Source organism: Dermochelys coriacea, chromosome 2 (assembly GCF_009764565.3).
Source record: "Dermochelys coriacea isolate rDerCor1 chromosome 2, rDerCor1.pri.v4, whole genome shotgun sequence".
Classification (NCBI taxonomy): Eukaryota; Metazoa; Chordata; order Testudines; family Dermochelyidae; genus Dermochelys; species Dermochelys coriacea.
This window is the reverse complement of record NC_050069.1, coordinates 266,505,940-266,794,297: the sequence shown is the minus strand read 5'-3', so window position 1 is coordinate 266,794,297 and position 288,358 is coordinate 266,505,940. Positions and strand designations below refer to the sequence as shown.

The following is a 288,358-nucleotide window of genomic DNA, read 5'->3' as shown; positions in this document are numbered from 1 at the left end:
TACAACCCCAGGCGGGCGGTGGGGGGCTGTAACCTGAGCCCTCTGTCTCTGGCTTTGGCCCCGGATGGTGGGGCTCAGGCTTTGACTTCAGCCCCGAGCCCTAGCAAGTCTAAGCCAGCCCTGGTGACCCCATTAAAATGAGGTCCCGATCCACTTTGGGATCCTGACCCACTGTTTGAGAACCACTGCCTTAGCTGTTCTGGGCAGAGGTGCAGGATAATGTGCTTTTCCAGCAGGACCTTCTCCTCTGGATCTGCTATAGCCTCCTCTTCAGTGCCTCCATGACCTGGCCTTTATCGGCCTCCTGCCAGAGGATAAGGCAGGTGGGGATGAGGCTGGTGGGGATGCATCACCTCAGGCTCTGTCCTGGCTCTGTCTCTGTCTGTGGAGAGCATCTGGTGCAGCTGCTTGAAGAACGGGCATGTTGGAGGATCATCCTGGAGTGACTGCTGCAGTCTTTTGTCTTTTATTACCAGAGCCTCAGGTTCCTTGTCCATTCCCAACCTTGGGCCAGAGAGTGGTGAATGCCTGCCTGCACCAGCCTCTCCAAAACTTCCCAGTCCAGAGGTAAGTTCCTGGTGCTGCAGGAGAAGTCATGGAGGACAGTGAACTCCAACCACCCTTTTTTCAGGACTGGGGTGGGCTCAGCTGACCAGGTGGCTGCTCTCAGAGCATGTTCCACGTTCACGTCTGCTGGTGAGAAGGGTGCAGCGGCAAACTGTGGTGAAGTGGTGAGCGCCGCTCACTCCTGTGAATGAAAACGAGCGGACAGGGACCTTTAAAGATTTGGATAAGGGTCAGGTAGGAAAGGCTTTGGAGCACTGTGGAATGGGGCTGGAGGGCTATTGAACTGGGGACATGGTACACGTGTCTTAACCATGTCCTCACACGGGGACCATGCCAGCCTGAGGCAAGTTCATACCCACACCCTTCAGTCATGCTAACATTCTTGTCCCATACAGACCTTGAAACCCACGTTCCTGGGGTTTAGATGTGGACGGTAGGGGAGTTCTGGCACAACTATGCATTTGGGCCTGTATCCAGTTGCCGGTGCAGATGTGGCCTGAAATGTGGAATCTGCCCCGGGGCAGAAGGGCCAGCCCAAGGTCCATGCACAACCTAAGTCCCACTGTTTTGAGGGCATAAGGTGTGGATTCCACCTAAGAAAGAAGCTGAGAAACAGAATGGGAGACTGGCAGGATTCCACACCCCAAAGCCTCTCACGCAGTCCTCTGCCAGCTAAAAGACATTGGCCAGTCAAGGTGAAGGAATGGACACCAGCTTTTCATAACCCCCATTCCCCCGATGAATAATGCAAAATGCCTGAAGGTGAGATGAAGGGAGAGTTAATTTTGTTGCAGGAATGAAAAGTAGGCATAGCCATTCCTTGCAATAACATCCCTCAGGTGCTTGCTGTATGACATGAGAGAATTAATGATTAATCAGATTATTTAAATGAAGTCTTTCCACGGTCGTTTATCTGAGCACTTCAGACTGTGGTGTGGAATTTTGTAATTTGATTTTTTTTTTGGCAAAGGCACATTTTATAATTAAATAGAATAAAAAATGACCCCCTTGGAAAAATCATATCCCACCCCCTGTTTGGTGATTACAAATTAAACTAATCTCCCCTTATGAATTATTAATACTAACACCTAGCTCTTCTGATGTACTTGTCATCAGCAGATCTCAAAGTGCTTTAGAAAGTGTATTTTACAGATGGGGAAACTGCGGCACAGAGAGAGGGGAAGTGACTTGTCCAAAGTCACCCAGCAGGCCAGTGGCAGAGCTGGGAATAAAACCAAGTCTCCCAAGGCCATGCGTTGCTTTATCCACTAGATCTCATTGACCATTAGAAGTGGCTGGTTGTGCAGTTAACCACTGGGATGGTAATTTCCTCCACATTTGTAACAAAGGTCTTGTATTTGACAGGTGACTTCAAGGTCACAATAATGTAGGCATTTAATTGATCCATTATTCTTCAGCCAGGTACAACTTCCCTCTTTTGTATTAATTCTGTAAAATCCCATTCACCTGCTCACTTGAAGCAAGTAACTCATTTTTGGATGTCTGAGTGAGGTATCATTATTTTTTTTCCACTGTAGTTGTTACCATGGTAAGAGATTTATTTATTTATTTTCTAACATCTGGCTCGGTAAATTGTCCATGCTTCATAGGATTTATTTATTTATATGATGGAGGTGACCAATGTGTACTCAACATGGTTCAAGCACACGGGGTAATGCCATGGGGCAGCAACTCAGCTTGTATAAACGGTTGTTGCTCAGTTGACTTCAATGGCCATTACATTATCTGGCTCATGATATGAGGTTTATAAAGGGCTGTGATCTTGGCCAACGCACTGGGGTGTTGAGCCAGGGAACTCCAGCACTAAAAGGCTTAAGCTAAAAGACACTATACAAGGGGGACTTGTAACACTCACTCCCCAGTGGGTGACGTATGTATTATAAAGAATAGCGGGATTGATTCTCCTTTCACTGACACCAGTTTTACATTTGCATGATTTCAGGGATTTTCAAAGGAGTTACTCCAGATCTACATGAGTGTAAACCAGTGGAGAACCCACCTTACCAAGTGTATTGTCATGAGTAATAGTAGTTATCAGTGATTCACAGTCAAGCTAGGAGCATCAGGGCTGGCCTTAGGGGAGGGCGACAGGGGTGATTGCCCAGGGCGCTGTGGACAGGGGGATGCCACAGTGTTTAATTTGTAATGAAAGCGGTGGAATTAAGCAGTGGCAGGGCGGCCAGAGACTGGCGGCTGCTGACTGGGCACCCAGCTCTAAAGGCAGCGCTGCTGCCCGCAGCAGCGCAAAAGGAAGCATGGAATGAATGGTATGGTACTATCCCCTTCCTTCTGCGCGACTGCTGGTGACGGCTGGGAGGCTGGAGAGCAGCAGCTGCTGGCCAGGAGCCCAGAGGTGCTGGGGCTTAACAAATTAAGTACTGGGGCACAGTGGTCAAGAGGCAAGGAGTGGGGGCAGGCCTGGAGTGCAAAGCTGCAGAAGGGAGCTCAGGGCAATGGCAGGGGAGGCAGCGGGGACTAGGGGGGATGGGATGGGAGGCAGCAGGGACTGGGAGGAGTGGGTGGGGAGCCCTGGGAGGAAGTGAGGATCAGGAGTGATGGGTGGGGAGGCAGCAGGGGTCAGGGGAGCCAAAATACCAGTTCTCCCAGGGCACCCGTTTCCCTAAGGCTGGCCATGAAAGGACATATTAAGTGAGGTCCCCCTTGGATCATCCTGCATCCGGTTCTGTTCAGTACCTTCATCAATGATTTAGATAATGGCACAGAGAATACACTTACAACGTTTGAGGATGATACCAAGCTGAGAAAAGGAGTACTTGTGGCACCTTAGAGACTAACAAATTTATTAGAGCATAAGCTTTCGTGAGCTACAGCTCACTTCATCGGATGGGTTGTAGCTCACGAAAGCTTATGCTCTAATAAATTTGTTAGTCTCTAAGGTGCCACAAGTACTCCTTTTCTTTTTGCGAATACAGACTAACACGGCTGCTACTCTGAAACCTGTCACCAAGCTGAGAGGAGTTGCAAATGCTTTAGAGGATAGGGTTAAAATTCAAAATGGTCTGGTCAAACTGGAGGAAATAGGATGAAATTCAATAAGGACAAATGCAAAGTACTCCACTTCGGAAGGAACAATCAGTTGCACACATACAAATTGGGAAATGACTGCCTAGGAAGGAGTACTGCCAAAAGGAATCTGGGGGGTCATAGTGGATCACAAGCTAAATATGAGTCAACAGTGTAACACTGTTGCAAAAGAAGCGAACATCATTCTGGGCAGTATTAGCAGGAGTGCTGTAAGCAAGACACGAGAAGTAATTCTTCTGCTCTGCTCTGAGCTGATAAGACCTCAACTGGAGCATTGTGTCCAGTTCTGAGTGCCTCATTTCAGGAAAGGTGTGGATAAATTGGAGAAAGTCCAGAGGAGAGCAACAGAAATGATGAAAGGTCTAGAAAACATGACCTATGAGGGAAGATTGAAAAAATTGGGTTTGTTTAGTCTGGAGAAGAGAGGACCGAGGGGGGACATGATAGCAGTCTTCAAGTACATAAAAGGTTGTTACAAGGAGGAGAGTGAAAAATTGTTCTCCTTAACCTCTGAGGATACGACAAGAAGCAATGGGCTTAAATTGCAGCAAGGGCGGTTTCGGTTGGACATTAGGAAAAACTTCCTAACTGTCAGGGTGGTTAAGCACTGGAAGAAATTGCCAAGGGGGGTTGTGGGATCTCTATCATTGGAGGTTTTTAAGAACAGTTTAGACAGTGGTCCAGTTATTACTTAGTCCTGCCTTGAGTGCAGGGGACTGGACTCGATGACCTTTCAGTCCTACACATCTGTGATTCTGTGATTGTAGGTCAGATCCTCACCTGCTTTCAGTCAAGGATGCTCCATTGAACTCACTGGGTATGTAGGGCCTGAGGATATATCCACACAGAAGAATCTGTGCTTGAGCTAGCTGCTTGGGCTAGCTTGACTCCATCTAGCCCGAGGAACAGAGTAAGTCTGGCCTGGGCCCTGGGCACACGCTCCACTTGTAAGCCCTTGCAGTGTTGGCTTAACTACTATTGTTACCCGCACTAGCTGGATTCATGCTAACCTGTGCACAGCTTCGGCTATATAGACATACCCGGAGTCTCTTCGCACTTATGCTGATGTAAATCGGGAGGTCCTGTGTGGATTGGGCCCGTTATGTTTTATAGCAGTAAAACAAGGTGCAATTCAGCCCCTTTGCAAAGGACTCAGCACAAGGGTCCGAAGAGGTGCGGGGGAGGGGACTCTGGCTGTGGTTCAGGTATTCGGCTGGGACTTGGGAGAGCTGAGTTCAATTCTTGCTATGCCCTCTGCCCTTTCGGGCATGTTGCTTAGGCCTGAATGCCCAAAAGGAGGTAGGTGTTGTGATGCTTTCAGGCATCTGGGAGCATCCCTGTGATGCACTAAGCCCGAGGCACATGTCTAGGCTCCTCTACGCTGCATGGGGAGAGAGAGAGCAGGCCTTAGGCTGCAGGCCACAAAAGCCAGCATGCTAGGAGAGAGCCGCATGCGCCAGCCAAGGGGAGGTGCTCACCAGAGGGGGGTGCGCTAAGCGCCGCCCCTCTCAGGCTGCTAGATGCCTGTATCTGCTTGGGAATCACAGCCAGGAGCCTTCTCTGGAATGAGGTGCCCAGTGGTGCTGTAGCGAGCAGGCGAGAGACTCTGTAGTTGGGTGCTTAGAGCACTCACCCAGGATCCACTCCCCCGGCTCCAGGGACTCTTTAGTTATCGAGCCACAGCACACCCGCTTCCATGACCGGATCCGGCCCCTCCTGCAAGCAAGGTGGCCAAACGCCCATCCTCCCCCGGTTTGTGATTCACTCTGCGGCTCGGGTGGGAGACAGGGTGGGCGAGGAGGAGAAGGGGCAGGGAGTGAGGGGAGCTTGGCTGCCAATGGGTGCAGAGCACCCACTAATTTTTCTCCCGTGGGTGCTCCAGCCCCGGAGCACCCATGGAGTCGGCGCCTATAGCCAGCGCTATCTGACAGATGAGGCCTAGTGGGGAAGAGTTGGGGCAGCGCGGGGATTTGGGGAAGGGGTTGGAATGGGGTGGGGCAGGGATGGAAAGAGGCAGGGCAGGGGTGGGGCTGCATGGATGGGATGGAGTGGGGGCGGGGCCAGGGCTGGGGGCAGAGTGGGGGTTGAGCACCCAGGGGAAAGCAGGGAAGTGGGCGCCTATGGCGCAGGGCTTTGAGGACGGATGTCCCAGTGGTTAGTGCACAAGCTGGGGACTTCCTGTGGTCCATTCCATGCCCAACCACCTTGGGCAAGTCTTTAGGGTTCATCTACACTGCAGTCGGGAGGTGTGAATACAGTGTCTGGCGGTAGCCCTGAGCTAGCTGGCTAAAAATAACAATGAAGCTGCAGTGGCCAGGGGCTCCAAGCCCACCCAAGACCCTCAGGACATACTTGAGTGGCTAGTCCTCGCTGCCACAGATTCCCTGATGTTTGGAGCTAGCTAGGTCAAAGCTAGCTGGGGCATGCCTACCTGTGCAATCACACCTCCTGGTTGCAGTACTCCAGAACATAATATGGGGATAGAAGCTTATCTTGGGAGTGGGGGAGAAAACTGGGTGGGAATAAAGGTTTATTTCAGAGAGAATGCTGCACATCAAGGCTCCTGGGTCTGGCATCCACTAATTTTATTGGGCTTTGGATCAATTCCCAACAGGGGTCTGTAGAATCACCTAAATCCTCAGTGCAGAAAATATTCCCTTACTTGCAATTGCCCCTGGAGATAAAGAGCTTCCGTTTTATTTTACAGTCAAGGCTGCAGGGTAAATATCCTGCCTCGACCATCTGCGTATGCTGAGTCATCTTAAATTATGGGCCGAACGGGAACTCGAGGGCACTCAAAACGTAAAGTTACCATCAGTCCTTGTGGAATGTGACTGAGTCGGCAGATTCTGCTGACTTCGGCTAGAGGTGAGGTCCGGAGAATTCCTTACTTTCCAAGCTGAATTTGCTACATCCAGTGCATTAAAAAAACTATTGAATGAATCTGGAGCTGTGACAGCTCTGGCACCTACTGTCCTCTATCCAGGCCTGCTCCCAAGCCTGTTGCAATCAACAGGAGACTTTCCATGTATAGCACTGACAGACCATGGTTGTTGGTGGGCAGGATTGAACTTGGGCCCTCTGGAGCTTAGTGCATGAGCCTCTACCGCATGAGCTAAAAACCAACTGCCTGTTAGCTAAGGCTGTAAAGCAGACTCATTTTATCTCTCTCTCGAAGTGGTCTCGGTGCCACTAGATGGGTCAGAACCCCACACCCAGAAGGTGTGTGGGTTACACACTGACATCAGTGGTCTGTGGATCAGGCTCTTTATCCACACCCCTACCCTGCTCCGCCAACGTTCATCAGCTTGAATCCAGAGGGAGCCCATGAGCTCTCTGTCAGGAGAGCTGCCAACACTGGTGCCAGTGTGTGAAATGGATGCCTGCTCGCTCAACAGCAGTCTTGCTGTACACGACCCGCCAAATGACGTGTACACCGGGGCTTTGCCGATCATGGCCAAATGCAAGCCAGCGTCCTGGAGATGAATACTATTTGTATCCTTTCAGGTCATCAGGACTCTCACAGTGCACTGAGAGTGCCCAACCTAGATTAGGGCCCCATGGCACCGGGGCTGTACAAGTGCATGGTGGGAGACAGTCCCTGTCCTGAACAATCCCAGCATCCCATCTTCCACCAGGCCTAAATGGAAAAGTGGGGGGATGGGGATAAAAAAATCTTTTCCTGGTGCCTATTCAGGGCTCAGAGTAGGTGAGGATCACAAGAACCCACCCATCTCCAGGCTGAATGGAGGAGGTGACAATTCTCCCATGGTGCCCCATCCTTCCCTCCTGTCTCTCATCCTCAGGGGTGTGTGTGTACACAGATATTATCCATGCACACGACACTTCCCCATCAGCCTGGGAGTGTATGTGTGTGGGGATGAAGTTCCCAGTGTCCCATCCACAGTCAGGCCTGGAACGGCGGGGTGGGGGGGTTATGTTACATGTGCCAATATCATAAGGAAGCAAGACAAGCCAATTATTTGCCCTTTGCAGGCTCCCTTGACTGCCCTGTTTCTCTTACAAGCCTCTCTTCAGTCAGCCGGCAGTGCAGAAACTCCAAAGGCACAAAGGGGAGTCAGGTGCCCAACTCCAAAGTCACTCTTCGTGGGAATTAGATTCCCTAACTGCCCTTTGTACCTTTGAATGGGATTTATTTGTGCATGGCAGGAAGACCGAAAGAAAAGAGGCATTAAGTGAAACTATTTGCAAAATAGGATGAGGAAACATGTATACATTTCTGCAAAGGGTGCTGTTTATAAATCTCTTTGGCCATGTAAGGTGTTAGATAAATCCTAAGAATTATTCGGATGCTGCTGCACTTTGCTCCGAGGGGACCAATCTCTTGCGATCTAGTTGAACAGATGGATAAATGACAAGTCCCTTTGGTCTCAGCCAAGCTAATAAGGGAGATGAGGGATTGCAGGGGTTGTAACACACAATACATTAGTGTGTACTGTTTACCAGGAAGGAGGAAATGAATAATTCCCGAGAATATAACTTAATCAGGTATGTTTGTAAAAGGAAGATGTCCATTTAATTGTGTTTTATCCAAAGGGTAATGCAATCAAATGCTAATGTGGACTGGTAGTTTGTCACCTGCTGTAAACTGGTTACCTGAGCAGGGTCCAAAAAAACCTTTCACGCAAAACGGTGACTTTTCTATCAAACAAGGCACCTTTTCCTGGGAGTGTGTCTCCTGATGGGATGAGACCGGATTTGCTTAAAACAAGTTAATCTTTCACTTCTCAGGAAGGCTACAATTTAGAGCTAGTTTAAAGAGACCAGGTCTGATTCTGATCTGAGTCACATTGGTATTAATGAGGGGTAACCCTACTGAAGACTATGGGAATGGCACCGGCCTTAAATGGGTGGCAGATCAGAATGGGGTTTGCTGATCATCATCTTCCTTTAGGTTTACAGTCCTTCTTTGAGGCTGCCTGTTGCCATGCCCTTGCCAGATGGAGATATTCTTTTCTCTCTCGCCTGTGATTTGCCAGAGAATGCCCCCTTTGTCTGAAACTGATCGAGTTATTGGTGTTATGGAGGCTATTACCTGTCAGTGCTTTCACAGGGTATGGGTCTGACCATTAAGGTGACTGATTGTTGAGTCAGCAGCCCAGAGCAGGGCAGGTCTCCTCCTGGAATGGTGGACCAACAATTCTAAGATCCCATCATGGGCACAAATGAGAGGTCAGATGTCCCAAGTGGGTACAAGCTGCCATTAGAAGTGACAGGAATATAAATTCTTGCTGCTGGAGGATGTTTATAGGACAATATCACTGATTCCCCATTTTATGAAGCAGTAAATTTTTGTTCTTAAGTAGATTAACAGTGAAACCAGTGTGACCCTAAGAACCCCTTAATGCCAACTGGCAAGGGGGGGTTACAGGCATGTTCAGATCCTGGTATGAACATTCTGGTTCACCAGAGAATACCTTACAGTCATGAATGAAAGCCAGAGTCAGGCTGATCGTTAGTATTGTTGGGAAATGTATGTACAGATCAGATGTACGGAGTTATATATGTATACTGAAAAAAGGGTTCCTAAAGTCTGTATCAAGGCAGAATTGACAAACAGGTTTTCTGCCAGATAAGAGGTTTATCCATCCATCTTTCTCAGCCCGTGTGCAAATGAAGCATTGAAGCCAACATAATGGAAACCATATTTACATATGAAGTCAACGGAAGAGCGGGGTGGGGGGACCGATGGGAGTCAACAGGTAGGCACATACTGGAGAATAAGCTACAGTGATCATCTTGGCTCTAGGGACAAACAATGAATTTTGGGGGTATAAGGAGAAGGCAAGGAAGATACCCTTTTATCCTGCACCTAGGAAGTAAATGGACAGCGTGTTTATGTTAATGACAACAGGATCTCAGTGGATAAGGGGATGGACACTACAGGGGAATGGACTGGGGTGCACCTGTTGTTAACCTGCAAGGCAAAGACAGGGCTGGCATTGCCAGAGGCATGCTCACAGGCTGAAGGCATCAGGGAGCAGACATATAGTTAAGCACAAGCATCTCTCTCTTTTGCTGGAGGTAGGGGGACTCGCAATCCCGAGTACCCCAAGAAATGTCACAACCAGAGGACCAAATTATTGCTCAGAAAACGGGACACCTCTGTGTCTGTCTGTCTGTCTGTCTTCAACAAGCTGAGGCCTCACACTGGGTGAAATGGTCCTCTTCACAGAAAGCAATGTCAGCCCTTCTGTTTATCAGAGAAACATCAACCCAGACAATATTTCAGGGACATACGGGGTCATTTTGCAAAGTTTAATTAGAGCTCAATTTGAAAGAGCAAAAGCAAAACTACACCCTGTGTTCACTCTTCCCGAAAACAGGTCAGCATCCTTCTGATAAAGTTTGCATAAGGAGGGAATGAGTCATCTTAACAAGTCGGTGCACTTCCTGGTGCAGGGCCGATGGACTAGAAGTTGTTTATTTTGGTTAGCAATTAGCATGAGAACAGGCGACTTCATACTCTAGGCTTAGCTCCTTAAGCATTTGATCCAGCTACCTTGTGCTATTTAAACCACCCAGACTTATTAGTATGTGGCAGAGAAGGATTTCAACTGATGATAGCTCAGGAAATAAAAGCCAAGATTTTCCGAAGTGACGATTGAGTTTGGTTGCCCAGCTCCAGACACCTTAAAGGGGCCTGTTTTTCAGGAAGTGCTGAGCACCCACCTGCCCTTTGAGAATCAGACCCGGCTGAGGTATCTCAGTCTAAGTAGCCAGAATTGAGGCACCCAAAATCATTGGTCACTTTGGGAAAACTCGGTCTTTCACAAATCACACTGGTGTCCTCATTGACTCTGGATGTATCCAATCATGTCACTCCCTTTTCCCAAAGGCTACTCCCCTATCTAATCACGGCTGAGCTCTGCCCTTGAGCCCTGCTCCCAAGGTCATGTCAAGGGAAGATCCAAGCATGCACAGCATGGAATTTTCATCACCTTGAGGAGCAAGGGGTAATTTCCCTGGTTGTTGGTGGTTGCGGGTTTTTTTGAGCTGCAATTTGAGCCTTATAATCTTCTTTCAGAGTAGGAGAAATGTTCCTGGCATTTGGAGTCGTAAAATCACTTTTGCAACGATCCCCTACAAAACCTGTGCATTGCTTCTTTCATTCCTTTGCCGTCCATGTGATCCTTTTCTGAAGGAAAGTGCCGTTCTGTACCCAGAGCCCACAGGAAATAAAACCAGAATTCAGCTCTCGTACTGGTATCCCAGCTCTGTGTTCTAGTCACAGCTTGTCATGAGGCGGTGTGGCCTCCCTCTGAGCCAGAGCGGGAGGAACCACATTCAGCGCCTTGGTGGGTGGAGCCAGGCTGGGCTTGCCCCTCCCACCAGAAGTTGAGAGGCGGGCGGGAAGTACAAAAGGCAGAGTCTCCAGCTCAGTTGGAGCCGAGCTGGGGAAGGAGACAGACGTATCTTTCTCGCTGCAGGCCTCTGACGTTGCTGCCAAACCTGGCAGCTCCCGAGTCCACGGAGGAGCTGCTGGGACTGCCACTGGCTGTATCCCCCGGCGGGAACAGAGGACACCCACGGAGCCGAGATACCGAACGAAGGGGTAGTAGGAAGTAGCCTAGGGACACTAGACGATAATCTGGCTGTGTCGTTGCCTGAATCCAGGTCAGCGTGTTTCGGCCGGATCCCTGCTGACCCAGTGGCAGAACGCTCCACCACTATTAGGGCCCTGGTCTGGGACCCAGTGGAGTAGGGTGGGTCCAGGTCCCCCTATCCCCTGCTGCCAACCCCACCCCTGGGGTGGCAGCCTTCCCATCATAGGCCAAACGGCCTGTGTTTGTCTGCCGTCCACCAGAGCTAGGATGACAGACTGTTTGGTCTCTGCTCTGCCTGAGGGCCTGGGCCCATAGACTGCGTATTGGCTCTCCTCTACCTCTGGGTGAGAGCCTATAGGCAGCTCGTTAGCTCTGCCTGGCCCAAGGGCCTGAGCCTATAGATGGCTCATTAGCTCTGCACTGCCTGAGGGCCTGAGTCTATAGACAACTCCTAACCTCTGCCTTGCCTGAGGGCAAAGACATACAAACCGCTTATTTGCTCTGCCCTGCCTGAGGGCTTGAGCCTATAAACTGTCTGGTGCCCCACCCCACCAAGAGGGTTGGGGCACTAGCACCTGATTCACTAATTTCCCTGACACTAGATAGTGATCGTGGTGACGCAGTGAGGCGGTGTGGCCTCCCTCTGACCCAGAGGGGAAGGGACCACTGCCACGCCACTACACAGCTGTTTATTTAAGAGAGGTGCTTCTATATCTCAGAGATCAATTTAGGAAGCATCTAGATCAATGCTCAGATTCCATCGTTCGTGAACTCCAGTATCCAGCTCAAAACGATGCAGCAGTTGCAGTAGCTCACCGAACAGCCTAATCCTGAGAAGTGCTGAGTACAGCTGTGGGAAAATTAGATTTTGTTGTAGTTGTAGCTGGCAATTCAGGGGTGAGAAAATATTTTGGCTGGAACCAAAAATGAAACTTTTCGGTGAATTGAAAGTAAAAAAAAAAAAACAAAAACCTCCCAGTTTGAACTGGGTCAAAGGAAACGTTCCCTTTGACCTGAAACAAAATGTTTTGTTTTCATTTCAAGCATTTTTTTCTAATTGTTTATTCATAAAAAAAGAAGGAAAGTTCTAAAAAATAATAATAATAATAATTTCCAGGCAAGAAACCAAAAAGTTTTGGTTTTGAAAATGTCAAAAGGAAACATTTTGATTTTTTCAGATTTTCTTTTTTTTTTTTTAAAATATTTTGGCTGAAACAATTCAGTGAAACTGCACACGTTTGTGAAATGCTTTGGTGTCATGGCATCTGCAGTTTTCGCCCCAAAAGAGTTTCAGCCAGAAAATTTCGCCCAGGTTTAGTGTTGAGCACCTGCTTTGAGGTGGTGAGTGGCCTTGGCTGGCAAGACCGGGCCCTTACGGAGCACATGGGCATGTGAATTACAATGCCTGAGGTGAAGTTGTTCTTGATACATGGATTTTATCTTGTTAGTTTATCAGATCCACAGCTCAAATCCAGAGCTGCACTGATTTATACCTGCTAAGGTTTTGGCCCAATACTTTAAAATAAATCCTTACTTCTGTTGTTTAGAATATGACATGAGATCATGACATCTGAACCAGTGTTAAAAAAATCAAATTTTCTTTTCACCACTGGTACTGCTCGCATATCACTCAGCGGGGATGATGGGGAAAAAAGAGAACATCACATTTCAGACACAATGAAGTCCTTTTTGCACAGAAATGTAAGTGTGCAATTTGCTTGCACATTTTTGTAGGCTTTCTTGCAAGAACTCTTCCATGTAACTGACCAGGTTTTTGGAAAAGCCAAGACTTCAGAGTTTACATGAGACATATTTAATGGTACAGCAGGAGGGCTGGAGTTTTGGTTGACTCTAGCCCTCAGGCACAACTGGATAAAGTCAAGAAAGCTGTTAGTTTTTTACCTAATATTGAGTCTCATTGAAAGCTCTCAGTAACCTGGACACATGGCAACCAATGGCATCTTCAGTGGGTCAGTGGTATATAGGGTGACCGGACAGCAAGTGTGAAAAATCGGGACAGGGGGTGGGGGGTAACAGGAGCCTATATAAGAAAAAGCCCCAAATTTTGGGAATGTCCCTATAAAATCAGGACATCTGGTCACCCTAGTGGTATAATGTAATGCAGTCTTGAGCTGCAGCTCCACAGATCTGAGTGACCTCCACATTCTTAACTCATTCATAGACAGGCTATGGATACATCTTCCTAATGACCAACACATACAGTTGCCTTAGCTGAACCTCCTGTGGCTGTCGGTTTGAATTCCACCAGGACCAGATTGTCCTTCAAGGTAAGTTGTTGTTTCTGTATGGAGATCTTTTGGATGGGATATTAATAATGGAGGTTTGCTGTGCTCTGTACGGGTCACGTGTCACGCGTCACTGTAATGCATCCGATGAAGTGAGCTGTAGCTCACGAAAGCTTATGCTCTAATAAATTTGTTAGTCTCTAAGGTGCCACAAGTACTCCTTTTCTTTTTGTGTCACTGTCTGTAAGCCATGGGGCTTGCCGATGTACCTTTGGGTAAAAAAGATTTTTCTCTTATTACAGCTGCACTCGAGGTCTCAACCAGGACCAGGGCCCCATTGTGGTAGGTTTGTACCAAAGTGTTGACTTTCCTCATCTGTCTCATTTACGTAGATTGTATCATTTATGCTCTTTGTACAACTGGAGAATTGAGGCACAGAGAAATTAAGTGACCTGCTCAAAGTTACACAGGAAATCTGTGGCAGAACCAAGAAGTGAATCCAGATCGTCGGAGGTCAGTCCATCATTTTAATCTCAAGATCATCTCCCAGTCTTGCACGGTATATGATGCATCAGGTGACACAGTCTACCACAGAAGGGGCTGCGTTTCAGTGTTGGGGGTGAATTCAGTTTGTGGAGCTGAGTTTATCCAGCTGAGTTTACCCCAACAGCACTTCTCTCGATCAAACTACCCTACTGATGACCATATTCTGCAAAATCCCATATCCCCGGGGCTTGATTGACCCACCCTAAACATGCCATATATCCCAAATCTCAGTTGCGCCCCTGAAATGCAATAAAGCGGCTTTTCCTGTTCCGAAGCTCACTGTTTTTTTATGAAGGCCATAAAACAACAGCAGCAATAACAATACAGAATAAACACCATCCAGTGTTACAATCTGACTCAATTGATGTAGTTACTTATCCTAGCTGACTGAAAACCTTTTCAGAGGCTGGAAGTGCATGACAGATGCCCATAAGGTCTCCTAATGTATAAGCAAACCAGACAGCCTCAGCCAGAAGTTGAGATGCCTGATAAAATGGGATTTTACTTGTCACCGGCCAATTGACCCTGAAGAGGAAGGATGGTCTAGTGGTTAAAGGCAGTAGCCTAGGAATTAGGATAACCAGGTTCAATCTCTGATCATCCACAGACTTCATATCTGATCTGGGCATGTTCAAGGATATGTCTACACTGCAGATCTCAAGCTCACTCAACCCCGTAGGCTTGAGAGCCCAAGTCACAACCACCACTCTCCCAGCTGCAGTGTAGACATACACTTCATTCTTTGTGCCTCAGTTCCCCATCTGTATAATGGGTATGGTGAGGATAAACACAGTCAATCTTGTGAGATGCTCTGATGTGATGGCGGCCATATAAAAGTACCTCACATACATATAGAAAATACATTGATTTTCCTCTGTCTGTAGTCTACATTCTTTGGGCCAGATCCTCAGCTGGTGTAAACTGACATAGCTTAGTTGAAATCAGCCTGGCAGTACTGATTCAAACCAGCTCAGGATCCATGGCCAAACCCTATTTTTCTGTTGCTGCGAAGTTTAATTTTTCTTGTGTGCCTGATCCTGAGAATTGCTGCCTGGCAGCACTCCCATTAACTGGTCCTCCCGCTGCATTGCATTTACAATCGGGACTTTTCTCTGGCTTGCTTTTATTTCTTTTGTCCCCCTGCAGGCTGGAGCGGAGAGGCAGGTGCCACTAAGACCAAACGCGAAGCATAGTGCTCTGTAAGCAGAAGAAGCCACATCTGCATGACCCATCCCACCTGGCTTGCAACAATACAGGGTCACAAAGGAGTAGGGCTGTGGTGGGGAATGGGCATGTCTGAGCAGACATGTTCTTGAGTAGCATGTTCCTGAGGTCCTTTTAGGCATGCAATCCAGCCTCATCTGTCCAGTAGGCCAGATCCTCAGAGTTATTGAGTGGCCTTGCTCCTATTGAAATCAATGGGTGATAGGCACCTAAATATCTTTGAGGGTGTGGGCCAAATAACTTCGTGGCTGCTCTGTAGCTCTGTCATTAATGCAGATCTATATTGCACTTATAGCCCGCAAACCCGCACTCGTGTATCTTGTCACCTTCTAACACCCACTTCTCTAGAAGATAACTGCCTAATAACGCTGCCTGCTAATGGATTTACCCTGTTAGCTCTGGTGGTAGGGATCTGCGCTGCATTGCTGAAAGACTTGGATTCAAGCCGTGAATTAATTTTATTTTGTACTCTGCAAAAATGTTTGCAAACGTGTGTGTTTGAGTGTATGTGTGTGTGTGAGTGAGAGTATGTGAGTGAGTGTGCATGTGAGAGAGTAAGCATGTGTGTGTGTATGTGAGTGAGTGAATGTGTGTATGTGTGAGAGAGAGAATGTGTGAGAATGAGTGTGTGTGTAAGTGAGAATGTGTGTGTGAAAGAGAGCATGTATGAGTGTGTGTGTGAGAGTGAATGTGTGTGTGAATGAGTGTATGTGTGAGAGAGTGCGTGAGTCAAATTTTTCTCTTCCTTCAGTATTTCCCAACCAGCTTTATTCTGTTCATCACATCCTGCCCTAAACAGCTTCTTTATGATTCCAAAAATTCCCACGGCCAGATCCTCACCTGGTACGGATCAATGCAGCTCCACTGACTTAGATGGAAATAAATCAGTTTATGCCAGCTGGGTCTCTAGTCCTCAATTCCTAAAGTTAAAACCACAGTTTCCAGCGGTGCAAGAGTTCAACTATTAATTAAATTATTTGAAACAAACAGGTTCTCCTTCTGGCTTTCCTGCCTGTGGGAAATGCAATGTGGCTAAGTGCTGATAAGTTTCAGCTCTGTGAGGAGAAGGAAGGCCGGTTGATGACAGTTCAGACAGCTGCAGCGGCACAGGAGATAGCAAACAGAGCTCTAAACAGGGGAGTTTGAGTGGGAGTTCTGTTGGAGGAGTTTGTATTGTGGTGCTTGTTTGGGGTTTGCTTTTGCTGGGGGGTGTGTGGTCTTTTTGGTGTGGCTTGTGTTTCCCAGATTAACAGGATTTAGGTGGGAAGGAGATGACAGATACAGAGGCAGCTGTGGGAGTGACTCCTGTAGTGAAAGACACATTGAGGATGACTGGATGTGGAAGCTGTGGTATGTACATGATCCTGGAAGGGGGAACCGGTAAGAGTTTTGTCTGCATGAAATGCCGTCTGATAGAGCTGATGGAGGAAAAGATCCGAGGTTTGGAGATGCAGGTGGAAAGTCTGGTTGAGTTTAGGAAGGAGTTTGAGCAGATGATGGAGCAAAGACATGAGGTATCTGAAGGGAAAAGCTCAGATTCACAGATGGAAGCAGGGTTGGGGAATTTTGAGGAGAGACTGGATGAGGAAAGTGGTCAGTGGAAACATGTGACTCAAAGAACCAGGCAGAGAAAAAGACGGGCTAGTGAAGGAGAAATAGAGCTTAGGAACAGGTTTGCAGAGTTGGAAAATGAAGAAGGGGCTCAGCAGGTACTTGTTGAAGGTGGAACGGTAAGGAAGAAGAGAAGAGAGGCTAGTCCTATAGGAAAAGGGAAAGAGTCAAGGGAGACTACACCAAATATGAGCCCCAGGAGGATACAGGATGGGTTGAAGAGGATTGTAAGGGAAAATAGGAATGGAAAGAACTTGCAGCCAGAGGGAACAGGGGAGAGACTGGAGAATACCACTGTCACCAGGAAAAGGCAGGTCTATGTGATCGGGGACTCTTTATTGAGAAGAATAGACAGGCCTGTAACTAGAGCTGATCCTGAGAATAGAAGGGTGTGCTGTCTTCCGGGTGCTAAGATACGGGATGTAGACCTGAGGTTGAAAAGGATCCTCAAGGGAGCGGGAAAGAATTCCCTAATTATCCTTCATGTGGGAACAAATGATACAGCCAGATTCTCGCTGGAAAGTATCAAGGGAGACTATGCTAGGCTGGGGAAGACGCTTAAGGAAATTGAGGCTCAGGTGATCTTTAGCGGGATCCTTCCTGTTCCTAGAGAAGGGCAACAAAGGTCTGACAAGATTATGACTGTCAACAGATGGCTTAGGCAGTGGTGCTATAAGGAGGGCTTTGGGATGTATGGCCACTGGGAGGCATTCACGGACAGAGGTCAGTTCTCTCGGGATGGACTTCATCTGAGTAGGGAAGGAAATAGACTTCTAGGATCGAGGTTGGCACAACTGATAAAGAGAGCTTTAAACTAGGAATTGGGGGGAGATGGATGGGAGATGTCCAGAAAATCTCCACGCCAAATTTTAGCATTGAGAGGGAAGAAGATGAAGTAAGAAAGGATACAGCCGTGGGTAGGAGAATGTATATAAGGAGCGAGGGCGGTGTGGATACTAGTCTAATAGGTTATACTGGCTGTAGAATGAACGTGCCTAATAGGGTACAAAATGTGAGCGAGGCCAAACAGCAAAAATTAAGATGTTTGTACACCAATGCGAGGAGTCTAGGTAACAAAATGGAGGAACTAGAGCTACTGGTGCAGGAAGTGAAACCAGATATTATAGGGATAACAGAAACATGGTGGAACAGTAGTCATGACTGGACTACAGGTATTGAAGGGTATGTGCTGTTTAGGAAAGACAGAAACAAAGGTAAAGGGGATGGAGTAGCATTGTATATCAATGATGAGGTAGAATGTAAAGAAATAAGAAGCGATGCAATGGATAAGACAGAGTCCGTCTGGGCAAAAATTACATTGGGGAAGAAAACTAGTAAAGCCTCTCCTACGATAGTGCTTGGGGTGTGCTATAGACCTCCGGGATCTAATTTGGATATAGATAGAGCCCTTTTTAATGTCTTTAATCAAGTAAATACTAATGGAAACTGCGTGATCATGGGAGACTTTAACTTCCCAGATATAGACTGGAGGACCAGTGCTAGTAATAATAATAGGGCTCAGATTTTCCTAGATGCGATAGCTGATAGATTCCTTCATCAAGTAGTTGCTGAACCGACTAGAGGGGATGCCATTTTAGATTTAATTTTGGTGAGTAGCGAGGACCCCATAGAAGAAATGGTTGTAGGGGACAATCTTGGCTCAAGTGATCATGAGCTAATTCAGTTCAAACTAAATGGAAGGATTAACAAAAATAAATCTGCAACTAGGGTTTTTGATTTCAAAAGGGCTGACTTTCAAAAATTAAGGAAATTAGTTAGGGAAGTGGATTGGACTGAAGAACTTATGGATCTAAAGGTAGAGGAGGCCTGGGATTACTTTAAATCAAAACTGCAGAAGCTATCGGAAGCCTGTATCCCAAGAAAGGGGAAAAAATTCATAGGAAGGAGTTGTAGACCAAGCTGGATGAGCAAGCATCTTAGAGAGGTGATTATGAAGAAGCAGAAAGCATACAGGGAGTGGAAGATGGGAGGGATCAGCAAGGAAAGCTACCTAATTGAGGTCAGAAGATGTAGGGATAAAGTGAGAGAGGCTAAAAGTCGAGTAGAGTTGGACCTTGCAAAGGGAATTAAAACCAATAGTAAAAGGTTCTATAGCCATATAAATAAGAAGAAAACTAAGAAGGAAGAAGTGGGGCCGCTTAACACTGAGGATGGAGCGGAGGTTAAAGATAATATAGGCATGGCCCAATATCTAAACAAATACTTTGCCTCAGTCTTTAATAAGGCTAAAGAGGATCTTGGGGATAATGGTAGCATGACAAATGGGAAGGAGGATATAGAGGTAGATATTACCATATCAGAGGTAGAAGCGAAACTGAAACAGCTTAATGGGACTAAATCGGGGGGCCCAGATAATCTTCATCCAAGAATATTAAAGGAATTGGCCCCTGAAATTGCAAGCCCATTAGCAATAATTTTTAATGAATCTGTAAACTCAGGAATAGTACCGAATGATTGGAGAATTGCTAATATAGTTCCTATTTTTAAGAAAGGAAAAAAAAAGTGATCCGGGTAACTACAGGCCAGTTAGTTTGACATCTGTAGTATGCAAGGTCCTGGAAAAAATTTTGAAGGAGAAATTAGTTAAGGACATTGAAGTCAATGGTAAATGGGACAAAATACAACATGGTTTTACAAAAGGTAGATCGTGCCAAACCAATCTAATCTCCTTTTTTGAAAAAGTAACAGATTTTTTAGATAAAGGAAATGCAGTGGATCTAATTTACCTAGATTTCAGTAAGGCATTTGATACCGTGCCACATGGGGAATTATTAGTTAAATTGGAGAAGATGGGGATCAATATGAACATCAGAAGGTGGATAAGGAATTGGTTAAAGGGGAGACTGCAATGGGTCCTACTGAAAGGCGAACTGTCAGGTTGGAGGGAGGTTACCAGTGGAGTTCCTCAGGGATCGGTTTTGGGACCAATCTTATTTAATCTTTTTGTTACTGACCTTGGCACAAAAAGTGGGAGTGTGCTAATAAAGTTTGCAGATGATACAAAGCTGGGAGGTATTGCCAATTCGGAGAAGGATCGGGATATTATACAGGAGGATCTGGATGACCTTGTAAACTGGAGTAATAGTAATAGGATGAAATTTAATAGTGAGAAGTGTAAGGTTATGCATTTAGGGATTAATAACAAGAATTTTAGTTATAAGTTGGGGACGCATCAATTAGAAGTAACGGAAGAGGAGAAGGACCTTGGAGTATTGGTTGATCATAGGATGACTATGAGCTGCCAATGTGATATGGCTGTGAAAAAAGCTAATGCGGTTTTGGGATGCATCAGGAGAGGCATTTCCAGTAGGGATAAGGAGGTTTTAGTACCGTTATACAAGGCACTGGTAAGACCTCACCTAGAATACTGTGTGCAGTTCTGGTCTCCCATGTTTAAAAAGGATGAATTCAAACTGGAGCAGGTACAGAGAAGGGCTACTAGGATGATCCGAGGAATGGAAAACTTGTCTTATGAAAGGAGACTTATGGAGCTTGGCTCGTTTAGCCTAACTAAAAGAAGGTTGAGGGGAGATATGATTGCTCTCTATAAATATATCAGAGGGATAAATATAGGAGAGGGAGAGGAATTATTTAAGCTCAGCACCAATGTGGACACAAGAACAAATGGGTATAAACTGGCCACCAGGAAGTTTAGACTTGAAATCAGACGAAGGTTTTTAACCATCAGAGGAGTGAAGTTTTGGAATAACCTTCCAAGGGAAGCAGTGGGGGCAAAAGATCTATCTGGTTTTAAGATTCTACTCGATAAGTTTATGGAGGAGATGGTATGATGGGATAATGGGATTTTGGTAAGTAATTGATCTTTAAATATTCAGGGTAAATAGGCCAAATCCCCTGAGATGGGATATTAGATGGATGGGATCTGATTTACTATAGAAAACTCTTTCCTGGGTATCTGGCTGGTGAATCTTGCCCATGTGCTCAGGGTTTGGCTGATTGCCATGTTTGGGGTCAGGAGGGAGTTTTCCTCCAGGGCAGATTGGAGAGGCCCTGGAGGTTTTTTTTGCCTTCCTTTGTAGCATGGGGCATGGTTGACTGGAGGGAGGCTTCTCTGCTCCCTTGAAGTTTTGAACCATGATTTGAGGACTTCAATAGCTCAGACGTGGGTGAGGTTTTTCATAGGAGTGGGTGGGTTAGATTCTGTGGCCTGCGCTGTGCAGGAGATCGGACTAGATGATCAGAATGGTCCCTTCTGACCTTAGTATCTATGAATCTATGAATCTATAAGCGGATTCCCAGGGATGACAATCAACGAGAGATAAAGTGAAAGCCATTCAGGATGCCCTGGTACCTAGGAACGTTTCAGAGCTGAAGACTTACTTTGGCTTGCTGAATCCTATCGTACGTTTGTACCAAATTTATCCACACTTCTACTGCCTCTGGGTGTGTTACTTAACAAGGGGATTAAATGGTATTGGAGATCAGCTCAGGATCAAGCATTTCAGGAGTCTAAATTATTGCTGCAGTCCGCAGAAGTCCTAGTCCACTATCAAGCTGACAAAGAACTGACTTTGAGTTGTGATGCATTCATTGCCTTATAGAACTGGAGCTGTTTTAGCTCACTGGATGGAGGATGGGTCAGAGAAAACAATTGGATTTGTATCCCAGTCTGATGGGCAGTGACATTAAGACCCTATGACTATACCATTACTATATACACAATATTTTCCACCGAATGCATCCGATGAAGTGAGCTGTAGCTCACGAAAGCTTATGCTCAAATAAATTTGTTAGTCTCTAAGGTGCCACAAGTACTCCTTTTCTTATATACACAAAGTGGGTAAGAAGTTGGGAAATGCAGATGCTAGATGCTTTAAGTCATTTGCCTTTACTGGAGACATAAGAAAGAGACAAAAGTGAAGAGATCGTATTACTAATGGACTATCTTGATAAATCTCCAGTGACAGCATTATAGGTAAAATCACAAATGGGTAACTTGCAAAAGTTAAGAGACTTTGTGCTAAGGGGATGTTGATCAGGAGCTCGCACCTTATTATATGCAACACCGTGAACTTAGTGTGCAAGATGGGTGTGTATTATGGGGAGTAGGGGTCATCTTTCCAAAGCAAGGACAGGAAGTAATAATGGATGACCACCTGGAGTTACATGTGCTGGCCAAAGATGGATACCAATATTGAAAGTAAGGTACAATCCTGTCCTATCTGCGAAGAGAGTCACAAATCTTCTACCGTGGCTTCACTTCATACTTGGGAGTAGCCAGAGAAGATCTGGAGGAGAGCAGGTACTGATTATGCTGGACCATTCCTGAAAAAATGTTTTTAGTGCTAATGGATGCACATTCCAAATGGGTAGAGGTCGACCCCAGGAATAAGAAAAGGAGTACTAGTGGCACCTTAGAGACTAACAAATTTATTAGAGCATAAACTTTCGTGAGCTACAGCTCACTTCATCGGATGCATTTGGTGGAAAAAACAGAGGAGAGATTTATATACACACACACAGAGAACATGAAACAATGGGTTTATCATACACACTGTAAGGAGAGTGATCACTTAAGATAAGCCATCACCCACAGCAGGGGGGGGGAAAGGAGGAAAACCTTCCATGGTGACAAGCAGGTAGGCTAATTCCAGCAGTTAACAAGAATATCAGAGGAACAGTGGGGGGTGGGGTGGGAGAGAGAAATACCATGGGGAAATAGTTTTACTTTGTGTAATGACTCATCCATTCCCAGTCTCTATTCAAGCCTAAGTTAATTGTATCCAGTTTGCAAATTAATTCCAATTCAGCAGTCTCTCATTGGAGTCTGTTTTTGAAGCTTTTTTGTTGAAGTATAGCCACTCTTAGGTCTGTGATCGAGTGACCAGAGAGATTGAAGTGTTCTCCAACTAGTTTTTGAATGTTATAATTCTTGACGTCTGATTTGTGTCCATTCATTCTTTTACGTAGAGACTGTCCAGTTTGGCCAATGTACATGGCAGAGGGGCATTGCTGGCACATGATGGCATATATCACATTGGTAGATGCGCAGGTGAACGAGCCTCTGATAGTGTGGCTGATGTGATTAGGCCCTATGATGGTATCCCCTGAATAGATATGTGGACAGAGTTGGCAACGGGCTTTGTTGCAAGGATAGGTTCCTGGGTTAGTGGTTCTGTTGTGTGGTGTGTGGTTGCTGGTGAGTATTTGCTTCAGATTGGGGGGCTGTCTGTAAGCAAGGACTGGTCTGTCTCCCAAGATCTGAGAGAGCGATGGCTCGTCCTTCAGGATAGGTTGTAGATCCTTGATGATGCGTTGGAGAGGTTTTAGTTGGGGGCTGAAGGTGATGGCTAGTGGCGTTCTGTTATTTTCTTTGTTGGGCCTGTCCTGTAGTAGGTGACTTCTGGGTACTCTTCTGGCTCTGTCAATCTGTTTCTTCACTTCAGCAGGTGGGTATTGTAGTTGTAGGAATGCATGATAGAGATCTTGTAGGTGTTTGTCTCTGTCTGAGGGGTTGGAGCAAATGCGGTTATATCGTAGCGCTTGGCTGTAGACAATGGATCGAGTGGTATGATCTGGATGAAAGCTAGAGGCGTGTAGGTAGGAATAGCGGTCAGTAGGTTTCCGATATAGGGTGGTGTTTATGTGACCATCGCTTATTAGCACCGTAGTGTCCAGGAAGTGGATCTCTTGTGTGGACTGGTCCAGGCTGAGGTTGATGGTGGGATGGAAATTGTTGAAATCATGGTGGAATTCCTCAAGAGCTTCTTTTCCATGGGTCCAGATGATGAAGATGTCATCAATGTAGCGCAAGTAGAGTAGGGGCATTAGGGGATGAGAGCTGAGGAAGCGTTGTTCTAAGTCAGCCATAAAAATGTTGGCATACTGTGGGGCCATGCGGGTACCCATCGCAGTGCCGCTGATTTAAAGGTATACATTGTCACCAAATGTGAAATAGTTATGGGTCAGGACAAAGTCAAAGTTCTGCCACCAGGTTAGCCGTGACAGTATTGGGGATACTGTTCCTGACGGCTTGTAGTCCATCTTTGTGTGGAATGTTGGTGTAGAGGCTTCTACATCCATAGTGGCTAGGATGGTGTTTTTAGGAAGATCACCAATGGACTGTAGTTTCCTCAGGAAATCGGTGGTGTCTCGAAGATAGCTGGGAGTGCTGGTAACGAAGGGCCTGAGGAGGGAGTCTACATAGCCAGACAATCCTGCTGTCGACCTGGGGTATTCTATCTGCTACCCAAGATCCATAAACCTGGAAATCCTGGACGCCGCATCATCTCAGGCATTGGCACCCTGACAGCAGGATTGTCTGCTTCCTTCAGGATAGGTTGTAGATCCTTGATGATGCGTTGGAGAGGTTTTAGTTGGGGGCTGAAGGTGATGGCTAGTGGCGTTCTGTTGTTTTCTTTGTTGGGCCTGTCCTGTAGTAGGTGACTTCTGGGTACTCTACACCAACATTCCACACAAAGATGGACTACAAGCCGTCAGGAACAGTATCCCCGATACTGTCACGGCTAACCTGGTGGCAGAACTTTGTGACTTTGTCCTGACCCATAACTATTTCACATTTGGTGACAATGTATACCTTCAAATCAGCGGCACTGCGATGGGTACCCGCATGGCCCCACAGTATGCCAACATTTTTATGGCTGACTTAGAACAACGCTTCCTCAGCTCTCGTCCCCTAATGCCCCTACTCTACTTGCGCTACATTGATGACATCTTCATCATCTGGACCCATGGAAAAGAAGCTCTTGAGGAATTCCACCATGATTTCAACAATTTCCATCCCACCATCAACCTCAGCCTGGACCAGTCCACACAAGAGATCCACTTCCTGGACACTACGGTGCTAATAAGCGATGGTCACACAAACACCACCCTATATCGGAAACCTACTGACCGCTATTCCTACCTACATGCCTCTAGCTTTCATCCAGATCATACCACTCGATCCATTGTCTACAGCCAAGCGCTACGATATAACCGCATTTGCTCCAACCCCTCAGTCAGAGACAAACACCTACAAGATCTCTATCATGCATTCCTACAACTACAATACCCACCTGCTGAAGTGAAGAAACAGATTGACAGAGCCAGAAGAGTACCCAGAAGTCACCTACTACAGGACAGGCCCAACAAAGAAAACAACAGAACGCCACTAGCCATCACCTTCAGCCCCCAACTAAAACCTCTCCAACGCATCATCAAGGATCTACAACCTATCCTGAAGGACGAGCCATCGCTCTCTCAGATCTTGGGAGACAGACCAGTCCTTGCTTACAGACAGCCCCCCAATCTGAAGCAAATACTCACCAGCAACCACACACCACACAACAGAACCACTAACCCAGGAACCTATCCTTGCAACAAAGCCCGTTGCCAACTCTGTCCGCATATCTATTCAGGGGATACCATCATAGGGCCTAATCACATCAGCCACACTATCAGAGGCTCGTTCACCTGCGCATCTACCAATGTGATATATGCCATCATGTGCCAGCAATGCCCCTCTGCCATGTACATTGGCCAAACTGGACAGTCTCTACGTAAAAGAATGAATGGACACAAATCAGACGTCAAGAATTATAACATTCAAAAACCAGTTGGAGAACACTTCAATCTCTCTGGTCACTCGATCACAGACCTAAGAGTGGCTATACTTCAACAAAAAAGCTTCAAAAACAGACTCCAACGAGAGACTGCTGAATTGGAATTAATTTGCAAACTGGATACAATTAACTTAGGCTTGAATAGAGACTGGGAATGGATGAGTCATTAAACAAAGTAAAACTATTTCCCCATGGTATTTCTCCCTCCCACCCCACCCCCCACTGTTCCTCTGATATTCTTGTTTACTGCTGGAATTAGCCTACCTGCTTGTCACCATGAAAGGTTTTCCTCCTTCCCCCCCCCCCCCCTGCTGCTGGTGATGGCTTATCTTAAGTGATCACTCTCCTTACAGTGTGTATGATAAACCCATTGTTTCATGTTCTCTGTGTGTGTGTATATAAATCTCTCCTCTGTTTTTTCCACCAAATGCATCCGATGAAGTGAGCTGTAGCTCACGAAAGTTTATGCTCTAATAAATTTGTTAGTCTCTAAGGTGCCACAAGTACTCCTTTTCTTTTTGCGAATACAGACTAACACGGCTGCTACTCTGAAACATGGGGAAATAGTTTTACTTTGTGTAATGACTCATCCATTCCCAGTCTCTATTGAAGCCTAAGTTAATTGTATCCAGTTTGCAAATTAATTCCAATTCAGCAGTCTCTCGTTAGAGTCTGTTTTTGAAGCTTTTTTTGACCCCAGGAATATGTCCACTAGCGAAGCCACCATAAAAAAATGAAGGACCAATTTTAGTAGCCATGGCTTACCTAAAATGCTTGTGTCAGATAATGGAAGTTCTTCTACTAGTGTGGAATTCCAAAGATTTATGAAGCAAAACAGCAACATGTTACATCCACACCTTACCATCAATCATCAAATGGGTGAACTGAATGGGCAATTCAGTCATTTAAAGAGGGTACTAAAGACTATCTGGAGGTACCATAGATACTTTCATACCTTGTTACCTGCTTAATTGTTGGATAACACCACTGTCTACCACAGGCTTGTCCCCTTCATTAATAGGAAGGAAACTAAGGACAAGGTTAGACCTTATGCATCCATACTTAATGGGAAAAATGCAGCAAAACCAGCAGAAGCAATAGCAGTAACATGACAAACACGCAAAGGAACATAGTTTTACTGTTGGAGAAGCTGTTTATACTAAACCCTTTTTGGTCCAGATTGGATGCCAGCTACCTTTCAAGATATTACAGGAACAGTCTCCTACGTGGAAATTCTGGGAGATGACAGGGTAGTGCACTGATATGTGGATCAGCAGAGAAAAACGATTTGTGTTAACTCTGGAGATGTTAGTACAGCAATGGTGGAATTATCACCTGAGAATGCCAATTAGGGTCAGCACACAAGTTTCTGGAAGTCTGGAGGGGCAGCCGCTGGACACAACATTAACTGTTACCAATGGACCTCACAGACAGACTGTTCAAATTACCACATGGTAGAATGACAGGTTTGAACCAATGGTTGGAATTACCTTCTGCAGCAGTTGAATTGATGCTTTCTATACGGCAGAAATGTCCATCTACATATTTAAAAATTACACAGTGTAACAGGGACTGAATGCCTATTTAGTCATTATTTTTATGTGCAATTTGAAATGCATTACTAATCATTATTGTTTGGTTTGTAGGTTGTGTAGTAAATCCTTAAAAAGTGGGAACCGTTATAATGTGTATAATAAACCAGCTACTAGGGGGGAGTAGGCTAGTTAAATAAGGAAACGTGTGGCCGTTGTGCGTTGTTGGCAACTGTGGAAGGTGTGGGTCTGTGGCACTATGACAAGTCATATGCATGTTGCCTGCATAAAAAGACTGTTAATACTCTAAGAAGTTGGAGTACGTCTGGTTCACCCTACAACACAAAGGCATCCTGTGTTTTCTTTAACACAAGCAAATTTTCAGGGGCTTGGGCGTCTCCTCTCCGCCATGCCTGTAAGTATAGTCTGACAATTGCGCCCAATTATTCCACTGTTACCACTGTAATGAGCTCTCTCCTGCCATCTAGTGATGAACTGGAGAAAAAGAACTCATGAGCAGATCTTATTTGCATAGTCACCCCTACTTTGCCAAGTAGTGAATTTTGGCCATTTGGGGTTAAAATTCACCTAGGTCTAGGATTCAGGGGTAACAAGATGTTGTTATCTTTATTGTGTGACTAAAGGGCATCAGAACTGTACTTCATCATCATCATGTTCTGAGGCGGGTTGTATGGAATGAAGGCAGTTTGGACATGTCAGACTTTCTCATTCCCCAGCATTCTGCACTACAAAGTAGTGTTGAAAGTACACAGCTCTGATAAATCTTGAGTTTGGTTTTGGTGTTCTGTTTTGATGATTTCCAGACTGTATTTAAGCTCCTGAAGGTGTTCCTGGCTTTACTGATTTTGTTCCAGATGTCCTGGCTTGTTCCACCATCCTAGTTGATGGTACTGCCCAAGTATATGAATGTTTCTACATTGGTGAGAACATATTCCTCTATCTGTACTGGTGATGGTGAGGCAATATTAAAAGTCATGATCTCTGTCTTATTGCAGTTGATTTTCAGTCCAGTTTGCTGGCTGAATGCGTTGAGTCGAGTTATCCTAATTGAAGGGTCACCATAACTTAACTTACTTAGAAGAGGGCCAGGTACCATTCCAAAAATGTGCCTTCTTGCTTGGGATTGAACCAGGATCTTCTGTGCTAAAAGCATGAGCAGCTGCAGTTTGAGTAAACTCACCTCAGCTGAGACTTGCATCCGATGAAGTGAGCTGTAGCTCACGAAAGCTTATGCTCTAATAAATTTGTTAGTCTCTAAGGTGCCAAAAGTACTCCTTTTCTTTTTGCGAATACAGACTAACACGGCTGCTACTCTGAAACTCAGCTGAGACTGTGACACATTCAGAACTGCTGTGGATCAGGGACCTGTAATGCATACTGACCAGTGAGATACATAAACACCACTATGCTGTCTATTATTCATTTAAATGTAACATTGGGTGTGGGGGGGGGCTCTCCCTGGATGTAGTGGGGTGGGGTGTAGCTCTACTCCGGAGCTGATGCTTGCAGTCTCAGAGCCTTGAACGGTCATTTTCAGGAAGGGAAAGGCATGTGCATCTTTATTGAAGAAACTTGAAGGAATTCACTCACAAGCAGAAGTTTCAGGACAGTGGGATTAGTGGTTTCTCTGGAGGATTTTTAAATCTGCTTCTCAAGAAGGATGTTGATAAGCTGGAGAGGGTGCAGAGCACAGCCATGGGAATGATTAAAGGAGTAAAAACCTGCCTTATAGTGTTAGATTCAGAGAGCTCAACTTATTAAGTTTAACAAAGAGGAGGTTAAGGGGTGACCATCACAATCTATTGTCTCCACATGGGGAACAAATACGTACTAATGGGCTCTTCAGTCTAGCGGAGAAAGGTCTAACACCATCCATTAGTCAGAAATTGAAGATAGAGAAATTCAGACTGGAAATAAGGTGTAAATTTTTAATGGTGAGAGTAATTAACCATTGGAATAACTTACCAATGGTTGTAGGGATTCTGCATGAAGGACAATTTTTAACTCAAGATTGGATGTTTTTTTCCTAAAAGCTCTGCTGTAGGAATTATTTTGGGGCAGTTCTCTGGCCTGCATTATGCAGGAGACCGGACTCAATGATCACAATGGTCCCTTCTGGCCTTAGAATGGATGAATTCTTGTGTGCAGTAGGTGTTGTCAGATGGGGAAACTGAGGCACAGAGCACTGCTGTAACTTACCTTGAGTCACGTGGCGAGTGTGTGTCAGAGCAGGGACCAGAACCCGAGTGCCTTTGAGCTGCTCAGCTAATAGCTGAGGTATGGAGCATTGCCAGAGCTGCAGCCTTTCAGAACAAGCACAGGTGGATTTCTGGGAAATTCTGGCTCCTCCTGGGCTAGGAGGATTCTGGGAGTGGACAGAGCAGTGGTTAATTAACTGCAGTCTGAGCTGAGCTACAGTGCTGGTGGCTGCTTCCTGAACAGTTTGGGGGCAGCTAGTCTATCAGATTTCAAGTGCCAGAGATGCTTTATGCAGGATCTGCTGAGACAGACACTTTCCTTGGCATTAGTCTGTCAGCCCAGGGGGCTAGCAGAGAGGTGTGGGGGGAATTCCAGATCAGGAGAGATGTAATAACAGAATAACTGGCTTTCACAATCTCTGATCCTCACAACCCTGCCAATCAGGCCCTAACACTAGAAAAGGCTCACAAAATATTTAAAGGGAAACTACGCCAATTCCTGTCCACTACTCAGAGTTGCACCTGTCAGATGAGGGGCCTGATTCTGGGACTAACTCCCCTGAAGCCAGTGTTCGACTGATGTAAGTGCGAGCAGAATGGGACCCCTTCACGCTCTACAAGCCCATTGGGTGCAGAGAACTGCCTGCGACCTGTAGTTCACTATAACTTTCTGCCCTCTGGGATGACAATTTTTTCATGCTTGCTATCATTACCGGAGGTGGGAGCTGGCAATTGGAGATGCCAGAAGGTGGGAATCATCCCGCTGCCTTTTGGAAGTGTGACAATGTGGGAATTTTCAGTAATATTTTTCTATGCCTAGGCCTGCCTCGGTTTCCCTTTGTACATTGCACTGCTATCCAGTGGATGCAAAAGGGCTAACATGGCCCCTGGAAGAGTACAGGAGGCATGTGTGTGTCACTTTGCTGTCTGGGGGGAATGAACGCAGTCATTAAAGAACTCAAACTAACCCAAATCAACAGAGCGTCCAGCAGGACAAAGAGATTCTCTGAAGACTGAGCAATGAACACCGAACAGCAGGAAACCCTGGCAGGTGGGACTGGGAACGGAGCTGAAGAACAAGGTGTTGGGTGAATGGAGAGAGGGGGTGTTTTTGGAGGAACGCAGGAGTGGGAGGGAGACAAGAGAGGGAGCTGGAGATGGAATCCCTCATAGGTTGGTTGGTCATCATGGCACTAGTTTGACCAAGATGGACTATGGCTGCCGATGAAGTGAGCTGTAGCTCACAAAAGCTTATGCTCTAATAAATTTGTTAGTCTCTAAGGTGCCACAAGTACTCCTTTTCTTTTTGCCTCACTGTGCTAACCTAAGGACTTCTAGATTGCATAGCCCGCTGATTAATAGGTAGTTCCTTTGTTTGGAAAGGCTGCCTGGCATTGCTATAAATACTTCCCGAGACCGCCAAGCCCTGAAGGTGGACAGTACCAGTCCTCTGCAGGACTCTGGCTGGGCTGGATTCACGGCAGGGAGCCCTGGAGAGAGACAGGGATAGCTGGTGCGGGAGGCCCAGTCTAGGAGTTGAGTCATGGAGGCCATGTGCCTGCCCCGTGGAACTGTGTGGGTTCTTGGGGCCTGACCCACTAAAGGAGTCCAGGGACTGGTGACTGGCTGGGTCACTAGAGTGGAGTCCACTAGACTGGACCCTGTGAGACCATGACAGGATTTACAAGGGCGCTTTGCTCATTGTGGAATGATTGTGCTTGTCATACACATATAAGCTAATGAAAGGTCTCAAATCCCAGGCATCGGGCAAACTCCTTATTGTTACAAGAGAGGTAAGATCATGGCCACCTCACTGAGTGGGGATTTTCAAAGGCATAAACGCCAGTTAGGTGCCAATGGGAGTTGGGCACCAGATCCTCAAAGGTATTTAAACACCTAACTCCTAAGCATCCTAAATACCTTTGTGGACCTGGACCTTAACTCCTAAATGCAGGGTCTCAGGGCCTGGCTATCTGCAATTTTTGCTCTAGGGGAGGTGAAAGGATGGTCTTATGGCTCACACACAGGATGGAGTGACTTTGGTGGACCTAACAGCTATCTGCTAGGGAGCTGAACGTGGGCCACGTGACACAAAGGGGTGGAAAGCACTGTGGGCTAGGGCCGATTTGGTTTGTTTTCATATTTTGTAACCCTACAATAATACTGCTATGTGCCTTCCGTCTGAAGAGCTCAAATCACTGGCTAATTAAGCCCAACTGAGACTTTGATGGAATTCAGTAATGCAGGAACTGCTATTGTCTGTGTGTCTGTATAGTTCTTAGCATGATTTAATTGACCTCTAGGTGCCCCTGCAATATAAATGTAAAATAACAATAATCAGTGACTCGCTTCTTTATGGGAATCCCCGTCATCAGACGTTTTCCAGAACAGGAAAATGCCTGGCAGGGATGGTCTAGTTTATTTAACTGTGCCTAAGCACAGCGGGATGAACTAGTTGAACTCTGGAGGTCCCTTCCAGCCCTACATAGGGTGAGCAGAGGTGGGGCAGGCATCTGAACGTAGCATTGAGGGACATTTCATTATGGGCTCTAGAATTTGGCTCGGTGGCCAGTCCCATGGAAGAAGATGGGCCTGTTCGCAGTGATGATGCCTCTCAGTCTGGCACTCCACCTGCCAGTTTCCAGAGCGCAGGCTTTGGTCCACCTAGTGCCAAGACTTCAAACCTTCTGACTCTGGTCCTTCCCCACCCCATAGCTCCCTTTACCGGATGCATCTTGCTTTCTGAGCCAATGGTCTTACCCTGTGCAGTGGCAGGCGGGAAATGAACATAGGATTTCACTGGAGTAGCTTGTTTGATCAGTAACTAGCCATCATTCAGGGCATCCTGGCAAACTCTCAGAGGGCACAGAGTCATGGCTACATTTATAGGGGGAGACTCCAGCTTGCATCAAGCTGCATAGCTCCATGGCAGTCAATGAAGCTATGCCAAATGGCACCAGCTGAGGACTGGGCCCATGGCGTGCCTTCCACCCAGAAGGACCACACCTGCTTTTCAAACTAGCCATGCTGTAAGCTGGCCCAGGTCATTTCTTTTCAGGAGCCCCGTGGGGGCCATGGGACCACAGGAGACTCTGTTAAATACCTGGCAGCTTGCTAATTGTACCATGAGGTTGAAAAGAAGCACTCCAGGCTCTCAGACGTTAGACATATCCCCATGGCACGTACCCAGGAAACGCTCCCAGTTATATTGAATAGGAAAGAGCTCTTTGCAGGGGCTGGCAGGGGAATGAACGTTTGCAAGTGTAACATGATGTCCCTGGTGTGTTGTCGGCAGAGGGAACCAAAGCTGGGATCTCTGGCTCTAAAGGCATGGCTATCTCTTATGCCTGAGCTACATGGTATAGACCAAGATGTCGGTGGCCTGGCCTAGTGACCAGAGCAGGAGTAAGGGCTCCTAGACAGAGCAGGCATTCAGGTTGGGGAACGAAGCCCAGGGTCAGCACCAGAGTCAATTGCCAATTAATTACCAGGGGGGAGCCAGAGTCAGAACGAGGAATCGAAGCTGAGGGTCACAGCCGAGGTAATATCCCAAATGTCGGAGTCAGGGGAGGCTGGAGTGGGAGCCGGTACTGGTAACTGGCGATTGGTAAGGCTACTCTTTAATCACAGGTTTCAGAGTAGCAGCCGTGTTAGTCTGTATTCGCAAAAAGAAAAGGAGTACTTGTGGCACCTTAGAGACTAACAAATTTATTAGAGCATAAGCTTTCATGAGCTACAGCTCACTTCATCGGATGAAGTGAGCTGTAGCTCACGAAAGCTTATGCTCTAATAAATTTGTTAGTCTTTAAGGTGCCACAAGTACTCCTTTTCTTTTTTCTTTAATCACAGGTCTTTTTAGTAAAAGTACTGGACAGGTCACAGGCAGTGAACAAAAATTCATGGCCCATATCCTGTCCATGACTTGTACTATATAGTCTTGATTAAATCTTGGGGGAGGCAGGGGCAGCTTCGGGGTGCCGTGAGTGCTCATGGGAGGGCAGCCCAAGGATGCTGCTGGTGCTCGGGGGGCAGTCTGGGGGGCGTCACAGGTGCTGGGGGGAGCAGTCTGGGTTTGCAGATGACACTAATCTGGGGCAAGAGGTAGATACGCTGGAGGGTAGGGATAGGTCTAGAGTGACCTAGACAAATTGGAGAATTGGGCCAAAAGAAATCTGATGAGGGTCAACAAGGACAAGTGCAGAGTCCTGCACTTAGGATGGAAAAATCCCATGCACCACTACAGACTGGGGACCGACTGGCTAAACAGCAGTTCTGCAGAAAAGGACCTGGGGATTACAGTGGACGAGAAGCTGGATATGAGTCAGCAGTGTGCCCTTGTTGCCAAGAAGGCCAACGTCATATTGGGCTGCATTAGTAGGAGCATTGCCAGCAGATCAAGGGAAGTGATTATTCCCCTCTATTTGGCACTGGTGAGGCCACATCTGGAGTATTGCATCCAATTTTGGGCCCCCCACTACACAAAGGATGTGGACAAATTGGAGAGAGACCAACAGAGGGCAACAAAAATTATCAGGGGGCTGGGGCACATGACTTATGAGGAGAGGCTGAGGGAACTGGGCTTATTTAGTCTTCAGAAGAGAAGAGTGAGGGGGGATTTGATAGCAGCCTTCAACTACCTGAAGGGGGGTTCCAAAGAGGATGGATCTAGACTGTTCTCAGTGGTGGCAGATGACAGAACAAGGAGCCATGGTCTCAAGTTGCAATGGGGGAGGTTTAGGTTGGATATTAGGAAACACTATTTCACTAGGAGGGTGATGAAACACTGGAATGGGTTACCTAAGGAAGTGGTGGAATCTCCATCCTTAAAGGTTTTTAAGGCCCAGCTTGACAAAGCCTGACTGGGATGATTTAGTTAGGGTTGGTCCTGCTTTGATCAGGGGTTGGACTAGATGACCTCCTGAGGTCTCTTCCAACCCTAATCTTCTATGATTCTATGGGTTCATTATTTGTCTTACATTAGTCCCTAAATGGATTTAGGCCTCACTGTGCAAGATGCTGTACCTACACATAACAACAGACTGTCTCTAACCCAAAGAACTTGCAATCTAAACAGTCAGGACAGACAAAGTATAGGAGGGGAAACCGAGGTACAGAGAAAGGATGTGACTAATGTTCTGATGACTTACCTAAGATTGTACAGTTGGTTATAGGAATAGAACCTAGCTGTCTTGAGTCCCAGTTCAGTACCTTATCCACTAGATCAGGGATTGCCAAACTTACTGACCCTCAGAACCACTTATGATCATCTTCAAAGAAGTTCTAGAGCTGCAAAACACTCACAACCTGCCCTGTAGGGTTGCGCCTGTCAGGGCTTGGGGCTTCATCCCTGTTGGGCGGCGCATGCCAGGGTTCGGGGGAACCCTTCCAGAGGGATACACCTGGCTGAAGCCCCAAGCCCTGGCACCTCCTTGCCCCAAGAGCCCCTTCCTGCAGGGCAGAAGCCCCTAGCTTCACCCCCCTGTTGGAGGGCAGAAGCCCTGAGCTCCCTCACCCAGTCTGGTAGATGGAGAATGGGGGAGAGTTCAGGGGGTTCCCCGAGCTTCACTTTAATCGTAAAAGAGCCATATGCAGCTTATGAACCGCAGTTTGGCCATGTCTGCACCGGATCCTGCTGCCTAGAAAGAAGGGGCTACGAAAGTGGATAGCCGGGAATAAAAACCCCAAACCATTTGGCTGCAGCCTGACATCCCTATAAAGTTACCGGTTTATTATTATTATCCCAGTGGTGGAGTCCCTCTAATCTTATTACCAGAGTGTAAATCACGCTTCTAGCTGCATCGGCTTCATCTACAGTGCCCAAGTGCAAAGGGCAGCCTGCTTGGCATTTGTGCCTCCTGTAACAGTGGAGCCTAGAGTTACAGAGGCACGTTCAGCTCTCAGGCAAGGGATTCCCAAAGTAAAGAGCAAGGGCTAAAAATAAGCCAAGCGGTAACATGATTGCAACATGCTGCCCACGACCAGGCTGGGGCCTTGCACTGCTGCTAATACATCAGCTTGGGAGAACTGGATGATCATTTTGTTATGATTTTGACATAGAATATCGATGTTTATCGTTAAGCATATTTTTCTATTGAAACATTCACAGTTATGGAAAATTATGGCGGGGTCATCAGACAATGGGGGTGGGTCAGACAATAATGATTTCATGTAAGTAAATGTCGATTTCAAAACGTGAAAGCTTTCCGTTAAACACACATGGGCAGCCTCGCATGTCAAACCAGACAAAGTAACTCTCCTTTCAGTCCAACTCTAATCAATTCTCAAGCAACATTTTCTTTTCTTTGCCTATCTGCAAATTTCAGTTACCGTTGAGAGAAATGCTTTTTGGGCAGTCTGTGTGCGAATGGTGAAATTGACATTCGCTGACATTTACTGATAAAAAGCTAATCCCGCCAACCCTACTAATAAATTATTCACTGGGCTTGGATTGTTCTGTGGCTGGATTTAGTTTTCTCACGGGAAGTTCATTCTTCTTATACTCTCCCCACTTTTGTCCAGTGCTTCCTGCAGTGGCCAGTAACCACAACAGGGCAACTCATTAGTCTTCTGCTCAGATACCATGGTGATATCTCGATATCAAGCTTGCGGGCTAGATAGGCTCCTCCCTATATATTTATATTTATACCTTTATATTCATCTGGCATTTATTGACCCAAGGGAGTGACCCTTTATATCACCATCCACCCCTTTTGGGGGAGCTGCCCTATAGCCCTGGTGCCCCCTCCTGATCCTCATCTGTGGGATCTCAGGGGTGGAACAGTCTGCCATGCCTCCATCCTTCTTTCAGCAGCTCTGTGTCTGTGTGACTTCCTTCTCTGCTCCTGCCTTCCTTGTACACAGCCGTGATCAAGGGCCCGGATGTGCCACTGAGCTGCACCTTGCTCATCGCTTACACCTAGGGACAGGGCCAGCCTTAGGGAAAATGGCACCCTGGGGGAATGTGGGGAGCTCCCTGTACAGAGGCCCCTTCCCCGCAGCCTGGGAGCGATGGGGGCAGGACATGGGGGGGTGGAGTTTCCTGCAGCCGGGGGGAGGTTCCCAGAGGAGGTCTCACCAGGCCCCAGGAGCGGCCCCTGCAGGGGAAGAGGAAGCCCCATCCCTCCCCATCCCGGCTGGGACTAGCAGATGGAGCCTGGCTAGCATCCCCCAGGCTCAGCACTCAGGAGTTAAAGAGGCCTTGGGCTGGCTGTGTGTGTGTGGGTGGGTGGGTGGGGGGGTTGACCACGGTGCTCCGGGCAGTCGCCCACTCGTAAGGCAAGCACTGCCTGGGCAAGGCGAGTGCCAAGTGGCTGTAAAACACTCCCCTCAGTGCGACTGGACCGCTCTGATCTGGTAGCATTTTGCGCTCATTTTGCAGTGGTGTGAATGACAGCACAAGGTGCCAGGTAGCCGGGGGGGAGGGGGAAGGGGTTGGGGGGGCAATCAGGCCTGCTTTGTTCATGGGCTTTGCAGGCCAAACTCCTTTGACAACAATGGCCTGCACGTGCCAGGGCCAGCGGCGCTACCGAGGCTCCCAGCCCCAACTTTTACAAAAGCGGCTCCCGATTTGGCGTGCCTGACCTGAGACACCTTCGGCTACAGAGCTCCTGACCGGCTATCTCCCTGTAGAGCCACCTTTTCCACCCCTGTTCGGTGAGCACACAGGGGGTTTAAAAGGCTTCCCATCACGGGTACGGTTTTTTGCACCCGCTTTGCGCCGGGGAAAATCCACGATGCAAGGTGCGGCATGAGGAAGAATCAGTCCCTGCGTGTGTACATCACTGTGTCTGATTGAGTGGCACGTGTGGGTGCCTGTGGGTCCAGCTCTGCATGTGGGGCGGCGTCGGTGAAGGCATATCGAAGCTTGCACTTGTGCAGCCGCGTGGCCCTGTGTTTCACGCCGTGTGCACAGATTGGGGGATGCTAGCAGGGCGTGCGAGCAGCACGGAGTGCCTGAGTACCTGCACGTAGCTGTACTGACTGAGCCCAGCGTCTCTTCGGCTCAGCTGGGACGTCCCTGAGCCACCGGGGAGGATTCAGTCTGGGAAACCACAGCTTGTAAAATAAACGTCTGCATTTTACAACACGGCCAGAGTCAACCGAGAAACCAAGTTGGGGGACCAGGGCGAGCAGAGCTTGTCCTCTGGGTTATTTTATTTCCTTGGGTTCCTGCAGGGACGTGGGTTCTCCAGCCTCTGTTGCCTGTTTACAACACATCATTTGAATTCATCTGCTCTTCCCAAAGCCTCAAGCCTATCCTCAGCTTCAACCCTAACCAGCCGAAGGCCTGGGAGAGAAAGGAACTATTGAGAACAGAGACCTGCAAGTGGCATATGAGATCAATTTGGATTTGTTTGGCTGAGTGCAAACACATCACTGGCACTATGGCCTGCTGCTGCATAGACATCCCCCGCCCCGATATCTAAGATAACGTGTGAGAGCTGCAGAAAACCCTCAGCACTGGCCCCTTATCCCCAGCAATTTGAGAGGAGGAGGGAGAAAGGGGCTGCTGGGCTCAGGGAAGATGGGGATGCAAATTGTGAACCTCAGTTGGCTGGTTTTGTTTCAATTGTCACGACTGGCAATAAGACGCTGGCTGGGTCTTATTGCATTTGACCGCATTGTCCCTTTAAGGCTGGCTGTGGAGTGGGAGGAGTTAAAGTGGAGGCTGGTTTGCTTGCCCCATCTTCATGTCCAGATGCTGGGCGGTACCACTGAGAGAGAAGAGGCGGGAAGGGGAAGCATGGGCAGGACCTAGCACTGTTAGGAGTACTGCCTGGAGGGGATGTAGAATTCGTCCTGTTTGGATCAGTCCGTTGAATCTGGCACCATGCTTCCAACAATAGTGCAAGAGCCCTCTCCAGCATGCATGTGGCAATTCTCTACGGGACGCAGGCGGGTTCCTCCTAACCCTCAAGGCCGTCAAGCTAACGTGATGGGCCACCGTCTTGACCAGCACCAGAGACTGAGCTCCGTCTATTTCCTTTGCCCAAGGTCTGATTGTACCGATCTTGGGGCTCGTTAAAGAACAAACCAGTGAGTGAGAAAGGAACAAAGCTTTACTTAAACAAACTGGAGAGCATCTCTGGTGACCTGCTGCCACGCAGCCATGCGGCATGCCCAACCCCTGCCGCCAGGCCACATCTCCAAATTCCCACACTCTCCACACAGTCCCTGAGGAGGGAGTGTCTCCAAATCTCAATCTTTCATAAACGTGCCTCGACAATGATTAAGAGGTGATTTGATCACACTCAGCAAGGACTAGGGTGACCAGATGTCCCGATTTTATAGGGACAGTCCCGATATTTGGGGCTTTGTCTTATTTCAGCGCCTATTACCCCCCACCCCCTGTCCCGATTTTTCACACTTGCTGTCTGGTCACCCTAGCAAGGACCGACACGGGAAAGAGATTTCTGAGAGCTAGTGGCCCTATAGTCTAGTAGGGAAAGGCATGCCAAGATCCAAAGATTGGAAGCTGAAGCTAGACACATTTCTACAGAACTAATGTGCAGCTTTTTAACAGGTAAAGTAACTAACCATGGGGGAAACCATACAGTACGAGGAATGCAGTGGAGTGTCCATTGCTTGCAGTTTTTAAAGCAAGACAGGGTCTCTTTCGAACAGATATGCTCTAGCTCAGCAGCTCTCAACCTTTCCAGATGACTGTCCACCTTTCAGGAGTCTGATTTGTCTTGCGGATCCCCAAGATTCATCTCACTTAAAAACGACTTGCTTACAAAATCAGACACAAAAATACAACTGCCACAGCACACGATTACTGAAAAATTGCTGACTTATTTTTACCATATAATTATAAAATAAATAAATTGGAATATAAACATTGTATTTACAGTTCAGTGTCATCGGCTAACCCTTGATTTAGATTTCAGTGTATAGGATATATAGAGCAGTATAGACAAGTCGTTGTCTGTATGAAATTTTAGTTTGTATTGACTTCACTAGTGCTTTTTATGTAGCCTGTTGTAAACTCGGCAACTATCTAGATGAGTTGATGTACCCCCTGGAAGACCTCTGCGTACCCCTAGGGGTATGTGTACCCCTGGCTGAGAACCACTGCACTAGCTCAGACAAAAGTTATGGCTTGATGCAAGAATTACTGGGTGAGGTTCTATGGCTTGTGTGATGTAAGAGGCCGGAGAGGATGGTCATAAGGGTCCCTTCTGGCTTTAAAATCTATGAACTAAAGACCTCCAAATTGAATAACCTGAGTATTTACAGCTAGGCCCTACAGCTGGGTGCTGTAACAGATCAGGCACACAGACGGATGCATAAGAAACTCTGACAAGTGGGTAACACTGAAAGCATGAGGTTGGATCACCCTCATTTTATCTTGATTAGCAACAAAGATGAGTATTACTGGCTTACAGAGTAAAACAATGAGGAGTCCTTAAAGGCACCTTAAAGACTAACAGATTTATTTGTGCATAAGCTTTTGTAGGTAAAAACCCCACTTCTTCAAATGCATCTAAGAGTACTAAGTGATCAAGTGGGGAAGTCCAAAGGTGGCCTGGCCAAGCAACAAGGAATTAGGTGCTCAGGAAACTTTGTATCCATCTACGCTAGGAAAGGGACCCCTTGCTGACAGACATTGTGGTCTCCTTTGCTCGCCTTTGGCAGGTGTTGGAAAGGGTGTAGCTGCAAGCATAGATTCCACAAAATTATTTTCAGCCCCATTGAAGCATGGTAGAGCCCTGATCTGTAATGGTGTAACAAAGCCATGTGATGGTGGCAAGAGACACAGCTGTTATGCAATCCTCTCATACACAACCCTGCTCCGATGACCCAGGGCCCTTGCCCCTAACGCTGTCACATGCTCCACTTGGTTTCCTTCCCCTGCTCAAATCAACAATTCCCCTCCCCCCATGCCACTAATTCCCTCTCCCCACTCCTGTACTGTTTTCAAATAGGACCACCAAGGTACCTAGAGAGATGCCCTCTAGAGTCCAGAGGCCGTCAGCTGCACAGAGGTAGACAGCATGTTGCTTTCATGCAAAGGATAACCAGAACTTGTCTTTGACAATTAATCTCTCTTCGCTCAAATATCACATGACCCAGTGTCCGGTGCCTGTTGTGGTCTGCATGCCCTGATCTGCCTCTGCAGTCCAGAGCCCCAGCTACCTAAATGGAGGATGATGTGGGGCCCTGGAGACATACACAGGTAGTAATCTGGAAGCACAGGTTGATGAAACCTTGGAAGCCCGAAGAGACAGGAGAGCTCGTTTGGTGTTGTTGACAGCCCCAAGTGTTCAAAAATCACAAGTCAGCCCCCACCTCCTAAAACCATGAGATTCAAAAAATAATAATTAATAATAAATAAATACTTACATACATTTGGGGATCTTTATATTTCCCATCAGTTTTGATATAGACACCACACACTGGGAGGAGCAAGCCACCAACTGACCCCAATGGCGCCACATCCTCCATCAGGCACTGGTCCACTTCGAGGAGAAGCGCCTTGCCCTCAAAGTGAAAAGAGAGAGATAAAGAAGGAAGAAGAAAGTACTTTCTCCCAGCAGGCAGCTGACCCATCAGGAAATGTCTGTACCTACAGTGGGGGGATCTGTGGTTCCCAGATCTGACTTCTGAGACATCTCTGGACCCATATGTAAATCTGTGGGAGAGATCATCCTTGAATTGAGGGCTCGCCGATGATGATGATTATGTAGGTCACTTTTTCCAGCTTTTCTCTGCAGCCATGAGAGTTAGAAATATACTATTGGTTTTCAGCAACGGCTGGGATTTGCTCATGATCAAAACATTGCAGGAATTGAGGCCTTGGGGAAAAATGTCAAATATCGTGAGGCTTGCACTAAATGTGTGAGAGCTGGGAACCCTGTATGTTTAAGGATAGCAAAGAGATACTCCAGGGAGCGCCCTCCGGTGAGAGAGATCTGAAGCCCAAGAACATCACCCCAGAGCTGGTCCTGAGAGATGCAGCCAATCTAATGTCAATTTAGTTACTTTTTATTTATTTTATTTTTTTGGTAAACTTCTATCTCGTGGCAGGAAGCCAGGCAACCCTAATCTGCATAGTTGGGAAAACATGGCTTCAGTGCATTCTAAGTCTTTTCCCTTGACAAAAGAGTGCAGGATCTTCAGAAAAGAGGGCTCAGGTTTCTGCAAAAACTCCTCTAAACATCTGGAATGTTTCAAATGGGTTTATGAACACAAAGCCTTCCCTGGGTCCCCCGCTCCCCTGGAGCAATGGTTGGAGGTTTCGCCTTCCTTTGGATTTGGTTCAGATGCGCCTGCATGCTCCTTTCCCCTCCTCCTGAGTCTCGCTCTGAGATTTTGGGTTCACATGAACCTCCATGGGTAGCAGAAGCCACCAAATTTCACCTGGACAGCCATGAATCATGCTGGGATCCCTTCAAGCTGGGCCCAAGTTTGCTCACCCGTTGCTAGTGAGCAAGACTGACAATTGAGCAATGGAGCATTGAGGTTTTGTGCCTCTGGAATCCTCCCACCTATCATCAGTGACATCCCATCATGCTTGATTTTACATTCTCCGGATTAGTGTAAAATAGCCCTGCCTGGGTAGCACTGACTAAACTCTCAGGGTCCTGTCCCAGGATGCACTGGGCTCAGTGTAAAACCAGTGTTTGGATTCTTCCATCTTTCTGAAGTCCTGGAGCCTGATTCTCCGTAGCTCGAGTAACGATTCACTCCCCCACATGGGTCATTGGCAAGGTTTGAACCTGGGGCCTTCAACAGTGCCGCACAAAGCAAGTACGCTAAAAGAATAACTCCACTCCCCCACAGCAGTAGTAGGTTGTTATCCCCCTGGTGCCAGACACAGACACTGGGGTGGCATGTTACACTTGCACATTGCACTGTCATGTACCCCTGTGCAAGTGGGTGTAAAGGGCGACCCGCTCAGAATGGCACCAACTACTCCGCAGGAATGTAGTGACAACACAGGGCACAAGCCTGTGGAGGAGCAGGCCACAGGAGGGGAGTTTCCAGGACATCACAGTCTTGCTCCTTGGGAAGCACAGGGGCTTTCCCGTGAGGGCGCTGCCCACTCCAGCAGAACAGGAGGAAGATGCCAGACTGAGGGGGCCTCTAAGCTATCAGTGATACTGATCTGGCCCCTGTCATCCCAGTGTCTGAACACCTCCCATCCTTATCCTCACCGAGGCTGGGCCGTGCTTTTGTCCCCATGGTACAGCTGGGGATCTGAGACACCGAGAGGCTAAGGGACTGGCCCAGGGTTACGCAGGATGTTGGTGGCAGAGCAGAAAGGGAAGCCGGGTCTCCCATAGCGCAGGCTAGCGCTCTAACCACTGGACCATCCTTCCTCTCGGCTGCAAGCCAGGAGATGGGTGGGCAGTGAACAGGGTCTTCCCCGCTCTTTCACTTTATAGCATTTAAGGGCTATTTCCGGATGCCAGCAAAGTTTTAATGCTGTCACGGACAGCTACGATGTTCTTTCTCTGCCTTCTCCCTTCCCCCATGATTGCTAATATCTATGGCACACCCATATGAACCAGATCCTCAGGTAGTGTGAATGGGAGCAATTCCATTGAATCAGTGGAGCAGCACCCCTTTTACATCAGCCAAAGATGTGTCCTTGCTCCTTAATAAATCAACCGTGTCCCCAGGCTTGATACACTTCGCTTTTTGGACCCAGCGCCCCAGATGGTATAAATCAGCTGCATCGATTGCACTGGCGCGACGCTGATTTACGCTGCTGAGGCTCTGGTCCACTTGTGTTTGATTTAAACAATTGGTTGGTTAATCTTATGTTAACAGATGATGCTTGGTATTTCAGAGGGGCCCTCCTGTCTCATGCTCCCGATGACACATTTCTTAGGCTAATTTATTCCATCTTGTGTTCCGCTGGGGTGTTCTCTTCGTTCTCTGATCTCAGCTCCATTGTGGAAACATTTCCAGGCCTCCAGATGTCCCGTGCAACATAACACCTGCTCTGCCTTATCCCCGTCCCCAGCTGCACTTTCCACTGACCATTATTCCCTTAGCTCTTGCTGTGTTTATTGCCAGGTGGCTGCCAAAACGTCAGGAAGGGCTGGGTGGCGGGTTGGACCATGTGCCCATACGAGCCTCTAAACTAGCTAACCCTACCTTGTGGTGGGACTATTTGACCTCCAGATAGGAGGCAGGGCGTATGAAGGAGCCTGCCCATTGATCTGTGATCGGTCACTCCCTCAAGAGAGAGGAGGGGCCAGCTAAATAGAGAGGGCGAGGGGTGGGGTTAGATTGTTGGGTCCGGGTGCACAGGAGTTAGTGAAGCAACTCAACTGCTTCCTCCCAGTACAGGTGGGCAGGGCATGGGCAGGACCTCGGCTTCACCTCCACTCATTGGACAAAGTCTCTGAGCCTGTCCAATGGGGTTCTGTCATTTGTTGGCTATTGGGAAATGACTCCCATCCTGTGGGAGCCAGGAGGAAGCTGGAGAAGAATTGTGTGTCAATGGGGTGAATGAGTCTCATAGCAGCTACCATGCCAATGCTTGCTCAGGACTGTATCCAACGCAGTGTAGCCCTCAGTCAACATGTTTAATAGACCCTCTTGCATGACTAGTTTCTGTCTTTTCCTTACCTTAGGTAAAGCCAGCGGTCTACTTAGAAGGCCATCTTCCCAGCAGAGCAGCTCATAACCTTATCCTCACAATGCCTAGCCAGGCAGTGAGTATGGTTATGTCCATTTTCTAGATGGGGAAACTGAGGCATGGGGCGGGGAAGTGACAATCTCACCACTAGTAAGTCAAAAGCTTTGTCTTCTGCAGCTCCGGCTAGCTGAAAACTAGCCTTCCAGTATCCTGCTGGCTTTCTGCCTCTTTCCATAGCTCAAAAAAGCCTCTCTTGCTCGCCTACTGTAACTGTCCTTCTGCTGTTTACTTTTGTGAGTTTGTTTCTAAACTCTTCAGAGCTTTTCATTCTGTGATTTGCATGAAAGAGACAGGTTGGACAAACACCTGTCAGGGATGGTCTAGGTTTAATTGGTCCTGCCTCCTTGCAGGATAACTTCTCAGCCCGACATTCTCTGTACCAAGAAAATAAGTTTCAGAGTAACAGCCATGTTAGTCTGTATTCGCAAAAAGAAAAGGAGGACTTGTGGCACCTTAGAGACTAACAAATTTATTTGAGCATAAGCTTTTGTGAGCTACAGCTCACTTCATCGGATGCATTAGGTGGAAAAGATCTCCCCACTGTATTTTCCACCAAATGCATCCGATGAAGTGAGCTGTAGCTCACAAAATCTTATGCTCAAATAAATTTGTTAGTCTCTAACGTGCCACAAGTACTCCTTCTCTTTTTAAGAAAATAAGTGTTTGTGTAACTTTTTTGTCATTATATGTTTACTTGCAGTATATTATTAAGCCACTAGGTGTCTCTGTGTAGTGTATGGAGTTCTGGGCAGGGCATGGTCCATGGTAAACAAGACAGATGTGGTTGGCACACAAGCTGTGTGGAAGCCCCAACACGAAGTGGCGGGACCTCCTGCCACCTCTAGAAGGTGAGGAGTCCCGGTGGGCTGGCCTATATTCCACCCTGGTCCCAAGGCCCGCTGGGGATATTAGTTGGCAGCTCCTTCACAGGGCCGTGAGCACGGGCGTGTACTTGGCGCAGTTAACTCTACTCCTAGACACCTGCCCCTTTTGCGGTGTGAGGGAAACCCTGGTGCACGTATAGAGTGCGCCAGGCTGCAGCCCCTATTCCAGCTCCTCACGAATATTTTGTTAAGATTTTGGTTGCACTTTTCTCCTCACCTCCTTATCTATGCACTCCCTGTCCATGGCCCCACTAAGTCACGGGACCTCCTGGTCAACCTCGTCCTGGCCCTGGCTAAAGTGACCATCTATAAAACCAGGGTGAGGAGGTTGGCCGATGGAGTTTCCTGTGACTGTGGGGCCTATTTCCGATCCTCCGTCCGTTCATGCCTCCAGGCAGAGTTCCTCTGGGCGGCGTCCACTGACCCCCTTGACGCCTTCGAGGAGCAGTGGGCGCTGTCCGGGGTTCTCTGCTCAGTGTCCCTGTCCGGTTCCCTTCGTTTGACCCTTTGACTGCACTCCTGTCCCTGTTGTTCATTAGTTGTCCCCCATAATTATTTGGTTTTCCAGGTCCTGTGGACCCCCCTCTTAGGCTGGGGGAGGGGATCCTTTAGCAGTGGGCAGGCTTTGCCCGCCCACTTCCTGGATCCCAATAAGACAAGCTGTGTGGAAACCTGTTTGTGGCTGCAGTTGCCTCCTATGTAAAGAGGTCACTGTGATTCTATGTATGTATCTAGATATTGCAGGTACTTATATGGCTCCCATGCCCATATTACCTGAACACCTCAGAAGATTTACTGTGTTTAGCCTCATAATCCCTCTGTGAGATAGGAAAGTACTATTATTACCATTTATTATTACCATTTTGCAGAAGCACAAGCCAGGTCTACACAAGGAACACTTTGCTGGTTTACTATTCTGGCAAAGCACTCGTTGGGCTGTGTCAGTAAAGCTTTATTCTAGCACCCCAGAGTGAAATCAGCACTAGTGGTATAACCGTGCCTACACCCGGGGCTTTTGCCTTAATCAAACCCCAGACTGATGTAGCTTTATAGTGCAGACCTCGGCCATGCAGACCGTCTGCGTCCAAACAGGGAATTGACACATGTCCTAGCTGGCACCCTACCCTAGGATCCACTCTTCTCCCATCTATAATAAATGCTTTCTTTCTGCTGTTGGGTTGCATTTCATTGACGTGGTTATCCTGGAGTAATGACTGGTTCTTTCCCAGTGGCTCTGGACAGCTCTCTCCAGACAACCTGTGAAATCCTGGCTGTCATTAATCTAGCCGGCCATACTCTGCCTCGCAAGCCAATATGTATTCATTTTTGGCATGTAGCAAAGGGTTTATGAACCAATCCCTTCCTTGCTTTCTGCCTATGGCTATGTACGCCAGTTTAGTTGAAGAAGTTGGTTGCAGCTGCAGTGGGGAAGTCATTCTTCATGCTTTCTAAAATGATCCCTTAAAAGGAAGGATAGTTCAGTGGTTGGGGCACTAGCATAGAACTTGTGAGAACTGGGGTTGACTCTGCTCTGCTACAGGCTTCTTGTGTGACCCAGGGCAAGTCACTTAAGGTATGTCTACACTTCAATTAAAGAAAGCTCCTATGATGCCGAGTCTCAGAGCCCAGCTCAGTTGACTGGGCTTGGGCTGTGGGGCTAAAAATTGCAGTGCAGATATTTGCACTCGGGCAGTAGCCTGGGCTCTGAGGACTCCCCCCCACCCCACAACCGTGAGGTTTTAGAGCCCAGTTGTAAACATCTACACTTTAAGTTTTAGTCCTGCTGCCCGAGTCAGCTGACCCAGGCCAGCCATGGCCATGCTGTGAGTCTTTTATATACCCACTGAGGTCCAGATCCTCAAAGGTATACTCCTATGGGAGTTAGGCACCTAAATATCTTTGGGGATCTGTGCCTCAGTTTCTCCGTGTCTCCATTCCCCATATAGAAAATGGGGATGATAGCGCTTCCCTACCTCATAAATACATTCATGAGTGTAAGATGCTCAGACACAATGGTGATGGGGCCCATGTAAATGCCTAAAATAGATGTGTTGAATAGCATTATTGGTGGAGAATTACTGTAATGTTCCACTCCATAGGTAGCTGCATTTTAGAAGCTGATGAGTGATCCATTACATGCCATTCGTAAAATAATTTGGGATACACCTGCTGCTTCAGATAAATAACCCATCGTGGCTCCATCCAGGGCTTCTCCTACAAAGAATTTATATGGTAGTAGATATAAAAGACAGCTGTTTGCACTTGGCAAGCATAAACCCATCTACTTTTCCAAGGGATAGCATTTCCAAACAGACATAGTTTGGGGTTTATTTTTTTGTATTTCACAAAGGTTGGCTGGCTACAGCAGAGCTCAATTTTCCACGACAGATGACAGTGCTTTGGGAGCTAATATTCCGTGTTAATCTCTTTGGTGTCCAGGCAAATGGAGCGCATAGAAATGGGAAAACTCGCCACAGAGCATTTCTACGGAGAGTGAAAACACAAATGTTTTGGACCCTTCAGTCGCTAGGCAGGTGGTGAGCTGAGATTACTGTTTATTGTGCAGAAAAGAAAGGCTTGTTTTTACTGCTCCCCAATAACTTTCTTATATGTCCACTTTGTACACCTATTGTGGTTTGACACACCCCAAGATTGTGAGCTCTATGGACCAGGAGTGTCTTGTTAATCACTGTTCTGTATAGCATCTAGCACAATGGGGCCCGATACTGGATTTGGGCCACTATACACTATCAAAAAAAAAAGTCATCAGCAGGATGAAATGGGAGTCATGACTTCAAAGGAGTGTAAGGAATTGGCAAGTGTTTACAAGTGCACTGCCCTCTCTTGGATAGAATCAGAACTGTTCAATTGTGGGTCATAGGTCCTATACTGTGAATGGTTAAAGGAGAGTCCCCTTGAACCCAAGTAGTAGGGGAGTGCTATACAAAAGCGATGTGTATATAGTATGTACATGGACACACACACACACACATATGGTTAATATGCATGCCACCTATTGTCACATAATTATGTAGCATTGTTCACAAGTGAACAGGCTCAGTAGAGTTATTGTGATAAACAGCAAACGGCTTGCTGAGTCCAGCTCTTCTGCGAGATCTGTGCATTTGGTGCAGGAGACCCTGGGTTCTAGCACTGCCCATGTTTAAGGGGGAGGGGGTCGCTGCAGACCCAGTCAAAGGAATAAAATTAGCATAGAACCAAGCGGCTGCGGGGCACACTTTAAGCAAATAGATTTCTAGATTCCAAGGCCAGATGGGACCATTGTGAGCATCTCGTCTGACCTTCTGTACAACACAGGCCAGAGACCTGCCCCACAATAATTTCTAGGGCAGAGCTTTCAGAAAAAACATCCAAGCATGGTTTAAAAATGGTCGGTGATGAAGAATCCACCGCCACCCTCAGTAACTTGTTCCAATAGTTAATTGCTCTCACTGTTAAAAATGTGTGCATTATTTCCAGTCTGAAGGTATGTAGTTTCAACTTACAGCCCTTGAACTGTTCCAGCTCTGTGTTATCAAAGCTGCTACCCCTCCCCCCCCGCTTTTTTCAGACCACTTTGAGACCTACTGTGGTCATCGTGAAGGTCCAAGTGGCTGCAGTGAAGACAGAGGAGGACACAGGCTTGCTGGAGCTGACCTTGGACATGACAGAATGGGTTGCAAGTCTGGTGCTATTTGGTGTTTTTCTTAAAGTCCCAGCTCCTGGAGTCATGCTGTTACGGAAGTACAAGTTCCCATTTAAAAAAATAGTAAGCCATCGCAGTTGCACAGATACAGCCCTCCAAGATGAGAAGTTGGGGGGGGCAAAAAAAACCTAACCTGTTTTAAGACTGAGCTTGATATGTTTATGAGGAGACACCCTACAATGCCCTGCAAATATTAGCCACTATCTCAAACAGCCAAAAACGGGGTGTTAGAGGGGGAGGACTCTGAGTAACTTCAGAGAATTCTTTCCCAAGTGTCTGGCTCATGGGTTTCACCCACAAGGTCAAGGTCTAATTGATCACCATATTTGGGGTCAGGAAGGAATTGTCCCCTACATCAGATTGGCAGAGCTCTTGGGGGAGGGGGCAGCTTTCTCTTTCCTCTGCAGTATGGGGCACAGATGCACTTGCTGGTTTGAACTAGAGGAAACGGTGGAGTCTCTGTAACTTGAAGACTTTAAACAGTGACTCAGCCAGAGATTATGGGCCTACTACAGGGTGGGTGAGGTTCTGTGGACATAAGATCATGAAGACCCCCTTCTGCCCTTAAATGTAGGTGTCTCTCAGAAAAGCTTGAAAATGTGACCCCTATAGGCTCAAAACCAGATGCTGAAAAGCACCCAACGCTTCTTATTTTTAAAATCTGGTGATGGCTGAGGGCCTGCCTCCTGGTGTTTGAAGAAGTGGGGCTGACAATACTAAATGAGGAGACACCACGGTGAGCTAGGCAGCCTGATCGAACCAGCCCATTTTCATTAAGCCATCTCTTGTTTCTAAAAGAGACATTCTCTGCTGTAGCCTTTGACTGGGCATGGAGTGGCGCCTGGGTGCCTGTTTAAACCCCTTGCACTAAGCAGAGAGCCAGGTTCAGGTAGGCTCAGTCTCCATCCCCCCATTTGCTCAGGGGGTAGCACCACTTCCCACCCCTGTCCCAGAGTCCTCCCTGCCAGCTCCAAAGCACACCAGCTCCCCAGCCCTGGGCAGGGTGCGGGTTGCCTTCCTTGATACTGTCGTGCCTCAGTTTCCCTCTGAGTGGGCTGGGGTTTCTTCAGCCTGTGAGGCCAGGTCAGGAGCTTTGGCCCTCTGGCGAAAGGCAGAGTCTAACTAAAAGAGTCTTCCAGCCATCTATGTTCGGTCACCTCATCCTCAGTCCTTTGACCCTTTCCAGGCTACTTCCATCATGAAACCTGGGCACAGGGGATGCGTTGGCCCATGCTGCCTCTCCGGCCTCCTAGACAATAGGCATTGCTGTGCCACAGCAAAGCAGCTGAGTTAAGTGGCCAGAGCAATGCATCAGGCTGGATTGTGGTGCAGGGTCAGGAATGGAGGTGAAAAAGACAAGAGAGAAAAAGGCTCCACCTGTGCGATTTGCTGTTGCCTCGCTGTTACCCGGTGCGCTTCCCACTCACAGATGTGGAAGGATCTGAAAGGTCTGCCCTATGCTTGTGCACAATCACTAGAGCACCAGATCCTCACCTAACTCTCATGGACACCAATGGGAGTAAGAAAACACTTACATCCCTTTGGGGCTCAGGGCCTAGGTGTCTCGCTGTGCTGGGTGAGTGTGTGTGTTGGGGGGCATGGTTGTTGTCCTTAAGGCTACAAGCTTGCCATGGTAAAAGGGGATGCACCGTGTGGGAATATGCTTAGGGCCCAGCTATACAAGGGCTGTGTTTGTGGCTGGGCTCAGCTTGGGGGGTGCGCAAGGTGGAGCGAGCTTCTCCCTTGCCTCTGTCCCCGGCACAATCCCACAGCAGGTCCTGAGCGGAATGAAGTCAGTTCCCATGGAACCAGCGGCAGGTTAGCGAGCCTTGTGTGGAATGGGCACCATCAGTCTGCTTAATTGGGACACCTGCGTGTGATTTACACGGCACTCAAAGAATGGTACCCAGTGTGAGCCTTAGAGGCAGATCTTGGTTCATCTGCTTGTGCCCCATACCGACTCAGCATAAGAAATTTGCATTAGCAACCTTTTCAGAGCCCTCTGGAATCTAGGGCTGTCAACTTTGTAGTATTTAAAAACCGGACACTCCAGCGGGAGTGCTGGAACCATCCCTTCCCCGCCCTTTCCTCCAAGACCCCGCCCTTGCCCCACCCCTTCCCTGCAGGCCTCACCTGTGTCCCGCCTCTTCCCCCCCGAGACCCTCTCCTTGCCCCACCTCTTCCCCCGAGACCCTGCCCTGGCCCCGCCCCTTCCCAGCAGGCCTCACCCCTGCCCCGCCTCTTCCCTCAAGGCCCTACTCCTGCCCTGCCCCTCCCCCTGAGGCCCTCCCCCCCATCGGTCGCTGCTCTTGCCCTCTCTCCCCCACCCTGCCCAGGTCGGGAGGGACTCGCCTGCTGAGCCGGGGAAGCAGCCACCCGACGCAGGTAGGAGATGGCCCCAGCTAAGTAGGGGCTGGCATGGTTGATGACTCGGGGCCTCTCCACTTCACCTGTCCACAGTAACCGGACTTCAGGTGTCCGGTCAGTAGATATGATCGGACACTGTCAGATCCCCTTTTCGACTGGACCTTCCAGTCAAAAAACGGGCACCTGGCCACCCTGTGCCGTTTGGAGGAGTGCCTCCACTGGCTGATGCTGCAGGAGCACAAGCCGGCGCAGAATGCCATTGCCACTGGATTCCTCTGGTGCAATTTCATCTCAACGCAGTTCAGGGGGGTGGGGGTGGTGGAAATCCTCTTTATTTAGATCGTCAGGTCTCTGGGGTAGAGAGACTTTTACTGTGTTTGTACAGCACCATGCACAACAGGGCCCTGATTTCAGTTGGGGTCTCTGGGAATTTCCATAATATAAATATCATAATTTGAGGCCCATCAGTTGGATGCTACAGCGTTTGCGTGTGTTATTCACATAGAATAGCATTCGCTCATCTCGAGTTAGGTCTTTTACACTAAGCGTTTGGAGCGTTCCAGAGAAGCCACTCTGCATTGTTCGCTCCAGGCTTACTGAAGGCATGGCCTAATTCTGAATGGAAAGAGAAGCCTACAGGATATTGAGAACATAAGAATATCAGCTGGTATGAGTGCATCTTTCAAAATAGCCACTGCAGCCACGTGAGGAGAATAATAGAAGCAAGAGGCACTGCTACATAGAAGGGCTCACAGTGGGAAGGGAAGACCAGGCAGGATCTCCTCGTTTCCGCCTATTACTGCAACTGCACTTCTTCACCTTGGTTTTGTCCATTTCCACCTACCATTGCCTTCTCCAGGGGGAATTCAGGGCCTGGATCCTGAGAGATGCTGGGCATCCCCCAGCTCCCATTAAGTTAACAGAAATTGCTTGGGTGCAAATTCCCAAAGGCACTTAGGCTCCTAACTTCCATTCTGGATGCTGCTGCTCTAGGGGTAAGCATGGAGCAGGTTGTGAGGGTGTGTATGGATTGTTCTTCTGCTCAGCATGCTGAGTTGGGCAGTGTTGTGGATTCTTCTATTGAGCATTGTCAGGGTGGTTTTCTGGTGGAAATACAGACAAGCTAGGTCTTCTAGTGGGACTCCAAAGGTCCTTGCAAGCATGGAAGCCTACTATCCAAAGGCAGCTCTCCTCTGTGGACCTCTGTAGTATGTTATCTCATTCGTATATTGAAGTTGCCATATTGAATCAGACGACTGGTCTATTTAGTATCCAGCCTCCTTTCGGCAAGGACCAGAACCCAGCACTTCAGAAAATTCATCCCTCATGCACTTAACCAATTAAGTGGGGTTCTGTCTCTGTTTAGTGTGGACACCAAAAAGTCTGGGGAGCTTTGCATAGAAGCAAGGATTTGTCCAAGTGTCCTTGGTCAAAACTGTCCCCATTCCTCACCGTTAGGAGCTGCAGGAACTCAGCAATTTTGAAAATCAAGCAAACGACTCCATGTGTATCCACCTATATAAGTTGCCTGGCTTTCAGAAAAGCCGAGGACCCAGAGCTCCCACTGAAGTCAATGGCAATTTAGCCTGACTAAAGACTTCCGGAGTTTTCTCGATACATTAGCATACCAACTGTCAGCCTGAAAGCATCACTGAAATACAGCCACAGTGCACACGCCACACTGTTAAACAGTGGCGGAAGGGAACAGTTTTGTCCAACACTTGTTCCTACACAAAACTCAATGGTGCATCATATGGAATGTCCTGGCACATGCAGGGGCAGATTCTTAGCAGTTATAAGCGGCATTGCCTTGTTGAAGTCAATAGAGCTACAATGATTTTCACCAGCAGGAGAATCTGGACTGTAGTTTCTTGTTTTGCATGCACATTTAGGCAGATGGAATATGTAGCACTGGTCCACCCAACAGGGTTCAAAAAAGAACTAGATAAGTTCATGGAGAATAGGTCCATCAATGGCCATTAGCCAGGGTGGGCAGGGAGGATGTCCCTAGTTTCTGTTTTCCAGAAGCTGGGAATGGGTGACGGGGATGGATCACTTGATGATGACCTTTTCTGTTCATTCCCTCTGGGGCACCTGGCATTGGCCACTGTCAGAAGACAGGATACTGGGCTAGGTGGACCTTTGCTCTGACCCAGTATGGTTGCTCTTATGTTCGTATGGACTGGCAGGCTCGAATATACAAGTGTCTTCAGGGTTGAGAGAGAGAGAGAGAGAGAGAGAGGCACACAAACAAAGATCCTTAAATGTTCACAAAATCAATAAAGATTTCTTTTTATTTTAATTCCCCTTTTTTTACATACACCTGTGGTTTTTTTTCATTTTCCTGTCATTATTTTGGTCCATACAGAAAAGTAAAGGTGGAGGAATGTAAACCATATGCATTATTGAAGACATCACAATGCAGTGTCTCAATAGTACATAGAAATAAATCACAGTTTTGTCCTTTATATTTCCCCTGCCCCTTTTATGTGAAATGTGATCTAAAAAACAACACACGATGCAAGAGCTCCTTGGTCAATGCCCGCCCCTTTCCCTCCTGCTCCAATCAGAAAAAGGAGCCAGCGTTTGGAGAGGAGGACATTGCAGGCTTATGGGAGTCAGGATCCTCTCTAGTGCCCATATCAGGTCGCCGATGGCCACCCTCCACTGTTGGCTTAGCATGGAGCTGCTGAGAAGTAGCAGTGGGTTTTAGCAGCAGGTAAATAACCTCCCGTCCGTTTTGCTTCGCTCACCAGAAAGACACGCAAGTGGCCTGATGCTTCTGTAGACTGGGGCCAGGGCAATCTGACCTGGCATCTGTATTCCTGCTGTAGCTTCTTGTGTGTGCACATGTATATGGACCCAAATCCCCAACTGGCATAAACTGGCAAGCCCCAAGTCCGTGGGGCCAGGCTGATTTATACTAGTTGCAGATTTGGCCTATGGTGCTATTCTTTCCCTTTATTAGGACCCTCACTGGGGGAACTAAGCCACTGAATGACCTGTATCTTACCACACACCCCTAGCTCCCCAATCCACATGCCCCGTGACCTGAAACATTGCTCGTTTGGTACAGATGGTCACTGTCTTCATTTCAGAGGAGGTGGGCCCACTTCTACAGGAAACCAATGGACAGGAACAAAACCATGTATTCAACCCACTTTCTTCCCAAACACTCTCCCATTTGGATGGCCCCCCTTATCCAGAATCACCTGTCTACTAACTGCCCCTGATTGCCGCAACTAGAGATCTGACCTCTCCGAAGTTCTGTCTCTGAAACCCCATTTCAGACAAATGAGGCTGTACTATAGTCAACACTTGCCCTCCCGCTCTGCTTTCTGGGCTACTTCAAGGCTTGTGTTAATTATTTTTCCAAAGCAGGGGAGGTTAGGGGAAGTTGTTCATTGGAATAATGATACTGAGACTTTTACCTCTTCAAAAACAAAAGCGTGACATCCCGCCTCACTGAAGTCAATGGGAGCCTCGCCATTGAATTCAGTAGGGCCAGGAGTTCATTTGAAATTGACTTCAATGGAACTGTGCTGAGAGCCACCAGTTGAGAATCTGGCCTTAAATTATTGACCATCACGCAGTCCCAGAGAGGTGGAGGGGTAAGCAGTCACCAGAACTCAGAGGGGGGTTAAATAGGAGAACAAGAACCCCCTAATTCCTGGATTTCTCTCTTTGTGCTCAGACCGCTGCAAGGGACATCTTTCTTATCTGTGCTGGAGGACAGAAAGGAAGGTTGAAAAAAGTGATCTCTGCCTTTGTGGGGGAAGGGAGAGAGAAAGAAGAACAGATATTGTCAAAGAAGCCATTTGATCTCGGAGTGAGACCTCTGTTCACAACAGAAGTCACTCAGGTGCTCACGTCCATCTCTATTCAGAACAGCATTTAAACATGTGCTTAGAGTTAGGCACTTGCAGAAGTGTCGTGTAGGTATGTTCTCCAGAACTGGTGCCAGAATTATATTCCTCTCTGGTCCCTGATGCTATTCATTGAAATGGACTCTTGTTTAAACTTTATTCGTTGCAGCATTTTCACTTGCTCATGTTTCCTCAAGCTAGAGCCAGATTCGGAGCTGATGTCTAACCTCATGCAACCTCATTAAACAGGATTGCATAGATAATTGGGGCTAAATTTGTTCCGCAATGTTCTTAGAAGCACTGGCTTTGGCTCCAATACAAATGCAAGAGCTTAACCTCCAGAGGCTAGCACTGTTCTTCTTAAAAAAAACAACTCACTCCAAACATTAGCTGATCCAGTTATCGCAGAGCAAGGGGTCCCATCTATAGCTGTAGTAAGTAGAAATCTTAAAGGGCTAGGCCAATCCCTAATTATTTGCAGAGAATGTTCATAGGTAGGAATAAAGGCATTGGATTAGTAGCATGAAACAGAATTCTCTATGAGCCTCCAACAGAAGGCTTGACTCTGATCTCTTTTACATGGTATTTACTGGTGTAATTCAATGACTTCAGTGGAGTTACTCCTGGCATACATCAATGGCTGAGAAATCAGAGGCAGGTCCTTTTTCTAACTGGCCCTGGCGACCAATTATGAATGGCCAGTTGTCTCAATTTATTACTTCTATTCCATCCACTGTTGAGAACTCCTTTCTGCTCAAGAAAGATCGGACAGCCAGGCATCATGCAGAAATTAGAATAATAATGACACTGAAAGTAACCCGGTGAAATAAATACATAATTACTTATCAGCCTGGCTCAGTGAAAATAAATGTTTAATTACTATCTGTTCCTGAGAACAGTATTTGCCTAATAAATCCACCCTTCCAAAAGCAAGAGACCAATTTGGCACTGCGGTACTTCAGTTTTTCACTGATGTAATGCCACAGAAATCATTGGGAAACTGGAACACTGCCATGCTGAATTAAGACCATTATGGCTCCTTTCAGATACTCTGAATTGGCTTTGTATTAAAGCTGTAGAATGGGCTTTTAGCCAAAGCATGAATCTGAGTCCAGATAAAAAATATTACTGCATGAAAAACTAACCTCTAAAATTCTAAGCCAGATGAACCTCCATCCATCCAGAGAAGGGATTTAGTTAGTTAGTGAAGGTATTTATCAGTATTTTCTAAACAAGGCCACCTGATCAGGAGACCCCTTTGATATCATTGGCTTTTAATAGATAGTTGTAAAGTTAATTCATTTGGGGGGTGAGGAGTCAATTGCAACCCATTACCAATGTCTGTGACTCAGACTTTTGTCTCAAGGTTGTTGTTTCTAATCAAATTGAGAAAGAAATTCTTATGAGCTTTGAGCCCAGAAGTTGCTCCTGTGAAATGGAGTTGGGTGGGTCTTAGTCAAATTTTAATAGACAAGTGTCTCCATCCAAACTTGCCTTTTTGGCATTTCCAATGGAGACACCAAGGATCAAATGGGCCATAAAGACCAGACTTGCCTCTCAGAACTTTTAGGCAAACGTCCATTAAGGGAAAAGATAAGAAGGCAACCCTAAGCTACTTCTCTCTTGTCAATGAAGCCCATGTCAAAGCCAGGCTTGTGTGTCTTTCACCAGGATTTTATGAATTGGTGCAGATGAGCTACATTTTAGTCTCTCATGTTCTGTCACATGGGTTTATAGCAACTCAGCCATGATTTCCTTTTCTGCTGCAGCATTAACTAACAGCTCCGCCCACTAGCCAAAGCTCTAGTTTTGATGTTGAGGGAGGTCAGAAAATGGGTTTCATGGTATGGTGATAGGCCAGTGAACTTTTATAAAGATGGCAGGATTTGCTGTTTTGGAAACAGGATGTTCTTTCAGGCCAACCATATTTGCTGTCCAATAGGGCCAACCTTTTAATTTCACAACAATATAAAAGCTGCCACACAGTCCAGATCACTGAATGGGGATAGACGTGTTCTTTCCTTTTATTCATGCAGTTTACGAACCATCGTGTTTTCCAGGCAAACCTAAAGGCCATGGCCATTCCTACAGGACATTATTTAGAGGGTCTTTTGCAGACTCAGTTCCTTGGCAATTTACTACAGTTCTCATTTCAAGACACCCTAGAGGAATAGGCTACAAACCCCACTCTGTGTGGAGAGATGTAGTAAAAGCTTTACAAGCTCAGTAGCTTGATGAGGATTTTGTGTGGGTCCTGCCCTCACTCGCTACAACATGGCAACCCCTCAGAAATAACAGCAAAATTAAAAAGTCAAATGGCAATACAGTTCCAGCACAGGTCTCATCTAGGAATGTCTAGTCTCCAAGACACACCACTGGGCGCAATACAATCTCTCACCCAGAGGGTGCAGTTAGATACAGCTGGCATCGTGAAGACCTAAGCCAACATCCTATTAAATGTTTTACCCACGTGCCAGGCAATTACAAGTTGCAGATGGCAGCATGTTACCCCCACTTACAGAGGATTAGAAATCCAAGAGACGGACACTGAAGCCTTCTGGCTCCCCGCAGAGTGGTTTAAATTGGAAGAGACTGTTCCAATTGTCATTTGCTTCCATCAGAGCTCAGATAGGCCAAGACTCAGAACAGGAGATGGGGCAGAGATGGATTTGCCTCTGTGTTTGCTTAGAGAATCGGCAGTTCAGTGAAGATTATAATTAATAATTTTAATTTTGCTTAACCCCTTTTGGCTTTATTCCCTTGCCTGAGGAGGACATCCCCCTCAGTTGTCAGAGTTATGTACTTCTGAGGCCTTATTCTCATTTACCCTAACTGAGCATTGGTATCAAAGACGACACAAAGTACAGGAAAATGGAGAATCAGACTCCAAATAATTTATATACTCTTCTTCCTAATGCTTTCTGGCATCTACTTTCAGTTCATCGGGCACCATCAGCCCACCCTGAAAGAGATGCCAGGTGAATGGAAACATGGTCTTCACATAATGCACTAGACAGAGCAACTTGATGGAGGGAAAAACCTTGATTTATCCAGATGGACAAAAAGAGGCAGCCCAGAGGTAAGTGCACTGAACTGTGCAAGAACCTCCAGACTCTATGACTGCAACACATATGAAACACCTAGGTCATGAGCTAAACTGTAGCACTGGGCATTCACCTCACACGCTTTCATTCCAAAGCATGGGCTTCTGCTCAACGAGCTACAGGCACAACCAGATGTGAATCTCATGAACACTCCAGCCAGTAGAGGACAGAGTTGGGCACAGGACAGCTTCACGTATTACTCCAACATACTCTCTAGGGGCTAACTCATACAGTGCTTGTTCTTTTTTCACACATTGCTTTCTCAGGAGAAACTTCCATTGTTCGGCACGGGAGTTTTGGCTGAGGAAGGGCCAGAACGACCCATTTACTCTCGTTGAGTAGTATTGGTTGAAGCCATGGACTCATTCTTGGTGTCACTGAATGTGAGTAAAGGTATCAGAAGTTACAGCTGGTTAAAAGAACCACAAAGACATTTTTTCTCCTTAATTTTTGAAATTTCAAAATTTTAAATTATTTCAGTCATCTCTTGGCAAAAAACAAGAGGATGCATTTTTACAAACATTTCATCACATTTTTCCCCCCCGATTTTTTTAAATCGAAAACTGTTGCCAAAAATTTTGAAATTCTGATTTCCATCAATGCTATCAAAAACTGCCCAAAGAATGGACCGTGTAAGGACTACAAGATCTGGCTCTAAAAAAGCAAGAACTCCAGGAAGACGAGATGAGACAAAGTGGAGGAATAGGGAAAAAAGACACCATCTCTCAGGAACAAAGATGAAACAAGTTTATAGGGGGTCTACAAACACACGCACACAGAGTAGAGACGATAGGGGATTACCCATATAGAACACACCTTCTGCCTTTCAAGAATCACAAGGAAGGGGAAGAGCAACATCTCTGTGTATTTCAGAGAGGAGGTAGATTAAACTGTGAAGAGCTCAGATTGCATGGCTGTTGATGGGAGGGAAGGGAGTAGGGAGCCAAGTGGAAACAAGAGCAAAGCTTTTGGACATGAGATTGAAGAGAACCCTGAAGGGGCTCAATGTTGCAGATCATTTTTCAACACGGTTAAGCCGACAAATAAGACATCACAGAACAGACATCAGGGAGGAGTGCAAGCTGGCTCAGATAAAAAGGAGGACAACTGTCCCCCCCTTGGAACCGTCCTAGAATTGAACTCTAGAAAAAGCTTATTTATCTTTTCGTTATTCTGAAGCCCTTAGATATTTTCCCCCTTGCATCCACTATCTCACCCGAACTAGAGATGGTGACAGCACAAGGAAGAATATTCTTGCAGTGCTAGTGATGGTCACCAGAAACACCAGAGAAGAACAAGCCTTTTCACCAGATTATCAACCCAGTTTGTATGGACTCAAATTCAGACTCTTTGCAGATTAATTTGGCCACAATCCAACCGTGATACCTCCAAAGTGGATCACAATGTTCAATTTTGGAGGCTCCTTCCCCTCTTCCCCTTTGCAAGATACTATAGGCTCCATCCAAAGCATACCTCCCACTGGCTTCATTCATCATTCTATCAGGCCCTAAAGACTCCACCCTCAGTTCTCTGCAACTCTTGCTTTCAGCACAGGTAGGATTTGAATAGGATTCAACAACAATACAGTATGATTTGCTTTAAAACCAGAGAAATTCCATTTTTTATGTTCTTAATTCTTACATGCAATTCTGTTCATGCATATGAACACTCAAAGGAAAAAAATTACTTATCATTACATACAATTTGTGTTGGACATGATTAAGAATAGATTTCCCTCCCCATCACCATGTAATTTTTGGTCATGTTTAGCAACTGACAGCAGGTTCTGGTCATTAAATCCAGTGACAATTTTATGTTTATTTATTATACATGTTGTCTTTACAAATAAATTAATTTCATAGCTCTCGTTAATTACTTGAACTTTGCGAAATGATTTCCAAACACGTTATTAATCTTGAGCTGTCTTCAGCAAACACGAGTAAATCATGAATCACCAGTAAGGAAATCACAGGTTTCAGAGTAGCAGCCGTGTTAGTCTGTATTCGCAAAAAGAAAAGGAGTACTTGTGGCACCTTAGAGACTAACAAATTTATTAGAGCATAAGCTTTCGTGAGCTACAGCTCACTTCATCGGATGCATTTTTCCGATGAAGTGAGCTGTAGTTCACAAAAGCTTATGCTCTAATAAATTTGTTAGTCTCTAAGGTGCCACAAGTACTCCTTTTCTTTTTGCAGTAAGGAAATGTTGCTAAGTAATTTCTTTCTTTGAGTGATACAGTCACAAGGGTCAAGCGTCCACTTGGTAGGTTTTAAGCACAACACATGTCCATTGGGGATTGGAGGGGGGCAGATTGAAAGGGTCCATGCAAGGGCTGGCAAGCCAGAGCCAGCATACTTAATGCATCTTTCTCTTGAATTGGGATTACACGTTGGCAGCTCGACTCAATGGGATGCTAAATAACTCAAGTGTACATATGCTGATGGCTGACTGACAATAACTTCCGCTTCCTCCAGAGGCTATGCCAGCATATATGGCTAAGATGCAAGCAGTGAGCGCTTCAGACTGACCCAGATTTATGCAATGCTGGCTTGCTCTCAGAGCCAGACTTTCACTCAGTCCATCCATTTTTCCTCGCAAGATTACTTAATTTCTGCATAGTATTATAAAAACAAACAAACCCCACAACCAAACTGATTCACCCTTTGGAGACCTGACATTTCAATAGCTGCCATTTGGTAGTAAATTGTTAAGAATATTTGGACTTATTCTAACCACACAAAACAAAAACAAACATCAAAAATAAATATTGTCACCTTCCAACATTTATACCTGAAATGGGGAGTACAGTTCCTTCAGAGCCCTACTGGGGGCGCCCTCTTGGTCACCACAATTCACATCCCAGGTTCCGACCTGAAGCCCAACAAAGGCAATGGGAGTCTTTCCATGGGCTTGGTCGGGCTTTGGATCAGGTCTTAACCTGAGAGATGGTGCAAAGGCAGGTGCAGGACACTTGAGGTGGAGTCAAGGTACCAGCTGCTCTTCTCAGGGCCCCCACCAGACTCCATCAAGACAGGAGCTTTGGGAATGAAGGTCATAAGCCCTGAGAGGAGCAGTGGATTCATTAGTCCATCTCCAGTGGCATGGATACATCTCTGAGCCACCAGTCAGCGGGCTTCACCAGCTCAGCTCTGAAAGAGCAGAACAGAGAGTTGATTATCTGATAGGTGCACCCGTGGGTCCCCACAGGATCATTGCACCAGCCACGACACCTCTTTCTGACTATGTTTTGACTGCAGCCAGATGATTCCTATATGGGGCCAACAGGATTCACGTACTGGAAGCACTTCCAAAATGTACTATTATGGGCTGGATCAAGGCTTGAGAAACCACAGCTCACCTGGGGGCACTAGGAGCCCAAGAAGGAATTTAGCCTGCCTCAGCCATATTTCCCCCTGAGAGGCTCTGAGGATGCACACACTGGAATAGCAGCTGTCATTATCACCTCGTGGCTCTAAATCATGGCATCTACAGAGACACAAGGCAATAAGCTCAGCTGGTGTGAAATGGCTTGAAGGAAGCTATGCCAATTTTCAGCAGCCAAAGGTCCAGCTCCTGGATTTTACCACTTGACTTCTGCTTAGCAGGTAAGTCAGATAAAAGTACCACGTGTGGTGGAACATGACCACCACCTACTTCTATGGTGACAGCAGGACATCAACAGAATCCACCAGCAAGAGAAACGGTAGATTGTGAAAATATTTCCCTGATTCCTTTTCCTGCCATTCACGCAGACTCTATTTTACAGTTTTCCCTTTTTGGCCAATCACTGTGATGTCTGGACCCTTGGTCTCAATATGTAGTTTCAATGACCTCAATGGAGCTACAACCGTACAACCATTTCCACCAGCTGAGGATCTGGCCCACCATATGTGTGTATGTTCTAGATGGTCAAACCACAAAAACTCTGGCAAGTTCAGCAATGCACCCAGAAGTCTGGAATTCCAAAGTATCCAAATGCCTTAGCTCCGCAAAACTGGCCTGCGCATCTCATGAGAACAGGCGATCTTGTCCAACTCCAGCTCCTTCCTGCTCCTGCCTGAGATGGGAATACTGCTACAACAGTCCCTCTCAGGATAGTTTGGCCTGTCCAGACCCAACAGGAAGTAGGAAATGCAGAGGTGAGAACAAAAAATAATTTAAAGATTTTTTAAAAAAAGTCAATTTTCCTGAAATTCCAAAAAGAAAAGAAAGAAAAGGTTTGAGTTGGCTTTACGCATGCACGCACACACACCAAGGCAGCCACAAACTTTCCTTTCCATCTCTACCCACTTAGAAGCCGACAGAATGGGCTTTTTTTCTAAGATTGGACAAGCTAATACATTACATTCTGATACTTGCATTTTAATTCTAGGATTGTACTGGCTTCTCTCTTGTTATTTGGGCTCTGGGTAGGAGAATGGGAAGCCCGTTATGCACTCGCATCCAGTAGCTGTGAGTCATTTACCACAAAAGCATGCTGCATCATCAAGGAATCAGAAATAAGACTGCTCCGGGAGGGAACTTGCACACAATGACCCCAGGGGGGTTGGGTTTTATAATGAAGGGGCAAAACCATCAAACACCAGAGCTGTCCATGCTATGTTCTTGAATTGGCAGACATGGCCAGTGGGACACGGCCAGTGTGGTGTGGGTGATTGGAGGGTGGCTAGGTTTCTTTAAAATGAAGGAGAAAACCAAACCCAACCAAGTAGTGATGGCAACACCCCAGGGCAGCTTGAACCACTGAAAAAAAATGGCATGTCACTTTCCTCACCAGACCGTCTCATTGCACTTGGTTGAATTCCCTGCATCTTTGTGCTGTGGACACTCTCCGAGAGGTGAAACTACAGAGTACCATTTGTACATCCCCTTGTAAACTCTGAATATCCCTGTTGTTCAACAGGTCACAAGGACTGCGGGTCTGGAGAAGACTGCCTTCATTCACACCTTGGAGACTAGACCACTACGTAAATGTGTGTGATCAATAGAAGGCCACATCTGTGGTCCACTTTTCCCATATAACTTGACCTCTTGTTCCTCAGAACAGAGAAACTGTATGAAAACCCTTGGCATCTGATTTGTGGCCTGGCATTCTTTTGCCCTCTAAATGCTCTCTGGGAAAGGTCTTCTTCTTGTCTCTTTACATCACTGTCTCTCTTTCTTCTTCAACAAGTACCATGGGTCTGTCTCCATCATAAAGTCCAGAGCCATTCAGGTACTCCTCTTCTTTGTTGTACTGCTCTGGCCCAGAAGAAGGCATGGAGTTTTCGGAAATTGAGCCATTTTTGACATAGCCTGGCAAATTTCGGTGTCCGTTGAGGGCACCCGGAACAAGTCTTGTATTGAGATGTAGGGCAAGTGCCCCTCTGGTGGTTACATTAGTTATGCTGGTATGGGAGACCATGGGTCCATAACTATATGTCGTGCTCCCACTTCGTGCTTTCCTTTTAAAGTCAAGGGCTAAAGTCCACCTGCTCCATGACTTCTTTATTTCGGCTTGAACCTGTAGAGGTAGAGAGAAAAGAGAGGGAAGATCATGAGTGAGGAATGAAGGGATGACGCTGGTGACTGGGCTGCAGAAGGAGGTAGTGTAGATAGAGATGATGGCTGGAGGACTAGTAGTAATGGGATGGAAGTAATGCGATATCATGAACCACCCCTTAGTGGCAGGATAAATCAGACTGTGGAATGGTCTGCTGAGGGAAATGGTGGAAGTCCTGCTGCTTGCACCATTTACCACTCGACTGGGCCAAGTGGCAGCCTGGGATGGACTGGAAGGCCTGTTAGGTCTTTCCCATCTCTTAGGTGGCACAGCTCCCTTGACTTCAATGGACTTTGGATTGACTTTGGTGGACATACACTCATTTACATCACCTAAGGATCTGGCCCCATTATGTGTCCCTAACTGATTGGTGCTCTCTCTCCTTCACTTTATCTCTTACTGCTGTGGAAGATGCATGACCTTCCCCTCCAGATTTCCCTTCCCAGCTGCCTATTTGGAGTCCTCTCTGAGCCGTAAGGAACCAAACCACTGCCTGCTGGCTAAAACGCCGAAAGGCTCGGTCCAAAAGAAGCCACCTTACCTTACTGCAAACTCTTTTCCAAAAGTATAGTAAACTTCCGATATATTAGGATCATTCAAATCATTTGTTCTCCATATCCAAGCCTATCCCCCCCAAAAAACACCCTAGCCAATCAACCAACCAACCAGCCACCACCCAGCCCTTAATTTAGAGCCAGCATTGGTAACACACAGTGCAGTAATCAGTGGTCCCGACTGACCTTGGAATCTCTTAATCTTGAGTGAATGTTTTTACCATGCCACATGGCAGTTGCTATCAGGCCATGATGAATGTTTCTCCATTAGGCTTTCTTAGCTAGGCCACTAGTTTTGTTCTTTGCCTCGGGTCCCGTTGCAGCAGTAGCATTTAAATCAAGCACTTGGTCTGGACTAATATGGAGATTTAGGATGGCAGAAAGTCATTATCCAGATTGGAACATGGCCAAGACACCTGGGTTAACACCTCTACTCTCCAGAAACAAACGGCCTTGGATTTTGAATGGCTACAAGTTGGCAAGTCCTGGATTTTATACCCTCTCCAAAGAGTGGCAATGTCAACAGAGAACTAGAGAGATGATCTACAAGAAGAACGAGTGCTCTGCAAAATATGCCTTATCATGAGAGATTGCGGGAGCTCAGACTATAGGTAGCTTATTAAAGAGAATGTGAAGAAGCAAGTTGATCATGGTCTGTTAAATACTGACACAGGGAGAAGGTATCGGGTAGCAGAAGGCTCTTTAATCTAGCAAAACAAGATCTAATGCCTGGAAGGTGAAGTCAGCAACGTTCCAACTGGGAACAATATGCCCATTTTTGACAGACAGTAATTAACTGTTGGAATAGCTCACCAAGGGATGGAGTGGATTCCATCGAAACTAGATGTCTTTCTAAATGATTACGCTCTATTTCCAACACAAGCTACTGGGCTTGATGTAAGAATCACCGGGTAAGGTTCATTGGCCTGTGTTATGCTGCAGATGATCATAGTGATCAATTCTGTCCTTAATCCCTATGCATTTTACCAGAGGGTAAAATGGCAGCCTGGTGAATCAACTCCTCCTGAGCGCTCCCTCCAAGAAGAATTACAAACAACAATCCCTCAGAGTGGGCATTGCTGACAATGCAGGACAAGAGTGTGAGTGACCAGAAGGATTAGAGGCTGGTGAAGTAATTCAACATTAACAAGTAGTGGGCTACATTTCAAGGGCAAGATCATAGTGGCACTTATATAGGCCTGTGTAGAGGGCAGCACAGCTTCTCCCAGAAGCCGTGGGAAGACTGGGCCCAGGCTGAAACAATCTCACCTTGTCCATGAAGGACAAGAAGCAATGGGCTTAAACTGCAGCAAGGGTGGTTTCGTTGGATGTTAGGAAAAACTACCTGACTGTCAGGGTGGTTAAGCACTAGAACAAATTGCCTAGGGAGGTTGGGGGATGTTCGTCACTGCAGGGTTTTTAAGAACAGGTTAGACAAACACCTGTTAGGGATGGTCTAATTATTATGTAGCCCTGCCTTGAATGCAGTAAACGGGACTAGAAGGTCCCTCTCACAAGGTCCCTTTCAGTCCTACACTTCTATGATTCTGAGGATACGTCTACACTACCTAGTGATCGATCCCCGATCGCTCTGCCATCGACTTCTGTACTCCCCCGCGGTGAGAGGTGGAAGTGGAGTCGATGGGGGAGCGGTGGCAGTCGACTCCGCGCCGTGAGGATGTGAGGTAAGTCAACCTATTCTCGTAGCTGAAGTTGCGTATCTTAGGTCCATCCCCCCCACTAGGCCTTCGAGTGCCTACTTTGCTCCAGTCATTTGGATGGACCCGGCAGCTCACCCCAATGTACCGCCCCCCCCCCTGTGCTGAAAGAGTGGGGCTCTGGCCTCCCTGCCTCCAAGAATCTAAAAGCGGGGAGGAAGCGAGCGGATCTGGAGTTCACCAAAGCACAGGGATTGGTGCTGTGGGAGGCTCTTCCATCTGGGCTGCCAATAATCTTACCCTAAATGCCTCAGATGGTATGGGCCTGATTCTCCACCATCTTGTTCCTGGTGCTCTCATTTACCCTGGTGCAGAGGGGGTGCAAAATGTTACCGGATCAGAACAGTCATGATTTACACCCAGTTTGAAAGAATTCTCGTTTGGTAGCATTTTGCCCAGGGGGAAATGACTATGAAAGACGCAAAGCAGTGGAGACATTTCTATACCAAGGGTCTAAGTCTCTGCTTGCCTAACTTCATTGACCTCAGTAGAGTTAACCCCAGGAGGACTAGCTGACTGTAGATATTTGGACTCTATTTATAATTAAAGAGGATCATTAAGAACCAAAGACACTCACCTCTCCATTGCAAAAACAGTATATGATGGCAACCAAGAATCCCTGGAAAGAAAATGAAACAACACATTAACATTTATCCTGCTGCATCTCAATGTCTATTCACTGACACCGTGGCCAAAATCCACATAGTTTCACTGATGGCAATGGAGCAACACCAGTTTACCCCAGCTAAAAACCAGTGCAAACCAGGAAAACTCCTATTGTCTAGCAACCTACAAGAAACAGGTGACAATTAATGACTGTCCTCCAGGCTATCAGCTAACCTGCATTTAATGTGCACTGGATGGCTGGCACTTCTGTCCTGGGCTATGGCAGAAAATGAACATTTGTTTCCTGTTGCAGATGTCCTGTAAAGCTTTGGAAGAGCAGCTGCTCACCACTGTCCCAGGTCATTTTCCTGCCCTGGGAAAATTTTTCAAGCTTTCAGAAATGTTCCTGTTTCGCATCAGGATGAATCCTAGACCTTTAAAAAATTTTTGCAGAAAAATCCAGAGCTCTAAGAAGATCCCCTAGCTCAAGTGATTAGGGCCCTATGGGGGAAGTAGAAGTCCCACATTCAAATCCTTACTCTGAACCAGGCAGAGCAGGGACTTGCACCTCAGTCTGCTAGGTCCCAGGCAAGTGGCCTAATCGCTGTGTCTATGGACTACTCTGGAGTGGAGCTTTCTCACACTTGCTTGTTGGAGTTGTTCCACTTTGTATAAATAAATATTTGGAGGGAGGTGGGGAGAGACTGACTGCATAGCCCAGTGTTCGGACAGTCACTTGGGATGTGGGAAATCCAGGATCAGATGAAATGAGAACCCAGTTTTGGGACCTAGTCATGCATTCCCTTTGTACCCAAATGGGAGTTCTTGGTGTGCAACGAATGAAAGGCCAGGTCCTCCCATTTCAGGTCTCATCTGAATCTGCACTTCCCCGCACTTTGGATGCAGAGTTTGTCTGAGCCCAGTTCTAACTTCCCAGCTTCATGTCAGCCACGCTAGTCAGTCACTTAAGATTTTAAACCATAGGTCAGTAGGTTGTCCTTAACGGACGGCAGTGCAGTGTACATGCAAAACAATTTTCATCATATGGCTGCACTCATTTTGGCTAAAAGATCCCAATCCTGCACTCAGATTTGCATTATGCCCATGCTTATCATCGACTTCAGTGGGCTGCTGCGGTTCATGTTAGTGGATCCGTTTGTAGGACTAGGATAAGCTACTTTGAGGCCAGCTGGTTTAAATCCATGCAGCTCTCTTGACCTATCCCAGATGAGGATCTAACCTGGATCTCAAGGGCTTTTGGTGGACAAATGACCATAAAACGATAAAATTATTTGCCTGACACGTTGTCCCAAAGTACCCTAACATGGTTTGCAAATACATACCAGACCCAGCACCAAAGTGCAGCCAGTAAGTCTTGGGAGTGTAACTTGGCACCTATTAAAAATCCTTTCCCCCAAAACAGAACACATTTGATGTCCATCTTCCATCCCACCGAACACCACTACTTTGCTCTTAAAATGCCCAGAAAGTTTAACAGGGTACATTACCTGGAAAGAGTTGAACAGCATTTCATAGTGCATTTGAACTTGCCAAAGAATCCCTGACACCTCTGTATATGGCAAAGCCATGAAAACTATATAGTGAACTCCAAACAGAGGCATAAGGACAAGGGTAGATTTCAGCAGCTTTCTGTAGGAACAGGAGAAGGAGAGAAACACATGGAGAAAGTCATGAGTCTGAATTATCCTCTGGGCCTCCTTAGGGTCTGGATTGAGGTGGGGTGGTGAAATGGTGCTGGGGGGAGTGGGAGGGAAGCTTGCAAGACTGCTGCCCATGATGTGCCTGATTGTGGATATCCAGTCTCCAGGCCTGTCAAGCCAGAACCTTCCACCAGCAGTAAAAATCCCTGGAAAGGAAGGATGGTGCTACTCCATATCTAGGGCCAGACTGCCAATGCTCAGATGGGACAAGGAGGGAGACTTCCAAGACTGTGCCATGCTTGTATCCCCTGGTGCACTAGCATCCTTGGTGGGGGATGGAATGGAGGAGATCAGCAGAGCTGGATGGATGCTGACCTCCCTGGTAGGGGCACAGGAGAGAGAATGCTATGCCATCCTATGGAATGGGGCAGCTCGTCTGCTATCACCTTGTATTTCCCTGGGGTGCAATGTGCGCTGGACGTCCCTTAGCCTAGATGGAGGTACAACTCCACCTCCGCAGGAGCCTATGTGCCTTAGATACAACCCAGACCCTAACATTTGGCTGGGTTCATCCCTCGAATCCCACTGACTGGAAATGATGCCAATCCAGGGATTGAAACGACTGCCAATGGTTACGGCAATTGCCAAATGGAGGCAATTAGCGAGGGGGCAGCATTGCCAGGAGGCCTGGTGCTTTTGCTGTCCAATGACCAACAATCTCTGTGGGGATTAAAAAATCAAAAAGAGCTGAGCCCGTCCAAGCCATAATTAATAGCAAGCCTCTCCGAGTGAGAGATAAACAAACAGATAAGTCTCGGCTGTGACATGGCAGCAGAACAAACCTTTGCATTTTGATGCCAAATTCCAACCCCACTTTCCAATGAAACAGAATCATAGGACTGGAGGGACCTCGAGAGCTCATCAAGTCCAGTCCCCTGCACTCACGTTAGGACTAAGTATTATCTCACTTTTGGATACTCTTCTGGGAGCAAGCCGGTAGGGGTGACCTTGGAACCCTGCTTTTCAGTGATATGGCCTGAATTATTTTGCTTTCTCTCCTCTGGATGTTGTGTGCTGAATCATTTGAACTTGAGCCTACAAATGCCCTGGGAGTTCTCTAGCTGTGGAGGTCTCTCAGCTATTTACTTTCACAGTCAAACTTTGACTACGTTGCAAATATGCTTCATTGTCAAGGGGAAAGGAACAGAAAAAATCCCAACCCCAAACAAACAAGAAAACCCAAGACGAAACTCCAAACTTCCTGTGAATAGTTAGGAATCTTCCTTCACTTGAGCAATCGCCAGTCAAGGTTTTGAAAACAAGGGAGGGAAAAAGTATAAAAAGGAAGGATGGGATTTTACGGTACAGCCTTTTGCTTTATGCCATTGGTTCAAAGTCAACCCAGGGCGATAGTGATTGAAAATCATTATTATTAATTATTTGGGTCACGGTAAAGGACGGAGGCACTACGGTGGTGAGATTGGGACCCTATTGTGCCTGGCTCTGTGCAAACATAACATAAGAGACAGTCCCTGAACTCTAAATAGACAAGGCAGACAAAGAACGGAACTTCCCCAGCATCACGCAGTAGAGCCAGGCCTAGAACTGAGGTTTCCTGAGTAGTAGCCCAGAGCCTTAGCCACTGGGCCAGCCACTCTTCTTACCCAACAGCTGTTGGTGGTCTCCTCAATAGATGGTGCAGGTGTCCATATCACAACTACCACTATCATCGTTAGCCCTTAATGGCCATGCCAGCAGAGAGGCCATGAGCCAAACTGACCTTGGAGGCTGAACTCCCCTCAGCCTATCAGCTGGTACCTCCAGGCTAGGATCTACCCTCTTTAAAGGAGCACTGAGAGGAGGCTTGCAATGCCCCTGGTACACCATGCGCTGCTTCTCCATTGGAACTCTAGCTGGCTCGGTGGAAAGCAGAAGGAGAAGGGCAGTGACTGAGGCTACATGTGCGCTGTCCCTGCTCTATAGGTGATTAGGAGACTTTGATCTCCCAGGCTATCAAGCCCATCCCGTGCTTCTCGCTGTCTCATGCCGGAAGGGAAAGGGGACTCACCTGTACTGTTGTCTCGTATCACACCTCCCTGCGTTTGTCTCCCGTAGCTTGGTTGCTAGGACTCGGATAATATTGATAAAAAGAATAAAATTTACCTGGAAAAAAGAGAAAGATTTTTTTTTAATCACAAAACCAAAACCTGGGGCGCTACCGGATCGAGATGGCGCCTTTCCCCAGGGCCCTGTCCTCCCAGATGTTTCCAGAGAGCATCCTCAGCTCCTACTGGAGGAGGTGAAGGTACACAGCTCCTTCGCGAGCAGCTCAGCAATTTAGCAAGCTCAGGCCAACTGTGTCTGAGCTGAGTGCTCTCTGCTTGATCTTGTGCCATGGAGATAAGGAAGGGCCACCCCTTTTTTCTGGTCCCTAGCAGACCTCATCACATCTAGCCTTGTTATTGTCTCATGGTGGTAACAGGCACATGTGACAAAAATCTATCTAGGCAGTTAAGGTGAAATTCACTCCTGAGCAAGGAGCCCACGCAATGGCCACGGCTCTATTTAAAAACCACGTGACTAGAAAGAATTTTTCAACGGAAACTGTTGATTCGTCCAAACCAAAACTTTTCCTGGAAATGTATCAGTTTCAAAGAAGTTTTCCCAGCTGCAGGATGGAACTTTTGATCAAAACTAGGGACAGAACCAAAACCATACCCCAGAATAGCCAATAGCTAGCCCCTCACCTGGGAGATGCAAGACCCAGGTTCAAGCTCCTACTCCACAGTGGGATGAGCATGGAGGGAAAACCTGGTCTTCCTCATCCCACTCCAATGTCCTAACCACGAGGCTATAGAGTCGATTACTTTCTTTGTCCCAATGAACATGTAGTTATTTACATACAATAGAACAGCTTCAATAGGAGAGATCAAAAGAAAGCCTGACACCAGAGCCCAGCGGGGTAGGGCATTTGCCTGGGGTATGGAAGACCCATGTTTAGGAAGTTCTCTTCTTCACCCCAATGCAAAACAACAACAGATTTCAAAACTGGAAATTGTTCACAAAGTGGAATTTTTGTTTTCTGGCCACCCCTACATCAGTGAGATTTGATGGGTCACTGGGGTGAATTTTGTCTTTTCACCATGCTCATCACTAGGGCCCTACCAAATTCACAGTCCCTTTTGGTCAATTCACGGTCATAGAATTTGAAAAATCGTAAATTTCGTGATTTCAGCTATTTAAATCTGAAATTTCACGGTGTTGTAATTGTAGGGGTCCTGACCCAAAAAGGAGTTGTGTGTGAGTGTGTGTGTGGGGGGGGGGGGTTGTGGCACTGCTATCCTTACTTCTGCGAGGCTACTGGCGCTGCCTTCAGAGCTGGGCAGCTGAAGAGCAGCAGCTGCTGGCCGGGAGCCCAGCTCTGAAGACAGAGCCACTGCCAGCAGCAATGCAGAAGTAAGGATGGCCTGGTCTGCTATTGCCACCCTTACTTCTGCGCTGCTGCTGGCAGGGTGCTGCCTTCAGAGTTGGGTGTCCAGCCAACATCGCCCGCTCTCCAGCCATCCAGCTCTGAAGGCAGCACAGAAGTAAGAGTGGCAATACTGTGACCACCCTAAAATAACCTTGTGACTCCCCTGCAACTCCCTTTTAGGTCAGGACCCCCAATTTGAGAATGCTGGTCTTCCTCATGAAATCTGTATAGTATAGGGTAAAAACTCACAAAAAAACAGATTTCATGGTGGGAGACCAGATTTCACAGTCCATGACATGTTTTTCGTGACTGGGAATTTGGTAGGGCCCAGCTCATCACTGAGCATCTGAGTGACTCAAAATGGCTGAGAGAACAGAGCCTTCCAAACAAGTGACTGAAATTCATCCTGAAGTCTGAATGACTCTTTCCCTCCCCACACACCAGTCAGGTGCCTCTATATCAGGATTGAGGCCTGCTGGCAGGACAAGGTAGAATGGGAGCAGCTTGCACAGCCTCTGCCCTTGCTGGACCTACTCTGTGCATAGGGGTTTTAGTCTCTGTGGCTGTCAACCCAGCATCTTTCAACAGCCTTTAAAGCAAGTTCAAAGATAGATCATAAGAAATGTGGTGCGAAGGAAAAGCAATAGGGAAAGGGGTAAAGTATCTCCATGGGCTAGGGCTCTGTGTGAAACTGGTCTACATTTTTCTGCAGAAAGAAAAGGAGGACTTGTGGCACCTTAGAGACTAACAAATTTATTTGAGCATAAGCTTTCGTGAGCTTATGCTCAAATAAATTTGTTAGTCTCTAAGGTGCCACAAGTCCTCCTTTTCTTTTTGCGAATACAGACTAAGACGGCTGCTATTCTGAAACCATTTTTCTGCAGAGTTTATTACTTGGGCATAGGGGCCTCAGCAGAGATCAGGGCCCCCTTGTGCTAGGGGCTGTGCAAAGGCACAGAATAAGAGGCAGTCTCTGCCCTGAAGAATGTGCAATCTAAATAGATAAGACAGACTACAGAGGGAGGATCGGGAGTCTTATTACTGCCATTTTATAGATGGATACACAAGGCACAGAGAGGTAACTGGCAAATCTTGGCCCCGTAGAAATCAATGAGAGTTTTGCCATTGACTTCAACGGAGCCAGGATTTCACTCTTAAGTGACGGACCCAAGGTCATACAGAAAGTCTGGGCAGAGGCAGGAATTTCACTCAGAAATCTTGACTCCCAGCTCAGCGGCTTTGCCACAAGCCTTTGCCTTTCTCTCCAGCTAACAATGGCCAAGCCATTGGACCGTCTATGACTTGTGTTTGTTTCTTTGCAGTCCTTCACCAAACTTTGTATTTCCTGATTGATACTGTATTGCCATAGAACCCGTGATCCCAATATGAAGGAAACAAGAAAGGTAATTCCTCTTGTTTTTCCTGAAACACCAGCAAAGCTTTGAAGGAAATGCAAACAACTGAATGACTTCTAAGTTACCAGTGCAGTGGAGAGACTTTAAGCCCCTTAGAACCAGAACTGTCTGAGAGCTCATTCAGAAAATGCAAAACTTTGTCCAGAAACAGATGACAAGCCAGTGTGGGGACTGAAAAAGCAGCCAAGTGTGCAATAGGAACCCACAGAGACTAAATGGAAACAACCCACAGAATATGTTTGCGCAATAAATAGTTGCATTTGTAAATAGTTCTATAGAACCTCATGAAGAAGCATTCTCTTTACAAGGAGAAACATCTATTCAGCCCTTTCTCGTCTACTAATTGGGCTTTAAATTAAATGCAATGGGGTTGCTGGCAATCAACTACTTGAATGATCTGAAGTGTGTCTTCCATCCTACAGTTTTATTTCAAATGATTATTGTGTGGTCTTCGCACTTTGCTCCTTCCAATGCACAGAAGGAACCACCAGAGCCAGTTGGAGAATTTCTGTCAATACAAAATTTTAACAAGGAAAGAAAATAAAAAATAATTTCCTGGATTAGCTCTGCTAATTACATTTACTTCAGAAGGTTCCATATGCAGAAGGCCTGAGTCTCCTCTCACCCACACTGCTCTGTCACGTGATCTGTAAGTCAGAAGAATCAAGGCATTCGGCCTGATTCAAAGCTCTCTGAAGTCAGTGGAAAGACTGTTTAATGCAATATGCATAGAGAATTGTATGCATGCACAGAGGAGAACTAAAATGTGTTGGTAGAGAAAATCTCTCTCTTTATCAACTATCTGTCAGAAGACAGGGTGGAGGGGAAAAGTTGGGGAAAGAAAGATGAGATAATTTATACAATACAAATTGAAACAGATTTCCCAGGATAACTAAAACCCTAATCTTGCAAACACAAAAAGAACCAACATTACTTCCTTCGGGTGAGTAATCCCATCTGTATAATGCTGACCATACCTGCCTCATAAGAGGTCTGGGTCATTCCTAGACCTTGATGTTTTCCATTCTATAACTGCATCTGCTGTCCTCTGTGGGGGAGGCTGAGCTGCTGCCCTACTGATGCTTGGTTAATGACACGTGGAACCGACCAGCAGTGATTGTTCTGAGACTTACTATTCCCCTCCTTTAACAAGCTGGGTCAGGGAGTAAATCCAGAATAAGCACTAATGGCAGTCAAAATGCAAAGGTTCAGTTTGCCTGAGGATCCTACATTGGAAGGTTTAACTGGATCTTCTTTGGTGCAGAAGCTTGGCAAGATCATCCTCTTCCTCTCCTGGGCTTTCCGGTACCATGTGGGCTGGAAACACCTTGATTCTTAGAGGACAGGTGCTCAGCACTGTCTGAAAATCAGGCCCCTTTATGACTTGTGAAGTCAACCCCACAGAGTTGAGCCCCCTCCCCAAAATCACTAGTCACTTTTGCAAATCCTGACCTATATGTTTATTTTATTAAAAAGTTTGGGATCACAGGCTGAGCTTCTTTCTTCCAGCCACCTAGTTTGGGCTCCCGTCCCCCTCGCCATCCCAAGTCAAAATCCAGTACTCACCACAATAGCTACCAGGAGGGGCACCTGAAAAATCCATTGTAAATTGCTGGCACTCAAGTCCCAACACCTAGGAAGAGAGTGGCACCACATCAGTAAATCCTCATCTGCCCAGGCAAATAGCCTCACTTTCCTGTTTGCAACTCAGTGCTGAAAACAGGAACCCATCAATGCCCTATGCGTGTGGGGAACCAACCCAAGCCATCCCTTCCCCCTCCCATTGGCATCAAAACCAGCCTCCTTTTATCCCTACCGTCTGCTTTTAAAAGCCAATTTTAAATGCATTTAAAATCTTAGGCCCAGATCCTCAAAGGTATTTAATGCTTAAGATGCACTGAAATCTGTGGCAGTTGGGCATTACTCTCGGCAGATTTCAGGGACTTGCTCTTTTTGCATCATCAACGCTGGTGTCCGATCCTCTTTGAACTGGAATTCTCCACCCCAGTCTGTAATGGCCAGGGTTCAGCAAGCCACATTGGGATTCATTTCCTTAGGCCTGGGCCTACACACAGAAGCTGCACAGATCTAACTAAAGGTGGAATTTTAAACCAGTACAAAGCCCTGTGTGGACATACTTAAACTGGTTTAAAACCGGTTCCATCTTGTGCTTGCAAATTTACCCACACTAGTTGTTAATTACAAAGGTCTAAATTAAAGTTAAGAGTGTCCACAGAGGGCTTTAACTCAGTTGGCTTTAAAAATCAGACCTACAGTTAATGCTTTGTGTGTAGACGAGGCGGTGGTAGAAGTTTCTGCCCTCGCTGCCCTGCAGGATGAAGTGCTCTGTTGAGAACAGGTGCGTGTATCCCCTCCTTCTGTTCTGCCAACAAGCCTCAAGCCTACCCTGCTGCAGGTTCATTCTCCTTGCTTAGCCAATCCTTGGCCTCTCTGCTTTGGCTGCCAATAGCGGGAGGGGGCACTGATTGAGGTGGTGGGTTTTCTGATGTGGTCCCCTCCTCTGGGAACTGGACAGAGGCCTCCAAAGATATTTGATATAGGCCACTGAGTGAGACCGTCCGATGGTAATCATGGCTTCACCCACTGCTGTGGACTGGATGTGCTCCAGCAATCAAGAAACGAAAGGGTCTGTAGCCCTCTGTTGGCACCACACCATAGCAGCGGTTTTCACGTCCGGGGCCAGCGTCTACTCCGTGTGGATGTTTGAGGAGAGCAAATAAAAGGGGTGGCAAAAGCTCCGACAAGAATGGAAGGTTTTTACACAGATGTGTGTTCGCAAATGCCCCGCATCAAGGTGACGAGGGATATGTTGTCCTCTAATGAGCTGAGTGGTGATCTAAGTCACAGGCACTAGGGAGTGCGGTTAGGTTACGCTGTGCTTGTCGGATAGGAATATACTGGTAGCAGGGTTTCAGCTATGGATGTATATTGTGCATGTAAACTATGCTGCACAGCTACTGCATCTGGGGCTATAGCCATCCCCCACCTGGTGCCCGGAGAGCCTCTGACTGAAAAGGTGGCAAATTTCAGAAGTCAGCGCTAAGTATGTTCAGCTTGTGCTGAAATCAGCAGTGGGTTTGGGGGTGTGGGGGCTGAGTGTAGAGTAGCTGCCTTGTGCTGGTTCAACTGGCTAGTGTGTTAGACCAACACCTCTCCAGGATAATCTAGGTATGCATAACCTTCAGCATGGGGCGATGGGTCAAATGACCTCTGAAGGTCCTTTTCAACACTGCATTTCTATTACTCTGTGTGCAGTACTGATCTCAAAAGGTTTCAATGTCTGTAGAGCAGTGGTGGGCAACCTGTGGCCCACACGCGACCCGTCAGGGTAATCTGCTGGCAGGCCGCCAGACAGTTTGTTTACATTTGCACGACTGCCCGCAGCTCCCAGTGGCTGCGGTTCACCGTTCCAGGCAATGGGAGCTGCAGTTGACAGGTTGCCCACCATTGCTGTGGAGGAAGGAGAAAAAGTACTAAATACGATGAAGAATGGTAAAGCAACTGGTGAAGATGAAATAAGTGCTGATATGTTCAATGCAGCTGGAGATATCAGAATCAAGTGGCTTCACAGGTTACTACATGTTTGCTGAGATCAACCTAGGATATCCGATGAGTGGATAACAAGATTGACTGTGCCACTTCGGAGGGGTAAGGGTGATACAAATGATCCAAACACCTATCAGGGGCATCACCCTGTGAAGACAGCCTCTTAAAGTCCTTGAGAGAGTTTTGGGAGGCCAGGTGGAGGTGCAAGGTTGAGGAAAACATAGGAGAGGCGCAACATGGCTTTGGGAAGAGAAGCAGTACTATAGACGTAGTATTTGCATTGAGACATAAGTTTGATAGCATGGTAAATGGAGGGCATAGCTGCTATGTAGCATTTATTGAGCTTGAGAAAGCATCCAGCAAACAAGAGGAAGTACTTTTTCACACTCTGCACAACTAATCTGTGGAACTCATTGCCATGGGATGTTGTGAGGGCCAAAAGTGTATAACTGGGGTTCAAAAAAGAACTGGATAAGTTCATGGAGGATAGGTCCATCAATGACTATTAGTCAAGATGGTCAGGGAAACAACCCCATGCTTGGGGTGACCCTAAACCTCTGATTACCAGAAGCTTGGAGGTGAAGATGGGGTGGATCACTCTATAATTGCTCTGTTCTGTACACTCCCCCTGAAGCTCTGATATGGGCCACTGTTGGAGACAGGATATTGGGCAAGGTGGACCATGGTTTGACCTGATATGGCAGCTCTTATGACTCGCTTCTTCAGGGGTTGGTATTCGGAGTATTGAGATGGGTGGGAGGGGAACTTCGAAAAGTGGAGATGATAGAGGAACTGTACTGAGGGTCAAGAGCTAAGGGGGTAAAAAACATGGAATTTCAGAGATTTTTGAGGTGACCAGGGATTGAGACAAGGTAGTGTGCGGAATCCACTTCTCTTCATCCTAATTATGGAATTAATTAGTCAGAGAATGAAGCCTGTGGAGACACAGAGAAAACTAATGTGTGCTGATGACCTCGCCCTTTTGGCTGACAGCAAAGAGGAAGTGGTAAATACGGTATTAGAGTGAGCTGAAGCCCCACTCACCCAAATTTGTGGTTGAAGACCATGGTTTGAAGGTAAACATAATAGCTCAGTGGTTTGAGCATTGGCCTGCTAAACCCAGGGTTGTGAGTTCAATCCTTGAGGTGGCCATTTAGGGATCTGGGGCAAAAAATGGGGGATTGGTCCTGCTTTGAGCAGGGGGTTGGACTACATGACCTCCTGAGGTCCCTTCCAACCCTGATATTCTATGACTTAACATAGAGAACAGAAGTTATGCAAGTAGGGAAAGTGGGAGTAGAGCTGTTGATTAAAGTTTCTGGAGAGAAGCTGTGTGCTTGATAAATACACATACTACTGCTGGGGAACTAAACAGAAGAACTCAATGTGCATGGGCGGCACTGAGAAAGATGGCAGAAGTATTGTGGGACTGGCAATTAAGTAACAAACTGAAAGGAAATGCGCGTGCTGCCTGTGTTTGTCTCCTATGGTTTGGAAACTGTGGGTCTTATGAAGCTGGAAGAAAGGATGATACAGGTAGTAGAAAGTAATATGCTGAAGAGAGCAGCAAGCAAGCGGAGGGTAGCAAGTACTCATGGAAGAAATTAGGGAGAAAGTACTTGGGACTCTCAATGATAGACAGGCTGGAGAGCACACATTTGACGGGGTTTGGATATCTGATAAGAATGGGAGGCAAACAACTAGCAAAGAAAGCATGGGAGGAATGGGATAGTCAGAAAGGACACGGAAGATGGATGTTACGATTGAAAGACTGTCAAGAGAAGTTTAAAGATGAAAAGACTGTAACTCCAAGACCTACAACCCACGCCATGAACCGGAATGAGTGGTGAAGAACCACGGGTGCCTCCAACCCTATGTATATGGGAAAAGGAGTTGAGAAGCGAGTGCAGTGCAGTACTGACCTCTGCTGGATGGGATTGGAAGTACTGAGATGTGTGTCATAAGCCCTGTAATGTACAAGCAAATGTACAAGTGTTAGCTCAAGTGTTAGAGGTCTATGCTTGTGGAGTGCAATATCAACAGACCCTGGTCGTCATTGGGGGATTGAACTTGAGACCTCGGGAGCTAAACGCATGAGCTTCAAGCCACATGGCAATTAGCTAAGGTTGTAGCAAACATATTAATTTCTAAGTGGTCTTTGTGCCACTAGAAGGGACAGATCACCACATCCAGGAGGTGTGTGGGTTACACAAGAATCACAGTTCTATCCCTGAGCTTGACGCAGACTTCCAAGCAGTCCCAATGTGCCAGCTATGAAGTTGTAGGTGACCACAAATTGGTTAAATTATTTAAAACTAAAGACAAGCCAGGAGAGTTACAACAGAACTACAGAATTTTATCCCCTGCTTGATGCATTTCCTGCCTTCATTTTAAGATTGCTTCAGATCTGCAGCCTTATCTAGTCCCCCACTCTCCCCCAGGGTCCATAATTTATCCACAAACCTCTCAGTTCCAAAAATGCGGCAAAGACATAACATAAGAACAGGAAAAAAACAACACAGAATCCAACCAAGACTTACTCTGTGTCCGCTAGATTGGCCCTCACGCTGGCCCACACTGTGACAATTACAGCAGGGAGTCCTGAAAACAAGAAAGTACTCATCAGTACATACAATGTATAGCAAACTCAGTCTATTGTAAGCCAACTGCAGAGAGCTAGAGCTGGCGTGAGGGACTTTATTTAGAGGACTCCCCCATGGTTCAGGTATAGTTTGGAGCTTAACGGCTCACTCCTGGTTTCACCTCCAACTTCAGGGAACCACAGATCTGGAAACAGACATAGACCCATATTCCAAGTCTTGGTCCTATCCAGGACACCAAATACGAATACCACGGAGTTCTGGGGAAGTTTGGATCAAGAGACACAAATGACTCAGGACGATTATTATTTGTATTACAGTAGCAATGATCTTACTAGAGGCCTTAACTGAGATTGCGATTTCATTGTGTTGGGCGCTGAACATACCTATAAGAAGAGACAACCCCTGCCCCAGAGAACTCACAGTCTAACTTGGCAAGAAGGAGAATTGGCAGGAGACGAGTGACTTGCCAAGGGTCACGCAGCAGGACAGTGATGGGACCAGAACTCCTGATTTTCAGCCCACTGTACCACACTACCTCTCAGGATAGAAAGCATCCTAACCTTTACATATCCATCACACACATACCCAAGAAGGCTGCTGGCAATACTCTCAGACAGTGACAACCTCTCTACCTTCCACTGCTTCTGAGGCTCTGGAGACCTTCTCAAAAGTTTGGGAAGCCAGTAGGTTTCCAAGCAGGGCAGATCAGTTTGGATATTCATTTTTGTTTATAGCTCTGTGGCACCCAGAGTCAGATAGGATTGCAGCCTGGAGTTGGGGAGAGTACTTGTGCTGCCGTTTTGGGTTACAGGTCATCTGGAGGCACGAGGCTCTGTGTGGCTATATAGTTCACATAGCCCTCTCACTGCTTCCAGTTGAAACTGGATTCAGCAGAAATCCTATGGGAGAGAGCATCTTTGTGATAGTTCCAGGCTGATCTCCAAACCCAGGAGATAAGTAGAGCTAGCTGAAAACTTTCCAGTAGAACCGTTTCAAGTTGGAACATGCTGATTCGACAAAAAACGAAACATATTACAGGAACATGTTGAAGTGATCAAAACTTCTTTCCACATTAGAGTTTTGACTTTTATGTTAATATAATACATAATCAAAATGATAAAGTCAAAACAATATATTTTTGGAATATATAATTTTGCAAAAGTGCTGAGGTTTTGACTTTTTGTCCCGATTCAGGACAAAAATCTCAGCATTTCCTATGGGACAGAAATTCCCAACTTTGACCAGTTCTGGAGATAAGTATTAATTATGGAAATTAGGGGGCTGGGAGTTTTGCTGGGCAAGTCATTCAGATCGCCAGGGTTCCTTCCTCTAATTTGATGCATTTGATACATTTTACCCATCGCAATTTGATCACCAGTTTGATCAAAGAAAGAGCTTATTTCTCAACTGGGATGGAGAAGAAGCTTCTTCCATCTGCCTCATGAATTAATGAAAGCTAAGATAACCCTGGGAAAATATGTTTAAAGCCAAATTCATCTCTGGTGTAACCACGCTTATTTCATTGGGTTTACACCTGGCATTGTACCGTGTAAGAGCTAAGACAATATTGAATAGAATATATTCTTTTTTTGAGTCCAATTCTAATTTCTTTATGCATCCAAATCCCCCATGGACTTCCCTGAAAACTCAGGATTGGGCCTACAAGAGCTTCCACAAATAGTAGTAAAATAGCCCCTTTCAGAAAACAAAGAGGATGGTTATTAATAATATAAACTCTGTGTAGATTCTATGCTCTGTGGGGCACAATTCAGGAAAGTCCTTCTGTATGTGTTTAAGCCCATTTCAGCTCCATTGAAGTCCATGGGACGTTAAACATGTGCTTAAGTTGGTGCTAAGTGCTAGGTGCTAAGGACTTTCCTGAATGGAGTGTGGGGCAGAAACTAAGGGCTTGGCTACACTTGCGAGTTACAGCGCATTAAAGGAGCCTCGGGCGCACTAGCTCACTCCCCGTCCACACTGGCAAGGCACGTAGAGCGCTCTGACTTCGTGGCTGGTCCACTCCTGGTACTGCACCTCGGCGAGTGGAATAACGTTTTGTGCGCCCCCGCTGGAGCGCTGCGGTGCCAGTGTGGACACCCTGGTCTGTTAGTGTGCTCTGATCGGCCTATGATCTTGTCTACATTTGCCTGTGCTAGCGGCAGCATGCAGGGTCCATGTAGCTACACGCCACAGGGAAAGGCAGGCTGTGTCCACACGCACTGGGGTGTGCCACTATAGGCAGTGGGGAAAGGCTCTGGAAATGGGGAGGCAGCGGGGAAAGGTTCCGGCAGTGGGGAGGCAGCAGGACACTACACGGCTAGTCCTAGCAATGCAGACATGGGAGGCAGCATTTGGGTGTGCAGAGAGCTGTTTGACATTTTTCAAACACAATATTTTTAAACAAAAAAGATGATCTTTTCTCAATATCAGCAATTTTCATCTATCTACCCCCATACACTCCCCCTCTCTCTCTTTCTCTCTCTATCTACCTCCATACACCCCCTCTATCTATCTATCTGTCTATCCCCATACACCCCCTCTATCTATCTATCCCCATACACCCCCCCTATCTATCTATCTATCTTTAAATTTTCAATTTTTCAGAAAAAAAGCCTAGAAAACAAAAAAACTAGGGTTTTTAATTACTTTTCATTTTCTCCCCTTCTTCCTCATTTTTTCTGAATGGCAAAATGGAAAAAGGAAAAGGGGAGGGAGAGGGAAAGGGGGAAAAAAAGAGAAAATTGTGGGATTGGGGGAAGAGAAAGTGAAAAATGTAAAAAGCAAATAAGTTTGAAAACAAACATGTTCAAAACAGAAAAATGTTGATACAAAATCGGACACATTTTGAAATTAGTTCCCTTTTCAAATGTGTAAAATGAAAATTACTTTGACAAAATTTTGGATAATCCCCCCCCCCCTTTTTTTGACCATCTCTATTTTACATTGGTGTAACAGGGACAGAATTTGGCCTTGCAGGTTCTTTCCAAAGGCCACAGCTATTTGTTCAAATTATTTAAAAAAAAAAAGAAACCTATGCTATAAAGCATAAGAACCTTGATCCTTGGGTTCCCTACAGTATCTCTTTAACTCCACTTTCTGCTGGGTCTCTATTGGCCTCTCCCACCAGTAGTTATTATGGTCATCATGTAGATGCCCAATTTGAGATCCCTTAGGACTGATTTTAAGTGGTGCCAAGCTCCCACAGCTCCCAGGAACATCAATGGGAGCGGTGGGTGCTCAGCCTACTCTAAAAACCAGGCACAATGTCAGGACCCAGAATTAGAAGACACTCTCAAGAATTTGGCCATATGTGTCAGCCTGCAGGTGGCACTGGCAGTGAAAGTCACAACGGATGAACTGTTCTTGCATTTGGCGAACCAGCCAAGAAAGGGCAAGCCTCACAAAAGCAATTTGGTCTCCCTCATGCACTCGTGCACCCATCCATCCACACCCCAGTCCTGCATGTGAAGCCACAGGTAGAGTCCCCCAGGGTGGCGATGCTGTAATTGACTTCTACAGTATCCACATTGTATGCGCTGTGCATGTCCAATCAATACACACAGTGTGTACAATGCAGGTTCTATAAAGTCAGGTCTCTCCCCTTGAGCTGGAAAAAGTGCAAACATCTCAGGCTAGGCAAAATCCTTCCCCTCAGCCCTTTTCCAACAAAGAGATGCCACTGGATGAACAAAAGGAGTGTGTACACACACACACACACACACACACTCTTCTTCTAATGCCCCTGAGTCCTGCATGATGAAGAGCTAAGAATGCTGACTCCACCTGCAGTTCAGAAAGGGAGACTTCATTGGAGTGCCGGGATGAACTGTATCTGTTCATAGGTCTATAAGAGCATCTCTATTCCATGCTATTGTGCTATCTTCTGAGTGATCTGTAACACCAAACCATGTGTGGTCAGCAAAGGGCGGATTATGCGCCCCTCCCTGAAGTCTGGCTTGTGTAATGTCAACAGACCCCAGCTGTTGGCAGGCAGGATCAAACCTGGGACCTCTGGAGCTAAATGCATATGCCACTACTGCGTGAGCTAAAAGCCATCTGCCTTTTAGCTAAGACTGTAGAGCAAACTCAATCTCGCTCTCTAAGTGGTCTTGGTGCCACTACATGGGACAGAACACCACACCCAGGAAGTGTGCGGGTTAAACTTGCTCATGCAAGGAGCCCATTAGGAGGAAGTGCTACTCAGTGTGAGTAAGGGTTGCCCTAAAGATCTTGTGTCTCTACTAGTGTTAACCATAGTGTTCTGGGGTATAATACAATAATTGCATTCAAGCTGTGGAAAAGAGCCCCTCTTCCCTGTCCTCTGCTCCAGTGGCTGGAGTAGTTATTCTTCATTTCCCTGACTACAAGCACTTGAGTAACATCACTTGCACAGAAGAGATGCTCAAGGCTGCTCTAAGTTGTGCCAGACCTTTCTGCATTTAGCTTGCAATCACTTTGGGGACAGTATGTACAGCACCTAGCACAATGGGATTCTGATCCCAGTTGGTGCCTCTCTGTGCTCCTCTAACAGCAACAACTCTCTGTCTATTTTAGGTTTCCCTATCACACTCACCCCCATAGTGTCTAATTGCCATGAGGTCCAGCTACAAGGGACAATTAAAATACGAATAAAATACAACTGAGATAGTCTACAGTTTTCTACAGTTATTGGTCATACTCCTCAGACTTCCCTCATATAACAGCTGCAGAGAACCTGAAGCTTGTTGGTGAATTTGACACTAGTAAAATCTCCCCTCTCCCACCCCACCCCCCCGCCAGATGTCTGCAAGAAACAAGTTCCTTCTGTCACCTTTGTATCCTCTTTACTACAAGAAGGGCCAGATCCATCTACTGACCAGAGGTGAGTGAAATTTTTCAGCAGAAACTTTTTTTCAATGAAAAATGGGGATTTGGGTTAACAAAACTTTTTGCAAATTCATGTTGAATTCACCAAACTGTTTCAGATGAAAAAAAACCCGATAAATTCCTCCACAAATCTATCCATTGTAATATTTTTTTAATTTGACAGGACTTTCTGTTTTGAAATTTCCTTCAGTTTACTTTAAAACAGTACAAAATAAATTTTAAAAAGGAAGCTTAAAATCAAAAGAAAACATTTGGTTTCAGGCTGAATGAAACTTTCTGTGCGACCCAAAATGAATTTTTTTTTTCATCTTTTTGATTTGCTGAAAATTTTCCAAAAAAATCTCATTTTCAGGTCAACCCCAAACAATTTTTTTTACTCTAGTTTTTGGAAGTGCTAGTGAACTGAAAAACCAACTATTCCAGATCCACTGTTGACAACAACTTACGCCAGCTGAGGCTCTGGACTGTAAAGTCTCCTCCAGATAAATCCTTGGATCTAACATCAGAGAGCAAATTGGTGTTTTGGTTCTTTCAGCATAAATTGATTTATGGTGAAAGGTTTGGATTTTCCTAGAAATCTCCAGGGCATTACAAATCTTTAGATGTTTGTAGTTATATAAGCAAAGGATCTCAGCTCTTGGGGCAAACTTCTCTCTTCTCTACCTATGTGAACATCGTAGTTATTTATCACTGGTTCTATGTTGGTCTTCATTGTGGTATGGGCATGATCCAATGCCCGCTGTATTGAATTGGAGTCTATCCATTGACTTCAGAGGGCACTGGACTAGGGCCTCCTTCTGAATGCCCAAAAGTTATCAAAGCCATGTGTATATATATATTTTTTTATCATGCTAATCCAAATAAAGCAAACCAAATGCAACTGGAGGAAATCATCTGTTCTCATTTCAGAGGAATTTAATTAAACAGCCACAAATGTTTGGAGTCAAATGGATAATTGGTGTTGTGACAGGTGTGCCTTTAGCATTGTGAACTGCTCAATAAGTTGATTATACTTTGGCAGTGATCAGAAGTGTTAATGAAAGGATCCGATGCCTGTTTGACTGGGGATTTTTTGGCTCCTTCAGCATTATTAGCAGTGTTGCTTTGTGCTAAACGTGTGGCATTATTTCTACTGAATCACCCCTATTTCTAGGATTTGCACTAGGAAATCATTTCTCAGGCTTGTTCTGTACCAAGCATTTCATTATAATACTAAGCGGCAGCACACATTCAATGCAATTCTCTCCAAAGTAAAATAGACACAAGACTAAATTAGTAAGATGCCTCTGTTACTCCAGTACTTTGAAGAGTTTTTAAATATGTGAGTCCAAAAAATTCTGAGTCTAATTGCAGTTGGAAGAGGAATTATCCTATAGCGGATGTTTGGAAATCCCTCTAGTCAATGCATCATTTCTTCAACTTTCACTAAGGAAAGCCCAGGCTTTCATAGCCTTTGCAACGCTGACACCTCTGGGACCCCTGGATCTTAAGACACAAACCGCTACCACCTGAGCTCAAAGGTCAAAGCTCAGTAGCAAAGCTGTAGCAGGCTCAAGTCAACTGCTATGTGGCTTAACCACCACTAGAGCGGGACAGAGTGCCACACCCCGTGGCTGTGACATACACGTTACACCTTAAATGTTGACTAGCTAGCTAGTTGGGAGATCCACTGGTATAGAAACCATAGGTGGAAATGACCAATTACATACAGTGCCAAGGCAAGATTGAGGCCTGCAGTATATTCTCCAGGGCTTTGTACAGTGCATTTTTTTAAAACAAGGTCTCTGCTGTTTCGCTTGAGAAATTCGAATAGATCCCACCTTCGAGAAGCTTTCCCTGCTGTATGTTCCTTTGATCATATACCACACCCCATTATGTCTCGTTATACCTGTGAGCACCATCTTAAACATCCACTCTTCTCCCTCAGTGTTTCCACCCATCAGACGCTTGCAGACAGTTATCATGCTGCCCTCAAACGATCTGCACCTCATTAATCCCTGCCTTGTCTCACTGAGCCAGTGGCAGCGCCAGAGGGGAACAAAAGCACATTCTCTTCTTAAACACTTGTGTGTAAACAGCCTTCCACTAATGGCTTGCCCCCACCTCTTCCCTCCCTCCCTGCTCCAAGAAAAGATCCAGGCATACAAAAAAAAATTGCTTCCCCACAAATTGCAGGTTTCCATTTGTGCGCTCAGACACTCGAGAAATCCGGTGGCAGGAGAGTCTGAGGCCAGAGGAAGGAAATCAGAGTGTAGGACTCCCCCGTGAACCAACACCCGGAGCCCTGGCTGCACGTCTCATTTATACAACCATTTCTCCAGATGCTGACAGTCTCAAGAAAACCTGGCCCAGCCAGTGTCACACTCATGCCAACTTACACTGGCTGAGGATCTGGCCCCCGTATCTCTAAGAGCAGAGAATTATTTAAAAAGAGTGAAATCAGCTGCAGCACTCCTTTCCAGGAACACCCCTGGACTGCTCTGCATGGGATCAATCTAAATATTATCTTCAGGGACTCGGTCCTGCCACCCCTTCCACAGGGGAAGAAGGCCCTGCCTGGGACAGGATCTGGGGAGCCCATATAGGAGGAGTGGAACCTTTGTATGCTGCAGATTGCACTTTAGGGTGGTTCCCTGTGCATTGCTACACGGCAGGGATTCAGGGGATGGGGTGAGTCAGAGGAGAGATTGGTGGATCAGCTATTGTATGGATCCAGAGGCCCTCATGGAGGGAGGCAGACTGGAGGACCGTCCATGGAGCATCTCCACTGCAGCTTCATGTCCTGATGAGGACTTCTGTGCATGCTGGGGAGATAGTTTGTGGACAAGGGCAGATAATAAGGCCTTCAAGAGTGATGTTTCAAGCAACACCTCTCAGCCCTGTAACTCTGTCTCTATCTGCTCTTTGACCTGCACAGACAGACAGACAGACAGACACACACACACACAGAGTCAGCTTAGAAAGCCCCAAGAGCAGCGGCGACTCACCCCAGCCAAACAGCGTGAAGCCCCAAAGATACTTCTTCTCAGAGAAAAAGGCCATGAAGATGAGGCTGTGGAGATAGAGCCCTTCCACCAGGATCCAGTAGTAATTGGTCGCCAGGAAGTAGAGGAAGAAGGTGACGACTACCTTACAGCCCATCTGGAGTGAGGGCAGAGGGAGAAAGGGAGGTTAAAAACGCGGTGTGAACCTGAAGCAGTGGTAGTTATGAGCTAGCGAGAGCTTGAAAACAAGCTGAAGAAGAAAAAGGCTACCGTGCAAGTTGGAGAGGGTTCTCCAGGGGGCGTTTATGGGCGGCAGCTTGCTTCTGTGGCTAGGGCCCTGGACTGGGATTGAGGGTTCTAGTCCCACTTCTACCGCTCATTTTGCCTCACTTTTAGACTGTAAGCTCTTCTGGGAAGACACCATTGCTACATGCTTGTACAGCACCTAGCTCAAGTGACTGCAGTTGAGACCTCTAGGCACTATTCTAATAAAAATAATGATAAGGAGGAACATCTTATAGGGCTTGATCCTCAGATGGTGTAACGGCATTAAGCTGAGGGGAGCTATGCTGATTTACACCAGCTGAGGATCCGGCCCATAAGGTTTACTGTAGGAAGAAAGTCAGTTCATGAAATCTGGTATAAGATGAACTCTCTACGGAACAGCCAAGGGGTATTTGACGTAGTTGGTTAGTTAGTCCCATTGGGTTATCCTGAGCAGGGTCTCATTTTGAGCTAGTGGGTTGGATCTGGTGTCATTGGAGCTACTATGGTTTTATCCCAGTGTAACAGCAGATATGACCTAGTGTTTATCTCCTGACTGTTCAGGAGAATGTGGGCAAGAAGAGAAACGTGCCCCCACTTCGGGCTGCAATATACTTGCTAGAGGAGAGAGGTCCTGAGATCTGCCCCATGGAATTTACCATTCGCCTTTGCGCCTCACCAAGAGCACTCAAAGCCCTGGGTTAGGGCTGCTCATGATTTTCGAGTGCCAGCTCATTGCTATTATGGACAATTCTTTCTTTTGTGCCAGTGACCCATCAAAATGGGATTCTAGACCCCAGTATCTGTTGCTGTTTGCACGTGCTGGTTCTGGGTATCAGCATTCTCGGAGATCATTGATTCAGCCACCGACTCAGGAACCCATAGATATATTCCTATGATGGGGTACCTTGCACACACAGGGTGCGTGGGGCAGGGAACATTGTACAGATGTTAAACAAGCAGCAGGTTGGCACCAGCACATCCTGCAAGTGAGCTGCAGGTCTGCAGCTGCTCTAGATGGTGCACAGAAGCAGCAGGTGTGCAACAGATAACAGTCAGTACGTGCACTGCTGTAGGTACAGACTGCACTGGCACCAGGTGGAACATTCTTTCACTGCACACACAGTGAGCATCAGCTCATTGCACACAAAGGGAGCAGACGCACAGCTGGAGACTGCACATTTGCAGGAGCCAGCGGGAGCCAGGCTCAGTCCTGGTGCGAGCAGATGCAGCTCCACTGAAGTCAAAGGGAGCTGCGGCCACTTCCATCAAGTTTGCATTTAGCACAGGGTGAGCAGCAACAGCCAGCCAGAGACCACACCTCCAGAGCCAGCCGGTGCACAGCCACAGATTACACGTATAGACACAGAAGGGCTCGGTACCCCGGTGCAGGGCCAGATTCTCAAAAGAACTCCGGCTTTCCAAAGCACTCAGCCACTCTCCTTAGAACAAGGGGAGCAGAGCGCTTTCGAAAACTCAGCCCCAGTTGTGGAAGCTGGGAACTTTGGAAAGTCTGAGACCCCCCGATTCAGTGCTTATTCCGTCACTGTTCTGCAAAACGCTGAAGGCCATGAAGACAGTGGGACTTAGGCAGCTGTACTCTCAGACTTTCAGGCCGGAAGGGGCTATTGTGATGTTCAAATCTGGCCTCCTGAATAACACAGGGAGAATTTCACTCGGAACTTGAGTGCTTTGCTGAGTCAGTACGGACTGCTGCATCCACACCTGGGAAAACCTATCCCTAAATAGGCAAGTCAGTTGAGTCACATTTAACCCTGTTATTGCTATAATTAAATATATAACATTAACAAAAATCAGTGCTGTCCCAGCCTTACTGCACAGTGGTATCCATAGCATCATAGCTATGGAGCGATGATTCCTCATTCCAAGCACAAGGGAACGACCACAGCAATTAGGGTTGCCAGGTGTCCGGTTTTTGACTGGAAAGTTCGGTCAAAAAGGGAACCTGGCAGTGTCCGGTCAGCATTGCTGACTGGACACTAAAAGTCCAGTTACCCGCAGTAACCGGCCTCCGCCACCACTGGGCAGGAAGCGCAGCAGCTGGAGCCTGGAGGAGCTGCTTTCTGCTCAGCTGTGGCTGGCTGGCTGGCTCCAGTCTCTCTGGCAGATAAGTTGGTGTGTGTGTGTGTGTGGTGAATCCTATCGGCCCTCACCTGCCCTTCTGCGCCCCAATTTCCCCACCCTGGCCCTCTGCTCCAGGGACCCCCCCCACCCCTCCATGCACCGATTGGGCAGGCACCACGTCCAGCTTCCAGTCCAGCTCTGCAGGGAGCAGGTGAGTTCTGGGACCGGGGGGAAGGAGGGGAGCGAGCAAAGGGGTGGAGCCTGGAAAAGAGGCAGGACTGGGGGCGGAGTCTTGGGGAAGGGGCAGGGTGTCTAGTTTTCAGCAGTTAGAAAGTTGGCAATCCTAACAGCAATATAGATACCACATTGCAGTAACTGGTGCGTGCAATGCTGACCCCTGTCCATTGCCCTGTCATCCTTTCCCCCCCCCACGCTGATGCAGGATTGTTCCTGACAGTGGCTTTTCTCGGGCTTCGTGCAGTCCCTTTTTAAATGACTCCTGCAACTGACCTTGTTTTACAGATTCATAGATACTAAGGTCAGAAGGGACCATTCTGATCATCTAGTCCGACCTCCTGCACAACGCAGGCCACAGAATCTCACTCACCCACTCCTATGAAAAACCTCACCCATGTCTGAGCTATTGAAGTCCTTAAATCATGGTTTAAAGACTTCAAGGAGCAGAGAAGCCCTCCCTCAAGTCAACCATGCCCCATGCTACAGAGGAAGGCGAAAAACCTCCAGGGCCTCTCCAATCTGCCCTGGAGGAAAATTCCTTCCCGACCCCAAATATGGCAATCAGCTAAACCCTGAGCATATGGGCAAGATTCACCAGCCAGATACTACAGAAAATTCTTTCCTGGGTAACTCAGATCCCATCCATCTAATATCCCATCTCAGGGGATTGTGACTAGGGCTGGTCAAAAACTTACTGTCAAAACATTTTTCTGTCGAAAACTGCTATTTCGGTTACATTGATTTTTTTTTATGGAAACTTGAATCCATTACAATCAAATTTCACATTGAAAAAGTTTGGAAAAAAATCATTGTGAAAATGACAGAACACCTCGTTTAGACATTTTCAGCCCAGAAAGTTTCCATTTCTCTTTTCAAAGTGACATTTAGTTCAAAATTTACTCTATTTTATGGTTTTTAAAATTAAAAATGTTGGAAATTGAAACAAAACATTTTAACTGACCTACAATGAACCTTTCTGGAGACTTCTGTTCTGTGAAAATGTCTAAATTTTGGCTTTTTGTCCCAATTTGGGAAGCTCCCCCCATCTCAAAATTTTTTGCAGGATGGACAATCCATTTTCTGATCTGCTCTACTTATAACCTGTCCTCCTGGGGCAGTGGATATAGACACTGCCTCTTGCTCAGAGAATATTATAAAGTGAACAATGTAGCCCCAGCATGGCAGGCACAGATTTGCCTAGCTCATGCCCTCTTCTGTGGCTAAAAAGAGGAATTTTCAGTGTGCAGAGCTGTCAATCTGGCAAGTTTCACCAGCCAAAAAAAAAATCATTTTCTGTTAAAGACAACAAGTGAAAAAATATATAAAGAAGATAAATTTAAAAAAAATCCCATTCAAATGATACTTTCTATATTCTTCGAAAATTATCAGCTACCCACACTTTAACAGCCCGAGGCAATAATTATGGAGCTCCCACTTTGTTTGGAAATAAAGTGATATATTAATCATTGCTAAACCCTTTAGGTACTTGTTTGCTTTTGCAGTTCACTAAATAGAAAACATCTCTTTCTGGTTATCTATGACACAAAATTTCTTGATGAATGCAGCAAAGTACATGTATTCTTTGCAGACTCTGAGTGTTTTCCTTTTAGTTGATGTAGGCTAGTGCAGAGCTAATGCAACAGCCGGCATCTTAACCAATACAAGGAATCAAATTGAAGATTTTCTGAATTAAACATGAGTCACTAAAGCTTGAGGTAAAGAGGCATGGTCTGTAATAGACCCACATCCTCTGCAGATGGGGGACACGTAACAAAAGCTACGAAAATAATGGATTTGTCAGTTCAGGGGCTGAACCGAAAAATCTGGAAAAAAATCCAGTTTGATTTAAACCAAAACTTTTTTTTTTTGTCAAAGCATTAAATGTTTCAGATGATTCAAAGCAATTTGGGGGGGGGGAAGGGTTTTTTTTTTTTTGATTCAGCCATTAGGTGTGTGTGTTTTAACTGGCCAAATTTGAAATTGAAATGCAGTTTGGAATCAAAGTCAAGCTGAAATGTTTGGAATCTTCTAAAAAATTTTCTCCAACCAAAATCATTTGTCAGATTCAACCAGATTTTAGCAAATAGTTTGCGGGCCCCAAAAAAGCATTTTTTTGGTGCAAAAGAAATTAATCAAAATTATTTTGGCCCAGCTCTTCACATGGTGTTCACCAGGCTATGCTAACATGGGAAGTGGCGTTGCTAGTTCTGAAATAGCCCTCGGCCATTTCAAAATTCAGAACACAACTGAGGAGCGGGGGAAGTGATCTTCAAACTGGTAGATATGTGGCCACAGGAATAACCAAGTTTGCCATTTCAGGGCCAGTTCCTACATATAAATTGGCACAACTCCACTAACTTCCACTGGGCGAAGATCTAGCTCATAGAGTACAAAACCTTCAGGCTCGGGACCATCCCTAGCACAGTGTGGTTTCTACTACAAATGTATCAATAAATAATAGGAATAAACTACAATGGGAACAGCCAATTATGGTGAACGTCAACCTGTAGAGGTAACAATGGAACCCATCTCCAAGTCTCTGCCACAGGAGTGTCAGATGGCCTAGAAATGGCCGCTGAGTGATGTCTCCATGGTTTGTACCGATAAGAGCTGCCGAGCGGGAAATCACTGAATGATGTACTCTGGTGGGAGTTGTACATGTTGGGAAACTGATGTGCTGACATATCTGGTGGAACAGAGGCACGGAAATTGTTCAAAAAGGGAGTACCTCCACAGCCACTCAGGGTATATTTACACACCCCATGGCAGCAAGCCTCTAAGCCCAGGTTGACAGACCTTGGCATGTGGTACGAGGCTAAAAGAGCTATGTAGACAGCACTTTCAGAGGCTGAGCTCCAGTCCGAGCTGCAACTTCAAATCCCGAGCGCCAGCCAGAGCTGCAACATCTCTAGGGCTCAGTAGGATGAGCCCCACAAGCCCAAGTCTGTCAATGAGGGCTCGCAGACTCACTTCAGTGGGCTGTGCAAATGTACCCTTTATACAACAGGGTCCTGACATTGTTCTTTAAAGAGGAGGTGCCCATCTTTCCACATAACGGTGCTGGGAATGGCCCTAAACCCTAGCTCTGATATTACCTGGAACGACTGCGGGTGAAGAACTTGCATTGGTCCGGCAGATCAGAAGGTTCTCTTGGGTCATTGCTTATAGACCATGGGCTGGATTCAAGCTAGGTACTAGGGAAGGTGTAAGAGGCGGAAGACGTTGTGGTTTACTAAGTGGGGAAGAGGGGTCAGATGTCTCAGTCTCCCATTAGGGAAGAGGCAGGAAGTAGATAAGGCCCCAGATCACCAGCATTCCCAGGTTGAGCCACACAAGAGGGAGAGGTAAGACGTAACCGGCCATACAGCAGTACTCACAAACTGCGACTTATCCGCTGGGGGGGCCTCGGTGATGGACATGAGATCTTCTTCAGACAGATGCTCCATCTCCTCCAGAGCTGACCCAGAGTACAGGACCGCATCCTTCACAAAGATGCTGACTGCTCTCAGCATGAAGGAGACAAACAGGTGCATGTGGATGTAGTTCCTTGTGCAGTGTAAACGCCTGGAAGGGGAAAGGGGGAGACACAGGATTGGAACGGTTTAGATGTCCAACTGGGCCTAGTCAAGTTCAGCTATGATTCCTAATGGCACAGTGGGGTAAAACGATTCTGCACTGTGCTGATACCCCAGCACACCTCCTCTCCGGAATGCTGTGCTCCTGCAGTGACCCAAGGCTAATGCCACAGCCCCACTCCAGTGCAAATTCACCCCTGGCGTAACCCAGGGGCCTGGTTGGAGGTTGAACAAAAGCCACAGAGGCAGCTGACTTAGCAGTCGGGTGGGATAGGGTGCCCCAGCAAAAATAAAATATGGGGGATGGATTTGAAGGTCCCTGAGACGTCACACTCAATTATACATCCTGCAGGTAAGATGTAAAATTAAGGCCCAAGATCTTGTGGTCATTTGTGGCATGAGGTTGTTAGTCCCTGTGTTAATAATTATATCCTATCTGGCTAGATTCCCTCTTCAGCTTCAATTAGATATAATATTCTACTTCACTTCCTGTTGTGCAGTGTTTCTGGGCACTGTTAAACAGCTGCTGAGCTCCACACCAGAGGTGGCTGCATTACAGTGACAGGTGAAGTGATACCTGAATGCAGATTGTAAAGAACTTAGAGATCCATTACACTGTAGCAGTGTAAGATGTGATATTGTTTGTTTAGCTAGCACTCAGCCTCTGAGTTTGCATCCTTTGAAATCCCCAGCTCCAATGATATGAGGAAGATGAAGAATCTAGGTCTGTTGTTAAGATTATGGGTTTTAATGGGGGCAAGCGTGTCTTAAGACAATCTCAATTACAGTTCCTTGGTATTTTCCTCTATTTAAAGCCTTTAGGCCCACTATGATACAAAGAGTGCTCAATGGATTTGTACAGGTCTGAGTAAGAGCAGGATTTGTTCCTGCAACTGAAATTTAATTAACGCGTCTCTTGCTGACATGTGAGCCAGAATAGAATCCAGCTCACTCCTGTATAGTTGTGTTGGCTCTCCAGGGCAAAGAGAGCTGGCTGGGAAATGGATTTGCCATCCTGTGAAAAAAATTGAGATTTTGAAAACAAAAAGATCATCCCAAATTATCCCCCATTTGGACAAAATGCCAAAATTTCAACAACTAAAATTGCTAAATCACACTATAAAAAAATTGTTCTGGGGCAAATCAACAATTTTATATTCATTCTTTTGAAATGGTGGAAGAATACCAAGTTTAATACCAAACGGAGTAAATTTCAAACCCCCAAGTGGTGCTTTTCTCAATTTGTTTGTTCTAAACATGTCGAAGGGGGAGGTCTGATGTTTTCAAATGGTTCCCCCCCCGCAATCTTTTTTCCCAAAATGAAATGTTGAAGTAGATACAATTTTGCGAGAAAATTTGATTTAATCAAAACAGCATTTTCCAGCAGAAACCTTGTTTCAGTCAAAACATTTTGACCAGCTCGAATAAATAAAGTGTATTTTTGCTCCGTATAGCAAGTCAATCTATCTCTGGGTGACTAGAGAGAACATTTCTCCTGAGCAAGAGGAAGCTGTTTTTACACAGTCACTTCTCTGAAAACAGCCGCTCTCTATCAATGATCAACAGAAGAAAGCATGAGACAGTGCAAGACCTGAGCTTACTCAGAATTTCCATCCAATGGGCCAGAGGTACAGCATTAAATGTTTTAACAAGCTATCCAGGTCTCCAAAAAGAAACAAAGCATTTATCCTGGAAAAGACCCAAAGGAATGAGAGATTCAGGGGCTGCACTATGAATCTCAGAATAGCTCATGTAAATGTCACCACGATCCCAAAGCAGTCTGAGCTTGTCATGTTGCACTGGCCTGTGTGAGTGTCTGATCTATGCGTATGGGGCTCGCTTTGTTGTCTAGGCTAATAAAACTGCCTTCCTTCTGCACATATACTAAAATTGGAACGATACAGAGAAGATCGCATGGCCCCTGAGCAAGGATGATACATAAATTCGTAAAGCATTTAGTTTCCCAGAGAGCGGCCTGTGGGTTTTTAGAGTCAAAGGCCCCATGTGCAATTCCCAGTACTGCACATCCATGGTTTAGCCCAGCCTAGTTCTGTGCTGTCTGGGAGACTCTCTGCAGTCATGCCATTGCTGTTAGCGGTGTGGAGAGGTTACTCCCACCACTGCTAGCTTACACTGCCTGTCATGATCACAGCCCACTAAGTCGTCAGTGACAGCCCAAGGGGTGGCCCAGAAGCAGGACTCAGGATTTCTGGGTTCCCTGCCCAGCGCCAGCTCTGGGTGCAGGTTACAGCAATCCGTTGGCTGCTCTAAATTACACCAGCTGGCTGTGGTCCTCAAAGGATGGGGATGGTACAGTTTCCTCACCTAGATGAGGTTGCAGAAATATGGACCAATTTCAGGGGCAGGTAAAGGTAGCGGCCACTTTAAGGAGCGCCAGATTGCTGTGTCACTCAGTTTGATTTAATTATTTGTTTTTGCTCAGCAGTGATTGGCCAGTTTTGCTCCAATAATTAGCCAGCCACTTTGTTTCACTCCGCCCCATGAGCGCGGAAGTACCAAAAACATTTTTCATCCTGGCCAGCAAAACGGCTCAGGCCTCTCCTGGCAGGGACAAGGTGTAGGATCCAGCTCTGCTGGCTCTATGCCCCCCACGCTGGGAGAATTCCTACCTCTGTGCTTATAGTCTATTTCTGCTTCCAGTGCACCACAAGGGGACCAGAGAATCAGCGCCATTGCTTCCTTGTGCTCCATTCAGCTTGTAACCCTTTCTCCAAACAGAGACATTAGGTTTTGAGCTCTGTCTGTCTGCTGTGATTATGTCAGCGTTTGGAGGGGTTCTACCTAACTCCCAGAGGCGTGTTTGAATGGCACCACCCACAACCCAACCAGCAAATATTAAAACAACCCCTGTGTCTGGTAGATGAAACATACACAAAAAAGGAGGAGCTTTGTTATTGACAAAAACCTAAGTCTACTTCAGGTGACCTGTGTGATTAAACGGATACCCCAACAAAAGGAAAAACAGAGCCGCCTACCTGAAGTATCCCAGGATAAGGACAGCAACTGTCAGGGATCCCAGAGAGATGGAGTATCCAACAGTATAAATCAAATAGAGGCGATAAAAGACCTCCTGCAGCACAAATAATGGGGGGGGGGGGAAACAGTGCCAAATTAGAATGAATTCTGCTTTATTGTAACCCAACAATGCTAGCAGCATAAAGAGTCAGGTTCTCGTATCTGCTGAGAACAGAAACACAAAGGTCAAAGAAGCAGTGGGTGCTTATGGGAATGGGATATCATGGGGTCTTCTGAGTACATGGACAGCATGCAGAGTGTTACACCCATTTCCTAGTGAACTAAGGTTACCGTGAATTTTGGAGAGTCATGATTTATGTGGGTGTGTCAAATTGAACTTATGCAGCATCTTTCATCCCCAAAGATCCCAAAGCACGTTGCAAACTGTTGGGCAACTCCTGACATCCTTTGTTGGCTCTTACTCAGGCAAAATTCCCATTGATTTCATTATGATATTTGCCTGACTAAGGATGTGTAGGATTTAGCCCACAGGATATGCAGCACCACTGATGTGCAACTGTAACACCTACAGACCTGGTCGTCAGTGTGCGAGATTGGACTGGAGCCCTCTGGAGCTTGATGCATGAGCCTCTAGCACATGAGCTAAAAGCCAACTGGCTGTTATCTAAGGCTGTAGAGCAGACTCATTTTATCTCTCTCTCTAAGTGGTCTTGGTACCACTAGATGGGACACACCACCACACCCAGAAGGCGTGTGGGTTACACAACTAGCTCTGGGGTGGAGGGCATCAGCACATAACACATAGATGTGAGGAGGAGAAATCTGGCCCAGGGATGCAAAGAGAAAGCACCTGTTCTTCCAGAAGTGCCTAAGGATCTTTATTGTTCATGCAAGACTTTTGTTTGTAAAGTCTCCTCAGAAAGCCCTCCTCACTTTAGACTGCATGGATCTCTAGAGATCAATCTTGCATTAAGGGTACAGATTAGACACCTGAAAGGTCTTTTTCATCTCCAATTTCTAAGTCACAGCTTCACAAAATCTTCTATTGCAGGGAGTCTTCCCTTAAAAGCTGGGGGCTTATCTCCATTCTCCCAAGGAAGGAACATATCTGTTGCAGGTTTGAATATCAGTTTTAGGAGGGTTAAAACATCTACCAACATGGCAGATCATCATTTCGTCTTCTGAATGAAGAAAAACTCAGGAAGAAACCAACCAATTCAGCATCTTTCTTCCTCCTCCCTTCCCACCCCGGAGTTTCAGTAACATTAGTAACACTGGGCTCAGAATGACCGTTCTGATTTTGATCTGGGGCTAGAAATGCCACACTAGAATGCTAACCTTAAGCCCTATTACATCAGAATACCCAGCTCTGGGAACATTTCCTTGTGGTTTCCTCCGGTGGAGTGCTGGGCTTGCCAATGTTCTTTTTTTGTTTTTCAAGCAGTGGTTGCAGCAGGCAAGCCATACAAGCAGACTGCACAATTCGAAAGAGAAGGCTCTGTATGAGGCCTAACTTGCTTCTCCCCAGTGAAGCTGGGTATCCTAGCTGTGGTGAAACATGTGCTTGCATCCACCGCAATGGCTTGTGCTCCAAGAAGGGATCGTGGTGGCGAAGAATTACTACGCCAAGCAAGCGGACCAAAATCCTTTCTCCTTCCCCATTCAGAATTTTAACCGGAAACACCCACATCCCTATCAAACAATGGCTACATTGTAGCAGCTCTGAGTGTGCTACTGAAAGGGACCTTCTGATTGGCCAGTAGATGTTCTAAAGTGCATGGTTAATTTTTCTCTTTAACCACATGGGGGCCTCCTTTGAAATGATGGTGACCCAGAGGAGCCGAACACACACACACACACACACACACACGCATGCGTGCACACACACACACACACACACACACACACAAACATGTACACACACTTGCAACCATAGGAAACAAAATGAAGTTCAGGTAACACAGCGGCATCATGGGAAAACAGATTGCTAGGCTCACAGACATGTAGGAAGAGACCTGTTGGATCACGGGAGCCATTCCCTTGCTGGGCAAAATACAGTCCCCTGACCGAGTGCTGAACCGTGTGGGTGGGGAGGGATTTGTGTGTTGGTGAGGGGCGGGGATACACTGCCCCAGAGGCAGCTCCCAGAAGCACTCTCACTGATTTAAGACAGATGCTCCCAGGATGCTACTCGGCATGGCCTATGAAAGAGTGCAGTGCACTGTTCCCGTCCAGCTCTCCCGGCTGGGGGAGAGGCTGGTGTGTCTCCATCCTCTGCTCCTCCCAATCCCATCACTGGCTTGCAGCAGTCCTTGTGCTCAGGGAGTGTAAGGATTGCAGTTCCTGTGTGGAAAAAAGGTGATGGGGAGAGATTTTGAGACCCCCCACCCTCCTATTCACAGACTAGCCCAAATCCCAGTTCAGTTTGCTACCACTAGGCCATCCTTCCCCTCTGTACAATATACCAGGCTCGTTCCCTGGTGCTCACTCTATCCAACTCTGAACACACTGTTAATAGATCAGCTCAGCATCACTAACCCCAGCCACCTGACACTCACGAGTCATGTTCCCCCAAATCACGAGACTGGTTTAAAAAAAATCACAAGGGTTTTAAAAATAATAAACAAGAGGTTCTGTTTAGTCGCCTCCTGGTTTGAGCCTTCATGTTTTCAAGCTCTTCTCCACAAACATCATGGCTACAAACTTAGCCTTTTTCCAAAATAAAAGCCAAGATTCTCACCTAATCACCTGACTCCAGGAGCTGGAGCTTTCAGAAAAGCCCCAGATATTGTGATCAAACTGCAATGGTCTGGGAAAGGCCGGCTCTCGAGGACGGTAGATCACAGCCCAGAGCTCAAGCAGTGGCTTGCATTGTGGCATTTGTTCTGGCATTTATTTGGCCACGAAAGTGGTTTCACATCCATGGTTATGTTCTTGCACCTGGGCCATGCCATGTTTGTCTTCGCTTAGGCCACAAAACAGATATTACTCTCCTCCCTTGCCTAAGAGCTAGGTGGTGATGGGGGGATGGAGATTGGGTGGGTAAGGGAAGCATCGTGTCCCCCCGGGCCACACTGGTGTGATTGTTTCAAATTAAACTCTGCCTTGGCCATGCCTAATTAGCATGCTGCTGTGGGCACTGCCAAAGCAAGCCTGCCTCGGCCAGTGCCCGCATGGAGAGAGGATTGGGTACCTCATCATCACCCAGACAACTGTCTTCCAAGGTGGCATAGCAAAGGCTGGAGGGCATTGGGTGTGTATTCAAATGGGGTGGACGGATCCCAGGCTGCTGGGTTTGATGGGCTCCTGTCCGCTTCCCCCAGCAGCAATGCATCTTTCTGTGTGTTATCCCAGGATGGGGAGATGTGGAATTGCAGCGCGCCGTGGCCCCATCTCTACCTGCCCCCCTGCCACTGCCTCCACCAGCTCCTGCCAATGCCTGATCTTCTTTCCAGCAAACAAGCCCTAATGTAGCCCTGGACCTGGGCTCTGTCCTCTGGCAAGAGAGGATGAGCATGGCTCTACCCATGAGATCTTCTCTCCACTTAACTGTGCCAGGCATCGCTGTACCTTGGGGCCATCCCCCCAGGAGAAAATCAGGGTTCTTTCCCTGGTGCCAGCTGACACTGCTCCTCCTTGAGCCAGCTGAATTGCTTGCAGTCGAGCGATGCAAAGTGGTTCCCGTCTGGGCCCTGCCTCTCCTGCCCGGCCTGGGAGCCATTCCTTCCGCAGCAGTCTCCTACCACCCTGCGCCAAACCATGCTGGTGCAACCCATGCCAAAGCCACAGTCATGTCTCTTCTCTTCAGGAGGTAACCTGCACGAGCTCAACTCCTGGGCAGTGCACAGGGAGAGGTATGATCAAGGCTCTGCCCACTCGGAGTAACTGCTTTGCCGAGGCTACTTTCCCTACCACCCCGCAACCCGCCACATGGGAGTCTGAGGATGTCGCACATTGCTTTATGCTCCTGGACCATGCATAACACTGGGCACAATGAAGAGACACCAAGCCACTAAACATCACCATCCACTGTGCCCTGTCTTCCAGTGGAACACCCAGAGCAGGCATCTGGAGCATCTGGTGCTGGATAGACAGGGGAGGACATTTGCAGATGGGACTAGTGATTTCGGGACTAGACGGGACAGTGAGAATCAGGCCTCATTTTTTGGATGCCCAATGGCAGTTGCCGTGAAGAGGCCTGATTCTCAAAGGGCAGGTGCTCAGTGCTTTCCGAAGCAGGCCCCTTTGAGGCGCCTCAGTCCAGGGCCCTACAATCACAAGTCGTTGGTGTGAATTTAGGCCAGGATCATCCTATATCCACATGTGAGATATTCAGCTACAGGCTGAGACTGAGGAACGATTCCACCTGGCCGCACCCTTAGACAGCTCTCCAAGAGATCGGTCAAGAAGAGGAAATGGCTCCAACCATCTTTAACGAGTTGTGTAAGACGGGATGGTTATTATAAAGGGTGAGCTCAAAAAGGGTTTACTGGCCCAAATATCTGCAGACTCAGTTAAAGCTGCTGATTCAGACGTTGTTAATTACACGCTTAAAACTAGTGAGGACTGCATTGGACTTCCACAAATGCCAACCCATGCCAGTGAAATGCTGTCACCATTCCAAGCCATTTTTTTAATATTAAAAAAAAGAGACACTTAATTGGCCCATGGGGACATTTTCAAAGAGTAGCAAATTGCCCAACTCCCACAGAAAGTCCATGGGAGTCGGGAACTGCCTCTCTCCCCCCAGTCTTGAGACCCTTCAGGCTCCATGGATTTGGATAGGAGTTGTGCATACTTGGCACCGCCCAAATCAGACCATCTGCTACATAGGGATTTAGGTTTCAGAGTAGCAGCCCTGTTAGTCTGTATTCTCAAAAAAGAAAAGGAGTACTTGTGGCACCTTAGAAACTAACAAATTTATTTGAGCATAAGGTTTTGCGAGCTACAGCTCACTTCATCGGATGCATTTGGTGGAAAATACAGAGGGGAGATTTATATACACACAAAGAGAACATGAAACAATGGGTTTTATCATACACACTGTAAGGAGAGTGATCACTTAAGATGAGCTATTACCAGCAGGAAGGAGGGGGAGAAAGGAGGAAAACCTTTTGTGGTGATAATCAAGGTAGGCCATTTCCAGCAGTTAACAAGAACGTCTGAGGAACAGTAGAGGGTGGGGTGGGGGGAGAAATAACATGGGGAAATAGTTTTACTTTGTGTAATGACTCATCCACTCCCAGTCTCTATTCAAGCCTAAGCTAATTGTATCCAGTTTGCAAATTAATTCCAGTTCAGCAGTCTCTCGTTGGAGTCTGTTTTTGAAGTTTTTTTGTTGAAGGATAGCCACTCTCAGGTCTGTAATCGAGTGACCAGAGAGATTGAAGTGTTCTCCAACTGGTTTTTGAATGTTATCATTCTTGACGTCTAATTTGTGTCCATTTATTCTTTTACGTAGAGACTGTCCAGTTTGACCAATGTACATGGCAGAGGGGCATTGCTGGCACATGATGGCATCTATCACATTGGTAGATGCGCAGGTGAATGAGCCTCTGATAGTGTGGCTGATGTGATTAGGTCCTATGATGGTGTCCCCTGAATAGATATGTGGACAGAGTTGGCAACAGGCTTTGTTGTAAGGATAGATTCCTGGGTTAGTGGTTCTGTTGTGTGGTGTGTGCTTGCTGGTGAGTATTTGCTTCAGATTGGGGGGCTGTCTGTAAGCAAGGACTGGTCTGTCTCCCAAGATCTGAGAGAGCGATGGGTCGTCCTTCAGGATAGGTTGTAGATCCTTGATGATGCGTTGGAGAGGTTTTAGTTGGGGGCTGAAGGTGATGGCTAGTGGCGTTCTGTTGTTTTCTTTGTTGGGCCTGTCCTGTAGTAGGTGACTTCTGGGTACTCTTCTGGCTCTGTCAATCTGTTTCTTCACTTCAGCAGGTGGGAATTGTAGTTGTAAGAATGCATGATAGAGATCTTGTAGGTGTTTGTCTCTGTCTGAGGGGTTGGAGCAAATGTGGTTATATTGTAGAGCTTGGCTGCAGACAATGGATCGTGTGGTGTGATCTGGATGATAGCTAGAGGCATGTAGGTAGGAATAGTGGTCAGTAGGTTTCTGATATAGAGTGGTGTTTATATGACCATCGCTTATTAGCACCGTAGTGTCCAGGAAGTGGATCTCTTGTGTGGACTGGTCCAGGCTGAGGTTGATGGTGGGATGGAAATTGTTGAAATCATGGTGCAATTCCTCAAGGGCTTCTTTTCCATGGGTCCAGATGATGAAGATGTCATCAGTGTAGCGCACGTAGGGTAGGGGTATTAGGGGACGAGAGCTGAGGAAGCGTTGTTCTAAGTCAGCCATAAAAATGTTGGCATACTGTGGGGCCATGCGGGTACCCATCGCAGTGCTGCTGATTTGAAGGTATACATTGTCCCCAAATGTGAAATAGTTATGGGTGAGGACAAAGTCACAAAGTTCAGCCACCAGGTTAGCCGTGACATTATCGGGGATAGTGTTCCTGACGGCTTGTAGTCCATCTTTGTGTGGAATGTTGGTGTAGAGGCTTCTACATCCATAGTGGCTAGGATGCTGTTTTTAGGAAGATCACCAATGGATTGTAGTTTCCTCAGGAAGTCAGTGGTGTCTCGAAGATAGCTGGGAGTGCTTGTAGCGTAGGGCCTGAGGAGGGAGTCTACATAGCCAGACAATCCTGCTGTCAGGGTGCCAATGCCTGAGATGATGGGGCATCCAGGATTTCCAGGTTTATGGATCTTGGGTAGCAGATAGAATAACCCAGGTTGGGGTTCCAGGGGTGTGTCTGTGCGGATTTGTTCTTGTGCTTTTTCAGGGAATTTCTTGAGCAAATGCTGTAGTTTCTTTTGGTAACTCTCAGTGGGATCAGAGGGTAATGGCTTGTAGAAAGTGGTGTTGGAGAGCTGCCTAGTAGTCTCTTGTTCATATTCCGACCTATTCATGATGACAACAGCACCTCCTTTGTCAGCCTTTTTGATTATGATGTCAGAGTTGTTTCTGAGGCTGTGGATGGCATTGTGTTCTGCACAGCTGAGGTTATGGGGCAAGTGATGCTGCTTTTCCACAATTTCAGCCAGTGCATGTCGGTGGAAGCACTCTCTGTAGAAGTCCAGTCTGTTATTTTGACCTTCAGGAGGAGTCCACCTAGAATCCTTCTTTTTGTAGTGTTGGTAGGAAAGTCCCTGTGGGTTAATACGTTGGTTAGAGGTGTGTTGGAAATATTCCTTGAGTTGGAGACGTCGAAAATAGGATTCCAGGTCACCACAGAACTGTATCATGTTCGTGCGGATGGAGGGGCAAAAGGAGAGGCCCCGAGATAGGACAGATTCTTCTGCTGGGCTAAGAGTATAGTTGGACAGATTAACAATATTGCTGGGTGGATTAAGGGAACCACTGTTGTGGCCCCTTGTAGCAGGTAGTAGTTTTGAGAGTTTAGTGTCCTTTTTCTTTTGTAGAGAAGTGAAGAAACAGATTGACAGAGCCAGAAGAGTACCCAGAAGTCACCTACTACAGGACAGACCTAACAAAGAAAATAACAGAACGCCACTAGCCATCACCTTCAGCCCCCAACTAAAACCTCTCCAACGCATCATCAAGGATCTACAACCTATCCTGAAGGACGACCCATCACTCTCACAGATCTTGGGAGACAGGACAGCCCCCAACCTGAAGCAAATACTCACCAGCAACCACACACCACACTAACAGAACCAGGAACCTATCCTTACAACAAAGCCTGTTGCCAACTCTGTCCACATATCTATTCAGGGGACACCATCATAGGGCCTAATCACATCAGCCACACTATCAGAGGCTCGTTCACCTGCGCATCTACCAATGTGATATATGCCATCATGTGTCAGCAATGCCCCTCTGCCATGTACATTGGTCAAACTGGACAGTCTCTATGTAAAAGAATAAATGGACATAAATCAGACGTCAAGAATTATAACATTCAAAAACCAGTCGGAGAACACTTCAATCTCTCCGGTCACACGATTAGAGACCTGAGATTGGCTATCCTTCAACAAAAAAACTTCAAAAACAGACTCCAACGAGAGACTGCTGAATTGGAATTAATTGCAAACTGGATACAATTAACTTAGGCTTGAATAGAGACTGGGAGTGGATGGGTCATTACATAAAGTAAAACTATTTCCCCATGTTATTTCTTCCCCACCCCACCCCCTACTGTTCCTCAGACATTCTTGTTAACTGCTGGAAATGGCCCACTTTGATTATCACCACAAAAGTTTTTCCTCCTTTCCCCCCCCCTCCTTCCTGCTGGTAATAGCTCATCTTAAGCGATCACTCTCCTTACAGTGTGTATGACAAAACCCATTGTTTCATGTTCTCTGTGTGTATATATAAATCTCCCCACTGTATTTTCTACCAAATGCATCCGATGAAGTGAGCTGTAGCTCATGAAAGCTTATGCTCAAATAACTTTGTTAGTTTCTAAGGTGCCAGAGGTACTCATTTTCTTTTATAGGGATTTAGGAACCAGTCCGTCAGTTTGGTATAAACTAGCATAACTCCACTGCTTTCCATGAAGCTACAGTGACTGACATTAGCTGGGGATCTGGCCCCCCAGGTGTCTGTTTTAGGGGCTCAAGTTTGAACATTTTGGCCCCTTGCATCAGTCCCCTGATCCATCAAATGGGGAGACAGTCCCTCTTCACAGAGGTAAGGCTTAATTTGCTAGCACTCGTTAAGTACTTTCAGATGCTCAGAAGAAACTTTAGTGAACAAATAACAGTGATTCAATTGTTCACATGGGCTATTGAGGTTCCATTTATACATGCTTAATAAATAATAACAGTACATAAGAACAGCCATACTGGGTTAGACCAATGGTCCACCTAGCCCAGTATCCTGTCTTCCGAAGATGGCCAGTGACAGATGCTTCAGAGGCAATTTATCAAATGATCCCCTGTGGTCCAGTCCCAACATCTGGCAGTCAGAGATGTAGGGACACCCAAAGCATAGGGCTGTGTCCCTGACCATCTTGGCTAATAGCCATAGATGGACCTATCCTCCGTGAACTTATCTAATTCTTTTTTGAACTCAGTTATACTTTTGGCCTTCACAACATCCCCTGGCAATGAGTTCCGCACACAGCTCTTACACACCACTTTCCCTCCATGAATCTCAAAGCACTTTGCAAACCTGGTCAGTATCATTATCCCCATTTTACAGATGAGCAAACTGAGGCCTGGAGCAGGGAAGTGACTTGCTCAGGGTCACCCAGCAGGCCAGTGACAGAACTGGGAATAGAACCCAGGTCTCCTAAGTCCCACTCTCTATCCACTGGGCCACACTGCCTCTCCCATGATCAATAGATGTTCAGAAGCAGCTTGTGTTATAGATTATCAGCACATCTGTAGAAGGTGCTATAGTGGCCAAATGACATGTATAGAACTGTTGGACTGAATTGATTAACCATTTATTAAAACATCTATTCATCAGGTATTAACCGTATACAACCGGCACTGGAATATAAAGTGTGGCCGTTAAATCTCTAACACTTATGTATTAGTACCTCTAGTTCAGCCACTTCATAGGCCATACAAATCATGCCATTGTTGAGAAGATACCAAGGAGCTCCAAAGCTCCGGGCTGGAAAACAACTTTGCTTTAAACAATGAGGTTTAGATAAAGCAACCCTTGTATGCTCTCTGCTTTTCCCATCGGGCCTGGCATGGGACTCCGATTTCCTTGGGAACAGAGAAGCTACCACGTTATAAACAAGCGGCAGTGGATGAAGACAAGATTGGCTCTGTTAAGGTTATGCCCTCTGATGGGCCACGTGGCTGGGATGGTGTTTCCAGGCAGAACTGAACCCATGTTCCCAGGCCGCACTGTTTCCCTTTCAGTGGGTCTAAGTCACACTTCTCCCCAATCTCATCCCTGAAAACAGGAGGGTTTGTCCTTCCTAAACAAGCCATGCCTAGGATTAACAGCATTTGCGGAGAAGGGAATCTGGCAAGACACAAGGCCCGTTTGCTTTTGGTTACTGGGTGAAAGTAACTGTCATTGGGCCCCCATGTGAAAGTGACCAGGTGCCAGGTGCCATTGCTCTCCACGCAGGTGAAACAGAAAGTGATCATGTGCTACCTACTGCTGCCACTCCGCTGAGCGAAAGTGAATGTTCCTGTATCCAAGGCGATACTGACGTGCAGGAGGGCAAACGTGCCAGTGCTGGAATTGCTACCAATGCACGCTAGTGTGAAAGGGAAAGCGCCCATATCCAAGGCGCTACGGATGAGCACCAGCGTGAAAGTGAGAGTGCCCCAGGTACGACCAGCACCCGGGGCCAAGAGAAAGCATCTGACGTGCTAGCCATGCACAGCCTGACATGAGGCCGCAAGACCTCAGAGATGGGTCTGTCTTGCCGTTAACAAAGAAACGAACATATTGCACCAGAGTGAGCCCAGGTTCTTTGACCACACTGGGTGCCCCGAGGGACTAGTGCCAGCTGAGCTATGACCCTGACTCCCCAAGTTCCTTGAAACGCCAGATGGAAAGTAAACAAAATGGAGCCGAATGGCCACGGTGCTCGGGCTGGAAGCCAGAGATCTCTCAGACTGCTGGGCTGGAGGCTGGCTGTCTTTCTGAGCAGGCTGCCTGTGACGAGAGACACACATCCTGGTTCAGCTCCTCTGCAGCTCCTTTATGGCCACCAGCTGGACGAAGGGCAGGGTTATCTCAGCTCTTAAAGACAGAGCGTTAGCATAAAGAGACACAAGCTCACTGAGCCAGGGAAGCTTTCAGCACAGCCATGGAGAGCACCCTGAAATTCCTTTGGACCTCCATGATCATGCCACTAGGACACCTCTTTAAGAAGCTCCCTCCTCTCACTTGCCAAACTCCCGGGACCCCTTCTTCCTATGAGCCTGTCAAAGAGTTCCCTTAGATTTTTCTACCAGATGGCGGGAGTCCCTGGCCATGCCCAGTTATCTACATGGGGTGGCTTATAGTGTATATATAATTTCTAACTCCTTGCAAATGGGATCCTGCACTTTGCAGGCCCTCTTACATCTCTTCCGATGGGGGATTGAAAGGAAAATAAATGTTCCAATGCATCCGAAAACAACGTCTTCGCGGAGCCAATTCAAAGGGGGAAAGACAGCAATACCTGCTTACTTTGGGACGTTTTCTAGGCGTCCTTCCAGCAGGGTAGCTGACATGGGCTTACCGTGGAAGTTGGCTGCACTTTCCATAGGGTTGTGGATCTCCTGGATGGAGACCAGCGGCCCCAGGAGTCATTCCAGCCGTTTTCTGCTCGGGGTGATCGCTCTCCCCACAGCTCATTGCAGTTTCCTCCTTTTTAAATGCCTCTTCCCTACCATACGGGATTGACAGGACCGGAGAGGTGGGGCAAGCCCAGCACATGGGGCTTCTCTGGCCCCTTCCTCAGCAATGTGGAGTCTACATGCTCCTTCACGGATCTGTCCTCTCCCAGCAGATCTGTCCTCATCCCGAGTTGGCCGTTCCCGGCACATTAGTGAGGCATGCGGGGAAACTTTATCTGCTGCCAGTGGCAGCCCACTACTTGATCTGCAGCTAAACAGAGGACATCAGTCTCTGGGCTGTCAATCCAGCACCTTTCACTAACACCAGCACCCCGATTCCCCTTTGAAACAATGCTGAAGCAATTGCTTCACTGGGTAGTTAGGAGCTGTTAATCCTCCTGGCATTGATTGCTTTAGCACGCTTTGTTAATTTAAAAAAAAAATCAGGTTCTTCACAGCTCTAAGTGAGATAATCCTATTTGTATCATCCAGGGCAAGGGAAAGAGATGCAAACCTTCTCCACCCCCTTCTGTATGCTGCTTTGGCCAGCCATATAATTACCCCGTGGTAGCTAAAATGAGAACACAGAGAACCTAAACAAATACCTATCTATAGAGAGAGAGACAGGGAGGTTTTTCCAACACTTTCTAGTGTTTGGTTCCCATTGGCTATGTTTGTCCATCTGTCTCTCTCTAAATCTCCCAACAACCTCAGCGGATGATTGCTGGTTAAGTGCAGCTGTTACCGATGACACAAAAATGCTGTTCTCCCAGTGGGAAAAAAATAATAATAGAAAACACGACTCTCTTTGTAGAGGTGATGAATCTGTCTTGGCAGAATCCATCTGCCTGACCTCTATACTTAGAGAACTAGTTGAAGCAGGTTTTACTATTACCAGTTCTGCAGACTCAATGGAGAGCGTGAAAAACTGGAGGGCTATCTTGCCATTGTGACATTCTGTACCTGGGGGAGCACCCTGTAACCCCCATGTTCCTCATTTATACATAATTGTGATCTTGCATATAAAGCAGGCTGTGTGAGGTATCAGGGGAAAGGTTATGATCTGCTGAAAGAAAAGGAGTACTTGTGGCACCTTAGAGACTAACAAATTTATTAGAGCATAAGCTTTCGTGAGCTACAGCTCACTTCATCGGATGAAAGCTTATGCTCTAATAAATTTGTTAGTCTCTAAGGTGCCACAAGTACTCCTTTTCTTTTTGCGAATACAGACTAACACGGCTGCTACTCTGAAACCTGTGATCTGCTGAAAGTCATTTTTCTACCCATATATGAATATCATTAATGCACATGAAGTTATGAGAATCGTATTCTATGGTTGTCACAAAAACATGCTGTAAATTGGGGAATCAGCCAGATACTAGCTCCCCAGAGGCAACAGCAAGGAAAGTAACCAACACCTGGGTGGGGTGTCAGACAACACATCAACAGCTATTGTCCAGCAAGGGAGCTACAATTCAATGACTCACCTGCATGAGGCCACACCAGAGGAATTGCTCAACCCTGCCTGGAGACTCAGCAATGCCCCCCAGACATGCCTGGATGTGTATTCCCCAAGCACATGGGACAGGGTATAAAACAGAACACAGGTCCCCATGCTTGGCCCTTCACCTGCCCCCAACCATGCTGCAAGCAACAAGGACACTGAGAAAACTTAAGCAGAGGAGAGTGGCCCAGATTTCAAGGGTGAAATCTGTGTACTATGAACTGCAATATCCAGTGGGGTGAGAAAAACTGCTTAGCCTAGTTGTTGCCCAGTCTAATTGGGTTGAGAATTTAGATTGCATGCTTATATTTTCTTTTCTTTTGGTAACTAACTCTGACTTTTTGCCTATCACTTATAATTACTTAAAATCTATCTTTTGTAATCAATAAATTTAACTGTTTATCTTTACCAGTGAGTTTGCCTGAAGTGTTTGGTAATCTGCTCAGGTCTGCAAAGGCTGGTGTATATCAACTTTCCACTGATGAAGTGGTGAACCAATTAATACATTTGCATTGCCCATCTTGAACAGTTCAAGACAGTATATTCCTGAGGCACAGTGCTGGGAGATGGGGGGATTTGGCTGGTGCCTTTCCTTGTGCAATTCATGAGTGGGCTCTGGGAGCATTTATGCAATCTAGCTGGGTGTGGGGCTCCACATGCGGTTGTGCTGAGTGATAATAGCACCTGGAGGGGTTTGCTGCTGGTCACTATCAAGGCATTGTGAGAGACAGCCCAGACTAAAGAGAGTTCAGGGAGCACAGGGGTCCACAGTCACAGGCTGCACCCCGGGGATACTGTCACAGCAGTCTTATAATTGCCACCCTCCGCCAGCAGAGAAAAAGAATAATAATAATAAATTTTGTTTGCAGTGTTATTGTAGGCATGCTGGTCCCAGGATATGAGAAAGACCATGTGGGTGAGGTAATAGCTTCTATTGGACCAACTTCTATCAGTGAAAGAGACAAGCTTTCAAGCTTACCCAGAGAAGTGATCTGAAGAAGAGCTCTGTGTAAGCTTGAGAGACCATCTTTACCACCCCACACTGGAACCCATATAGGGTACCATTAAACGGTTACAACCCATACTCAACGGGGACCACATCCTGAAAGAAATTTTTCCCAATCCCCCTCTTCTGGCCTTCAAACAGTCTCCCAACCTCATCATCAGAAGCAAGCTCCCCACAGACCAGAACCCACCAACTCAAAGCAGCACCAGATCCTGCCAGAACAACAGACGCAAAATCTGCAGCCATATTTCCACTGCTACCATGATCAATATCCCCTAAACAGACCTTTCAAGATCCCTGGGTGCTACACATACCTATCACTACGTGCTATACCTCAGCCAGTGTGCTAAATGCCCCAACAACAATTGTGTGGGTGAAACCAGACCATCATTACGCTCTCGAAGGAACTCACACAGAAAAAATGATCAAAGACAAAAACTCCGTCTCACCCATGGGCAAACACTTTTTACAAAACAATCCCTCCACATCTAAACACTCTCAGTCCTTGTTCTCAAAGGAAACCCTCAGGGCACCTTCGAAAGATGAGCCTGGGAGCATCAATTCATGCCTTTGCTAGATGCTAAAAATCATGGTTTTAAAAAAGACACGGGATTTATGGCTTATTAGAACAGTCTGTAAACTACTAGCCCCTCCTTTTTTTGGTCCTATGACTGCAGAGGGGTTTGAGCATGTTAACTACTTATGCTAAACAATCTGTTCCACCTTGTGTGGAACATACCTGCATACCTTTCCAAGACCTGAAGATGAGCTCTGTGTAGCTCACAAGCTGGTCTCTTTCCATCAACAGAAGCTGGGCCAATAAAAGTTATTACCTCACCCACCTTGTTTCTCTGAAAGAGGCAGACTTTGAAATAATAGACCCAGCTGGCCAAGCAATCCTGAACTGTCCCTTTCTTCTGACCCATGCAGGGTGACCTGTTTTACTCCTCATTAGGTAGAGCCACACTCCACCCCGGTCAATTTCACCTCCATAGGCCCAGGATGTGAAATCAATAAAAAAAAAAAATATATGGGTTGTATACGTAGACTGGGCCATTTGGGTGCTAAAGTTTGTCCGAGGCCTTTCCCACGGTTCTCAGATACTTTGGAATTAAACACTACCAGTGCAATAACAGACAATTTACAAAATACACAGCTGCGCTTCACCCCCAGGAATTGCCGCATGGCAGAGGCCGCTGCCCAGAAGCTGTAGCAACTTCATGCATATAGATAGTAAACGGTGTGATGACCCACTTTCCCATATCCATTCTCAGTGTGGCAGTTCTCAGCTGCGTACTCAAAGCTCTGTCTCTGTGGGAAGGAAAGGGAAGTGGCTGTACTATTGCAAGGAATGAGGGCATAGCATCTACACCCTGGGCCTCTTCCCAAGAGAATGTTAATGGGGCGGGGGAAGGCTGGCCGAGTGGTTAGCACAGTCACCGAGGCGTTCACAGATGCAGGTTCAATTCCCTGCCCTGCTACTGTCTTGCTGTGTGATTTTGGACTGACTTCTTTGTGCCTCAGTTTCCACACTCTAAAACATGGAGGACAGCACCTGCCTACTTCATAGGAGTAGCATTAAAGATTGTGAGGAGTTCAAATACTATGGTAACCGGGGGTGGGCCCACAATACATGCCTTAATTAGATTCTCCAGTTCTCTCTTTATTCTGGTGAGGTCATGCAGTCTATTTCCCTGCCAGTGCAGGATTGTTCCCTAAAATATAGTACATCCTCCTGCCCAGTTTTGAATGCATAGGGGAGGGGAGAAGCCACTCCTAATACCAGTGATAGCAAGCACCTGGGAGAGAAAAGGGAGGAGGCTAACTACATCTTGCAGATTTCTTCTGCATAACATCTCTAACATTTCGCTTGCACAAAGCCATCACTCCATATCTGACCTGTCAGTCCCCATCCTCAAAGGAAACCTGCACCATACTTTCCAAAGACCAGCTTGAGAGCTTAAATTCATTACTTTGCTAGACATTAAAAATCCTGAACTGAACAGAGACACTGGATTTATGGCTTATTACAAGCATCTGTAATCCACTACCCACCGCTTTTTGTCCTATGATAGAGGTGTAAATGGGCCACTCTACCTCCAATAGAGACTAACAAATTTATTAGAGCATAAGCTTTCGTGAGCTACAGCTCACTTCATCGGATGCATTTGGTGGAAAAAACAGAGGGGAGATTGATATACACACACAGAGAACATGAAACAATGGATTTATCATACACACTGTAAGGAGAGTGATCATATCTTATGATCACTCTCCTTACAGTGTGTATGATAAACCCATTGTTTCATGTTCTCTGTGTGTGTATATCAATCTCCCCTCTGTTTTTTCCACCAAATGCATCCGATGAAGTGAGCTGTAGCTCACGAAAGCTTATGCTCTAATAAATTTGTTAGTCTCTAAGGTGCCACAAGTACTCCTTTTCTTTTTGTGAATACAGACTAACACGGCTGCTACTCTGAAACTTATTTTCTTGGTACAGTGAATGTCGGGCTGAGAAGTTATCCTGCAAGGAGGCAGGACCAATTAAACCTAGACCATCCCTGACAGGTGTTTGTCCAACCTGTCTCTTTCATGCAAATCACAGAATGAAAAGCTCTGAAGAGTTTAGAAACAAACTCACAAAAGTAAACAGCAGAAGGACAGTTACACTAGATGAGCAAGAGAGGCTCCTCCCTCACAGAGCTAGAATACAGTCCCTAACTCACAAGGAGATGAATAACATGGAAGCATAGAATCACAGAAATGTAGGGCAGGAAGGGACCTCAAGAGGTCATCATGTCCAGCCCCCCATGCTGACGCAGGACCAAGTAAACCTAGATCATCCCTGATGGGTTTGTCCAACCTGTTCTTAAAAATCTCCAATGACAGAGATTCCACAACCTCCCTTGGAAGCCTGTTCCAGAGTTTAACTACTGTTAGAGTCAGAAAGTTTTTCCTAATATCGAACCTAAATCTCCCTTCCTGCAGATTAAGCCATCACTTTTTGTCCTACTTTCAGTGAATATGAAAAATAACTGATCACCGGCCTCTTTATAACAGCCCTTAATATAATTTAAATCGGTTATCAGACCCCATTTCAGTCTTCTTTTCTCACTAAACATGCCACGCTTTTTTTATCCTTTCCTCAGAGGTCAGGTTTTCTAAACCTTTGATCATTTTTGTTGCTCTCCTCTGGAATCTCTCCTATTTGTTCACATCTTTCCTAAAGTGTGGTGCCTGGGATTGGACACAGTTCTCCAGCTGAGGCTGCACCAGGCCTGAGCAGAGCAGGACAATCACCTCCCGTGTTTTACATACAACACTCCTGTTAATACAGCCCAGAATGATATCAGCCCTTTTCACACCTGCATCACATTGTTGGCTCATATTCCGTTTATGATCCACTATAAACCCCAGATTCTTTCCAGCTGTACCTCCATCTAGCCAGTTACTCCCCACTTTGTGTGGTCCATTTGACGTTTCCTTCCTAAGGGTGGGGTACCTTGCACTTGTCTTTATTGAATTTCATCTTGTTGATTTCAGCACAATTCGCCAATTTATCCAGGTCATTTTCACTTCTAATGTTCTCCCAAGTTCCTGCAACGTGTCCCAGCCTAGTGTCACCTGCAAATTTTATAAGAGTACTCTCCACTCCATTATCCAAGTCATTAATGAAAACATTGAAAAGTATCCAGAACTGACCCCTGGGAGGGCGGGGGGGGGGGGCGGATCCCTGCCCATGGATGGTGATGGTCTCCACTAGAATGGAACGAGCCCCCCCAGAAGTGTTTCAGAGTAGCAGCCGTGTCAGTCTGTATTCGCAAAAAGAAAAGGAGGACTTGTGGCACCTTAGAGACTAACAAATTTATCTGAGCATAAGCTTTCGTGAGCTACAGCTCACTTCATCGGATGCATTCAGTGGAAAATACAGTGGGGAGATTTGTATACATAGAGAACATGAAACAATGGGTGTTACCATACACACTGTAACGAGAGTGATCACTTAAGGTGAGATATTACTAGCAGGAGAGCGGGCGGCGGGGGGAAACCTTTTGTAGTGATAATCAAGGTGGGCCATTTCCAACAGTTGACAAGAACATCTGAGGAACGGTGGGGGGTGGGGAGAGAATAAACACCGGGAAATAGTTTTACTTTGTGTAATGACCCATCCACTCCCAGTCTCTATTCAAGCCTAAGTTAATTGTATCCAGTTTGCAAATTAATTCCAATTCAGCAGTCTCTCATTGGAGTCTGTTTTTGAAGTCTGTTTGTTGAAGGATAGCCACTCTCAGGTCTGTAATCGTGTGACCAGAGAGATTGAAGTGTTCTCCGACTGGTTTTTGAATCTTATAATTCTTGACGTCTGATTTGTGTCCATTTATTCTTTTACGTAGAGACTGTCCAGTTTGACCAATGTACATGGCAGAGGGGCATTGCTGGCACATATTGGCATATATCACATTGGTAGATGCGCAGGTGAATGAGCCTCTGATAGCATGGCTGATGTGATTAGGTGTGGTTATCTGCTCTTAGCTTCTTAAGAAATTTCACATAGTGCCCTCCAGCTTCCCCCCGACCCCCGCAGACCCCTGTGAAAATGGATCAGGCCATTTTGAGGAGCACATGACAAACATCTGACTGTCTTGAAGAACAGCCCACCCCCACCCCCTTGATGTGAAGCAATTTCCCGCTGAAATAAATGGGAAAGGTTTAATTGGGACCTACAAACATTGGGAATCTTTCCAGCATCAGGGTGCTGCCTGTTTAGGAACAAAAGGCTCCTTTGGCTAGTTCTGATCAGATCCCACCCTGTTCCCAGTTTCCATACAAGCATGGCATACCGTCTCCCTGGTTTCATTGGTGAGGAACTTGGCGCATTCACTGTAATTTGCCCAGGTGCGGTTGTTGCCTGGCACCAGCTCCCAGCTCCCATTCACGTCACACCGCCGATAGGCGTGGCCTAACAAAAGGAATGAGAAAACAGACAACATGACGCTTAGCGGACTGCAGTCCTGCAGAACAGAAGAAGTATCTTTCCCAATGCTTCAATCACAGAATTTATCCACCTGTCCTTATATCTCAGCTACCCATAATCAGCCTGCCCTTATCTGCTCTCTCTGCAGCTTGTCATGGAGCCGCAGGGGAGCAGGGGGTTGTTTCAGATCAGCCTAGCCCAGAGGATCTCCCACCGCAACTGAACTTTGAAACCCAGCCATTTGTTCTACACAGAAATGCTCAGATTTAAAGGGGCACCCATCAAACACTGTAGGTCAAAATACGGGGTGTAAAAAAAGAAAGGCAGAAAAATGGTTTTCAAAATCCAATAGCATGGAAACATTTGCACGGTTGTTAAAAAAAAAGTCATTGAAAAGCAATGGGCTTGTTCAAGTGGATCTTTCTATGTCTCTAGCCCTTATCACTTCTTATGTATGATCTTAGTGCCTTCCAAGATTTTTTTTTCCTTTGTCACACCCATGTTACCAAGAGGGAACTCAGATTCAGTGCAGAATAAATGATTTACCCAAGGTCAGCCAGAGTGCCTGTGGCAAATCCAGGAATAAAACCCAGTGCTCCAGTGCCCCACTCCATTGCTCCATCCACTTAGACCATCGTTCTTCCCCTTCTGTGTATCATAAAGGGGCCTTTAAGTGGATGTGCAGAAAAACCTCCCTGGCAGCTGCAGTTCTGGCATAAGGTTTCTACACTGGTCCAGCTCCCAGTCTTGGCCACAGTGGGCCTGTGGGAGGGTTGTGGATATAGTCTACTACACAATGGCTAATCTCTGCTTCCTAGGAGCTCTGGGAAGCATGCATAAGTTAGAGCAGCCTTGAGGCTGCTCTGATTCACACCAGGGACCAAGCAGACTCCTGCATAGCTCAGAATGGGGGGAGCATAAAAATGGTTTTACCCACCAACTCCGGTCCTATGCACAGCTCAGGTACAGAGCAACTGAGAAACAGGCAAAAGGATTTTTTGTTTTTTAAAAACACATGATACATAGCCCACATTGTGGTCTCGGCTCCACCAGTGCAGTGGCTTTGTAATGCGGAATGAGACCAGTGCCGCCAGACCAATGTCACAGGGTTACTGCCCTCAGGAGCCGGAGTTGAGCCACCATCAGGGACAACAGTGGGGATTTTCTGTAATACTTTCACGCTCTGTCTGTAGGATCCCACACCCATCAGCTTTGCATCACTACCTTTGGGGGTGGAGTGAGAATTAATTGTCCTTGCACCATTGACGATTAGGGCAAAGCGTTTGAGCCACTAAGGCTGACTGGCCTGGAATCGACACATTTGAGTGGCAGGCCCTACCATGTCAATGGGAACCTCAGTGACTGAAGATGAACTCTGAGAGCCAGTTGCTTTTCTCCACTTCCCTACACGGAAGCAGAACAAAAAGTCCCGAGCTGGAGAACCAGGGATTGAAGGTGTTAGGTGCCTGTGATGAGAACAGGTTCTCTCAACACAGGGGCTCTCACTCGGGACTCAGATACAAAGGGACACAGAGCCGAGACGGATTCTGCAGCAGTTTGGCTTGGTGGAGCTCTGGCTTCAGCCAATATGAACTCCACCTTCACCTCTGCTTCTCAATGCGAACCTAAGTGCTTCCAGATGCTGTAGTCCAGTGGGCTGTGAAAATCTGCAAATACTGATGTGCATTGATCCCTGAAAGGGGAAGAAAGTCCCTGACTGGGAATCTGCCTGATGCTGACAGCAGGATTACTAGACCCCGAAGACCCAGTCTAGGAGGTGTTGAGGCCATCAGGGGGAGGGATAGCTCAGTGGTTTGAGCATTGGCCTGCTAAACCCAGGGTTGTGAGCTCAACCCTTGAGGGGGCCATTCAGGGATCTGGAGCAAAAAAAAATTGAGGATTGGTCCTGCTTTGAGCAGGGGGTTGGACTAAATGACCTCCTGAGGTCCCTTCCAACCCTGATGTTCTATATTCACCCTTATGGCAACATGGGACCACCTGAGGCACTAACGGGTGACTCCCGGGATACTGTTTAAGGGCCGGGGTATAAACCCAGGACACCGGTCAAGAAGGGAAAGTCTCCCTCGGCCAACGACCGGCTGTCTAGTTCTCAGCTGCATCGCTCCCCGCTGCAGGCTGAAAGGTTCCCGTGGCATTTGGGAAGGAGCTTTATTACCTTTGTGATTGAAGTCATAGATGTATTCAGGACACGGCATGGCCACCACTTTGCCCGGCATGCCTTCGGGCCAGCAGCCAATGCCGTCCCACTCGGGCAGACAGAAACCATCTGCGGGAGAAAAGCGAAAACACGAGAAGTCACTGAGCCTGCACTGACATAGTCCCCTGGCACCCTCAGAACTGTAGTGTGCCGCCTGCCTCCTGGACGTACACGGCGTGGAGAGGGCCTTCTCCCAGCTAGAATTAAGTTCAGGGCACTAATTAATGCTTTTGGCCAAACCAGGCATCCGGGGAACATGCAGTATGCAGGGTAGTTAAGAGAAAGAGCGTCCTCTACCGGCAGATAAGAATAAGCGGCATGGTCAAGAACAACAGTTCTCAACCCGCGGCCCAGCTGTGTGCTAAAAAAATTCAAAATTTGCCGCTCCGGTCTGGCGGGGGACAGGGTTGGCTGAGGGGGAGATAGCATCTTGCAGCCTGCATGAGCGGCTCCTGCCAGCAGGGGGCTGGTGAGTGACGCAGTGGGGCAGGGGGTGGAAGAGTGGGTAGGTTTGGGGGGGGCTCTGGGCAGTGAGGGAATGGGGGGTGCTGGGAACTGGAGTTTTGCCAGGGTGCTGCAGCACCTCCAGGTTTTAGGTAGGGCTCCACTTCTGGGGTCGGGTTCAGCTGCTGGCTGCCTAGCCCCATGGGGGGTGGGGAGGAGTCCCGCTGCCTGGCCCTGCTGCAGGTTCCAGGGTCCATCTGCCCAGTCCCACATGGTGGGTCCGGGTCCCAGCTGCCAGGCCCAGTGTCCAGGGCTCTGCTCCTGGCCCTGCTCTGGGCAGGGGCGCTGGGCATAGGGGACTGTGGGAAGGTTTAGGAAGGGGGGTGCTGCAGTTCTCAACCTGCGGCCCACAATGATAAACAGGTTGAGAACCACTGGTCAAGAAGTTAGTAGGCTCAATGAAGCTGCTGTTGTGACTCTCAGCAATTGGCTTCTAGTGTGCAGCTCCTGACACCTGCCAGCGGCGGTGGCGTAGATACAACCCAGCCCGGCTTTGGTTCTTTTCAGAGGGACATGGTCCAGATAAAGGGGCTGCTGTCCAGGTGTTCTCTGTGGGGATTCCCAGGTCTTTGAATCCCACTTCCCACGTTGGTCTGAAATAGTACTTTAAGGCCCGGTGGACAGCTCATCTTGTCACCCAGGCATTTGAAAATGGGGGCAGGGGAGAGAGATTATAAAGGGTGGGGAATTTAGCCGTCAGAAAGGGGGATCTGAACTGCTCAGCTGCTGCGTTTAGACGCAGCAACTCCAAATAGTTCAGGTCAATTACACCAGCCGCTGGCGATAAGTTACATTGAGTTATAGTGCTGCCCCGTAGATATGTTTGAGCATTAATTTGGTTGTAAGATTGAGGGCAACTAGAGCATATAGACAGGTGCCTTGTTCTAGAAGAGAAATCCAGAGAAATAGTATTTATACTAAAAATGCTTTGGGGAGTTCCTCACATCTGTCTACCGGTATCAGTTTACCCAGGCTTTCTAGAAACGGGTGGCTGGATATTAGGGTTCCTTTAGGCCAGCCCCATTCCCACTTAAGTCAGTGGGAGTTTGGTCATCGATTCCAGTGAGAAAAGATCGGGTCCAGTTTTTGGAAAAAACTAAATTTCATACACCTCACACTCCATAATCTACAGTTAAAGTCTATCATCCTGCAGCCATCGTAAAGGATTCAGAGGACATCTATATGGATGGAGGAGGGGTAGTTAAAAAAAGGGGGGGAGGACATCAAGACATTTCCCTCCCCCCCCCCTTTTTTTTTTGGAATTTATTTTGAAAACTCAATTCTGACCCTTCATCTCAATGTTCATCCTGTTTTTTTTGTTTTGAAATTTATCAAACCTTGAAACAATTTGACCAGCTCTAATGGTGAGACTACCCAGAGCTACAGTAGCAAGGGTTGGAAAAAGAACAAAACAACACAACTACCTCCACAGTCCTGGAAGGGCTCTGGGCCCAGACCTTCAAAGGTATTTCAGTGTCTCAATACCTTTGAGGATCTGGACCACAAATCCTCATGCTTCAGGGCAGAAGCCAAGCTATAGGCTAATGGGGGCCGAGAAAAAACTTTGCTTGGAGGTAGCTGATCACAGAACTGCTTACAGCTGGGTTCTTACACCTTCCTCAGAAGCAACTGGAACTGACCACTGCCAGAGACAGGACACAAGACTAGGAGGACAACTGGCCTGCTCTGGTGTAGCACTTTCTATGTTCTTTTATTTCTAATCACCTGTTGGTACAAACAACACCTGATGAAGCCAACTGCTGTCCATGCTCAGAACTGCTGAGCCTATCCTCTGATGAGCGTGACTGCCATGGTAATTGGCTAGGCTATAGCTATACTACAGCATTTGCACCGATGCATCTGCGCTGCTGTCGTGCAGCTACTGCAGATGCCCCAAGCTGATGGGAGAGAGCGAGCTCGTTGATTTAATTATTCCAGCCCTCGTGAGTGGCGGTAACTATGTCGGCGGGAGAAGCTCTTCCGCTGACCTTGCACTGTCCACACCAGCGCTTAGGTCGGTGTAATTTACATCACTCAGGGGGGTGACTTATTCTCACCCCAAAGGGACATAACTTGTGCTGCCTTAAGATGGAGCGTATACATGGCTCTAGTTTTCAGCATTCCCTTGAAAGTGGGGAAGAAACCCCTTCAGAATCGCCTAGTCTATCCAAAACTGGCTTGCAGCAATATATGGTATGTAAGGACTCAAGTTTGCAAACTGCTGAGCTCTCTGCGCCAGTCCAACAAAGTGCTTAAACACATGCTTAATTTTAAGTACCTGAGTAGACCCATTAACTTCCGTGGGATTATGTTCATGCTTATAATTAAGCACTTGCTTAAATACTTTGCTGGATTGGACCAGCTGGGCCAGACTGCTCAGAACCTTTCAGGATCATGCCCCAAGAACCGATTTGAAAGGAAAACAAATGCAGACAGACACACAGACGGGCCCCACTCTGTATTAATTTCAGAATTGCAGCAGGCAGCTTTCCCCCCTTTAGCAATTACTGCACTGAAGTCTGATACTCCCAGCAGAACTAGATTCTCAGCACTACATACGGTGTCTGGTCTAAAGGCACTCTACAAGAATGAAAACAGAATGAAATAAAGCACCTTCTTCTCATCTGTGATAGCATTCCATTATGAAAGACACAACAAACGTTCCAAGATCACAGAGATGATGTTCTTCCATTAACATCAAAGGCAGGCCATCAACTATCTTTCAGTCATTCAAGTAATATATTCTTTGTAATGCATACGTTTTCATATGATTAAAGAAGAACTCAGGATTCCTTTAAAAAAATAGCTTTAATAATTTTCTCCCCTATGGGTTTAGGGATGACAGAGCCTGATTCAATATGCCGGTAATTTAGGGCATACAATGACATACAATTTAACTATTGATTTCTTATCTTTAATTTAGTGCTGATGAAAGATGGCAGATTGGCAGCAATAGGAAACTGAAGTCGCAGTATAGAGTGAGCAGGTGTCTCCAGCACTGGCATGACATGCAGAAAGCAGAGATCTACATCCCATTGGGCCAAGTTAAAGAGAGAATGTGTATATACACCCAATTTCCATTAGTTGTACCTAGGCTTGGCAGAATTAGCTTTTTATCAGTCAATGTTGATTTTGCCATACACACAAAAACCAACTAAAAATTTTTTCCATCACCAATAATCAAAATGTACAGATAGGCAGAATTTACAGAAAAACGCTGCTTATTGACGTTTGGTTGAAGTATATTTACTTTGCATATTTTGACATGTGGCATTGACAATTTATGCTGGTTATAAAGCTTTCACAGTCTTGACTCTCAATGTCTGCTGCCATTAAATAATGATTGTGTCTGCCCCCTTTAATGTCGCAGAACTGTGAAAATTGACATTGATGGCAAGAGGAAAAAACAGTTGAAAACCCCGACTGTGAAAACTGAAATTAAAAAAAGTTTGAAAATGCTTTACAACAAACATAGAAATTATTCACTGAAATAATAAAAAAATAAAAATCAAATTCTCCCAAGCCTAGTTGTGCTGCACTCTCTCTTCTAACATTTGTCTTCAGCCGTAGCCCCTCACTTTGTGCATGGAAGGGAAACTGGTGCTTCTGAACTAGCCAAGTGTGCAATTATTTCCCAGCGAGTGTGTTCAACAGAAATGCTGGAGACTGATCAGACTAATGCACAGTAATCAGACTATTGAACTGGGAGTCAGGACTCCTGGGTTCTGTTGCCTCTGACTTGCTGCAATTTTGAATTAAGTAACTGAGAGACCAAGGCCCAGATGCAACAAAAGGTATTTAGGCTCCTAAGGCCCATTGGTTTCAGTGGACATTAGGGATCTAAATACCTGTGTGGATCTGGGCCCAAACCAGCTGCCGCTGAAACCAGTGGAAAGATTCCTGCTGACTTTCATGGAAGTTGGATCACACCCTAACTATCTCTATGCCTCCGTTTGTCCATCTGTGACATGGATACAATAATACTTTGGTCCTGCACTGAGGTTTAGAGTTTAGGAAGCCTGTGTTTATGAAGGGACTTGAGACTTTTGAACGAACAGTACTAAATAGTGCAAAGTATTTTCATTGCTCTTTAGAATCTTCTGTCAAAATTAATGGAAAGTTGAATTCAACTAATTGACTCAACTCTACACTTATCGACAACAGGAAGTGCCTGAATACACTCAGGAAATATTTTTAAAACAGAAACATCAAACATGCCTGACCTGAGTAACTGGATGATGTTATTATTGGAACCTTTGCCTTACCTGTCCCCATTAGACTTTTGTTAGTTGAATATCCGAATCTGTCGCAGGTGACATTTAAGAGCAGTTTCTGACCCTCACTAAAGAACATAAGAATGGCCCTACTGGGTCAGACCAAGGGTCCATCTAGTTCAGGATCCTGTCTTCCGACAGTGGCTAGTGCCAGGTGCCCCAGAGGGAATGAACAGAACAGGTCATCATCAAGTGATTCATCTCCTGTCGCTCATTCCCAGCTTCTGGCAAACAGAGGTTAGGGAAACTTTTGCTTTATTGTGCCCATGAACGTGCTATATAAGAGCTAGGTATTATTATTATTGTTGTTGTTTTGTAAAGCAACTAACACAAGAGCTGGTTAAAAAAAATGGACGAAAAAAATTCACAAAATGTTTCAAAAGTTGTTTTCATTTTCCAGGGTTCAAAAGGGACCATTTTTGGGTCTGTTTTTTTTTTTTTTTTAAAAAAAACCACTTTCCCTCCCCTGCCCCCCCCAGCATTTGTTTATTTTGTTTATCATTATAATCATTTTTTTGTTTTTCCTCCCCCTTCTTCCTTCCTCTTTTACCAGTCATTTAAAAATGATTTTCAAAAAAGATGAAAAAAGAGAGGGAATAAACTGAAAAATGATAAACCACAGACATTGGAAAAACATTAAAAAATCGTAAGGTTTTTTTTTTTTTAAATAGAGACCATTTCTCAGCCGGAGAATTTTTCATTAAAAAGTTTCAACCGTCTGCTTTCGGGCATTGCAAAAAATACATGCTAATTTCTCCTAATACATCTCTTCTTCCTGAGCCACTGTATAATACTGAATACAGATGACCAGAGGGGATCAGCTTTATTGTAACTGATCAGATAAAAGCTTATGAGGATTTTTCTTTTCAACAAAGAGAACGTAGATTTAGGACTGCAACGAGCTGCTTGCATCACTCGGAGTGGCAGTTTAGAGAGGGAGTAAGAATATATTTGAGTACCTACACCTGCATGCATGTTATGTTAATGTCAGAGGGCCTAAAAGGAGCTTTTCCCAGAATAAACAGTAGGACACAATTAAAATATAACTCACAACAAACTGTATAACCTCCAGAGACGACAGGAATAAGTATACGGGGTATATATGTTAGACATATAAACCACACACCTCCTGGGTGTGGTGCTCTGTCCTATATAGTGGCACCAAGACCACTTAGAGATTAATGAGTCTGCTACAGCCACAGCTAACAGGCAGACAGTTTTTAGCTCATGTAGCAGAGACTCAAACTAAGCTTCAGAAGTCCCTGGTTCAATCCTGCCTGCCCGGAACTGGAGTCTGTTGATGTTACGAATACATATATATATGGGCAGGTACCTAGACCCAGACACATATGTATATATGTGCACATATATACATACACCGAACGAGGGCCATGTCAGCTAGTGAAAATCAGTGCTGCTCCATTAACTCCAACAGATCTATGCCAATTTGCACCCGCTATGGATTGTTTTAATGAGGGAGGCAGGGAATTTGATTAAAGATTCATGTAGTAACATGGCGTCTCAGAACATTTCTCTGCTGAAAAAAAAAAAAATCTTTGCTGAGCCTTTCCCCCAGCCACCTGGAAGTCAGGCAGGAAGACAACTCCAGGGGACATGCAGGAACTGCTGGGTTGGAGCGTTACACACATTATAAAAATGATAAACCAACAGCCTGGGTAAACACTAAGCCCCAACGCCTGCTTTTCCACAGGGTGTGTGTGGGCTGAGCGGTTCTGACAGCTTTGTCGACGCTTCCCATTCTGGATGCTAGACCAGGGGTGGGAAGATGCAGATGCAAGAGGATGCTGTGCTATCTTTGGGGACGTTGGCTCCTTCTCATACCTGACCCTGATGTCTGGCTCTTTCCCTGCCACAGCTGAGCAAGGGCTAGTAGCCTTATCTACTTACCTTATCTAGAGTATATGTGGATCAGTGATCTCTACTGGATCGCATGGCAAACACGTTAGCACGTGTGCAGCCACATTCCCCCCTAGGGGCTGCTACAGCTAATTAACTCGAAGGACAGGGACCCGAGATTCAGGAGTAAGAAATCCCAGGCTCTACCCTGCTTCAACTCTTGGGAGCTCATCAGTAACTCTGTGGCCGATCCAGGTGTATAGCTGATCCAGCCAGAACTCCCAATGTCTTCCCTCCAAAGGAGGATACCAAATACATAGAATCAGACCAGTGGTCCATAAGTGGCCAGGACTGAGGCTTCAAAGAAGGGGCAAAAGAACCCAACCGTGAGCAGATGTGGGACAATCTGCCCCCCCACAGCAGGTCTCATCCTCGTTTCTAACAGCCAGAAAGTGAGGGAGACAAGAATTGAACCCGCCCAGTTCCTTAACCAAAGCCCTCACCACAACTTCTAGAACGAGGCTTTGTCAATGCGCAGGCCTCCTTCCAGCTGTGCCAGGGAAACAACAGTCCATTGGACAGGCTCGTGAGCTGCCCCGCCAACGCACGGTGACCTGACAGAAGGGGACAAGGCAGCAATGGCCTCCGACAACTCCGACTGTTTTCCCGATGGAGTCGTGCAGCTTCCAAGATGCTGCCTTTTGCCTACAGAAAGGTTTCCGTGTCTCCCCCATTTCCCTCCTGTCCTATGAGCCGAGCATTACGTTGTTTTCAGTCCTCTCTCCGCTCCAGAAGAGTCAACGCCGCCCTCCTCCAGCTCTCCTGGCTTCCCAAATCACTCCTCCAGCCCACAGCAGCACCTTGTCCATTGCCCCTGCCGCAATAACAAGTCAAAGCAGGCACTCAGTAAAGAGGCACCCAGCAGGGAGAGGTAGATGTGGGGCTCCAGAGACTCTGCTTTTTCATCTGCCTGACCTGCGTTTGGGTGTGTTTTGGAGGTGCATCAGCCCGGAACGTTTCCCTCAGAGTCATCTTAGAGCTTATTAACGGGAAGCCCTAAGAGAAGAGGCTGGGGATAGGCCTTGCATGAATTTTTACACCCTGCTGTTTGCCCCCGTGCACTTAATTCTTGCCCGACCAACTCTGCTCGAGTCCAGTCCCGGACCTCACCTTGCTGTGCCAGGGCACCTCAACCCCGACCCACAGCCATCCTTGAGCCTTGCTCAGCACTGGCAGTGCCCCTCAGTCCCAACCTGAAATGCTCTCTGCTCTACCTGCCTTGGCCAGTGCACCCACAAACAGTCTTCCCTGAACCCTTCAGCAGAGCCGCTCCCCTCCCACTGGCCTGCCTCAGTTTCCCTGCTGCTTCTCAGCAGTCTCCCTCTGGCTAAGATAGTCTGACCCTCTGGCTAAGAAGTAAGCTGAAACCAACCAGACCCAAACTAGCCCTTCACTCCTTGGGTGCAGAGATCTATATACAGTCCTTGCCCTTCCCAAGCCACAGATCCTTCTCTAGGCCCAGGCAACCTTTACCCCTTGGTCACATGAATTCACAACAGTCCCTTCACCCCCAGGGCATCAGCTCAATGCCTCAAGGTAGCTCAGCAGAGGCACTGAGAAGCTCAGGCCCTCTATCTACCACAAGCCCTAGTCTTGGACCCCTAAACTGTGAAGTAGCCACCTCCTCCAGCCTCACATATTCCACTTAGAATCATAGAATCATAGAATATCAGGGTTGGAAGGGACCCCAGAAGGTCATCTAGTCCAACCCCCTGCTCAAAGCAGGACCAAGTCCCAGTTAAATCATCCCAGCCAGGGCTTTGTCAAGCCTGACCTTAAAAACCTCTAAGGAAGGAGATTCTACCACCTCCCTAGGTAACGCATTCCAGTGTTTCACCACCCTCTTAGTGAAAAAGTTTTTCCTAATATCCAATCTAAACCTCCCCCATTGCAACTTGAGACCATTACTCCTCGTTCTGTCATCTGCTACCACTGAGAACAGTCTAGAGCCATCCTCTTTGAAACCCCCTTTCAGGTAGTTGAAAGCAGCTATCAAATCCCCCCTCATTCTTCTCTTCTGCAGACTAAACAATCCCAGCTCCCTCAGCCTCTCCTCATAAGTCATGTGCTCTAAACCCCTAATCATTTTCGTTGCCCTTCGTTGTACTCTTTCCAATTTATCCACATCCTTCCTGTAGTGTGGGGCCCAAAACTGGACACAGTACTCCAGATGAGGCCTCACCAGTGTCGAATAGAGGGGAACGATCACGTCCCTCGATCTGCTCGCTATGCCCCTACTTATACATCCCAAAATGCCATTGGCCTTCTTGGCAACAAGGGCACACTGCTGACTCATATCCAGCTTCTCGTCCACTGTCACCCCTAGGTCCTTTTCCGCAGAACTGCTGCCGAGCCATTCGGTCCCTAGTCTGTAGCGGTGCATTGGATTCTTCCATCCTAAGTGCAGGACCCTGCACTTATCCTTATTGAACCTCATTAGATTTCTTTTGGCCCAATCCTCCAATTTGTCTAGGTCCTTCTGTATCCTATCCCTCCCCTCCAGCGTATCTACCACTCCTCCCAGTTTAGTATCATCCGCAAATTTGCTGAGAGTGCAATCCACACCATCCTCCAGATCATTTATGAAGATATTGAACAAAACGGGCCCCAGGACCGACCCCTGGGGCACTCCACTTGACACCGGCTGCCAACTAGACATGGAGCCATTGATCACTACCCGTTGAGCCCGACAATCTAGCCAGCTTTCTACCCACCTTATAGTGCATTCATCCAGCCCATACTTCCTTAACTTGCTGACAAGAATGCTGTGGGAGACCGTGTCAAAAGCTTTGCTAAAGTCAAGAAACAATACATCCACTGCTTTCCCTTCATCCACAGAACCAGTAATCTCATCATAAAAGGCGATTAGATTAGTCAGGCATGACCTTCCCTTGGTGAATCCATGCTGACTGTTCCTGATCACTTTCCTCTCCTCTAAGTGCTTCAGGATTGATTCTTTGAGGACCTGCTCCATGATTTTTCCAGGGACTGAGGTGAGGCTGACCGGCCTGTAGTTCCCAGGATCCTCCTTCTTCCCTTTTTTAAAGATGGGCACTACATTAGCCTTTTTCCAGTCATCCGGGACTTCCCCCGTTCGCCACGAGTTTTCAAAGATAATGGCCAAGGGCTCTGCAATCACAGCCGCCACTTCCCTCAGCACTCTCGGATGCAATTCGTCCGGCCCCATGGACTTGTGCACGTCCAGCTTTTCTAAATAGTCCCTAACCACCTCTATCTCTACAGAGGGCTGGCCATCTCTTCCCCATTTTGTGTTGCCCAGCAAAGCAGTCTGGGAGCTGACCTTGTTAGTGAAAACAGAGGCAAAAAAAGCATTGAGTACATTAGCTTTTTCCACATCCTCTGTCACTAGCTTGCCTCCCTCATTCAGTAAGGGGCCCACACTTTCCTTGGCTTTCTTCTTGTTGCCAACATACCTGAAGAAACCCTTCTTGTTACTCTTGACATCTCTTGCTAGCTGCAGCTCCAGGTGCGATTTGGCCCTCCTGATATCTTTCCTACATGCCCGAGCAATATTTTTATACTCTTCCCTGGTCATATGTCCAACCTTCCACTTCTTGTAAGCTTCTTTTTTATGTTTAAGATCCGCTAGGATTTCACCATTAAGCCAAGCTGGTCGCCTGCCATATTTACTATTCTTTCGACTCATCGGGATGGTTTGTCCCTGTAACCTCAACAGGGATTCCTTGAAATACAGCCAGCTCTCCTGGACTCCCTTCCCTTTCATGTTAGTCCCCCAGGGGATCCTGGCCATCTGTTCCCTGAGGGAGTCAAAGTCTGCTTTCCTGAAGTCCAGGGTCCGTATCCTGCTGCTTACCTTTCTTCCCTGCGTCAGGATCCTGAACTCAACCAACTCATGGTCACTGCCTCCCAGATTCCCATCCACTTTTGCTTCCCCCACTAATTCTACCCGGTTTGTGAGCAGCAGGTCAAGAAAAGCGCTCCCCCTAGTTGGCTCCCCTAGCACTTGCACCAGGAAATTGTCCCCTACGCTTTCCAAAAACTTCCTGGATTGTCTATGCACCGCTGTATTGCTCTCCCAGCAGATATCAGGAAAATTAAAGTCACCCATGAGAATCAGGGTGATATATCACTTGATATTTCCTGCTCTCCTTGGGCTGCTTCCTCCCATGGCTGCCCTGCCTTTCACCCCTCCTTCCCCAGCCCTTCCCGGCTCTTTGTCCCTGAAAGCCCCCTTCCCATCAGATGCTACCCAGATCCCCTCCTCCCAAGAGCCCCTCCATTCCTAGCACCTACTCTCCCCAAACCTGCCTCTGTAGTGAGAAAAGCAGCTTCCTTTTATACCTCTCCCAGCAGGCCTTGCTCTCTGGCCTACAACACTGGACTACAAGTCCCAGAATTCCCTTGATAGGGGAAAAGGGAATGAGGTGTAGCTCATGGCTAGGACTTGAACTGCCTCTGAAAGGGCCAGCTCACCCTGTGGCCAACGCACAATGCATCTCTCCTTCCCGTCCCGGGCTCTGCCGACGGACGTCGGCGCTGCCCTGTCACTCGCCCTTCTCCTCCGCCATTGGGGCTCCCCGTAGCAAGGCACCTCCGTCCAGGCGAGCCACGTACTGCTGTGATCCCAATCCCTCTAAATCAACTCTGACCGCTGTGTATGAGGAAGGCCGGCACAGCACTTGCCCACCCTCTGCCTGGCTCTACCAGTCTCAATAAACAATGCGTTCCCACAGAGTCCGGTGTCCATTAGCGGTGCTCTTTTGCCTCTGAATTAGCCACAGCGCTTTCCTTCGATACTATCTCTGAGTCTGCGGCCATAAAAGGGTGCTTGATTCCACCTGGCAGCCAACGGCTGGGAAAAAACTTGCCACTCCTTTACCGGACGAAGGCCCCGGCCTGGCCAAACTCACAGCATTCAGCTGAGCATAGGACTGCTGCCTGCTCTGCCCCTCGAGTCCCACGCTTGTCACGTCTGCCTCGCAAAATCGCATTCTTCTGTCCTGGGCGGGAGGAAGTGAGATCGTGACGACGCAAGGTCATCATGCCCTGAAGTGTGGATGTGATGCTACGAAGACGCAAAAGGGGCCTCCTCGCAGTCTAAGCACTCATTATGCTTGATCGGCATCACGTGACCCTGAGATTTTATTTGTGCCAGACGGGGACTAGCTGGTGGGAGACTGTGTGGTTCTGGGAATCGGACAGGGGCTACAGAGCCTTTTACCAATTTTTGGCTGGTTCCCATCCTGCCCAAGTCAGTTGTTGCCCATATTGGTTACCATCTGCCTGTTTGGTGGCCTATGTGCAACAAATTTGGTGGCTCTGAGAGACCAGGTGTTAGCATACAGATATTGAACTTTCCACAAACCTCAGAGCAGCTCAGGAGAGAAAGGCAGAGAGCCTAAGGACAGAAAGGCAGAGGCCAGGAATTTTAATTTGAATGCTGAGAGTCAGGCACCCAAGAAGTGGTGTGATTTGCTGACCTGGATCTGAGCATCCCTCAGCTAAGGTCAATAGGAATTCTAGGTGCTCACCACTTCCGAAAACAAGGTCAGTTATTGAGGTCCCCTTCCAGGCATGTATATCTGAAGATTTCTTTCTGATATCTGATATCTTTCACCTGGCCCTCTAGCTCAGAGTCTTGGTAGACGGGGTGCAGTGGTGACACACAAGAGGTTCAGCTATCCTAGGCCAGTGCCCTTAGACCACACCAGACTCTCACCAGAGAGCACAGCCAATACTAAATACACACACGCACAATTTTGAAAAGAGAAGGCGCTCAGCATTTGTAAATGCACAACCTAACTGTGAGAGGTTAGCAGGCCCTGACTAAATCATGCTGCATATACAGTTGAGAGGCAGTGGGGGCGGTAACAAAGCAGGAGTCAGGACCCCCAGGTTCTATTCCAGCCTCTGCTATGTGACCTTGGTCAAGTCACTTCACCCTACTCACCCTTTGCCCGTTTTGGCTACTTAGACTGTTAGTTCTTTGGGGCAGGGCCTATCTCATACTATTTGTCTGTACAGCATCTAGCACAATGGGGCCTCTAAGGATGACACTGGAATTGTGATTTATTATAACAATCTGTAACCACTAACTCCTCTTTTTGCACTATGACTGCAGAGGTGTTAATAGGTCATTCTACCTTGAATGGTCCCTTACAAAATGGACTAACTACTTATTTTCAACAATAGGGTTGTCAACTTTCTAAATCCTAGTATCCAGACGCCCCCCCCCGAGACCCTGCCCATGCTCCACTTCTTCCCCTCCCAAGGCCCCACCCCTGTTTCGCCTCTTCCCTTGAGGCCCCACCCCTTCTCTTCTTTTTCCCCCAGGCTCTGCCGCCTCTTCTGCCTCTTCTCCCAAGGCCCTGCCCCTGCTCCATCTCTTCCCCCAGACCCCGCCCCATCTCTCTCTCCTCTCCTCTTCTCTACCCTCTGTTGGTCACTGGATCTTCTCCATCTCCCTCCCCACCCGCAGCTGGGCTCCCTCTGTGCCAGGGCTGGGACGGGACCTGCTGCCGCCTGACAAGGAGCTGGCCAGCAGATAGAAGGCAGCTCCGGCTGAGCAGGGGCTGGCATGGGTTAATGACCTGGTGCCTCTCTCTGTCCTGCGGTGACCTGGCTTTTGCATTTTGCTGTGATGCCCCGAGTACTTCTCCCTGCCCTGAAGAAGAGCTCTGTGTAATTTGGAAGCTTGTCTCTCTCACCAACAGAAGTTGGTCCACTGTGGGACAGGGAGGCACGGCTGAACCCAGAACAGCCAGGGAGGAAGGGGGTCTTTGTGGAGAAGCCCTCAGGAAGCTGACCGCAGAGAGACAATTGCACACTGAAGCCTTCACGTTTCACTGCTCATCCCGTATCATAAGGGGGCATCCACCGAGGAATGTGTTCACTTGCCTTCTAGATTTCCTACCCCACCCCCCTCCGTTCTTTGTGCAAGCATTGCATACATGTGGAGAACACATTAAAACCATCTGCGCGGCCGCTTGGCAGTGGGAAATATGCAAACAAGGGCTCGAGGTGTTTATCTAGGGGTATGGAATATAAATCAGCCCGAGTTATTCTGGCACCATGCTAGGCACCAGGGAGACCGCATCTGTAATATGGTGCCCAATTGTGGTCACTCTATTACGGGAAGGACATTCAGTGGATTGGAAACAGGCAGGGAGGAGCAACCCAAAAAAATGACCCAGGCCTTAGGGAGGGGGTCCGGGTGGGATGTGCATCTGTACGGGGGTGTTTGTTTGGGCCTGTAGCTGCATTGCCAGCTGTGTGTGTCTGGGAATAAGTGTCTGTTTAAAGTGGGGGGAACTGTGTGGATGAGTGTACTTGGGCACATGTCTGGGCTGGCTCTGTGTTTGCACTGAGTGCTAAGGGAGAGGGCGGTCTGCTTTGGTGAGTGTGTGTGACGGCATATCCGGGCGAGCGTGCATGTGAGTGCGCTCACACCTGTGTCTCTGGACATGTGCCAGTCTTTGCCTGTATCTGCGTCTTTCTGCGTGCTGCAGAGCCTAGCACGCTGGGAAAAAAGCCTCACCTGCGTTGTTCAGTCTGGCAACTTTATGCTTTCTAGTGAATCACGTACGTCACAGGGGAGCACAGATCACATAAAACCTCCTAAACACGATGTCCCTCACTGGCTCACCCTTCTCTTGGGAGCTCATCTGTGCTCAGGCAGGCAGGCTGGGTCCTCCACCCCATTGCCTACCTGCCCCTGCAGCAGCGTCCCTCATCTTAATCTGGTGCAAGATGGCTCACTTTTCCCAGTTCCCCATGGGAGTCCTTTTATAGACTCCTGCTGGGGTCATCTGCTTCCTTTGTTCTCCTTCTGGTAACTTTCCATTACTTCCAAGCCCTGCTCCCTTCGGACAAAAGGATGAAGTGTCTTCTCTCAACTAGGGCAAATCCATTGTCCCAAAGTGTCTTACATTGAATAGGCGATCGCTGAATGCTAATCACCCACCATTGCCACTGGGCTGGCAGACACCCGATACATCCCTCAGGATGGAGCCACATACATGTCGGCTTCCCATGATACAGTGATTTCATGAAACCATTTCATAAAATCATCTCCAGTTCGGAAGTGGGTCAGACAGAACCCCCAACTAGTCACAACGTACCCCTTCATGAGCTGTAATGGCGTTTGTGTCTCTCGGTCCATGCCGGTGTGCGGGAATACACGTCTGTGTCACCGGGTGTATCTGTGAGCACAGCTTTACGTGTGCCAGGATGCCTGCATGTACCTGTGCCCGCATCTCCTGGGGAGTAACAGTGTGTGCATTGCCATCTGGGGCTCTCCGTCAGTCTGGTGCGAGCGTGCCGGCCTTTGAATGCACGTGTCCTGGCTGGTTGCCTCTATGGCTGGAGTACAAAGTGCCAGGCAGTGGGTGAATTGTGCTCAATGGGCCACATGTCTCTGCCCAAAAGGACCGGCAGGTCGCAGGCGAAAGTGAGCACAGCCTAACACAGAAGGTCGTGAAGACAGCAGGTGACCCACACGGTGCAAATCAGTTTGAGAGAGAACGGGAGGGTCAGTGAATTATGGGACTAAAAGTAGGATTATGGGTTCTGAGACCTGGGGAAGGGGGTGGGTCTCAGAGCCCGTGAGCAGGAGCATCCATGCTTGCTATTTTAGCCCTGAAGTGCAAGCCCCGCGAGCCCAAGCCTGCAGTCCCAGGGTCTGAAATTTGCTGCTGTGGATTACTATTATTTTTGGGGGAATGCAGACACACCCTAAATGCTCCAGTTCATGCCACCCGAGTCCTCTACACCTGGAATCCTGTTCATGCTCTCCCATGACTCTAGCCTCTCCTCCTTCCAGTGTCTCTTTAAAACAAAGTTCACCCAGGAGGCATAAACCTTGGAGAGCTGCTAGCCGATGAGGAAAACGATTGTTGTTAATAATCACAGCACGGCCTATGGTTAAACATCAGGGCTCACCCATGAGCTTTTGCTGCGCGCCACCTCTCATCTATCTGGTGCCCATTTAGGGCTACTCTGGTGGCTAAGGATTTGCAGAATTGGGCTTCTAAGCCCTGATCCTGCAGCTTGTGATGGGTGGGCAGACACCGCCCCTGCCCATTACAGCCTGTGTCATTGGGGTCTCAGGTGGTAAATGCTTTTGAGAGGGGACCTTGAGTTCACATTTTCATTATGCCGCCTTGCACACGGATGCCACTGTGCCGTAAATAAATAATAGTCTAATGTATTGCTGAACACCACTGCTCATTCACCTGGCCCCAGCACCTCACACCCTTTAGTGCATTCATTCTCACAACATCCCTGTGAGGCAGGGCTGTGCTATGATCCTCATTTTAGAAGAGGGAAACTGAGGCACAGAGCGAGCAAGGGAGTCTGGGTAGGGAATTGACCCCACAGCATATAAATCTCAGGTTAAAAACCTTAACACCAGGCTATCCTTCCAGCTGCTCTTAACTCCTATCTACAGACCCCTGGTGTGTTCTGCTACTGGCAATTCCTTTTCCTTTTGGCTTATTTTCACCTGAGTTTTTCTTCTTCATTATTATTATTATTACTACAGTAGCATATAGGGTGAATCTTGGATCAGGACCCCCTGGTGCTACGCACTGTACAAACACAGAACAAAGAGATGGCCCCGGCCTCAAAGAGTTTGTGATCTGTGTGAATGCAACACTGGGTGAATGCAACAAATGGATCCTTAACTAAGCTGCCCCCTACCTAGAATAACCTGGGTATGTCAATGTGCCCTTGTTGTTCTGCTGCGCGGGTTCTGTTGTGATGCTTCCCTTATTACTTATGAATGTCTTGATACAAAGGAGGGTCTTTGCATTGACTTCTAGAGGTCTTTGGATCAAGGCCGTCCCATGCTAAGATCATGTAGGACGCAAAGGCTGGCTGGGATAAACACAACCGAGAGGAGGGATAAATAAAAGCTGGCAGGACTTTTAAATCTGTAGTTCTGAGGCCTGATAGTGAGCAGTGCTGGGAGCCCACATCTCCCATTGACTTCAAGGGGAGTTGAGGGCTCTCAGCATCTCCTAGGAGGTGCCCTGCACCCAGCAGGATTGAGCAGGCTTGATAAGAAAGCCACAGCTCCTCATTGCTAAGAAAGCGTGGGCATGGGGATGGGGCCCTTAGGGACAATGGAGCTGTAATTCAGGCAGCCAACACACATACCTTGGATAAACAGTCATGGTTTTTTGACTAAAAATAACCTCATCTCCCTAGCAAATAAGAGGCTTATTTGTTAAAAAAAACCAAGCCATTGCAAGGCAAACTACAACACCTAGCACTCCGGGATCACCAGTGGCCTCAGCTAATTACAGGCTTGTGTAAAAATCTCTCTCCCTCTGCAAAATGTCCCTTCTGGTTTTCCAACGCAGGGCAAGACAGGCTTTTAATTCACGGGGGGGAAAAATGTTTGATGACTCGTAGCTGGGGATTTCGCTTCATCCTCTTCCAGGTTTGCCTTTGGGGTGGCCTCGGCTTAGCCACCGTTGCAGAAATATAATATTTATGTACATATAAAAGAAATTTTAAGGGTTTCCTGTTCCAACTGAATGGCTTTCATCTGGAGGCTAAATTAAAAAAAAAAATAAAATTGAAACTGAAAAAGAAAGCAAGCTGCATACTTGTGGGTATGGTTGTACGGGTTTTTTTTTTTCTTTCTGTTTGTTTGTTGGGTCTTCCTTCCTTGATGCCCAAGCCAAGAACTGCACATAAGAAACCTACACGCAGAGAAGAGCCGCATGGAAACACAGTGGGAATAATCCCACACCTCTGCTTAGACCCTGTCCATATTCAGCATCACCCCAATTCAACGTGAAACTAGTTTATAAATCGATGCACCCATGAGCGGCGGGTGAACACCACTTTGGGGAGGCTAGCCTGCTGGCCTCACCTCTTCTGCCTGAGGCCCTGCCCCCCGCAGCCCTTCTCCGAGCCGCGGCCGGAGCCGTCACAGCTGTGCTGGCCTGACCCCCCCCCCCCAGCAGGCCCGACCTCTGCTGGCTGACCTTTGCTGTAGTGGCGGGCCGGATTCATGGGCCAACTTGAGCCGCCCCAGCTGGCCCAATCCCCTCCGGCCGGCCTGAGCCACCCCTGGCTGCCTCAGCCCCTGGCCACTGGCTGAGCCCTGAGCTCCAGGCCTTGGCTGGAACTGAGCCCCCGCTGGCTTCAGGGTTGCGGGGCAGAGTGTGGATGTGGCCACAGCTTGGGCGAGGGAAGACTTAGACTTCCCTGGCCTATGATACCCACTGCCCCTGGATGCAACCCCTACCCCCAGTGGGGACACTCTGACTTTGATTTAAACCTGGTTTATATCAGTTTAATTTATGTCACTTTCTTAGACTTGGGTAGAATTTTCAAAAGGTTGCGTCTCCACTCGAGAAAAGGTTTGTTCTTAACTCAAACTAGCTGACACATGGTAATGAACATGAGGTAAAATCCTAGTGGAGGCAAGGCAGTCTGTAGGTTTCACACGAGTGAGCAGGTCAAGTCAAAGCGGGAGGCTAGGGATTACCTTGATCTGCTGACTTGTATGAAAACTACAAACCAGCTTGTCTTCACTAGGATTCTGCTTTCCGTCAGTCACCAGGTGTTAACTAAGTCGAGTTGAGACCACACTTTTTTTTCCTAGCAAAGGCAAGGACGTAGCAATTTAGGAGCCTAACGGTATGTGTATGCTGTGATGGCACGTGTGATTGCAGCATAGGCTTGCATATCTCCCTGCACTGCAGCATCTTCACTGTTATATTAGCTAAATTAAAGCTAGTCCGTATGTAAGCTGCAATCACATCTCCAACTGCAGGGTAGACCTACCCTATGTCTCAAAAGTCATTTAAGCCTGGTCTACACCTAAAACTTAGATCAACCTACTTACATTGCTTGGGGTGTGAAAAATTTACACCCCCAAGAGACATAGTAAAGTAGACCTAAGCCCTGGTTTAGACACTGCTAGGTGGATGGAGAGGTTCTCCTGTCAGCGTAGGTACTCCACCTTCTCGAGAGGGGATAGCTAGGTCAGCAGCAGAATTCTTCCATCAACCTCCTGCTGTCTACACTAGGGGTTAAGTCGGCATAGCTCTGTCTCTCAGGGGTGTGGATTACCGCTGAGACACGTCGCTATGCCAATGTAAATTCCCAGTGTGCACCAGCCCTTAGGAACTTATGCGAGTAAGGCCTGGTTTACCCTTAAAAATGAGATTGACCTAACGATGTCACTCAGGGCTCTGAAAAATTTTGCCCGCTGTGACATATATAGGTCAACCTAACCTCCAGTGTAGACATGGCTGGGTCGATGGAAGAGTGGGGCCAGATCTACACTAGGAACTTACATTGTCATACCTACGTAGCTCAAAGGCATGAAAAGTGGACCCCCCTGAGCACTGCAGTTATACTGACCTAGCCCCTGAAGTAGACAGCGCTATGTTGACAGAAGAGGTTTTTAAGGCCCGGCTTGACAAAGCCCTGGGTGGGATGATTTAGTTGGGGTTGGTCCTGCTTTGAGTGGGGGGTTGGACTAGATGACCTCCTGAGGTTTCTTCCAACCCTAATCTTCTATGATTCCGTGATTCTAAGAGCTTCTCCTGTCGACATAGCTGCTGCCTCTCTTAGAGATGGATTAACTACCGTCGGCAAAGTAACATCTTCACTAATGAGCCACTGCAGCGCTGTGCATGTAGACAAGCCCCTAGCTATTGCCTCTTGGGGAGATGAATTAACTACATGAATGGAAAAACCGTTTCTGTCGATGGAGGCCGGGTCTACACTAGGTCGCTACAGCAGCGCAGTGCAGATGTAGCCACTAGAGTGTAGACACGGCCACAATCTCATTGAAAGCCAATGGGACTTAGGCTCCCAAGTCATGCAGGTGTCTGAAAATGTTTCCCCTGGTCTACTCAGAAAGGTGCACTAGTTTAATTGAGGCCTTGTCTACATAGGAAAGTTGCATCACTTTAAATTAAACTGAATTAAATACATTTTAAACTGAATTAAACTTGCCCAAAAGGCTGTGCAGATGCTTCTATACCAGTTCAAGACTGATTGATCTTAAACCTGTTTCCAGCTGACAGATGCTAAACTGAAATAAGCCAATTTAAAGCATCTCCACTGAGGCTGGCACTGGTTTCACTACATCGGTTTAAAAATCGACCTTTAGTTAAACGGATGCAACTTTTCGGTGTAGACAAGGCCTAAAGATGTCATGTTAAACCAGTTTAGCTACAGTGCCACTTTGGGCTTGTCTACACTTGAAGTGCTCCAGTATAGATACTACATACAGCTATGGGGGAGAGATTCTCCCACTGGCATAAGTAATCCAGCTCTCTGTGAGACGGTAGCTAGGTCGATGGGGAATTAAGTCAGTTTAACTACATTGCTCAGGGGTGTGGATTTTTCTCACCCCTGAGTGACATCGCTGGGTCGACCTAATGTTTTAGTGTAGACCAGACCCTTCTATGTAGACACACTTAGGCCTCGTCTACACTGAAAAGTTACATCAGCATAGCTATGGTGGGAAAAAACCACATCCCTGACACAGTAAGATGGGGTGTTCACCCCACACTTGCCCTGAAGGGGTTAATATAGGCTAAGTAGGGGGCCAATTAACCAGACAGGCCCCATCTGAGGGGAACAAAGTGGCTAGGTAATCTCCTGACTGACCGAGGGAGCCCCGCTGAGGAGGAATTGGGTTTATAAAGGCAGGAAGCTGAAGCAGAGAGGGTGGCAGGGCAGTAGGGTGCAGTTACTCCCTGGGAGGAGGGAGCTGTGAGGCTGACAAACCCAGAGATGCGGGGAAAGCCAGAAGGTAAGGAAAGGCTCTGGGAAAAGGCAGCAAGGCTCAGGAGGGTGCAGACCTTGGTTGCTGACTAGAGGGTCCCCGAGCTGGAACCTGGGGTAGAGGATGGACCCCGGCTCCCCTGCCAGCCACTGGGGAGGTGGCACAGGCTGGGTAAGAAATGGGAAGACTGCCTGAGCCCGTTTGTTAGAAGAGACTTTGATACCCCGGAAAGGAGAAACACACAAAGGGACCAGGCTGGAGGGCCAAGTCCTGAAGAAGGAGCAGAAGGCGGCCCCTGACCTGGAAGGAGCTAATCCCCAGAGCAGCCTGGAGGGGCGACCCTAGCCGTGAGTGGACCCTGTGATACACAGTTACGCCAACCTAACCCCCAGTGTGGATGCAGCGATGTTGACGGAATAATGCTTTCATTGACTCTCACTAGGTTCATGCGGGGAGGTGGTGTTCTGACATGGAGCGAGAACACCCGTCAGTTGACGCAGGCTGTGTCTACACGAGGGGGCTATGCTGTGCTGGTATAGTCTCTGTAGTGCAGACATACCCTGATATTTGTTTATAGCTGGTTTACCTGTAAGCCGAGCTTCAGGTTTAAAGTTTAAACTGACTTACATCTGTCCACAATGGCTCAAGTAAATCGATTTAAACCAGTATAAGTTTCTGTGTAGACAAGGTAGCGCCACCCCACACGAGGAGTGTAAGCACAGCTGTCCTGCACGCTCCCTCCAGGTCCCTCCAAGGGGGTGTGCCTCAGAGACAGAATGCCTTCAGCGGCAGGCTGTCCTTTTGTACCCTCCCTCCGATTGCAGTCATGGCTCATGGAGGACACAAGGCCCTCCGGTAACAAAGCAAACATCATGGAATGTGTCTAATGCACCAAAGCAAACAGAAAGGGCCTGACTGGCTCTTCATAGCAGGGATGCCGAGATCCAGCTGGCAGAGGGTCAGAAGTGGATTTGCACCTTTCTGCCCTCTGCGCTGCTTTCTCCATGGCATTCACCAGCATCTCCTTTGAACCTCTCTTGAGCTTTCCCCTTCTAATCAGGCTGGGAACCTGCTGGCCTGAAAGTCTATGAGTTGATGTTCTTCCCTGAACCTGATTTAAGGCGATGGTAATGTGGGTCTTTCCCTAGAACACTGAATCCTAGTTTCAGGGGCACTCATCAATTTTCCAGGGCTAGCGTTCGGGGCTAAGACCACACAAAGGTCCTCCCTGGCATGGAAAGGAAGCCAGACGTGGTAAAGCATGGAAGGGGTTGAGAGAGAGATAGGTAGCCACATACCCTATGTCCTTTTGCTGCATACACACATGCTGCCTGCCTGCCTTCGCCCACCACAGAGAAGGGATGAGAAACACAAAGCAAGTTCTTCAAGAGGAGCTTCCCTGGAATCTGTTGCTCTTTGGCTTCGCCCTGTGTTGCAAAGCACACTTGCATATGTGGCTAGTTACGCAGGCTGGAGAGCAGACGCTGATGTGGATTTAATGGAGACAAGTGAATAAAACCAGAAAAGGGAAGGAGAAAATGCCAAATGGAACAGACCAAAGAATGAGCGGCTCCAGCTTTCAGAGGGTCGAGCTTGCGAAGCCTAGGTCTTGATTCAAGATACTTATCTCTCCCGGGGAAGGGCTAATGAAATCCATGCGTAGACAGGATCACACTTTCCAATCAGAGAGCCAGTTCTCTTCTGTGTGTCTCCATGACGTCTCTGGGACTGAGCTGTGCGAGCTAAAAAGAAACCCGTGCACAGTGTTTGCAGAAGCCCTCCGTTTCAAACCTTGCTCTCAGTCATTTGTTTCAGGGCAATTTCTAAGCAGCTGTGCAGAATTCAGCTTCTTTTTCCCCCCTTGATGATTTCAAATTAGTGACAAAGGGGGAAAAGCATTAACACTAGGCTACGTCTACACTACAGAGCCTATGCCGGCAGAGCCCCTTAGTGTAGACACAGCGTACATTGACAGTTTTCCTGCCTGCATAGGAACGCCACCTCTCCAAACAACATCTACACTCTTCTGTTAGCATAGCTGCATCTACACTGGGGGATTTGCTGCCATAGCTACATTGGTGAGGGGGTGTGATTTTTTCACACCCCCGACTGACATAGCTATACCGGTTTAGGTATTAAGCATAGACCGAGCCCAAGTGTCTGGAAGATAATGGGGCAGATCTCAGGGATGAGACCCAGTCAAAATCTGAGGGCCAAACCACACCACACCACAACCAAACTACAGGGAACTTGGGCTGCAGATCAGGACTGTGACACTTGTCTCTGCTTCGGCAATGGCCAGACCAAACCCCATTATCTCAACACCTTCAGACTTCCCAGGGGTTCGTAGCTTCCAGCGGAACTGCGTAGCTCAGGTCCATCTCTCATCAATAATCACATTTGCCTAAGTGAGCCAAGGAAGGGGCGGGACAGTGAATTATAGAGCAAGAGCGTGGTGGTGTCCGTCGATGTGTTTCCGACGGAGGCAACAGAACTACGCCGATTTACACCAGTGGAGATCTGGCCCATAAAGTAGGCTTGACTAATAGGGGACAGGAGGAATTTTAGACATTTGCAGGACGTTATAATGCAGGGGTCTGAGATCTGTTTGACCAGCTTCAGAAACAGATTGAATCTCATGATACTGACAGCCTGAGGTTTCAGTTCACAGGGACGCGTACAAACCTTTTCCTCCAGTTCCATCCACCTGGGCTGGCATCCCTGGAGGTTCACCTTGAATTCCAGGAGAACGGGAAGCAAGGTTTTGTGGTTAAGGCACTGGAATGAGACTCAGGAGATGAGAATTCAGTTTTCGGCTCTGCTACTGACTCTCCTTTGTGTCCTGGGGTGGGGCACTGAATTACTCTGTGTCTCAGGTCCCCTTCCGGTAAAGGGGGAGAGCACTGGTGCCCAGACTTGTGATATTCGATGTTTTCATCCCAACGTCACAAAACCCAAAATCATTAGGGCCTTCCAAAAAATTAGGCCACTAACTATGTTGGGTGGTGTAAACTCAGAACCCAGAGGAAACAAACAGGCAGCCACACATGGCCAAAGGCAGAATGAAGGTGCCTAGGCCAGATTGTGTTTGACGCTCCCAACCCTTAATTCCACCCCATTCTGAGTGATTTAACACTGAAAATCACTGTGGACAATCACTTCCTCCTGGTGCAGTCATGGGCCTCCCTTGATGACAGACAGAGCAAGGAGAGGATAGAGGGAGACGAAAAGAAAGCAAGAGGAGGAAAGAAGAGCTGCTCAAAAAATGGGATAACATTTTCACAAAAAAGCCTCCCTTTTTATTGTCATCAAAATTCAAAGTTTCAGTGAAAAATTCTGTCGATCGTTCAAAACCTGCAAATATTTGACCAGTTCGAGAGGAGAGTTTAGTTATCAGCCCCTTAGGTACGACGGTAACAAACTCTATAGGAAAATCTAGGTAGAGCCAGATAGATAGATAGATAGATAGAATGGGACTTAGGCCAGGTCTACACTAAAAGGCTATGTTGACCCAGCTATGTCACACAGGGGTGTGAAAAGTCCACCCCCCTTTGCAACATAGTTAAGCCTATCTAACCCCCAGTGTAGACAGCGCTAGGGCGATGGAGGAATTCTTCCGCTGACCTAGGTACTGCCTCTTGGGGAGGTGGATTAACTACAGCGAAAGGCGCAGGTAACGTCTACCCTGAAGCGCTCCAGAGGTGATGCTGTACTGTTCCACATGTAGACAAGCCCCTAGGCTCATTAGCCATTTAGGTGCTTTTGAGCAAACGTCCCACCATCCCCAAATGGAAACCCACCCCAGCGATTCCTTTCTCTCCCTCTGCCTGGGGCCTGGATCGGGCAGCCCCTTGGGAAAGTGCTTTCGCACTGACGGTGCATGGATGCTCTTTAGCCAAGCACAAGCTACAGTAAAAGCGGCGAAACGAACTTTATCACCTGCTAAAGGCAAGCGAAGTGAGTCCATTCGAGGACACATTTGAGTCAGCTGTCAGGCCAGGCTGTTGGGAGGGCAGCTCTTCTCCTTCAGCCAGACCAGAGAGGGGAATGACTCAGTTTCTCGTTGCCTCTTAAAGGGGGACTATATATCAGCCTCTGCAAAGGGGCATTGTCCTCCCAAAGCTATTTTTTGCAAGCAAGACTCAATAGCATCCTTGTTTGCAGCCCCGCTGGGTCACCTATCCCAGAGGCTGCTGCCCACATGCCACCCTCCGACATCACAGTCATTCCGAGGGCGGCAACGGGAGGACAAACTAGCTGATGACGGGATGGTTAATCACAAGATCGGGGAGGCCTGGCACAAAGGGACTCATAGAGAACAAATGGCAGTGCCCATGTCCAGCATCTCTGTCTCAGCACGACGCTAGTGCGCACACCCTGCCCCACCAACCACTGCGCCATCAGGCAAGCAGCAGAGCCAATGTCTCCTGTCTCCCAGGTCTCCTGTCTCCAAGTTCAGTGCTCTCTCCACTGGATCATGCTGCCTTTCAAACTTATGGGAAACTTTTGACTACCCAAAGACTGGATTATGTCCTTTCTGGATTGACCAGGGTTGTTGCCTTGCACACAAGTGTTTTCCAGAAGCTGGGAATGGACGACAGGGGATGGGTCACTTATCATACAATCATAGAATCACAGAATATCAGGGTTGGAAGAGACCTCAGGAGGTCATGTAGTCCAACCCCCTGCTCAAAGCAGGACCAATCCCCAACTAAATCATCCCAGCCAGGGCTTTGTCAAGCCGGGCCTTAAAAACTTCTAAGGAAGGAGATTCCACCACCTCCCTAGGTAACCCATTGCTGTGCTTCACCACCCTCCTAGTGAAATAGTTTTTTCTGATGATGACCTGTTCTGTTCTTTCCCTCTGGGGCACCTGGCACTGGCCACTGTCAGAAGACAGGATCCTGGGCTAGATGGACCTTTGATCTGACCCAGTAGGGCCATTCTTACATTCTTAAGGGCCGTGGATTGAAAAGACAACAGTGCTAAGCACAAATAAGGCTGCAGGTCGGGCCCCACCGCCAGCTAACCAACCCTCTGCTTGGCTGCAAGTTTCAAGAGGCCTTTGACTAAACAGATTCCAGTGCATTGCTCTGACAACGAGAACTGCGCGCCACTCATGCTTTGAGCCTCTGGTGAGGTAGCAGGCCATAGACTGAGCACCTCCCTCTGGCTGACAAGCGCCCTCGCTGCAGGATGTGCACCCTGGACAGCGTTGCTGCAAACCGAACACAGACAACGGGAGCCCCTTACAATAAAGAAGAGAAGGAGCCGACAAACCTGCTGAATGCAAAGGCGGCTGCTTCCGCAAGCAGTTCCTTTCCCTCGGGTTAACAGACCGGAGGCTCCAGCCTTTCATTCCACAGTTCCTGATAGAAAGTGCCTCAACCCATCCATCTGATCAGACCCTTCTCGAGCTTGCAAAGGGAGCTCTCGATTGTCACATCTGTTCTAGATGACTGGAGCACTTTTCTGGATTGGCAGATATTTCCCAGGAAAGCTTTCTGTACGCTGGAAAGCCAGTCCATTGTAAACTCTTTTTCTAGACTTTGGGAGGGAGAGGCTCTCTTGTTTAGTCACTCTTAATTGTTATGACTATTACTTGTATTACCAGCGCACCAAGGAGCCCTAGTCATGAGCTAGGCACTGTACAAACATAACAAAGACAGTCCCTGCCCCAGAGATCTGACAATCTAAGACAAGAGGCAACAGGTGGCTGCAGACAGGTGGGAGACGACAAGGGAACAATGAGACAGGATGGGTCAGCACGGTAGGCCGCGGGCTCTGCATATCAGCAGTCTGGTGGGGCTTAGACAGCGAGTGTTGGGCAATGGAAGGTCCATGCACAGGGCAGTGGTCTCATGGTAGGAGGTTAAAAGTCTGCTGCAATAATCTTAAAATAGCAATTCAATGCATTAAAATTTCACCAAATGCAATGGTCTCCTGAGGCAGGAGCACGGGAGTAAAGCAGGTGTGCTGCTTAACGAGGTGTTAATTGGGCAGCGGGGGAGGGGTGGGGGGGACAGTACGAGGAGGTACAGAGAATGGGGGTTGGGGATTTTGTTGATGGAAAGCTGGAGACCTGAAATAAAGAGAGAGATGGATTTTTATGTCTCCGTGCCACAGGGGGATGCCCAGAAGGCAAGATGTCTGGATGCATCTGCTCCTGAACCACTCCTTGCTCTCAGGTGCTGAAGGCTTTTACCAGCAAGTAATCTCGGGGTGGTAGGTCTGCAGCACTGCAAGGTGTGTGTGTGGGGGAGGGGCTAGATCCTCCAAACCCTATGTGTGGTTGGAGCGCGATGGGGGGCCAGGAAGCTTGTGCAGCGCTAGCTGGGTGGGACGCTGCCTTAACACACAGCCACCGCTCCAATAATTCACAGCTGTGAACTCCAGGCCGGCCATAGATGTACTCACTCACATGAGAGTGGGTTTTCCCCCCGCCCCCTCCTGCCATCTGCCAGCGGTTAGCTTCCTGAAATAGAAAGCGAGTGGAAAAGAGATGCTGATCCAAGCCAGGCCCCTTCACCAGGGACAGCACACGGGCGACTTGCCTGGGTTCAGCTCCCATGCCCAGCCGCCGCTGCGGACACTCACCGTGCACCTTGACTTTCAGGTGTCGCTCGCACTTGGACTTGGCTTTTACCAGCAGGAAGATCTGCTCCTCTTTGGTGATGACATCGTCAGCATCCACCTGCAGGGAGACAGAGGCACACGGTACATCAGCGGCCAGAGACGGAGCAGCGAGCTAGAATAGGCTGCCGCAGGGACAGTCGTTCTGCGCATCCCTGGTGCCCCTCACCAGAGCCTCCCGAAGGGATCTGCTCTCAGAGGCCCTGTTACACTCCCCTCACTGCTCTGATTGTGAGTCAGGCTGCTGTGGAGAGGGAAGAGGCTTTTCCCTGCTGTGAGCAAGTGCTCGGAGTCCTGCGTCCTTGCCCCCATCTTCTCCAGCTGGCTGGGCATGCAGGGGGAGCGAGCTGCTCCACCAAAAGAGGTGGAGTAATTTACTTCCTCCCCGGAGCAAGACTGCAAGGCCAGAAGGGACCATCAGGATGATGTGGCCTGGCCTCCTGCAATAACGCAGTCCACGGCATTTCACCCCTCACTGTGGTGTGAGTGACTGTGTCTCATTTAGAGTCAGCCAGGCCCACCTGCAAGTCATGGCCAATCCATCACTTCCCACCACCCCCCTGAGAGGCGAGCTGGGGAGGAACCAAGCTGCAATCCCTTCTCTGCTCTGCTCCTGAGCCGCTAGGCATCCGTCTTTAGTCCGGGCAGCTTGGACAGTTAGGGTGCATTTGTCTGTGTAGACAGACCCGAGGTAGCTTTGATCTAGCTCGCTCTGGTAACAATAGCAGTGGTGCACTGGCCCCGCCCTAGAGGAAATTCTAATAGTGAGCAGAGATGGCCAACGCCGTTAACTAATATTGTGCTGTGCGGGTCAATATCTGTGCGAGGAGCTGAGAGGTAAAGAGCAAAGAACCCCTCTTTAGCTTCACTTATGGAGGAGTCCACCACGGATCTGCACAGATGACAGACATGGAATCACAGAAACGTAAAGCTGGACGGGACCTCGAGAGGGCTTCTACTCTATCTCCCTGCCCTGAGGCAGGACGAAGTAAACCTAGACCATCCCTGATAGCCATCCTGTGTCCAACCTGTTCTTACAAACGTCCAGTGACAGGGATTCCACAACCTCTTAGGTGACCCATTCCAGCACCAAGCATCTTAGCTTCCGCAGTGGGCCTCTCCTTCCACCAGCAATCTAGCACCCTGTAGCTTTGTGCCTGCCAAACCGTCCCCAGAGGTTAAGCTGACATGGTGCGGTTCTGTCCATCTCATTTCATCTCAACCAATGTCTATAGGATCAGCTTGACAAACACTTCTCCCTCCTAGCCCATGGGCTTGTCGGCAGCAGTATTACATGTACTGGGCTAAATTTCTTTTTCATAGGACATCAGAGTGGATTTGCCTAATTGAGCTTAAATGCTTGCCAGTCAGGGGCATGGAGTCTTCCATTCTGCCCCCTCTGTGGCCCTGCCCCTTCTCTTCCTCCAGAGCCCCCGTCAAGCCAGAAGCTGAAGCCAGGCCGGGGAGCCTGGGCCCCGCCACCTGCCTGGGTGGGAGGGAGGGTGAGAGCAGTCCCCAGCCCATATCCCCGTCCCCCGGACCTCCTGTCCAGGGTAGGTGAAGGGTCTGCAGCTCCCCACAGCTACCCGCATGACTCTTATCCCGACCCAGCTCCAGCTTCCAGCCTGGCCTGAGGGCTGGGCCAAAGAGACACAGCTGGGCCATGATAAGAACTGCAACTGGGCAGCTGTGGGGAACTGCGGACCTTCCACCTGCCCTGGGTGGGTGGCCTGGAGGTTAGGGACACTGGCTGGGGACTGCTCTTGCCCCCAGCCCCCTCAGCAGGTGGAGGGTCCGCAGCTCCCCACAGATGCCTGGGCTCCCTGGGCCACTCATACCCAGGTCGGGCTCCAGCTTCTGGGGGCAGGGCCTTGGGGGGAAGAGGAGGGGCATGGGGCTGGGCCCATGGCACAAAGTGAGAGGGCCGTGGCCCCTTGGCCCCCCTGTTCCGACGCCCCTGTTGCCAGTCCATTCCTTTTCCCTGAGGATCCTGACCTGCAGCAGATGTGCAGTGTTCAGAGCTTGAGATTTCCCCAGCAGCGGAAAGGAAGACAAGGTGAAAGTAACGCAAGTGAGCTTAAGAAAGGTCTCAGCTGGTGAAGCGGGCGAGGATTCTACGGCCCTAGGATCTGCATTCACCCGCACGTGGCACAGCGTGCAAAGCGGGGAGCTGCCGTTCCATCACATACATCCTATCCAGGGATGGGGAGGGGGTAGTGGGAGGATCAGTGAATTAGAGACAAGCCAGCTAAGGAGGGATTTTCAAAGGAGCTGAAGGGGCATCTGTGCGTTTAAGAGGCTGGTCATTGGCTTAGGACTTGGGAGGTCTGGGTTCAAGTCCCTCCCCTGCCACAGACTACCTGCGAGACCTTGGGCCAGTCACTTAGCCTCTCTGTGCCTCAGTTTCCTATCTGTACAATGGGGATAATAACACAGCCCTGCCTCACATGGGAGCTGCGACTGTAAGTACATTAAAACTTGTGAGATGCTGAGATCCTGCAGTAACAGGGCCTGTGTAAGTGCCTTGGATAGACTAGACTGCTTTGAAAATCCCATCTTAAACAGCATGGGGCAGAGGACACACAGTTGAGCAGTTCTGATCCCATCCAGCAGAGGAACACCAGCCCGTCCACCAGCCTGTCTGCTCTACAGTCTATTAGACTCTTATCCCAGCCACCTGCGACATCCTGCTTCCTCACCAGTCCCTAGATAGAGTTATTCTTACATCATAATTAGAGTCCCCATTGATCCATTCTGAGACGCCATGTGCAACTGTCTCGAAATCTTGCGGTGAGACTAAGGAGAGCTAGACACACACACACGTACACAGAAAGGGAGGGATTTCTAGGGCAGGACACCAAAGTCTGCAGCACGGAGGGATGAAGCTATTAAAAAAAATCCCATTGTGTAATACTTAAATACAGGAACACAGATAAATATAACACCAGGGAACAGCTGAGCTGGGATTCCAGCCTTCCAACCCCTTCCACCGCCATGCTTCAAAATACCAATGGAGTTAAAAATATAGAGGGCTCCTGCCCCTTTAAATCCCACAACCTGCTCCCATTCATGCTGTGCTATTCCAGCTTCCTCAGGCAGGCCCTGGGCCACATGGCACCTGCCTCAATCAACATCCCATCCAAAATCCAAGAACAAACATTGACAGCCAGCTGCCCCCGAAGTCCGGAGGGCTCAGGAAACCGAGCTTGTAAACTTTGCACACAGGAGGCTGGGTTCCTCCTACGTGTGCCAGCTGCAAAGCCTGACCCAGCCCAGCCTGCGGCATCCTGGCTACCCGGACTAGCCCTTTCCCTTTGGGCCCTGTTGCCAGAGTCCCCTTGGTGCAGAGCGGAGCTGTGATTCGAATCCGGGGAGCAGTCTGCACCCGGCTTCCCACCCCAACGCTCATTTTCATATGAGCAAAACCAAAGATTGTCTTCCTGCCATTCAGCCAGGCTCCTGTGCCAATGCATCCCAGAGGCCAGCGTATCCTCTGCCCGCAGGTGCATCCCCCAGAAGGGCTGTCTCCTGCTGGAGACAGCAAGGAAGCCTTCCTACTTGGGATGAGGGAGGTGAACAAGCACCATTAGAACTGCAGGGGGCAGGAGAGGTGCAGGACCTGGAGAGGCACAAGCAGGCAGGAGATCAGGATGGGGATGTGTCATGGCATCTTTCAGGGGGCTGTGTAAATGCAAGCCACAGCCCGTGCCCCAAAAGCTTCCAGTCTAAGGCTACGTCTGCACAGCAGCTGGGAAGGGTGATTCCTGGTCCAGACAGATGTACAAGCACTAGCTCAAGCAGAGCTAGCACCTAAAAAGTGCAGTGTCGGGGGAGCTGCTTGGGCTAGCTGCCTGCATACGTTTGGCCTTGGGTGAGTCCCTTTCCCTGGCTGGGAATTTTTCAGCGAATTGTTTTCCCATGGAAAAATAGCGATTCATCAAAACCAAAACCGTGCATGGGAAAGGGTCGGTTTTGAGGAATTTCCCAACTTGAAAATGTGAGGGGGGAAGGAGGGGGGAAGTTCTGCCATTGTCAAAACACCTCATTTTGACGTCTTCTAAACGAAAAGTCCCCGTTTCCCCATCTGAAATGACTTTTCGTTTAGAAGTTTGAGCTAATGATAGAAACAAATCTTTAAAAAAAAATGAAAAATGGCTGAAATAGAAATGAATTGTTTCGAAATGATCAAATGAAACATTTTGCGTGATCCGAAACAAAAAAAAAATTCCGTTTGGTGGCTCCTGAACAGTTTTGAGATTTTGACATTTTTGTCCTGATTAGGGATGGGAAAATCCTTCAAAATCTCAAATATTTTCCCAGGATGGGGAAACCATTTCCTGCCCAGCTCTACCTCGTTGTCTGTTCAGACAAGCGGGGAGTGCCTCTTGTTACATGTTTGTACAGCACTGAGCACCGTGGGGCCCGGATCTCAGTTGCGGTATCAGGCGCTACTGCAATCTAAATACTAAAGCATGCACAGGCTTTTATACACATCGGTTTGGAAACTGACCGTGATCCACAGTCTGGCCATACATAATGTATGACACAGAATCTTCCCTTTCAATAAAGCATTTCCATCAGATGCAGGATGATGGAGAATGGTAGGGGAGAATAAACATAAATAAATAAATAGATGTTTATCCCATATGCAAGGAAGAGAAGAAAGCAGAAAGGTCCATGAACTGCCAGGGGCCTCAACATGTAGATCAAATGTACCCCCTGTAGTTCTTTAATTCTACAGTGAAGGGACAGACAAGGCAAGAGAGACCAGATGAGAGAGGATAACATCCACAATAAAATCCTTCCTCAGAAGTAGCAGAGGCTATCAAAACAGCCTTAACGTGAATTCAAAGTAAAGGCATCTCTTTCCAGGTGGTTGGCTAGTCTGTATCTAAAGCATCGTTATCTGGGAAACATAATCATTCTGGGTCAGGTACTGCTTTCAGTTACACCTGGGTAAGCCCACAGTGACTCCAGCGAAGCTGGTGGCGTTACACCAGAATCTGGCCCTGTATGTTTGAAATTCTCTGCACCTGTTCCTAGTGTCCCTTTAGTTGATGATTTAAACGGGGTGGGAGACACACAACTCTAATTTGCTTCTCACTGCTTAAGAGGGTTGCTTATTTATTTATTTATTTTCCTCTCTCTGATTAGTATTATTTGTTGTATTTAGCGTCTTAGAGGCCCCAATCGAGATCAGCGTCCCGCTGTGCTGGGCACTGCATGTATCATAGCAAGACACAGTCCCTGCCCAGAAGAACTTACAGTCTAAATAGACAAGACATAAACATGAAATTCTATTATCTCCCTTTCGCAGAAGGGGAACTAAGGCACAGAACAGTTAAGTGACTCGCCCATGGTCACACAGGAAGCCTGCAGCAGAGTTGGGAACTAAATGCAGATTTTCTACATCCCAGCCCCAGTCTTGCCAACCCCAAGCTTTCAAAAATCATGCATCAGGCCCCCCAAAATCATGAGATTGCTTCAAAAATTGAGATAAAAAAAAGACATTGGGCATTTATTTGATATGCCTTTGGAGGTTGATCCCATAACCATAGGGTGCACCAAGGTCACATTTTTCAGCTTTTCTCCACTACCACAAAAGCTAGAAACTTACTTTTTTTCCCAGAATGATAGCTGAGATTCTCAGGGAATCACATGACTCCAGAAGCTGGGGCTTTAAGGCAAACACCAACTATTGTGAAACACCTGGTAAAATCACAAGCGTTGACCACACTGCGGTCCAGTGCCTCACCACAAAACCTTCCATGCCTTCCATTTGGATTGTGAAACTAAATTGCTGACTTTCTCCTGCTATTTGGTTGTCACTTTCACTTCCTGGTTCTCTTGTACTTGGGCAACACACTTTCAGCATGACAGCAGAAGACTGAAATAAAGAACCAGATCTGTTTTCATTGCAATCCGATCAAATCTATGGCAACATATGTATGTAGTCACTGTGGGTTTAGTGACACTTCCTTTTTGATGAGCATTCCTAAATTCTGGTCCAAAAATGTTTGAGAATGGCCCTGCTAAAGAGATTAGTAGCCAATAGGCCAAAATTTTCAAATCAGAGTGCCCCTAAAGTTAGACACCTACATAAAATTAATAGATTATATAGGTGCATTGACTATAAAGCCAGAAGGAACCATAGTGATCACCTAGTCAGACTTCCTGTATAGCACAGGCCATAAGACTTCCCCAAATTAATTCCCGTTTGAACTGGAGCAGATCTTTTCGATCCAATCTTGATTTTAAAATTGGCAGTGGTGGAGAATCCCCACGACCCTGGGTAAAGTGTCCCAGTGGTTAATGACCTTCACGGTAAAAGACAAGCGGCTTTATTTTCAGAAGTGCTACAGTTTGGGCCATAAGGATTCTTACTAAAGTCTACAAAGGGGCCATTGGTCTGGAGCGGCCTCCATTTTGGCTACCCAATTTGAGACCCCTGAGGCCTGATTTTCAGAGGGGCTGAGCAATCCCAGCCGCACCTGAGGTCGATGGGAGCTGCAGGGGATCAGCCCGGGCACCTACAAGCAACAGGCCCAAGGAGTGTCACTCTGCGCACCCAAACCTGTTGGACTTTGGGCCACTTTGGGTGCCCCCCCCCAATTCTGCCGGCTTGCTCTGTGCCTCAGTTCCCCATCTGTAAAACAGGGGGCAGGGTGGGCAGATTCTGGGATGGTTCTTTCGCCCCAGCAAAGACCTACCGCTAGAGAGAGAAGCAATTGTTACCAAGATGCAACCAGCTCGATCAGCCGTAAGCCAGTGCAGTCACTGGAGGTACACGGCCTTCTCCCCATCTCTTGGCCGAGGTACATGGGCATTGAGTTTAACTGCCGACTAACAGCAAGTCACACACAGGGCATTTCCTGTGGGTAGCACTGAGCCAAACGCAGAGTCACATTCAATCACGAACGTGCTGCTGCTACCACAGCTCCATATTGGCCCATGCCAGGACCGAACTGAGCACTTCCAGGGCTAAAAGCAAAAAGCCTTCCCGGTTGAGCTCAGTTTGTGACAAACTCTCATCCTCTGTGGCGTGGGCACAGATGGGGAGGCCCAAGACACAAAGCCGTCAGATACACGGGACACCCATATACACGCAATAGTACCCAACTCTTTTCATCAACAGATTTCAACATGCTTTTACAAACAAGGTCAGTATCACAATCTTCTTTTTATAACAGGGAAACTGAGGCACAGATCAGGTCCAGGGTTACCCAACAGGTCAGAGCTAGGCATAGAACCCAAGTTTCCTGAGTCACAAGTTAGTGCACTGTCTGCTAGGCCACACTGCCTCCTGCTGCAGTGGCTACATTCATCCGATCATAGATGACCCTCCTTTTCATGCACCTACATCTAGATCAGGGATGGGCAAACTATGGCCCGGGGGCTGCATCCGGCCCTCCAGATGGTTTAATCCGGCCCTCAAGCTCCTTCTGGAGAGCCGGGTCTGGGGCTTGCCCTGCTCCGTGAGGCTCCCGGAAGCAGTGGCATGTTCCCCCTCTGATTCCTATGCATAGGGGCAGTCAGGAGGCTCTGCACACTGCCTCCACCCCAAGCACCACCGCCGCAGCTCCCATTGGCAGAGAACCACAGCCAATAGGAGCTGCAGGGGTGGCACCTGCAGATGGGGCAGCACGCAGAGCTGCCTGGCTGAGCCTCCATGTAGGAGCCGGAGTGGGGACATGCCGCTCCTTCTGGAAGCTGCTGGAGCTAAGAGCCGCCTGGAGCCTACACCCCTCATCCCCTCCCATGTCCCAACCCCCTACCCCAGCCCTGATCCCCCTCCTGCCCTCTGAACCCCTTGGTCCCAGCACGGAGCACCCTCCTGCACCCTCAACCCCGCATCCCCAGCCCCACCCCAGAACCTGCACTCCCAGCTGGAACCCTCACCTCCCCCGCAATTTTGTGAGCATTCATGGCCCGCCATACAATTTCCATACCCAGATGTGGCCCTCAGGCCAAAAAGTTTGCCCACCCCCGATCTAGATTCTGTTCTTCAGCACTTGCAATTTTTCACCTACAGTTGTGCCTCAGGGCTTCAAAGGAAAGTCGGGGCGGGGGGGGGGGCATGGATCAGCGTTCACGTCACACTCCCCATCAGTACCCGGCCTGGGCTGGGGAAGCTAATGATCCGACCAGTGAACCAAATTTGGGGATGAATCCTGGTCACCTGCCACCTGAGGCACATTGCGCATATGCTAAGAAGAAAAAAGGAAAGACCCCGACCCCCTCGCCTTGTCTATACCACAGAACTGCACCAACCACAGCCACTTGGTGACCACTATCTACTGGCACAGCTGCCCCAGTGCAACCCCGGAGGAGCGACGGGCTAAACCGTGATAAGCCATGCTTTGCACCAACATATCTTAACTCAGTTCTCGTCAGCCCAAAGCTTCTGATCGCCGGTGGTGGACACACCGAATATCCTTAAGAAGCAATCCAGAGATCCAGCCGGGCGGCGGGTGACCTGCAAGGGCGCTATGCCTTTAGGGATTCAGCTCCTGGCAGGTGTAAGTTGCACGGCTGCAAATAGCAGCACCATCCGCCTAGACAAGGGATGCGCAACAAGTGCAACTGCACGTGGCCTGGACACAAGTGGAGGTTTGCAGAACTGGGAGCTTGAGTGGGGCTGAGAGCTTTTCAGGAGTCCAGCTCTAGCCCTGTGGACCTCAGGAGCTTGGCTGCAGTTAAGGCAACCTCAGGGGACAATATGGGCCTCCAGTTCACCAGGTGAGTTTAGGGACTAATGTTTGCACTTCACTCCCCCCCCCCGCAAAAACATCCTTAGCCCCCTGCCCAAGTGCAGACCCTCCTGCATTCAGGATGAGAGCAAAGCCAAGGATGATCCGTGGTAGTGTGGGAGGGGATGGAACTGGGCAGCTCGCATGGCTCCTAACAGCTTGCAATCAAGATGACGTCTGCTGGCGTTTTTTTCCCCCGTCAATGGTTTTTACCTCTTGGCTTCACGTCACCTCCTTTTGCCAAAAAAAAAGTTGTTTGCAGGGAAGGATCGAGGAACCGTTTTGGGGTTAGCAAAATGCAGAAAGGCACAGCAGGCAGAGAGCTAGGTGGAGGAGGGCTCGGTAGTGATTCTGTCCAGAGCCTGTAAAATAAAAAGGTTTTCCTTGCCCCCAGAGGAGGCCACAGGGTAATTATGATAATGTTTTCTGGTATTTCCATTTCATTGGCCGATCTCCCAGCCACTAAAGTAAACCCAAAGTCTCAGCGGAGAGGTCATATTCATCCTTGTTTATGGGACTCATTTTCAGAAATAACACTATCCTTTTTGTGAAACTGCCCTGGCAGTGGGTCAAAAAAAGAGCCAAAAGCAAGTAGATTCCTGGTTAAGGTTTAAAATGTTGCGACGGCTTACTTTACCGATGCAAGGGGCTGGGGGGGACGTGCTGTCTGGACCATGACTAATTGTTTTCCTGGGGCAGAGGGGGAAATTAAACAATTTGTGCTGATAATTACTAAAAAAACCACCCCAGAGGTGGATCCGACCAGAATGAGAAGGTGGCAGGCTAGCCAATGCGGCGGAGCCCAGGGGTGCATTGTGGGTGCAGAAATGTCACCACGGGTCAGGTTCTAAGTGCCCTTATCAAAAGCTCACTGAGGCCAACGGCAGCTTTTCCAGTGACTTCAGATCAGGTGCTATCCCCACGCCGGGTCGAAATGCCACCTTCCTGTGTGTTGGATGCAAATCCGGGCCAGTTTCTGCGGCCCGGAGACCTGGCTGGCTCCAACGAAGCCAAAGGTCGTGAGCTATCCGGTGTGGAGGAGCCTAATAAAGTCTGCTGCTGGGATGGCAGGGCGTGGCAGGAGAGCTCATCAGCAAACCAAGCCCGGTGAGGCCCTTTGCAGCTCTGTGTTGGAGGACGCAATGGAGAAGGAGAACTGGAACATCAGCTCGGGGCTGGTGTCTCTTGCTGGAGCAGACACTGCCCAGAGCGCTACAGCAGCAGAGATCACCGGCAGTGTATCAGGAGCTCCTACATCACCAAGGGCTAAGATCAGCGGCGCTGGAGGTGTTCCCCATTCCCATTCCTGCTTTGTGTTTGCGTTTAGATCTGGGGCCAGCAGCGTCAGCTGGTGTAAACCAAGATAACTTTCGTGGGGCTAATTGACCAGGGCGGATTGACACCAGTTGAGGATCTAGGCCCTTCTTGGTAAAGAGGGAATTGGGTGAAGCCCGCGGCATGTGGATCAGGGCTGATTATACCGTCCCTGCATGTCTGCGTCTCCCACTGAAGCCAATGGAAGCACTCTCCTGGAGCCCTGGTGCACTGGACTTGTCATTCATTGTCTCACGCCCTGTCCACTTTTGCAGGCACGCGTCTATCCTGTGCAACCTATTCTCTGCATCCCTCAGGATTAAACACGGCCGTATTCTCCAGTGATACAGAGCACGGCAGTTTATGTACCACGGCGGGGACTGAAGGAGGGTGGCTTTGTGTTAAAGGCAGCGGATAACATCTTGGGGACTGGTTCAAAGTCTAGCTCTGCCACAGACACCGTGCAGCTGATTGGCTGGGCCAACTCCATCAACCAGTTTCATCACTGGCTGCAGGTGAGAGGTACCCTCCCCCAGCCCCAGCCCATCCAATCAGTAAAGACATGCAGTGACTCCACGTGTTCTACTCTTAACAAATGATTGTAGAAATGAACTTGTATTCACTCAGCAGCAGAACTAGCCAGGAATTCCCCCCTCCCCTCATGAAAAACGTAGAGGGCAGTGGAGGGCGGATGAAGAATTTTGGGTTCAGGGAAAAATGTTTTTCTGTTTTCCAACAAAACATTTATCAAAAATGGACATTTCCTGCAGAAGTTTCCAGTTTGATGGAAAAGCTATTTTTGTCCCCCCTCCCCAAAAAAATTGAGATGGACATTTTTTGACCACCTCTAACTCAGGTCTGCTTCTGGTGGGCACTCAATCACAGCTGCTGACATGAGTCACGAAGAGGGGTTTGTAACTTGTGTAAGCCCTGCGGAGCTAAGGGAGAGGAAACCCACTGAGTAGCATCTAGAATCCCAACCAAGATCGGGGTCCTATTGGCATAGACACGATCCACACTCATAGTGAGAGACAGAGTCTATGTCTGCACCACAGCTTATGTCAGCATCACTTGTGCTGCTCAGGGGTGTGAATAAACCATAGGGGTATGACTAAACCAATCGCCTGTGCAACCTAAGTCACACCGACATAAGCACCAATGTGGACAGCGCTCTGTCGGAGAAGAGAAGAGAAGAGAAGAGAAGAGAAGAGAAGAGAAGAGAAGGTCTCCTGCTGACATAATTACCACCGCACACGGAGGTGGTTTTATTATGATGACAGGAGAGATCTCTTCCCTCGGCATAGAGCATCTTCACCAGACACACTGCGGTGGCACTGCTGCAGTGCTGCAGGTGTAGACAAGCCCTGATTCCCTGCATAGAAAAGAGAACGGTGGTGAAATGTCTTGTCCAAGGTCCCCCAGCGGATCAACAGTAGAGTCAGAACTAGAGCCCACATCTCCTGACTCGTAGCCCAGTGCTCTAGTCACAGATGGTACACTAAGCTCCAAAGCAAGCCCATTGATGTTTGGGAACAATGGGGGAGCACCAAGGACAAATTTACTCTTGGCAACCTTTATTACTAGGGACCCTGCACCTGAAGGAAATGACCCAGCTTGACTCTCAGCTCCCAAGTTGAAGCTGCAGGCTAGGAGGTTCTTAAAACATAGCCCTCTTTTTGCTTGTAAACTGAACTCACTGGGCATGTAGAAAAATATAAACATGGTGCCATTCATAGATTCAGACTCAGAGCCCAGAAGGGACCCCTGTGGTAATACAGTCTGAGCTCTGTCACACAGGCCATAGGACCGCCCTGTGTTAATTCCTACTTCAAGTGCAAGTGCTCTGCTTGACTCGAGCAGATCTGCTAGGAAAACACTCCATCATGACTTAACAATGTCCAGCGATGGAGAACCCTCTACAGTACAAACCTTGATAGGACTTACATATCAGAGTGCAAATTGCCAGACTGGATCAGACCAGTGGCTCATCCTGTTTTGGAGAGTGACTAGTACCCGATGCTTCATGAGACGCAAATAATAATACATCTGGGGTCCTTTTTATTTGCCTTGTGGCTTTTGAACCTTTAGAGTTTTTGCTACTTTTCTTCTGCACAGGTGGGGCTAGAAAGTTACTTTTGGTTTTAAATACAAGCTGAAAATCTCGCTTAATCACCTGACTCCAGAAGCTGAGGCTTCATGAAAAACAGATCCCAAGATGCGCAGTAAAATCACAGGAGCTGTGAACACTGGGTTGGAAATTTTAGCTGCTGCGTGGGGTTCACCCCCACCACTCTCTCTCTCTTTCTTTCTTTCTTCACCCAAGTCTCAGCAAGGAAAGTCAAGCAAAATAATAAACCTGGTAGCATTTGTTGTGAACCCAAACTGATCGGTGGGGGGGGGTGAGGTGGGATCAGCTAGTCCACCTCACGTGATTGTGTTTTCAGTGCACGGGCATTAGTTCCATCATAAAGGACATGGTTTGAGATCTATTTCCTGTCAGGTTCATGCTGGAAAGAGTTTAAAATAAATAAAGTCGGCATGCCAGTTGGCCTGGCTGCAGCTGCAGTAGCTAAGTAGCCACCACACTACCAGGAGTGAAGGGCAAGGGGGTCTGGGAGCTGAGTGGTGGCCCACGCAGGGAGGAGTGGGGGACAAAGGCGAGAGAGCAATGGGGAAAAAATCCTGGCCCCAGACTCTGTCCTTGCCCATGGGAGAGGTCAAGGGCCGGAGAGGGCCCCTAAGGCACAGCTGGATTGTCTGCACTGAGCGCATCAGCATGGAAATGTTTCCTGACAGTTATTCCCTGCCTTAGCAAGAGTACAGCTGCTTCCGGGGCATGCTTTTGGGGCCACAGGTGCTCTTTTTGATCTGGGTTTGTGTCCACTGGGGTCCTGCGCTGGGATCAGGGCTCCAGGGTCCTGCGGCAATACAAATCAATAACAGGAATGATCTCTCCATAGCCGAGAGGCTGCTCTGCCCCTTCCAACACTGCGTGGGGGGGCGGAAGGGGGCCTAGGGCAGGACATATGACCCATGACTCTCTGTCCTTGCATGTGCTTATTTTTCTCCCCTCTATGCCACTGGTGGAGGGGCTGGGAGGGAAGTCATTACAAGAGGAAGGGGGAGAATGTCATTTAAAGACTAGGGATGTAAAGGATGGGATAGGACAGGGAGAAGAAGAAACGGGGGGGCGAAGGAGGAGGGGAAAGAATTGGAAAGAAAAGGAAGGGTGAGGCGGTTGGTGGAAAGGAAGAGGGGAATGCTGGGAGGTGCGCAATAACAGTGCACTCACCTCCCAGCCCTGCAGGCCCGGCCCCCCCCGCTGAAAAGCACATGGGAATTTGGTGGTTTCACCCCACTCTCTAGACCACATCCTCAATCCCTCACTTGATCCTGCACAGATGGCTACCTCTGCTCCAGCAAGAGGACTCAGGGGGCTGCACTCCAGCACAGGGGCTGCAGGAGGCCAAACGTACAATGTAGCTCCTTGGAGACATCACAGCCAAGGCAGCAAATCCTGCCCTGACTTGGTACCGCACCACATTTTGATGAAAAAAACTAGAATGATAGAAACATGGCACATGATAAATGTATTAAAAACTGTCTAACTGATGGGTCTCAAAATGGGGAAACATCCTGGAGCAAGTGTGTTTCCAGTGGGGTCCCACAGGGATCCGTTCTTGGCCCTAGGCCATTTAATATTTTTAATCATTGACCTGGATGAAAACATAAACTCATCACTGATAAAGCTTGCAGGTGGCACAGACATTGAGGGAGGGCAGGTTATTGGGTCTGAGAGATCTGGATCGCTTGGTAAACTTGGCACAAGCAAACAAGAAGCGTGTTAATGTGGCTCAATGTAAATGTATATATCTGGGAACTAAGAATGCAGGCCATCTTTACAAGATGGGGGACTCTCCCCTGGGAAGCAGTGTCTCTAAAAATGAGGTGGGGGCCTTGGGGGATAATCAGCTGAACTTGAGCTCCCAGTGTGACTCTGTGGCCAAAGAGCATAAGCAGGGGAACCTTGAGTGTGAGTAGAGAGAATATTTGAACTCTGTATTTGGCACTGGTGTGACCGCTGCTGGAATCCTGGGTCCAGTCCTGATGCCCGCAATTCAAGAAGGATGTTGATAAATGGCAGAAGGTTCAGAGAAGAGCCACAAGAATGATAAAGGCTTAGAAAACCTGATTTACAATGACAGACTCAAATAACTCAATCTATTTAGCTTAAGAAAAAGAAGGCTGAGGGATGTCATGATTGCAGCCTGTAAGTATCTGCATAGGGAACAAATATTTAAAAATGGAGTCGTCAGTCTCGCAGAGAAAGATATACCGCAATCCAGTGGCTTGAAATTGAAGCTGGACAAATTCAGACTGGATATAAGGCTTAAATGTTTTACAATGACGGTAATTAGCCGCTGGTACAATTTACCAAGGGTCATTGACAATTTTGAAGTCAAGACTGGATGCTTTTCTAACAAATCTGTTCTGGGAATTATTTTGGGGCAGGTCTCTGGCCTGTGTTATACGGGAGGTCAGACGAGATGATCACAATGGTCCCTTCTGACCTTGGAATCTATGAATCTCTACTCCGCCTGCGGTTTTGTTGTGTTGTAAAAAGGATCTGCTGGGTTTTATTTGCCAGATACTGCTCCAGCTCCCACACAACTGTCCCAGGCATTCCAAACAGCTGATGTGCTGAGATCGCCCTCATCCGGGATTCTAGTCTGATGCCATCTCTTCTGAGCCATCTACCACAGGGACGGAGGGGAGCTGGCACTGTTTTTCCCCAAGTAAGTATCGCACTGGTGAAAAGTGCTGGATTTACAATTCTGGAAACTGGAGTCAGCCTGGGCAGTTAGTGGGGGGAGGGATAGCTCAATGGTTTGAGCATTGGAGCATTGAGCAGGGGGTTGGATTAGATGACCTCCTGAGGTCTCTTCCAACCCTAATATTCTATGATTCTAAGCAGAGGGAGCTATGGGGAAGGATGTGTGTCTGCGGGGGTGACCCTAGTGATAATGGATGGTTTTGTGATAAAGGCACTGTGCTACAGCTCCGGAGATTTGGATGCTGCTCCTGGCTGTGTCACAGACGCTTGAGCAAGTCATTTAATCTGTCCGTGCCTCAGTTTCCCACCCGTACAAGGAGGATACAAACACTGCCCTTGTCTATATGGACTGCAAACTCTTTGGGGCTGTCTCTCACTATACGTACAGTGCTTAGCACAATGGTATTACAAATCTCAATTTGGGTATCTCGGTGCTACTTTAATCTGAATAATACATACAGAAGAAGATGCAAAGGAAGTGGTGGTGAAACATGGGCACACAAGCCCTGCCTTGACCATGCTGCTAATATGTGGATTTAATACACATCCAAGTTTTCATCTTGTGCTTATTGTACCCTGATTATTACTGGCCTAAGAACTGGATGGGAGGGGAAAGCTGTACATGTGACATATACTCATTTCAGTGAGGCTTTTGACATAGTCCCACATGACATTCGCATAAGCAAGCTAGGGAAATGTGGTCTAGAATGAAATTACTATGAGATAGGTGCAAAACTGGTTGAAAGACCATACAGAGAGAGTAGTTATCAATGGTTCTCTGTCCATTTGGGAGGATGTATCTAGTAAAGTCCTGCAGGGGTCCATCCTGGATTCAGTGCTATTCAATGTTTCCATTAGTGACTTTGATACTGGAGTGGAGAGTATGCTGATAAAATTTGCAGATGACACCTGGCTGAGAGGGGTTATGAGCACTTTGGAGGGCAGGATTAGAATTCGAAAGGACCTTGACAAATTGGAGAACTAGTCTGAAATCAAGAAAATGAAATACAATAAAGACAAGTGCAAAGTACTATCCAGAGGAAGGAAAAAATCAAATGCATAGCTACAAAATGCGGAATAACTGGCTAAGTGGTAGCACTGTTGAAAAGAATCCAGGGGTTATATTGGTCCTAAATTGAATATTAGTTAACAATATGATGCAGTTACGAAAAAGGCTAATATCATTCTGGGGTGTAGTAACAGGAGTGTCCTATCTAAGACATGGGAGGTGATTGTCCAGCACTGCTCAGGACTGGTGCAGCCTCAGATGGAGAAATGAGTCCAATTCTGAGCATCACATGTTAGGAAAGATGTGGACGAACTGGAGAGAGTCCAGAGGAGAACAACAAAAATGATCAAAGGTTGAAAAAAACGTGACCTCGGCGGAAATGATGAAAGAACTGGGCATCTTTAGTCTAGAAAAGAGACAACTGAGGGAGGACAGGCAACAATCTTCAATGACGTAAAAGGTTGTTATAAAGAGGGCAGTGATCAATTGTCCTCCATGTCCACCGAGGGTAGGACAAGATGTAACAGGCTTAATCTGCAGAAAGGGAGATTTAGGTTAGACATTATGAAAATCTTTCTAAGTATAAGGGGAGTTAATCATTGGAACAAGAAAAGGAGTACTTGTTGCACCTTAGAGACTAACAAATTTATTAGAGCATCAGCTTTCGTGAGCTACAGCTCACTTCATCGGATGCATCAGATGAAGTGAGCTGTAGCTCACGAAAGCTTATGCTCTAATAAATTTGTTAGTCTCTAAGGTGCCACAAGTACTCCTGTTCTTTTTGCGAATACAGACTAACACGGCTGCTACTCTGAAACTTGTCATTGGAACAGGTTACTAAGGGAGGTTGTGGAATCCCCATCATTGGAGGTTTTTAAGAACAGGTTGGACAAACTTGTCAGGGATGGTCTAGGTTTACTTGGTGTTGCCTCAGCACAGAGGGCTGGACTACGTGACCTCTGGAGACCCCTTCCAGCACTACATTTCTATGATTCTCTCCGAGGGCCTGATCAATCTGTACTTTGATGAGGCATGTGTAATACATGCCAGCTTGGTGTGGTGCTCTGTCCCACTCTAGTGGCAGGTAGGCCAGCTAGAGGTAGATGAGCCAGCTACAGCCTTTGCTAAAAGACACCTGTCTCACACACTAGAGGCTCATGCACTGAGGTCCCAGGTTTGATCCTGGCCGCTGCCAATCGGAGTCTGTCAGCGTTATGCATGCACATTCTTCCAGCCTATGCAGCCAACAGGACAAAATGGCATTTGCATCCAGCGATCTGCAGTACAGCGGGTGGCCGTGTTTCAGGCTGCACGAATGGCTGGCAAACAAGCGAGAGTGACAGACACATAGTCTAAGGCTTATGAATGAAGGACAGCAGCAAAAGTGAGTGGCTGGATGAGTGCTCTGCAATTCCTCGCCCCTCTCCTTAGCTGGCAAACTCACCTGTTGAATGACCAAGGGGACTCACCCACCCTGTTGTTGGTGCTAACTAATTAACTACCCACTGCATGGGGATATACAGTTTGACCCCATCAGACCACACCAGTGGCAGATTACACTCAGCACAAGGCCTTAGAAAGGGTAACTTAAGAGCTGCAGCTCTGCTTTGGGGCAACTAATCCACCAGGAGGCATCAGTCAGGAGCAATTGCTGTGCTAAGGAAAGCACATGGAATGCAACTGGACCCTCAGCAGGGTACCAGGGATGAGGTGCAGGGGTTGGGGTGGGCAGCATGAGCAAGGCACCTCGTACTCTCCAGCTCCTCCCCACAAATTGTGCACCCCTAACAGGCCAGATTGACAGCTGGTATCAATGCAGCTCCATCAAGAGGTCTGTTGACATCAGCTCAGGCCGGGTCTCCTTGGAGAGCTGATGCAGTAACAAGAGAGCAGTGATGTGCACACAGAAAGACACTTGGTAAGCTCCTTGCTCTCAGGCACCTGGATACGATCCGCACGGATGCAACCCAGTTGATCGGTCTTCTTGTCACGCTAGTGCCTTCAAATCTTGGTGATGCTGAGCTTTGTGACTGGCAAACAGTGTTTATCAAAGTGCATAAACGTTTTACAGCCTTCATTGCACATTGCTTGGCCACGGACTCAGGACTAGTTGCATCGGAACATCTGCTCGACCCACCTAGGAGTGATGCTCTCAGAGAGAAATTGCCTGTGTTTCTGATTACATCCTAGGAGGTGCTAAGCTATGCAATGAGCAGCTTGCAGCTGACAAAAACTCAACACAGCTTCTCACCAGCCCTGCCAAAGCAAACAGGTTTTCTCTGCGTTTACATGATGGATTTGTTGCATAGAGACCATGCAGTCATGCATCAGCTTTAGTAACATTCAGGACTCATGTATAACCCACTGGCAAGGGAATGACGCATCTTTCCATTGTGGCAGACAGGCTAGAGGATAACAGCCTACTACTCCCATGTGTGGAGGGAGAAATTTCTTTAGCTCAAGCACTGTAAGTCTGCACTGTGTGTCTGAAAGGTCCAGGCCTGGAGAGTGAACTCCTCAGGTTAAAGTAATTCTGGTCTAGATCATGATACAGTTAGTAACATCTGTTTGAACAGCCAGGATGTTTCCACAAGCACTTGCCTCCTGACATTGACAAGAGTAGGAAACATGTCCGAGACCGCTGCATGACCTTTAGTTGTTGAGATTCCCTTGTTGGTTTCTTAAGTCTGACTGTTTTTCACTGGCTGATCCATCAGGAGCACCATAAAAGGAGGTGAAGTTGGTCTGACACTGCAGATTTGTATTTGTCTTGGCTGATGCAGCTATTTCTCTCTTATCTTTGAAAGATGATATGAGTGAGTACCCCGAAAGGCTCTGTGTTGGGCCCCATTTCCTAGAACACATGCTCCATGCTTAGTTACAATATTCTTTTTCTTTTAAAGCAGATGTTCCTCAGCTTTATTGGCCTCGTAAACTCCTGTCTCCGGAGACCGTTTTGCAGCTATCAGGGTTACGAGGGAATGGATTCTATTTATTTTATTTTGACTTTTTATTGCTCTTTTGCGGGAACCAAATGGGAGGTGGAGCTTACTGGTCAGTAACAAGAGGGAACATGCAGCTCCCTCCCGTTCCAAACACCGGGAAGATGATGTGAACACTTTGAAACTCCAGTATGCAAACTTGGACTTTTCAGGCCTCATTTTGACTTCTCGCTCCCAATAGGTTTGCAATCTTTGAAGAAATGTCTGATTCCACGTACGCTTAGGGGCAATGTTATCAAAGAGGAGGGTACAAGCACAAGGTTCCCAATGGCTTTTAATGACTCAATCACCCTCGCTCTGAAAATGAGTCCTCCTCTGATGTCTCTTCCCCAGTGCTGCAATGCTTTAGGCCCTGGCTCACTGCCCCGCTTGCCTCGACCCCCCTCTCAGCGCCAGGCAACCCCTTTCAGTTGTAGTTCAGTTTTTATCTCCAAACACCAGGAGGTGCTGTCATGTAAGACAGCTGAGTGTATTCCGCTTTGTAAATTGAGCCATCTAAACAAACACGGCCTGCATTTGCATGAGCCCCAGGTGTCCTCCTCCACGGGAGGAGCAAGAGAAAGCAGTGCTATGTTAAATCAATGGACTAGATCCTTGGAAAGAGAAGCAACATTTCCCCATGTCTGTAGTTAAGGGGCTGGGGTGTGTGTGTGTGCGGGGGGAGGGGGGGTGGATTTAAAGCGCAATATGCCCTGTGGGCGTCCTGTTGGAATGACAAGTTGAACAGCCTTTAGTTGGCTACTGGGACTGGCCAGGAGGGAAATGCGACTGTTTCACAGCTCACCAACCCTGCAGGCTTGAAACCATGTCAATTTCAAATGAAAGATTCCAGACAGGGTGTCTAAATGAAAGCCATTAAAGAAAGGTTTCAGAGTAGCAGCCGTGTTAGTCTGTATTCGCAAAAAGAAAAGGAGTACTTGTGGCACCTTAGAGACTAACACATTTATTAGAGCATAAGCTTTCGTGAGCTACAGCTCACTTCATCGGATGCATTTGGTGGAAAAAACAGAGGAGAGATTTATATACACACACACAGAGAACATGAAACAATGGGTTTATCATACACACTGTAAGGAGAGTGATCACTTAAGATAAGCCATCACCAGCAGCAGGGGGGGGGGGAAAGGAGGAAAACCTTTCATGGTGACAAGCAAGGTAGGCTAATTCCAGCAGTTAACAAGAATATCAGAGGAACAGTGGGGGGTGGGGTGGGAGGGAGAAATACCATGGGGAAATAGTTTTACTTTGTGTAATGACTCATCCATTCCCAGTCTCTATTCAAGCCTAAGTTAATTGTATCCAGTTTGCAAATTAATTCCAATTCAGCAGTCTCTCCTTGGAGTCTGTTTTTGAAGCTTTTTTGTTGAAGTATAGCCACTCTTAGGTCTGTGATCGAGTGACCAGAGAGACTGAAGTGTTCTCCAACTGGTTTTTGAATGTTATAATTCTTGACGTCTGATTTGTGTCCATTCATTTTTTTACGTAGAGACTGTCCAGTTTGGCCAATGTACATGGCAGAGGGGCATTGCTGGCACATGATGGCATATATCACATTGGTAGATGCGCAGGTGAACGAGCCTCTGATAGTGTGGCTGATGTGATTAGGCCCTATGATGGTATCCCCCGAATAGATATGTGGACAGAGTTGGCAACGGGCTTTGTTGCAAGGATAGGTTCCTGGGTTAGTGGTTCTGTTGTGTGGTGTGTGGTTGCTGGTGAGTATTTGCTTCAGATTGGGGGGCTGTCTGTAAGCAAGGACTGGTCTGTCTCCCAAGATCTGAGAGAGCGATGGCTCGTCCTTCAGGATAGGTTGTAGATCCTTGATGATGCGTTGGAGAGGTTTTAGTTGGGGGCTGAAGGTGATGGCTAGTGGCGTTCTGTTGTTTTCTTTGTTGGGCCTGTCCTGTAGTAGGTGACTTCTGGGTACTCTTCTGGCTCTGTCAATCTGTTTCTTCACTTCAGCAGGTGGGTATTGTAGTTGTAGGAATGCATGATAGAGATCTTGTAGGTGTTTGTCTCTGTCTGAGGGGTTGGAGCAAATGCGGTTATATCGTAGCGCTTGGCTGTAGACAATGGATCGAGTGGTATGATCTGGATGAAAGCTAGAGGCATGTAGGTAGGAATAGCGGTCAGTAGGTTTCCGATATAGGGTGGTGTTTATGTGACCATCGCTTATTAGCACCGTAGTGTCCAGGAAGTGGATCTCTTGTGTGGACTGGTCCAGGCTGAGGTTGATGGTGGGATGGAAATTGTTGAAATCATGGTGGAATTCCTCAAGAGCTTCTTTTCCATGGGTCCAGATGATGATGATGTCATCAATGTAGCGCAAGTAGAGTAGGGGCATTAGGGGACGAGAGCTGAGGAAGCGTTGTTCTAAGTCAGCCATAAAAATGTTGGCATACTGTGGGGCCATGCGGGTACCCATCGCAGTGCCGCTGATTTGAAGGTATACATTGTCCCCAAATGTGAAATAGAAAGAAAGTAGGCATAAGAAATGCTTCTTATTAAAGTCATGATTTCTGAGGAGTAATAACACGAGGCCAGATTCTGATCGCTTTAATCTCGCTAAGGTGACCCAAACATCATAGTGTGTTACTATCCCCATTTTACAGATCGTGAACCGAGGCACAGAGAATCTCAGTGACTCACCCACAGTCCTGCAGAAAGTCTGTGGCACAGGATGGTGTTGAACCCAACCTCTAAGAGCACAGACTTACGTCCTAACCACTTGACCATCCTGCCTCTCTTCCCTGCAGGCACCCGTCTTTCCCGGTGCCTCCTTCTCAAGGTTCACCTGGCCTGCTTATCAAGTCTTTGATCCAGTGTTGAAGTTCATTCTCTGCTTGCGGCAAGGTTACTAGGATTGCTTGCTCAGAAGCAGCACCCAGAGCCAATGCAAAAGTCTCGTCATACCCCCTATATAAAGATTATCGTCCCCTCATTACCTCTCCCACGGTCCTGTCCCCAGATCTAGCATTTCACCGGCCACTTTGCTCACCAGTTTCCTTAGGCATCTCCTCACCCGGCCAGGGGACTGACTTTTGATTGATATATCTATTGTTCTGGGCTATAGGAGTGAGATTTTATCCTCTGGCCGGGGGGTCTCTATCTCAGCTGATCACAGAGGTAGTGTGGATTTATCCATTTTCCCTTGCCATGAAATATCCCTTATTGGCAGACCCCAGGCCCTCCATTACAGTGGTCTCACGGGGGCCGGGTAATGCGTTGCACAATCTCTAGTACAATTGGGGAGAGGGGCTTGATTCCTGACTCAGATCTTTAGGTGCTATCATAATAATAACAGACCCCTTTGTCTGCAGCACCAGCAGAGAAGCCAAAGACTGCATAGGTCATGGGGGCTGAATTTCTATCTCATCCTTAGGGGTGCACCTCAGGTCAGGATTGTGCTCTAGCAGGTAGCAGTTAGTCTAGCCTTGTGGCTATAGCCTTGGCCTACTCAGGAGACTTGCGTTCAAGTCTGATCTTGGCTGCTGGATGAGCCTGGGCAATCCATTTCCATCTATAATGCCCAGAGAATGGTACTGACCTTGTTTGTAAAGGGCTTTGCGATAAGAAGATGAGACGTGCTAGGCATTACTAAGGATCAGCGAGGTAGCCAGGTTCGTCTGTATCCACAAAAACAACAAGGAGTCCGAGGCACCTTAAAGATTAACAGATTTATTTGGGCATAAGCTTTATGGGTAAAAAACCCACTTCTTCAGATGCATGGAGTGAAAATTACAGATACAGGCATAGATATATATTGGCACATGAAGAGAAGGGAGTTACCATACAAGTAGAGAACAAATGCTGAAGGCCAATTCAGTCAGGGTGGATGTGGTCCACTCCCAATAATTGATGAGGAGGTGTCAATACCAAGAGAGGGAAAATTGCTTTTGTAGTGAGCAAGCCACTCCCAGTCCCATTTACCCACGAAAGCTTATTCCCAAATAAAACCAGACTCCTCTTTGTTTTTAGGTATTACTATTATTAATAGAGCATCGTGGGCGTAGCTTGCAGAGATGCTGCATATGTTCTCAGGGTAACAGGTGCACCTCTGCCCCCCAGGGCTGCTGCCTTTCACTTGCAATAGGCTGACTTTAAAAAGAAACAAAGCAAAACAACGGCACATGCGTTGGTACACAAAAACTGCGGGAGCACAAACATTTCCAGAGATCCCAAAGTCGGTAGGGCCCACGGTGACCATTTACTCTGAGCTCCTGAGTAATGCAAGCCAGAGAACTGCCCCAAGTAATTCCCGTGTGAACTAGAGCATGTCTTTGGGGGGGAAACACCAATCTTGATTTTAAAATGGCCACTGATGGACAATCCACCACGTCCCTTGGTATATTGGTCTAATGGTCACATAACCTCACTGTTAAAAATGTATGCCTTATTTCCAGTCTGAATTTGTCTAGCCTCAGCTTCCAGCCACTGGACCTCATTAGATCTTTGTCTGCTCGACTGAAGATCCCAATATCAAATTTCTGTCCCCCATGAAGTTTTCACATTGCGCCTCCCCGCCTTATTTCACATTTCAGTTATCTGCACAAGACGGCAATGGGCTTGAGATCAGGGGTGTGCGCAGGAATAAAAACGTGTCTGGCACATTCTGTGCCCCCGCCTTGGCCCTAGGGCAGGAGGAGCTTGCTCCCCTCCCCCCAGTGGCCCCAGGGCCAGAGCAATTGTCAGCTCCCACCATGGGCCCGGAGGTTGGAGGAGTTCTGTGCCCTCACTGATTATTGGGGGAGCTGTGCCCCTGCTTGTCCCCCTTGTTTGAGATGAAAGGCCTCTCGCTCCCCTTCCTTATTTCCCCACTGTGACATCGGGGTAGCAAAGTGCTGACATGCTTCCCGTTGTGCAGTGACTCACCACAAGAAGTGGGCTTTTCTTTTTTAATTTGTTTCCCTTGGAGGCAGGCGGCCAAGCAGATTGAATTTCAGCAACACCGTGTTCTGAAACTTTCGACGCAGGCAAACATGCAAAGCTCTCAGGTGCTGGCACGGCCCCTCTGAGAAGAATGCAAGGCTCTATCCAGCCGAACGGCTGGTCCAGAGGGGGGCTTGGGGAGGGACGTGCACAAACTCTGGGCAGAAGCTGGACGCACGGCCCCAGCGCCGCTAGACAGCACACACCTTATCTGGATGGGAATCTGTGCCAGCATCGCCAACAAAAAACACTCAGAGACTTAGCTGCGCTCAGACCACTCAGACATCAGCGGCTGCATCAGCTCTGGCTGGGAGCTTGTCACCGCTCCTTTGATGAGCAGGGTTGGGGCCAGATTCTTAGCAGGTGTCGCTCCATTGACTTCAATAGGGCTAGGCTGGTTTACACCCTCTGTAGAGCTGGTCCAAGTTCGTAATGATTACAGAGGGGTGAAATGCAAGCGCTTGTACTCTGGGGTAGGGAATTACATGTTGCTTCCTGAAATTTCCCTGTGGCTTCAAATGGAACTGGCTTTGTTCTATATTTCTTGTTGCAAACCGGGGCAGGGGGTTGTACCGTGCCATTATAACAGCGGCTGTCACCCCAGAGATGACTGCATTTCAGTGTCGTGTGAAGTCCAGCAGCAAGCCATATGTATGTGCAGCGGGGCCTGTGCATGGTGCTATGTATGTTCATAGAAAAGTCCTGGGGAAAAATGGTGGCTAGAAAGGACTTCTGTCCTTTTCAGCAGTGTCTGCCCCTCTCTGCTCTGCTTTTTGCATCACATGGGTGACACCTGCCCTTGTTATTTTCTTGATTTCCCCCCTCCTCCGATACCAGCTACGTGCATTGCAGCTATTGGTTGCAACCACCAGGAGGTAGATTTTCACACAGACCATTAACAACAATGCAGGCAGTGAAGCTGAAGACATGCCCCCTTATTATCTCTGTACACGGGGCTGAAATTAACCAGTTTGCCAGGTGCCTGCTACCTCTCTGGCTATACCTCTCCCATAGGCAGAACACTGTTTGCTAACTCAAGCAGCTTTCTTCATCCATGCGGGCAAAACAAACGTTTCTCACCTCTGGCTGAAATAAATGCCCCATATAAAATAGATGTGATGGGCCAGATTTATCCCTGGTGTAACTCTACTGAAGCCAATGGAGTTACACCAGGAATAAATTTAGCTCAATATGTATCAAATTGGCTGAGCTAAATGTCACAGACAATTTACTGTACTAACTAAGACTTCATAGTTGTGATCTTGCTGTACACCTGTTGGAAATCGATTCTAGCGGCGGAGCTAGAACTCTGATCCTAGGCTCCAAAGACACAAAACCCTACCACCCAAATGACAGAAGAATCTTTCCTAGCAGTATACAGTGTATGACACACAGTTGAGCAGTTCCAATTCCCTCCAGTAGAAGGCAGTCCTACACAGACATTCGCCAGCATGTCAGCATAGTGTGAAATGCAAGTCTATAGATTAACTACTTTAATACTAGCATGTTGCTTTTGTTTAATGCCAACTACACCAGAAAGTGTAATTACAAGTGCATCCTCCCCGAATAACTACTACAAATAAAAGACAATAAAACATTCCTAGGTAAGGTTGCTACATACACAACGGGCCTGACACAAAACCATAAAAAGCAAGGAACTGAGAAATCAAGCCAGTAAATGGCATATGCCTTCTACTCTTTTGCCCCAAAGCACACACCGACCTCGCCATTCACCCCAGCTACCGTACACCTCAGATCACGCTCCACAAGCTTATCTCTGCCCCCAGGGATGCCAGCTTTTCGAAACTACCAGCCCTGAACAACCAAGACTGGCCCTTTTTCATACAACTGCCTTTACCACACTACCCTCTGCCAATGTTAATAATTGGTGTGATCGTTGGGTGAAGGGTCTTGCAGAAAGTTGCCATCTCTTTGGCTTCATCGAGTGTCCTTTTGTTCTTGTGCTACATGTCAGCCTACGGGTTGGCATTCATAAGGAGGAACAATTTGATTTAGTTCCCACTGCAGATGAAATAATCCCTGTCTGTGTAAATGTTTGTTTAGAGCTGGTTGGAAAGTTCGGGATGAAACTTGTTTTTGTCAAAAAAATTCCGATCCGTTGCAACCATTCATGAAACAAGCTCTGGTTTCATAGAATCTCCTACCTGGAACATTTTTGAAGGGGAAAAATGAAAAGAATGCTCAAAATTGCTGAATCAGCCCATTTTGACATTTTCTAAATGAAAGGTTTAGAGGGTTTTTTCCTTCAAAATGACTTCTTGTTTAGAAATTTAACTCCGTTTATACTGAAAAAAAAAGTTTTAAGAAAGAAAAAAGATCACAGTGGGAACAAAGCGTTTCAAAATGAGCAAAATGAAACATGTTACTTGATCGACTGAGGTTTTTTTAGGTTTCTTGGTTCACGATCATTTCTGAGATTTTGACGTTTTGTTTCGTTTTGGGATTTTTTTTTTTTTTAAATCTAGAAGATTCTTGCAGGATGGGAAAAAAGCCTTATGCCCAGCCCTGTATTTACCTACAGCAGACAGGCAAGGCAAGAATGCTCCGGCACTCCTGTACTTGTTAGCATCCTTTCCTAATTCATTGTGAGTAGCCCGTTGAAATCAATACTCTTTGTGGAGTAAGGCTGTATTCAAGTACGTGAGGACAAGTGGCAGAACATAACATACGCTGGAGGGTAGGGATAGGATAGAGTGACCTAGACAAATTAGAGGATTGGGCCAAAAGAAATCTGATGACGTTCAACAAGGACAAGTGCAGAGTCCTGCACTTAGGACGGAAGAACCCCCTGCACCGCTACAGACTAGGGACCGAATGGCTAGGCAGCAGTTCTGCAGAAAAGGACCTAGGGATTACAGAGGACGAGAAGTTGGATATGCGTCAACAGTGTGCCCTTGTTGCCAAGAAGACCAATGGCATTTTGGGTGGTATAAGTAGGAGTATTGCCAGCAGATCGAGGGACGTGATCGTTTCCCTCTATTCGGCATTGGTGAGGCCTCATCTGGAGTACTGTATCCAGTTTTGGGCCCCACACTACAAGAAAGATGTGGAAAAATTGGAAAGAGTCCAGTGGAGGGCAACGGAAATGATTAGGGGTCTGGAACACGTGATTTATGAGGAGAGGCTGAGGGAACTGGGATTGTTTAGTCTGCGGAAGAGAAGAATGAGGGGGGATTTGATGGCTGCTTTCAACTACCTCAAGGGGGTTCCAAAGAGGATGGATCTAGACTGTTCTCAGTGGTAGCAGATGACAGAACGAGGAGTAATGGTCTCAAGTTGCAGTGGGGGAGGTTTAGGTTGGATATTAGGAAAAACTTTTTCACTAGGAGGGTGAAATGCGTTACCTAGGGAGGTGGTGGAATCTCCTTCCTTTGAAGTTTTTAGGGTCAGGCTTGACAAAGCCCTGACTGGGATGATTTAGTTGGGGATTGGTCCAGCTTTGAGTAGGGGGTTGGACTAGATACCTCCTGAGGTCCCTTCCAACCCTGATATTCTATGATTCTAACCCTAAAACAGGAGGAAATAAATGTACTTGTTCATTCAGTGGAGAGCACAAAGGGCCAGATTCTGATCCCCTTCCTCACACTGAGTAGTGTCTTACTCCAAGAACTGTTCTGTTGATTTCAGCGGGGTGACTCATGGAGTAAAGGCACTGCTCAGCATGAGGAAGCACATCAGATTAAACAGAAGACTCTGAAGGCCTTCTGCTGCCTTAGGCAAAACTTCAGTGTGCTGCTTTATCCCTCCCCCCCCCTCGTCCACTCCCCAACCACTCAAATTTGGCCCGGCCTCCCCTCTGTCACAACAGAAGGGCAGCGGGGCCAAATCTGGGCGAGTGGCATTGAGACCTGGTGCATGGGGTTGCAACACCACTCAAATTTGGCCTGGCCACCACCCCGGTATGACAGAGGGACAGTTGGGCCAGATCTCCCACCCTAGCTGCCTAGTTTGCCTATAGCTAGAGCAACCCCTTGCAATTGACTGTCAGCTTTTCGGGGCAGGGACAGTCATTTATGATGTGTTTGTACAGCGCCTAGTGCAGTGGGGGCCATTTAGGGGTGGCTGCAATATAACCAGGCTCGCAACAACACACCTTTCTATTGATGGTACTTATCTAACCCCCATCAATGTAGTGTCTGAGCACCTCACGGCTTCATGAATATCTACTCCCCACCTCCCTGTAAAGGAGGGGAGTGAGGGGAGTGCTACTATCCCCATTGTACAGGTGGGGAGCACAGCCGGAGGGAGGGACTTGTCCCACTTTACACGGGATTGTCTGTGGTGGAGCAAGAACTGAGCTTGGGTTTCCCCACAGTCCAGTGCTCTAACCACTGGCCCCTCCTCCCTCTCAATCTGGTTGTGTGCGCCAAAGACCCACAATGAGAGGGGCACAAAAATTATTTGTACTGGAACCCGTGGGCTTCGTTCCTACTCTATCACCTCAGCGCCAGGATGCTAGATGCCAGTTCAATTCCCTGTCATGGCAGGGGTATCACGTATTGGTGACGCCCGGTCTCTCCAGCTCTCTGCCTGTGGCACACAACAGTTGAGTCTCCTGAGGGCCATAGTGCTTTGGTCTAACTACAATCTTTGGATTTAACCTAGGGATAACTGTGAGAAATTGAATGGCCTGTGTTGTACAACAGGTCAGATGAAGATGATCTCTTCTGGCCTTAAATGCCATTCAGCTATTTTTGACGTAAATAATTTTCAACCTTAAAATCAAAGGGATGCCGCCTTTGTGTGGAATGCAGGGAATTTTGGGACATCCTTCATCAGACTGTCCTGGAGGGAGATGTAGTTCCAAGACCCCAAACCATGGCAGCTGAACAGCTGTTCACTGACCTGAAAGCTAACACAGGATTGTTGTACATTTTAATCGGTCCTAAAAAGAGTTATGGGAAACAATTGCCAGACCTCAGGGAGAGCTGAGAGTGACAAATGGTTTGGTGGCTGTGATTGCCTCTCAAAACAGAGGAAATTTGTAGGGACACCTGTTTAATACTGTGAAAAGTGGTAACGAGCATTAAGCGGAGCATGTCGGCAAGTGGGGATCTTTTTATGCAGAGAAGGCAGACTTTTGGTCAAAAAACTGGAAACCCCCAAACCAAAAATTTTAGGTTTTCCAATGAAACATCATCATTCAAATGTCTGAGTACTAGATTTTTGACAAAACATCAACATTTAATTTTGTTTTGTTTTGTTTTGTTTTTACACAAAGTCAAAATTTTCCTCAAGAAAAAATGAAGTATTTTCTAAAGCTTTTTCAAGAAAAAGCCAAAATTTCCCATGGAAACCACACCCTTTCTGTGAAAACTTTAGGTTAGTCAAAACCCCCATTTTTCCATCCCAAACCGCTTTTGATGGAAAACTTTCAACCCGCCCTAGAGTGCAATATGTTTTCAGCTGTGTCAGCTGAAGATCATCCATCCCTGGGTTTACTATGAATCGATTTTAATAAAACAAAATGTATGAGCTTTTGTGTGTCCTGCAAAAAAATAAGGGAGAAAGATAAAAGTAGAACATAGTTTACTACATGAGTGGAGTCCCGCATCTTCTGCCTTGGGCTACAGCGAATGCTAATTAATTTGGGCTTTTGTTAGAGGAAAAGTCAGTGTTCTGATAAAACTTTTTGACTGTGTTTAATGTGGGTTCTAAGGGCTTATCTACATGAGGAATTATTCCGGAGTAGCTATTCCTGATTAACTTCATGTGTGGACACTCCAGTTCAGGAATAAGAGTGCCTTATTCCAAGTTATCTGAATCCATATGGCTAATTCAGAATGAAGCATTCTTATTCCAGAATAAGAACACCTACATATGGAATTAATCGGGGAAAGATAATCTGCTTTATATTCACACCCTACTTTACTCTGGATTAATTTTCATGGGTAGACAAAGTCTAAATGACTAACAGCTCCTACAGAAGAGTAACACATTTCCTTCATTACTGTCTTGATCAATAACTGAACTGGTTGAAAGATACCCACAGTCCATTATCAGCTGCCTAGACCAACCCTCACCCACCAGTATCCTCTTAACAACAGATGAGTGCCCCCAGGTCAGGCTAAATTGTCTGTTTCCTCTTTGGCATGTCTGATACTAATCCTCTAGCTATTCTGGCAGTGAGGTCAGATTTAGTGGAAAGAAACTGCTGACAATGCAAAGACCTTTTTGAATTAATGAATCAAACGAAATTCTCAAGGCTGGACACGGGAGGCACAGCTGCTGCTGTACCTCCCAGCACAGCCTGCAGGTGGATGTCAGACAAGCACCGGAGTATCAGACTGTCTCAATCTTTTATTATCCCCCCAGACACAGAATACAATAATCCTGAACTGTAGCCTCATCAGCTTCTCTCCGACACACCAGCTGAAGGCAGCAGCTCTTGGCCTGTCCTTCTCAGGATTGCTGTAACTCTGGACTAACTCCATTGGAATCAATTGATTTACATTGAGGTGACTTATAGCTGAATTTCACTCATGTGATTTGATTCTGACCTCAACCAGGGCTGGATTATTGCACAGGTCTCGGGGTCCCAGTTCCTGGAGCCACATGACAGCATCAGAAAATCTGCCTTCTCTTAAAAACAGAACAATGTTTCCAGCTCTCACAGTTGCAAAGAAAATGCTTGAAAACACAACCCGAGTGCAGCCAATTTGGCAGTGTGTGCCTGAGTCTGCAGAGAGCCTGAAACAGTAACTATGAGAGAGAAGTGAAGTGCCCCATTCATTGTTACTGGGTTGTTAACTCTGAAGTCTGCAGCTCTGGAGATCCCCAAGGACACCTTCCCAAGAGGGGATGCCTGTATGTGTGGGAAGCCCATATAGCTCTGCTGGGGTGTTGTTGAGGGTCCCGACTCACAAATGGATAAGTGAGGGCTGAATCCTTCCTCCTTTGGAACAGACTCCTGGAAGCCAGGAAATGGCTCTCTGAGGAGGCTGGGTCTGGTAGAGGGCCCCTCAGCAGAGAGTTCTTGTGCAGGTGGCCCGTGCCACTGTCCCCCCCAAAGAAAATGTAGGACCAAGGTGCAGGAGAATCCAGGCCATGGTGAATGGGCGTGGCCATGGCCTGTAGGCAGAGATGCTGGGTGTGCGCATGGCCCTGGATTGCCTTGATCCAGGCCGTACTCCTGATTGCCATCAGTGCAAGCAAAATCTGAACCAGGCACCTTGACCACAAGCAGGACGGGGGGAGAGTGTGCCAAAGGACTTGGGGAGACAGAAAGGGGCTTGCAGAGGGAGACTGTTCCAAGCACGAAGGGGGGTGTGAAGAGGAGCGCAAAGCTAAGCGTGAGGGAAGGGGAGAGGGCACAGAGAAGTGACAATGAGGGAGAGGCAGCTGGATCGGGTAAGACAAGAGGTGTATCCCATGGTGAGCAGACAGCGAGGGAAGGTCTAGCTAATGAAACCAGCAACGTTATCTCAGGCAGCACCCCAAAGCCATGGGCTCTCTTTCTCCCCAACTGGTTTCAGATTTTAAGAAGATTTGTAGCTATGGTTCAAAACGGTCAGATATTGAGCGTAATGCTACTTCTGCTCTTCTCTTTTTTCTCTGCCTTGTCTATTTAGATTGCAGGGATTGCCTCTGACTTTGCGTATGCGCGTACAGCGCTGAGCACAATGGGGTCCGGATCTTGGCTGGGGCCTCGAAAACAAATAACAAATGAGCCGAGGATGTGCTCTGGTTAGCTTCTCGTTGATTTCAATGGGAGGTTTGCCTGCGAAAGGAGCGAGTGATCTAACAGCTCCTGTGGGTGAGGGCTGCAGCGTTCAGATTGGCAGAAATTCAGCCTTTCGCTTGAAGGGCTGACGGTTTTTCCAGCACAGCTGCTCCAGGCTACACTATGACCATTGTATTTTTTTTTTTTTGCCTCTCCAAGACATACTCCTTTACCATTGCAACAAGCCGTTGAACACTGTCACTGAGTGAGTACTGGATTGCCCAGAGAGCCCCAGGCAGCTACCCAACTTTGCAAGGGAAAGAATATTTTGGCTAGTGATCCTTGCCCACAATCTGCTAGCCAGCACCGTAAACCATCAGATCATGTTAACCTGCTTTTGCCCAGAAGCTTGCATACTTCTGCTCTCTACTGCCAGTCTTCCTGACGTATCCACATTTGAAACTGGACACATAGCATTAGCCAGCAGCCATACACTGAAATGGATGCAACCAGTTAGCAGAGACCAGCAGCTGGATTCACTGGACCTGAGTCAGAGATTCCAAGGCCAGAAGGAACCATTGTGATCCTCTTGTCTGACCTCCTGTATAACACAGGTCAGAGAACTGCCCCAAAATATTTCCTAGAGCAGAACTTTTAGGGAAAACACTCAATCTTGATTTGAAAACTGTCACAGCAGTGCCAAAGACAGAGGTAAAATTACCTCTCTGCTCCTACTTGAGCTTCCCCTGTTTATTCTTCCATGTATCGGATTAGCCCTTTTTGGTGACAGTGTTGCACTGGGAGCTCATGTTCATTATCCACCACAACCCCAAATCATGATTAGAGGCACTGCTTCCCAGGTTAGAGTTCCCCATCTCACTTACTCTGTTCATGCACTAGGGGCAGAGATGAAGGGGGCATGTGGTTAAGGTAGATTTCAACCATCTTCATGCTCCCTTTATTCTGGGTCTGTACAGGGGCATATCGGAGGCTTGGTGTAATTTAGAGGCACCTCCAGGCTGCTCCAACTCATGCTCTGCTCTCATGGCTCCCTACGAAGCAGAGCCCAGGAGTGCATTCTAGCCATACCCCCAACATGCCCTCGGGTCTGCTCCCTACACTGGAGATGGGAACAGGGCCAGTATAGAACCCTAACACCAAATCCACCCTAGCCAGGCCTTGTTCCAGAGCAAGTCGGGTTATATCTAGGTGCCCGTAGATATACCTATACCTCACTATACCTCACCCTCTGCACCAAGCAGCTGTGATTCTCACGCACACTCCTTCGCACAGAGCTATGTGGTGTGATGGAGAAGGGATGTGTCAGTGGAGACTAGGGTAAGGAGGTGGTTAGTTTCATGTTCCCACAGGAGGATAGCCTACTACTGCTGCCCACTAAAGAAGCTATTCCTTTAGCCCAAGCAGTAGAGGCCTGCCCTTTGGCACAGATATGGTCTCAGGTTCAATCCCAGCTGATGACCTTTGCTTTAGGGCCAATTACATTTCCAGGGCTGAGATTAGCCCTGGGGTCTGTGTGGTTCATAGGTAGGGCGCCTCCCCACTGACAGCTGAGCTGGTCTTTCCCATTTGGAAGTCACCCTTTGCAGATGGTGCCTTCTCCATCACATGGAGCCTTTAAATCAAGATTTGGATACCTTTCTAAAAGATATGCTCTAGCTCAACCATAAGATATAGGCTTCCCACAGGAATCACTGGGTTAAATTATATAGCCTGTGTTGTGCATGCCAGAAAAACCAGCACACCAGGCTGCATGAAATCCAGTGGCTTTGAACTCTAGTGGGGTGAGGCCTGTCAAGGGCTCACTTGAGTCCAGCACCCCTCAGAGCAAGTTCACTTCAGGTTTTACAGAAAACTAGTTAATGCTGAACTCAGAATAGCCATATGGGCTTTACAGTCCATAACAAAAACACTAGTCCTTCATGTGGACCAAGGCAAATACTGTCTAAGTTAGGATGCTGACTAGTCCAGGTTTCTTGGGTTGGGCTAGGGACAGCAAGCCTTGCCTGTCATGGCTTCACCCAGAACTGGCCCCTAGTAGAAGTGGTCAGCCTTTTTATCTGGCCTAATGGGCCCTGATTGGCCTCTGCCTGCTCCCAGCCCTTCTAGATGCCGGAGGACCAACTCTCGCTGGTTCTGTCTGCAGCTGATCATGGGAGGCCTCTGTAGGCAACCCCTGGAGGTCTGAACTCACTGCTCTTCCCTTCCAGCAGGACACTTCTTAGGACTGGGTGTGCCAAGGTGGCAGGGCCTCCACCAGTGGTCAGCAAACGCTTGGTACACCCCATCACAGGGCCCCACGGCTCTGCTCAGTATAAGAAAACACAAGCCAGTCTTCAGGTGTGGGGAAGGTGCCTTAATTCCACCCAGACCTTTTTAACCTGCAGTGATTTCTTCCAAACCCCAGGCCTGAAATCAGGGCTAGCTCCTTCATCCCGATCTGGGGCAGGCTGGAGATTTGGGGCCTGATGGGAGCTCCAGGTAGATTGTGAGCAGTGGTCTCAGAGCGGGAGCTGGGCAGCACAGTGAATGTATTCTCTGCAATTCTGGAGTGCACAGCATCATTAATAGCAAAAGAGGAGCTGACTCGCTGCCAGCATCCCTAGCCGGTGCCAGGAAAGCAGCTCTGAGTACACAGCGAGTTGGCTCTTCTCCTGTCATTACATTAAATGCACTTTCCAGCTCGCTCTGACAACGCTCTGGAGCAATAACATCATCGTCCTCGTTGTCCAAGCGAGGGCTTTCTGACTGTGCAAGAATCAGGGCCAAGAGCGATACAATATACTTGGTAGCTGATCAGCCACCAGCCACGGGCTTCTACCCCAGCAGAGTCCTCATGCAAAGACCAGGTCTTTCCTTTTCAACTGCGGCTGGGGGAGCATTTGGCCAGTCATAGGCTGGAGGGATCAGGAGGTGACTTCTTTGCATACATTCTTTGCACGGCCTAGTGGATGAGGGACTGGATGGGGCTTCAAGAGATTTTGGTTTGGTTCCTGGCTCTGCTGTGTGACCTGGGGCAAATCCCTTCTCATCTCTGCTTCCCCCATATAAAATGTTCCCCGACCTTTGAGATCTGCTAGATAAAAGTTAAGTATTAGTGAAGGTTTTACACAGGTCGCTCAGTGCTTAAGGTAACATAAGTTAGGTTCAAGTCAAGGGAGCGCTGCTTGAGACTTTAGCTCCCCACAGCACCCGCTGAGGCAAGGACACAAGACAGGGGACTGAAGGGTGTCGGAACAGCAAAAGAGAAAGCATCTGCTGCCGACAACAGTCTGCAGCGTCACCTCGGCATGCCCGTTACACAATTGACACCAGCAAGGGAGGAGAGGGACAGATCGTTTATCTAGGATGCAAAGGAAGGCTAGTTATGTGGTGCTGCTGAAATTCAGGAACCCTAGATTGCATGCTCGTCGCAGATAAGACTGGACCAGCGGCTTCCTCCATGGCAGCTTCTGCGCTAAAATGCCTCTCCTGTTTATTTGGTCAAGCTGGTGGGGTGCAGAAGCCACTGCCTGTCATTCTGACCAATACCGTCTCCTTGTACTCCCCCGTCTGTTTGTATCCACGTTTTGTCTCTTGTCTGATACTTACAATGTAAAGTGTTTGGGGGCAAAGACCGTCTTTCTGTTCTGGGTTTGTACAGCGCCTAGCGCCATGGGGTCTGGTCTATGACTGGTGCTCCTAAGTGCAACCACAATACAAATCAGTAAATAAATCATCATCATCATTTTCTAAAACTTTGGAACTCATGCAGTGCTTGAGCCTTATCATTATCAGACCCTCTTGGCCCCTAAGAGCAGGGGGGGAGAACATCCAGGCCCTGCAGTTCTTTGCTCACCTGGATCCATAGGAATATGGCCAGTGTCACAAATTCTGGTTTCCATTCTCAGCTCTGCCAAGGACTTCTTGTGTGGCCTTGGGCAAGACCCTTAAACTGCTCTCTGCCTCAGTTTTCCTGTCTGTGGGAGTAACAACACCTCACAGGGCTGTAAGGAGGGGGATATTGTGAAGGTGACTGGAATCCATAGATGGAAGGCGCTAGAGAAGGGCAAACACTGGCGCAGATTGATGGGTAAAGCCCTGAATGGGACTTTGGAGACCTGGGTTTAATGCCTGGGCCCTGCCACAGACAGCCTGTGTGGTATTGGTGCTGCACCTGGCCCAACGGGGCTCTGACCTGACTGAGGCCTTGGGTGCTATCATGAGGCAAACACCAACCCTCTGACCTGAGTGCCCGTGTTAGAAAAATTACTTCCACTTGGGCAGCAGGCAAGAAAGGGTTGGTTCAGGTTCAGGGGGCGGGGGTGGGGAGGAGCTGGGGAAGAGGTCGTTTTCTGTTAGCCAGACTGGTTAGCTCAGGTCTTGCGGTAACGACCCCCTGATGCCACTTTGCGGGTGTTTCTGAAAGAGGCTATTGGGGGCCTTTCCATCCCCAGCAGCTAGGAGGACAATCTGGGCGGGTGTGGTCTGGTTAGCCCAGGGCCTCTGAAGCTAGCGTGAGGCCACTGCTTCCCTTAGCTTTTGAATAAATAAACTCATGCAAGGAGCGGGAGGGGGGAGGTAAAACGTGGCTTCGCTGATCTGGGAGTAGAGATTCAGGGCCTGATCCAAAGCACTGGGAGTCAGGGTTTGGCCTTCAGGACTTCTAAGGGGCTACACAATTCCAAACGGTAAGGTCTGAATAGGGGGCCGGGAATAGGACTCAATGACACAGGAAGTCCCTTCCAATCCTATGTCCTGTAAATAGGAAACAAGTAGGAACCCCTTAAGAATTTCAGGTATATAAAGGAGCATCTACCATGGAAGCCACTGATTTACTGACCATATTGACAGCAAGCTGGATATGTCTCTCTTCACCATGCTTGAGTCGGCACAAGGGAGACACTGGGATACATCTGCACAACACAATCCCTTCCTCTTGGGTGAGATGAGAAATGACACCTGCTAGCTGCTATTCCTGGAAAGCAGTGCACAGCACTCAGTAATACGACAGCTGTCGTGAAAACCAGGCAGCTCTTGAGTGCATTAACCCAGTTCCTTCCAGACTCAGAACTGCCCAAATGATTTTGTTTAGGTAGGGAATATTGCCAGGGCTCTGGGAGATGAAGCAATCCTCGACGTAGCCCAGCACTGCGCCTGGCATAAACAATCTTGACCCTAACCCAATGGAGATGGAGCAACTTCTCCTTTTCTCCCTCCAACTCTGTAGACCTTTGATAGGCAAAGACTCACTAATAGATCACATTGGTGGGATCTGCCTTTCCAGTCAGTTCCGTAGTAGCAATAACAGCAAAGAATTCTCCCCATAAATTAGAAGCATGGTGGCACCACCAAATGTAGATGATCACGTGTCTACTACCAGTGACTGTCAAAACCTGCTTCTCAACAGCTAATGAAGTTATTCTTTGAGTTCTGGTGGTTGGAGCTCGTTTTTGGATATGTAAGGTGCTGGATTCTACCCCCTCCAGCATCCAAAGTGTTTTGACCTCAAGCGTATTACACACAGATAGCACCACCCGGAGAAGACAATGGGAAAAGAGTCATCTAAACAAGTTCCAGTAGCTGCTCACAGCACAGGAGTTCCACTCAGCCTACAGATCCAAACTCAGATTAAAAAGCATGTCCTTTGTGTGCCACCAGACACGTCCATCGGCTAGGAACACAGCAGAGCCACATGCTGATGCTCATCCCATGTGCTACACTGCAGAAATCAATGAATCCTGTCATAACTAAAGACTCATCCCATAAGAGAAATCAGAAATCAGCTGTTTCATGCAATCTCTGGTGAACCCAGGTTTTTACACTCACCTGGATGTTTCCCCCCCCTGCTCTTAAGGGCCAAGAGGGTCTGATAATGATAAGATTCACACACTGCATGAGTTCTGAAGTTTTAGAAAATGATTATGATGATTTATTTACTTATTTGTATTGTGGTCTCACTTAGGAGCACCAGTCATGGACCAGACCCCATGGCGCTAGGCGCTGTACAAACCCAGAACAGTAAGACGGTCTTTGCCCCCAAACACTTTACATTGTAAGTTTTAGACAAGAGACAAAAGGTGGATACAAATAGACGGGGGAGTACAAGGAGACAGTATTGGTCAGAATGACAGGCAGTGGCTTCTGCACCCCACCAGCTTAACCATTACCAAGCAGTTTGTAGGTATCACAGCACAAGAGAGTTTTAAGGAGGGATCTGCAGGAGGCCAATGAGGCGGTAAACACATTTCAGCCAGCAGGGTCTTTAAACGCTCTTCACTTCTGGTTTTCCTTTGAGTATTTGCTAGCGGGGTGTGTGACTAGTCACTTAAGTCACATGGCTGGATGCTGTCCCATGATTGGATGACGGAAACATTTTAAGCAAGGGAATGATGATGAATTACAAATCTCTTTTTGTAATTGCTTGCCCAGCTCGAGCTATGAACACTTGGGTTCATAACCCCTCCCACAGGTCGTCCGTGGCTAGATTCCAGCTCAGATGAACACACTCAGCCTGCCTACACTTTCTATAGTTACCATTGGGTATCGCAGCAGCTTTCAACCATTTCAGACTACTGTACCCCTTTCAGGAGTCCCATTTGTCTTGCATATCCCCAAGTTTCACCTCACTTAAAAACTACTTGCTAACACAATCAGACATAAAAACACAAAAGTGTCCCAGCACATTATTACTGAAAAATAGCTGACTTATTCATTTTAACCACATAATTATCAAATAAATCAATTGGAATATCACTATTGTACTTACATTTCAGTGTATAGTATATAGAGCAATATAAACAAGTCATTGTCTATATGAAATTTTAGTTTGTACTGACTTTGCTAGTGCTTTTTATGTAGCCAGTTGTAAAAATAGGCAAATATCTAGATCAGTTGATGTACCCCTTGGAAGACCTCTGTGTACACCCAGGGGTACATGTACCCCTAGCTGAGATACAACTGGGGTACAGTATTCTTTTGCTCTTGCAGGTGCATAAGCTGGGCTGGCCCTGATGTCACATTCAACCCCAAAGGGGGCCGCATTTTACTAGTGGAAGGCATGACGCTGTGTATATGCAGTTTATAAATTAGTGTGTCAGATGCTTTGGGAGCTGTAGAAAGGTGAAGTCTACACCCTGCTCCTTTCTCAGCACACACAAAGGATATTGTCCAAACTCCTCCTGTCTACTTGCCTTTTCTCTAGCCTGCACTTGCAAACATAAACCTCAACATCCAAGTTCCTTCCTCCTGGTTAGGATCCCTTCCCATGGGATCTCTTGTCCTTCCTGCTAGCTTTCTCTTGCCTTAGGAGGATTGTCAGCATTCTACATTCCTGAGTAGCGTTGATGGGACACACATGGTCTGGTTAGGAGGAACAGCTCTTCACCTCCACACAGGCTCCTGCAATTTGACATCAGGTTACGGGAGCCTTGGGGTTAAAAGGTTCCCTAGAAATGCCTCTCTGAGACATTCCTGAAGGTCTTAACACCCTCTCACCTGACTGCCAACAGCCTGGGCTTTCCGGCTTGTGATCAGGTGGAAGCCGTGCAGCTGTGATGGGGAGGAGGGGGGGCGTCGGCGCCAAGCTGCTGTAGGCCCACAGCCATCTAGCCTATTTTTATTGAACAGAGTCCTAAATCGGGACTAAGCAATGCTGTGGGCTGTGTAACTGTCTTTATTGGGCTGGAACGTGGCGCTGTTTATTTGGTGGTCATAATTTGTGACTGTCAGGCAGTTGGCTGGCTCGCTGCCCTGAGGGAAGAGAGCCGAGCCTCTCACTGTTATGGGGCCGAAAATCATTTTGGCAACTTGTCAGATGAATGAAAGATGTCTGCCAAGATGGGGTGGCCCAGGGGATTGGGTTAGGTGAGATAGAGCCACCCCTGTCCAGGTCATTGTGCCATACTCTACTGCGGTTACTAAGAGCCATTACCACTTCCTGGCTGTATGCTGCCCCATCAGAGATAGAGGAACAGAGGCATTGCTGGAATGGATCAGAGCTGAGGTCCACCCAGTCCAGCAGTAGCCAGTACCGGCTGCTCCAGAGGAAGGTGAAAGAAACCCTGTAGTGGGATAATCGGTTTCCAGGACAGGTCTGCTAATCTTTAATAATTAGAGGTTGGTTTAAGCACTGAAGCATGACGTTTTATATCCCCTCAAAAATTCTATTTTTCTTTTAGTATTCATTTCTAACTCTGGATATTCCTGTTGTTGTATAAATGTCCAGTCCCTCTCTGAATCTTGCTACATTCTTGGCTTTAACAACCTCCTGTGGCAATGAGTTCAACAGTTGAATTACGCACAGGTTAGAAAAAGTATTTTCTTTTATCCCTTTGGAATTTGCCTCCTTTCAGTTTCATGGAGTGTCCCCTTGTTCTTGTGTTCTGAAGCGGGAAGAATGGACGTTCCTGACTGATCTTCTCTAGATGATCCAATACCACCACTCAAGAACAAATATGTTTATGGGTCTCTGAGCATTTCCTAGGGCCTGATCCAAAGTTCATTAAAGTCCACTGACTGGCTCCTATTGACGTCACTTTGAATCAGGCCTCCATTGGCTAAAGGTATCTGTAAAAATTCACCCCAATAATCAGCTATGGTTGGCACCCTTGATCACAGCTTTATGAGAGAGGGTAGAATGGACCATGGAGACTGAATGACTATCTGACTCCTAGAGGAGCCCCCTTAGGTCAGGGTTGAGACACGTCGGTAGAGCATTTGGCACTGGCACTGCCTATGATCCATAAGCAGGACCCTACCAAATTCACGGCCATGAAAAACATGTCATGGACTGTGAAATCTGGTCTCTCGCTGTGAAATCTGGTCTTTTGTGTGCTTTTACCCTGTACTATACAGATTTCATGGGGGAGACCAGCATCTCTCAAATTGGGGGTCCTGACCAAAAGGGAGTTGCGGGGGGTCACAAGGTTATTTTAGGTGGGTCAGGGTATTGCCGCCCTTACTTCTGCGCTGCCTTCAAAGTTGGGCGGCCAAAGGGCAGCGGCTGTCGGCCAGGCGCCCAGCTCTGAAGGTGGTGCCCCACCCGCAGCAGTGCAGAAGTAAGGGTGGCAATACCAGACCATGCCACTCTTTACCTCTGCACTGCTGCCTTCAGAGCTGGGTGGCCAGAGAGTGGCATTTGCTGACTGAGGGCCCAGCTCTGCAGACAGCAGCTCAGAGGTAAGGGTGGCAATCCCAGACCAGGCCATCCTTACTTCTGCACTGCTGCTGGCGGAGGCTCTGCCATCAGAGCTGGGCTCCTGGCCACCAGCTGCTGATCTCTGGCCACCCAGCTCTGAAGGCAGCACCGCCACCAACAGCAGTGCAGAAGTAAGGGTAGCAGTACTGCAAACCGGCCTACAATAACTGTGTACCCTCCCCCAACTCCATTATGGGTCAGAACCCTGACAATTACAACACTGTGAAATTTCAGATTTAAATAGCTCAAATCATGAAATTTATGATTTTTAAAATCGTATAACTGTGAAATTGACCAAAATGGACGGTGAATTTGGTAGGGCCCTATCCATAAGGCAATGCCAGTTTACATGGGCCCATCAACTTCAGTGGAGTTATTCCCGATTTAAACTTTTGTACAAGTGGGAAGGAAACCTGGCCCAAGAAGGTGGCCTTGAAAGACACAATGAATGGGGTAGGATGGATTGTTAGAGAGAAGGCACACAGAACCAGTTTCCCCAAAGAGAATGGGACAATGGTCATTGGCTCTCTCTGATCCAGATTCACTGGTGATGTAAACAGTGATGTAAGTTACATAGTAGGTATAAGATGGTCAGAAAACAGGTGGAAGAGGCTGAGTAATGCAATTTGCTCTCATTTGGGGTTCAGCTGGTGTGCAAAATAAGTGTAAGGCTTTGGGTAACATCTTCAAAAGTGCCTAAGTGAGTTAGGAGCCTACCTTAGAGGACTGGATTAAATTAGGTTCTAAGACACATGGGCGTGTTTCAAAATGTTACCCCTTTTCTCCAATATCTTGCACAAACGTAGCTACACTGATGTACCTTCAAACAATGCAAACTTCTAGCACAGCATGCCACAGTCGTGTAAACCGTGATCCACAATTCACGGATGTGCAGTAATAATGGATGGACTTGGGGGATCAAACTCCCAACACAGTGCATGACCCCATTTGGGGCGGGAGGGGTCATATCTTCTCCTGATACCTGAGGGGCCTGACTTTGTCTTACCCTTTGTCATAATTTGTTATCCCAGTGGTGTCATTGAACTGAACTGAAAGGTATGCATAGCCAATAACAGCCAAACCAGGTTCTCTCTCCACTGCAGAAGCCAGAGGGATGTCACGGGTTAAACGTGGCCGTGGCCAGATCTCCGGAGACATCACCTTGGGTCTCGGGCTGTTGCTTTTGCCTTCACAATGAGCCCCCAAATGGCACTGCTGCTCTCCGCTCTTCCTTCTCAGTCTTACCAGAGCAAAGAACAGAACCATCCACTAAGGGTGACAGGCCTGGGGGTAGGTGGCTCCTTCACAAGAACTAGAGTGAAAAGCTGCTTAACTCCCTTTCCAGTGTGGATTGGAAATTGGATTATTCAGATTTTGTAGCTGAGTTGGGTGGGAGGGGGCAGTACGATCTCATGGACTGGGCATGGGCGTGGAGTCAGAATAGCTGGGTGCTTGGCCCGTCTCAAACACTGCGGGTATGTCCTCGCTGCAGAGTTTAGAGAGACGTAGGGCTGGAAGGAACCTCTGGGTCATCTAGCTCCTGGCCTGCAGTTCTGAGGCAAGATTACGAATACCTAGACCATCCCTGACAGGTGTGGGACAATTAACCTGGGCTCTGACCCCGGTGTTAGCTCAACTCCCCTCCCCTCCACACACAAAAAAATCTCGAACGCAGCTTTGGCGGTATTTTACGCCCACGTGAGTTGGCCTCACTGGGGATGCAAGTTAGAGCCAAGGGGCTCAGACCTGGCTGCCAATCCCCCGGGCAATCTTTACAGTGCAGACTCACCCTGCGCAACTCTGAGCACCCTTTTCTAGCCTCAGATTTGATTATATCCAAGAAATGAAGACAACGGGGGCGGGAGGGGGGCTCTTGCTAATGGCCCCTAGATCTGAATGACTGGAGGCAGCAGCTTTAGAAATCGATCCCCACCAGAAAGCCCAGTCCAGAGCGGAGGGTGCTGCTGTACCTGCTCCATAGCAGAAATGGGCATCTGGAGCAAGTGATTCACTAGCGATGACCTCATTCATAAAGCGAAACAGCCAGAGGCAGTGAGGTCTAGGGCTAAACACACAGGGCTAGGAGCCAGCCCGCCTGGGCTCTCCACCCAATGCTGACAGTGTCTTTCTGCGAGATCTTAGGTTCACAGATTTTAAAGCCAGAAGCACCCCTGCAATCTAGTCTGAATCCCTCCACCGCCACCCCAATATTTTCTGGGTTTTCACTGCAACCTCCCCCCCCACCTCCAACTTTCTAAAAGAACAGACTTTTTGTGTCATGCACATTTCTGTTGCATCAAAAAGCCACTGCCTATTGGCAAATAAAAAGTTACCCAGAGATTTTCTGACCAGATCTGACAGTGTATCTCCCTCCTGCCGAAAGGTGCTGCAAAGATTAAATATGGGTTTGTACAGCAAGGTACAATGAGAGTCACAAATGAAAAATGCTCATGATTATTTTTCACACCCAGCTGCCTCTTAGATCCTAGTTTTCCTTCTGCCACCTTGGCATCCCACCGCTCAGTCTCCCGAGATCGGCAAACCAATCCCTGACTGAAGAGGGGTTTTTAGGGTCATAGTTCCAATGCATTAGGAAAACTAGTTCCATGTGCGAAGTTGGGATCAACTGGATAATTAGCAGATCGTTCTTCATGTACAAATGCTGTACACGAGAACATCAGAAATTATTAGGGATGGGGCAAAGAAATGTCATATCAGAAGGCAGGGGCAGCACAGGGGATTCGGGGAAGAACTTTCATTCTTTTAACAAACATCTGCACAAATATCGCAAATAATTCCCAGAATCCTTTGTGGCCTTAAAGAAACACAGTCACATAAAGAAGTGTATTTTTGCATCGTGACTGGTTAAGGCCAGGTGATAGGTGCACTTGACTCCCATCGGAGTCAAGATCAGGCCCTAAATTATTGTGCTTTAAACTAGGTTAACCCACATGCCCAGGCTCATCCCAGAGCGGCGTGGGAATGAGTCTGTAGCACGGAAGGAACTTTCCCCCACCCTTTCCATCCGACTGAACCCTCTCATCAATAGGGCCCAGAGTCACCACTGAGTGGCACTTAGCCCCTACACTCCTTGCCCTCTTTCCTCACCAAGCCAGCTGCTCTGACAACACCCGTTATTGTGGTTCTGAGGTGGCCAGCCCAGCATTGAGGTCAGACAACCAAGGATCTCAGAGGCACTCAGAGAGAAGCTGGAGCTGCTTCCCCTAGCACAGCGTACATGTCGCTGAGACATCAGGAGGTTTCTAAGCTCTCATCTGGGCTGATGTCCAGCTCTCAGAAGAAGAAAGTCACTCTGGCTTTGCCAGCATTCATATAGACCATGCAAGGGCTGAAATAGAATTGCCCTAATTGAATCAGACTATTTCCCATTTTCCTACAGCTCGGGGACATTTGCCTTTTACCTACACGAACGGTCTTGCCTCCTAACTGATTTGCCATTTTGCTTTTTTAATGATGATTTACCTCTGGTTTTCCTCCCTGGAGTCCTAGATCCAAACTGCACTGCCGCGTTTGCGCAGAGCAACCCACTCAAGTATATGCGAATCACCCTGGGGAAAAAAATTATGCTATCCATAAAGCAGCTGCTTTATACAGTGGCAGAATGGCAAGAGAAAGGAACATATATCAGTGTTTTCTTGACCTTGAAGGAGGCACCCGGAAGAATAAGCCAAGTGGCAAGAGCTGAGTAGCTTTTTGGTATATGGCCCGCAGATGGTTCTAGTATCTGTCCTGTTCAAGACTTTCACCAGATACGGATTAATATTTTCTCCCAGGTGAGCTGAACCAAGGTTTGCGCTATAGTAATTGACCCTAGAAATGCAGCCTCTGGCCTGTCATATCAGACGAGGGGCCACATTCATCGCTGGGCTAACTACCTTGACACTGCAAGAGTAGCTCCGTTTTTACACTCATTTGATCCTTGGCTTCCCTGCTGCCGCTGCTAATGGTTTCCTGTTCGGAGGAGGATTTTATTCCTCAGGGCTTCTCCACTGAGAAGCGGATCGAGATCATGGACTCACTGAAATTCACCCACCAAACGGCAGGTATGTGGGAACAGATGGGCCAGGCTCAGAACAGTAACACCAGGGAAAAAACAGACTACATCCTCAGCTGGTGTAAATGAACAGATTCTAAAGCCAGCAGGGACCATTGTGATCCTCTAATCTGACCCCCTGCATAACACAGGCCAGAGAACTGCCCCAAAATAAATTCTTAGAGCAGAACTTTTAGAAAAACATCCCATCTTATTGAAAAATGGTCGGTGATGGAGAATCCACCACGACCCTTAGTAAATTGTTCCAATGGTTAATTACTCTCACAATTACAATTTACACCTTCTTTCCAGGTGTAAATTAGCAACACTCCTTTGACTTCAGTGGAGCTATGCTGATTTAAACAAGCTGACCCCTACCTCATCAACCCTTACACCTCTCATTCCAGGGTAGAGCACTGGAGTAGGACTTGGGAGACATGGGTTCTATTCTTGACTCTGCTACTGGCCTGCTGGCTGGCCTTGGGCAAGTCACTTTGCCATTCTGTGTCTCTGTTTCACCAGCAGAGTTGGTAAAAGGGGGCTAAGGACAGTGACTTCCTTTGTAAAGTACCTTGAGATCTACTGATGAAAAGCGCTGTATAAGAGCTAGGTAGTACTCTTGGGAGAGGGGAATGCAATGGGCCCCTTTCTCTACCACCTTGCACTGTGTGTAGACATTTACATAGCAGCATCTTGTCTCCACTTTGCCCAGGTGTGAGGAACTAATCCAATGTGCAGTGAAGTCAGCCAAATGTCTCCGGCTGGCTTCCAAGGCACTCAGGCCCTATTGGATCAGGCCCTAAAGGATGACGCAAGGTGCAAGGTGGAGGAGAATGAGACTCAGTGCGGGGGCACCCTCTCCACCTGCTGGTCTCTTTGCAGCAGAGCCAAAGTCATTTCAGGGCTGTCAGCATAGGCCAGCCACACAATGAAAACGGGGCTTGCTGCTGGAAAGAAGTGCTCATTAAAATGAATGGGGTGAAGGTGGGTTTTCATGGATTCCATGGTGGAATCAGACCTTGGGCAAGTCACTTAATCTCTGTGCCTCAGTTCCCCGTCTACCTGGGGATAAAGATGCTTCCCCACCTCACAGAGGTGCTGTGAAGGTACAGTCATAGATACCTGGGAGGTAATCAAAGACTAGGGTGGGCCTGGAGGAAGGAGGATGGTCCTGTGGTAAGAGTACTGGACTGGGATCATGGAGATCTGGGGCGTGGCTACAGATTCCCTATGTGACCGATAGCAAATCACTTCACGTCTCTGTGTATCAGTTCCCCACCAGCAAAAGAGATAATAATGCTTTCTAGGTACGTCTATTCTGCAATCACAGGGTGTGACTGCAGCTTGTGTAGCCACATGGAAGCTAGCTTTGATCTCGGTACTGAAGCAGTCAAACCACACACATATTTACCCAGGGTTCTGGAGGGGCTTGGACAGCCTGTGCAGAAATGTGCACTTCCCCAGCCGCATTATGGCACTACTCAAGCTAGTGATTAGTTCTTCGCCCCGATCCCCAGGTCAGATGACCGATTTGCACATCAGGACCGCTATGGACCGCACCAGAGTTTCCTTTGGCTTCCATTAATCAATCTCCCTCTATGTGACAGGGACAACTGACCAAGGGTCAGGGTGGATTCTCCAGCACTGGCCATTATTAAATCAAGAGTGAATGTTTTTCTAAAAGCTCTGCCCTAGCAATTATTTTGGGACAGTTCTCTGGCCTGCATTGTACAGGAGGTCAGACTAGAGGATCACAATGGACCCTTTTGGCCTTGGAACCTATGAATCTACTCTGGTTAAACTGTAAGTATTTCTGGGGATTGTCTCTAATGATGCGGGTTTTTTTGCAGCGTCTAGCAGCGTCATGATCTTTGCCAGGGCCTCTAGCAATATCAAATGATAAGACAGGGAGAGATCTCACTGAAATCAGAGGGGACATGGACAGGAGATGGAACACAACGAGCCAATTGACTCTAGGGCGAAAACCTTGGCACAAAAATGCAGTGGAGTCTTTCTAGACAACTGCTTATGACCTTGATTTATACCCTGTGTGTCTGATTGTGTTACAGGTATTCTGAAGACAAGAGAAAAGGGGGAAATTGGCCATTAAAAACTTAGACATTTAGGTCTCGGTGGCTCTGTAAAAAATCCAATCTCTTCTGTCTAGAACATTATTCATGGGGTTTTTTTAACCTCTGACAGGAGCCCTTGGATTCATTATTAATCAAGGGAGGACATTGCTTTTCTTAATGGAAATGTAATAAATGTAATTTGTCACCACCTTCCCTAATGGCTTTTTTTCCCCCTACCCTTGCCACAATGAATAAATACCTGCATTCAACTGGTTGAAACTGTTCTTAGTCTGGGGAGCATTGGGCATTCCATTCCCCACGCATTTTGTGTTCAGGATAACATAGTATTACATTGTGCGCCAGAAGCATTCCTTGGAACAACTGTGCCTGATAAGGAGATACATCTGAGGGCCTCTGCTACCCCCCAAGAGCTCCCACCACATGACAACTGGATGTACAGAGGGATCTGGGGTCTTGAGCCAGACTCTATAACAATGGGGTGTCCTTAATCAGGATATAAGCTGCGTACGTTAATGCTCTGGTCTCAGCTCTCAGTTTTCTCGGCACCCCAGATACAAGTTAAAAATCTGTGCTGGGTGAGGTTGAGAAGCTCTGGAAGTTCAGTTCAGAGAGGCAGGTCTCCCCTAAGCTGCAGCTCTCCAGCAGCAAAACCTCAACAGAAGTTGCACACAATCTTAAAAGGACTAGCAGATGAAGCACTGGCTGGCTCAGGAGTTTGCTGAAGGCAGCTGACTACAGCTGGCTGCATAGGAACAGTCTAGATACATCCCTGCACTGGGTGGGTGATGGCATAGAGCCAGCTCTGTTTACCCTACACCATCCGGGGATTCAAGCAACATTGTGGAAATTCTTTACGGGCTGCATTAGGGCTCTGGTGGAGTCGAATGGGGAACCCACAAGAACTGCAGCCCAAGGTTTTACCTCTCAACTGAAGTCCTCTTGCGCATGGAGGCTTTAGTTCACCAATCTTGGCACAGGCCAGGCCCAGCGTACAAGATCACACAGCACAGAAGCTCTGCTGAAGCACCAGCCTCTGTTCTACAAACAGCTCTCATGCAGCCCCTATTTGAAAAAAGCTACATCACCACCTCAGTGTAACAGCTTCTCCATGGGGCATCACCAGGGCTTGAACCTGAGACCTTCAGTACAGACTTCTGCCATTTGAGCTAAAGAAGTAGCTGTACTAGCCTGCAGCTCTATTAGGTTTAGTCGCCATCTGGCCCAGCCTCGACAGGGGGAAAAGCACAATGTGGGCTAGTGCGTTACACTTCCAGACCCCATTGCTGAGCTAACCCAACATTGGCATGTCTTGGCCCAAGCTGCAACTTTTGCATAAGCCTTTTCTCCATCACCAGTACAGTGCTTACACTGGGAGAGTCAGCAGCGTAAATATCCTGGGCATCCTTTGCGGTCTATTGCAACACCCCCACACAATGGTGCAACTTGGCCCGCTGTTGTCAGTCTCTGTTGACAGGCCGAGAGACGTCATGAGGATACAGGACCAGATCCTCAGCTGGTGTAAATCCACTTAGCCCCGTTGAAGTCAGTGGAGTTACATGGGTGTGCACCAGCTGAGGATCTGCCACTGCGTGATTCATTTGATATACCCGTGCTGGCATAATTACAAAGTGCTATTGCATCCATTTTCTACGATTCAGAGAGGGATTGGATATTCATATGGACGACAAGAAGACCCAGCATCAGGGGCTTGTTGGTGGATGGATCTGAACATGGCTGGTTGTGTGTTCCTGCAGCTGATGTGGTGGATTCTCTGTCAGCGGAAGTCTTTAAATCAAGACTGGATGGATCAACCCTAAAATGTGAGCTTCTTGCAGGAATGACTGAGTGCAATTCCCTGGCTGGTGTGTTGTGGGTCTGCCCAGAATATCACGAGGGTCCTTTCTGCCTATCTATGAATAGTTAATGCTAACCAAAAAGATCATTTGGAAGGGATATAAGACTTCATGCTTAAGGGTTTAAACCAACCTCTAACTATTAGGGATTAGAATGAGACCTTCATGGGAGGGAAGGGGGAATGATTAACCCACACCTACCTATAGTGAGGTTTCTTGAACCTTCCTCCGAAGCAGCTGGCATTAGCCATTATTGGAGACAGGATGCGAGACCAGATACACCACAGTTGCCACCTATGTTCTTACTCTAATAATTGTATCATGTGAGACATGTCCTCTTGTGAGTCCTGCAATGAGGCATTCAGTGCTGTTATCATGGTCTCATCACTCGCAGTCAGCTCCTCAATGGATACCAATGCCTAATTACCCAGTAACAAGAGGGGGAATGGCCACTGGAAGGACAGTCCAGACATGCAGCCTCTCTGCATAGAAGATGCCATCTGTAAAGACAGTCACTGTCTCTAAAGAGGCCATGTAACAGGACAAGGCCAGCATCTTAAGACAGAAACCAAATGTCTTTAGGAAATAGGCAAGGTCAACCCTAGAAGGACAGGCACATGGAGGAGGCAAGGGTAATAAAAACGCTGAACTGCTTCCAGGTTTCCTTAACAATGACATTTCACTAGGTTTTATATGAGGCAAACACAGTTTGCCTAACGTTTACCCAGGATCTGGCAAGTTGTGTTTAATACCTGAATGGAGATACTGCCATGCTTTCTGTTTTGCCCATGTAGTTAGAGAACAGCTTGTTCTTCCTAGTGGGAAGGGAGAGTGGAAACTGATCACCAACCATCTTGCTTCGTTCAGCCCAGGCAGATGTCCAAGGGCACTTAGCTTTCCAAGACAAAGTGCTCTGGTGATTTGATCCACATTGGAAAATATGGGCTTCTCTAAAAGACTGAAGGGAAGGTTATGTTAATCAGATTGTGTTCTCAGCAGATTGTTCCAGCTGATGTCGCTGGTACATCCAGTTGGTATGTATCGTGTTAGCCAGTAGTGAAGACAAGGGTAAACATGGCTAAAGAGAGTTTATCCAAATGACTGGAAGACCTTCTGCTGTACTGGATGCATTTCAATGAAGTTGCTAATTACTGTGTTTTAAAAATGTCTTAAGGTCAAACTCTGCTCTGAGCACATGCCCACAGCTCCTGTACACATCAAGTGAAACCAGGATACAAGAATGGACCCCTTAATCAAAACAGGATGGGGATTTTGCCAAGGCTTTTCACACAGTCCCACATGACATTCTCATAATCAAATTAGGGAAATGTGGTTCACATTTCTATAAGGTGAGGGCAAAAGAGGTTGAAAGACTGTACTCAAAGAGTAGTAATTAATGTTTGCTGTCAAACTGGGAGGTTGTGTGTAGTGGGGTTCCACAGGGATCAGTCCATACATTTCAACACTTTCATTAGTGACTTGGGACAATCGAGTGGAAAGGATGCTTATAAAATTTGCAGCTGACACCAAGGTGGAAGGGGTTCCAAGCACTTTGTAAGACAGGTTTAAAATTCAAAATGACCATGACAAACTGAAGAACTGGTCTGAAATCAACAAAATGAAATTCAGTACAGATAAGTGCAAAGTATTATGATGAGGAAGGAAAAATCAAATGCACAACTGCATAATGGGGAATAATCAGTAAAGTGCTAGCGCTGCTGAAGAGAACCTGGGAGTCAGAGTGGATCACAGATTGAATGAGGCTCACAAATGTGATGCAGCTGTGAAAAAGGCGAATATCATTCTGGGGTGTATTAACAGAAGGGTCATATGTAAGACACAGGAGGTCATTGTCCTGCTCTACTCAGCACTGGTGAAGTCTCAGCTGCAGAACTGTGTCCAGTTCTGGGTGCCGCACTTTAAGAAAAATGTGGATAAATTGGTGAGAGTCCAGAGGAGAGCTACAAAAATGATCAAAGGTTTAGAAAACCTGACCTCTGAGGAAAGGTTCAAAAATCTGGGTGTTTAGTCTTGAGAACAGAAGACTGAGCTGGGGGAACCTGATAAGAGTCTTCAAATATGTTAAGGGCTGTTATAAAGAGGATGGGGATCAATTGTTCCCCATGTCTCCTGAAAGCAGGACAAGAAACAATCGACTTTATCTGCAGCAAGGGAGATTTAGGTTAGACATTAGGAAAAACTTTCCAACAGCAAGAATAGTTAAGCACTGGGACAGGTTATCAAGGGAGGCTGTGGAATCTCTTTCACTGGACATTTTAAGAACAGGTTAGACAAACGCCTATCAAGGCTGGTCTAGGTTTACTTGGTCCTGTCTCAGGGTGTGGGTTGGTCGAAGTGACCTCTTGAGGTCCTTTCCACCCTACATTTCTATGATTCTGGGGGTGGAGTCTATTTTGGGAAGGGGAGACAGCATTTCCAAGTGTCTGAGTCCTAACCAGGCCAAGAATAACCCATGGAAGTGCCCAAAAATAAAAAGTGGAGGGGTGGGGCAGGGCAACAGGGGAAAGAGGAGGAGGAGAAAAGAGAAGAGGGTCTGGGGATGGGGACAGAAAAGAGATGGGAGAAATGAGGAGAAAGTAAGGGGAGGGGGGCAGTGTGGTCTAGTGGATAAAACACTAGGATTAGAACTCAGGGTTTTAATGACCATTAAACAAGTCCCCCCCCCCAGGCCTGTTTCCCCACCCTTTGTCTGCCTTGCCTTTTCATGTATGTCTACACTGGATCTGGAGGCGTGATTTCTGGAGGGAGACTTGACCGAGCTGGCACGCTAAAAATAGCCATGTGGCCACAGCGGCTCAAGCTAGCTGCTCCGAGTGCAACCTCATCTGAGAGCCTACGTACGTCCCCAGGGCAGGTGGCCCGAGTGGCCACCAGGGCCACGCTTCTACTTCAGAACAGCAGCTCAATCAGAACTAGTGTGGGTACGTCCGCCTGAGGTGGGAATAGCACCTCCAGCTCCAGGGTACTTCGATTGTAAGCGCTCCGGAGCAGAGACAGGCCGGACAGCACCCGGAACCCTAAGCCTGATCTGTAATAATAATAAGATGAGGAGGAGGAGAGGGAGTGGATGAAGCAGGGAGGAAAGAGACAAGAGGGGATGGTTGTACACAGTGTTGTTGGAGCTGTGTCGACCCCAGGATGTTAGAGAGACAAGGTGGGTGAGGTAACAGCTTTTAGTGGACTGGCATCTGTTGGTGAGAGAGACCAACTTTCGGGCTTACGCAGAGCTGGTCAGGTCTCTCACCGACAGCAGTCAGTCCAATAAAAGGTATTACCTCCCCCACCTCATCTCTCAAGTGGGGATACGGGCAGAGAAAGTATTTTTGCCAACATGCCCGGAGAGTGGAGTGCTCCAGCATCCTTCGAAACTGAAGAGGGAGCCTGGATTTGTCACAGCTCTGCCCTCTGGTTTCATTTAGCCATGAAATGCTTGCGTGCGTGTGTGTGTGTGTTTAAGGAGGGGTGGGGCTGCCGATCATCCTTAACCCTCTATTTTTCTCAATTGAAAGCAAATGGAAGCTCTCTGCTTTCCATTCACTGGTTTTATGGCAGTTTGAAATTAGACCAGGGATATGCTTGCTCACCAACACCATCTATCTTGGGCTAATTACACAGGCAGCACTAATTGCAGGAGCTGACATACAGACGGACCACAGCATTCCTTTGCCATGTTTCAAGGGAAATGTATAGGGACACGCTCTCTCGCTGGGACATTATCCTCCCGAAACGATAATTAGAGGCTTGCAAAGGAACGGGAGCTGGCAGGGAGGCCGCGTTCCAGCCTCTGGAGCAGATCTGGGTCTGTAGCATGGCTGGAAAAGTACAAAACCAAAGCCAGGCTCGAGTCGAGAGGGAGACAAAAATAAGCCAGCGAATTCAGAGTGAGGTGAAGGCAGAGGGCAGGGCTGCAAAGTGACAGGTTTTTGAGCCTCCCACTCCTTGGAAGGGAAGTTATCATGAAAGAATCTGCCTGTTGACCTCTCTTGTGTAGCTCGCGGCTAATGAAAACAATTCGCAAAGGAATGACACCATTGCAATGCTGCAATCCAGCACGCTGGACCATTCCTGGCTCTGCCCTGACCTGCTGCATGACCCTGGGCAAGTCACTCCACCTCCTAAGCCATGTTTCCACTACAAAATAATGTTGACCACACAGTCAACCACAGTTACTAAATCACTTGACCGAACCCATCAAAACCTGGTGTCGCTGATGTGCGTGCTCACTAGGAGCACTTGTATCGACATGAGAAGTAATTCTTCCATTCTAGGTCATGCTGATTAGGCCTCAACTGGAGGATTGAGTCCAGTTCTGGGCACCACGTTTCAGGAATGATGTGGACAAGTTGGAGAAAGTCCACAGAAGAGCAACAAAAATGATTAAAGGTCTATGAGGGAAGATTTAAAAAATTGGGTTTGTTTGGTCTGGAGAAGAGACGACTGAGAGGGGACATGATAACAGTTTTCAAATACATAAAAGGTTGTTACAAGGAGGAGGGGGAAAATGTTCTTGTTAACCTCTAAGGATAGGACAAGAAGCAATGGGCTTAAACTGCAGCAAGGGCGGTTTAGGTTCAACATTAGAAAAAATGGAATAAATTGCCTAGGGAAGTTGTGGAATCTCCATCATTGGAGATTTTTAAGAACAGGTTAGACAAAAACCTGTCAGGAATGGTCTAGATAATACATAGTCCTGCCATGAGTGCAGGGGACTGGACTAGATGACCTCTCAAGGTCTTTTCCAGTCCTATGAGTGTATGATTCTGTGACTCTATGATTGTACTGTCAATGTGGGACATTTTGGGAAAGCTTCTGAAAGCCAGTAACAGTTGACGTAAGCAATGTGGTGTCTACACTGATACCTGTGTTTACCTATCTACATCAATAGTGACTCAACGCCGCTTGGGGAGGTGGAGAGAGACACATACGTGATGTGAGTCAAATTGAAGTGATGACACTTCCACAGCTGGGTTGAAGCAAAGCCCGTGATGTCAGCCTCCATCACCCGCTTGTTGCATTTTCAAAGAAGCCCCTTTGGGCTTCCTCCCCGTGCTGCCCCTAATGCTGGAAGGCACTCCACGGGAACATCTGCAAAACTAACTCATTGTCCTCTTTCTAATCCCACCCCATCATTATCCATTGGCGTGACCCCTGCAAAACACTTGACACCAGCCAGGCTGCTAGTGTGCAGAGAACACTGTGCTCCCCCATCTGTCTGTATCCAGCTGTTGTCTCTTGTCCTATACTCAAATTGGAAGCTCTTTGTGTTTGTACCTAGCACAATGGGGTTTTGACAGGTTTGGTCACAGAGACCCCCTTGGGACTGTCACCTGATGTGCTGATCTCTGTTTTACCTGCCAGCTTGGGACTTCAGAACCCTGTTGAGCTAGACATGCTAACCTGCTGCAAAACAGACTCAGGGTCTGGGCCATGCCTTCAAAGCTGCAGGCTTTAAGTGAAAATTGCTCAGCAGGTTACCTATCTCCAGCACCCAGACACCCAGTTCCCAATGAGATCCAAACCCCAAATAAATCCGTTTTACTCTATATAAAGCTTATAGAGGGTAAAATCATGAATTGTCTGCCCTCTATAACACTGATAGAGAGATTTGCACATCTGTTTGCTCCCCCAGGTTTATTAATAAAAAAAATGATTTTATTAAGTATAAAAAGTAGGATTTAAGTAGTTTAGCTCCAGGCTAAACAAATCCCTGGTACCACGGAGGCAAGGACAGAGCTTTGTCACAATGGTTTCAAGTAATAACAGACAGAACAAAGTAAGTCACCAAGCAAAATAAAACAAAACATGCAAGTCTAAGCCTAATACATTAAGAAACTGATTACAGGTAATATCTCACCCTCAGAGATGTTCCAATAAGCTTCTTTCACAGACTAGACTCCTTCCTAGTCTGGGCCCAATTCTTTCCCCTGGTACAGTCCTTGTTAGTTCCAGCAGACATCTTAAGTGGTAAGCTAAGGCTGGGACCACTTTGTCCATTTTATAGCTTTGGCACAAGGCAGGAATCCTTTGTCTCTCTGAGTGCCACCCCTCCTTCTAAATGTAAAAGTACCAGATTTAAGATGGATTCCAGTGTCAGGTGACATGCTCACAAGTCCCTGTGAGACCTCATTCTTCATTACCAGGGGCTGGCCCACACATACGAAGGCAGGCTTGCAGGTAAACAAACCCATTCACGGGCCATTGATTCTGAAGCACCCGTAATGGCTTCCACTTAATATGGTTACATCAGTTACACAAGTTTATGTCTTATTTTTCTAACTCCAGGCCTAGAAATAATACATGCAAACCAATAGGATAAACACATGCAGTAGATTACTGGCTGTCTAATGATACCTTACAAGGGGTATTTAACGTAAAGCATATTTCAGTTATGTCATATTCATAAGCATATTTCCATAAAGCATATGGAGTCAGAGGGTCTGGGTCCATGACTCGGGCCCCTACGTGCTATGATACCACAAACAATAAATAATAATAATCTGGACCTGCAGCTATCACAGTGGGATACTCACACCAAACCCAGCCCAGAATGCCATTTAGGATGGAAAGTACTAGAGTTTATCCTCCTCTACCCTATATGTGGACTCAACAGGGCCATCTAAGCTTTGCCCAAGCAAGGGCTGCCTGCCAGGAGCTGCAGTTCACTGTATCTGTGCTTAATAGAGCGGCTGCCCTCCCTAAAGCCCCTGAAGAATAACTCCACCCTGGACCTGACAGATTGAGTCCAACTCCGTTTCCTGTGTTCTTACCAAAAGTGCAGGACTCAAGAAGACCACAGCTCCCAACATGCCCTGCTGCTCGATTCACAATAGAGGATTCTGGGCCACGAGCAGCACCACTGTATCACCGATAGGAACATAGGATGTAGGACTTTAACTGTAAACAGGGAATCGTCATCCAGTGGGGTCTTGCGGGGATCAGTCCTCGGCCCTAGGCCAAGCCTCTGTTTGCCAGAAGCTGGGAATGAGCAACAGGGGATGGATCCCTTGATGATTATCTGTTCTGTTCATTCCCTCTGGGGCACCTGGCATTGGTCGCTGTTGGAAGACAGGATACTGGGCTAGATGGACCTTTGGTCTGACCCAGTATGGCTGTTCTTATGTTAGGCTATTTAACATTTTTATCACTGAACTGAGAAGACAAATACCTTACTGATCAAGTTTGCCGATGACACACAAATTGGGGGAGTGGTAAATAATGAAGAGGACAGGTCACTGACTCCACATGATCTGGATCACTTGGTATACCGGGTGCAAGCAAACAATACAAATTTTAATATGGCTAAATGTAAATGTCACATCTGGGAACAAAGAACGCAGGACATCTTTATGGGACAGGGGACTCTATCCTGAGAAGCAGGGACTCTAAAAACAATTTGGGGATCGGGGTGGATAACCCGCTGAACATGAACTAGTGTGACACTGTGGTCAGAACAGCTAATGAGATCCTGGGATGCATAAACTGGGGACTCTCAGGTAGGAGCAGAGAGGTTATTTTACCTCTTTATTTGGCACTGGTGCGACTGCTGCTGGAATCCTGTGTTTCGTTCTGGTGTGCACAATCCAAGAAGGAGGTTGATAAATTGGCCAGAGTTTAGAGATGAACCAAGAGAATGATTAAAGGGTTATAAAACCTGCCTTATAGTGATACACTCAAGCAGCTCCATCTATTTAGCTTAAGAAGGAGAAGGTTAAAGGGTGACTTGATTACTGTCTAAAAGTGTGTACACAGGGAACAAATATTTAATAATGGGCTCTTCAGTCTAGCAGAGAAAGGTTTCATATGATCTAATGACTGGAGATTGAAGCTAGACACAATCAGTCTAGAAATGAGATGTAAATTTTTAACAGTGAGGGTAATTAACCATTGGAGCAATTTCCCAAGGTCCGGGTGGATTCTCCATCACTGACAATTTTTCAATCAAGATTGGATGTTTCTCTAAAAGATCTGCTGTAGGGATTATTCTGGGGCAGTTCCCTGGCCTGTGTTATACAGGAGGTCAATCTAGGTGATCACCATGGTCCCTTCTGGCCTTGGGAATTTATGACTCTATGAAGGGATCTCTTGGATCATCTAGTCCAGTCCCCTGCTTTCTCGGGCATATAATGTCATTCATCGCTTTATCAAGCTCCTTTTTCAGCCTCGTTAATTTGTTCACCCCCCTCTGCTCCTACTGGGAGGCTACTCCAGAGCACAGCAAAGCACCTCTGCCCAGCAATCGGATCGAAGAGGAGTTCCCCCTTTCGCACCTCTGTTCACACCACCACTCCTGTGTCTGACAGGCCCACCGTGGGGAAGCTCTAGCTGTTTGCTGCCACCTATGGCCAAGACATCATAATTCAGGGAGCAGCTAGAAGCACGGGACAGGGCCTGATTCAGATCTCACTCGCCTCTGTGTGAGTGCAGAGGGAGGCCGGCGAGGGGAGAATCAGTCCCAGGGGAGCCGAATCTGAATGGACCCCAAAGGACCTTCTCCATAAACCAGCCAAAGGAGGAAGCTGGTTCTGCCTCCATGGCTTGGCTGCTGGATGGAGTTAAACACATGCAGCTTCGCTCAGGGGCTTGTTTTAGAGGGACGGAGATTCTGCAATCCGACTAACTCTGTGGGAGGGGGGCACCATTAATCGGTCCCAAATGCTAAGAGCAGGAGTAATGCGCAGCGATAGGCTGGCTGTGGATACGCAAGACAAACACCCCCTCGATGGAAGAGCCCCTCAGACAAAATCTCTCCCAGCCGTTTTGCTCTCTCTCTCTCTCTCCCTCTCTCGCTTGCTCGCTCACTGTTCACAGCCAACGAGGCCCTGGGAGTTTGGAACAAACTGCTGCTTTGCATCGACCGTTTTGTGAGCACTGTGTTGAGTTTCCACCCCGGCAATAAGAAGTCACTTCTATCCAGCTGCCTTTCATCGCAGGATCTCAAAGCACTTTACAAAGGAGGCTCAGTCTCACAATACCCATTTTGCAGCCTGAGAAACTGAGGCACGGGGAGGGGAAGCGATGTACAGAAGGGAGGTGGCCAAGCTAGGGAGCATGTCGCTCTGGAGAGTTCATTGCTGAAAGGCTGGCCTGGGAGCCTCAATGTGCCTAGTCTGCATCAGAGGACTAAAGGGAAAGGGTCTGTTTGCAGCGCTGGAGACTCGCAGGGGTATGAAGTGGCCACTGATCTCTATGGGCTGGTCTCTGCTGAGAGATTCTGTCTATACTGCAAAAGAAGGCTGTGCTCTGAACTTGGCTTAGCGACCCCACCTTAGCTAACTCAGGTGCAAGTCGCGGGGAAGGCACAGCAACATGGGTTAGCCGCTCACGTTCAATCCTGGATCCTTGATAGGCTTTCACGCAGGCTGGCTTGTCTTTGCTGCTGTTTTAGCCTATGTTAGCTAACCCAAGTGAAGAACGGATCTTTTTTTAACCTGTTTTTTAACATACCCTATGTGACTTGTGCATGGTCAGGCAGGAAACCACACCACTGGCCCACCCGTCGTCTGTAAGTGATCACATAAAGTACAAGCATAGGCGCTGACCCCATGGGTTTTCCAGAAGCTTCCTAGAAGTGTGTGGGGGGGGCTCCACCGGCGCCCGGACGGTGGTGCCGTCCCCTGCGCTGCCCCGCAGCCCCACCCCGCACTCGGCCTCCTCCACCCAAGGCCCTGCCCACGCACCAACCCCACTCCGCGCTGAGGCCCCACTCCCGCTCCACCTCTTCCCACCCCCGTTCTGCCTCTTCCCACGAGGCACCCTCCCCGCCCACTCCTCTCCATCCCCTTCTCCAAGGCCCCCCGCCCTCTGTTTGCTGCTCTCCGCTCCCTTCCCCCGCTCACTAAGATACCAATGATAGACACATATTCAATAACTAGAATATGAAAGACGTGTATAAATATGCTGAAAATAGCCTCCCCCTGTAAGGACAAGGTACCGGAGAATCACGTTGCTTGTGCATCCCCTCCCATCAACCCGCTTTGGAAAGGTTAGAGACACTCTGTAGTATACGTCACCCAGCACAGAACATGCCATATGGAAGAGCAGAAAGCATCACGCCTAGGGCTGACCAGAAAATAAAAATGCCATTTTGTGGCAACTCTCAAGGTTTCGATATTTCAATATTCTGCATCAGAACAAACCTTTGAAAAACCAGCTGTAACCACAAATATCATGTCAGACCTGGTGACCTGAAACCACGTGGCTATTTACTGCAGGTGAAGAAGAACTGTGTGATCTTTAATCGACACAGATGGTAAATTGGAAAAAAAATCCTTCCTGTTTAATACAAAACTGAGAAAGGACTAAAGTCTCTCCACTTCATTCTGGCAGTGTAAAAGACAGGGGTCTGGCAAGGGGGCATGGGCGCACACCCACTTCAAAGTCCCTTTGCCTTGCCAGCATGGCATAATGGGGCTTGAGTGTCAATGACAATCAAGCCCTAAATGTTTATTTTGAGCTGCAGACAGTGCAAGATGCTGGGCAGGGAGGCAAAAGTGACTGCATGTCCCAACCCACAAGGCTCCTGGGGGCCTGTTCAGCCCCTGCTGTAAGTTAGAGTAGCCTCAGGGCTGTTCAAACTTATGCTGACTGGTACTGATGCAGAAGAAGCCATTACATAAGCAAGGGGCCACTGGAAAGCAACAGTGATTTGACCATGCCCCCTTCACATCCCCTAAACTGGGAGAGAAGGTGGTATAGAGGGAGAATCTCCTACACCTTGGGAATCCTTGACTGCCCTGTTACATCAGCGTCACGGCTCTGACTAGTCCAACTTTCCAGCTATAGCCTCGGGGCAGGAATTTCAAAGAGCAAATGAACTGGGAAGTCACTCCCCCAAAGCCCAGATCAATGCAGATTTGGGTAGCCTGCCCACAGTAAACAATACAACCAGGGCTGGCCCTAGACCAAATGGCACCCCAGACGAGGAATGTCTTTGGCACCCCTCCCTCCATTTGTTACATTTTTAATACCTTATTTTTCATTGCATTTGTAACCTATTTTACGACTTTGATACACGATTTGCATGCATGATTTATCCCTGTCATATAAGATGACACATTTGCACACTAGAATCTGTATTTATTCATGCCATCTATAAGCACATTTTAATAAATCATTTCCTCTAAGATTATAGAAACTTTTTAATTTTAAGGGTTTTTCATTTTAGGAGATCAGTGAAAAATGAATCCACATACGGAATACCTGAACCCTATTACTTCAAACATTCGATTTTCCCTTTTGTCGCGAACAACGAAAACAGCACCCCAAACCCGGTGCCCCCCAACCCAACCCCCAGGTGGTCACCTGCCCCTAAACTCAGGCCTGAATCTGACCTAAGGCCAAGGGAAGTGCTCATACAGGGAGATGATCAGTGAGCGTTGCTTTGCATTTCCGTGGCACTTTTCATCTGAGGAAATGAAAGAGCTTTATTGGCTACGTAATTAATTAAAACATCACACAACAAACTTGCGAGAGAAGAGCACGTGCATTGTATTTGCTCTTCTGCTGCCCAGACATACAGGCTGTAGCTAAGCACAAGATTACTGATAAAGTCAATATCCCTGAAGGGAGCAGACCTCACTATTAGTACCAATCCTGCTGCTGGTCTGATAAATAGAAAAGTAACTTAAGGTCTGTGTTTGTACAGCGCCTAGCACGATGGGGGTCCTGCTCCGTCACACAAATAATTAATGAAATGAAAAGGCTGTGCTGAAAACATTTCCCTTAACAGCAAAGGGGGCAGGGTATCCGGTGTGTGTGCATGCAGTGTGGCTGTGTATTGCATGCACACATGCGATGTGTACACGCGTGTAGGCATAGCATGGAGCACATGCATGAGTTTGTGGTTGGCGTATTTTGCAATGGGTGTGGATTGTGTGTGTGTATTTTATAGCATGTGCAGTTTGTGCAGGCATGTACAATGTGTGGTTAGTGTCTGTGCGTGTGTAGTGTATAGAGAGCGAAGTGTGGACACTGAATGTGTGCGTTTAGCGTGGGCATATGGGGCACGGTACATTTGCCTGAAACCAGAATTTGCAATATCAAAAGGAATGCAACAAACAGGTCGTGTGCTGTGAGAAAACAAGGTTGCGTAACCTTATGTTGTGTAGCCCTGGTGCCCCTTTCCTCTCTGGCCTCTTTCTCTGACATCGTATCTTCTCGCAGACCACATCTAACGTACCCCCACCATTCTGCCACTGGCCGATCTCAGCACTGGGGCCAGGATCCTATTGCTGGATCAGCTCTTTGGGGTCAAGCCTGTCTTTAATCTTTCTCTCCAGCTCTGGGGCTGCCTGGTTGTACAGCACCTATGGCTGTCTGTTTGTACAGCGCTGAGCACAATGGGCGGGGGGGGGATGGTACAATCATACAAATAATAAGTAGTAACAACAACACATGGAAGGAACTAAAGCCAGCTAGAGAGAAAAGGCAAGCAAAGAGTTAAATGTAAGGAGCCTGTAATGAGTTAATGCAGGGATTACTATTTTTAAAGGATTAAAACCATTTGACGGCCTTTTCCCTTTAAAATTTCAATTCCACATTGGAATCCCTTCCTGAATCTCCCCCTACCTTCCCCCGCCGTGCAAGCACAACGGTACGGCACTCAAAGGCAGGGGTGAAAAATTTGGCTGAGCCAGCGTCCCTCCGGTGCATGGTTGAACGCTCTCCCTCCCTGCCTCAACCCAGCCATCACATGAAGCCAATAAAATGGCCTAACGCAGCAGGAATGCTTTTGTGCTTCCAGGGCTGTTTATAGATACAGCTTGCTGCAACTCCCAGATAAACTTTTTGTGCTCACCCGTGATCCGAAGCTATAAACAAACCACCGTCACCCTCCGATGTGGTGAGGGCTGCTTGCATCTCGTCTGGAGATGCCAACAGGCCACAGATGGTCAAGATCAGCCTGGAGCTTGGAAATCCATCCTAGGTCATTTAGGAGTCCCTCTCCTTGCTGTTCAGGCATCTGTGCCTTGCAGTCCCCACCTTTCCTGTATCATAGAATCATAGAATCATAGAATATCAGGGTTGGAAGGGACCCCAGAAGGTCATCTAGTCCAACCCCCTGCTCAAAGCAGGACCAAGTCCCAGTTAAATCATCCCAGCCAGGGCTTTGTCAAGCCTGACCTTAAAAACCTCTAAGGAAGGAGATTCTACCACCTCCCTAGGTAACGCATTCCAGTGTTTCACCACCCTCTTAGTGAAAAAGTTTTTCCTAATATCCAATCTAAACCTCCCCCATTGCAACTTGAGACCATTACTCCTCGTTCTGTCATCTGCTACCATTGAGAACAGTCTAGAGCCATCCTCTTTGAAACCCCCTTTCAGGTAGTTGAAAGCAGCTATCAAATCCCCCCTCATTCTTCTCTTCTGCAGACTGAACAATCCCAGCTCCCTCAGCCTCTCCTCATAAGTCATGTGCTCTAGACCCCTAATCATTTTTGTTGCCCTTCGTTGTACTCTTTCCAATTTATCCACATCCTTCCTGTAGTGTGGGGCCCAAAACTGGACACAGTACTCCAGATGAGGCCTTACCAGTGTCGAATAGAGGGGAACGATCACGTCCCTCGATCTGCTCGATATGCCCCTACTTATACAACCCAAAATGCCATTGGCCTTCTTGGCAACAAGGGCACACTGCTGACTCATATCCAGCTTCTCGTCCACTGTCACCCCTAGGTCCTTTTCCGCAGAACTGCTGCCGAGCCATTCGGTCCCTAGTCTGTAGCGGTGCATTGGATTCTTCCATCCTAAGTGCAGGACCCTGCATTTATCCTTATTGAACCTCATTAGATTTCTTTTGGCCCAATCCTCCAATTTGTCTAGGTCCTTCTGTATCCTATCCCTCCCCTCCAGCGTATCTACCACTCCTCCCAGTTTAGTATCATCCGCAAATTTGCTGAGAGTGCAATCCACACCATCCTCCAGATCATTTATGAAGATATTGAACAAAACGGGCCCCAGGACCGACCCCTGGGGCACTCCACTTGACACCGGCTGCCAACTAGACATGGAGCCATTGATCACTACCCGTTGAGCCCGACAATCTAGCCAGCTTTCTACCCACCTTATAGTGCATTCATCCAGCCCATACTTCCTTAACTTGCTGACAAGAATGCTGTGGGAGACCGTGTCAAAAGCTTTGCTAAAGTCAAGAAACAATACATCCACTGCTTTCCCTTCATCCACAGAACCAGTAATCTCATCATAAAGGCGATTAGATTAGTCAGGCATGACCTTCCCTTGGTGAATCCATGCTGACTGTTCCTGATCACTTTCCTCTCCTCTAAGTGCTTCAGGATTGATTCTTTGAGGACCTGCTCCATGATTTTTCCAGGGACTGAGGTGAGGCTGACCGGCCTGTAGTTCCCAGGATCCTCCTTCTTCCCTTTTTTAAAGATGGGCACTACATTAGCCTTTTTCCAGTCATCCGGGACTTCCCCCGTTCGCCACGAGTTTTCAAAGATAATGGCCAAGGGCTCTGCAATCACAGCCGCCAATTCCTTCAGCACTCTCGGATGCAATTCGTCCGGCCCCATGGACTTGTGCACGTCCAGCTTTTCTAAATAGTCCCTAACCACCTCTATCTCTACAGGGGCTGGCCATCTCTTCCCCATTTTGTGTTGCCCAGCACAGCAGTCTGGGAGCTGACCTTGTTAGTGAAAACAGAGGCAAAAAAAGCATTGAGTACATTAGCTTTTTCCACATCCTCTGTCACTAGCTTGCCTCCCTCATTCAGTAAGGGGCCCACACTTTCCTTGGCTTTCTTCTTGTTGCCAACATACCTGAAGAAACCCTTCTTGTTACTCTTGACATCTCTTGCTAGCTGCAGCTCCAGGTGCGATTTGGCCCTCCTGATATCTTTCCTACATGCCCGAGCAATATTTTTATACTCTTCCCTGGTCATATGTCCAACCTTCCACTTCTTGTAAGCTTCTTTTTTATGTTTAAGATCCGCTAGGATTTCACCATTAAGCCAAGCTGGTCGCCTGCCATATTTACTATTCTTTCGACTCATCGGGATGGTTTGTCCCTGTAACCTCAACAGGGATTCCTTGAAATACAGCCAGCTCTCCTGGACTCCCTTCCCTTTCATGTTAGTCCCCCAGGGGATCCTGGCCATCTGTTCCCTGAGGGAGTCAAAGTCTGCTTTCCTGAAGTCCAGGGTCCGTATCCTGCTGCTTACCTTTCTTCCCTGCGTCAGGATCCTGAACTCAACCAACTCATGGTCACTGCCTCCCAGATTCCCATCCACTTTTGCTTCCCCCACTAATTCTACCCGGTTTGTGAGCAGCAGGTCAAGAAAAGCGCTCCCCCTAGTTGGCTCCCCTAGCACTTGCACCAGGAAATTGTCCCCTACGCTTTCCAAAAACTGTACCTGCTGCCTCTGAAGTCTTAATTGTGCTGGAGATGCAACCTCAATTCCTGCCATCTGTGTAGCTGCAACCGGGTCTGGATTAATACATAGGCCTATGTGCAGGGCTCCCTTGCCTCCTGGGACCACGTCAGCATCTCCGCTTTCATTTTCAAACAAACTCACATTTCTAGCTCTGATGGTTAGGAGGTAAAGCATGTCCCAAGTGGAAAAATAATGTAAAGTGTCATCTGCCTGAGTCTGCAGAGAGCCTGAAACGATCAGAATGAGTGGCAATTAAGCCCAGTCATCTCAGTGGGGTGTTAACTCCAAGACCCGCTGCTCTGGGGGACTCTGCTAACCCCACCGCAACAGAGGGCTCTGTCCATGTCGAAGGATTAGGGGGAAATGGGCAAAGCCCATCTACTCACCCACCCAAGCAGATACACACCATCTGCTGGGGTAAGTCCTAGGGCTCTCCCCATCTTTGGCAAAGTCCAGGCCACTGTCTATCATGGTGGATTTTGCAAAGGTTTTTCAAAACAGTCCCCAAAGCTAACAACGTGGGTAGTTCCTCACACAGAAGCATGGACAGCCCAGTGCTTACCAGCAACTCTACAATAACAAAGCAGTATAGACAGCCCAGTGCTTACCAGCAACCCTACAACAACAAAGCAGCATGGACAGCCCAGTGCTTACCAGCAACCCTACAATAACAAAGCAGCGTGGACAGCCCAGTGCTTACCATCAACCCTACAATAATAAAGCAGCATGGACAGCTCAGCATTCCCAAGCAGCCCTACAATAACAAAGCAGTGTGTGATTGTTTTCCCCTGGGGATGGGGAAGGGAAAGAGAATGTTACTTAAGGAAAAAGATTCAGGGCTTCCCAGGTGCTATCGCACAATGAATGTAAAATAAATATTTTCACCGTGTCCCTTTAATGAAGCTGAGGGACTTGGCTTTATTAAGCATTAGTTACACCACAGGCAGTGGCACTGGCAGGGATTAGAGATATGAAATGAGAAACACACCACACCCGATTGATTTGCCTGCCCCAGCCCCATTATCTCCCCCCACCAGAGGTGCCACTGAACATCATATGCTCACGAGCACAGTAGGGGCAACGAGGTGGAGCGATCGAGACAGGTATTGTTAACCAGCCTGAGGTAGAAGAAAAACCAGTGGGTCTGTGCCCTCGGATAATTGCAATGGTGCACGGCGCACCGTGGTCTGGCACATGGCATATGTAGTGAATGGTGCAAGAGGCAGCGCACCTGGTGGATGGACCCTTTTTTACTAGGTGTGATGACTCAGAGACACGTCGGTCACACAGGGAGAGGCTCAGGCTGGACGCTCCGAGAGGAAGGATAGCCCAGTGGATAGGGTGCAAGGAGGAGGCTTGAGTGCAGTTCCCTGCTCTGACACAGACTTCCCATGGGACCTTGGGCAAGTCACTTAGGGCCAGACTTTTAAAGGTATTTAGGCGCCTAACTCTCATCTGGGCCTTAGTTTCTCAGTACCTCAGTTTCCCATCTGTACATTGGGGATAATAGCACTGCCCTGCTTGTTGTGAGAATTGCCAGACGGTCAGAGACTAAGGTGACAGGGCCCATATAAGGACCTGGGGTAGGTTGATAGAAGCCATGCCTCTGTGTTCATGAGCACCTATCTGGAAGTGGAATTGGTGAGTCAGTAGGGCGCGCTCTTCTCTATGATGCCATGCTGAGCTTCCTGCCCTGGCAGGGTGTCAGGGGGGTCCTGCGCTTGCAGAAGTGCTTTCAGAGGAGTTGTGTGCAACCCATAAAATTCCCTGTGGGTGGATTCTCATTTACACTCAGGCTCAGATCATCTCTGTGTCCCTGGTGGAGGGCACATCGCACGTGCCCAGGAATGCACGTGCCATGTCCATGTCTATGCATGTAGGAGTGCGGGCATGCTACTGAGTGCGTCCACCTCCCTGTGGAATATGTGTTCCTGTTTCTGCCATCTGTGCCAGGGTATGTACCAGTCTGTATGTGTGCCTCTCGACGTGAGGGTGGTCATATTTGTATGAGTGCATGCCCACCTGTGTGCGTCCTTTTGTGTCCGGGAATGCACACACCTCTCTGTGCAAACATGCCTGTGAATGTATGTATGAATGCACACCTCTGTCTGTGTGAGCATATCTGTGCAAGTATGTGCAAGTGCACATACCTGTCTGTGCAAACATCTGTGCAAGTACTGTGAGTGCACACCTCTGTCTGTGCAAACATGTCTGTGAAAACATGTGCAAGTGCACATGCCTGTCTGTGCAAACTTGTCCATGCAAGTACATGTGAGTGCACATACCTGTCTGTGCAAACATCTGTGCAAGTAGTGTGAGTGCACACCTCTGTCTGTGCAAACATGTCTGTGAAAACACATGCAAGTGCACATGCCTGTCTGTGCAAACTTGTCCATGCAAATACATGTGAGTGCACATAGCTGTCTGTGCAAACATGTCTTTACAAGTGCGGGTGAGTGAACATACCTGTCTGTGGGAGCATGTGTTAGCGTGCATGCCTGTCTGTGCAGGCGCGTGCTCCCCGACGCCTGTTCTAGTGTTCTACTGCCATTTGGCCTGAAAGCGTGCGATGGGTGAGCGAGCGTGTGTACTTTTCTCTCTCTCTCTCTTTTTCTCCCCCCGCCTCTCCCCTCCACAGTCAATAGAAAGCTTTTCCAGTGTAGACGGCCACCACAAATGGCCCAGGAATTCTCAATGCAGCTGTTTATTCTGGCACCGTTGCAGCCAGGTCTTGAAGGTTTTAAGTCAGTTGAACCACATAAACTTTCCTTTCGGGGTCAGATTTCAGAGGTATGCGACTGGGGATGCCCCCACTGAATGTTTCCAGAGCCCGCCCCCGTCCCTCTCCAAAGATTGCCATCGTTCCTGAGCGAGGGAGAGGGGAAACCTAAGACGCCATCGCAGGAGGGAAAGCGCAGCGGCCATAAAAGTGATTTACGACGCTGCGAGATCCCATTACACGGCTGTCTGTAACAATGCTCCCTTTGTCACACCAGTGACGGTCACAGCACGGAACCACTGGGCCAGGCCCTGAGGGTTTTACTCACAGCAAGGTCTCCTGGACCTAGGAGAAGACTGATTTCTGCCTGCCACAAGGAATAACAAACCTCCAGGATGCTGAATGGCTGTTGGCCATGTTTACCGATGCCCGGTGCGCTGTTTCCCATCTGTAAAATGAGGAAGAGGATCAAGCCCTTTGAGATCTGTGGATGAAACGTGCCAGATAAGAGCTAGGGATTCTTATCGCTCGCACCCGCAACGCAGAGCAAACGGGATCCAGCACGTTGTTATTAATCACGGTAGTGCCTAGAGGCCCCATGCGAGATGGAGGCCCCGCCGCACCAGGCGTTGTATGGACACATGGTGCAAAACAAGCTGTAATCAGAACAAAACTCCTCGCTTTCCAGGGTGCAGGATTTGGCTTTAACAATCCCGTCTCCACCAAGCCACTCCAAGCTTTCTCCCTCGACTTCATTCTTTACGCATATAATTCAAACCAGCAGATACCATCTGTTTAATATTAGCATTTATGTTTCCATTGCAGCAGCGCCTAATGGGCTCTAGCAGGAGCAGGGCCCTGTTGTGCTGGGTGCTGCACAGACCCACAGCGAGAGACAGCCCCTGCACCCCCAAAAGATTTACAACCCCCCACTGGGGAAAGAACCCCTGTTCTGGACAGCAGCTGGGCACACATTCAAAGGCAGGTCTGTGCGTAAGTGCAGGGATGGACCTAGGCACATGCCTAAGTGGTTTCCAGAATCGGGACCTCAGCAGACAAACGGAGTATTAACATCTCCATTTTACTGGAGGGAAACTGAGGCACGGGGTGATCAGGTGACTTGCCTGAAGTTGTAGGAAGAGCAGGGACTTGAATTCCAATCTCCTGAGCCTCAGACACAAAGGAGACCAAAATGCCCACGTTATTTCACATTGTCAGAGAGACAAAGAGCAGAGACAAGCCTGGAGTATCTCCGAAGGCTCCCCGGCTGCCCCCCAACAGTGGGCGGTTCTGAAATGCATGCTTATTTCATGACATGCTGGGTCCACAGTGAATCCAGCCTCTGGACTGGGAGCTTTTGCCTGAACTGCTAGGTCTGCTCAGGGCCAGCAACCCACGGTCGCTGACTTTCCTGTCTGCAAGAAAGCATTGTCATGGGGTACTGAAGCTATGTTCAATTCAGAAATCATAATGGTACCCTCCAATAAACGAGCTCCCTTTTAAAACCTCCTCTCCCGTAATGATACCTTTCCATTAGGGCCTCCGAGGCTCTGAGAGACCAGATCAATCCCGCATCATGAATGTTTTCCTGAGTCCCCAAAGAGACTCTTGTGAATGGATCAGACTCCTGTCGCCGGATAACAAGGCGCTGCTGTCAGAGATGCCCAGACAAAGCCCTCGAGACGCTGGGAAAGCGGCAGGCGACGTTTCTGCAGTGGGGACTGGATGTCTATTTATTGTATGGAGCCATGGAGAGCAGGAAGTTGGAGTGGCTCTGCAGGCCTGCAGAGGGACAATGGCTCACTAGGGACCTGATCCAACTCCCAGACTTTAAGGCCGGAAGGAGCTGTTGTGAGCTAGTCTGAGTTCCCGCAGAACACAAGCTAGGGAACCTCACCCAGCAACCCCTGCATCTAATCCATAACTTCCACTGAATTGAGTGACGTTTTGGATCAGGTCCTATCTGTTACCCTCACCAGCTTCTTCCATTGTGACGGGCTGAGAAAACCAGCCTGCTGCCGGTATTCAGGGCACAATCCCTCCCTCCACCAAGCGTGTCCCATAGAGCCCGTCACCGTGGGATCTAAAGCTGAGAGTCACCATTGTGCAGAGGCCTATACATTGTTTAAGCCCCACTTAAGCCTGGCATTTAAGTGGCGGGAGATTTTGAGAGACCCAATCAGCAGATGACGGAAAGAGTTGCACAAGCAGAAAGTGTTTGCGGTGCACAATTACAGGAAGTTTTATTGGACCTCCCAAAGCCAGGAATTCTGCTATGTGTTCTTGAGCCCGTTCTACTGGGACTTTATCTATTAACTGCATGTGCCCCTTGTTACAGACCCTGTCACACTGCTGATTGGGAATTTTCCGACAGAACGGTTTTTGGTCGACACCAAAACTTTTCACAGGTACATACTGGTTTCAATTAAATGTTTTTCGGGAAAGGTTTCTCTGGTCCAGGTTGGAATTTCAGGTCAAAACTGGAGAGAGAGAGAGAGCCCCCCATCTCTGAATAGCCAATAGTTCCCTCAAGTAACCAAAATATAAGGTCCCACTAGAGATGGACTCACTGGGGAGCCCGGTAGAGAAGGAACTGGAACCTGGATCTCCCACATCCCATGTGAGTGCCCTTATTGACTCGTCTGGAGTGGGGGAGGGCCACGTCACTCTCTTCTCTCTTTCTTCCTCCCACCACCCCACAAAAAACTTTGAAAGATCACAGTGTCATCCTGATGCAGAACAGGAAAAAAACCATTCCCCACCCAGCTGTCCTTGTGCTTTTCAGATTCCCAGCCCAGAAGGGACCATTGCGATCATCTGGTTTGACCTCCTGGATAATGCCGGCTGGAGAACTGCCCCAAAATACTTCCTAGGGCAGATATTTTAGAAAAAACCTCCACTCTTGATTGAAAAATTGCCACTGATGGAGAATCCACCCTGGCAAATTGTGCCAATGGATAATTACGCTCACCATTAAAAATGGATGCCTTATTTTCACTCTGAATTTGTCTAGCACAACCTGTACCTTAGGCCCCTAGTGAATAGCAAGCTAAACACTTAACATGGCTTGTAACAAATTCCTCTTGAGTAAGATCTCTTCTCATTGGATGGAGAATTCCCAGCTTTGGACTGGTTTTTTCTCTCTGGGCAGTCGATGGGAGGGCCAGTTGTTGCAAAGCTGTCGACAGTCTGAATTTTACAAGGACCCGGATTATGGAAAGCCCTTGTCCCTGGGATGCTTCAAACAATCCTGAGACCTAGAAGTTGCACTTCTCCTGCAGGGTGATTTCCATTGAGCAACACTGTAACAAAACCATGCACTTCCTTCCTGCAAGCCAGGTGGAATTATAAGGCACCAGGGTCATGTGTATTTATTCCGTCAGCTGTTAAGGATGCCATCAGCATTGCTAGTCTGTCCTATTCAAATACTTTGTTTCTTTCAGGAGATTTAAACTATACGATTAAATATAAAAAAAAGGAAGGGTTTGATCCGTCCTGCCACATGGAAACACGTCCTCCTAAGCTGGGCAAAATGATCCCAATGTAAAGCAGCCACATTTTGTTAGTGGATAATAACAGGAGTAACAAACAAGTAATATTACACCTTTAAAATGAAGTTTTAGAATGGAAGTGTTCGATGAGGGGGCGTTAGCAGTAATATAAAAATGTATGCACAGCCTATCTGTACATTTTGGTTCCAGATAGATAGACAGACAGACAGTTAAAATCATAATGGCCTAATTTTTCAAAAATGACTAATGACTTGGGGGCTAAACCAAAATCACCTTGAAAGGGCCTGATTCTCAAAGTGTGTGTGCTTGGCACTTTCGAAAATTGGGATCCTTTATGTGCCTCGAGCTGAACACCCAAATCATTAGTCACTTTAAAAGATTTAAGCCAGTATGGTTCAACTGCCTGAGCTAGCCCAATTTTCCTGGGCTGGGTCTCTAAAAAAATGTTATATGCAGCTCTGAAAAGTAGAATACCCAGTATAGATATAAAGTACACTGTGAAACAGTACAAATGCAAGCAAACACAACGAAGATCATAGGGACAGATTCACTGGCGAGTTCTAGTTGCTTTGCACTGCTCCGATGATGCAAAGCAGCTGTCAATTTGATTTAATCCATTTAACAACTGTCTTGCATCATCCAATTGGCGCAAAACAGCCGGAGCATACTGGGGGGGATCGGCCCCACAGATTGCACCAGGACACTGAAGGAACATCTCCAAGATATAGACACGCTATACAACAGCATGGCGGCTACAAGCTGTGAATAAAAGATGCACGGAACTGAGGCCAGCTGCGGAGAATGTAATTACACAGTTAAACGCGGAGGCCACTGACAGTTTCATAACAAATGGAAAGCGATCTTGCTGGAGGCTAATTACTTTTGTTCTGCTTGAGAAAGGAAGGTTCCTTGACAGCTCAGATGTCTTCTTTTAGAGAGAAGTACTCAGACTGGAGAATCAGTTGGGTAAATAACAACAACTTACTGTCTGTTTATACAGCTCTTTCTGTCCTAAAGGGATTCCCACATTATACAGGAATGTAAGAATTGCCGGACTGGATCAGACCACTAGGCCAGCTGGTCCAATATTCTGCTCTGACATTGGCCAATAGCCTCTGCTTCTGAGGAATGTGCAAGAAACCCTGCAATATGCAGTTATGGAATACTCTTCCATGAAGGAAAATTTCTTCCTGACCTCTATTAATCAGAGGTTGGCTTAGGCCCTGAAGCATGAAGGTATTTTTCCCTTTCAAAACTATTTTTAAAAAATCATTACTACTATAAAGCTGGTTAATCTCATTGTCTATATCAGCATCCAAATCGTTCCTGAATTTTAAGCTCTTGGTGTCAGTGAAACCTTGTGGCAATGAATTCCACAGGCTAAGCATGTGGTGCATGGAGTCACTTCACTGAAATGCATCCACCTCTGGGGTGTGGTGCAGCAGTCACGTTCACTGCCAAACAGCACATGAAGGAGATATTTTGGACAAAGAATAACCTAGAAAATACTAACTGATGTAAAAGTTTCATGAACTTTTTAACGGAAACTCAGAGCAGGCAGGAAAGGACCAACACAGTGACATTGCATGAACTTCACAGAGCTCCCTGGAAAAGCTGGGGCCCGAGTCAATGCTAACAGGACTCAAAATCTAGGTGTTTCATACCCGACGCTTCAACCACCAAACCACATCTCCAGTTTGCAGTGCTCCCTGTCTAGGGATCTCCCAGTCCAACAAGAACCATTCTGTTCACACCTGATTTGCAGCAGAGGGAGTGTGGATGGAGAAAGTTTCTCCTGGGATCCATTCCCCATGGAGGTGAGTGGATGTCAGATACACTGGGCTAGATTCTCATTTACACAAAGGCACCTTTACCCTGCTCTATCAGTGTAAAGGAGCCTTAAAGGGGCTGTAAATTTAGCCTCTCAATGAGAATCAGGTGCATTTGTATTTACTGGATATTTACCACCCATCTTGTTTCCTTCATAAATGGAAGCGAAGCGCCTCCCGTGACATGTCTCCAGCAGAAACGTGTTCACATCTAGGTTTTGGGAAAGGTGGGGGTTCTAATCTGGGTCCCGATCTGGCACCAGGATCCTTTCACACACTGTGCATCCCACTGAAGTCAATGGAGCTCCGCACAGATCCTATTGCAGGATCAGGGCCTCAGGATTATTTGTTTACACTGAGAGGCAATCTGGATGCTACTGTGCTAGGCGCTGTACAAACACATGGGGAGACACGGATCCTGCCTCAAGATCTTTCTGCCTGTGGGTACCTCCACACAGCGTATGAAAGAGTGATTGTAACATGGGGAGGGCTGCCCATGTTAGCTTTAACCTAGCTAGCTAGAGAAACAGTAGCAATGGAGATGCCGGGGACAGGCTAAGCTGCCCAATCAAAATAAGCAGTGTGAAAATGGAACGCCATCTCCAAACGTGTGGACAGGGCACTGGGCTGGGAGCCAGGAGATGTGGATGCATGTCCCAGCTTGGTCACTGACCCGCTGAGTGATCTTGGGGTAAGGTGCTTCCCCCTCTCTGAACCAGGACAGCCCCGGAACATTTAAAGTGATAGCTCACAATTTTAGCACATTTTCTAGTACAGGCAGTCTGGACCATGAACCCCTTGCCCATGCTGGGGAAACTGAGGCATGGGGCCAACCAGTGACTTGCCTGCAGTCACCCAGCAGAAGCACTTTCTGGTCTGGATTTGCCCCTTTTTAAGGGTGGGGTAGTCAGCCACTCAACAGCATTGCCAGTTCTCCTTAAAGCCCCAGCTCCTGTGATTAGCTGTGAGAATAAAATAAAATAAAATGAAATAAAATAAAATAAAATAAAACCCCAGGCAATGTCTAGCCCCCATGGCTATGGAGAAAAGCTTGAAACTGGGACCCCTAAAGCCTCAGCAACCAGCAGGCAAAAAAAAAAAAAAAAGAACCTTCCATTCATTCCTTTTTAAAACCTCATGAGTTTGAAGCCCAGCTTGGGATTTTTGACTCATGATTTACCAATGCATGTAGCTGGTGAGACTGACTCAGTCTGGTTTGCTGGATGACCCCAGGCAAGTCACTGGTTGATCTTGTGCCTCAGTTTTCCCACCTGTAAAATGTGGATAATGATACCAATCTCCTTCGACACAGGTCTTTACTACACTGCTGGCAGGAGAAGAAAGGGTCAGGGTGGGAAATACACATAACACTGCGGTGTCCACAATTTGTATGACTTCTCAGGAATTAAAACGCCACCCATCGAGTCCAGGCCTCTTGCCGTGGGCTGTACTGCTGCCTATGGCATTTTGCCCAGTGTTCCAGCCATTCCCCTGGGACATCTCTTCCCAGTGTAACAAGTCAGATCAGTCCAATTTTTCTTGTGCCATTTCCCTTCCATCCCACATATCTCTACCCCCTCGGTTTCATCCCGTAACATTTTTCCATCCCCCAAGAGCAACTTGATCATTACAGCCTGAGTCACTTTCCCTTAAGATCAGGTACCAACAAACAGGTAAGAAGGAATGAGGGCAAAAGCTCTGGGAGAGAGCGCAGGGGGTGCATCTCTCCTGAGCTGGCCTGCCCTGGTCTGCCTGCAGAAACCACTGCCTCTCTCTCTGCAGACAGCAGAGTCCTTATGGGGCAGTGCCTGGGGGCGGTGCGGGGGGGAACTCTCCAAAAGGCCTAACAGTTGCACAGATGAATACATCACGGGCTACATCTCACACAGATAAGCCTGAATCGGCCCGAAGAGCCAAAGAAAAAAACAAAAATGGCTGGGGCATTAAAGAAGAAATTAGGTGCCCAACTCCTACTAAAAGCCAATGGGATTTGGGTACCTAACTCCCGGGGGTGTCTGTGAAAACCAGAGGCAGATGTTTGCAGGGATCTCCAGAAACACAGTAGGTGGAGCCTCACGAATCACAGGGACTGCCTCATTCTCTTTCCCAGTGCGATAGGGTTTCAAGGGTTTCTCCTCCCCAGCCCCGTGCCCGCCCCAACCTCTCCTCCCCCTTTAATATCATTCACTTCACATCCAGCGCTCCTTTGCCAGCGAGCAGTCCTGGGCAGCTCCCTACAGCTGAGGCGCGAGAAAGGAGAGTGGAAAAGCAGCAAAGTGGGGTTAGGCTCCTCGCTCGCATCCCACACAGGCAGCTGGGAAATATCTTGAGATTTTTTTTTTTACTGCTGCTAGCGCTGGCATCTCACCCCTTCACCTGTCCCTCCTCCTCTCACCCCTGGCCCCCCTGCAAAGAGGCAGATGGGAGCTTTAATGAGCAGTGTGGGGTACTGTGATTCTGGAGGTATTTAACTCCGCCGGCGTGCTACAAACCACAGGTATCTGACCCTTTCCCGAGCCCCGGAAGGTTGATTGATGTCCTGATTCACAGGCCGCCTTCATGGCGGATCGGGCCAGCAGAATTTGGGCCACAGCCTCAGATGTGGCCAACGCCGCCCCACCCCACCCGGCTCTCCCTTCCTCCCCTCCCCCCTTCCCCGCTTTGAGAGGATCTGTTCCAAAAAATCTGGGCTGAGCCCAGCATGGGGAGGAGAGCGCTGGGCTCTGCTTGCCGAGCTGCAGCTGCAACAAGGCCACCACTGTGCGGATGGCACATTAAACCCTCCGTGTGCTTCGGACAGCCGGGAGATGACGTCTTCCCAGCGCGGCCAGTCAGTCCCGTCATTCGCGCTGCTCCAGTGAGGGGACTCGGGGTAAAACTGAGGCTGGGAGATGCCGGACAGCCGGATAGGCTAAGGGCCGGCAGAGCTCAGAGCCAGATGGGCAGGGGAAGGTATATCGGAGAAGGATTGAACCGGGCCAAGCCCGGGGAAAGGACGCAGCACACCTGTCCTGTGCATCAGACAGGGCTTGGAGTGTGGGCTAGCGGCCGAGGAGCCAGGAGTCGTCAGTTTCGGTCTGGGCTCCGCCACAGATTTGCGGATGAACCATGTGCAAGTCTCTGCACCTCTGTCTGTAAAATGGGGGGGATGGGAAGTTGAAATAAAGATGGAGTATGGGGGGCACAACTTCCCCTTTCTATTAAAGGCAGCAGCTCCTTCTTGTCTCCCCGGTGTGACTGAGCAGCTCCCCCTCCTGGGTGAGCAATGCTGCCCCATAACTCCCCCTCCTCAGCTGGGTCAATAATTCCCCCCTCCTCTTTCAGTCTATTGGGAATAACACCATTCCCTGTCCCAAAACTTCTCCTCTCTCAGTGCAGACCCGTTTCAGAATCAAGTACTGAGCACACACTGGGAATGAAAACGACACTGACCCGAGGTCCTGCACCAGTAGCCCTAGTAGCCGATGGCAGTGAGAGATCGAAAACCTGGTATCTTATGGAGTGTCTTTGCTAGCATGCTCCTTACACCCTGGAAAGTCAAGGAAGTCACCTTTCCTGTGGTTTCTGCATTTGTTTTTTAGTCCTGGTGATTTAGAAAAAGGATGGGACCTTAAAGTCACACCATGCCAATTGCTACCTTGCTTTGCTTTGCCTCTCTCCTTTAAAGTCAGACACAACTATAGTGGCTGAGAACCACTGGAAACCGATACAGTTGCTCAGAGGTGTCAAACTAGTCCCCATCCATGGGCTAGATCTGTCCCATCTGACGTGTCCCACATGACATGCACAGATTGTGCAGAATCTCAACTTTTGTTTAGAAGACACAGTATGATTCTCGCTTGCATGGTGTTGGGACTTCTCTCAAGACCTTAACCTCTCTGCTCCCAAGAACTCAGCCCAACTCTGGATTCCTCACTCAAGTTTCTTTACCAGCATGCACTAAGACTACACAGAGCTGATCAGACTCACATCCAGGGGGTGAGTCCGGGGTGTACCACAAATCCAATCTGAAGTCCTTTAGATACTAGTTTACCCCTGCACAGATGCATGTGTCTTCCAGTCCGTGTTACATCATGCACTTTCTGATTGGTCAGCTTATTTTCAGGACCAATCCCTGTACCTATCATGCTTTGTTCCCATGCCACACATATATAGCATATTTCAATTTTGTTAATTTCATTTGTTAATATTTGAATATGTTAATTTTCTCCCTGTATTTTGTTAGTTTCCTCCCTGTCTCCTTCCACACATTCTTAGCCACTGCTGCTGCCAATATTATTTCTTGCACCTGGTTTTACACCACTTCTCTCTTTGGTTACTGGGTCCACTACCAAAAAGTTACATTGACAACTTATCTTTTCCCTGGTCCTGGATTACTGGGGCTCATTCATACCATACACATGGCTATGAAGGAAACCTTGCAAAATGTGAACCAGAGTGCAGACTGTTGAAGCACATTGTGCCTGAATCTGCAGGCAGCCTGAGACAATAGCTCGGAGAGGTGTGAATTCCTTCACTCTGTCACTCTGTCATCTCAATGTATTGTTAACTCTGAACTCTAACAATGTCACTGAAGTGTTTCTGCTGACTCCTAGTTCATTATGGATAGAATGGGGAAGGTGGTGGAAGGGAAGCCCCAAGGGAGCTGGAATTGGGAGCTGCTGCAGAGGAATGAACAGAGGAGGCCTACAAAGACTGGGAAACAGAGGAAGAAGGAAGAGAAGCAAAGGGGGCAAACAGCCGTGATCCTACAAGGGAGTGGATTTTCTCAGTGCAGAATGCTGAATGGCACTGAACAAACACTAAATAATGAAGTCTGGGGAGTTCAAAAGCTCCTAAGGGTGTTAGGTGCCATGATGCCATGGGAGATGGTCACTTAATCCGTTAGACCCTTTGGACAATCCCACTGTGATGTGGTGTCTGCCCCACACTTGCAGAAAAGGGGTTAAAAGCAGCCCTAGGGAGGCTGCACAGGAGACAGTCAATCAGCGAAGGGCTGAGGGGAGCAACCAATCAGGGCAAGGCAGGCCCACTGAAAAAGGGAGCTGCAGGGCAGAGGAGGGCAGTTCTCTGTTGGGAGCCCAGGAAGGAAGGATGGACTGGATCCCTGAAGGGCTGAGAGAACTGCAGCACTGTGGACAGTGCTGCCAACAGGGGCCAAGGGAGCAAGAGACAGCTCCTGGCTGGCTGTTGGGGGTTGCAGACTGAGGCCCTGACGTAAGGGCAAGGAGGGTGCTGGAGCCACATGGGAAGTGGTTTGACCATGCACTGCAGTCTGCCACTGAAGGGAGTGACCGGACAGCAGACTGCAGATTCCCCTGGAAGGGCGGAGAACAGAGTGTGGCACAACTGGAGGGCAGTGTCATGAAGAGGATGCTGCAGTCCCGGGAGTGGGCAAGACACCACCAGCAGAGGGCACAGTGCTAATTCTCTGGACAGCCAGCAGGAGGCGCTGCAGTGGTGAGTCGTGCCCCATCACACCCGCCCTAAAGGTTCAATATAAAGGCCATCGCCCACCCTTTGCAAACCTCCCCGCGATGTCGGTGGATTGAAGGGGAGTACCGAATCCTAAATGTATGTTGCTGGCCAGGGGTGGGGATTTAAACTGGAGTTCGTCCCTGTGCACAGAATGAATTCGTCACCGCTGCAGCAGGTGGATGCTCTAATGCAGGTGGCTGGTGAGATACCACCTCCCAATGCCGTGCAGGAAGTGACGTGTGCCGGCACACACGTGTGTGTGTGTATGTGAAACAAAATGTTTAATCAGAAGGATGTGACTTTAAGGTCCAATATCTCACCCAGTGTCAGGGCTGGAAGTACCATGTGCCAGGCTCCTCTGGTTGCTTTGCCTCACATCTGCAACACAAAGCAGCCAGGAGCCCAGTTTCGGTGGTAATGTGTTAAGGGTTGCATCGCTGGAGCTTGCCAGCAAATCTGCCCTGTGACAGGATCGATACATTTGTTTGAAGGAGGAGTGAGCGCGTCTACATGTCAGCCCTGCACCAGGCATAGCGAGGGAAAAGTCTGACCCTATGTCTGTACAGACAGTTTCACTTCTGCCACAAAACCATGCACAGTCTGGCTGCTTGTAGTTTGGCCTCTCTTCACTCAGCCATGTCTTAGGCAACTATCCATATGACGAATGGAGTGACTAAGAAGGAGGGGCTCACCTGGGGTGAGATTATCCCGTGTGTTCTTGCACAGGCCATGGACCAGGACCCCACTGTGCTAGGCACTGTATAAACACAGACCAAAAAGGCAGACCCAGCCCCAAAGAGTTGGCAATCTAAGTGTAAGGCATGCAAAGTCCTATTGGACTTGGTGGGCCTATTCGTGCAGAAAGGCACCACTGAGCATGAGGGGATCACAATCTGGCCTTCTGTCGTTAAACGCCGTGACACAGAGAGGATCCAGTTGGCTGTGAAGTGATCTCCCAAGGAAAATGCTGGCCTGTCCCTTGTGACTATTAGCCCTAGGTCGGCCAGGCCGCTTGGGAGCATGTGGCAGTGGAGTGAGATGTGTCGGCCAGGAGATGGACTGGAGGATTTGAAGGGTCTCCCCCATGCTCTGTCCTATTCAATCCAGTTGTAACATGACCACGGTAATGCTGCCCTGGCCCTGGAGAAGAAGCAGAAGTGATTCAACGTCCTGCAGGGCCCTTGCTTGCAGGTCCTGTCTGACGCAGAATAGGCGGTAGCACCCCTGTTGTGGCGCATTCTCATTCTGCATGCACCCACCCTGCAGTGCCCCCCGTAGCTACAGCAGTTCAGAAGAACAACAGGCAGAAGGGCAGTTCTACTGGGGACGCTGGGCCTAAAGAACTCGTGCAGTCCAGTTACCCACTACTGTGCACGATGGATGTGCAAATCTCCTGAGTCACATTCTCTAACCCCAGGGCCAGTGTTGCACTGGGAGAACAGGGCCCTAGAATACGTGGGGCTAGGAATGAGAGGGATGGGGGTAGTGAGGGAAGGGGCCAGCCCAACAAAGCCACAAGTAGGCTAGGTAGCACCTTAGCAAGGAGAGCCAGCCACACCCAGACGAGCTGACATGGTTAGGCTGTCCTGACACAAGTCTATTTATGTCACATGGCTAGCTGGAAGCCAAATGTTTGTTTGTTCCTTCGTTTGGCCGGAGATCTGCTTATTTGACAGTTCTTAGGACCCTTATCTTCCTTACCCTGGAGACATGCTGACTCAGTTCCACCAGCCAAGCCAGAGAATTTGCCTGCATTGACCCCTATGTGGAACCCTGCTGTTTATGCAGACCTGTTAATAAATAGGCTGATCGGGGGCTAGATCCTCAGCTGTTGTAAACTGATGGGGCTCCATCAGCTTCATTTACACCAGCTGAGGAGCTGGGCCCAAAGCCTGATTCATGCCAACCATGGGGTAAATCAGGAGCAACCCCTGCGAAGTCCATGGGCCCAATTGTTTATGGTTTTCACAGATGCTTGTGCAAAATGGGTGTGAAATGCTATCCGTTGAGAATGGCAGCATGTTACACACGCTCTGCAGAGGGGACACAAGATGCAAGGCCTTGTGGCGAGTCAGAGTGTAAAATCGCCAGGGGAAAATCGGTGTAGGCAAGCTGAGAATCAGGCCGTACATTTCAGACCCTGGTGCCGTGTTCAGTGATCACCCAGTGCTTAAGGTGCGGCAAGAGGTCTGGTTTATCCTGTGTCCAGTTCCAGCTGGCCATGCATAACGATGGCAAGAGCTTCACTGCTCTCTGCATCTCTTAGGGTAAGTTGCCGTCCATACAGGGCTGCCCGACTTCTAAGCCGGGCTTGGAGACGGGCGTAATTAAGAGCTGACTTGAATCTGCAACTAAGCCCCCACCTTTTCTGAAGTCTGAAACCTTCTTTATGTCTGCTGGCCCTGTTCTCACCATCAGGTCTCATAGAATCATAGAATCATAGAATATCAGGGTTGGAAGGGACCCCAGAAGGTCATCTAGTCCAACCCCCTGCTCAAAGCAGGACCAAGTCCCAGTTAAATCATCCCAGCTAGGGCTTTGTCAAGCCTGACCTTAAAAACCTCTAAGGAAGGAGATTCTACCACCTCCCTAGGTAACGCATTCCAGTGTTTCACCACCCTCTTAGTGAAAAAGTTTTTCCTAACATCCAATCTAAACCTCCCCCATTGCAACTTGAGACCATTACTCCTCGTTCTGTCATCTGCTACCATTGAGAACAGTCTAGAGCCATCCTCTTTGAAACCCCCTTTCAGGTAGTTGAAAGCAGCTATCAAATCCCCCCTCATTCTTCTCTTCTGCAGACTAAACAATCCCAGCTCCCTCAGCCTCTCCTCATAAGTCATGTGCTCTAGACCCCTAATCATTTTCGTTGCCCTTCGTTGTACTCTTTCCAATTTATCCACATCCTTCCTGTAGTGTGGGGCCCAAAACTGGACACAGTACTCCAGATGAGGCCTCACCAGTGTCGAATAGAGGGGAACGATCACGTCCCTCGATCTGCTCGCTATGCCCCTACTTATACAACCCAAAATGCCATTGGCCTTCTTGGCAACAAGGGCACACTGCTGACTCATATCCAGCTTCTCGTCCACTGTCACCCCTAGGTCCTTTTCCGCAGAACTGCTGCCAAGCCATTCGGTCCCTAGTCTGTAGCGGTGCATTGGATTCTTCCATCCTAAGTGCAGGACCCTGCATTTATCCTTATTGAACCTCATTAGATTTCTTTTGGCCCAATCCTCCAATTTGTCTAGGTCCTTCTGTATCCTATCCCTCCCCTCCAGCGTATCTACCACTCCTCCCAGTTTAGTATCATCCGCAAATTTGCTGAGAGTGCAATCCACACCATCCTCCAGATCATTTATGAAGATATTGAACAAAACGGGCCCCAGGACCGACCCCTGGGGCACTCCACTTGACACCGGCTGCCAACTAGACATGGAGCCATTGATCACTACCCGTTGAGCCCGACAATCTAGCCAGCTTTCTACCCACCTTATAGTGCATTCATCCAGCCCATACTTCCTTAACTTGCTGACAAGAATGCTGTGGGAGACCGTGTCAAAAGCTTTGCTAAAGTCAAGAAACAATACATCCACTGCTTTCCCTTCATCCACAGAACCAGTAATCTCATCATAAAAGGCGATTAGATTAGTCAGGCATGACCTTCCCTTGGTGAATCCATGCTGACTGTTCCTGATCACTTTCCTCTCCTCTAAGTGCTTCAGGATTGATTCTTTGAGGACCTGCTCCATGATTTTTCCAGGGACTGAGGTGAGGCTGACCGGCCTGTAGTTCCCAGGATCCTCCTTCTTCCCTTTTTTAAAGATGGGCACTACATTAGCCTTTTTCCAGTCATCCGGGACTTCCCCCGTTCGCCACGAGTTTTCAAAGATAATGGCCAAGGGCTCTGCAATCACAGCCGCCAATTCCTTCAGCACTCTCGGATGCAATTCGTCCGGCCCCATGGACTTGTGCACGTCCAGCTTTTCTAAATAGATCTAGATCTCCATCTAGATCAGAAGGAGGCGTGGCCAAAATGCCACAAAGAAGCAGCTTTCACCTGACTGCATGCAAGAAGTGTGAATTTCATAAGCAGGGCAGCCCAAAGAAAAGCCAGCCAGCCAACCCCAAGAAAGTTAACCCAAGCGCAGCAGAGTGAAGTTCAGATAAGCATCTCAGTGTTTAGGATGTTTATCTGAACTGGATCTCCAACTCTTCCTACAGTCATCATCCCTCAGTGCAAGGCAGACCCAGGAGCTCAGGAACAAATCTGCAAAATGGAGCAATGCTGATTTACTCTCGCTGGGGATCTGGCCTCACTGACAGCTGGGGATCTGGCCCAGGGACCTTTGTGGCTTCTATCATGAGGTTATGGCAAGTCATGGAGAGAGAATATGATCTCGGGGAATGAAAAAAACCGAACACACAATTATGGTGTGTGGCAAAAGGCAGATGAAGAAATAGTCATGACTGGAAATGAAGCGACAATGAAGCGGATGCCCTGCCATGGAACCCTACAGTGAGATGCTTCTAGCTTAGTTGAGCAATGCTAAAGCGTGACTCAGGGTAGTAGGAATACACAAGTAGTGCGGGGTCTAATCCTGAAATCTTTATCCAGCTGAGTGAAAATGAGAAAAGACCGCAAGCCCTGCCTGATACAGTTGGGATGTGGCAAATCCCTTACTGGAGCTTGATTCGGACCCAAATCTGATGAGAGGGATGGTGGCTGGAATGGCTTGGGCACATGGGAAGGGGATGTGATGCTGACATGGCTGCCCTGATGAGTTCAGCACTGGATGCATCTCTCTGGGTCATATGCTAACGTAACTCTATCTGCGTTTTTCCCAATCTACACCTGTCAAGGTTCCTTCCCCACTCTGAACTCTAGGGTACAGATGTGGGGACGTGCATGGAAGACCCCCTAAGCTTATTCTTACCATCTTAGGGTAAAAACTTCCCCAAAGTACAAACTTTGCCTTTAACAGTATGCTGCCACCATCAAGCGTGTTAAACAAAGAACAGGGAAAGAGCCCACTTGGAGACATCTTCCCCCAAAATATCCCCCCAAACCCTACATCCCCTTTCCTGGGGAAGGCTTGATAACAATCCTCACCAATTTGCACAGGTGAACATAGACCCAAACCCTTGGATTTTAAGAACAATGAAAAAGCAATCAGGTTCTTAAAAGAAGAATTTTAATTAAAGAAAAGGTAAAAGAATCACCTCTGTAAAATCAGGATGGTAAATACCTTACACGGTAATCAGACCCAAAACATAGAGAATCCCTCTAGGCAAAACCTTAAGTTACAAAAAGACACAAACAGGAATATACATTCCATTCAGCACAGCTTATTTTACAAGCCATTAAACAAAAGGAAATCTAATGCATTTCTAGCTAGATTACTTACTAACTTAACAGGAGTTGTAAGGCCGCAATCCTGATCTGTTCCCGGCAAAAGTATCACACAGACAGACAGACCCTTTGTTCCCCCCCCTCCAGATTTGAAAGTATCTTGTCATTGGTCATTTTGGTCAGGTGCCAGCGAGGTTATCTTAGCTTCTTTACCCTTTACAGGTGAAAGGGTTTTGCCTCTGGCCAGGAGGGATTTTATAGCACTGTATACAGACAGGTGGTTACCCTTCCCTTTATATTTATGACAACAGTGGTGGGAGATTCTGGCCCTTCTCTTCTCCAAAGCAGCCCATGAGGCCGGGACACTTTGCTTTGAACCAGGGATACCAGAACGTGGAGACCAGGGGGCCATGGCCCCATCACTTTTTACCAACCATAAGGGAAAGCGATGGGGGGAGGAGGCAGAGAGGAGCAAGTGGAGGGCAGGGTCTTGCGAGAAGAGGCGGTGTGGGGGCGGAGCCTTGGGGGAAGGAGCACCCTGAGGGCGGGGCTTCAGAGGAAGGGGTGATGCAGGGGGCAAGGCCACAGTTCAGATATCGGTGGCCCCCCCCCCAACACTTTTAGGGAGCTGCATTGCTCCTGCTTTGAACAAAGGACTGGAAAACTCCCCTGGGTCTTTGAGTCCATCCCCTGCTGTCACAGGCACCCCTGTCCTATAATCTCCTTCATAAATACATCAAGCTCCAACTTCCAGCTACTTAGGTTGTTTGCCCCCCACTATTCCCAGGGGGAGGCTGTTCCCAAAACCTCCCACCTCTGACCATGAGAAACCTTGTGCTCAATTCCAGCCTCAATTTATTCTTGGCCTGGTTATCCCCAATAGTTCTTGTGCCAACACTGGCCTTTAGCTTCAATACCTCTTCTCCCCATCCTCTTGATTACAAGTGCTGATGTGTTTAGATGCTTTGAAACACTGTGGGCTTGTCTACATGGAGAGCTACTGCCCAGTAAGCCGGAGCATGAATCAACAGCGCACCAGTTTGCCACACGCTAAGGACTGGTCACCACACTATACAGTCAGGTTGACATAAGGCAATTTAGGTCGACCTAATTATGTCAGTGTACACAGTGTGGTCTTGTTCTGCCACTGTAAGCACCCTCTGACACCGACAAAATAACTCCACCTTCACAAGAGCCCTGCTGGAGCTGGGAAATTGACAAGAAATCTGGACAACTAGAGCCTGGCTGCCCCCTGCTCCCAGCTGGGGGACTGCCCAGAGGTTCCCCACTCAGGGAGGTGAGAAGTCCAGGCAGCTGGCCCCCGTTCGCAGCTGGGAGAGAGAAGCCAAGTTGAGCTGAGAGCCCTGGCTTTCAGCCCCCCACACTGCCTCTCTTCAGTGAGGATGTGCACCACCGACAGAAAGAGGGTAGGGGGGACATCAGCCACTGCAGTAATTACTGCAGTGGCTGTAAGTTGACCTAACACCGATCGACTTAGGGCTGTAGCGTAGACATCCCCTAACTCACCATAAGGACACAGCTACCGTGTGGCGAAAGCCCCAAAGTGCAGTGTAGCATACTGCCGCTAGCGCAGTAACTCTCCATGTCGACAAGTCCCAGGACAAGAGATTGGATTGTCCCAAGGTCAGGCGACTCAACACCTGCCATGGGAAAGCAAGCAAAGGCATTCTTGAGGCAGGCCAAGATAACCTGCAAAGGTTCCCAGAGAGCCCCAGGGAGTATAATAATAACTCTGCCCTTTTGAAACCCTTTTCAATTGAGGATCTCCAAGCACTTTGTGAACATTAATTGACTTAAGCCTCACACACCCCATGTGCTAGCTATTAATAGGGCCCTACCAAATTCGTGGCCATGAAAAACATGTCACAGACCATGATATCTGGTCTCCCCCGAGAAATCTGGTCTTTTGTGTAGTTTTACCCTGTACCAGTGGTTCTCGACCAGGGGTACGCGAAGGTCTTCCAGGGGGTACATTAACTCATCTCCACTAAAATTTCATGCAGACAGTGACTTGTTTATACTGCTCTATGTACTGAAACGTAAGTACAATATTTATATGCCAATTGATTTATTTTACAATTATATGTTAAGAATGAGAAAATCAGCAATTTTTCAGTAACAGTGTGCTGTGAAACTTCTTTATTTTTATGTCTGATCATGTTAGCAAGTTTTTAAGTGAGGTGAGAGCAGCGGCTGCTGGCCCAGGGCCCAGCTCTGAAGGCAGCAGCACAGACATACGGTTGCAATCCCATCCCAGGCCATCCTTCCTTCTGCGCTGCGGCAGCTCTGTCTTCAGAGCTGGGCTCCCGGCCAGCAGCTGCTCAGTTCTGAAGGCAGCACCGCCCCCAGTAGCAGCGCAGAAGTAAGGGTGGCAGTACCACAACCCTCCCTACAAAAACCTTGCAAACCTCCCGACACCCCAACTCCCTTTTGGGTCAGGACTGCTACTGTTACTACACCAGGAAATTTCAGATTGAAATATCTAAAATCATGAAATTTACGATTTTTATTGACCAAAAGGGACCGTGAATTTGGTAGCCCCCTATCTATTAATAAGCCCATGCAACATATGCTAATACAGTGTGGCGCTTTGTTTCCCACTATGGATTAGATCACAGATACCGATTTATGAGTCAGGACTCAGTGATTTACCTCAAGCTAAAATGGAGGTTCTGTCCCTGGACCCAGAGGCCTTGGCTTCATTCCCCACAAATGATCCATCCCCAGGCACCCTTGCGCCAACTTTACACTCAGAGAGGTTTAAGTGACTTGTCCAAAGACACCCCCCACCCCACCCCAGGAAAGCAGCCTTCGAACCTCACCATCCTGCCGCAGAGCAGCTATTTTAGAACCGGTGAGCCAATCGCGCACAACCCGGGGAACGACGGCAGACCATGCGGCTCGAAGGGAGCCTGGGAGAAATTGGTTCTCCAGAGGCGACCAGTCTTGGTGATCTGAGAGCTCTTGATAAGCAAGCAACATTGATTGCCCTGACTGTGTCCCCTGAGCGTCTCTTAGGACGCCCAGCTTTTATCATCCCCCTTTTCTGCGCTGCCTTGTTACTGCACTGTGGCCTCTCCGAGTGCTAACCATGGCATAGATCTGCTGGGCAATGTGGTTCTATTGATCCCGCTTTTACAGCCCTGATAGGACAAACAAGACATTCATTTTCATTGTAGAGGTGCGAGGGGTCTGGCCATAGGCACCAGCGTCCTCATTTCCCCAGGGATGCTGGACCCCCTGCTCCGCCCCAGGTCCCGCCCCCAGGCCACGCCTTCCCCCAAGGCCCCACCTTCATCCCACCCCTGCCCCATAGGGTTGCCAACCGTCCAGGACTGTCCTGGAGTCTCCTGAATTAAAGATCAATCTTTAATTAAAGCTTATGTCATAGGATGAAACCTCCATGAATAAGTCCAACCAAAACTGGCAACCCTAATGCCCCACCTCTTCCTGCCCCCCTCCCCCTAGTGCGCCCTCTCCTCACCAGCGCCTTCTGCATGATACTGAACAGCTGATCTGTGGCGGGCGGGAGGCACTGGGCGGGAGGGAAAGGAGCTGATTCATGGGGCTCAATGGCAGGTGGGAGGCACTTGGGGGGTGGGGAAGGAGCTAAGCTGCGGGGCTGCTGAGCACTAATTTTTTCCCTGTGGGTGCTCCAGCCCTGGAGCTCCCACAGAGTCAGCACCTATGGGGCTGGCTATCCAGAGCCAGGATCCAAAGCCACTTTGAGTCTAGCAATCACCTTCCTACAAAACAAAGGGGATTTTGTCCCTCGTATCAAAGGAAGGGTCTGGGTATCGATCGAAGAAGCAGGGGATTGTGGGCAAGATGAGGCAGGATATTGGGAATGAATCGGAAGCCCACTGAAGTTGTTCCATTGACTTCCCTGGGCTTTGGATCTGGCCCATTGTGGATCTTCTGGGTTTTTTTTTCTCCTTTCGCTATTGGGAGGGTTGTTAATGTCTGGCCTGGAGGATGAGGCAGGGTAGGAAGTCACTGATGCATTCCGATGGCTTTGGGGTAGAAATCAGCCCTATGGTGTGCTCACAAAGGGCGAAAGCAGGTAATTACATGAAGGACAGCACTGTGATATGTGGAGTGGATGTGCATGCACCAGGAGTTCCCAAAAAGCTTTGCACTGGCTTAGAAGGCTGGTGTGGCCAATGGTTTTGCAAAGTACTTTGAAACCAGCAGTCCTGGATTCCTTAGGAGAGATGGGCCAAGCGGGAATCTGGGTTCAGTTTCTGAACCCCAAAACTTGCCATGGGGAATGCTGAGGTTTGGGTTAGTCCTATCTCCAATTGAGCTGTCTATCTAAGCATTTATACCATAAGCATCACTGTCATAGCTCCATGACTTAATGCTCAGAGATGGGAATTCATGTGCCAGAGCATCCTGATTGCTGTAACACAAGGCGTTTTCCATTCTCTTCCTTCTAACCCCCGTAACTGATGCTTCAGAATCATCATGCTTTGCACATTCAGGGTGCCATTCATTGGAGGATCCCATGGCCCTTTTGGAAAGTTTATTAATTAAGCCTCAGTGTGAGGAGCTGTCGGAACAAGATTGTCGTGCCCATTTCACTGATGGAGATGTTGAGGCAGAGAGATAGAGGTTAAGTGACTCACCTGAGGTCACAAAGCAAGTCAGCGGCAGAGTCGGAAATAGATTCCCTGCTTCCCAGTTCCCCGCTCTCACCCATCAGCCTTGGTTAGCTAAACTGAACTATCGTCCATTTGTGCCTCACTATTCTCCCAAGATATTGAGTTCTCACACCCACTGCCTGGGGCCGGTCCTTACAAATACCCCCCTTGCCTGGGCTGGATTGTGTGTGCACTTAACCAATCTATGCCGACATACAGATATTTAGGCTCTGATCCAGAGGCCAGTGAAGGTGACAGAAGCTTTTCTGTTGACTCCAATGAACTTTGGAACAGGCCCTTAAACGGATGATGTTTAGCTTGTTTTCATTCCTCAAACCTACTATTAAAAACATAGAGTGTATGGAAAGAGAGAGAATTTAAATACATGATTTGTAGGGTGTGTGTGAAAAGGGGTTAAGATAACATCAAGGAACCCGGATAAGTTACAATACCAGGACATCCATGGGAAAAGCCTTCTGGCAAGTTAAAGATACTGCTTAGCGCTGACTTAGGAATTTACATCTTTAACCTGTTTCACAAACACTGACTCATCTATGGGTAATTTTCAGATACAAATTGGGTATTAAAGAGCTGGCCTTACCTGGTCTGCTACTGACACCAGAGATCATTACAATGGAAAGCATTTAAACAATCAAATGCAGCTTGGGCATTATCTGCTGTTTGGTTCTGCATTTCCATCAGCTCAGAAGGTGAAACTAGAGAGGTCAGGTTATGGTCAATTTCTCCTTCGCTCTTGGCTGTGTGTGTGTGTTAGTGCCCAGACATGGAACAAACACACTGCACAGGCCCCACAGTTAGTGGGGATTTTTGGGACCAGAAGCCAGTGGATCAGATACTGGACTGGGAGCCTTGAAAAAGAACTTCTGTTCCCAGCTGTGATCTTCAGCAAGTCACTTTGCCACCCTGTGAGTCTGGGTACGTCCCCACAGCAGCCAGGGGTGTATTTCCCAACTCAAGCAGACATACATGCGCTAGCTCTGCTCAAGCTAGCACCTAAAAATAGCATCAAAAAGAAAAGGAGTACTTGTGGCATCTTAGAGACTAACAAATTTATTTGAGCATAAGCTTTCGTGAGCTACAGCTCACTTCATCGGATGCATCCGCTGTAGCTCACAAAAGCTTATGCTCAAATAAATTTGTTAGTCTTAAGGTGCCACAAGTCCTCCTTTTCTTTTTGCGGATACAGACTAACACGGCTGCTACTCTGAAACCTAAAAATAGCATAGTCACAGTGGCTCAGGCTAACCCAGGGGATTGGTGGGATTGTACTCAGGCAGCTAGCCCGAGCTGCCATTCGCACTGCCACGGCCACACTGCTTTGGCTGATAAGTGCTTTGAGATCTCCTGAGGCAAGCTGCCCATTGTTCTCTGCTGGGCCCCTGCATGGGAATGAGGGAGCTGGGAAGAGTGAGGAGGGGGAGGAGGTGAGCTCTGAGGCTGAACAAAAGACACCAGCCCCCAAGCTCCTGCGCCTGTTTTTAGCAGTGTGTGTTGTGCCACATTTAAAGCTGCAGTAAGAGTGAGGCTGGAGTGTTCTGGCTCCGGAAAACACCTAGGAAAAAGAGGGTAGATTCAGCCCACACACTCGCCTGTGCATGTGGAAGGAGCCTTTTCCAGCATCACCCCAGCAGAGTCATGAGGGAGCAGCAGAGAGACCCCTCCTGCCCCACACACACAGTGGGTTGAGGTCTGGAAGAGTTAGGGTCCCCAAGAAGATGAAGACATCCCACTATGACAAACTGGGCAATTTCCCCTCTCAGAGCTTTTGTTTCAGGCTCTCTGCAGACTCAGGTTGCGTGTACAGTTGTGGCTGCAGCATGCATCGGCACCCCCAAGCTAGCTTTGCTCCAGCGAGCTCCCCTAGCCATAGCAGTGTAGCTGCAGCAGCCTGCTCTAGCTGCTCAAGTATGCATCGAGTCCGGGGCGGATTGGTACAGCCTGTGCTGTGCCCCATTGCTGCTGCGGTTTCACTGCTCTTGTTATTGGAGTGAGCTAGATCAAAGCCAGCTGAGGTATGCCCAGATGTGCGTCAGTCTCACCGCTGATTGTGGCGCAGACACACCCTCCGGCAGACGTCACCGGGTCCGTTGCACTCAGGTCACATTTTCAAGTTTGCGGCGGGACCATGAGGGCTAGAAAGGTACGAACGCTGAGATTCTGACCTCATCACAGGACTCCAGAAGCCAGGACCTTATGCACCCACCCCATAGTGCCCACGCTTCAACGTGGAATCCTTTTCCTCTCAGTTCGGTCCTTTCCCTACACACTCTAGGCATGGACCTCTAGTTCCCAAGCCTCAATCTGACCCTGGTGCAGAAGCCCCTTTCTCATCTCTATCCGTGCCCATCACCGTGTTATTTACACCCACCTGTGACCTAGTCTTTCTGTGTCCGTATCGGTGCGTTTGTGTTCACCATAGTTATTCCCCTTCCCCGTCGTGATCAAGACATTCCGGGACACCTAACTTGGACTTCAGAGGCTAGTTATCCACAAGAAGGGTCGTTAAGAGACATGGGAAGTTAAAGAGATGCTGGTGAATAGCCTCCCTCTAATCCTTTTCACAGTCTACACTAGATTGCCTGTCCATGTTGGCGGTGACATTTGCGAGTGTCTCAGTATTGTTCCTGAGCACACGGCGGGCAGCGCCTGTGCTAGGTTTGGATGTGAAACCGTGTGTGAGCATGACAGTGTGTGTGCGTGTGTGTGAAACATAAAGCGTGCCCCTGGAAACTGGCTTTGAAAACTGGCACCTGAATGTATGTGAGCGTGAAAAAGAGAGCCCTCAGTTACACATGAAGCTGGCACCAGTTTAAAATCAAATTGATTTTTAAATCAATGTAGTATAACTAGTGCAAATCCCTACATGGACAACCTCAAATCTCTGTAGACCTCGTTTATGTCTAGTTAGCATAAGTCGGTGACATTTGTGTTCAGGTGAGAATGTCCGTATCTGTGTGAGAGGGTATAAGTGTGAAGGCCAATGACTGTGTGTGTATGGCCAGATCCTCAGCTGGTGTAAATCAGCACAGTGCCATCAAACTCCAACAGAGCTTTGCTGATTTACATGTGCTGAGGATCTCACCCAGCGGGTGTGTTCGAGAGGGAAGCAAAGTGTTTGAAGGAGGAGCAACCCAAATGCATTATGGGGGGCATCAATACAAAGAAATCTGTGGAGAAATAAATTCCGTGATGCTGCTGTCAGGAAATTTAAAAAGGAATGAACTGTCGTCGGTTTCCAGCAGTGAAATCTCACAAGGGCTTTCTCCTTATATTTTCTGATAGAGGAATAAAGGTGGGCTGGCTCCAGGACCATTACTAGCATGCAGTATCCCTGCTGCGCAAGAAACATAGGGTTGAATCTCTGACCTACCACCTGGCTGTCCCAGGAGCATAAAAGGACGCTGCTTAGAATGTATAAGTTCGCTGTAAAACAACATGCTTCAGCCTTAAGCTAAATGTAGTTAGTGTTTATTATTTGTATTGTGGTCTCACGAATCACAAACCAGGGTCCCATTGTGCTGGATGCTGTGTAAATACAGAACAAAGACAGCTTCTGCCCTGACGGGTTTAGCTTAATTTATTCTCTTACCAACAGCCGACTGATTCTGAGATTCTTTAGCAATGTTTAAGGTCTGAATTTTCAAAAGGGGCTAGTGATTTTGGGTGCCCGATCGGAGAAACTTTGAGAGGATCCTGACCTTCAGAAAACTCACCTCCTGGAAATCAGGCCCTTTAAGAGGTCTCGAGTGGGTACCCGGAAATTAAAGCACCCCCAAACCAAAATATGCTAAGGCCTACCCCTTTAGTATATATAAGGCCTGATGCAAAGTCCATTGAAGTTAAGTGGAGTCTTTCCAATGACTTGAAAAGAAAGGGCTCGGATTACATGTATGCAGGATGAAATACGAATTCTTATTCCCTAGCAGAGCAACTGAGAGGCTGAGTTAAATTCTGCCTTTAGTTACACCTGCGTGTCCTCAAGGATAGCAGTGGTGACGACCAAGTGGGTCTGAGAGCAGAATGTGGGGCATTGCTATCATCCGTTGCCGGCCCCACATAGTATTCTGCCCAAATTGTATTCCGTGAATTCCATTCTGCTATCTAAACACTTCCTGCAGACTCAACTGGATCAAAGATTCATCTTCGCTTGCTGCCTTTTAGTAGTTGTTACTGTGCATTGCTCAAGAACTGCCACGTTCCGCCCCAGAGGCGGCTGCACATCAGCAGAGGATTCATTCTTTTGCTGCAAGAAAAGGAGTACTTGTGGCACTCAAGAGCCGGCTCATGGTCTTGAATATTCCAGCCTGAAGCATCCAAATTGCTGAGTATGAGTTGTGTTCCAGTAAACAAGATGATATTAAGTGTTTCAGGAGGGAATTCCTTCTTCCCTGCTCTGAACATTTTTAAGTAAGGTTTTGATTGATCCTGGTGAATTGTTTCCTTAATACTTCACTTGCCCTAATGAACCTATCTAGGTTTTTTTATTATTATTCCTCCTATTTATTATTTGCATTGCAGTCGCACAAAGGGACCCAGTCTCGCCTCTGTCACGATTTGAGTGGATACAGAAACCTTTCCACCTATGCAGAGAAGCAGCCTATCCAAAATGGAGATCTCTGGGTTTTTCTCTTTTTGATCGTGTCCATTTCAGAGGGTAAGTGCAGGGCAGAGGGATCAGTGTTCAAAAGGCTTCCCAGTACTAGTGGGGATGAGGAAACTACATATCTATGGAGTAGATAAATACTCTGCGGGAGGGGTTCGCCCATCACTGTAGTTAATCCACCTCCCTAAGAGGTGGTAGCTAAACTGACAGAAAAATTCCTCCCTCCACCTACCACTGTCTACACAGGGATTTAGGTTGGCTTAACTACGTAGCTCAGGGGGTGTGGATTTTTCACATACACCCCTCTGAGCGATGTAGATGGGTCAATCTAATTCTCTAATGTAGACCAGCCCTACGTGAGAAGAGAATCAGGCCTGATCTACACTTAAATTTTATACCGACATAGCTAAATCAGTCAGGAGTGTGAAAAAAATCCCACCCATTAATGACAGAGTTATGCCAATAAACCCCGCAGTGTGGATGTAACTATGCTGAGTATGTCTACACTAGGGTGCCATGCAGTTGTAGCTTTGCTGGTACCGTCTCTGTAGTGTAGACATGGCTTCTTAATAAGGACACATGATTACAAGGGGCAAAAAATTTGCCTCTGTTGGAGGCATAAAATCGGAGAATCATAGGACTGGAAGGGACCTCGAGAGGTCATCTAGTCCAGTCCCCTGCACCCAAGGCAGGACTTAAGTATTCTCTAAAATCAGACTGTACAATTCATTAATAATACTCCCAAGCTCTGTGTTAATTTATAGGGTCAAATCCAGATTCCATTGAAGTCAGAAATTGCTTTGCCGCTGACTTCAATGGGACTAAGATTTTGTGATTAGATTTGGAAGCCAGACGGTACCATTAAGATCATCTTCTGACCTCTGCATAACCCAGGCCATAGTGGAGTGCATTAGTATAGTACTTTTAATCAGCGTTGCCAACACGGAGGGTCCAAAAATCACAAGTCAGGTCCCCCATGATGGGAGATCAGCTTAAAAATCATGAGATTTTTGAAGAATAAGACATCTGGGGTTCTTTTATATGCCTTTAGGGGTTGCTAATTCCAGCTTTTCTCCTCAACCACCAAGGTCAGAAACTTTTTTTTAAAATGAAAGCAGAGAGTCAGGACTCCAGTAGCCGGACATTTAAGAAAAACATCAAATATCACAAGGCTTGTGACAAAGTTTGGAGAATTGGCATCTCTGGGCAGTGGCTGGCTTTGTTTTGTTTGTGTGTGCAGCTCTTAGCACACTGGGGGTCCTAAGCTTTGACCAGGGCTTCTTGAAACCACCACAGCATAAACAACAATGTTGATCTCTCAAAGCACATTGCCACCGGATGCTAGTGCTGTAGCGAGTCAAAAAACCAACAACAAAGCCCTGATCTGTCGGTTGGGGAAGGGTGGATGTGAAATGTGCAGATCTCTGTGTAACAGCTCACGCCCAGCACTCGTTTGTAGCTCGACATCCTCGTCACACAGTCATTTATCCCTTGTACTCGTCTCGCTTTAAGGGCAGCAACACATAGGCCAAATGTAGCTTGTTCAGGTCGGATTTGCCATGGGAACTCGGAACGTCTTGGCTTGTAAATCACACCCCGCACAATAGTCTAGCGCCGAGGCTTGCTTGCTTTGTATTTTGTGGTTCAGTATTTATAGTTCAGGGATATCTGTTAATCCCAAAGTACAATAACAAAAAATTTATCTTTCATAAATATACTATGGTTGGATCAGCAGCCTCCCAAGTGTGAAAAAAAAGAGAACGTTTCGGACATTGTTTTACGCACTTCAGGGCTGCCTTTTCAATGAAGTTGGACAGCTAAGCATTACAGCTTCTCTAGATGTGATTTTTTGGACAGTGTATGGGGACGGAATATGATGATTCGTTCCTTCTAGCTGTAAATTATTTAAGGAAGAAGACAATCAGTCAACTCTATGATTACTATTGGCATTACCATAATCCCTAGGTTCCACAGTCTTAGACCAGGAATCCGTTACGCTAGGCCCTGTACAAACCCAGAACAAAAAGGCAATCCTTGCCCAGAGATCTTGTAATTTAAGTAATTTAACCTTTCCCGTTGCCAAATTCCATGAAGACGTGGCTCGAATCAGAAGAGCAAAGAGGTAAAAACAACACCTCCTTAAATCAGTCTGCCCTAGATACACTGAGTTCTAGCTGATTTGTGCACAAACGGACAGATTCCCCGCTGGTGTCTATCGTCTGGGAATCTGGTCCAGAAACTCCTGCAAATCATGAAGCACCCTAAAATAAAAAAAGCTATGGCAGGGCAAGAGTCTGTCCTACCTGGCACCTCAGCTAAATTGGCAACTTTTACTTCTGATTTCTTAGCAATGCTGACAACACGAGCGGCCCAAAGAGCATGACAAGATTTTCCGATCTCAGGGACCCTGGTGCTGACAGTTACAAAAACGATTGAGCTGCTCTGCCATGCAGCCAGGCAAGAGATTATAAATGTGGAATGCAGCAATAATGGCTTTTGACAGAGCATCTGTTCTGATGATAAATGCACTTAAAGCACCCAGGTTAAAAGAGAGAGAAGGGGAAACAGTTGGAAAAAATCCCTGGTCTTTTTTTATTGTGGTGATTTTTGGGGAAGTCTTCTTGCGTGTTGTTTAAAACTCCCCTTTAGGATTAAAATGTAGTGCCTGAGGTCTCCACCTGTCCTGTGCTCTAGTCAGTGACATCCCTCACACAGAGTTTCTGGTGCATGCAACGTTTCTATTACAAACCCTTTATTTTCTGGACTTTGCAGCTCAGACCAAACCGTCTCCCTCCATATGGAGATGTATGACTGTCCTGCAAAGTTCATAAACTTTATCTCCACCACACAGACCGCAGGCACAAACGCATCAGCCTGTATGAACTCAGCACAAAGGCCAACTTCTGGTCTTATTTATTCTGGTGTAAATCAGGAATAACTCCACTGACATCAGTGCAGTTCTCTGGGTTTATGCCAGTGGGACTGAGAGCAGAATTCCACCCGAAAAGCCTTATTTTGCACAGACAGTAAAAGATTAGAATCCAGACCTCTGATGGTCTCGCTACCTCATTAAAGTCACCAGGCCTGATTCTGATGTCACCTACATCCATTTTATACTGCTGCAACTCCATTGCAGGGTTACTCCTGATAGACACCGATGTCAATAAGTGGAGAATCAGGCGCAGTGGAGTTGCAGCAGTATAATGAGAGAGGATTATTTAACCCTGAGAGCCCTGTCTCTTACCTTACACTGCACGCTAGATTTCACGCCATTGCCTTGCAATTGAGACTGAAAGATCCTATCCGTATGCAACATTAAAGTTAATTGAAAAGCAGTTCAGGCAGACAAGACGTTGCCCATCACATGCAGGTGCTGAAGAACATACTGCATAGCCCTTTACACCCCTAATTTCGGTCTCCCCTGCATTCACTCTTTAATGGTCTAACTCGGGCTCTCAAACTTCATTGCACTGGGACCCCTTTCTGAGAACAAAAATTACTACACGACCCCAGGAGGAGGGACTGAAGCCTGATCCCACCCGAGCTCTGCTGCCCCAGGCACAGGACATACCAAAGCCAAAGCCCAAGGGCTTCAATGGGGCTCCAGCTTCGGCCCTAGGTCCCGGCAAGTCTAACACCAGCCCTGACAACCCCATTAAAATGGGGTCGCAATCCACTTTGGGGTCCCGACCCACAGTTTGAGAACGACTGGTCTAACTCAAAGTTTCAGGGGATGGGTTAGCGATCTAAGCATCTGGTTTAAAATACCTGGGGCCATGCGCTGATCTCAGCTTCCATGGGATAAATCCCAGTGAAGTCAAAGTGATCAGAACCTAGTCCCTGGATTTCCCAGAGCCACAGCTTCAAATCCTGGGGGTTCAATGTAGCCCCTTGTCCTTTGGAAACTGATAACCTGAGTTAGCTGGCTGGGAGTCTGTTAACCAAGGTCCCGTCTTCTGGGCATGGACATTAAAGGTCACATGCCACTTTTAGCAAAGATCTGTCCCAGAGTCTGTGGCCAAAATATCTCTTGCCCCGAATCCGTTGCTGTTATGCCGTGTGATCACTGCCAGACACCCCAGAGATGGCTGTGTTTCAGTGATTCCTGCCTGAAAATAGTCTATTAAACATATTGGAATCCTTTAGCTTCTATCTAGCTACATATATGGCCCCTATCACTGCCGTGTTGGAGCAATGAAAGACACTGTCAATGCAAGCTGCTAATACCACACAGCACTGTTCATGTTCGTTTCAGAGTAGGTTAAAAATCAGGCCCCCAACAGAGATAAAGTTCGGCTCTGTGTTGCAGGTTGCAGTTCAGCAACATGACATGCTTTTAACACTCAGGATCATAACCCCTGTGTTCCTCCTAAGGAGGAGGTGAGAGGAATAAAGAATTTCTTCCCAGTCAATGGATTATAAGGGCGGTTTTGACGTCCCTCAGGCAACTTTCTTAGCTATCTTTGCTGAAGTGTTTTAAGAGCAGCTGAGGTGTTTTGAACCTGCAGCTCCGCATGCGCCTGATTGAAATGAATGGAATTACACCAGAGTGACACTGGAGTAACACAGCAGTGAATCTGGCCCTCTGCATGTAACTAGAGTGAACGGGGACAATGCTAAGGGCCAGCGAGAGTGCAGATCCCCCTGAAAGGACAGCGGATCTGATGTCTCTTGCACTTACGCAAGTGTCTCCATTCACTTCAGTGGACTTATTCTTGATATACACCAGCACGTGAGCAGAATCAAACTTTGAGTACCAGCACAATCAACAACAGTCCCATGCCAGAATCTCCATCTCTGGGCAATGCTGCAGAGTTAATCCCAGAGTATATGAACTGAAGTTGTCTGTTTGCTGGGATTTCTCTCTAGCTCTGGTCTCTGTCAATGAATAATTCACTGGTAAAATAGCCATTAAAAACCCACAAGAACTCAGACAGCCTGTTTGCTCGTTAACCCTGTGATCACAAGGCTTTTGCAGCGCATGGGTAGCAGAATCAGTGTGTGTCAGTGTGGTGGGGAGCAGGGGAGGCTTGAAATGGCCAGCACAGCATATTCTCCTGCCCATGCTTGCTCCCAGCATTTGTGGCAACACAGATGTAGCAGATTCAAGTCACCATACTCCATCAACACCCGCCGGGGGCCCCTATTGAAGTCAATGGGAATTTTGCTGTTGACTTCATTTGGAGCAGGTCTGAGAAATGTCGTGTTAGCAGGTGGCACATATTTAACCATCGTCATATAACCAACCCCAAGCGGGCTGGAAGTCACAGACAATGCTGGCTTTTGGTCTGTTCAACATCAGACCCAGGCAGGAGTGCTGGAACAATTTTTATAGTGGGGGTGCCACTGTAAACCCTGTATATAATGGAAACCACTTAAAGTCAGGGGGTGCAGTAGCACCTCTAATTCCAGGATCTATGGACCCGGGGAGAAGAAATATGATAAGACATCAACTGTTTCAATCCCACGCATTCTACAGCCACTGGACCATGACTGGCACATCTCTGCAGTGTGCACTGATTTTCTTTCAAATACGACTAAGTTCCTATCCCCCAAGAGACAGAGATGGGTGAGTCTAGGGATAGTCTGAATGTATGTGGTGCTGGTTGGTTTTTCTTGTTTCACTCAGAGCCATTGCATGGGCAACACACCAACAATACAACACACCAACTAAATATAAAGCTGAGTTATGCAGAACCTTCTGTTGCACCCCCGCGCAATGAGTCCAAGTCCTTAACACAAGCGAAACTCCCCAGTGAATTTCAATGGGCATTTTGTTTGAGTGAGGGCCAGGGGACTAAATCCCATTCTAAGCAATTTTCATTGTCTGCATCTAAAGTGGACATGACCGTAGGCAGTCACCCCAGACCTCCTTACCCGTTTGCCCAGCATCAAACATGATCAGCAATAACAACGCCAGGGCAAGGAAGACACATGTAATAGCCTTGTACTAGTGGCTGACGGAGCACACAGTGTGGTTTTTGATGTACAAAACCTGATGCCTTGTGACATTTAGCTTCAACCATAAGGATGAGCAGAGCAAGTCGCCTTTGGCTGTACCACCCTGAGACATAAACCTCTTTTTTGTTCCACTCAGGAAGATAGTTGTCTTTATAGAGATTAGCTCCTCATGTAAGAGCCTTCTCACCATATAAAATCGCTCTATATTATATGTGTACACACACAGAGAAGGAACACACTCTTAGATGATATAGGGTTAATACTATTTTCATTCCCCTGAGTATAAACCATGTGCCATCCATGCGCTGACGTTTTGGACTGCAAAGTGGATCCAGTATTCTACTGTACTCCCAGAGCAGAAAGCAACTGTTTGCTGAAATTAAGTTTGAACATGATTAAATTAAGATTAACATTGTCATCCGGAACAGTGGACAAACATTTTGTCCCCATTAATAGGATGCTCTTCGGTAGTGGGTGGAGTGGGGCTGATCCTAGAATTATTTCCAGTAGCTTGCTCAAATCAGTGTCAAAGTAATTTGGAAATGGGTAATGAAAATTCTTCCGAAAGTACAGTCATTTTAATTTCATCTGGCGTAGCCGCTTTCGGACTAACAGCAGCAAGGACTCAGTGCAAAAGATCTGCCAGCAAAATCAACCATTCGTCTAAAAAGCCAGCGCTTTGCTGTTTCTAAATCCTGATACAGTAAATTACTCATCAAGGAAACAGCCTCAACTAAAGGAAACAATTGCTCGAGAATGTGCCAGAGAAAGATTTAGCAACTTACCAGAGCATAGACAGAACTCAACACCGAGCAGCAGAGGATCAAACCCAGGCTGTGATAAACCAAATATGATCCCATATCCAAGAGACTTATTGCAGCATCCACGATCTCTAAGGGAAGTAGAAGGACGAAGGATCTTCCAATGATCCAGTTGTAGATGATTTTTTTTCTTTTCTTTTTCTTGACTTCCCAGGGTTTTTTTATTTGCTTGTTTGTTTCCACAGTTTTAGCCAGAGAGGCACATGACAAGAAACCCCAGTCCTTTGCTTCGCTTTCTCATGGCTGGAAATCTTTGCAGTTTCAGAAATGTAGGGAAAAAGTCCATGTGAAGGGAGCACCAACACCCAGTTCAGTCAGAGCAGCAGTTCCTGGTGCTGTTTGTTTTGTGTGTGCATCTGTCTCAGAGCAGAAAAATCACATCCATATGTCAAAACTGCTATTCTGCTTCCTTTTTATGAGGCAGAGGGAAGTTCAAATAATTTCTTTGTCAAAGGCAAACACACAGTAAGAGAGAGAGAAGTGGGAAGGGGTGGGGGGAGCTTTTAACCACTGCTTTATTTTTAGATCTAGTAATTTTATCTTTTAGGTGGGGGGAGGGTTGAAAAAAAAGCTTTTTTAGAGCAAGCAAACAAATCAGAAAGTCAAAATTTTTTTTTAAAAAAGTTGGAAATATTTTCTCTTAGCAATTACGTTTATGCAAACAGGAGTGCTGCTGGATATTTTTGCTTGTATATTTCAGGGCAGCTTAGCTCCACAAGAGCTTTATTCTGTCAACCTTCCCTGGATGCAATGTGTTTTCGTTACAAATACGGGTTTTTTTTTTGTTGTTGTTTTTTTTTGCTTCTCTCTCTGTCTCAAAGGATCTGCAGTTTCAAAAAGCCAATTGAGTATGGGCTGAAAGCGTGCGGCTGAAGAACTGCTCTTTTTTTTTCTTAAATAGTTTATTTTAGATGTTGCAGTAAAAACTCTTTTCACTTACTCCATGAAATTTTCCAAAATCTGCGCTTTTCCATTTGCACATTCACACACACACACACACGCTTCTTGTCCTGTCCTCAACCAAGAATCAAATCACCACAGCCCAGTAAAGTAAAAGTTGCTTCTTTTCTCTCTCCCGCTTGCTGCTGCTGCTGCTTTAGACTCACTTAGGAAATGAACATGCTGACGGTCTGTTTACTTCCACTCAGACAAGAGGGGATTTAAAAAAAGAAAAAGAAAAAGGAGAAGGCAGTACACTTTTCCTTTGGGAAAAATCGACCAGCTTCCCAGGGTATACTAAGTTTGTATTGTTGCCTTCAAAGCATATCGACCCTGCCGCTTCAACCAACACACACTCACTCACACAAAAGACAAGACAATCGGGAGGTTAGAACTTCCTTTTTCCCCTCCCTGTACTAAAATCCTCCCCCACAACCAACACGCACCGGTGAAATTTACCAGCTTGTTAGTTTCACGGCAGGAACGTTACTCCGAGCTGTCTGTCAGTTTCATTCATAAAGCTGCAAGAAAAGGCATCGTCTTCCCCGGAGCAAAGGCTCGAGTTTTGTTTAGGAGTCTAGGAGAGAGAGCGGAGCAGCTCCTCTTTTATACTGGTTTTTTTTTTGGGGAGGGGGTGAGTTAAATAATAACGAAATAATGCCCCCCAACTTAATTTTGTTGCTGGGGATATATATATATATATATATAGATAGATAGATAGATAGATAGATAGATAGATAGATTAGATTAGATTTGTAACTTGGAGAATCAAATCATTTGATGGATTTTATTTTATTTTTGCAGAAGCAGCAGGCTTCTGCCAGGGGTTGTGATTTTTTTCCTTTTTAAAGGGGAATAGTTGCAAGAAAATAGCTATCTAGATCTCTGGAGAGCAGGAGGTAAAAGCATCAAATTTTCGCAAAGTGGAGCTGTGTGCGTTTCTCTTTTATTTTTTGGAGAGAGAAAAGTCTCCACGGTTGCTTTGCCCTTCTATATATATATATATAGCTCTCCTTGGCTGTGAATGGGTGCCTTCAGCTCGTTTATGAAAAGGGTCTCTTTCCCTGCAAAGGTAGAGCAGGGCTTCCTGTGTATGTGTGTGTGTGTGTGTGTGTGTGTGTGTGTGTGTGTGAGAGAGAGAGAGACATATAATCCTGCTCTTGATGCAAACTCTTCCTCTCTGCTCCCCCTCTGTGCCAGTCTGAGTAGATCTCAGGGAATGTGTGTGGTTTTGGAGCAAAGAGGCAGGTATAAGAACCAGCATGGGCAAGATCCCATTGGCTAGTGGCAGCCACCATGTGACCCTCAGACAGTGAACCACAGGGCTAGCTGTCCACACCTCCCACCCCACCCCCCTCAGCAGCCAGTCTCCCCACTAGTCTCAGATCATGCCTGATGAGGGGGTTCTCTGCTGCTCAGCTTTCTTTCAGAGGGGCTACACAGGAACCACATGGCCCCGCATATAAAATGCAATGCGGGTCGGGGGCTTGGCATGGCTGGAAACAGAAACAGATCTTCTGGGGTAATATCCCCCGCCCCTGGGAGATTAGTGAGATTTTGCAAAATTTGGAGGCGAGCAAAGGAGTGGGCTCGGAGGAGGGGGCGGCTGCATTTGAAAACCAGCTCCTTTGAAAGGGGGAGCAGGATATTTTTAAGTGGGTTGGGTTTTTATTATTATTATTATTATTATTTATTATTTATTATTATCCCCTCCCACCCTCCAGTTCTGAAGTTTGTGCCTGGGGAGGGAAGGGGGAGATTGACGTGGCCGAGAATCGGTCTATTGAAGCGGGTGGCTGTTTAAAGGGGGCTGAGAAAGAGCGGGATGCGACCCAGCGTCCTTTGCAAGCTGCGCTTTGCATGTAAAAAGCCCCCCTGGCCAGCCCGCTTTCTGTCCCCTCTGGAAGGGGGAAAGCGGCAGCTCTTTGCCCAGAGCTGGGTCGTTTTACTCGCTGGGCGTTTGCTCGCTTAGGCTATGCAGGGAACCAACAAACACAGGGCACCAGGCAGTGGTTTGTTTACCCAGGGCCTCTCTGTGCTAGTGCAGCTCTTCCCCCGGGAGGGTGGGGAGGGGGATTTAACTATTAAAGAGAAAGACCACTGAGTGGCCCGCGCTGCCCAGGGGCTACATTACTCCTCGGGCCCGCTAGGAAGCGCTTCAGGGCTGTGAAGGGAGGGATCTCTGCAGGGCCGATGGAGACGAATGGATGATTTACACTTTTCTCCAGGCTCTGCACATTTGCACAAGTCCGGCTACTGCTGGATCATTTCCCCCTCCCCCCAGCATTGCATTCTCAGGGTCTGCTTTGATGCTGCTTATAGCCTGGCTCTGGGTGTGTATCACAGAATCATAGAAGATCAGGGTTGGAAGGGACCTCCGGAGGTCATCTAGTCCAACCCCCTCCTCAAAGCAGGACCAACACCCACTGTCTTTGCTGGGTCATCACCATGCCGCTGGGAGGTACTGCGGGCCTATTAGCCCCATATTACAGATGAGGAACAGTTCCACAAAAGTATTTAGGCTCCTAAATCCCGGCTGCTACTCTGAAATTTGAAATCCCTGGGAGCCTGAGTACCTTTGAAAATCTGGGCTTAAGTGATTTCCCCCATGGTTACACAGGAAGCTTCAGGCAGAGCAGAAAATTGAACCTGGCTCTCTGTAGTCTCCAGCTAACACCAGGGCCAACCTTCCCGTCCTGTGCATTTGTGGTGTGGGTCCAACTTGATAGTCTATGTTGGGGTGACTGTGTCTGTCAGCGTGTGCGGTTCTGATTCGCTCCACTGGGGGGATTTACCCCTCTGGTGTAAATGAGGAAACAATCGGGCTCTGAGTGTGTTTGTACATGTATGCGCACTACCAAGGAAGGTGCTGCAAGACAAAAAGCAATCCTTTCCATATTATTGTTCTGAACAGACCTCTGGGATTTGTACTAAGTGTAGAATTTCTTTGGCATTTAAGCATAAAAACCCACCCAACCAAACAACAGGAATAAAGGGGAAGATCCTCAGCTGGTGTAAATTACTAAGGATCTGGCCCAAATATGTCTCACATCAATAGGCCTCCTGATCCGCTTTCCTATTCTTGGGCCGACATTCACACAAGCTTTGGAAAATAAAACAATCTGTCGTCCTCCAGTTTCTTCCTTGCCCTTGGATGGTGGTTTCTTTTTTCACAGAAAGGAAGGTTCCATCTTAGAAAAAGTACCTTCTGCTGCTCCTCTGCCGATTTCACTGTGATAGCATTTGGATTGTACCCATATTTCCCATGCACACTGCTTCATGCAGCCCCAGGCTTTATTGATCTGTGGGGGAAATCACTAGTAGCCACTGGCCTGACATAAACAAGCTTGTCAATTGCATTGTAAACCAGAAGTGTTGCAAAACTTATTCCCAGAAACAGAGTCAAATAACAAAACCTCAATGAGCTAAGTGGGAGAGTTGGACTATTTTACTTTGTTTTCACTTGGCTATTGATAGTTGTGGCTTATGTGTAAAGCCAGGGCCAAAATACACAGGGTGGGCCTTGGCTTTGCCAAAATTTACCACCACGAACAAACAGGAAAGTAGCTGAGCCTTGTAAGAGCCTTGTAACTGTATTCTTAAGTCTTGCATATAAATTCAGGGAGTCCTGAGGAGTTGGTGTTTTCATATAGAAAATGAGAGTGTTCATAATGGGAGAGAGTGGGGAAGAACCGTTATATTTAGGGCCCGATCCTGTTCACAAATGTCTTGTTGACTTCAATGGCTGCTGGACCGAGCCCTGGTTGAGGATATTTTGTAGATCTGTTTCTTCACCGCGTGTTGCACATAAAACCTACAACAGAGGGAAATTTGCTCATGCCCAGTAAGTAAAATTTGCACATGTCCAGAGTCAGTAGAAACATTTCCCAGGTGTGAATGACAACGGAAGGTGAAAAAAAAAAAGGGGAGGGGAGAATGAAACAGCTCGTGTAAATCTGAAGGAACTCCACTGATTTCATGACTGGTTTCAGAGTAGCAGCCGTGTTAGTCTGTATTCGCAAAAAGAAAAGGAGTACTTGTGGCACCTTAGAGACTAACAAATTTATTAGAGCATAAGCTTTCGTGAGCTACAGCTCACTTCATCGGATGCATTCCGATGATTTCATGACTGTTACTCCAGATTTACACTGGTGGAACTAAAGGGAGAATTTGACTCTGAGGGCCTGAGATATTTATGTGGCCCTCATCCCCACACAACACGGAGCATCTCACGCTTTTCCGTGTGTTTGTTTTGTAACACCCCTTGAAGTGCAACGATCCACATTGTACAGATGGGAAAACAGAAGCATAGACAGACTAAGGCCCAGATCCTCAAGGTATCTGAAACCAGTGGGAGCATCAGAGCTTAAGTGGCTTGCATAGGGCGTATGTGGCAAGATCAGTGATTGAACCTGGGTTCCCAAGCTAGCACCCTAACCAGCCTTCACCTCTCTCTACTCTGCTACACCAGTGTAATGTCATTAAAGCCAACAGAGTGAGGCTGATTTAGACCACCTGGAGCTCTGGCTCTTCAACATCAGATGACAGAACAAGAAGCAATGGTGTCAAGTTGCAGTGGGGGAGGTCTAGGTTGGATATTAGGAAACATATTTCACTAGGAGGGTAGTGAAGCACTGGAATGGGTTACCTAGGGAAGTGGTGGAATATCCAACCTTAGAGGTTTTTAAAGCCCGTCTTGACAAAGCCCTGGCTGGGATGATTTAGTTGGGGATTGGTCCTGCTTTGAGCAGGGGATTGGACTAGATGACCTCCTGAGGTCCCTTCCAACCCTGATCTTCTAGGATTCTATGATCAGTGGAGTTACACCAGTGTGATGGAGCAGAGAATAAGTACTCTTCTCTGTAGCGTGTCAGATATATAACCTCCAAATGCAGTGAAGGTTGTGACTAATAACACAATGGCGCTGCAGCAGAGGAGCTGATCTAGATGGTCTGAGAGAGACCCAGCCAAACACCATCTTCTTGTGAAGATGAATCTTCTTAACTGAGGCCCATGTTGGTAGGAAGGGAAACAGAGCACTGAAGTGGTCAGCTGGAATATTAGAGGCTTAGCCAAGCACATCGAGCACATCGTGCTGGGAGCTGCTCATTTTTATGGCCCAGGCTGCTTGAAAAATAGCCACCAATAAAAAGGATCCAATAGAAAAAGCCATAAAGCTTTGAAACATTGATGAAATTGTGTTCAAGAGCGGCTGTTCTCAGCTCAAGGACACTGACAAAGAGGTGTGGCATATTTTATTCTCTCTCAGCAGCTTCCAGATCAAATTGACCCCATTCGCAAATCTAAAAAGGGTATTTTCCTAATTGCCTGGGCTGCAAACTCAGCCTGCAAGCATGAAACCCAGGCTGTGCTTTCGTCTGCCTCTCTCGTGAACACCAGCCAGAAAAATTCTGCGGGAGGACCTGAGAGGTTAGTTTTTTCAGTGATCCCCTGGAAGAAAGAAATCCATCTGGATCTCTTCGATATTCCTATCAAGACCTGAAGGGATCATTAGATCATCCAGTCTGACCTACTATTGTACTGTAATACAGGACACAGAATTTCAGCTAGTCAGTGCTGCACTGAGCCTAGTAACTTGGGTTTGGCTAAAGCACAAGTTCTAGAAAAGCACCCAGTTTGATTTGAAGACATCAAGAGACAGAGAATCCATCAATTCCTGGAGGTGTTTGTTCCATAAGAATGGCCCTGCGGGGTCAGACCAAATGGTCCATCTACCCCAGTATCCTATCTTCTGAAAGTGCCAGATGCTTCAGAGGGAATGAATAAAACAGGACAATGTATCACGTGATCCATCCTCTGTTGTCCAGTCCCTGCTTCTGATAGTCAGATTTCATTGGTTGATCACCCACACTGTTAAAAAATTGTGCCTTATTTCTAATTTGAGTTTGTTTGGCTTTAATTTCCAGCCACTGGGTCTTATACCTTTCTCTGCTAGATTAGGTACCATTTAATATCTAGTATTTTCTCCCTGTGAAGGTAGTTAGACACTATAATCAAATCATCTCTCAGTTGTCTCTCTGACAGGCAAGACAGGCTGAACTTTTTAAATCTCTCACTGTAAAAGTATTTATTTTCAGCAGCACTCACATTATTTTTGTGGCTTTTCTCTGTGCAGTTTCCAATTTTTCAATATCCTTTTAAAATTCTGAGCACCAGAACCGGATGTAATGCTCCAATGTCGGTCTTTCTGTGGTTGTGATTGATGGGAAGAAGGGGGATAAAACTGAATCTGCTAGTTGAAAAACACAAATGATTTTTTCCTGAGAAATTGGGGGGGGGGGGAGTCATTTGCCAAAAGCATTTCCTGAAAAAAGGTTCCAGTTTTCAAAATGCTGATTTTTGTGGTGATTTTTGATTCTTCAAAAGAACAGGAAATTTCAAGCATCATGAACATTTTTGGTCATTTTTCATTGGAAATATGTTTTGCCAAAAAAAAAAAAAAAAAAAGAAGATCAACCAGCTGTTCTCTGCAGTGATTGTTTCATCTCCAGCCAGATGCCCCTGACCTGGAGTAGGGCTGTGCTCACCGGATCACACACACCCTTAAAGGGGAGCTTGACTCATTTAGTAGCCACCTCTTAGCATAAAGCAGGACAAAAAGCTACAGGGCCAGGAATGGAGGGAAGCAAACACCTGTGAGTACTGTGGGTTAACACCTAGTTAACTACTGGCTTGGGGCCCTACAGTTCCACCTGCCCTGCTGTGGAGAGTGCATTCCACTGAACAACACTGAGCCACTATGGCCACTATCTCCTCCGTGCAGGAGAGGGGGAATTGTAAGGCTCCTGCAGGATAATTCAGCAGCTAGGGGCCAGATCCTCCATTGGTGTAAATTGGTGTTGCTCTGCAGAAGTCAATGGAGTGAGGCCAGTTTACACCAGCTGAGGATCTGATCCTAGGTGGGCCATTTCTCCCTTTGCTGAAAGCCCTGGTATGCACTGAATGGCAGAGGTGACCTATCGCCGCAGAGGAGGCCAGGTGCCACTTCTGAAATGCACCTTTGTTCCTCCTCTTTCAACAGAAGCTGCAGAAGCCCTGTGCCAGACTGTCCTGCTGAGATTTCCCCTCCGGCCACCTCAAACCTTCCGCCAGCCCTAAATTGACAGCTGGGGAGAGAAAAAGCAGAGGTGCCCCTTGTATGGATCCCGTTGTTTGCTCCCACAGAGCGAGGGACTTAAACAATCGGTGCCCTTATCTTGCTCTCCCCCTTCGTTATGTACCTTCTATAGAATCAGTGCCAGGAGATCAACATGCAAAGTGGGACCTGGGAGAAGGTATGGTGGCCTTCCGGACTCCAGGAATGTGCCATGCAAACCGAGATCCTCATCAGAGAGCGACTCCTCTAGAACGAAGCACCCTGAAAGACACGGAAGCAAAATCCCTGGGTGAAATCCACACCTTGCTTAAACAGCTGTTGGCAAACAACAGTCAGGCTAGCCATCCCATCAGTGGCAAACCTGCAGCTCGAGTGCTAGGAACAGACAGCCCTGGTGACCAAGGCAGCAGCTGCAGCCAGCAGCTTCCCATCCACAGAGAGTGGAGGGGACTGGGACATTGCCTACAGGTGAAAAAAATTCTCATGTTGCTATTTTTCTTTATGAACCATATTTAGCTTGTCCTTTACCTTCATTAGCACTGGCAGTGCATGTGGCCAAGGGTCATTGGGGCACAGGTGTGTGTTTCACTCTCCTGAACTGGTGGACTTTGTCTCCTTCTGGTTGTATTTTCATAACCTTTAGAGACCGGGGCATCAGTGTAGGTGTTTCCCAATCCTTCATTTCATTGGCAACCTGGAAAATGCCAGCGTTTGACTAAACAACCTCTCAACACAATGCCTCAGCAGATACGTTTTGCTAAACACCCGGGTCTAAACCCTGAGCTCAACTAGGCTGGTGATAATCCAGAGTGACTCTGCTGAGCCATTGGAGTCACTCTGGATTTACAGCCATGTAACTGAGATCAGAATCCAGCCCCAGAGTATGATCTGTCAATCACCAGGCTAACTCTCCTGTCCAAAGGAAACCACAGGTTCCCCTCTCCCTGATACGAGATGGCAGGATGCACAAACCATTAAAGTCCTCAGGAGCTTTAAGTCACCTCACCACTCCCCTGGTCCCCAGGGAGCCAGTTTGGCCCCTCAGGTAACATAGAGCAGACTGAAGGTTGCTCTAAGTTACATTGGCATGCAATGATAGTCTAAGGGCTGTGATGCTGGCCAGAGGTCACCAGAATGTGGCATGCTTAGGCCACACCTCCTGGGCAGGGGAGACCAAAAAGGGGCATCACAGGGCAGGCAAAGCTATGTCTATGCCACGACCTGAGGGTTTTTCCATGCCAGGAAGCCCTCTAGCATGGCCCGGGATCTGTCCCACAATTGTTTTCTAGTCATACAGAGGCAGGACCGAAGGGTATGTTGAATTTAGCTTGTTCGTGTTTCCTCCCACCTCCGAGGGTCATTCTTGATTTATTAACTCCAGTCTTTAAAGCTAGATTCCAAGTAAAGAGAAGTTTCCCTCATCCCCTCCCCCTCCCCCTGCTGTTAATCATAGGTCAGCTGTATTTAATGGTTCATGTGCCTACAGGGTATTACCAAATTGCCAGGGAGCCCTCACAGGGTCACTCTAAGAGGCGAAGAGATGCAGACAGAGGTACATCACAAAAGAAGTGGGAGCAGGAAGAGGTGGAGTGAGGGCGGGGCACGCTTGGGGAAGGGGCGGGAAGAGGCAGAGTGGGGGGGCGGAAAGAGGCGGGGTGGGGTGGGGCTTTGGGAAAAGGGTTGGAGTGGGTCAGGGCCAGGGGCGGAGCAGGGGGTCGAGCACCCCCGGGGAAATCAGAAAGTCGGCGCCTTTGCCCCTCACACCCGTGTGAATCGAGAGCTTCCCAACCAGGGGACCCTGGCTAACTTTGCCTAAACATTGCAGCACTTAGATGCCTCCCTGACCCCATCCCGACTGAAAACGACATCACAATAAACAACTCAGCTGTTGCAACTTCCCCCTGTACCAGACTGGCTTCGTACATTGCAGCAGTTCTTGATCACAAATGCGTTCTTGTGTGATGGGACCCAGAACTCACAAACTCCACAACTCATGTTCTCAGAGTGGATCTAACCGTGTGCAGTCACCTGGCTTTTTAATTTTAATCCATGCAAGAAGGATGGATAGGTGGAGACAGGAAATAAATGATCTTATCGCTACCTCTAGGAAGAATCCTTGCTGAGTCATTCGGGGGCAATGAGGGCTATTTTTACAACTGGTGAGCATGTAACTCAGTCCCTGCTACCATAAACAGTCATATAGCGACTGTCCTTGCAAAGCACTATCTATCTCCGATGAACTTGTTGTATCAGGTGCATGGAGAGGGGAGTACATGAGTCTGCCATGCAGTCTCGGAACGGGATCATCTGGCCCTGGGTGAGGCTCCTAGGCAGTTCACAGTTCAGTTCTGATCAGTGCTCAAAGGTGACAGTTTGAATCTGCAGAATGTTGCTGGCAATCTTAAAAGGCATAGATTGCGTGAGATTGTTTCAGCAATCTGCCTAGGCTGGAAATAATGCAAAAGCAGCCCCTCCCATGGTGGAGTATCTCACACAATCTCACTGATGTACAGGGGCATTGGCCTTTACATTGAAAGCAGCAGAAGTAGTTTTGGCTGTACATTTTCCTGCATGTAATGGGCTATTTTATCTGCTGATAAATGGCGAATTCAATGGGATGGCAGGGGGTGGAAATCAGGGCTCAATTTGGCCTTCACCTATGAACTCCTAGTTTATCTCTTTTAATATTTTCATGCTTTGAGCGTCTGAACCCAGCTCTAAACATTGGCAGAATCCAGATTCTGACCTGGCCCCTCACTCTATAGGCCCAAGCAAAGCCCTGTTTTCAAGCACCCCTGAACTCTAGGAAAACTCTGAACCTTTGGCTACGATGGGCGCTCATCTCGGCCCGCTGGGAATTTGACCATGAACTTCAACGGTCTCAAGCCCTTGCAAATCAGGCCCGTCTGCAATCCCTAGGCAACTGCATTGAATCCAGCTTTGGTTTGGCATCACAGAGAGAGTGAGGAAGGGGTAAAGATTTGAGACCTATCTGCTGGCCTGTGCATATAAAAAAGTCAGTTTTTATAGTGAGTATTCTAAGCTCAATACCCTTTACATTTGCCAAATATCCTCACAAACCGATGGCTTTTTAAAGTCACCCTTTCCCTGGTGTGACTAGAATCCATGGTGCCAAAGTCTTTTTGTTGTCAGTTGTCGGCAAATTCTGTGGACTATTTGATTATTTCAGGTAACGTGTGATTATGGGCCATTTTCTCATTGTCCTCCTACGTACACCATGGAGATAAAGGATTCTGTAGCAGACTGGCATAAAGAAATAAAAGCATGATCATTCAGAGACTAGAACAGAGACTCTCAAATCCCAGCTGATTCAACAGTATCAGGGGTAAACTCCTTCCTTCCTTCTGATCTATCAGTCTTATCCATGTATTTCCTTTAAATTTAATTCATTAAGTTTCATAGAGTTTAAGGGCAGAAAGAATCATTAGATCATCTAGTCTGATGTCCTGTATCTCACAGGCCATTACATTTTACCCGGATACCATTATATACCTTTGATTTCAGAAAAGCTTTTGATACAGTCCCACATGGCGTTCTCATAAGAAAACTAGGAGAATGTGGTCTAATTATTCTAAAGTAGGTGCACAACTGTACTCCAAGAGTGGTTATCAGCGGTTCGCTGTCGAACTGGGAGGATCCATCTAATGGAGTCCCACTGGGGTCAGTCCTGAGTCTGGTAGCATTCAGCATTAATGACTTGGATAATGCAGTGGAGCGTATGCTTTTAAAATTTGCTGATGACACTAAGCTGGGAGGGGCTGCAAGCACATAACAGGACTCAAAAAAGAACTAAATAAATTCATGGAGGATTTGTCCATCAATGGATATTGGCCAGGATGGGCAGGGATGGTGTCCCTAGCCTCTGTTCGTCAGAAGCTGGGAATGGATGATAGGGGATGGATCACTTGATGATCACCTGTTCTGTTCATTCCCTCTGGGGCACCCGGCATTGGCCACTGTCGGCAGACAGGATACTGGGCTAGATGGATCTTTGGTCTGAACCCGTATGACCGTTCTTATGTTCTTATGATCAGAATTCAAAATAATCTTGCTAAATGGGAGAAGTGGGCTGAAGGCAACAAGATGAAATTCAATAAAGACAAGTGCAAAGTGTTCCATGTAGGAAGGAAAAATCAAATGCAAAAGTACAAAATGGGGAGTAATTGGTTGGGGGTAGCACTGCTGAAAAGGATCTCTGGGTTGCAGTGGATCCTTAATTGAATAAGAGCCAACAACATGATGCAGCTGTGAAAGGGGCTTATTCCGGGGCATGCTAACAGAAGTGATGTATGTAAGACGCAGGCGGTAACTGTCCTGCTCTACTCAGCACTGGTGAGACCTCACCAGTGTCCAGTTTTGGGTGCCACACTTTCAGATATGGACAAATTGGAGAGACCAGAGGAGAGCAACAGAAACACTACAAGATTTCAAACACCCGACCTATGAGGAAAGGTTAAAAACCAGGGTATGTTTGGTCTTGAGAAACGAAGACTGAGGGGGGGAACCTGATAACAATCTTCAAATATGTTAAGGGCCGTTATAAAGAAAACTGTGATCAATAGTGCTTCATGGCCACTGAAGGTAGAACAAGTAGTATTTGGCTTAATCAGCAGCAAGGGAAATTTAGATTAGATATTAGGAAAATCTTTCTAACTATAGGGATAATTAAGCACTGGAACAAGTTATCAAGGGAAGTTGTGAAATCCCCGTCATTGGAGGTTTCAGAACAGGTTGGACAAATGCCTGTCACATTTAGGTGTACTTGGCCCTGCCTCAGTACAGTGGGATGAACGAGGTGGCCTCTCAAGGTCCCTTCCAGCCCTGCATGTCTATGATTCTATATTAAGCCCAGAGATTTTTAGACTAAACCATTTCAGTCCTCAGGAGACCAAAAGGTATGTCAGAGGGAGACACGGAGGTGCATAAGTGGCTCGTGAAAATATTCTTGTGGGGGCTGAGTGAAACAGTCAGCCCCCAACCCCTCCCTGGCATGTGTAGGCAGGGGGTGGGGGTGGGGACGGGAATCGCCGTCTCTCTCTTGGCCTGGTGTGGAGAAGAGACTCCCTCTGGGGGTGAGAGCAAGCCTGCCCCACTCTCATCCTGCGATGGTGGCTCCTGTCCCACGGGGCTGGGCCCAGGTCCCCACTCTGGCCCATTGCGTTGCCACATACAGGTTTGGTGGGCTCCTCTGAAGGGGGAGCCCTACCCATCTGACCCCGCCTCCAAGAAGTCACGGAGAGGAGAAAGCCCTGGCATCAGCATCCCATCTTCACTTTGGAGTGTTATGTGGGGCTGGTGACCTAATGGGATGAGGGACCCAGTGGGCGAGTCATAAGGGACTGGTGCAATTGAAGGGACATGGGGATTGGTGCAGCCAGGAGTTGGGGGTCTTTGGGCTGATCTGTAGGGTAGATGGATGTGGCTGTTGGGGGCAGCAGAAGGGCCCGGGGGGTGGTAAATGGTGGTGGAGTGGCAGGGGGCAAAGGGTGGTGGGGAGAACATATTTTGGGGCTGGGGATGTTTTGAGAGGGGAGCTGTCTCGCTCCTTCCCATGCCGGCCCCTGCCCCAGCTCTGCTTGCATCGGGGAGGGAGGGACTGGCCACCACTGCTCCTGGGACTGTGACAGGGCTGGCTGGGTGCTGGTCACACTCAGGATGGACTTTGCCTGCAGCACCATACTTGAGCCCCCAAGCCTCGCCTTACTGCCTTGCTCCAGTGACTCTCTCTGCTCATCCTCCTGCTGGGCAGCCGGCACTGTTGCTGCCAAAGGTGCATGGGTGGTAGTTGGGGGGGGGATGAACCCCTGTATAGCCCTAGCTACCTGCCATCTATGGTGAGTGTCCTGGTGCCTGAGGCCCCTGCAATGACAGGGAACAGATGAGGTAAAATCTACCCAGGTGAGCTCCGCCCCATGCCGCAGGGGAAGGGAAAAATCGTCCAGCGTTCCTGCCAACCTGCCCTGGGGCAAAATTCCAACCTGACCCCCATCAGTTTGACCCTGAACATGGGAACAAGACACACCAGGTAGGCACCTAGACAGAAGGTTCTCTGCATCACCTCAGAGCACTGATATACCGTCCGGTGTCCCACCTCCAGCTATAGCCAATCTCTTCTTCCAAGAAAAGCAACCCCCCCCCCCCCCGAACATAGCTAGCCACTGGTGTATGGGGAGAGGGATCCCTTCCTGACTCCTACAGGTGAAGCCCTGAAGCATGAGATTGAAGTATAGTCATGATCTTACTGCAGAGCTGCACATGTTAGGAGTCACATATATTATGGAAGGAAATGCAGCTAGCTATGGGAGCTAAATTTTGAAACCCAGTTTGCATCAGAAGCTTGCTGTAACCATTACTGACCACATCCTGATGCTTGCTCCATTCTGCTGCAACAGAGGGCGTGAAATATATGGTCTAATCTCCCCAGTTAGAGGAGGGACTGGTTATGAGGGCTCCTTGCCAGCCCCAGAACTGGGCGGGACGGGGAATGGCAGAGCTCCCTGTGCTCTGGCTATCCGCAGCTGGCAGACAGCTCCTTGGGGAGCCATTAGTGACTGGTGGATGCTGCTGTAAATGCTGCTGAGGCCAGAGTAAAACCAATCTGTAGCCCTGTCCCCAGTGCCCAGAAAAGTTTGATACAGTTTCATGGATTCACACAGTACAAGGGGCAATTGGGCCAAACTACCTTATTGAAAATAACTTCACGAGCCTATTTAAAAGACACCCCAGGCCCGACGGCTCGTTCCCTCAAAGACCCAGCTTCAGCTCTTAGTCCTGATTACCACCTTAAGCTGGGGAAGGGGGAGGTGGACTGTTTGGCAGCCCCCCTCCCCCTTTTCTGGCTGTTGAGGGGCTCTGGAGAGATCACCCATAAAGACACGTGCTGAGGGTCAGTTTTAAAAGTGGGCAGGGTGGGAATCCTTGGGAGAAAATGATGGGATGAAACATAACAAGCGAAAAATCAGTTTCCAGCGTGAATGATCCTGGCTCGCAGGCCACTGGCTGGCTCTGGAGAATGGTGGTGGGCTTAGTGTAACACGTAGTTGGTTCAAAGCTGGCCTAGGCTCGTAGTGCCTGTCTGCCAGCCCCTGTGAAATAAGCAGGTGGATTTGAGCCAGGTCTCTCTGAGCAGCTGATTGCCTCACAAGGAAAACCAGCAGCCCTGTTTTTGCGCCCTTAACAAAGATGGGAGCAGCAAAGAGAAGAGTATGTTCTCCCGTGTTGTTATTCCAGGCCTTTTCCCCAGCCTTAAATCCACTTAAAACAAGAAATTCCCAGTGGCACTATTGCCACAGGACCACATTGCTGCCAGTCAGCATTGGCTCAGTTACTTTGTTATCTCGGGTGCGTTCAGGCTTCAGTGGCTTTCTTATCCCTGTCTTTATTTTCCCTGGGATCTCATCCCAGGATAACCCTTTAGTATTTGCTGGGCTTGGGAGGTGGGGTGGGGGGAGGTGGGGGGCAGTTCTGAAATCTTCATATCAGACGCAGCATGCGACTGGCCTGGAAAAGTCCACTCCCACCTCCTCTCCAGTCGGCAGCAGATTGTCCTCCTCCTCTACTCCTACTCACACTTATTAACCCACAATTGTTTTCCATTTTGAAATCCAGTTTGTTCACAAGTCAGAGCCTGGAGCCGCCCTGGAAGCAATGCCTTAAAAACCACTGTCTTATTTCGGTTGCGCAGCTGCCTCTGTTGCTAGGAATTGATGCATGTGGAGCACTAAATCAACTGGGATAGGTTTATATCTATGCATTTAAGGCCAGCGTTTGCATTTCACTGTGTCATTCAGCCCCATTCAATGGGGCTTGATTTATGACAGGGAGGGAGTGTTGACTGGAATAGCAGGGGAAAGAGACTTGATGAGCCTGGAAGTTCTTTCCAGTCTTTTGTTCCTATAGAACTTGTGATGGGACGTTATAATTTTGAGCGGATTTTCTGTATAAGATTCCCCTGTTTTTATTTTACCAGCCAGCAAACAGAAATCAGTGAAGGCTGCCTTTAGGGAGCTGCTGGTTCAAGTTTAGAGCTGATAAAAAAAAAATGAAAAAAAACCCCTTTGCTAAAACTTTTGAAGTTGTTTCCCTTGTGCAGGGCTCAAAACCGAACAACCCCCCTTCCCCGGTATTTCTTTGAAACCCTGCTTCCCCACGCCCCCGCAAACCCTGCCACTAACAGCAATAAAATGATGTTTATGTGTGTGTAGGTGTGTGCATGTTTTTTAATTTTTTTTCCTTTCAGACCCTGAGGAACCTTGCCACAGTTGAGGAGGTTTCAAAAAGCAGAAGTGGAAAAAGGAGACTGTGAAAGACTTCTGACTCCTTTGCCATCATTCATGGCATTGCAGCCACTGGGGAAATGGGGCTAGGGGTAGGAGAAAGGAAGAAAGGGGTAAGAAAACCCAACCCCCCAACATTCCAAAGCTCAACATTGAAAATTCTTGGTTTTGACAATGAAACCAAAAGCTGCCTCCCCCATTTAAGTTGTTGGTTTAGAAAGGACGCCATTTCCCCCTCCAGTTTGAATGAAAAACTATCACCCCACTCCGGAGACGGACATGACACCTGGCACAGTGAGGGTGCTAGCTTCCATTCAGCTTGGGGATAGTAGTAGGTGAAAGGGTGGGTTTCCTGAGAGAGAGCATGGCCTTGTTTTTAAGGCAGTGAGACCTGGGTTCGAGCCCTGGCTCTGCCACAGACTTCCTGACTGACCTTGGGCAAGTCATTTAGGCCCAGATCCTCACTGGGATGTAAATAAAGGCACAATACTTTGTTTAAATTGTAATCTCTTGCCATAGGGACTAGGTATCTGAACAGCGAGGAACCAAACAGGCCTGCGATCTTGCTTAGGGCATCTAGGTGCTACTCAACAATTGGTGCTACTCTAGTATCAATAAGAACCCATTGGCTGGTCAATGTCTGCCTTGTCTCAATCCAGTGCCTAGTACATATATTTCAAGTTTATTAATATAGTGGCTTAGGCTATGGGCCTCACGGGTATTTAGCTGCCTGATTTCAGTGGGAGTTAGGCACCTAGAGCTCTCTGGACCTAGACCTTAGCCTTAGGTCATAGTGTTCAACACAATAAAGGGTATGTCTGTGCTGCAAAAAAAAAATACACCCCACAGTAGTGAGTCTCAGAGCCTGGGTGTATGGACTCAGGCTTGCCAGGCTTCTGCTACAGCACTACAGATAGACATGTAACCCTTCTGCCGGGTGGAGGCAGCAGCAACCAGGTTCAGGTTCAATAACTTGGGGTTCCTTTCCATTGACACAACACAGCACTGGCTCAAGCCCCCACCCAGTGACCTGGGAAAATTTACACACCACCCCTGGGCGCCTCTGAGAGGCAATACTGCCCCACTCACAAGCACAGAGTCTGAGCGTAGAAAAGAAACTTCTAATAAAAGGATGTAAGTAACTTGGTGTTAATTTGGGAAAACACCACAAACAGAGTCCATAAACACAAATCATGAGTAAAAGACCCACCCCCAAGTAGGTTGGGCAGTGCCCTTTTCCCTTCTGGTTCTTAAGTCCAGCAACCCAAAAGTCCCTTTCACATGCCCGACTCTTGTCTGCACCCCACTCACAGTTGCTGCCTGTAGTCAGGGCAGGCCCAGAGTCGATCTGCAGAGTTCCCCTCCCACTCTGGTGGTGGGGAGGGAGGAGGGGGAAGGTTAAAGAGGCACCTTACTTGCTCTGCTAGCCACTTACTGGCCACCTGCTCACCACTCCCACTGCGCCCCTCCACCAGCGTGGCTGGTGGCTTATCGCACCTCTCTGCCAACGCCCTGCTAGCCACTAATTTGCCAGCTGACTGTCAGTCACCCTCTGCCACTACCTCTGCACCTCAGTCTCTCAGTGATTTTAGCTCTTAGCAGGTAGGGCAGAAACACAGTCCTAGCACAACTGGTTTCACCTCTCATTAAGCAATTAAAATAACAAAAGAGGTTCCTAATGAAGCCTATTTAGCTCTATTCTTTGAGCAGTCAGGAAGAACAGGTTAAGCCAGTCTAGAAAGGATCCCTGGAAAGGGGGTTATGCAACCTCCTGACCAGGACCAGGGCGATGACCTCTCTGCTAAGGGTGATCCCCCCATTTGGAACAGGTTAAGCACAGTTCTGCTTCCCTGTATTCCCACAATAATTACAACACTGGTAACCATATTTCAGTACCTGAGCATTTAGTACTAAGGTGATTTGTGACCCAACACCAGCCAAGATGATTACAATGAGCAAAACACCGCTCCATCTGCTAAATATCTAAGCAAATCTAAGCAAAGCAGGAGAAAACTGTATTTACATAACCACACCCAGAGTCTCTCCCCTTCCCAGCTAGCTGCGGGGTAGCATTCACTCAGACCCTGCTTACAGACATGTAGACCAGGGGCATACTGGAGAGGACCCTGAAGGCGGCCATCGACTCGCTGTACATGGAAACCTTGAAGCGTAAACTGGACCAGGGTAAAGTCTTCGAACTGACCAGCAAGTGGGATGCCAGCAACCACTTCCTCGCCGGGGGCAGCTTTACCCATTTCGCCGACTGGCAGTTCTTCCACTGCGCCTGGCTCAACTGCGTCCCACTCAATGGAGCCGTCCGCCACGGGAACCGAGACAAGCGTTGCAGGAAATACGGCTACTCCAACGAGACCCTGCCCCTTGTCCTGTGCAGCTGCAAGCCCCACTCCAGAGCCTGGCTGCTGTGCCACAACGCCATCCAGAACCGTCTGGTGAAAGCCATCGCACCGCGCCTGGGGGAGGTCGCCGTGACTCCACCATCCCCGGGACGGACAGCCAGTTGCGACCTGACGTGGTAGTCACCGATGAGGACCAGAAAAAGATCATCCTCATCTACATCACGGTCTCCTTCCAGAACAGGACCCCGGCCTTCCGCGAATCCCGAGCTCGTAAGCTGGAAAAATACGCCCCCCCGGCCGATACCCTGAAAGTGAAGGGCTACGAGGTGCAGATGGATGCCCTGATTGTTGGAGCCCTGGGCGCTTGGGATGCCTGCAATGAGCATGTGCTGTGGACCTGTGGGATCGGTCGACGGTACACACAGCTCATGCGGCACCTCATGGTCTCGGACACAATCCGATGGTCCAGGGACATCTCCATCGAACACCTCACCGGCCACCGACAATACCGGGAGGTGTGAGCCAGTACAACATCGTGCTTCAACCATGGGAAAGGGATTGAGAGACTTTTTCCATTGGACCATATGAACTGGAACCATAAACTCACTGAACATTAAATCCCACCAAATGAGGGTAGATCCATCCTCTTCATCGTATCCGCTCATTATACCCCACACTGAACATAGCCATTATATGGACAACATACCTCCATATCTCAATGCCTATACTTTGACCCGTTAAACTTTTACCCCCAATCGGGGAGATTGAAGATTATGTATTCCTTACGCCACCCGCTCCTAAACTGAACTTCGCACCCCTTGATAATCTGTACCTTATTCCCTGATAACCAGAAACTTCTATGCCTAAACTCTGTACCGTTTTCTTTTTACTTCAACATCATCTTAATAAAATTACTAAATTCCTGCTCTGGCTCTGAAACCCAGGGAGGGGATGGGTTTCAGAGCCCAGACTCCAGCGCGAACGGGAACATCTAGCGTGGCTTTTTTAGTGCCATAGCATGAACCTGAGTCTGTAGACCCAGGCTCTGAGATGTGCTACCACTTTTTTTTTTTTTTTGCAGTGTAGACGTACCCACTTGTCAGAACAGTCGCTGTGTTAAAATCAGCACAGCTCAGTACAGTGAACACAACAATTTTAAAAATACAAAAGTTACACAAGAAAAAAGCAGCCATCCTTCCGGGATCAACATTAAATTCACAAGCCCTGCAACAACATGCAGAAATTAAAACAGAAGCTAGAAATACATCACCCAACAGAAAAGACTTGGATCAAGCACGGCCGAGATGCCAGCATCTATTGATAAGATTTATGCAATGTACCTGAATTGCTTAATATGTTCCTGGGAAAAATCTGGTAGTAGCAGACACTCTGTCATGGAGCCCAGCATGGCACTCAACTACCTGTGAGCTCGAAGATGACAAAGGTGTACGGGGATGCTGTGGAGGCACACAGACCAGTGTCAGAAAGCTGCAAAAAGCAACCTCGACAGACGTGCAAGTTCAAGAAGTTTCAGTTTATATCAGGGCTGGCTGGCCTGAGTAGCTAAGGGATGCTCAGGAAGTGACAAGAGACTACTTTCTGGTCTATGGACAATGAAGCGAGTCAAATGGACTCCAGATTAAAGGCGATTGCATCAGAATTCCAAAACCAAATGGGAAGAGAAATCCTAAACCTCATTCACGAAGGACATCAAGGATTCACTAAATGCCATGAAGGGGCCATCCACTCAGTGTGGTGGCGAGCCATCAGTAAGAGCATAAATCTGCATGTGGTCATTGCAGAACTAACAGTCCAGACCAGCACAACACCCCTACCAGACAGACCTTGGAAAAGAATAGCAGCAGATGTATGTGAATTAAGAGGACATCATTACCTGGATGTAGTGGAGTATTTTTCCAGGTCTATAAACATAATGTACTTGAAAGACATAACATGCTGCAGTGTTATCAAGAAACCGAAGTGTACTTTTTCTCACTTCACCATTCCAGAACAACCAGTGATGGCAAACGGATCACAATTTACTGCAGCAGAATTTAAGTCATTCCAAACGAAATATTTGGATCATATTCCCGGCAGCCCACATTTCCCACAAGTGAATGGAGAGGCTAAGAGAGCTGAAGAGATAGCCAAGAAAGTCTTACAGCAGGAAGATCCATTCCTTGTTCTTCTGAGTTACAGATCAACACCAATAGCCGCTATTGGATGTAGTCCAGTACAACTCCTGATGGGAAGACAACTCAGAACTACTGTTCCAGCTTTGGAAAAGAACCTATTGCCAAAGTGACTAGATAGGAAGAGAGTCGACAAATCGGATAAAAAGGCAAAAGACAATAGATGTCACTTAGAGAACTGCCGGATCTAGAATGTGGTGACTGTGTTTATATCAAATTGGATGAAGAAAAAGGGTGGACAATTCCAGCTCTTTCTCCAGAAACAGAATTCAAAGATCTAGACCAACAGTAGAGAGTTCAACAGAAACCATCAACATCTGAAATTTGTTCCTCAGAAAGAACTAACAGAGCAAATTCTACCAGTGGTGGCTGCAGAACAAGGTGGCGGTGACTGCAAACCAACCATAGCCAGTCATTGCAACTAACAGATAGCCAGATGACCACGTCATTGTGCGTTCAGGTGGTGTAATTAGAAAAGCAGTATGATTCAGAGACACTTAGAATGATATGTACTGAATTTCAAAGATTGCATGATAACGTATATTTGTAAATGAAATGGTAGGAATGTAGAACTTGGGGGAGGGATAGCTAAGTGGTTTGAGCATTGGCCTGCTTAAACACAGGGTTGTGAGTTCAATCCTTGAGGAGGCCATTTAGGGATCTGGGGCAAAAATTGGGGATTGGTCCTGCTTTGAGCAGGGGGTTGGACTAGATGACCTCCTGAGGTCCCTTCCAACCCTGATATTCTATGAATAAACTTAAAAGGGAGGATGTAATGGAATATTAAACTCTAGTATGCTGTTCAGCCACTAGGTGGTGCTGTGTGAGAAATACTTTATTTAGAACAACCTTAGCCATACCTGGCAGGATGCTATGAGGAACGCATCTGGTGTGTATCTTGTTCAGAAGTAAGTTCTGTAGCCGGTCTATATTTGATACAGAAGCCTGACCTGCTAGAATCTACCATGTACAAGAAGTACATGACACATTATTTCATTTAGGTCATAAGCAGCCTCTCTTTAACATACTTTGGTCTTGTTTTTGCAGCTGTATGGTCAACACATTTTTGCTTTATAGCAAGTATTCAACTCTGTGCAGCTCCTAATAGAGGGTTTTCCTCATGAGAAGAACAAAACACCACGACAGTTAGTACATGTAGGTGGTGCCAGGGAGAGTCCTGAAGGAAGACTGAAATGTGCTAGGACAGAGATCAAGCAAAAGAGACTTCCCAAGGTTCTGCTCCTTATGACAGTCCTCCACCTTCTGCCTATCCAAAAACTCCATTCCAGGGCAAACAGCAGGTCCAAGTCCATTGTTATCAGGCACTGCAATGGGCAGCCAGCCATCACTCCCCTAATAATACTTAGCACTTCCGCAACGCCTTCTGCCTCGCCACCGCAAAGCAATTCGCAGACTTTGAAGAGTTGAACCTCACAACTCATCTATCATTATTCCCACATTACAGAAAGAGAAACTGAGGCCCAGCGAGATGAATTAACCCAGCGTCTCCCAATATGGAACCCAGGACTCCCAACTCCCAGGTCTCTCCCCTGCTCTGACCATTAGTCCATCTTGAGAGATGGTGGGGCTGAGTATCGATTTTAAAAGCAAAACTTAGCTAGTCACCAAATGCTACTGTTGCCCAAAAGAAATGCACAGGTATATGTATTTTCCTGGCTGGAGAAGAAGGGGACCGTAATGACTGTAGCTCAGCCCTGATCACCTGGGCTTGTGTGTGTGTGACTTCATGACTATAAACCATTGGGGGATATTGACATTCCACCCAACATTCTGAAAGAGGTCAGGCCTGTGCATGATATCCCAAAGGTCCCACACCTGCACCCCTGCTCCTTTCCAATAATTCTGTTCCCCCCATGGGTACTCAGGAAGAATTGGTGTCTAATTCTGGCTGAGCATTTGGAACCTAAAGGCAGTGGCCTGCCATGCTACCTGCAAGATTGCACCTTGTTCAGTCATTTGTGGGAAAACCAGATCCACAAGCTGAAGTATTTCCTTGTGCAATCACTACTTCTACAGAATATTGAATGAGAGTCTTTCAGTCATATTGGGGTGAAAAAAAGAAAGCAGCAGTATTTGGTCAGAGAGAAAGAAAATTGCAGAATATGTTCCCGAAAGTTCAGGAGCTCTTCTGATCTTGAAGACTAGCACAGCTCTCCAGTCCAGCTGTGAAATCTGGAGCTGGTTCTCGATCCAAGTGATCAAAGTTCAAGAATGTTCAGACGCGACAAGGTTGATCCTTGGTGGGTGTAAACTGGTGTCGCTCCATTGACTTTGGCTGAGCTGCACTGATGGACACCTGCTGAAGATCTGGTCTTTATGGTTTGGTTCAGGCGGCCTCCAGTTGTAATGTTACTTGTGCCACCAATGTCCTCTGAACTGTCAGATCGGATGAAACCAAACAAAATAAGCCAGTCACTCCCTCTGCTAGAATAAATCATGGGGGGAGCTGCATTGGTTTCAGTGGATCTCCACCAATATGCAGCCACAGAGGAATCAGGCCTTTAAAATACAAATACCTGGCGACAACCTGCTCACAAGACCCACCCTGTTCTACCACATGTAGAAACTATGTCACAAGACTTTCCTACAAACAAAAGCCTCAGTGAATTGAGTATTGGATTGGCAGTTGGAGAGATTGGGGAACCATACACATAGTCTCTGGAAAACCTCCTATCCATGTCCATTGGCTTGGAGTCTTTCCCTGTCCTTTCCTCTGGGCTAGGGAAAGAACATTCTGAGAAGTCTGACTTACTTTCTGTTCTGATAAGGTTGACCTTGAATAGCATTCATTTAAGGAGGAGCTTATCCATCAGCTTTGGGCATCTGAGGAGAAACTGAAAAGATTGGGACTGTTTCTCTTAGGGAGGAAGAGAGGATATGCTAGAGGGAATCTCAAGGAGGAGTGGAGAGGTTATTTTACCCCTGTATTTGCAATGATTGCAGCTGCAGCTGAAATACTGTGTCTGGTTCTGGTGTCCACAGTTCAGGAGGATGTTGACAAACAGGAGATAGTTCAGAGAAGAGTCACAAGAATGGTTCAAAGGATTAGCAAACAAGTTTTATAGTGATAAACACAAGGAGCTCTATGTATTTAGCTTAAAAAAAGAGAAAGATAAGGGATGACTTGATCACAGTTTATAGGGGAACAAATATTTGATAATGGATCTTCAGTCTAGCAGACAAAGGCCTAACACGATCCAATGGCTAGAAGTTGTAGCTAGACAAATTCACACTAGAAATAAAGTGTAAATTTGTTAATGGTGAGGGTAATTAACCGATTGGGACAATTTACCAAAGATTGTGATGGATTCTCCATCTCTGGCAAATTTTCAATCAAGATTGGAGGTTTTTCTACGAGATCTGCTCTAAGAATTACTTTGGGGAAGTTCTCTGGCCTGTGTTATACAGGAGATCAGACGAGATGATCACAGTGACCCCTTCTGACCTTTGAATCTACACTGATTAATTGTTTCCCAGGAGGTGAATTGTGCTCTTCTCCATAGCCTCTAATAGGAGACAGCCAATGAAATTGAATGGCAACAAATTAAAGACTGGTATAAAATATAAACCTTCCAGGATTACCCTTTGGCACAAGATACCATAAAGAAATCAGACCAAGATTAAACATTCTCATGGATCCACAGTCCTGTTAGATGGGATACATGATATACACTCTCAGGGCATAAGCCAAGCAATAAATGACAAGGAGCAGAAACTTGCCCATGTTCAGGTTATATGTGATAGTTCACGATGGGGGTTCTTGTACCTTTCTCTGAAGTACCTTGTGGTAGCCACTTTCAGAGATGGGATACTGGACTGGATGGACCTTGGGTCTTAACTCATGTGGCAATTCCTTGTGAACCTAGATATCCTATTTTTGGCACTGATAACACAAACAACTTCTCCCCTGGTTATTGGTAGGAGGGTATGGCTTGGGAGGTGGATTATTCCCCAGGTTAAAAACCATCTGCCTGTCCTTTTGGGGGATGTGACACTTTAATCTCCACCTCTGGAACCCAGTTTGCGTCAGTTCCCTTCTTACTTTTTATCTGCCCCTACCCAGGAACTGCCATGTTACCCTGCTTGTCTAGCAGGCTCTATCATTCAGGGCTCCGGTCATGATCAAATGACCACTGGAGTCAGTGAGCATCTTTCTGCTGGAGATCAGATGTGGCCTCTGATCCATAAAGGGTCACAGAGGGACCGAGTTCCACCAATGTCACCCTCAAATGATATAACAGCCTCCTATGGAATTATTTGTATACCAGTGTCGCCTAGGATTATGTCTATACTGCAATACCACACCCATGGCTGGGCTGTATCCACTGACTTGGGCTCATTCTGAGAGGCTATAAAATTGTAGTGTAGACACTCAGGTTTAGCTGGAACCTGGGCTCTGGGACCCCACAATGGGGGAGGTCCCAGAGCCCAGGCTCTGGCCCGAACCTGAACACCTACACTGCAATTTTATAGCCCTGCAGCCTGAGACAGCTGACACGGGCCAGCTGTGGGTGCTGTATTACCCCAGAAGTCCCCACTAAGATCAGAGCCCCATTGTGGTAGGTGCTATACAAACATGTAGTGAAAGAGTCCCTGCCCTGAAAACAGACACAACAGACGAAGGGTAGGAGAAGGAAACCATTGTACCCCACCCCCGGTAACAGATGGGGACAAAGATCAAGTGGGAAAGAAAGGGATGGAACCCCAATTTCCTGAGCCCCGCACCCATGCCTTCACCCCAGGTCCATCCTCTCTCTTTCCATTGCAGCCAGTTAGGATTATACTTGCTGCTTTGGACAAACAGTTCTGGTTCCCGGTTTTATCCTTCCAATAAGCATCTCTGACTCCAAGCTGTCTTCTCTTTGTTCTAGTCTATCAGCCATTCCTTTGTGTGTTAATTGTCCTAGCTGGAGGTGTCAATTGGAATTCAACTTTGTGTTCTGTCTGCAAAGAGATAAAGCTCATAATTCCCTCTCACGAGGGTTTAGAAAAATATGAGCTTTGGAGAAAGGGGTAGGATCGCCTGCTGTAATGCATCCACTGCTTGTAATCAGTCATGCAGCCAATCACATTTATGTTAGGAGTACTTTGTAGCTGAACACTTCACACTCTTTAATCCACAAAACACCCCTGTGAAGTAGGGAAGCCCTATCCTCATTTCACACATGGGTAGCTGAGACACAGAAATTTTATGTGACTTCTCCAAGAAGTCTGTGGCAAAGCAAGGATTTACACCCAGGCCTCCTAGGGGGGTGAAAAGCAACTGCCCAAACCACTGTACCATCCTTCCTTTGTTATTATGTTGTGGAGTAGGAATGAAAGCTGAGCAGAATGTCTGCAGCGAAACCAGGCATAACCAGTGTTTATTACATGCTTTAGTGGGACTGCGGATGTTCTCATCCAGGAGACTAATTTTTATATGTTGTGATGGTGAGTTCCTCAGGTTAGCCATGGAAAATTCTGGATTTCTCTCCATCCCCCCTCCCCCCAGTTTTAAGTACGTTGTCATTCAGTTTCATTGGATGGACAGCCTCTTGTTAAGGGCTAAGTAACCTGGCTCACATTTCGAAGCAATCCCTGGTCTCATTTACTGGTTTTGGTGGTGAAACTCAGTTGGTTGAATTCAAAAGGCAGGCTGGTTAAACTCCTGCTGATCAAAGGCTGAGAGCACTCCGGGGAACAGAAACTATATACCAGGAGTTTGAAAAGTGACTAGTGATTTTTGGCTTCCTCAGTTGTTAGATGTCCAACTTGAGGAGCTCAGAATCACTGGCCAAAGTTGCTTTTGGACTTCTTAGCCATTGGCCCCAGTAATGTCTCAAAACAGATCTAATTTTACTCCAGGATTTGTTAGCTGTTTCCAAAGAAGCCACTCCCCAATTCTTCCAAGCAGCATTCCAGGTACTCCTCCCCTTTTGCATCTCTAAGATACACTTTCTCAGTGGAGTTCAGATTTATGTTCCTCTTACAATGGCTGTGCAGGAATGACACAGCTTCCCCTGCAGGTCTACCACTCCACTTAACAGGCCACCAGGATCTCCCTGCCCGCCCGGAGAGGCTGTTTCTAAGGAAAACCTATTTTCAAGCATGCTAAAGAGACCAGCACTCACTCTCTTTTAGCTCTGGGTGCACCCTGATCTCTTTCACAGAATCATAGAATATCAGGGTTGGAAGGGACCTTAGGAGGTCATCTAGTCCAACCCCCTGCTCAAAGAAAGACCAATCCCCAAGTTTTGCCCCAGATCCCTAACTGGCCCCCTCAATGATTGAACTCACAACCCTGGGTTTAGCAGGCCAATGCTCAAACCACTGAGCTATCCTTCCCCCCTCTTTTAGCAGCAAGGACGGTTAAGGTGCTAACTTGGGATTTTAGGCCTCTGGGTTCAAGTCTGTTTTCTGCCCCAGGCTTTCTGTGTGACCTCAGGCAAGTCATTTAACTTCGGTGCCTCTGTTCTCCATGCATACAATAGGGATAAGAAACTTTCTGTACCTCCCACTGGCATTGTGAGGATGATTATGTGGAAGACTGCCTGGTGCTTAGGTACTAGAGTAATGGGGGGCATCTAAGTACCCAAGACAGATAGAGGGGATCACTTCCAGCACTCAGTCTCTGATTGACATCGGCTCCCCGTGATGAAAGTCATGGTGAGAAAGTCTCTGGCTCAGATGCCCCATTAGAGGAACAAAAGAGGTGCTATCAGAAGAGAGCCCTTTGGATGAGATCTGGGTCTAAGGACTGAAGAGGCATAGCATGGACATTGGTAGCGTGGACACCATCACCCCAACACACACACACACAGTGCCTTATCCAGCCTAGCCCAGTGGAATCCAGTGGTGTCCAGCCCTATTATTTCCAAAGGGGGCAGGGACCCAGGCAGGGACCCATCCCAGATACTTTAATTATTCCCCTATAGAAACCTATGCCAAAAACCAGTTTTTCCTGCCGCCTTAATGTGACTTCAAGAGAGGTGTGTCCCTCCTCACTAGTGGTTGCCTCTGAGATGCTGCCTCGCATGCCAGGTTGGCTAAATCACCCTGCCTGAGGCGTCCCTTATTAGTCTCCTTCCCATCCCCCATGGTGATCGGGTTTGTGACAGGGTGCTCTACTCGACACAGGTGGTGCCCCCTCCTGGCCGTTCTGGGGATTAGCTCTGCGCGGCCGACACTCCTTCCTGCGGTTGCACCCTGTCTCGTTCTCCCTCTGCAGCCCCGCCGGGAACTGCAGCCTCTGCTTCGTACCTCAGCCGTCCGGCCAGGTCGCTGAGTGGTTTCCCCTTCCGGGGATGCGTATCAAAGTCCCTGCTCACCAGCCGCCTCTGGCAGTCCTCCCATTCACTGCCTCAGGGGCTGCTCCCTCAGTGGCTGGTGGGGGAACCTGCACCCGCCCTCTACTCCGGGTTCTGGCTCAGGGACTTTCCAAACAGGAGCCAAGGTGTGGTTCCCTCCTGCATCTCACCGCCTTTCCCCAAGCTTCTTCCTTTCCTCCTGGCCCTCCTCACTCCTCTGGGTTTGCCAGCCTCTCAACTCCCTCCTTCCAGGGAGTAACCAGGAGCTAGTTGTCTCCTCTCCCAGGCACTGACTGTAGACTACCTCCCTGCAGCCCCCTCTGCTTCCAAGTTCTTGTCTTTCTATAAGCCCCGCCTGTTCCCGCACAGGTGGGCTTCCCCTAATTAGGGCTTTCCTCCCAGGCCTAGTTCTCCCAGATTGCAGCCTAATTGGCTGATTGGGCCCATTTGGCCCAATGCAGATCTTGCAGGGCTAGTGTGAGGAGTACACCCCATCGCAAAAAAAACCACAGGCAATATCTCAGGGAGCTCCAGCTGGGAATCAATCCCCCTCCCCGCCCCCCCCCCAGAACAAAAGCTACAATAAGACTGAGCACATACCAGGCATTTAGGAGCCAATAATATTTACACCACCCTGTGTGATGTAATTATCTCATAGGAATAAGAAATTTAGAGATTTTGAGGCTTCAATCTGAAATCGAGACAAACACATTCGAGTATGGCAGCGTGCAGCGGTGGCACCCGAACCGGCTTGGCTCCGCTCAGTAGCAATCCAGGCAATAATTCTAGGTTTATAATCAAGGCATTTTAGTGCCTGTTGTTCCAGATAAGATAAAGCTGGCTTGTAAAAGGGCACCATGTTTGTTTTTCTTTTGCCTCTCATGCTGCTGCCAGAGCAGAGGGATGTTTTTAACCGCCAAGGCATAGAAAATGGAGTGATTTGCCTCAAGCTTCCATAGAAAACCTAGAAACTGAACCCAGCTGGCCTGAGACCCAGGTCATTGTTGAAACCACAAGATCATTTTCTCTCTCTCCCCTGTACAACTCAACTGTCTTCAGTTTATGTCCTCGTGACTCCATACAACCGTCAAATGATTTGCATGGGTGTGTATTTGATTAGGATTTAGTAGACAATTCTGATTGTATATTAGGGGATAGATCTAGCTCATTCCCTCCTTGCTGCATGGGCCTAACTGGGCCAATAGGAGCAAAAATGTCTTGCTTCTTTTGCAGCTAATGCCCTTAGTGATGGGTCTGAATACACACCAGAAGTGGATCTGTTGAGGAAGGTGCCAGCTTTGCAGTCACTTTCCGGGTAGAACTATTCTTCAGTATAATCCACTATCTTATTTACATGTTGTTGACCTCTGCAACTCACCGAGCGGATGTTTGCATTGAGGTGTCCAGAGCTGCGAGCAGATCTCTGTTTGTACTGGCTGCAGAACAGGTAGAGCACAGCAGCCCGGGGGTGAGTAGTTCAGATTGTACCATCTAATTGGTTTGAGGATGGTCTTTTAAAGGTGCTGGACCCAGGAGATTTGTCATCAATTCCCAGCTCCACCACAGACTTCCTCTGGACATTCACAACTCATTTGATCTCTGTGCCTTAGGTCCCCTCTGTGAAGATCCATAAACCTGGAAATCCTGGACGCCCCATCATCTCAGGCATTGGCACCCTGACAGCAGGATTGTCTGGCTATGTAGACTCCCTCCTCAGGCCCTACGTTATCAGCACTCCCAGCTATCTTCGAGACACCACTGACTTCCTGAGGAAACTACAATCCATTGGTGATCTTCCTAAAAACACCATCCTAGCCACTATGGATGTAGAAGCCTCTACACCAACATTCCACACAAAGATGGACTACAACAGGAACAGCATCCCCGATAATGTCACGGCTAACCTGGTGGCTGAACTTTGTGACTTTGTCCTCACCCATAACTATTTCACATTTGGGGACAATGTATACCTTCAAATCAGCGGCACTGCGATGGGTACCCGCATGGCTCCACAGTATGCCAACATTTTTATGGCTGACTTAGAACAACACTTCCTCAGCTCTCGTCCCCTAATGCCCCTACTCTACTTGCGCTACACTGATGACATCTTCATCATCTGGACCCATGGAAAAGAAGCCCTTGAGGAATTCCACCAGGATTTCAACAATTTCCATCCCACCATCAACCTCAGCCTGGACCAGTCCACACAAGAGATCCGCTTCCTGGACACTACGGTGCTAATAAGTGATGGTCACATAAACACCACCCTATATCGGAAACCTACTGACTGCTATTCCTACCTACATGCCTCTAGCTTTCATCCAGATCATACCACACGATCCTTTGTCTACAGCCAAGCTCTACGATATAACCGCATTTGCTCCAACCCCTCAGACAGAGACAAACACCTACAAGATCTCTATCATGCATTCTTACAACTACAATACCCACCTGCTGAAGTGAAGAAACAGATTGACAGAGCCAGAAGAGTACCCAGACGTCACCTACTACAGGACAGGCCCAACAAAGAAAATAACAGAACGCCACTAGCCATCACCTTCAGCCCCCAACTAAAACCTCTCCAATGCATCATCAAGGATCTACAACCTATCCTGAAAGACGACCCATCACTCTCACAGATCTTGGGAGACAGGCCAGTCCTTGCTTACAGACAGCCCCCCAATCTGAAGCAAATACTCACCAGCAACCACACACTACACAACAGAACCACTAACCCAGGAACCTATCCTTGCAACAAAGCCCGTTGCCAACTCTGTCCACATATCTATTCAGGGGACACCATCATAGGGCCTAATCACATCAGCCACACTATCAGAGGCTCGTTCACCTGCACATCTACCAATGTGATATATGCCATCATGTGCCAGCAATGCCCCTCTGCCATGTACATTGGCCAAACTGGACAGTCTCTACGTAAAAGAATAAATGGACACAAATCAGACGTCGAGAATTATAACATTCAAAAACCAGTTGGAGAACACTTCAATCTCTCCGGTCACTCGATTACAGACCTGAGGGTGGCTATCCTTCAACAAAAAAACTTCAAAAACAGACTCCAACGAGAGACTGCTGAATTGGAATTAATTTGCAAACTGGATACAATTAATTTAGGCTTGAATAGAGACTGGGAATGGATGAGTCATTACACAAAGTAAAACTATTTCCCCATGTTATTTCTCCCCCCACCCCACCCCCCACTGTTCCTCAGATGTTCTTGTTAACTACTGGAAATAGCCTACCTTGCTTGTCACCATGAGAGGTTTTCCTCCTTTCCCCCCCCCCCCGCTGCTGGTGATGGCTCATCTTAAGTGATCACTCTCCTTACAGTAAGAAAAGGAGTACTTGTGGCACCTTAGAGAACTAACAAATTTATTAGAGCATAAGCTTTCGTGAGCTACAGCTCACTTCATCGGATGCATTTGGTGGAAAATACAGAGGAGAGATTTATATACACACACACAGAGAACATGAAACAATGGGTTTATCATACACACTGTAAGGAGAGTGATCACTTAAGATAAGCCATCACCAGCAGCAGGGGGGGGGAAGGAGGAAAACTTTTCATGGTGACAAGCAAGGTAGGCTAATTCCAGCAGTTAACAAGAATATCAGAGGAACAGTGGGGGGTGGGGTGGGAGGGAGAAATACCATGGGGAAACAGTTTTACTTTGTGTAATGACTCATCCATTCCCAGTCTCTATTCAAGCCTAAGTTAATTGTATCCAGTTTGCAAATTAATTCCAATTCAGCAGTCTCTCGTTGGAGTCTGTTTTTCAAGCTTTTTTGTTGAAGGATAGCTACTCTTAGGTCTGTGATCGAGTGACCAGAGAGATTGAAGTGTTCTCCAACTGGTTTTTGAATGTTATAATTCTTGAGGTCTGATTTGTGTCCATTCATTCTTTTACGTAGAGACTGTCCAGTTTGGCCAATGTACATGGCAGAGGGGCATTGCTGGCACATGATGGCATATATCACATTGGTAGATGCGCAGGTGAAGGAGCCTCTGATAGTGTGGCTGATGTGATTAGGCCCTATGATGGTATCCCCTGAATAGATATGTGGACAGAGTTGGCAATGGGCTTTGTTGCAAGGATAGGTTCCTGGGTTAGTGGTTCTGTTGTGTGGTGTGTAGTTGCTGGTGAGTATTTGCTTCAGATTGGGGGGCTGTCTGTAAGCAAGGACTGGTCTGTCTCCCAAGATCTGTGAGAGTGATGGGTCGTCCTTCAGGATAGGTTGTAGATCCTTGATGATGCGTTGGAGAGGTTTTAGTTGGGGGCTGAAGGTGATGGCTAGTGGCGTTCTGTTGTTTTCTTTTTGGGCCTGTCCTGTAGTAGGTGACTTCTGGGTACTCTTCTGGCTCTGTCAATCTGTTTCTTCACTTCAGCAGGTGGGTATTGTAGTTGTAGGAATGCATGATAAAACCCATTGTTTCATGTTCTCTGTGTGTGTATATAAATCTCCCCTCTGCTATTTCCACCTAATGGATCCGATAAAGTGAGCTATAGCTCACGAAAGCTAATGCTCAATTAAATTTGTTAGTCTCTAAGGTGCCACAAGTACTCCTTTTCTTTTTGCGAATACAGACTAACACGGCTGCTACTCTGAAACCAGGGATAATACTAAAATCGCAATAAACAAGACAGACAAAAGGAAGCCCTTCAGGGTAGAGAACCTCTTCTTATAGATGCACAGAATGGAACCCTGAGCTTGGTTACGGCCTCTATGTGCTGCGATAACATGTCTCCTAGTGTGTTTTCCAGCTTTGTTTGATCTTTCTGAAGTTCCTTCCCATCCTCTCTAGATTCAACGAACAAATAATTGTGAGTCCTCAGCGAACTCCGCCACATCATGAACTTCCTTTCCCTACTTCCAATCTCCAGTCCAGTTATCATTTATTGTAGTGTAAAAAGTAACTCAGCCGGATTCTGAGAAACAACAGGAAGTTAGCGTGCATAGGGACTCCCCTCCCCGCTGCTTATTTGAAACATTGATCTGGGAATCTTGTGCCATTCGATTTTTCTCAAGAGATTTCTAATACTTGGCCAGAAGTACTCATGACAACTTCTTGGTACTTTGGATCTTGGCTGAAATCACATTGTAGAGGCAGGTCATTAAAAGTGAGCTATAGGGTGGAGAGAGACTGGAAGTTTCAGGTGGGTTATTTTTAGGGTGACCAGATGTCCCGATTTTATAGGGACAGTCCTGATATTTGGGGCTTTTTCTTATATAGGCTCCTATTACCCCCTACCCTCTGTCCCAATTTTTCACACTTGCTGTCTGGTCACCCTAGTTATTTTATCCCTGTTGATTAGCTCATCTCTAGTTTTCTTTTTATCGCATAGTGCTAAACTAGGGTTTGTCCACACACATTCTCAGTGAGCTGTGCTACAGTAGCTGACTACAGCTTCCTCTGTTTTCAAAATAAGCCAGTTTTATTGAACTTTTGGAGAGATGTTTTAAAAAAAAAGATCAGCTGCAAAAAGAGCAAGGGTAAATGAGAGCTGGAATGAAACTGACGAATGCAATTCAGCAAGGCAGTTGCACTGCACCAGATCCATTTATAGGGGGAAATAAATAACAGAACACGATGTATATATTTCACTGTCTGCATTTGACTCTCTTTTCTAGGTGTCTATATGTTGCCCTCCCAACGTTACTTCTGTAGAATTCAGAGCACCTTTCAAGTACTTATAGATTATATTCCTATGAGGTAGTGATATATTGTACCCATTTTGTAGATGAGGAACTGCGACAGAATCTAAGTGACTTGGCCAAGTTGTTGGTGGCAAGCCTGGAATTGAACTCAGTTTTCCCAGGAGAGATGACTTTGTCGTTAAAGCACTGACCTGAAACTTGGGAAATCAGGTATAACACTGTCGCATTTATTAAAGTGCATTCAGTGCCAGTGAAGCGCGCGAGAGGCAGATATCTTTTGGTTATCCGAAGAACAGGTTCTGCGATGCAATTGTCCTCCTGCAGAATCTTGCCAGTCTATTTCAGCCCTAAACTTGCAGATTTGAGAGGGATTTGAGAGGAGACACAGAGCAACAGTCAAACACCACGTTCACCTGTAGGGACTGAACCTTGGGCCCCTAGCACCAAAAGCCAAAGCATTGGCTTGAGTTAAAGGAACGATTTCATGAGCTGCCAGTAGACAGCAAACTCTTTTCAAGGCTGGGGTCCATCACTAGTGGGAGACATGAGCCCATGCACATGTGAAAATGGGTGTTCTGGTGAGGATGCCAATAAGAATGCTAAGTGACAGTGGGTTTTATGAGATGGTCCAGACTTACTTGATAGGATGTGTCCAAGTCCCAACTCCTTTCAGAGAAGCCTTTGGACCATTTTCAGATGGCAATGAGTTGCCATCATCACCTGAAGACTAAAAGCTTCCACTTCAGATACCAAGTCCCAGAGCCATTCTATCGCTTCGAGACAATGGGCCACGTATCCTGGGCAGCTGAAGTCATTAGGGCCTCTGTCATTGCCATCAATGGGACCAGGACCCAGCCCGTCTTGTGTTCCATCTTCTGGAATGCTGTTTTTGTTCCAGGAGTAGGATCTAGTCAAGCTCATTTTGCAATGCAGAGATGCTCTGTTACCTTGCCGGCACCACGCTGAAAGCTCCTCTACTAAAATATAAGTTCCGATCCTCAAAGGGTATAAGTCAGTGCGGCTCCACTTATTTCAGCAGAGCTATGCTTACTTACACCAGCTGAGCCCGGGCCCATAAATATAGTAACAGGCTGTCTTCATACAGTTCCCAGAAAGGCCCTTTACTTGAGTATCCAAAATGGAAACCTCCAGGTGCTTGCTACTCTGTGAATAATAATACTAAGCTTATACATAACACTTGTCATCAGTAGATCTGAGTGGTCAATTATTTACCCCTTAGGGATCTGCTTCAGATGAGCATTATAGAAGTGCAAAGTATTATGAATACGGAGAAAGAGATCTTGGAGTCATTGTGGATAGCTCTATTAAAACATCCACTCAATGTGCAGCAGCTGTCAAAAAAGCGAACAGCGTGGTGGGAATCATTAGGAAAGGGATTGATAATAAGACAGAAAATATCATCTTGCCTCTATACAAATCCATGGTACGCCCACATCTTGACTACTGTGTGCAGATGTGGTCGCCCCATCTCAATAAAGATACATTGGAATTGAAAAGGTTCAGAAAAGGGCAACAAAAATTATTAGAGACATGAAGCAGCTTCCATATGAGGTGAGATTAATAAGACTGGGACTTTTTAGCTTGGAAAAGAGATGACAAGGGGGGGGAGGAGGTGTATAAAATCATGACTGGTGAGGAGAAAGTAAATAAGGAAGTGTTATTTACTCCTTTTCATAACACAAATGAAATTGATAGGCAGCAGATTTAAAACAAATGAAAGGAAGGATTTCTTCACACAATGCACAGTCAACCTGTGGAACTCTTTGCCAAAGGATGTTGTGAAGGCCAAGACTATAACAGGGTTCAAAAAGGAACTAGATACATTCATGGAGGAAAGGTCCATTAATGGCTATTAGCCAGGATGGGCAGGGAGGTTTTCCTAGCCTCTGTTTGCCAGAAGCTGGGAATGGGCAACAGGGGATGGATCCCTTGATGATTACCTGTTCTGTTCATTCTTGCTGGGTCACCTGGCGTTGGTCACTGTTGGAAGACAGGATACTGGTTTAGATGGACCTTTGGTCTGATCCAGTATGGCCATTCTTATGTTCTTATGTTCAGAGATATTTTCCATTACATCTCTTCATTTAGAAGTCCTTTAATAGTCGTTTAAAAAATAGCAGGACACTTGCTGTTGTGGAATTCATCTACTTCTTCTGCTTGATCCAGACCTGAAGACAAGGTATGCTTTTAACTCCCCAGGAACACTTACTGAAGTCCCAAAGGGAGGATTCTGACTTCAGATGGGGAGAAGCAGCCAGCTTCTGGCTCCCTGTGAATGCCCTGGTGATGGCAGTGATAAGGAAATGTAGTGTACTACCTAGACAGACTGTTCTTGAAACAGAAAGTTTGTCCAGAGTGTTCCATGAGATGTCAGCAGTTCCTTAACTGAGCTTGGCCTGCAGATATCCAAGCGAGTGGAACGAATCCATTTCCATTGCAGTAAATCAGTCGGGGAATTGCTGAGCTGCTGACCCGTGTGTTGGCTCAGCTGCCGGAGGCATGTGCTTCATTGCCATACAGAGGGTAGAGTCCATGCTCAGGAGTGCGGCTGGGAAAGGAGGCACAAGGTCTCGCTTCAGTGGCAGAGCACAGGAAACGGAGTTGCCAAGCTGAAGGCTTGGAAGAAAACAGTCAATCCAATGGATCAGGTAGTGGACTGAGACAAAAGAGACTTAGGTTTTGTCCTGGCTCTGACCCTGACTTTCTGAATGACCTGGGGCAAGTCATGTCACCTTTCTGTGCCTCCATTTTCCCATCTGTAAAAGGGGCATAATGTTACCTTCCTTTGAAAGGAAGGATAGTTTACGGCGTAGGGCACTAGCCTGGGGCATGAAAGACAAGGGTTGCCCACTTCTCCACAGACTTCCGGTGAGACTTTGGGCAAGTCACTTAATCTCCCTGCCTCACTTCCCCATTGGGGTTGTGAGGATGACTCCATTATAGATTGTGAGGTACCCCAGAATTACGGTGATGGGAGCTGTTGAAATACCACCAGTACAATACTGGTGTGACTGGGAGGAGAATCAGTATGGCTATTTAGTATGGCTATAGTATGGCTATTTAGCACAGGAAGTGACCCATACCTGATTTAACCAAAAGTGCAGGGAATTCAATTGCAAGAAGACAGAAAGCATCAGGATTAAACTTGGACACTGGCTTGCTCCATCCTCTGCCTCACTACTTTGCAAGAAGTGACGTTCAACTTCTTAATGACCATCCATGGTCACGGCCTGGGTTTGGACATCAAACATAGACTCTGACTGATGGAAGAGCACCATCAACTGGATCATTGACTCCCACTTCTTGCGGCATCTGAAGCTGAGACTCCCATCCAAGTCCTTAACCAGCCTTGACACTGCTTAGCCTATGACAAGTATTGTCTGCTTAAACCTACACCACTGAAAGCTTTGACAGTGACTTCAGTAGACCTAGATCAGGACCACAGAGCCCAGCCCGAGTGTCACAACTTAACTGCAGGCAGCAACTATTTTACCAAGTTGGACGCAAAGCCCTAAATAAATTCTGATATTCCCGTTCTTGCACAAGGCGTCATGGGGGTTTGTTTGATATTGTTGCCAGAGTGTCCCCATGGGTCAGCCCTCGAAGCTCTCGAGAGGATTAAACCTTTTAAAAAAGTTATGCTCTAGAACTGCATTGCTTAATTGGAAAACTGGCACCTGGCTTCATTAGTGGCCTGAGAGGAGATTCATACATTCAGAGATTCCAAGGCCAGAAGGGACCATTGTGATCATCTAGTCTGACCTCCTGCATAACACAGGCCGTAGATGAATTTCTAATTTCCCCATTTAAATCTGAAAGAGCTAAAAAGAATGGATGAGATCATTATGGAAATTATGCTCTTCGACCTGCAGATGAAGGGGACTCTCCCAAACGAAAGTACATTGGCTGCCCCTGCAGCCAGCACCCAAAGAAGCCAATGAATAAGCAACTTGACCTCTACGCCTCAGGCCAGATCCTTTGCTGGGGTAAATGGGCATTGCTCCATCGAAGTCAGAGGAGGATTGCTTTACACCAGTTCAGATCTGAACCCTCTCCTTGATTGCACGGAGCATGTTGGAGAAAACAGAAAGACCCTCTCTTATGCCTGACCAATAACATTCAGGATCTGATCCTCCCACTGCAACATCTGACTCACAATTCCTTTCACAATTCCAGTATAATGACAGAAGATAGCTGGGCTGATCCTCCCAGATCACACTGTGGGAATTGAGGGCACTCACCTCCTTGCAACATAGGACCTCACAGTGCATGACTTCAAAGCAGAGGAAAGACCAGAAGTGTGATTTGGAAACTTGTATTATCAAAGGGAAATTTCATTAGCCATGCAGTGCTACTTAACTGGCTCTATTTATAGCTCAGAGCGAGTCAAATATGAGGAGCTGGAAAATATTCTTAAACTCGAAATAACTAAAATAGTGGCAAAAAAAAAAGTGTTCTAAAGACCTTTTCCATCCTGTTCTGCTCCTTTATTCTTATGCTTGGCCAAGTAACATTGTTGAAATGTCCCGAAGCCAACTTCCGCTCTCTCCTCATTCTACAAACAGCCTTTATGGGGTGCAATATGCCATTGTGGGGTGCAGTTCACCGCCTTTATGGACACAATGCCTGGCAGCAGAACAGAAAATGTTCTGCCTCCCACTAGTGGCCAAGGTAAGCAAGGATAAGAGCATGTGGCTTACTCACAACTAGAGCTGGCTGAAAAACAGGAAATGCTCTGAGGAAGATTTCACACTTGTTTCCATTTCAAAGGGTTCAAAACGGACCTATTTTCCATTTCTCGTGGAAGTTGGTTATGTTCATGGCACACAAACAGAAATATCAGAGGATTTGTTTTTAGATGTCTTGCAACATAGTGCGACTTTATTACTTAAAATCCAGAACTCTAACACATAAGAGCCCAAACCAGAGAGGCAAAGCAGGCTGCTCCATAAGGCAGAGAGGCATAACTCACTCCCTTGCTGTAGGCTGTCTCCTTGCAGACTGACTGCTGGAGCAAAGTCCCAGATCATATGCTTCCCCACAGAGCCCCCTCCCGTGCCAACAGGAACAGGAAAAGCCCATAACAATTTAAAATGACAGCTTACAATTTTAACACAGTTTTCAACACACAAGTTTTCATGGCATTTTTATCGTTTTTTAAAATCACGATCCACTGTCTACAGCTAAGCTCTATGATATACCCGCATTTGCTCCAACCCCTCAGGGAGAGGCAAACACCTACAAGATCTCTATCATGCATTCTTACAACTACAATACCCACCTGCTGAAGTGAAGAAACAGATTGACAGAGCCAGAAGAGTACCCAGAAGTCACTTACTACAGAACAGGCCCAACAAAGAAAGTAACAGAACGCCACTAGCTGTTATCTTCAGCCCCCAACTAAACCTCTCCAACGCATCATCAAGAATCTACAACCTATCCTGAAGGACGACCCATCACTCTCACAGATCTTGGGAGACAGGTCAGTCCTTGCTTACGGACAGCCCCCCAGCCTGAAGCAAATACTCACCAGCAACTACACACCACACAACAGAACCACTAACCCAGGAACCTATCCTTGCAACAAAGCCCATTGCCAACTCTGTCCACATATCTATTCAGGGGACACCATCATAGGGCCTAATCACATCAGCCACACTATCAGAGGCTCGTTCACCTGCGCATCTACCAATGTGATATATGCCATCATGTGCCAGCAATGCCCCTCTGCCATGTACATTGGCCAAACCGGACAGTCTCTACATAAAAGAATAAATGGACACAAATCAGACGTCAAGAATTATAACATTCAAAAACCAGTTGGAGAACACTTCAATCTCTCAGGTCGCTCGATTACAGAGTGACAAATATCACAATATTACAACAAAAAAACCTTCAAAAACAGACTCCAACGAGAGACTGCTGAATTGGAATTAATTTGCAAACTGGACACCATTAAATTAGGCTTGAATAAAGATTGGGAGTGGATGGGTCATTACACAAAGTAAAACTATTTCCCCATGTTTATTTTTCCCCCCTACTGTTCTTCACACATTCTTGTCAACTGCTGGAAATGGCCCATCTTGATTATCGCTACAAAAGGTTTTTTTTCTCTTCTGCTGGTAATAGCTCACCTTAACAGATCACTCTCGTTATAGTATGTATGATAACACCCATTGTTTCATGTTCTCTGTGTATATAAAATTGTCCTACTGTATTTTCCACTGCATGCATCCGATGAAGTGAGCTGTAGCTCACGAAAGCTTATGCTCAAATAAATTTGTTAGTTTCTAAGGTGCCAGAAGTACTCCTGTTCTTTTTGCAGATACAGACTAACACGGCCGCTACTCAGAAACTTGATCAAAGATGTTTTCGGTAAACAAAAATGTCAATAGCTATTTTGAACACTATTTTGATTTCAAAAATATTGATGATGTTGTGGCAGTCTCTGCAAAAACGGCAGGGTTTCAAAGATGTCAATATCTTTTCATGAAAATGTCCTTTTTCTAAAAGGACACTTTTGCTGGAACAAACATTTTGTACGGACAATTTCTACCAGCTCTCCTCACAACTACGTAGTTACCTCATTAAGTGAAATAGAAGAGTCACTGGCTTTTGTGCTGGTAGTCCTGGGTTCTACAGCAGTTGATAGCTTTGGTGACATATGTATTTGCTGACAGACTTGTTATTGTGGCACAGTCTATCTATTCCCAGGGACTTAGATTGGCAAACTTGTTGCAGATCTGTAGGCAGGTCTCCAATTCAGCCAATCTGATGTACCATACTGCTTTTTTCTTTTCCGGAATCTAAACTTTCATTTGCAAACAAGAAGTCAGTTTCTCATTGTTACACTCGGTTCAATGTTTTTGAAGTTAATGATTGCAGGGACATCGGCCTGCTTTTCCAAAATCTGAATTGGTAACTCTGAGAGGTATGTATTCTGCTCCGTCCATCTCAGTGAGTACTAACTTACACAGCCAAAGCTGACAAAAGTATTAACTATCTCGTTGCTCAAAGCATGAGAAAGAATTATATTAGGATGATCTGAACAATTTACTATGAATGACAGCTGATTTTGGCACCGCTGGTGAGTGGGCTTGGGACAGTAAGGCAACTTTTGCCCATCCCACAATCATGGACCCAAACCTAAAGGGCCTAGTGGAGCCCAGTAGGGTATCTGAGGCCCCCAAAGAGAAGGAAAGCTCACCACGTCCAGTGGGGAAGCCAAACATGAGCTGATGGATGGATTTGGAGCCCAAAGAACATGCCTGATCATATTTTTTTGACTTTAGTTGTGATTAGTGTCTTGTGTGGGTGGAGCTTATTTTGTGGGTGGAGCTAGGAAGAGTGCCATAATTTCCTCTATCCTAACCCTCCGCCAACCTGGTTGTAAGATCCATTATTTTGGAGATAGAGTGTCTTGGGGACCAAATTTAGTGAGGTCTTGAGTACCCTTATCTGCCGGTGAAGTCCATACAAGTTGAGAATACTCTGCTCCTTCCTGGACCTTTACTGCATGCATCTATCATGTCTGGAGTTCAGATTTAATAAGTATTATGGCCAGGCTTTATCCACTTGGAACTTGTCATATGCCACTGCCACGTTTAGCACACAACCACTATACAATGTGGTGTAACTGGCAATACTTGCATAAGCCAAGAACTGGAATAACAGGGTTTGATGCAGGGACTGAGATGCATTGGTAGAGTTGGGAAGGAGCAGGACTGGAATAATCATAGAAATATAGAATCATAGGACTGGAAGGGACCTCAAGAGGTCATCTAGTCCAGTCCCCTGCACTCAAGTCCCCTGCACCCTGCATAATAGCTAGACCATTCCTGACCAATGTTTGGCCAACCTATTCTTAAAAACCTCCAGTGATGGAGATTCTACAACCTTCCTAGGCAATTTATTCCAGTGCTTAACCACCCTAGGAAGTTTTTTCTAATGTCCAACCTAAACCTCCCTTGCTGCAATTTAAGCCCATTGCTTCTTGTCCTATCCTCAGAGTTTAACAAGAACAATTTTTTCCTTCCTCCTTGTAACAACCTTTTATGTTCTTGAAGAGTGCTATCATGTCCCCTCTCAGTCTTCTCTTCTCCAGACTAAACAAACCCATTTTTTTCAATCTTCATCATAGGTCATATTTTCTAGACCTTTCATCATTTTTGTTGTTCTTCTCTGGACTTTCTCCAATTTGTCCACATTGTTCCTGAAATGTGGCACCCGGAACTGGACACCATACTCTAGCTGAGGCCTTATCAGCACAGAGTAGAGCAGAATGAGGCATGTTGGCAGAGCAGAGGGAGTTAAGAACAGAAGGAGGTGGTGTCATAGATCAGGATTAAGGTGCACAGGCATAGCCATATGGGGAGCTTGACCAGCCCAGGACTGGCTCAAGCCACTCATTCATTCATCTAGACTTTTTTTGAGGGTGAAGATCTTGTGCCCAGCTCTGTCCTTATTCATGTGGGTATAACTCCCATTCAGTTTCACCCCGGCAAGTGAGGTAGAATTGGGCCCCTAGTATCTACAAACGGCTGCTGCTAAGAGAAGAAGCAGGATCCTGTGGTTAAGGCATGGGCCTGGAGCTCAGTTCAATTCACAGGTCTGCCATGGTCTCTCTGTGTGACCCTGGGTAGGTCACAATCTTTGTGCCTTAATCCCTCACTTGTAAGAAGGGCATGATGATTCATCGCCAGGCCCACTGGGGTTGAGAGCTGTTTGGGTGAGGAACTGCCACTTGCTATTTGGATGGACAGCATCTAGCTCAATGGGGCCCTGATCTCAGTGATGCCCTCTTGCTATGACTGCAATAGAAATATACACACTTGTCTTTAGGTCAGATTCTGCTCCCAGGAAGTTGTAGCAACTCCCAGCTGAAGTCATTGGGATCACAATGGTGAAAAGGAAAGTAAAATTTGGCTCTTAAATTTGAGTGCAACAAAAGATATAAGAAAAATTGTCCTGCCTCGATCTCCTCATTCAGGTAAAGCAAGGCAATGGAGGAAAACTTCAGGTTTCTACTTGAAACTAAGTGAAACACAAACAACATTGAAAAAGCCTATTCATTCTCTAAATACTATTGTAATTTCCTTCTCTACTTTCCATTCGTTAAGCAAATATCAATGTTCCCCTTACATTTTGCTTCATCTTCCCGGCATTGTTATATAGGACTTGAAATTAGAACTCTACAGAGCAGCCTATTGCTGGGAACAAGCGCAAATGGCAAAGTTACAAAGGCAACATGAGAATTTGCTCTTTTAAAACTCTTATTAAATTTGAAATGAAAGGATAGGAACAACTGACAATACACAACAAACAAATGGACTGAAAGTATACTGTATGCTGACTCATGCTAGACAAAGGTCTATATTAGAGCTAGTCAGAAATTCTCCAGTGGAATGGTTTTCCCTCAAAGACCAGAGTGTTTTTTGGCAATGGTTTGATTTTAATGAAGATGTAATGGAAGTCAGGCAGGAATCCATTAAAAACCTGCCTGTTTTCCTGCCAGCCCACCTGGTAAATAGCTTCAAAGTGAAATGCCAAATGAGACATTCATATTTGTTCTAAATACATTTTTTTATTCTGTTTGGCAGAATATGTCTAAACTGTCGGTGTTTGTTCCAAATCGGAATAAAGCCATATTTCGAAATTCCAATATCCTCCACGCAATGGAATCACTGTCCTCTGCACAATTCTACTCTTAGTCACATTGGAGTAGTTGAAAGAACATAAGCTTTTTTTGGTGACACCTGCGGTCCAGTAAACCTCTGTAACCAATGATTTTAGTTTATTGTTCATTTATTGTATGATGTTATGATTAACTAACATGTTATGTCAAATATAATCATTGTATGCTAAATAGAGTTAAACTGTAGAGTTATAAAAGATTGATTGATCAGTATGTAGAGGTAGGGTGACCATATGTCCCATTTTTAAAGGGACAGTCCCGCTTTTGGGAACTTTTTCTTATATAGGCACCTATTTCCCCCCACCCCCTGTCCCTTTTTTATCACAGTTGCTATCTGGTCACCCTATGTAGAGGGAATAATTATGTATTAGGTATCTAAGTAAGTAGGGTAGAAATGCAAGGCCTACAGGCTAAGGCCTGCAAGATTTTAGCTTAGCCATTCTAGGCCATAGAGTTAAGAAATGCTGATATAAGTGAAAAGAAATGAGGAGTACTTGTGGCACCTTAGAGACTAGCAAGGACTCCTCGTTCTTTTTGCTGATACAGACGAACACGGCTACCGCTCTGAAACCTGATATAAGTGAGTGACCAAAGAATAACCCGATGCCCTAAGATTACGGGAAAAGATGTGCCAGTGGGTAATATTGTGAAAAATTAACAGTCTAAGTAATTTTTTTGCTTACAAGATACCCGTTAATCATATTTTTCTGACACATGCCCTAACCGCAGAGTTCACTATGTGCAGAAATGCCAATGATGTATAGTCAGAATCACATTATAAAAGGGGGTGCCTAGATTAGAAAAATTGAGCTCCCTCTGGGAGACTCCAGCAGGAAACATCCCTCTACTGATGATCAATCCATGAGAGACCCATCAGACCCTAACACTATTGTTAAGGATGTGAGTATAACTATATTTATAACTTATGTCTAGGTCTGTATAGAATTTCTCTATGCTTGGGTAATCATAACTTTAATTGTAACTTTAATAAAACTTGTAAAACAGACTAGAACTTGTGAATGGATATGTGGTCACTACCCTTCGTCTTCATGTGTTCCTAGGGACTCTAAATCTGAAGCAAATAGCAGAGGTGACTTTCACTCTGTTAAGCTAGAAACTGTAGCAGCCAGAGCTGAACCCTGTTACAGTGGTGTAATACCTCATTACAAAATTCATTTTAAATAAAATAAAGGCTACATCTCTCTTTTTCCCAACCTGGTACCTGGATGTCAAATATTCAGATCAGTGGAGATTTGGATGAGGAGGAGAGAAATTATCTAAAATGCATGCCGAGCTAAGAGGGAGTTTTGGCGATATAAGGATTGGATAAGTGTTGTGGGACAGATAGCAGAAAAAGGTGCCTACCCTAAGGGGGAGCAGACAGAAAGGCTAGGTAGAAAAGCATTGTAAAGGTGTGTGATTGGAACCAGCTTGGTTCTGGCTTAGAAGCAGACAAAGGGTCTAAATGATTTGCCCCTAACCATCCAGCATGTCAAAAGGAGAGTCAGCACTGGAACTCAGCAGCCAATTTTCTACACCCAATGCAGACGCAAGCCACTGCACCATGTTGCCCCTCTTAATCTTAGGCTCGTGTAATTGGAACTAGTCTCTTATCCCAGCGTCTGAGGGTACGTCTACACTGCGGGG

General features: G+C 47.4%; 1 protein-coding gene, 1 long non-coding RNA gene and 1 pseudogene across 7 annotated transcripts; 2 read left to right on the top strand and 1 right to left on the bottom strand.

Moving 5' to 3' along the window:
* Positions 1-62,892: 62,892 nt before the first annotated feature.
* On the bottom strand, positions 62,893-244,741 carry PTH1R (parathyroid hormone 1 receptor). Of its 6 annotated transcripts, XM_043509770.1 has the most exons (15): positions 244,510-244,741; positions 243,076-243,467; positions 211,198-211,317; positions 143,982-144,078; positions 116,904-117,014; positions 114,594-114,712; positions 95,914-96,008; positions 92,720-92,906; positions 86,760-86,913; positions 78,844-78,904; positions 74,303-74,369; positions 69,918-70,012; positions 67,697-67,838; positions 66,160-66,201; positions 62,893-63,271 (listed from the first exon to the last, which is right to left on the bottom strand). In XM_043509770.1, exons 2-15 carry the CDS (start codon positions 243,148-243,150, stop codon positions 62,909-62,911), a joined length of 1,728 nt encoding a protein of 575 aa, XP_043365705.1. In that variant the 5' UTR covers positions 243,151-243,467; positions 244,510-244,741; the 3' UTR covers positions 62,893-62,908. The 6 variants fall into 6 exon arrangements, with proteins under 6 accessions (XP_043365705.1, XP_043365708.1, XP_043365706.1 ...); XM_043509773.1 differs by lacking the exon at positions 211,198-211,317; XM_043509771.1 differs by lacking the exon at positions 244,510-244,741 and having other exon boundaries at positions 243,076-244,470.
* Positions 94,780-94,879, top strand: LOC119852335 (annotated as a pseudogene).
* LOC122459074 lies at positions 217,573-226,312 on the top strand. The gene is made up of 2 exons (XR_006279529.1): positions 217,573-224,106; positions 225,691-226,312. It is a non-coding gene; the product is annotated as an uncharacterized LOC122459074 (long non-coding RNA).
* Positions 244,742-288,358: the final 43,617 nt, after the last annotated feature.

What these genes read in the sequence shown, in the direction of transcription:
- PTH1R (XM_043509770.1), bottom strand. Translation starts at nt 243,150, where the DNA reads ATGGGATCATATTTGGTTTATCACAGCCTGGGTTTGATCCTCTGCTGC. An exon ending in CCCTCCTGGTAGCTATTGTG is followed by an intron (nt 70,013 to 74,302) that starts GTGAGTACTGGA and finishes TCTTTTTTCCAG; the next exon opens with GTAAATTTTATTCTTTTTAT. An exon ending in GATACGAGACAACAGTACAG is followed by an intron (nt 67,839 to 69,917) that starts GTGAGTCCCCTT and finishes CTGTTCCTACAG; the next exon opens with AAAGCTGCTGAAATCTACCC.